Source organism: Panthera tigris, chromosome D2 (assembly GCF_018350195.1).
Source record: "Panthera tigris isolate Pti1 chromosome D2, P.tigris_Pti1_mat1.1, whole genome shotgun sequence".
Taxonomy (NCBI): domain Eukaryota; kingdom Metazoa; phylum Chordata; class Mammalia; order Carnivora; family Felidae; genus Panthera; species Panthera tigris.
This window is the reverse complement of record NC_056670.1, coordinates 46,783,914-47,049,840: the sequence shown is the minus strand read 5'-3', so window position 1 is coordinate 47,049,840 and position 265,927 is coordinate 46,783,914. Positions and strand designations below refer to the sequence as shown.

The window sequence follows — 265,927 nt, the reverse complement described above, 5'->3', positions numbered from 1 at the left end:
ACTCCTCCTTCTCCAAAGCTCCAATACAGGCTCTGACTGCCTTTTAGCTTCTGCATCTGAACCCACATTTCCCATTGCTTTCTGCTTAGATTGCCTTGCCCCTTGTCACTTTTGGGTGGGACCTACTTTGATGGTCCTTCACCTTGCTGGCAAACATGGGGAGCAGAGAGCTAAGTATTGGGGGCCTCTGTCAAAACTGACCACAGAAAGATTCCTGTATTTATATCTGGTCACAAACTAACAAAAAAGCTCTAATGTGGGTAATGCCACACTGGGCAAATTTTGAGAAGCGGTACAGGGTCATGGGGTGTGCAGAGTGGTGTGATGTGGTGCAAAGAAACATACACTTTGGACTCAGATGATACGGTTTGAAATCTGACTCTGACATTTATTTATTTACTAAAATTAAAAAAATGAAGCAAAATATACAGAACATAGAAGTTACCATTTTAACCATTTTTAAGTTTACTGTCGAGTGGAATTACATACACATTGTTGTGCAGCCATCGCTAGCATTCATTCTCCAGAACTTTCCATCACCCCAAACTGAAAGTCTGCATTCATTAAACAATAAGTCCTCTCCCCCAGCCTGTGGCAACCACCATTTCGTTTTCTGTCTCTGTAAGTTGACTGTTCAACGTATCTTATGTTGGGTGGAATCATACAAGATTTGTCCTTTTGTGTTTTGATTTATTTTTGCATCTGTTTATTAAAACTAAAATCTATCTATGAGGACATTTGATACGAGACATTAACTTAGGATCATCCTTGGCACAGAGTTTGCCCTCAACACGTTTGCTTCACTTAACCTGATTTACTCAGGAACGGTGAAAGGACGCGGACCTCCAGCGCCGGGCGCGAGTGTGCGCCTGCGCTCTGTGCTCTCTAGAGGGCGGACAAGGGCTTTGGGCTGACCCGAGGAGAGATCTCGCGAGACTGTCAGACGTGTGGCGTGAGGCGTGGGAGGAAGGTTGTGCTCTCGCGAGAACTCTTCCTTTCGGCCCTTTACTTGTTCGGGCCGGTCTCTCTCCGAGGAAGCTTCCACTCCGGTCGCCGGGCGCTGCGCTTGGAGCTGGTAAGAACCACAGTGGCCCTTCGGGCCGGCGCGACTCCTCCAGCCCTCACACCGCGGGCTGTTCCAGGGCGCCATGACCGCTTGCCCACCGGGCCTGGGCCTGCCTTTCCCGGCCAGCGTTTCCCTCGACCCGTCCTGTCCGGGGGTCACCTTTTCTTGACTGTCGGCCGGCCGGAGGCTGCGCTCTCCCCGGGCCTCAACACTCTGCCCGGGGGCCACCACTTTCTTTATGCCCGCCTTCTCTTGGCCCCGGGAGTGACAGCTGCAAGGTTTTGCTTGCTCTCGCCAGGGTCTCATGGGGGCAGAGAGACTCCCGTTTCTCCAGAATGGGCCCGGAGGCATATCCATTCCTACACTGCTGGGTGGAAACGCGAGGAAGGTCATGTTTTTTTCAGCCCTTTGAGTGCCAGCACATCTCATGTAATACTCACAGCCCGAGAGGCAGCCTGATCCTCTCCTTTTTACAGATGAGAAGAGCAAGTTTTGCTCATTCCTTGATTCATTCCACCAGCAATCATTTATTCATTGCCTAGGTGTTCAGGGGGTTAAGGCTATAGCAATGAAAACAAAGGGGCACAGCGCTTATTTTCGTGAAACTAAATTCCTGTGGCGGGGCAACAATGATATAAAACAGCGTTACGTGCCATGTGATACAACCAGGGATGATGCGATCAAGAATGACAGCAGTCAGAGCGCTAGAGCTGTCAGGTCACAAAAGCAGAGCTTTTTTCACAGTAGCATTTTCCGGTATTTTCTAATCAGGGTAAGGTTCACCGTAGCGTAACTGTCTTTGGACTGATTTAGCTTTCCACCACCTATCTGGTAATTTGGAAATGTGGTTGTAAGGTCTCTTGAATAACTTCCTGGGGTGGGGGTGAGACGGGTGATCATAGTTGGCTCATTTCTGCACTGGGGTCCTAGCATGCCATTTCTGAACTTTAAAGACTGTCAGACTCTTTGAGGAAGACTTACCAGATGGTACAGTGGAAGTGGGAGGTGGTGCGTGTTATCTTGGGGCTTAGGGAAGTTAACTTGGTTTGCTCTTTGGGATGTTTGCTAGCTTGTCCAGTTGTTAAGATAAATAAATGAGATAATATATGTAAGGTCTAGCCCCGTAATATCCCTCACATTTTATTTCTCCTTTCCCCCTTTTTATGAGACTTTTGTCTTTGAGTCCCTAGGGAAAATCATAGGGGTCTAAAGTTTTATGGTATTTTGCGTTTTTAATGTTTGTTTACTTTTGAGAGACAGAGCGTGAGTGGGGGAGGGGCAGAGAGAGAGGGGGACACAGAATGCGAAGCAGGCTCCAGGCTCTGAGCTGTCAGCACAGAACCCCATGTGGGGCACCAACCCACAAACCATGAGATCATGACCTGAGCCCAAGTCGGAGGCTTAACCGCCTGAGCCATCGGAGCAGCCCTATGGTATTTTGTGTTTAAAAGATTTTTAATGTTTATTTTGGAGAGACAGAGACGTGGCACGAGTGGGAGAGGGGCAGAGAGAGAGAGGGAGACACAGAATCTGAAGAAGGTTCCAGACTCTGAGCTGTCAGCACAGAGCCCGTCGCAGGGCCGGAACCCCTGAGCCATGAGATCATGACCTGAGCCTAAGTCCAACGCTCAGCCGACTGAGCCACCCAGGCGCTCCTGGTATCTTGTGTTTAAATAAACCTCTGTTATTACATTATCACGGTTGGTCAAACAGGTATTTCAAAAGTGGAAAAGCATGGTGAGCTATGTAAGGGAAGGAAAATGTGATTCTCCGGGGTTGGGGGTGGGGGTGGGGGGGGGGGCGGAGCGATCTTATTTTAGAATTAGGTAGGACTTCCCACTCCACCCCATTTTATTAAATGGCTTAGTTGTACCAGAATCTCAGGAACTTGTGTAGGGGCTTCAGAAAACCGTGCAGGATATTCTGACACATCCCTACCCCCATTCAAAAGCCTCTTGGCTAATGTTTTATAATAATTCCCCTCCTAGAGTAAGGGAAGCGTTACCATACTGGAGAACATTCAGAGCCAGTCATTGCCGCTGCTGATGGATTTTTAACTCTGTCTCTTATTTCAAATAATTAGTATTTTCTGCTGAGTTTTTGGTGACTCAGTGGCACAATTCTCCTCTAGATAGCAAGTTCACCGTTGTGGCTTCAGGGACTATCATAAGTATAGTCAGCTTAAGCACACAGTAAATATTTGTTGAATGAATACATAAAATCTCAATGCCTAAATGACCCCTTTAACATACATTGTGTGGCTAAGGAGTTATGACTCAGACCTGGGATTAAAGATTAAATCTTGGTTCCTCCACTTGGAAGCTTGTGATTGTAGGTAATGTATTTAACCCCCTCAATCCTTACTTTCTTTTTTTTGTTGTTTTTTAAGCCTTAGGTTCTTTATTTTTAAAATTGCAGTAATATGTACCTTAAATATTTGTGAGGACTAAATGAGATAATGTGTAAAAGAAAGCCTTGGCACAAAGATATATTAAATGTTTACTGAATTTATTCAACGAATATTTATTGAATACCTACTGTATAATGGTGGACAAAAAGACAAAGTTTCTTCCTGTGTGGAACTTACCTTTCAGTGTGTTTTCTGAAGTGGGGTCAGAAAATAAATGGTTTCTTCATGTCAGATTGTGGTAAGTACTATGGAGAAAAAGAAAATATATTAAGTGTGACTGTGGAAGGAAGATTTAGTCTGTATAGGATAGTGAGCAATGGCCTCACTGGGAAGACAGCCTAAGGAAGTGATCAGATCCCCTAAGGAAGTGAAAGAGTGGACATGAGGCTCTCTGGAAGAAAGTGCAAGGGCCCGGAGGTGGAAGCATCCTTGGTATGCTGGGGGAGCAGCAAGGAAGCAATGGTGGCTGGACTGAGCCAGCAAAGAGAAGAGTAGGTGGGGGTGGGGGTGGGGTGGGCAGCAGTCATGAGGTTTCTGCAGGAATACTGGAGAGAGATGATGGTGACTTATTGAATATACGAGCTACATAATAAAATGTCTTCTTTATTATCATACCCCATTCTCTAACCAAGAGTGATAAAAGTAGCTGCAGATATCCCTTGATTTTTTAAAGCATGTGTTCTACCACTTTGCTTTTACAAAAGACCTGCACTCGTTATCTTTTTTTTGCCAACCAAAGAAATCCAAAGAGGAGTTTTGCTTTTACAAAAAACAGTGAAAAGGGAATATAGCGTTCAGCATTTATTTTGCAGTGAGCCGATGTAGAGGCGGCGTGCCTCCCCAGCAGCTAGAGTGGTGCCACCAAGCTCCTTCCCTGGGAACTACACTCAGCATCTCAGCAGCAAGCCACCACAGCTTTGAACTGTGTCTGTGAGCATTAGTGCTTTGTGTCAATTTATTTTGTGCATCCATTAGAAAGATATGTTGTAAGGCATCAGAAAATCCTCAGAGAGGTTATTTTTGGGGCCTGGAAATGCTCAAAAATTTTTCCATATTAATTAATGGTAATTGCTTCTTTATGCCATTTCAACTTACGAAAGGTTGCACAGAATGCCCTGCTTTTGGATAATGGGGGAAACTTTAATGCCTATATAGCTCTTACTATGTGTTAGGCATTATTCTAAGTGCTTTACATATATCAATCTTTGGGGGATTACAAGTACACTTATCTTGATGAGCACTGAGTTAATATATGAAATTGTTAAATCACTTTATTGTACACTGGGAACTAATACAACTATATGTTAACTACACTGGAATTTAAAAAATTAAAATATATTAATCTTTGAGTTATTTGAAAGAAGTATACTGAGCCTCAGAGAATTAAGACTTGTCACTATGCATGATGAGCACAATAGAATGTGTTCCTGGTTCAGACTGTACTTTCTGAGGCATTGCTGAAATTAGTGGAATCATTGTCTCTGTTTATATACCAGTTAGGTTGCAAGTCTAAAGTGACCATAAGGCACAAACCAGTGTGTATGTATTGGCTTAAGCACAGTTTTCAGGAAGGTATTATAGATGTCCATGACATTTTTGTTACTCTTCTTGCTACTTTTTAGTTTTCATAAAGCTTTTGTCCACATTTTCATTTAGGCTTTGTTTCAGTTATGAGTATGTCTGAATACTTTGTTTCAACATAGAGCACAGAAACAATGCCAGTGGCCTAGGCTGATCTGGGGGCCAAGTTGAGCACTTTTACTCTACTGAGTCCCTTTAAATAGTGTTTCTGTGCTTATCAGTTAAAGGCGCTGCCATATAGTCCTTCTCAGCTTGTCTTTGCTTGTTAAATTATAACATTCAGTCATAACATCCCGTCTAGCCTACAGTACCTCGGAGCCTGACATGGTATTTATTCTCTTTGAATTCAGTAGATTCACTGGCAAGTGAATAAAATTGTTATTTTGAGAGTACTCTTTTTTCTTCTGATATGAATGATTCATTCTAATTCTCTTAGCCATTCTTATCCCAAGCCATCATCCCTGATTTTGCCTGACTTGATTATTCAGTGGAATCAAGATATTCTTCTCTGGGGGTAGAAGTATGTTTGGGGGCACTTTTGAGGCTTCCAGTCCTCTTATCCAGCATTACTTAGAGTCCTCTACAAATGTGATAATTTGGTTCATTGAAGGAGTGAATAGCTGACAAAATAGGTTAAAAGGTTTTTGATTGTCAGTAAGGTCATAGAAAAGTTGTCTTTTTTTTAAAAAAAATTTAAATGTTTATTTTTGAGAGAGAGACACACACACACAGAGTGTGAGAGGGAGAGGGTCAGAGAGAGGGGGAGACACAGAATCGGAAGCAGGCTCCAGGCTCTGAGCTGTCAGCACAGAGCCTGATGCGGGGGCTCGAACTCACGAACGGCGAGATCAGATCTGAGCTGAAGTCGGACGCTTAACCAACTGAGCCACCCGGGCACCCCAAGAAGTTAAGTCTTTTAATACTTGGACAATTACTGATTTCATAAGAACATAACCTTAGGTATATTTTGAATTTGACTTTGGCATTATTGCTAGTCCCACAAGCTTTAGGGAAGGGAAAATATTATATCACATGTTCACTTCTGTGGGAAAAACCACAAGATACTTATCATAAAATCGGGGATAAAATGGTATTACTGCGATAGTGGATAAGTAACATGTTTTCCTATCCTTGACTGTATTATGGCCAGAAGGTTCAAGTTGAAAATAGGGCAGGGCCTCAGTTCTGAAAGCCTACCAAACTTCTGTGGTGTCAGCTAGAATTTCTGTGGTACTGCAAAATCTTGAGGGGAAAAAAAATATCCAGAGTTGGCTGTAAATATAGTTAATATTTCCCCTTTAACTTACAGATTTGCTGATGTTTGTGGATCTGTATAGCTGAGCTTTGATAGATCTGGTGTCAGGAAAGATACTTTTTCTCTGTGCATATCCTGGGATCATGGTTTCGGTAGCAATACCCTTGCCGGTTTTGTCTTGTTTGAAAGAAAACTAAAATTAAGCCTTCTGCTAGAAACATTTCCACCTCTGAAAAACCTTTCTGAATTAATGCAGGCCTTAGTGTCACATCAAGGTGATTATCTGTGTTTAAAGAAGAACTGTACTGTACTTATTATATAAGTCTGAACTTGAACATTTGTTTATCACTCATTCATCCATCCACTTATCAAACATATATTAAGCCTCTGTTGAGTTTAGGGTCACAGTACTGTGCAACTCCAGGAACACCATTCTCTTTAAGTCAATTCAGTAGAGCATGTAGAGTGGAAGGGGGTTAATGCCAAGACACCCTTACCAGGCTTATCTGTTAAGCATTAGAGTGAACAAAGCCAAGTAAGATATGATACCTTCTCTTGGGAATCTTCAAGCTAAGGAGGCAGGCATGTAATGTGTAATAATGTGGCATGTTACAGGTGTCATACTGGAAACCTGTTCAGAATGTAGTGAATCCAGAGGAGGCAGCAGCTAACCCTGTTGGCTAAAACTATTGAGGACAGGGGTGCTTGGTCAGGAGAGGCTTCACAGTAGTGGCGACTTGGGCATGGTTAGAAAGTGGACAGGTGGGGAGAAGGGAACTGGTATTGCTGGCAGAGAGAGTTGGGAGAGCCAAGCTGGACAAGGTGAACCAGCCTGGACTTTTCATGGAACAGCTGTGTAGCAGATCACGGTGTGGGGGTTCCTTTGGGGAAACAGCAGGAGAGCCATGTTGGAACAAGAAAATAGAGAACTTTATTGCCTTTATACAAAATTTGGACTGTATCTTGTAGGTAAGTGGGGAGTCATTGGAAAGTTATAGTTTATGTTCTCTTTAGATGAGATGATCTACTGGGAGTGGATGGTTCACTTGTTCTGAGATAGCAAGCATAGAAATCTTGAAGCAGAAGAGAGTAAAATACCCTTTAGAATGTAAACATTGTATAAAGATGCAAGGGCAAATAATGAAGCTTAAGGGAGTAAAGAGGAGCCTGCAAAGTGGTTTGAATGCAGAATTCTTCTAGATTTTTATGATTTTTTTCCTCCCCAGTCTTCTTATGTTTATGTAATACTTAATAAATCACATCATTGTAGTAACAACTAAAGTTGGCATAAGCTGACAAAACACTGACTTTTAGTAACTGTAACTTGGGAATTCAAGTGAGGGAGAGCTGGAGCATTTAGTGTGTAGAGGCGTTGGTCAGGATCTTTTAGAGTGAGTGTAGGGCTTATCAGTTATGTAGGTGATGGTCAACATAGTTTCTATTGTATTTACATTGTGAGTATTTTATAGGGACACCTAAAAGATAAAAAGTTTTGACATCAGTTCTGTTTTGATAGACTGAGAATTCCTCCTTTCTAACCATTTGACTTAAAGTACAAAGGGTCATGGGGTGTCTGGGTAGCTCAGTCTGTTAATCATCTGACTCTTGATTTTGGCTCAGGTCATGGTGTCATGGTTCATGGCATTGAGGCCCCGTGTCAGGCTCTGCACTGACAGCGTGTGGGTCCTGCTTGGGATCCTCTCTTTCCCTCTCTCCCTCCCCACCCCTGCCCAAAATAAATAATAATGAATAAAAAAAACTTTAAGAAATTGTTTTCTCATTATTTTTGGTAATGTCTGAAATTTGATCCCAGAAACTTTGTGCATGATAGATAAAACAGGCGCCTCCACAAACTCTGTTCATCTGAAATCTGAGGGATGCGTAATTGAAGGTGATGACCTTTTGTGTTTGCTTTTTGTCATGTGGTTTTTCTTTACTCTTATTATTTACAAAAATCATTTCATCTACATAGACAAGAGCAAGTATTTTGCATTAATATAATTGATTGGAAGGGAATGACTGTGCTGTCTAGATTTTGTCTTCTGGCCTGATTGGATATGCAGACTGTAAGGATTGTTTTTGGAGAAAAAGGCACCAGACTAGAAGTACCATTAGCATGATAATCATACAGGAATACTGTGTCAGGTAGCGTCCTAAACATTTTCCATGTATCAATTCATGTAATTCTCATTGAGTTGGGTCCATTATTATGTCCCCATTTTACAGACCAGGAAACTGAGGCACAGATTGGTTAAGTGACTTGCCTGTAGTCACACAGCACCTAAGTGGGAAGCAAAGTTTTGTACTCAAATGGTCTACCTCGAGTCCATTCTCTTTTGTATTACTGCCTCACTAGGTAGGGCTCTCATTTTAACTTTCGTATTCTCAGCACCTAGAATAGTGCTTGGCATCTGGTAGGTGCTCTAAGCAAGCTTTTTTTTGAATGAAGAGCATTCATGACTTTTAACAGCGGCACTGGACTGTGTGTGGCTTGTGTGCGAGCATGTGATTGTTGTGAGAGACAGACACTAGGGTACAGGTAGAGGTGTGTCACAGATATGAGGGGATGTCTGAGAGGGCCTGGAACAAAAGACGAGGGCCGAACCCCAGCTGGGCTGACAGGGGTGATCTCTGGAAGCGTAAGCTACTGGGAAGGGACATTCCAAGAATAACTCCGTAAGCCTTCTGACTGACCCACGTTTGTTATTTCTCTGTAACGATTAGCAGCAAAACCCTTAAGTCCTCAAAGTCTCGACGATTTGGGGCACAGAGCGAGGTGGACACAGGCTAAGAGTTGGAGCAGCAGGGCGGAGGGGACGCTGGAGAGGAGCCCCCTGGTGTCTGTGGGCCCCTGGCTTCCGGAAGCGGCGGGGAGGGGGTGGAGCTTTGCGAGAGGCTGCGGGGGGCCTCCGGCTGGAGGGGCAGGATGGGGGCGTCCGAGCGGGCGGTTCCTGCAGGCCCGCCCCTGGCGCCGACGTGCGCGTTCCCGGCCGCCGCCGTGGGCCGCTGCCACTAGCGGGCGGGGCGGGGCGCGGCCCGTGGCCTCTGGGACCTTCGGCCCTTGAGTCCGGGATAAAGGGGCCTCTGGCTCGCCAGGCAGGTGGCGCGGCGGAGACTGGGCCTGCGGGGTACGTCGGGCAGCCCAGGGCCGCAGCGGGAGCGCTCTGAGTCGACTCCGCGCGCCGGGCAGAGGAAGGGGCTCTGTGGCCCTGGCTGCGCGCATGCGTGCTGAGAGGTGACCCTGCGGGCTGCTGCTCATACCGGCTACTGTGCTCTTAGAAAGTGTGGGGGAACCTGGAAAGTTGCATGAGTCATTGTTGCTTTTGAACTAGAAAAGTCTTGGCTTTAGGTGGGGAATTTTGTGGTCAGTTTTCAGTTACTGCTTCGGAAATTTGATGTGCTGGGGTTGACTGCTTGTAATTCCGTGTATGAAGGTAGACAGATCCTAGGGCAGTAAGCTCTGAAGTTGTAATCTTAAAATATGCTATGGAGATTTCATTGTTATCTTATTTTGTGTAAGTCTCTTCAGGCATTAACCTTATTTGCCAGGTATAAAAAAATTACGGAGAATCAGATCCTGAATTTCAAAAATACTTTCTTGATAAAGAATTAAAAGTGGGCTGGGGCTAGGGTAAGATATATAGCCTTTGAGGTAATGAATTGTGAAGTAAAAAACCTTTAAAAATTTTTTTAACAAGAAGAAAGAACATGTGAAGAAATGTCTCAAGGTAAAATGGAATGTGGACTATTACTTCATAATTTTTTTTCCTGAAAATTTGTACCAACGGTCTATTATATATTGTCTCATCAAAGATAACTAAATTGGCAGTATTTCAAATTTAGTAGTCAATAAAACATAGATGTATGCTGTGGATTGGTTTTTAGTGTGTGGGTTTCTAGCAATGATTTGGATGCCAGGAAAATAACTAAAAAGTGGACCTCTTTTCTTGGAGAGGAGGTTAGGTGGGAAGGGTGACAAACACTGAGAACTGGAAGGTGCAGTTAGAGATGACCTGGTTTAAGCCTTTGTTCAGACAGACGGATGGAACTCTGAGTGATTGTGATACAGATGTGGGATCAGATCCAGGGCTGCTGCTCCTGTCCTCCTTGCTTGGGACTGGTACTTGGCAGTGTTTTGATTATTCTGAACCTGTCATGATGTGCACGAGCATTATTTATTTTGTTAGCATTATTTAAGGAAAAAAGTTCTGAAAAACTGTCTTAATTTATTGAGGACTATGAAAATGGACAGAATCTTAATGTAAGTTATTTCAGTAGTACAATAGTATTCTATTGGAATGTTAATTTCTTTTTGTTGTTTTTGGGATGTTAATTTCAGACTCTAGAATTGGCAAATAAAAATAATTTGTAAGTGATAATACACTAAAAGAAGAACAAGTTGGTCACAGAGCATCCCGGACTAGACCTTAGGAACCTCAGTTCTAAACCCAAACCTGTTATGGCTGTGGTCCTTTAGATGGATCATTTAAACTGTCTGGGCTTTTGTGGTTTCATCTGTACAATGAGAATAGTCTACTAAAGAGATGGCAAAGAGTTTTTCAACTTAAAAAAATTTTTTTAATGTTTGTTTATTTTTGAGACAGAGAGACAGAGCATGAATGGGGGAGGGTCAGAGAGAGAGGGAGACAGAATTCGAAGCAGGCTCCGGGCTCTGAGCTGTCAGCACAGAGCCCGACACGGGGCTCGAACCCATGGACCACAAGATCATGACCTGAGCCGAAGTTGGACACCCAACCGACTGAGCCACCCAGGCGCCCCCGGGTTTTTCAACTTTAAATTGTGGTTTGTGTTGGTCACAAGAGGGCTATTGCTTTTTGGAAATTTTATGGTTAAATCATATGATAATGACTTAGTTTCATTTGTGGTTAGTTGCTCAATTCTGGTTTCAAGGTCTTTGGGTTTCATAATTAGATTTGTGCCAACCACTGTGCAAAGATGGCATATATAGTTTGTAGAATTCTTGTTTTGGAGAGTTCTGCGTTCTCCGGGAGCTTTATTTTAGGGGTACGTGTGTCTCTCCCTCCTACTTCCCCCTACCCTCAAACCTAGGACAGGAATCCTAGAGGCGGGGAAGTTTTAGAAGCACTTAAATTTTAGATTTTGTCTCAAAAAATATACATTTAAGGCAGTCTTCTTTTGAAGGTGGTAGGGCAGTATTTTGGATTATAAAGATGAATAAAAAAAGATTTTTTTAAAAAAATACTTATTTATTTTTGAGAGAGAGAGAGAGAGAGACAGCACGAGCAGGGGAGGGGCAGAGGGAGAGGGAGACACAGAATCTGAAGTAGGTTCCAGGCTCTGAGCTGTCAGCACAGAGCCTGATGTGGGGCTTGAACTCACAAACTGTCAGATCATGACCTGAGCCGAAGTCAGACGCCTAACTGACTGAGCCACCCAGGTGCCCCAAAAAAGAACATTTTTAATAGTCTTTAATTGATTGGAATTTTAGATTGAGAGCTGATTTGGTCCAGTCTTTTTACAGGTAAGAAAATAGGCAAAATAGGCTCTCAAACCTGAAACAAATGGTGGATTGTTGAAAATGACCATATGCACTAGTTACTTCATACATGTCTCTTTGGATGTGACATTTCATAAAGCTTTCATTAAGCTAGGTCAGTCTTCCCCTCATTGTGATTTGAGTTCACCTGTGTAGTGGTGTTCTTGATTTCCATTCTGAGGGCTTCCTCCTCACTGCAGTACAAAAAGGGAAGCCTTTGCATAACTACTTTCTTGGGATCTAGGCTATAGAAGCTGACTGTCCCCTCCACTGCTGCACAGGGAGGTGGGGGAGACTGCCAAAGGCAGCAGAGAGACAAGCATCCTGGGACTGATCATAAGGAAATGAAACAGGTTTTCTTAGCGACTGACAAATGGGCTCTAAAGATCCTTATTCTTTTTTTTTTTTAATGTTTATTTATTTTTGAGACAGAGAGAGACAGAGCATGAACGGGGGAGGGTCAGAGAGAGAGGGAGACACAGAATCTGAAACAGGCTCCAGGCTCTGAGCTGTCAGCACAGAGCCCGACGTGGGGCTCGAACTCACAGACCGTGAGATCATGACCTGAGCCGAAGTCGGACGCCCAACCGACCAAGCCACCCAGGCACCCTAAAGATCCTTATTCTTAACAAGATGACGGTTTTGAAGGATAACACTCATTTTAATTTGAAAACATGTGATAAATATGTGGGAAAAATCAGTTTTGTAACTTAAAATCTCATCCTGCCTTCTGTCCATAGCTGATAAGGAGAAAAACCAATTTGCCATGTTTTGTTCTCATTAGACAGTTGTATGGTACTTGTGATTGAATTGAAAACATCTATAGGGATCTAGTAATAACAGTCAGCACTTAAATGCATTTGAATGTGCCACCCATATGATGTAGAGCTCGGGTTTTGACATTGTGAAGTGCATTCTAGTTTAATTTTATTGATTAAATTTTATACTGTGCCAGGCATTGTGGCATTCCACACAAATGGTGAGGACCTAAGAATGGGAAATTTGGCACAGGTGAAATTTGGTTAATAATTGGAAAGACAACTAAACATGCCTTGCATAGAACTCTTAAGTGCAAAGTGTAGCAACTTGTGGTAATGAGGTGACTCCAGCTCTCCAAGTATGAGCCAGCGTTTCACTTGTGTTGCACTTGTGTTCACTTGTATTTTTCAGAGTCCCTCCAGTGTGCACCAAGTGTACACTAATTCCTATGCGTAACACATGGCAGCTTCCAGTGTGAAAAAGAAGTTAGAAAAGTAGTGGGGCGCCTGGGTGGTCCAGTCGGTTAAGTGTCTGACTTTGGCTCAGGTTATGATCTCAGTGGTCTGAGTTCCAGCCCCGCATCAGGCTCTATGCTGAGAGCTTGGAGACTGGAGCCCGCTTTGGATTCTGTGTCTGTCTCTCCCCAGCTCATCTTCTGTGAGAGCTTCTCTCTCTCTCTCTCTCTCTCTCAAAAATAAGTAAACATTAAATTAAAAAAAAAGTTAGCAAAGTATTTACAGCTGGTGTTGGTGTTTTGAGGGTTGGAAAAATTTTCCACAGCGATTCCTCTCAAATTTAGTTAAGGAAGCCCTTGCTTTTTAGAAGTCATTATGGGGAGGGGCGCCTGGGTGGCTCAGTCAGTTGAGCATCTGATTCTTGATTTCTTCAGCTCAGGTCATGATCCCAGGGTCATGGGATTGAGCTCCGTGCTGAGTGTGGAGCCTGCTTAGGTCTCTCTCTCTCTGTCTCTCTGTCTCTCTGTCTCTCTCTCTCTCTTTCTCTCTTTCTGTCTCTCTTTTTCTCTCTCTTTCTCTCTCTCTGTCTCTCTCTCTCTCTCTCTCACAAACCCCGTATTGGGTGAGCCCCACTTCTCTATCTCCCCCTCTCTCTGCCCCTCACTCACTTGCGCCCCCTCTCTCTCAAAATAAAAAAAGATTCTCTTCCTCTGCCCTTCTCTCCCTGCCCCCCACCCCCACGCACTCTCTCTCTCAAAAATTAAAAAAAAAAAAAGTCATTATGGGGAAACAGACTAAGGTAACAAAACAATTGGAAATTTCCTGAATTGCCTTCAGTTTCTTATAGGATCTCTAGTTCCTCACTTGGATCTTTTCCTGAGATGGTAAAAAGAAAGCCTGTTAGGCTTCTTCCTCCCATCATTTTATTTTATTTATTATTATTATTTTTTTTAATGTTTATTTTATTTTTGAGACAGAGCATGAATGGGGGAGGGGCAGAGAGAGAGACACAGAATCTGAAGCAGGCTCCAGGCTGTGAGCTGTCAGCACACAGCCCAACGCAGGGCTCCCAACTTGTCAACCGTGAGATCATGACCTGAGTCAAAGTCAGACGCTCAACTGACTGAGCCATTCAGGTGCCCCCCCCCATCATTTTATTTCTGAGGGTGGGGATCACACTGCTTTTGTCCCTTTGTAGTTTCTAGCTAGCTATCTGGTCCTAAACCTAGGCATGGAGATGCAGTCTAGGCCAAAGTTCGCTTTGTCTCAGATGAGGTGTCAGTCATCTGGAGGACTCTGCGCTGGGTAGACTGCTGTTGAGCCAAGAGCAGCCATCTCTCAGAAGGTCCTTGCCTTCAGAACCGATAGTTCTTTTATATATGGTCTCAGATGTCTCATGTTAATCCTCCTCTACTCCCTGTAGGTGATTCTGAACAAATCTAAGTCTTTTTTGACAGGTCGCCAAGTATTTGAGTGTAGTAATCATGTCCTCCCAGAAACTTATCTAGGGTGAACAGCTTCCCTTCCTAGAGAAATTTTTCATATTTTTAGAGTCCCTTTCCCTTTTTTAAATGCGTTTTCTAAAGTGTGTTATTCAGAAAAAAATTTCAAATTTAATGTAATAAATATGGAACAGATTAGTCCTGTGACAAATGCTATACTGTTGGTAAATGCAAATAGTTCATTATTTTTCTTAGACCCTGCACAGTGCTAACTCATGTAGAGCTGTACTTTCAATTACAAATCTTCATCCTTTTAAAAACATTTTATTCTCTTTTACTTTATCTTCCCCCATTCAAGTTTTAAAAATTTACATTCTGTTTTATAAGATTTAACAGTTATGTCGAGATTGTTTTGGACTCTGTTTTTGTCAAAGTCCTGTGTTAACCCCAACTTTAATGTCTGTCTTCTGTTTTTATCCAGGTACTTAAGGAAAACAGTTGAGTAATAGGGGAAAACATACCTCTAAAAACTTCACACACTGGCTTCAGTCTGTTATCCTTTGAGTTGTTTGTAAAAAATAATCCATTTAGTTGTAGTTCTGTTTAGCTCATATTCACTTTGTCCTCGAAGACCGTATGTAACCTTGTCACAGGCTGCACTGTGGAGCATCCACATAGATTGTGGCTGCAGGATTACGTTGAGTGGCCAGTTTAGTAAAACTATTCAAGAAGGAAGAAACTTTGGTATCACAGGGCTTAGTGACTTAGTGAACACATGCTGGGCTACACCGATTACTGCTTTTTTCTAAGTGTTTACAAATGATCGCTGATTCTAGATCTTTCCAGGATAGACACAAACTTCTTCCAGCGGTTTTTTTAAGCTTTTGCTTCATTGTTTTCCAATGCTTCTGTTTCAGTGTCCTATTATGTCATTGGTTATGTGCTGTTCTTTCCACTTCTGTTTCTTATCTCTTGTAAACCTAGGATTGTAGAAAATTCCTGTAGCAGCCCACACCAATGCCTGTAAGCATTTCCCTTATCAGAATCCTATGAAAGTATTTTGTTAGATTTACATTCTTGAAAACTTCTTAGCTATGAAACCATCCCTAAGTTAGTTCTTCCTAAATTAAAAAAAAAGTCCCATCTAAAAGAGAAAAGAGGAAATACATTAAAATTTCCTCTTTCTCAATAAATATAGGCAAATGCCAGATCTAAACTATGTTCTAAATTCTGTTTACCAATTACTGGTTTGTCGCTACTTTTCAAAATAATTATGGATCTTTCTAGACCTTTTAGTCTTCACCTCTAAATCTGTAAAATAAGAACACATGCCTCCTATGATTTTATATGTGTTATAAATAGAAATTTACATTCCAGTGTTCTTTTAACTTTTTGGAGGCTACATAATTGCCCTATCGGTTCAGGAAAATTGGTGTTTTTTAGGAACAGTTTGTTCACATGTAAAGTGTCACTAACCTAGATGCCTAGAATTATATGTCAGGAATGCAGTAGTGTTGAGCAGGAAGGAAGAAGCAGTATTTTTTGAGTATACTGTGTGCTGGGTCATGTGTTGGAAGTAATCTAATTTTGCTAGTTATTGGGAACTGGTTGGAATGATCAGTTGGGGGATGATTGAAAGGTGGTTTTTGGTTGCAATTACAGTGCAATTTAGATTTTTTCTTTCTTTCTTTCAAAGGAACAGTGAGCAGAATGAGTACCTCACAGGACCAGAGTGGCTGCTCCAGTAATAGAGAACCCCTTTTGAGGTGTTGTGATGCACGGAGGGACTTGGAGCTTGCTATTGGTGGAGTTCTCCGGGCTGAACAGCAAATTAAAGATAACTTGCGAGAGGTGTGATGTGCGCTTTTTTCTTCCCTTGTCTGGGCTCTTAGCACAGGGCTGGTTAGAGCATGGCCAAGGGCTTGACTTCTCAGTGCCATCCAGAAAGTTTCACCCCATGCCTTGCACGGTATGCCTGAAATGTTAATGCTTTTGATCCCCAGGGGAAATTAAACATATGGTAGAAGAGTCTGGAAAACCTTGTACCACTGTAAAGAGTTCCGCATGCATTGTGTGTGGTCCCTGTGCCAAGCACTGCCATCAATAAAACATAACAAAATGAATGAGCACTACTGCTCAGCTGTGTCCTTGTTGCATAAAGGGTGGCACTTCATCATGTCCCCTACCATCCTTTAACTTGGTGGTGGCATGGTTTTGTTGGTGGCATGGTTCTGTAAATAACTTTATCTGTTAGAGCAAGCCAGAATGAAATCTTTTTGTTCCATTGGCCTACTAGTACCGTGTTGGTGAAGACCAATACTTGGAATACTTCCAATACTTGGAAGACCAAGTATTACATGACTTTGAAATAAAACTTTATTATATAGAAAAACTTATTTAAAAATCGTTTCTTATGTGAATTCTCAGATTTTATGGCTGTTTTGGTTTCTTTCCTTAGGATTTTTACATTTGTCCTTTTCTGAATCGCCGTTTATGCTTCCAGAAACATTTAGTTTATAGTTTTACTTAAACTGTCTGCCCTAATGGTCTTGTAGCTATTGACATGTAGTGGCACATCTCTTTACTGAATTGGCTTACTGTAAATGGATTGCTCATTTGTAGAGTGAGAAAACAGATAAGGGCTAGCTATTAAGTTAACACTCCTATCTTACTCCACTGATGAATTTGTCAGACTATAGGTTTTCAAATTATACGGAAAACTGAGGGGGATCAGTGTTACATGGCATATCATTTATTTTCTCTTGATTACTTTAGGCCACCCAAATAAGCCGGTTCCTCTTCAGAGGGAGGGTGTATTGAATGAGGATTTTTGAGCCTGTGAATGTCTTTATGTCTGGAATTCTTAAACTGGGTCCATGGGGCTTTGGTGGTTTCATGGGTGGACTTCGGGACCCTAAACCCTGAAATTAGGGGCAAAATTTTGAGTATATAGTATGTGTTTTTCTGGGGAGATGCTCCATAGATGTCATTGGATAACCAAAAGGATGTGTGACCCCCCCAAAGTTTAAGTACCTCACCATTCTGTGGGTAACACCATTCTTCGGGCTTATAACAGGAGTGAAGCTAACAGGTATGCATTTCCTAGGTCAAAGCCCAGATTCACAGCTGCATAAGCCGTCACCTGGAATGCCTTCGAAGCCGTGAGGTGTGGCTGTATGAACAGGTGGATCTCATCTATCAGCTTAAAGAAGAGACACTTCAGCAGCAGGCCCAACAGCTCTACTGGGTAAGGTGGTTGGTTGCAAGGCTGTAATTGGTTTTGACTGTGGCTTTTGGTTTCCAGAGAATGCCTTTCCTATAATGTAGCATTAATATAGATCAGGTAAAAGTTTAATTTCAAGTGCTGTTTGTTAACTTGGATATACTCAGTGTGGCTAGACGGTTTCAATTTTTCTTACAGTTACTGGGCCAGTTCAATTGTCTTATTCATCAACTGGAGTGCACCCAAAACAAAGATCTAGCCAATCAAGTCTCTGTGTGCCTAGAGAGGTAAAGATGTTTTTTGCTTGTTTTGACTTTTGGCTCTTTGACTTTGATACATTTTTTAAAAAGTCAAAATTGATTGAGAGCAGGGGAGGGGCAGAGAGAGAGGGACACAGAGCATCCTAAAGCAGGCTCTGCGCTGTCAGCGCAAAGCCCAATGTGGGACTAGAACCTGCGGACTGAGATCATGACCTGAGAGATGAAGTTGGACACTCAACTGACAGAGCCACCCAGGCGCCGCTAAAAAAGTCAATTCTGTAACTCATTGTATGTCTTGGATTTAACTTCTTTTTTTCTGTGATAAGGTCATCCTGCTTTATATATTTAATGTTACACTGGGTGGTGCGTAGTTAAGTCATCTACCTGTGATGAGTTTCTTAGAAAAGTAGTCATTTCAGATTACTCACAGTTTGGCTTTGTTTTGGATTAAATAGTTACTCCTTAAAAAAGCCAGGTTTTATTTTTTCTCCAGACTGGGCAATCTGACCCTCAAACCTGAAGATTCGACTGTCCTACTTTTTGAAGCGGACACAACTGCTCTGCGCCAGGCCATCACCACATTTGGATCCCTCAAGACCATTGTGAGTGTTGTTGATCTCAGATAATTCATAGTGCACTTCTCAGATCTGTGGACTCACAGATGGTCTTAAAAACATCACATTTTTCCTATGAATAGTGGCTTTCTTGAGAATTTGATAAAACTTCAGAAGTTTCATGTTCTGAATAAGTTGATGTGAGCATTAGGCTGTGGTAGTTCTTGGAATGTGGTATTGATTCATGGATAATCGCCAGAATTCATCTTGTATTTCTTTATTTTTTTATTAAAATTTTAAAAAATATTTTAATGTTCACTTATTTTTGAGAGAGAGAGAGAGAGACAGTGCGAACAAGGAAGGGGAAGAGAGAGAGGGAGACAGAATCTGAAGCAGGCTCCAGACTCTGGGCTGTCAGCACAGAGCCTGATGCAGGGCTCAAAATCACAAACCATGAGATAATGCCCTGAGCTAAAGTTGGATGCCCAACCGACTGAGCCACCCAGGTGCTGCTTTTTATTTTATTTTTGAGAGATAGAGAGAGAGGGAGCGTGAGCGAGCACAAGCAGGGGAGGGGGAGAGAGAGAGGGAGACACAGAATCCGAAGCAGGCTCCAGGCTCCAGGCTCCGAGCTGTCAGCATAGAGCATGATGCAGGGCTCGAACTCACTGACCGTGAGATCATGACCTGAGCCAAGGTCGGACGCTTAACTAACTGAGCTACCCAGGTGCCCCCCTCTTTATTTATTTTTTAAGTTTATTTATCTTAGAGAGTTGAGTGAGCGGGGAAGGGGCAGAGACAGAGGGAGAGAGAGAATCCCAAGCAGGTTCTGTACTGTCAACGCAGAGCCTGACATGGGGATTGATGTCCTGAACCAAGAGATCATGACCTGAGCCGAAACCAAGAGTTGGATGCTTAACTGACTGAGCCACCCAGGCGCCCCAGTCTTGTATGTCCTTAAGTAACTTGGGGAGATATATATATATTATATATATATATATATATATATATATTATATATATATATATTTTTTTTTTTTTTTTTTTTTTTAAGTAATCTGCACCCAGCGTGGGGCTTGAACTCACAACTCTGAGATCAGGAGTTGCATGCTTTACCAACTGAGCCAGCCAGCCACCCCTTTTTTAAATACTTTGACATATTTCTTACAGAATATTTCTTGGTCTTTTTTAAGTTTAGTTTTTTTTTTTATTTATTTTTTTTTAATGTTTATTCATTTTTGAGAGACAGAGACAGAGTATGAGCGGGAAGGGGCAGAGAGAGAGGGAGAGACAGAATCTGAAGCAGGCTCCAGGCTCTGAGCTGTCAGCACAGTGCCCGATGTGGAGCTCGAACTCACGAACTGTGAGATCATGACCTGAGCTGAAGTCGGACGCTCAACCGACTGAGCCACCCAGGTGCCCCAGTTAAGTTTAGTTTTTTATTTTGAGAGAGCAGGTGAGGGGCAGAGAGAGGGAGAAACAGAATCCCAAGCTGTCTCTGTGCTGTCAGTGAGGAGCCCTATGCTGGACTTGAACTCACAAGTTGGATACTTAACCGACTGAGCCACCCAGGTGTACCTTGAATGGTCTTTAGTCTGAGGAACCAAACATGTTCTCACTTGGGTTTTATTAAAAGCAGTAATACTACCAATTCTGGTGAATTCTCTTGTATGATGATAGTTATGTGATAGAGAATTCTCAGATTTCATAACTATTTGTAGGTCATCGAGTTTAGTATAAAGAATATTTATTTTAGTGAAATGGTAATGCTTGGCTTCCTGTGTTTGACATTTAGGAATTACAGTTTCACTTTTTTGGGATGAAAGCATAATTTGCATTTCAAAGATTAATTTGCTTTTATTTTATAGCAAATTCCTGAGCACCTGATGGCTCATGCTAGTTCATCATCAAATATTGGGTCCTTCCTGGAGAAAAGAGGCTATATCCCATTGCCAGAACAGGTAAAATGTCATTTTTTTTTTCTGGTAACGAAGTTATTACTTGGCTTATATTTCTTTTGGGTTTTGATTAAATCACTTTCTTTTTTTTGCTATCATTTATTTGTAAAAAGGCATAAGTGGTATTGAGTTAGTTTATGCAATTAAATGCTCCTTTTGAGACTGAATGAGAGATAGAAATTTAGAGGTTTTATAGATGTTAAGAGAGAAAGTCATTGTTAGCAACCCATAAGAAATTATCATTAGCTGTCTGGGGTGGTTCTCTCTTGGGGAACCTTCTCTTCATAATTGATAGAGATGATTTACTTCTTAAGGCGGTGTGAATATAGGCTGCTAGATGTTTTGAGTGGAGAAGAACCCTGGAGATGAGATATACTTCTTGTAAGATGGAGGCTTAGGGAAGTTGTGTCACTTGTGCTGTCAGTTGGAAGCCAAAATTAGAAACTTGGGTCTCCTTTCCTGGTGAACTTTTGACGGCATTTGGCATGGCCTTGTTAAGCAGTGAAGTATCATGTGATTAGCAGAAGTCAGCATCCAGCACCATGGCTGTCCCTCTCAGCGAATGGCTCCTTGGAAACAAACCCACCACTGGTCAGCAGGCTCCTTACATACCCAGCACCAACCTCCAGGAGTGGCTTACCCAGAAGCAGACCTTGGAGAATAGTCAGGTGTGTTGCTGCTTTTATTGTTTCTGAGTAGATGCAGTAGTAGATGGGTTTAGTTTTTAACTCTTAGTGTACATCTTTTAGTTTTTAGTCTTGAAATACTTTTATGACTTTATAGTACAACAGTGATACCTCTTCACTATGGATAGAAAGGTTAGGAAACAGAACTGTAAAGAAATACAAACCCATAACCCCAACATGCAGAGATAACTGTTTTAACATTTTTATTTGTATACTTCCATTTTTTTTTTTTTTTTTTTTTTTTTTATGCGTACATATACTTAAATCTGTAAATCCTGTTTTGGCTAGCAGATTTTTTTTTTTCACTAGTAGAGCATGAATATATTTCTCTTTCATTTAATTTCTTCCATAAAATCCTTAATAGTATATCTTATTGATTGGCTGTAACTTAAACTCCCAATTTTTCTGGGTATCAAGTTCCTCTGAACAGCCAGGAGTTAATTTATGCTCATTCTTGATTAATTCCTTAGGAGTAAAATCCTAGAAATTTAGAAATTGCATTTCTAGATTATAATTCTGCATACCCTTCAAGACTTGTGATAAGTATTGCCAGTTTGGCTTTCCAGGAAGTTGATAAGCAATTTATATTCAGAAGAATATTTGGAATATATTGAGGGTGCTCCCTTCCCTAAAACTTCTCTAATAGTGGTAATCATTTATAAGCTTCTTTGTTTTCTTTGAATTTGATACAAAGTAACATTTTACTTTTGTTTTGAAGTTTCTTTGATTATGGAGGTTATTATTCACGTTTCTCGGCCTTTGATGACCTGCCTAATCATCGTTTGTTCATTTTTGTCTTCTTTATTCATAAAAGCATATTATGTAGAACTGCTAGCCTCTCTTCTATCAAATATGCTGTAGATGCTTTCTCATAGTTGGTATTTAGTATTTTTCAGTTTTTTAAAAGCTATAGAAAATAAATTTATATTCTTCAATATTTCAATATCCCAACAGAGAAATCCTTTGTGTCTTCACCTTACATACTTAAATTTGGAAACACTGGGCAGTGCAATAAATTTGCGTATAGAACTCTTATATGCAGTCATAATGTACTGGTGAACTAATACTGTGTACTTTTTATGTAGACTTCTGCCAGAGCCTGCAATTTCTTCAGTAATGTCTGGGGCAACCTGAAGGGCTTAGAAAACTGGCTCCACAAGAGTCAGCAACAAGAGGTCCCTGAAAAACCAACTTACCAAAAGTGTAATAGCCGTTCTACTACCAGTTCTTACTCCACTGAAATTGAAAAGGTTGGAGATCTGGAGCTTGATCAAGATGAGATGGATCTTTCTGACTGGCTGGTGACTCCTCAGGAATCCCAGAAGCTGGAGAAGCCTGGCAAAGGCAGCTGTGAAGCCAGTGAGAAGTTTAAGCTCCTGTTTCAGGTGTTCCAGGAGCCCTATAGTGTGAGTGATTGGCTTCTCAAACCCGATTCCTGCACCAATTGTCGGGGCAACCAGCCCAAAGGTGTGGAGATTGAAAACCTGGGCAATCTGAAGTGCCTGAATGACCACTTAGAGGCTAAGAAACCCTTGTCCACTCCCAGTGTGATTACTGAGGATTGGCTTGTCCAGAACCATCAGGAGCCATATAAAGTAGAGGAGGTGTGCAGAGCCAATGAGCCCTGTACGAGCTTTGCGGAGTGTGTGTGTGATGAAAACTGTGAGAAGGAAGCTCTGTGTAAGTGGCTTCTGAAGAAAGAAGGGAAAGATAAAAATGGTGTGCCTGTGGAACCAAATCCTGAGCCTGACAAGTGTATAGATTCCCTGAGTGTGTGGCTCTGTCCTTCCAGAAAAGAGGCAACAGAACAAGCTAAGACATCAAAGGCAGTGGCTCCTTCTAGTATTGCTAATTCCTTCCAAGTCATAAGGAGCAGTCCCCTGTCAGAGTGGCTCATCACACCCTCCTGCAAAGAAGGATGTCCCAAGGAAGTGCCTATTACTGAGGACAGAGCTGGCAAACAAAAGCTTGTGAACCCCGTGGCCACAGCTGACTGGGTTTTGCCAGGAAACAAGATGGGAAGCCTCAGCCAGTTATCCTCAGGGGAAGACAAGTGGCTACTTCGAAAGAAGGCCAAGGTGAGCACAGGCATCAGAATAACACCATTTTAAATGTATTTAATAGATTTATACTTTCTTAATTAATCCCAAACCTTGCAAACGGGCCAGATCCTTAAATATGGTAGTATTATTTGGCCTCAGTATTAACTTTGATGCCATGTTAGAACAGAATGGAAGATTTGTGATAATTATTCAGACAGATTTTTACATATTTTCCAGGTCCCCAGTCCCCATCCTGCAGGAAAGAAAAAAAAAACAAAAAAAACAACCCACCAGCCTTTTTATTGGCTGTCTATGGAAGAGATTAAACATTTGTACCTTTGCTTTTGCTTATTAGAGAATGGCCAACATTTATGTTATTACAAAATGGCCAACATTATTCCTTATAGATGCTACAGTCTTTGGAAAATGAGTTAAGTTGGTCTCTTGCCTCCCAATTGTCATGTAACAACCTGCCCTTTTTGTCTTCTTGCAGGAAGTATTACTTAATTCACCCCTGCAGGAGGAACATAACTTTCCCCAAGATCGTTATGGCCTCCCAGCAGTTTGTGATCTCTTTGCCTGTATGCAGCTTAAAGTTGACAAAGAAAAGTGGTTGTATCGAACTCCTCTACAGGTGGGTATACATGTCCCTGGTGTAAAAAAAAAAAAAAATTACAGATTTTAGCTGCTTGTAAATGTTTTGTCTTCTGTATGAATTCATACTTTGCCCACGGAACCCCTTTCCTATGAATGGTATGTGTATTAGGCAGATGAGGGTCAGGGGGTGGATCATAGCGGTTTCATGTATTTCACTTGAACTTGCTTTACGAAGTAACTAGGACACACTTCAAAGTGACCTTTCAGGAGGATACAGCTGTCGGGAATTTTCAGAGCCTGTGTGGATTCTAATAGCTTATTGAGAAATTAGCGCTTTAAGGTGGGAAGAGATTTGCTTTTATCCTATAGTTGATTTTTTAATCTGTGGGCCTTCTTTACAGATGTGAAAGGATGGAACACTGGAGTCAAACAACTTTTCTGCAGATTATCACACCTCCATGAGCCGAGTGACTGTGCGGCTTGCCAAATCCTTGTGTTTCTGGGTCTGTCCAGTCAGCTTCATTCCTTTCCTGCCTAACTTTGAACTAGTGAAGAGAAATAAGTCATCAAATTATGAGTTACTGTGTAAAAGAAAAAGGCTGTTTGTCGATGCTGAGGTGATTCAGTTCCTTCTTACAGAAGTATTAACTTAAATTCACCCCTCCACTAGAAACACAGCATCTTGGTGGATAGGTCTTTTTCATAAGCCTCTACAGCTCCTTAGATTGGGTTGTTACTAGAAGTACATTAAAACACTGTAGTTTTAAAAATGAAATAGTTCTATAATCAAGGTGTGTCGATGTATTCAAAAGCTACTAGTAAACTTCCCTAACGTTTTGATTGCCCTCCTTTAGATGCTTCCCTTGCTGTGGGTTTTCTTCCGTTGGTGGTGGAAGTAATGATTTTTCTGTTTAATTAATATAGTATATTTCACACAAATAGTTAACTTTGCCAATATAATGATTGTTTTCTTACCAAAATGTGTATTAACAATCTGGGCGTTTTTTGACATTATAAAACTAGCCTACATGTCAGATTCTACATTATTTTTCTCCTTTTGAGAGACTCAGCTACTGCAAATTTTCTTTTTCCCTTTTCTAAGTTACTGACTTATCTCCCGAGCTTTTAGAAGAGCTCCATGTTGCTTCAAGACTGTATTCAGGGTAGTCCTAGCCACTTTCAAAATACTCTCAACTCCAGGCAAAAGAACCCTAGTGTTGACTAGTCAAAAGAGCAAAAGGCAAGACCTGTTAGAAATGCAGTATTTGAGCTATTTGCTATCCTAAGGGTTATTGGTGCGTCCTGTGTAAATGGAAGCTGAGCTTGACACCTGGTGCTTTTAACGAGGGATAGATTAAGTGTCCTCTCACTGCAAGCATAGCATCTCTATACCTCCAAGAGTAGAATGCAGTGCCCTTTTAGTGAACAGGCTGTTTTGAACACTTGTGCCTTGGGGTGTTTATGAAGCTTTATGAAAACTTAATGTTTTCTCGGTATCCTTAAAAGTCACATATATGCTTTATGAAGTTTCTCTGTAGGAAGTGGGATTTATAATGTTTTAAAATTCTTTAAAGTGAGTTAACTTAGCTGCTTTCCAGGCTTTTAAACTGTTAGGCCACTCAGCTTGCCTGTGTTATCGTTAACTTTTAAAGTTTGTGATGTGGTCATCTAGAAATTCCTTTTAGGGAAACTTCACAGTCCCATAGTCCTTGCCATACAGCTTTGTTAGGCTTGAACCACAGCTGAAAAGAACCTATTTTTTGGTCCCCCCCGCCCCCAATACCACTTAGAACTTTAATAAAAGTGGCAGGTAAAAACTTAAGGAGCCTTTTCCATTATCTTAGGTTGCAGGAAACTTTGTAGTTTTTGAGGTTTAACAATGTATTCCTGATTTTACATTCATCACTATGTTAATGAGTATGTAAAACATTCTTTTGCATTGATGCATTTTGTACCTCCCTCCATTAAAAGCATAACAGCCAGAGGTGTTGTGTGTATTTGTAAAAACTACCGTGTCACAAAATATTCTACCACATTAAGCTTTGGTTAGGAGTATAGCTAAAAAATTTGAACATAAATTGGTTTTTGTATTCACTTAAATATTAGTGTATTTTTATGAAACTTAAAATTAGCAAAAGATAGGTATATTACTAACTTCATTTTTAGGCTTTTCCTGAAGACTTCAGATCTACTCTTTTTAATTTTTAATCTGTTCTGTATGAAATATATTAAACTCACTTTTCTTAAAAACCAGAGGCCTTCAGCCAAGGTTCAGTGCTTTCCTGTCAAATTCCTTACTAGGTGCATGCCAAAGGCCCCACCTTTACTCTTTTCTTTCCCATCATAATAACCACTAGTTGCTCTGTATTTATTGTGTGTATGTGTAACATGCAGTACAGTTTATTTAAGTTCATTTCATAGATGACAAAACTCAGAAAATTAAGTGACTTGCCCTTACCTCCTTTAGCTTTCCCAAGGCTTCCTTAAACCCTTGTAGCTCTTGTCTATTTCCTCTAATTATCTGTTTCTAATTACCTAAGGAGAGGAGTTAATGAGTAAAGAATTAAGCATGAATGTTGGACAGACTATTCTACTCATTAGATCTCAAGTATCTTGAGGTTGAGTGTCAGTTGTATGGCAGAATAATTGTAACCTAGCTGTTAATGGTGCCAAGTAGCCCTTCATTTCAACGCAACCATGAAAATTTGTTGGGCCTAGTGGGGGCAGACAGAAATGCTTTTAAAAGTCACTTTTCGCTTTATGCCCAGAAAAATGTTTTTATTTTTTAAAAATGTTTATTTCCAGAGAGAAAGGGAGAGAATCCCAAGCAGGCTCTGCAGTATCAGCACAGAGCCTGTCATGGGGCTCAATCCCATAAAATTATTACCTGAGCTGGAACCAAGAGTTGGATGCTTAACCGACTGAGCCATCCAGGTCCCCCAGAAAAATGTTTTAAATGGAGACACCCACTGTGTTTACACTGGAGTTATGACTTTAGTTCTGTTTTCACCTTTTATTGGGAATACAAGGGAACATTACAGTTTCAGATCATTAAATAAACAAATGCGGTGATATACTATCGACAACCATCACGACGTGAATTCTGTGAGTAAGTAGTTTTCCAGTTCCAGGGAAAGGGAGAACCACATTACTCAGCCACCAGAGGGTTTTGGCTTCAGCTTGGGCTGGAAAGAGTGCCAGTCCCGGTCAACCAACCATGATCTTCGCCACAGCAAACTGGTGTCTCCAATTTTTCAAACTAATTGTAGGAAGAAAGAGTAACTCCAGACTGACCTATAAATTGATCTGGATTGCTACTAAAGTGTCCTCCATTCACAACTTGGCAAATCTTCAGAGTGACTGTTGGAGCAAGGAGCCTTTCATGTGCTCCCAGTTATTATATAGTGCGTAGAGGCTGGTAAGCGTCAGTCCTGCTAGCCCACCTCGTGCTGCCCCTCGAAAACCACCTGGGAAAGGAAAAGAAAACAAAAACAAAACAGCCTTGTATTACACAGTGTCCTAGCAGCAAAGGATTAAATAATGTTATCATGAAATTGAGGCACACGATTTGTTTATGTGTAAATATTCCATCTCAAACAGAAGTCCTAAAGTTAACACAAGAAACCAAGACAGGTTCAAGAGAAACATCCCTAAATCACCAGTTTAATACATACACTGTATTCTCATTCACAACCATTTTTTCTTTTAATTTTACAATTTGTAGCTAAGATCATGAGCATTAATAATTTGATTTTTCTCAATCTCACTTGTTCCCACACTTCAGACAAGATCTCATGCATATTATTGAAGTCCCAAAGCAATAATTTCCTGTTAGTCATATTGTTTAGAACCCACAAGCCCCACCAATTGATTTACAGCTACAATATAAACAAGGTGACACCCTCTTTGGAAACAGTATTAACATTATCTTTGGACTCTGGACAGGTCCTCTGTTAACTTTGAAGACTCAAGAAGTGGTAAGACGGCTATAATCAAGCTTTGAGTTAGGTACTGACACCCCCACCCCCCTCCTCCATTCCTACATTGACATATCAGACAATCTACAACTAATGAGCAATAAGGCACCGAGCAGCATTATACTTACTGAAAAACCACCCAAGGATTAGACTTTGAACTGTTTTTGCTTAACAAAACAATTTTTTTCATGTGAAAAAAGATTAGCAATATGGATTACGCTTGAAATGCAAAAACAAAAACGTTTTCATCAGTTACCTGAAAACAGTCCCCAAGTCTAGTAAGAGGACTAGGGGCACCGAAATAAGCTTTTAAGAAATAACGTGATGTTCTATGGTTTTACAAACAAGTTGATACCATAAATGTCAGGAAGCCCACATTGTACCGATGGAGTATTCATTTTAAGTCCTGTGTTAGGAAGGCAAAGGTGGAACGGAGCTGTGGTCCTGTGATTACCTTCCTAGAGGCCCTCTGGGTATAAACCAGTAAATTCTGTGAAATTCAGTGATGTTGCTGAGTTAGAACACTTCAGACCAAGCACTCCTGCAATGAATGTCCTGCCAGATGGCTTCAGCCGATAGATTAAAGGGCCACTCCCTTCAGGATCCTCTCTAGTCTGAAGATGTCTGATAGCTGACCTGTGTAGGCTTCCAACATGAAGTGCCCTAATTATCTCTCTTAAACAGACAGAAGCTGCAGGCATCATCTATAAACAGCTGTCAAATACGGCGGTGGGGGGGGGGGTGGGGTTTGGGGAGGGTGGGGAGGAGAGGTCAGAAACAATTAAAAAAAAAATTAAATGGGAGCTCTCTCCTTGAATCCCACATCATCTCTTGCTATGTTTAGACGAAGTATGGCAGTTGATTTTGCACCTGTATTCAATGCAGCTGGAAAATTATAAATGTAATATACACTCAACCTAACTCAAAAACAATCTACCCAGTTTAATAAAAATCTACTTCATGTCTTTGACTAGTAAGTCAACAAAAAGTTCTAGGGGCTGAAAGTAAACTATAATTAGATAAATGACTAAAATGAGGAAAATAAACTATGAAGCACAGGAGAATAAATGATATTTGCAACAGCATCAGTATGGCTCAGTTATTAAATCTAAACTTTGTGTGTAATGAGGATTCTTTAAAGCAGGTTATATAGTACTCCATTCTGAGTCGACACAAAAGAAAGGTGGTCTCACTGCTGTTTATTAGCAGAAAAATGATGCAGGGCAGATAACTGAAAGCACAATGATTTTGCAGATGTTTTCCTAGGACTAAACATTGAAAACTCCCCTAGATCTTTAGTTGATTACAGATCCACCGGGCTCTGAACTCTGCCCACTGGTTTGGAAATAGCTGTAAACTGTTCCTTATGGTTGGTCCTTTGCTTTGAGTGTCCTAATTTCTACTTTTGGAAGGATTTTCACATTAGTTCTTAGCTATCAAATAAAGAGCCTCCCTGGGCAGAGGCACTAGGGGTAACATAATGAAACTGTGAACTACAAGACTAAGACCTTAGGGACATCAGTGGCACATTAAGTGTCTCTTATGATCCCCCGGAAAGCTTTCTACTTTCTGACCAAAATGAAACTTAGTTCAAACAAGTCACTTTAAAAAAATTTTTTTAAATGTTTATTCATTTTTGAGAGCACGAGTTGGGGAGAGGCAGAGGAGACACGGAATCTGAAGCCGGCTCCAGCCTCTGAGCTGTCAGCACAGAGCCTGATGCGGGGCTCAAACTCACGAACTATGAGATCATGACCTGAGCCAAAGTCCAACACTGAATCGACTGAGCCACCCAGGCGCCCCAAAATGTCACTTCTTTGAAGGCTAGAAAAAAGTTATTTCCACCAAGTAGACGCTAAACATAGGCAGTGTTTGACTTACTAAGCACAGCTGATTCTGATTCAAGGCTAGCCTCTTACCACATACCAAGCCATGTTTTAGTTTTAACTTTCTATTAATTCCAGTGTTTTCCAACTGGTTGTGTTAAACATTTGAGGGCCTTGCCTTTAGGCTTTCTGTAACCAACTTTTGCCCAACTAAGCACAGGAAGTTGATTAGCAAATATTCTTGCTTTGAGCAAGAAGGCCAACGGTCAATGTCTATAAAGCAAAACAAATGTGAGCCAGGTGCTTCAGTTTTACCTTCTATCTTTTTGGTCCTTACACAACTCTTCCAGAAAGGACAAATATTATCTCTTTTAAACATAGGAAAATAAGGCCCAGAATACTTAAGTACCTTGTTTGTGGGGTATAGAGCTGGATAGTGTAGAGCTAACATACTGAACTGACAATTACTTTAGAGCAGGGATCAGAATATTTTTTTACAGTGGCCAGAAAGTACATATTTTAGGCTTTCAGGGCCCAAAGGCTATTATGTAGATACTTATATAACCACTTAAAATGTAACTACAGTCAACCCTTAACGATGCGTGGGGTTAAGGATGTGACTCCCCCCACCCCCCCCCCACCCCGCACAGTCAAAAATCCAAGTACAATTTCTGACTCCTCCCGAAACTTAACTACTAATGCCTGCTGTTGACTGGAAGCCTTACTGAGAACGTAAACAGTTGATCAGTAAGTATTTTATATGTTATGTGAATTATGTATTACAATCTTACAATAAAGCAAGCTAGAGAAAAGAATGTTACTAAGAAAATCTCAAGACAAAACACATTTATAGTACTGTGCTGATCAAAGAAAACTTTGTGCAGTTCAACCTCACGGAGTTCAAAGGTCAACCATATTTAAAAACAAAACATATTCTTAGCCTCAAGACAGTGAACAGATAGGGATTTCGCCAGCAGGTGTTCTTGGCCCCTACTTTGGAGGAACTGCCTTACTTACACACTGTCATGGCTATTAAATACTTTCCAAAATTTTATTGAATTTATTTTAAAAATTGAGATAAAGCATATATAAAAGTTACCATTTTAATAGTATAGTTCAGTAGCACTAGGTTTTCTGGGATTGTTGTGCTATCATCACCCCACCCATCTCCAAAGAACTGTTTCCATGTTGCAAAACTGAAACTCTGTACCCATTGAACAGTGTCTCCCCACTCCACCCTTGTAATCTAATGCCTAATTTTTATTTATTATTTAAAAAAATTTTTTAAGTGTTTATTTATTTTTAAGGAGGACAGAGCACGAGTAGGGGAGGGGCAGAGAGAGAGAGGGAGACACAGAATTTGAAGCAGGCTCCAGGCTCTGAGCTGTCAGCACAGAGCTGGACATAGGACTCGCACTCATCAACCATGAGATCATGACCTGAGCCAAAGTCGGATGCTTAACCAACTGAGCGACCCAGGTGCCCCAAATACCTCATTTTTATTATGTTGATAAAGGTCTTTGCTCACTTTCGCTTTTTATTAAAGTAGTCCATATAAACAATTTAAAAAGTGCTAAAAGATTTTAGTGATACACAACAATGTGGCACACTCACCATCCTCACCCTGATTTCTATTTCCAAAGGCAACTACTTTCATTCTCCGCTCTTTATCTTGTTTCTAAAAAACATAACTATCTTGCTAGTTCTTGATTTTTCAATCTTACTTTTTGCCTATTGACTTCCTACCAGGAAAACTGTGTTAAGCCTTCTAAGAATGGTATAAAATGTGCTTATGGTAGGAGGTAAGTCACTTGCTTTCTATAGGTGATTTCATTTACGAGTCTATGAAGGGAATACTGGTTGCTCTCGTATTATAGACAAATTCAGACAGTTACTCTCTTGGTGTAGCTGTTTAGTGACCTACTGCTGGTCAAGTCAAACCCATTTGATGCCAAAGCCCATTGTCTTTTTCACCATACTGAATCGCCTCCAAGATAGATTAAAAAGAAAAAAGAAAAAAAAAAAAAGAAATCCAGACTTCAAGCTGTATTACAAAGCTGTAATCATCAAGACAGTATGGTACTGGCACAAGAACAGATACTCAGATCAATGGAACAGAATACAGAACCCAGAAATGGACCCACAAACGTATGGCCAACTAATCTTTGAAAAAGCAGGAAAGAATATCCACTGGAATAAAGAGTCTCTTCAGCAAGTGGTGCTGGGAAAACTGGACAGCAACATGCAGAAGAATGAACCTGGACCACTGTCTTACACCAGACACAAAAATAAACTCAAAATGGATGAAAGACCTAAATGTAAGACAGGAAGCCATCAAAATCCTCCAGGAGAATGCAGGCAAAAACCTCTTTGACCTCAGCCGCAGCAACTTCTTACTCAACACGTTCTCCGGCGGCAAGGGAAACAAAAGGAAAAATAAACTATTGGGACATCAAAATAAAAATTTTCTGCACAGTGAAGGAAACAATCAGGGAAACTATAAGGCAACCGATGGAATGGGAGAAGATTTTTGCAAAGAAGATAAAGGGTTAGTATCCAAAATCTATAAAGAACTTATCAAACTCAACATCCAAAAAGCAAATAATCCAGTGAAGAGATGGGCAAAAGACATGAATAGACACTTCTCCAATGAAGACATCCAGATGGCCAACCGACACATGAAAAAATGCTCAACGTTATTCATCATCAGGGAAATACAAATCAAAACCACAAAGAGATACCACCTCACACCTGTCAGAATGGCTAACATGAACAACTCAGGCAACAGCAGATGTTGGTGAGGATGTGGAGAAAGAGGATCTCTTTTGCACTGCTGGTGGGAATGCAAGCTGGTGCAGCCGCTCTGGAAAACAGTATGGAGGTTCCTCAAAAAATTAAAAATAGAACTACCCTATGACCCAGCAATTGCACTACTAGGTATTTATCCAAGCGATACAGGGATGCTGTTTCGAAGAGGCACATGCACCCCAATGTTTATAGCAGCACTATCAACAATAGCCAAAGTATGGAGAGAACCCAAATGTTCATCGATGGATGAACAGATAAAGAAAATGTGGTGTGTGTGTGTGTGTGTGTGTGTGTGTGTGTGTGTATATATATAAAATGAAGTATTACTCAGCAATGAAAAAGAATGAAATCGTGCCAACCGCAACTACATGAATGGATCTAGAGGGTATTATGCTAAGTGAAATTAGAGAAAGACAAATATCATATGACTTCACTCATATGAGGACTTTAAGATACAAAACAAGATGAATACAAGGGAAGGGAAGCAAAAATAATAAAAAACAGGGAGGGGGACAAAAACATAAGAGACTCTTAAATATGGAGAAGAAACAGAGGGTTATTGGAGGGGCTGTGGAGGGGAAGATGGCCTAATGGGTAAGGGGCATTAAAAAAATCTACTCCTGAAATCACTGTTGTACTATATGCTAATTAACTTGGATGCAAATTAAAAAAATAAATACAAATTAAAAAAAAAAAACCCAAAACTAAATAAAGTTCAATCACCGCCCCCTCCCCCCCCAAAAAAAAGGAAATCTATTGAAAGAGGTATTAACAATTGAACTGGGCCTTATGGATGGATTGGATTTCAAATTTACGTATTTGGTCATATAACATACACAAGAACAGTGTGGGAGAAAAGTCTGAAAATGGGAGAGGATTAGAGCAAGGAAGGCTAGGACGAGAAATTTAAATTTAGGCTGAAACACAGTGTGTCATCATCAAAGGTTTTTGAAAAGTGATTACTAGAATTAGAACCATACTGGAAGATAAACCAGAAATAGTGAATAGATAAGACAGACTGAAGGTAGAAGCCCAAAGTCAAAATGGCTAATGAAAAATACTGTTACAGAAGTTCAGCCTTGTGAGAAAAGGCAACTCAGGTGCTAGGTAGTGAACTTCACAAATGATGAAGTGAAGGGACACAGAAGGGCAGAAACCAAAGGTGACTCGGAACACTAGAACAGACGTTTCCTGCCTCCCTATTTTTTTTCTTTGCTTCGTTAGAGTGGAAGCAGTACGTGTGACTGTCACAGCACAGCAGCTGACATTCGGGCTTTCCTCAGGACCACCTCCACCCCACTGGTCCCTTCCTAGCAACCCAGGTTCTTCCATGCAAGCATTCAATTATCTCTGCTGTTTTTGCCTCCCCATATTACTGTCCTCTTAGGACGATTTTTCCCACCAGATTCTTCATCTTTTTGGTTGCTTTCCTGTGGTGGTTATGGTGGTCCAGACCCCTTTTTTGTGTGTATGCCTTAGTATGCTGTAGGATAAATTGCTGAGCAAAGATCTACAGATTTAAAATATTAATAACTAATGTCGACTGCTTGCTTACCTCTGTCAGTATTAGGTGTCACTTCCCCTCTGGTAAATATCAGTTACCTATCATCACTTTTTAAAAGATACTTGGTGAAAAATATTATCTTAATGGTTTATTTTGCTTTACCCTGGTTGCCTGTAAGATTTAGTGACTTCTATTGTTTAGTGGTGATGTGTATTTTTCCATGAAGTGTTCTGTCAATCCTTACTCCATTTTTTAATTGGATTGTTGGTTTAAGTGATCTGTCGAAATGTTTTATATATTACAGCCCTATGCCTGTAATATATGTTACATCTGTCTTAATTTACTGGAAGAATACTGCTGCCAGTAACAGAAATAAAGAAATCATCAAAAAAGTATGGTTAGCATATACAGTTTAATTCTGAAGGCCTGGAACCTATTGATAAGTAGTACCTTTTAACAATAAGCCCTACATTTACTTATTATGATGAAATGGATTTGTAGGTGTTTTTAACTTTTATTTAGTTTGCTTTTCTAAGATGACTTTCTTATGGATGGCACAGAATGAAAAGGTCAGGGCCTTTTTGTGAGGGGAAAGGGGGGACCCATATCTTTTGGTTGCTGATGCCTTGTTTCTGAAGATTAGTGACCAGGCCTTTTAAACATTAGTCCTAAGCTTATGAACAAGAGCAAAACTACAGCTGTTCTTGTTCTGATAGAATACTGTTTATTACTAAACAGATTTTCACAGGCCACAGAAACTCTAATGACCCTCTGAATACCCTCTGAAAAATATTTAAACTCATTAAACATTGGATTTAAACTAAAATCATCCCATCAGAAATATTCCTTTAAATTAGCCTCCTTTTGTTCTGACAACTACCCATTTTCTCATGTATTTTTCCCCATGATTTTTCTTTCCACGAAAGTAGCTCCAAATCTAAGTTGAGTTATACTACTTTAATTTCAAACTTCCTCTTTTTTAATTTCCATTGTTGAAGAGTTGGAAATATTTTTGGTCAGCAGGAATTAGCCATTCCCTAAATGTAAACTTGTGTCTTTAACAGTTTGGGCTGGCTCTAGACCAAAAGAGTGTCTCACCCCTTTTCTAAATCCCTGAATCTAGAAGCTGAAGTTGTATTTGTATTCCTACCACACAAAATTCCTAATTCTGTGCTCTGTCTTAGGTTTATTTTAAACCAGAAATCAATGAAAGATACTGCTCTGCTTTTGTATACTGATTCTGATGTGCTGAGCTAAATTTAAATTGTTCGGCCAGGAAACTATGAGCTAACGTTGGAATTCTGGGTCAGATACTTCATCTATGTTTCACAATTGCAATGGAAAATGAAATCTACATGTCACCTGACCTAGAATCAATTTGTTTTTGCTTTTTTTCTTCTGAGCCAAGAACTTTCTCTTTCATAATTTAAGCTGAAGGTGTCCCACCCTGTGGGACAGTCATGCTGTCATGCTATGACTGCAAGGAAGTCCCGGACACAGATAGCTAGGCTCCCATGTCTTTCGATATCAAGAATTCAGCCTTTTCTATCTTTTAAATGTGCATAATATGTCTTAAGATGGTAATTCAGTACATTCTTATATTCAGGGATGCCCTCAGCAGAGGAAATGCCACAGCGCCTTACCCTGAGTAAGAAGTCAGGGACTAGTGGTACTGAGGTAGAACTTCAGTGCCCATCAACTGGTGTAGCAGCAGCTCCCACTCAACCCCAGCCATTTGCCAACACAAATAATGTAAGCTTGGTATCTTCCATTTATTCAAAAGAAGCTGGAATTCCGTATTTTTTTGTGAAATCTGTTTCTCAAATATTAATTTGATCTTTTGTAAGCATAGTTTGGGCCAAGTAAACTCTTGCTGAGTGAACCCTTGTGCTGCAGTTAAAGTTTTAAATTCTTTTGTCTGACCCTAAAGATTTTCAATGTGAAGTATTTTTACATTTTTTAAATTACTCTAATATCTAAATATTTTAAAGTTTATTTATTTTGAGGGAGAGCAAGCAAGCACATGCACATGAGTGGGGGACAGAGAGAGAGGGAGGGAGAATCCCTAGCAAGCTCTGCACTACCAGCACAAAGCCTGACGTGGGTCTTGAATCCATGAACTGTGAGATCATGACCTGAGCCAAAATCGAGAGTCGGACACTCAATTGACTGAGCCACCCAGATGCCCCAGTATTTTTAACACGATTTTTCTATGTCAAGGTAACATCTTCATGGACATAAAAGGTATGTAATGTCTTAATCCACCTGGGAGCTCTGTTTACATGAGTACATATACACAAGTAAGAAGTACTGTGAGCTCTTAGGGATAAAATTCCAAATGTGATCCATTTTCTTTTTTTTTTTTTAATTTTTTTTTTTTTTTTACATTTATTTTTGAGACAGAGAGAGACAGAGCATGAACGGGGGAGGGTCAGAGAGAGAGGGAGACACAGAATCGGAAGCAGGCTCCAGGCTCTGAGTTGTCAGCACAGAGCCCGATGCGGGGCTCGAACTCACGGACTGCGAGATCATGACCTGAGCCGAAGTCGGTCGCCCAACCGACTGAGCCACCCAGACGCCCCAAATGTGATCCATTTTCAATACAGAAAAAACCTCTTACTCTCAGATATATCAGGAAATCTTGGATTTCATAACCCTGTTGAGACTTCTCTTTCTAGCAAAAATGGCTACCTGAAATTTTGATGGAGGAATTTATAAAAAGAATTAGCTCAGTTAATCAAGTGTCTAATGTCTAAAAAATCAAACAAAAGTAATTTTCAGAGGCATGAGTATAAGTAGCTTAATTAAGTCATTTAAAGCAGAAATGTGATAAAAAAAATTTGGGCCCATCACTAATTAGGACCTTTTGAAAGAGGTCCTCTTAATACTGTGCTTATCTATAAAACTGGGGCGTGATGATTATCAGTTCAGTTTTAAATAAAATAAGTCATATATATATATATGTATATATGTATATCTCAACTTTTACTTTTTTGAGAGAGACTGAGACTGAGCATGTGTGAGCAGCGGGGGGGGGGGGGGGGGGGCGGCGGCGGGAGCGTTGGGGGCGGCAGAGGATCTGAAGCAGGCTCTGTGCTGACAGCAGTGAGTCTGATGTGAGGCTCAAACTCACTGACCGTGAGATCATGACCTAAACCAAAGCTGGAGGTTCAACCGAGTCACCGGGGCACTTCTTAATAAGTTATATTAAGTGCTTATAACTGGGGGTATAACGCAGTGAATGCTAATTTCTTTTCTATCTTAGAGAAGGATTTGATATTTGATCTTCACTCAGGTCATTTTGATTCAACTCTTAGGGTTCTATTTTTTCAAAATCGAATGGTTCACCTATGTTCATAGGAGCATTATTCATAGTAGTCAAAGATGGAAGCAATCCAAGTATCCACTGACTGATGAATGGATAAAGAAAATGTGGTATATATGTAAAACAGAGTATTATTCATCTTTGAAAAAGAAGGAAATTCTGAAACATGCTACAACATGGATGAACCTTGATGATATTATGCCAAAAGAAATAAGCCAGTCACAAGAAGACAAATGCAGTATTATTATTCCTTACATGAAATACCTAAAATACTCAGAGTTGAAATTCATAGTTAGAAAGCAGAATGGTAGATGCCAAGGGTTAAAGGATGGGGAAAATGAAGTTGGATACAGAGTTTCAGTTTTGCAAGATGAAGAAAAGTTCTGGAATTAGATGAAGGTAATGCTCCACAACAACGTAAATATACTTAACATTACTAAACTTACACTTAAAGATGGTTCAGATGGCCAATTTTATGTTTCGTGTACTTTATCAAAATAAAAAAACAAAAACAAAACCTCGAACACCCATGAGGTTTTAGAGAACACTCCATTACACTGCAAAAAGTGTGTTAAGTGTACTCTGAAATCTGTGGATACTTCACTTTCAAAGCATACTTCAAAGTGTATTCAGAGATAGCTCTTCATTCAACAGTACCTACCTGTACATTTATACAACATGCCTGTCATGGTTCCAGCTGCTACTGTGTTAAGGTCATCTTCTGCACCTCGTGTTTTCTCAATGATGACACCAAATGCACTATAGAGCAAAGCTACAGGGGAAATGGACTGATTACTAATAAAAAAGTTATTGAAAGTCAGTAAAGCAATTATATTTAGATAAATCTATGTTACAGACATTCTATAAGCATTCAAAGATATAAAAGAATGATCACTAGAACAGTATTTGTAACAGCAAAAGCTTGTAAATAAAATGCCCATCAAAGCAGATAGACCCAGAAAGGGACTTTCCATATGATGGAATAATACATACTCCAAACAAAAAGTAGGAAAAACTATATTCATTAGCCTGTAAAGCGGGCACATGTGTGTACAACTCAGAATATACAAAGAAAATTTTTGAAGAGCTTCAGAAGAAACACCAATAGTAGTTAATTACAAAAAGTTCCATTTTTCTTGGAATCTCAGGAAAAATATTTAAAATTTTCACTTATTTTATTCTTAATAGCTATACTTTGAATTTAGAAACAAAAACACATGCATTTCTATTCTAAGAGAAATGTTAACTTAAAAAAAAAAATTGAGGTTTGGTTCTGGCACAGGCAAAAACTGTAACACTAGTTTTATTTAGTTTTAACAAGATGTTCCCCAAAACTATCTATCTCTTGTACCTGTAAAGATTCCTACTAATCCTTTTCCTTACCTTTCTCGAAACTATGCTTTATTTGACCCTTCAATGTTACACCAAACTCAGCCTTACAACCGTTCTGTTGTGATATTCTTATATTTCTATAAAGGCTCTTCTTACCCTTTCAACTTATTTAATTGAAACTGAACTTCTATTACATCAGAAACATACAAAGCAACTGGCCATCCCAGTTTTCCGAGGACTGAGACTTGCCTGCAATGCTAAAACTAAGAAAGTCCTTGGGCAGAGCAGGATGGCTTTTCACTCTAGAGATATATAAGCAACCAAACAGGAACAAAGGAGGGTGACTGTGTATGGGGTGGGGGCAAAGAGGACATGAGTAGCATACGGAGGCAATAATTTACTAGGATCTCAAATGTCAATCTGACCTTACAGTGTGAAAATGTACTGCTTCCAAATCCCACAACAAAGCTAGGCTATTATTCTTTCACAACAGATGCTTTTTCTATTTTTTCAATGAGATACTTAAAATTTCCCTTACTTAATCTGCCACAATTAGAAGATTTTCAGACTTTCAACCAAGTTACAAAGAAATTCTTGGTTCTTACAGCATAAGTACCACAGGTACATTTATTATATGCTATGAATAATCAAGAGAGTCAAATATTCATAAATAGTATAATATTAAAGCATTTGGTCTTAAATCCTACTAAATTACCCCTTGCTCAGAACTGCAAATGTTTTCATTATCTACAAAGGCCCTATAACACCTCTGAAAATTCAGTCTGGGAAACCTACTTAGGTAAACAGAATGCTGAATAGGCTATTAGGAAAACATAGCAAAAGGGTTGCATTAATCTGTATCTTACTACAGGGCCTTGAACCTTTCTTAACATACAAAGGCATTTGACTTGGACCTGAATTATGTGGACTCCATATCTACCTAAAACATGGGTTGGTATCTTGCTTGGACAGGAGAGTATGTAAAATCTAAAAAGACTTAAAACACTGAAAAATGGTATTAGCATCTGGAATTATTGTTATGTTGTTCATGGTCTTTTCCTAAGTATTACCTACATTACTCATCAGAGTAGATTCAAATACAATTTTTAATATCCTAGGGCCAGAATTTTTGCAGGTCAAATTGTTCATGATACATATATATCCTTTGCATTAATGATTTATTATTAAGTGAGATCTCTACTTACCCAGAGAACCTAGAGTATTAGCCCAAAGTGCCCCTTGCCTAGTCACCATGTTCAAAATCCTACCAGGGCAGAAAGAGAAAGAATCCGTACTTAGAATCATTATTTCTCTAGCACTTTGAAAAACCATAATTGTAGCTATTTACTACGTATAAACCCAACACTCAGGTATTCTTAATTTTATTTTTTTAAAAAACATTTATTTATTTATTTTGAGAGAGGGAGAGAAGTACATCCGTGCGAGTGGAGGAGGGGCAGAGGAGAGAGCGAAGGGCCTCAATCTCATGAACCATGAGATCATGACCTGAAAAGGAAATCAAGAGTTGGATGCTTAATCCAGGTGTCCCCAGGGTTTTCTTAATTTTAAAAGATACCTTAATACTTCCTTAGAATTTAGTAAGGCTGGCTTTTACTTTATACAAATATAAATGAAGGTTAAACTTCCAACATTTTTGGGCAATGAGTAAGGAAAATTATTATTATTAAAAATAAATATAGGGGCGCCTGGGTGGCTCCGTCGGTTAAGCGTCCGACTTCAGCTCAGGTCACGATCTCGCAGTCTGTGAGTTCGAGCCCTGCGTTGGGCTCTGGGCTGATGGCTCAGAGCCTGGAGCCTGCTATCAATTCTGTGTCTCCCTCTCTCTCTGCCCCTCCCCCGTTCATCCTCTGTCTCTCTCTGTCTCAAAAATAAATAAAAAACCTTAAAAAAAAAAAATTAAAAAAAAATATATAAATCGGGGCGCCTGGGTGGCTCAGTCAGTTAAGCGTCCGACTTCAGCTCAGGTCACGATCTCACGGTCCGTGAGTTCGAGCCCCGCATCGAGCTCTGGGCTGATGGGTCAGAGCCTGGAGCCTGCTTCCGGTTCTGTGTCTCCCTCTCTCTCTGCCCCTCCCCTGTTCATGCTCTGTCTCTCTCTGTCTCAAAAATAAATAAACGTTAAAAAAAATTAAAAAAATATATAAATAAATATAAATCAAATATAGAAAGGCTTTGAATGATAGCCTAGAATGTATTTTATAGAGAAGTTTACAGTAATTGATCTACATTAAAAAAAGAAAAAGACCATGCTAATGGATAACCTAGCTTACAATTAAATTTTTTTGGAGGAAGAATATACTCAACATATTAAATAGAATCAAAGCGTGGACTGTTACAGAATACAGCAGAATTACAGGGAAGTATTCAAAGAGAAGGAAAAAACCATCTAATTAGAATATGTGGAGAAAGCACATGCTGTGTCTGCTCCCAGACTAGAACTAAGCGGCCCAAGTGAACGCTTAGCACACTCTCAAGGAAGCACAGTTCTGCCTCACACCAGTGCCAGGCGCCACCAGAACAGTGACAGAGGCAACTGGAGGAAAAAGACAGGACTTTCCTCTCCCAGCAGTGTAACACCATCACCGGAATGGTTCTATCCGGACAGCTGACTACTGCTGGAAATTATGAAATTATAATAACGAAGAATGAAAAAACTCATTTAATGGAGTTAAAGAACTCATTTAAATTAATGCCCAATAACAGAAATTTGTATTATCTCTAAAGGCTGTTTAACACTGCAAATTGGTGAAATTCTTTGGTATGCAATTTGGGTAATATATCTCCACTTACTGGGCCCTTAGCAACTTTAATCACCTCTTAATAACCCTTAAAGGCAGAAGGTAGAAAAAAATTTACCTAAGACCAAAAAATAGTATATAATGGAACTAGACTTTGAAGCTATATAGATCTGTCTGGGCCCAAACCCTGTCCTTTCAATTTTTACAGGCTGTCTCCTATTTTAAATGTTTGTTTATTTTTGAGAGCAAGAGTGCACAAGGGAGGGGCAGAGAACCTGAGGCAGGGCCTGAACTCAGGAACCATGAGATCCTGACCTGAATCAAGGTCGGAGGTTTAACCCTGAGGCTGTCTCCTATTTTAAATGCTTCCTACCCAGGAATATCAGAATGGTTATATAAAAAGTAATACAGAAGATTTAAAAAATCTGATCTAAAAATTGCAAATGCAACTCTCTCCCTGCACCCCCTGCCCAAACAATACTGTCACTGTTTTAAGAGACAAAGGTTATCTTTTCTAGGAGAACTTCACCTTCAAATTGGTATTAAAAAAACTTTCTTTAACATTTATTCATTATTGAGAGACAGAGACAGACCACGAGCATGGGAGGGGCAGAGAGAGGGGGAGACATAGAATCTGAAGCAGGCTCCAGGTTCTGAGCAAGCGGTCAGCACAGAGCCTGATGCAGGGCTCGAACCCACAAACTGTGAGATCATGACCAGAGCCAAAGTCGGACACCTAACCGACTAAGCCACCCAGGTGCCGCATCTTCAAATTGGTATTTAATGGTATGTTAGGGATTTGCTTCAAAGTAATATGGGAGGGGAGAATGAGATGGTGCATAACTGGTCCCAATCCTGGTTGGTTGACTGTTGAGAAGAGGTTATGGTTCATGGGTCTTCACTGTACTACTGTTTATTTCTGTACATTTTCAAAATTCTCCATAACACAAAAAAGTAAAAAAAAAAAATTATTGTAGTAAGGGACAAATATTAATATAAATGTAAAAATATACAAGGATCTGGCCTAGTAAAGCAAGATCCATAGTAACAGGAATATGAAAAACTTGACAAGCCTTCAGGATTCCCAAGGTCTAATTCTAGCACACCTGCTGCCATCTGCTGGCTAAACAACATATAAAGAAGATAAAGCTTAATGTGTCCTGAACCAAGACCATGAGCCATCGAATACATACTGTGTGACTCCACTCATGTATTATTTAGGGAATATCTACATGGACTGGTCACGTTTATTTTTTAGGCAGGGTGAAGATGTACTACTTTCCATTTTCCACAAACTTCAATTTCCTGAGAAGATTCAGAAACTACCACTAAGTTTTAAGAATTTCATGATAACTTTGCGTTAGCCCTCCATTTCAGAAATTGAGAGTAAAATCAATAAAAAGTTCAACTGGAATGAGAGCAGATCCAGCAATCACTTTTACGTGCTAATTTACTATCATGTCCTGTGGTTCTGCAGGCCCTCGAACTATCCAAATAATGTACCAGCAATTCAACAACCTGAAAAGCATGTTATTCAGAACTGCAGAATGAAAAAGGTGTAGAAGTTAGGATAGGGTAGCACCAGCTAATTGAGGGACACTGACTCAAAAATCACTCCTTTAAAAACCTTAGTCTCAGTAACTTGATTCCTTAGTTTCTTTTATTTTCAGTAAGAAAATAAAAAAATTGATCAAAACATATGTCAATACTCTAAACGTGTCATCTCAAGGCTGTGTTCATCAAGCCAACAAAGTAGAGTTTAATATTCAAATATCACTACATTAGATGATTACATAAGACTTACTGTACATTTCTTGGTTTGGACCAGGACATATTCTGGGTTTCCTTCAATCCTAGCCGTAGACCGTTCATTGCTCCAAATGCAGCCCCTAGTAAATCACAGTAACAATTCATCCAAATAATGCAGCTTTGTATTAAAAAACAACTGCACTTCTGATTCTTTTTTACTTTTTAATAGGCAAAGATAAACAAAAATAATGATTATTTACTGTTATTATTTTTAAAGATCTTATTTTTAAGTAATCTCTACACCCAATGTGGGGCTCGAACTTACAATCTCAAGATCAAGAGTCACATGCTCTACTGACTGAGCCAGCCAGGTGCCCCTAAATAATGATTCTTTAAAACCCTGAAACCAATATTTGAACTGCTTTGGATTTTAAGCACTTTTAAAAAGATGAGAGAGACAGCAAGTGTGCGATTAGGGGAGGGGGCAGAGGGAGAGACAGAATCTTAAGCAGATTCCAGGCTCAGCACAGAGTCCAATGCAGGGCTCAATCTCATGATCCTGGGATCATGACCTGAGCCCAAATCAAGAGTCAGATGCTCAACTGACTCAGCCACCCAGTCGCCCCGGATTTTAAGCATTTTTGACTATGTGGATTGAGGACGCTGAAAAAAAAAAAAAATCATCATACCCACCTGTCATGCAACATCCTCCAATGGTAAAGAATGCCAGTTCAAATCTACCCCGGGTTTTATTAGCTCCAGTCGGTAAAATAAACTCATCTGTATCCTAAAAAAGTAATAATGAAAACTGAGTTGAGCTCCCCTCAAGACCCAGTACTTGCAAAATGTTTCCTCATTTGTCTAAGTAGTTTTTCACAAAAAGTAAACCCTTAAATTAACTAAAACCCAACTATACTTAGTCAAACCAAAATAAAACTTTGTGCAATAGCAACCCCTATATCAAAGTGGAATGAAATATACAACATATACAATTATACTCATTAGTTCTTAGGAGGCTTTCTCATTTGGAACTTAGTTTCTTAATGTAAGTCTGACAGATTGTAATCAATTTAATTTACCTTACTTAATGATGAATATGAAGTAACAGTGCTAGAGAGTTTAGGAAGCACAGCTCTAGAGAAAGGGAAACTGAAAGGTATGACAAGTCACAGGTTACTGGATTGAAATAAACCAGCGTGGAAAAAGAGAGCAACTCTCATTCTGTAGCTACTATTTATCAAGCACAATTTACCATGTGTAAAACCAAATGAAATAAGAGAAAGGGCAGAAACTATAAAAGCACAAAAGTTTGGATCAGTTATGCAAGGGCAAAATTACCTTCCTAATAAATAATTCCTTTTTAAAATTTTATTTATATTTATACATTAAATGTTTGTTTATTTTTGAAATAATAAAGCAAGGGAGGGGCAGAGAACCCCATGTGGGGCTCAAACCCACGAACCATGAGATCATGAACTGAGCTGAAGTCATGTTTAACCAACTGAGACACCCAGGCACCCTTAATTCTCCTTTGTTTTTAAGTTTTCCTTTTTACATATTTTGAAAGAGAGATGCACATGTACAAGCGGAGTGGGGGGGGAGACAGAGAATGAGTATGAGTGGGAGAGAGAGAATTCCAAGCGGGCTCTGCACTGTCAGCATAGAGCCCGAAGCAGGGCTCAATCCCACAAAATGTGAGATCATGACCTGAGCTGAAAACAAACAGTGGGACACTTAACTGATGGAGACACCCAGGTGTCCCTTAATAAATAATTTTTAACTCTTTGGGGGAGCATATATTCTTTTGATAATCTTTGAAAGCCATCGTCTCTCTTTCCAGTAAATGCATACACAAACTTGATACGAATGCTGAGTCACCCAAAAATCCTAAGTTGAAAATGCTACTGTAAGAGTATATGATTGATTCTATAATATACTCTTAAAATTTTTTTTTAAGGTTTGAGAAAAGGGGGGAGGGAGGGAGGGAAGGAGGGAGGGAGAGAGAGAGAGAGAGAGAAACGGAATTCAAGTGGGGAAGGGGCAGAGAGAGAGGGAGACACAGAATCTGAAGCAGGCTCCAGGCTTTCAGCTGTCAGCAGAGCCTGATGTGGGGCTTGAACTCCCGAGCTGTGAGAATATGACCTGAAACGAAGTCAGATGCTTAACCAACTGAGCCACCCAGGCGCCCCATGATTCTATAATATACTCTTATAAAGAACACATTCAATACATAATTGCCAAACTTTCTATACAAAAATGGTTAAAACACTGCTGGCGACTTGCTAACAAGGAAACATCCCTTTACCAAATATGGAACTTCAGTGAGCTACAGCTCTGCACTGGCTTTTTATTTCTGGCTTGTGCATACATTCTCAGCAAAAAATGCACAAATAAGCAAGCACATCTACTCTCATCACACAAATGGTCTGGTGGGCAACAACAAACAAACTCTGAAGAGATCCTAGGTCATGATCTATTATACAGTTTTGCGAATTTGGGGTGCTTCTTGACCTTTATATTAATGACTTAGTTTTAAATTGTGTTTCTGGGGGCGCCTGGGTGGCTCAGTCGGTTAAGCCTCCGACTTCAGCTCAGGTCACGATCTCACAGTCCGTGAGTTCCAGCCCCGCATCGGGCTCTGGGCTGATGGCTCACAGCCTGGAGCCTGCTTCCGATTCTGTGTCTCCCTCTCTCTCTGCCCCTCCCCCGTTCATGCTCTGTCTCTCTCTGTCTCAAAAATAAATAAACGTTAAAAAAAAAAAATTAAATTGTGTTTCTGGAGGGGCGCCTGGGTGGCTCTGTCAGTTAAGCGCCTGACTCTTGGTTTTGGCTCAGGTCATGATCTCATGGTTCATTAGTTTGACCCCATGTTGGGCTCTTCGCTGTCAGTGCAGAGCCTACTTGGGATTCTCTCTCTCTCCTTCTCTCTCTGACCCTCCCCGGCTCAGGCTCTCTCTCTCTAAATAAGTAATTAAACTTAAAAAATAAAAATAAAAATAAGTTGTGCTTCTGGCTTGAGGTTTTTAGAAATGCCATGTGATTTAATGAGATACGTTTTTCTTCAATCCAGAAATGGATCATGTATTACAAACAGGAAACTAAGAAAACGGTCAGGATGGACATTAATAAGCACAAGTGCATGTCATCTCCAACTCACTCTTTGCTAGGGTCAACTGGGATAAAAGTACTATGAGGATGAAGGCAAATGTACATCAATTCACACCCAGAGCCACCTGGAAACAATCTGATGCTTAACTGTCACCGGGGCTTATTAATCTCAACTGTGTCATATAACAAAAATTTCCAAAGATATTTTGAGGGAGGGGACACTGGCCAAATTATATTAATCTCCATAAAATTAAGGCTTTTGGTTTCTATCAAAATAGGATTAACAGTTTATGATGTTATAGAAAAAAGACTTCTGCAAGCCAAATTTAAACTGCAAAAAATAACCACTTACCAAGGCTGATCTCAAAGTATCTTTATACAATGTATGTAGGGAAGATACACTGAAAAGTTCAAGTTCAACTTGTGCTGCTGACAGGGTAGGACACTAGCACCACTAAAAGATCACCAATACCACTGTTTACTACCACAGAAAAGAAACAAATCCAAGGATGGGCACCAGTGTACCTGATAAAATAGTCAGGTGGCTGAGATTATGTGAAATATTTATATTTCAACTGCATGTTAGAAATATTCAAATTCTTGTTTTTTAAAAAAATATTATTTATTATTTATTTTTGAGAGAGAGAGCGAGCAAGCACGAACGGGGGAGAGGGAGAGAGAGGGAGACACCGAATCCAAAGCAGGCTCAGGCTCTGAGCTGTTAGCACAGAACCAGACACAGGGCGCGAACCCATGAACTGTGAGATCATGATCTGAGCCAAAGTTGGACGCTTAACTGACTGAGCCACGCAGGCATCCCCAAATTTTCCTTGTTTATACTGGATGTTCCTCTGGCCTAACAAAGAGGAAGACTATTTACTTAATATAATATAATATTTAACCTATTGGCGAGGATGCAAAAGTGGTGACAACACAAATCAATAGTAAGAGAAACCACAAATGTGCCTCAAATAAGAGCTGTTGCCAAAAATCAGTATATGGTGAGTTCACAAGTAGTACTTAACATGTCTGTCTTTCAAAAGTATGGAAAAATGTTCCACAAAATGCAATTTACTTAAGGTACAGTTTTTAAATTTAGGCTTTCCATGGTTTTTATAAAAACAGACAATGAGACGAGAAAACTTTTTCAATTCTGAAGTCCCTCTAACATTTGAATGGGAGATGTCACTACAAATGTGTGTGATTAAGCAAGAATCACAATTTCTTTAAAATACAGAATTTTCTTTGATGTCTAACCTTTTTGGCCCTGCCTAGCAATGCAGGGTCCCAATGTTACTGTATTTTTAAATGGAGCTACAGTATAACCTTTAAGCTTAAATCCAACATTTAAGCAAACTACATTTGATTAGTTTTGAAATTTTGAGTAAAATACTGACAGAGAGGTACTTTTGAAATAAAAGCAATAAACCTACAGTGTAGATAATATTTGACAAACACTTCCAGCAAAAACAAATTTTAAACAAGCCCTAAACAACTTGCTTCTATTCAAAACACACTCAACAAGAGATGCCTGAGTGGCTCAGCTAAGCTTCTGACTTCGGCTCAGGTCATGATCTTGCGGTGAGTTCAAGCCCCATGTTGGGCTCTGTGCTGTCAGCTCAGAGCCTGGAGCCTGCTTCAGATTCTGTGTCTCCCTCTCTCTCTGCCCCTCCCCTGTTCGCATTCTGTCTCTCAAAAATAAACATTAAAAAAAAAACAACATACTCAACAAGAAATGCAAAGGTCAAATATTTAGTGTTTCATCTTGAAACAAAAAGTCTTAACCATTACTCTTAAAACCCACCCAATTTATGGATATATAATTCATATAATTCACCTATTTAAAGTGTATAATTCAGTGGTTTTGAGTTTTTAGTATATTCACAATTGTACAACAAAGACTATAATGTTTCAGAGCATTTTCATTACCCCAAAAAGAACCCCATACCTGTTAGCAGTCATTCTCCATCTATCCCCTACCCTGGGCAGCCACTACTCAATTTGCTTTCTGTCTCTTTATATTTATCAGTAGTGGATGTTTCATATAAATAGAATCATACAATATGTGGTCTTTTATGACTGGCTTCTTTTATTTAGTAAGTTTACAAGGTTCACCCATGTTGTAGCAAGCATCATGACTTCATTCTTTTTTTTATTGCTACAGAGTATCTCTTTGCATGGAGATGCCACATTTTGTTTATCCATTCTTAACTTGGATATTTGGATTGTGTCTACTTCTTGACTATTTAGAATAAAGCTGATATGAGCATTCATGTACAATTTGTTGTGTGGACATATGTTTTCCGTTCTCTTGGGTATATATCTATGAGTGGAATTACTGGGTCATACAGTAACGCTACTTTTAATATTTTGAGAAACTGTGAGACTATTTCCAAAGCAGCTAGTTCAATTTACACATCCACCAGTAGTGCATGAAGGTCCAATTTCTCCACATCCTTACTAACATCAGTTATTGCCTGTGTTTCTAACTATAGCTATAGCAGGTGTGAAGTGGTATCTCACTTTGTTTTTGTGATTTGCATTTCTCTAGTAAGTGATATGGAACATGTTTCATGTGATTATTGAACATTTGTGTATCTTCTTGGAGAAATGTCTGTTCAGATCTTTTACCCACTTTTAAACTTCTTATAAATGAGTTTTAAGAGTTTTCTAAAAAATTACATATTATTGATTTAAGTCCTTATCAAATATTAAATGATTTACAGTTATGTTCTTTCAGTTTGTGAACTGTCTTTTCCTTATTCTTTTTTTTTTTTTTTTAATTTTTAACGTTTATTTTATTTTTGAGACAGAGAGAGACAGAGCATGAATGGGGGAGGGCCAGAGAGAGAGGGAGACACAGAATCTGAAACAGGCTCCAGGCTGACAGCACAGAGCCCGACGCGGGGCTCGAACTCACGGACCGCGAGATCGTGACCTGAGCCGAAGTCGGCCGCCCAACCGACTGAGCCACCCAGGCGCCCTGTCTTTTCCTTATTCTTAAGTGTGCAGTCTGGAGTAGAAAAGTTTTAAATTTTTATTAAAACCAATTTATCAGTTGTTTTTAATAACTTATTCTTTTGGTGTCATGTCTAATAAATCAATGCCTAATTTATTTTTTAAAAGTTTTTATTTATTTATTTTGAGAAAGAGCGTGCATGTGAGGGGCAGAGAGAGAGAGAGAGAGAGAGAGAGAGAGAGAGAGAGTACCAAGCAGGCTCTGCGTTCAGCGAGGAGGCTGACATGGGGCTTGATCCAATTACCCTGAGATCATGACCTGAGCTGATATCAAGAGTTGGATGCTCAACAGACTGAGTCACCCAGGTGGCTCCAGTAATCGCTTTAAATATAAATGGATCAAACTCTGTAAGCAAAGGTCATAAGATCAGCACAATGGATAAAAATACCATGATCCAACTACACTGAGGTTTACTTTAGTTCCAAAAACAAAGAGGTTCAAAGTGAAATGACAGAAAAAGATTATTCCATGCAAATAATAACCAAAAGAGAACAGGGTGAACATATGAGTATCAGAAAATATAGATTTTACATAATAATAAAAGGTCATAAAAATATTAAGAAGTTTCAATTCAGTAAAAAGATTAAATTATAAACATAACTAGTAAGAGACCATTAAAATACATTAAATATAAAATGATGGAATTAAAGGTAGAAATAGAAATTTCTACACTAAGAACTGGAAACTTCAATAATCTATTTTCAATAATGGATAGCAACCATTATAACCAGACAGAAGGTAGTAAGAAAATAAGGACTTAACACAATAAATCAAACAGCAAACAGATCTAACAGACATATACAAAACACTCTGCCGAACAATAATAGCACAGATATATGTCTCAAGTGCATGTGGGACATCTTCCAAGATAGATCATGTAAGGACACAAATTAAGTTTCAAAAGATTTTAAAAGATATCATAGAGAGTATCCTCTCCAGCCACAACAGTAGGAGTTAGAAATCAGTAACAGAAAGAAAACTGAAAAATTCACAAATTCATGGAAATTAAATAACACACCCTTTACTTAAGAGATGAATAAAAAAGAAAACGACATGTCAAAATTTATGAGATCCAGTGAAATGTAAAATGGTATAGCTGCAATTCCTCAGAAAATAATAAAATTTCCCTAAGATCCAGCGATTTTACATCTGGATATGTAACTAAAAGAATTAAAAGGAGAGTTGGGAAAAGACATTTGTACACTAATGCTAACGTTCACATCAACAGTAGCTAAAATACAGGAGCCATCCAAGTGTCCAGGAACAGATGAATGGATAAGCAAAATGGAATATTACTCAATTAAATATTATCCAGCCTAAAAAAGGAGAAATTCTGACATAAGCTATAATATAGATGAAACTTGAGAACATTATGTTAAATGAAATAATCCAATCACAAAAGACAAATACAGTACGATTCCACTTATTTGAGGTACTTAGAGTATCAAAAACAGAAAGCAGAAGGGTAGTTTCCATGGGATGGGTGGGAGGGAGGGTGGAATGAAGTTATTTTTTTAACAGGCATAGTTTGTTTTACATGATGAAACGGGTTATGTATATGGTAGGTGGTAACTGTTGCCTAATCTTATAAATGCATTTGGTAACATTGAACAGTACACTTAAAAATGGGTCAGATGGTAAATTTTATGTTAGTATACTTTACAAATGTTTAAATAGGGAGAAAAAAAACACACCTTGAACCTCAAAAACCCTTTAAAGGGATAGTATCAGGGAGACGCAAGCCAAATCCCCAGAGTTTCAGAACAAAGAAAAAAGGTGGATGGAGACCAGAGTTGGTGCCTCCAGAAGTATGTATCGTAGATCTAGTTAGCGTAAGAAACTTTTTTTTAAACAGTAAGATAACACACCAAACTAGTAAATGCATAAAAGGACTAGTCTTAATCTTACCTGCACTAGATAACGTGGATCCACATTTAAATAAGGAGACAGAGGGTTCATACCAGTCACTAGAGAGAAAACAAAGCATATTGCAATGAAATTCTAAAAAGTTATTTCATTTAGTGTTAATTACACTGTTTCATTTGTTTTCCAATTTTGATTTATAGGCTCACTTGAATATGAAAATTTCTCCTTTTCTATGCTCATCCTGTCTGGCAGTTTTGAGGCTGCCTCCTCCTGAGGTCCTGAATACCAAACCATGCCTTATACTAGGAAAATGGTATGAGTTCAGGCTGTCATACCAAGAAGATATTGGCAATAATGTGGATTAAATAATCAAAGTAGCAGGAAGCATAGCCAAGGTCAATTATAAAGCTAATTTCTCTCAACTTTGCTACAAGGATGCTTGACATCTATACAAATTGCAAAATAAGACTGACAAGAGACCAATCAATTCCATGAGAAAAACAGTGCTTGGTGTTATGTGTTGTATATAAATATTTTAAGGCAGTTCCTTCAGCAGTATTGACAGCTGCTGACAGAGTAGATTTGCTGTGGCAGTGTAGAGGGTTCTCCAGTTATCACCATAGGCATGGGGGTCATAACAAAAGACAATGGAAACTTACAGACAGCCACACTTGAATCCCACTAACTTTGATGACAGAAAAATATGTCAAAGAAAATCAGCTTTCTCATATTTTAAATTTAATCCTTGAATCCTGTGCACCTCAGTTGACTGCTCACAATCTATGAAATACTCAAGTCTTCTCATCAATATGAATTCTATATTCAGTATCTTGAACTTCGTTACTTACCACCATCCTTATTGCTACCATCTCAGTCCAACCATTAAAGCTCACCTAGACTACTGTAACAATCTCCTACTTAAATGGACTCCTCACTTGCTCTAATCCCTTCAATTTACTTCCTATATAGCAACTAACGTGATTTTTTTAAGAAAAGGAAATCAGCCTTAATGGCTTCCATTCACCCTTGTAATCAAATCCAAACTTCCTACCATGGTTTACAAAACACTGCATTAGTGGTCATTCCTTGCCCTCCTCATCTCATTATCTCCTACTACTCCAACTCCCTTGCAACTCTATAGACACAATGGCCCATCATTTGTTCCTTAAACATGTCAACTTTGTTTTTTCTCAGGGCATTTGGACTATCTTCCCTTGTACACCTGCCTCACCTCCGATCTATACTATATTCAGGTCACAGCTCAAATGTCAACACCCTCTAGTTGCATTCTCTGACCCACTCTCAAACGGCATCCTGCTCCCATCACCATCTCATGACCCGGTTTTGATGGCTTTATGTACACTTATACATATAACTGAAATGTGTTTATTTGTGTTACTTGGCTCAGTTCACTGAACGCAGCAGTCATCTAACTGTTGGTAGTCCTCTATCCAGAAAAGTCGTTGGTTGATCCCAGGTGCTCAGTGAATGGTGTTCATCCCTCCATTTCTCAATTTACCTTCAAATCTTAATCAAATTAACGTAACAATGCTTGGTCACATTAAGGTAGTGCCCTCTGTGCTCCAAAACTCAGACCTCCGAAGACGTATGTGTAAAATGCGTTCCAGATTCAGTTTTGGCAGAGGTGACACTGGGCTCTTTTGTTCTTGAGCACAAAGTACCTGGAGAATCAGAACAAGTTCTGTTCATCCATTTGAACACCCACAAAGTCACAGACATCTGGAATACATATTCACAGGATTGAAAGGGCACAGGTAGGACATTCATGCTTCTGCACTTTCGATCTTGCATATTTCCTTTCCTAAAATTCTTAACTTTTTTTCTTCAAGTCCGTAAGTGACTTTTAAAGCGCAGCTCGCTTCTCAGCTCCTCCCGCAGGCTCGACTCCCGTTTCTTTCTTGGCTATTTGCACTATTAAATGTTTTGCCCTGACGGCTACTGTGTGGTTTCGAAACACAGAACTTTGTGTTTGAAAAGTTATTTACAGGCTCGTTGTTTGGAATGCATTTACTTGCAGAGCTGGGCTCTCCTCTTAACCTAGAGCCAAGCACACAGACCAACGCACAAGGAATGTGCGGGAGGAAAAATGAGGCACCGTGCTTGGATATAAAAAGAACATGCAACATCTCCTGAGTCCAGGTCACCCAAACGGATCTTCTCGGGGATCCGTGGCTCCAAAAACTGGTTCAATCTTGAAAGAGGCAGCGCAAACACAGTAACCCCACCACTGGTACTAAGATTGTGAACGTCAGCCCCCAAAAAGGAACAGTACACGCTACACATCTGGCGGAGTCGCAAGAACCGCTGAGAAATGTTCACAACCTAGGCCCGATACTCACGCGGGACGCCGGCCAGATCCGCGTGCGAGTAACCTGCCCCACCGGCTCCGAAAAAGCCGGCCAACCCCCCTGTAGTTTTGTTCCCGCTTCCCCCGCCGCTCTCCATGATGTTGCAGCAAACCGCCCGTCTGCTCTTCCCCGCCACCTGAGGCTGGGTTCTTCTGCTGGGCCGTTGCTCCCCAGTAACAGCGGGGAGACCCGCGTTACTACTGCCTCCTTCACACGGTGACCTTCCGGGAGCCGGTACGCGCTAATCCTTGCATTTCCGCTTTGCGACAACTGTACGTCCCGGAAGTCGGAAGCGCCTGACGGCCGCCTTCCGGTGGTGGGAAAGTGAATCAAGCCAGAATCAAAGCGGCGCGTCCTGTGGCAGGTGGGGGTGCCTGTGGAAAGGGAAGGCAGGCGACTGGCTAGGGCTTGGCTCGGGAGGCCAGCGGAGCAGCAACTGCAGAAGCAGGCAGCGGCAGAGAGGGAATGGTGCCGGGAGGCGCCGAGGAGGAGGCGCAGTCCGTCCCTCTCAGGGTTAGTGAATGAGGCTCTCCGCCCGGGCCGGCCCGGGGACTGTGCGCTGCGGGTCCCAAGCATGAGTGCGGGCCCCGGCTGTGAGCCCTGCACCAAGCGACCCCGTTGGGGCACCGCTGCAACTTCTCCGCCGGCCGCCTCGGACGCCCGGAGTTTCCCCGGCAGGCAGAGGCGCGTTCTCGATCCCAAGGACGCTCCCGTGCAGTTCAGGGTCCCACCGTCCTCGTCAGGCTGCGTCCCGGGGCGGGCGGGACCGCACAGAGGCAGCGCCACCTCGCTTGGTACGTGGGGAAATAAAGATCTTTGTCCTTCCCTTTGGCCCAAACCTTTTCTTGGTCTCTGAGGACCCAGGAACTCCAGTCGTCCCCTTTCTGGTCTTGTGTGCACTACTCTGAGGCCCTCTTGCCGAGTCACTAAGGCCGCTTAGTGGGGGAATGCGGCCACATTTTCCCACTTGCATTGGTGGGGTGAGAAACCCTGATGAGCAGTCACTCAAGGCCGAAAATGGTAGTAGACTCCACCTGTTTGCTTTCCTCGGGTTTGACTGAGAAATTGCCTTGTTAAGGAGGTCTAATTGTGTATGTGAAGCTTCAACCTCTAGATGGAAAGAAAGCTGCAAAGAAGGTCACAATTTCTCTTGATTCACCCCGGGGTGCAGGGCTGTTAGTATTACCTGGCATTGTACTTGTCTCTGGCATACATTGTTGAACTTGGCCTGTCTTCAGATCCTAAAATCCATCAGTAGAGATAGACAATTCTGTGAGAAGTCCACGTAACAAGAGGTAATGGTTGTGCTGATAGGTGAGGGACATATGGTTAGGGTTAGGAATCAAAAGTACTTTTTAAAAAAATGTTTATTTTTGAGAGAGAGACAGAGCTCGAGGGAGGGCCAGAGAGGGAGAGACAGAATCCAAGGCAGGTTCCAGGCTCTGAGCTCTCAGCACAGAGCCGGGTACAGGGCTCAAACCCATGAACCACGAGATCATGACCTGAGCCGAAGTCAGATGCTTAACCAACTGAGCCACCCAGGCACCCCAAGAGTCAGAAGTACTTAATCCAGTCTGTGGGATCAAAGATATTCTCCCAGAAGATGAAATGCTTATTTTGAAGAGTGAAGAATGTTGAAGAGTTAGCTAAAAAAGAGGAAGTAAGGGAGGGTTCCTGAAGTATAGCTGATGCATACTGTCAACAGGGGAGAGTAGTGAGAGATAGGGCTGCAGAGAGGTAGGCAAAGATCAGATCATACTGGGACATACAGGTAATGCTAAGGGTTTTGAATGCTAAGGGTTTTATCTCTGAGGGCAACCCGAAGCTTTTAATGGGTTTTTAGTAGGGGAGTGACTTTACACACATGCGTGTGCATGCATGTTTACACACACACACACACACCTTTTTTCTTTCTTTTTTCAAGGTCTCTGGCTTATGTGTAGAAAATGAAGCATGTATTGAAAGGGAGCAGAAGCGCAGGCCCAAGACTAAAGGAGTTAGTGTAGGTGGGAGATAATGATGGTTTATACTTGGTTGTGGGCGGTAGGAAAGGGGAGAAGTGGATGGATTCGGAGAGAATGGGATATGTATTTTGTATCTCATAAGAAATATATCTTGCTGGAAATACAGATTTGGGGATTCTTGGTATAAACGTGGTGATCGGTGCTATGGAAGTAGATCAGATCATATACAGCATGTAGAGAAAATAAAGGCAACCTAGGACAGAAACTTTAGGAACACCATCATTTAAGAGTAGACTGAAGAGAAGTAGCCAGAAAAGTAGGAGAAAATCTTGGCTTTTGTTGTGTCCTGCAGGGAAGAGAGCATTTCAAAAAGGATGCATTGCTCAACAGTGATGCATTGGTCAACTGGACAGAGATCAGGCAGTCTTCAGGTGAATGATATAAACTTAGTTTTCTCAGGACTTAGAGGCAGTGGGGAGTACACCTGAACTAAATATTGAAGGATAAGCAGGATTTACCGTGTAGATCAAGGAGAGAAAGAATTAAATAGGCATAGGGAATGGCATGTGCAAAAGTGGTAGGACTGGAGCACAGGATGACAGGAGTGACAGGAGGTGAGTCCAAGAAGAGGGGCAGAGCTTGTTACGGACAAACTTTAGTGCGATTTCAAGAAGTTTAGACTTTATTCTGTGGTTAATGGAGGGCCACTAAAAAGCTTTTAAGAAGGGAGATAACATTTGGTGAGTATTTTAGAAAAGATGGCCTTAGTGGCCTTTGGACTTCTCTGACTGCGGTCTGCTGTATAAATTTCACCTGGTACAAACAGTAGGAAATCTATGAACTGAGTAAATATGCCATATTTATTACAAACATGTTTCATGAAATAATACCTATTATATATGATGCATTCTTATGTTGTATGTATTTTGTTAAAAAAAGTCCATTGTAGTTTGTGTAACACTGGGTTAGAGAAAGTCAAGACTAGACCAGGAGACCAGTTACAGGAAATAAATGCGCTTGTCCAAAGTGATGTACCTGTTCTTTTGATATTGGTGCTATTTTGAAGATGGAGAGGAAGGAATGGATTTAAGATTTAGGAAGATTTCAGGGAACTTGGTGATGGAGAGTGGAGGGGAGGGGCACTGAGGGTGACCTCCAAGTACTGTATCTGAACCTATCTGAGAGGCTGATTTCCATATAAAGGTGGAAGAGTTAGTTGCAAGTGGAGGGAGGCAGTCAGTCCTCTTGGTTGAATCTTCTTATTTCCTGCAGATTTCTGCAGAAGAGGAACCAAATTAAAACTTGGGCTGTACTTTATTATGTGTTACTATTTGTGTATACTGGGCACAGGACACCAGTTAACAAATGTTCACAGTCTAAACAAAAACTATTGTTTCAAATTTGGAATTCTTTAGGAATGTGGTATTTAAAATTTTAATATATAGTCATCCTAGGAGAAGTAGATGAGAAAAGGAAATGGATGTTCGTTCAACATCTTTAAATTTTGTGTTATTTACCTTCCTGGGCATATTCTATTGGTCGAAAACCGCAAACCCTGCATAGAACTCAGGGTGCTATTCACATTCTGATGGCAGCTCCCCTTTTCTGCCTTTTATAGCTACCTACAGCTTCTCTCCCTGCTCCAGGCAGTCCAAGTGTAGGTCAGTGATGGGTGGTGGTGGTGGTTGTGGGGGGACTGGAGCTGGTTTGTCTCCCTTCCCTTGAATCATTCCTTCAGCCTCAGTGCTGTCAAAAGCATCATCAGACCTCTTTCCTCATCTCAGAACTCCCCGTCCATCACTTTTTGGTCTCTCCGCACCCTTCCTTCCCATACCTTATCTTGCTGCTGATTGAAGAGACTTTTGAGGTGTTCCTTTGAAATGCAGGTGAATTTCAAAGCATTTTGTGTCTTTTGCCTGTGTCTATAGCACCTATTTGATATGCTAATTGACACTAACACAGTGGTTACTGAGTGATGTTCTGAGATTAAGTGTAAATGGTGTGAAGTCAGAATAAAGTTGGAGGACTGCTGATATCCGTGAAAATGAGATTGGGTGAATTGTTGAGTTTCTACTTTGTGAGACTGGACACTTCATATTTTCTCTCATTGATCTACATAAGCCTTGAAGTACGTATTTATTGTTAATCCTATTTTATAGGTGAGGAAATAGAAGTGAAGCCCAAAGAAGTAAAGTACCAGTTAAGTGACTGAGCAAAGATCTCAGTCCAAGATCTTGACTCCAGATCTTTTATCTTTTTCATCACCTCTTTTACCCTCCTTTTTGCTTGCTGTGATTATTTCTAGTAAAAAGAAAGAAGTTCCCAGGTAATGTGGGAAGCATAATTTTATGCTCATTTTGGTAATAATGGGTAAAACTCTGAAGCAGTCCTGTGAAATTTTGCAAAAGAAACCTTTGGAAGCTAGAGTAGTGGTATTGGAAAGAGAAGTAGGGCTCTCAGAAGGATTAAGGAATGTTTTATTATCAGGAAATACTGGTTCCTCACCTCTTGCTCCTCTTTTATCCTGTTCTCAGGCTTCAGGAATTATACTAGGAAACTATTTTTTTATTTTTTATTTTCTCAATATATGAAATTTATTGTCAAATTGGTTTCCATACAACACCCAGTGCTCATCCCAAAAGGTGCCCTCCTCAATACCCATCACCCACCCTCCCCTCCCTCCCACCCCCCATCAACCCTCAGTTTGTTTATACTAGGAAACTTAAAACTGGAGAGAGAATACATTCTCATGTCAGAGCTGTAGGAGAACACTTCATAGTTTCTTATGAAATGATGTATGTAGTCTTTTGGTTCTCTAGACTTGCCTTTATAGTGCTATGCTTTGTGTTTATGTCTATTATAGGAACCTAGCTATTGCATACCATTTAATCCTTATATTTATGGAGAAAGATGTTTTATTTTTTAAATATTTATTTATTTTGAGAGAGAAAGAGCAAGAGAGAAGGAGAGAACCCCAAGCAAGCTCTGTTCTGTCAGCGCAGAGCCCTACACGGAGCTTGGTCTCACAAACCATGAGATCATGACCTGAGCCCAAATCAAGAGTTAGATGCTTAATTGACTGAGTCACCCAGGTGCCCCAAAAGGTGTTTTAAATTCTACACTGACTCAAAAAGTGAAGTTTTGGCTCCCTGCTGGTTTGTAATTTGAGGATATTCTATACTTGTGTTTGATATAATGAAATTAAATAGAGAAAGATGGAACTACAGAAGAAGTCTCGGAATCAAGTTGTTCATCCTCTTCTGATTGAAACCAATTTTTTGTCTGAAGCCTGATTTTCTGTAGAAGTGCTAACTTAATAAAAGCACTAAAATAGTGGTATTTAATAAGGAATATCAAATATAATACTTTTTGTGATAGAAACTTTTTAAAATGCTAATCGAAGAATTTTAGTTGGAATGTTAGTATTTTATGTAAGGAATGAATTATATGGGACTCAAATATAGTGATAAAGCTGTATATTTTCATATATTTAGGACAACATCTGTTTTGCTCACATTATGGTATTTGAGAAGACCTAAGCAAATAAAAATGAGTCTATGACTTAAGGTGCCTAGATTCTTACATTGCAGTTTGGGGAATAGTTGAGAATGTTTAAGATTTTATATCTTATTATACTAAAATATTACATACATTTAATCCATAGTTTAGTTAATTTTGAAAGCATGCTTATTTCTAATGCTTATGTAAACTGTGGTTTACATTTATTTGTGTTGCATTTCTTCAACTGAGTTATCACTTCTACCTTTGCTATTGTCTGCTGGTCATTTCTATCTAGTCAGCTCTTCAGCATCTCAAATTTAGTATGTTCACATTTGACCAAATCATATTTTCCCCTAAATCCAGTTGTCTTATATTTCCTACATTTTTACTTAATGCTGTGACTATCTTTTAAGTATCTCAAACTTAAAGCTCAGTGTCACCTTTAACTTCTATCATTATGAAGTCTGTAATGACTCTCATTTCTCAACTTTTATTCTCTATTCTCACAAGGACTAGTTTTGGCCTTTGACCATTAGTTCTCCAACCTAGTTGCTGATCATCTGAGTCACCTTTTGAAAAAAATACAGATTCTAGCTTCCTTTGTTGACTCCATCATCACATATATAGATTGATTCAGTAGGCCTGGGGTCTAGCCCTGGGATCCATTAATTATCAGCCCGTTGATGATTCAGATGGTTTGGGAACCTCTGACTTAACACCAATAGCTTCCTTGCTGGTTTCTATCAATAGGGTCTTCCTTCTTGCCCCTTCAGATTTTCGCTCCAGGCTATCTATCATGCATGACTGACAGCCTCTTAGATTTGAATTCTGGAATTACAGCTCTGAGTGTAACTTAACACTTTTTCATACCTCTTTGTGGTAGCTGACTTTTCAATCATATTTTGTGTTGATTTCTTTTTAAGTTCTTTATTTTTCCTTGCCATTGATGCCTTTGCTTATGATTTCCCTTTGTGACTACATTTATTCTTCAAGGCACAATTCAACCCCTATTTATCAGACTGTTCTACCTATTCTAGTTCCCTAAAGTCTTTTCTCAGAAATACTTTAATTCCTTTTAATCTCATTTAATACTAAGGTAGTTAAGAACTAACTTAAGTTAGTTAAGAACTATTTATTGATCGTATACCAGTTTGTGCCTTAAACATCTTGCATGCTATTTCATTTAAACCTCATAATAACCCCAGGAGAGGTACGGTTAATTTGCATGTTTACAAATAAGGAATCTGAGACACAGAAAAATGATTCCTCACAAAGTTGCTTAGGAATCTAATGGGAGCACTAGGATTTGAATCCAAGTCGTTTGATTACAGAGCCTGAATTCTCACCCATTAGTCCATACCAGCTCTTTTAGGGGCATGTTGCTTACTACTCTATGCCAGATGCATTTATATAATATTTTTATCTTATCTCCCATTACTTGAGTGTGGCAGGAATGATTAATCTCTGTTTAACCCACAGAACCTAGCACAATGGCTTATGTGTATAAATGCTGCTATAGGTATTTTCTCTTTGAAGGCATGTATGCATATACATAATTGTTTTGGTGTGTGTGTGTGTGTCTGTGTGTGTGTCTTTTTTTTTTTTTTTTTTTTTTTACAGTTTTCAAACAAAAGACTATTACCAGTTGGATGGACACTAAAGGAATCAAGACAGCTGAAGCAGAAAGGTATAGAAACATACCCATACAGAGAAATGAATAACATGATACATGAATGTTTTATCTTGCTTCATGCTTTTTCTCCTCGCTTGATCCCACTTTTCTTTACATTTATTCATTCTTTCAGATTACAAATAATAGTGTTTTAGAGTCTAATGTATCAGGGACTGTCCTATATACTTGAAATACAAAGATGAAAGAGGAATAGTCTCTGTTTCTAAGATAGAGTATAGTGGTGGTGGCATACTCAAAAATACACAATCATTACATAGTGTGATAAATAAGACTTGACTGTCTTATATAAACAGAACAGTGGTAGTTAGTATATAGGACAATCAGCTTCACCTTTGCAGGAAGGCCTGCCAGGAGGTGAGTCCAGTTTAACATTTAAAGGAAGAGTAGGTGTTTCCCAGGCATGAGTTGGGAAAAGGGCATTACAGGCATATGTACCAAGTGATGGAGTCATGAAAGAGCATGTTCTGTGTTTAGGTAATCACAAGTAGTTTAATTATTACTATGGTAGTGGTAGTGTGGTTGTGTGGTTGGATAAGTGATTTTTTTATAAGTTCTTTCTATTGTATCAAGTTCTATTGCCTCATTAGTTCTTTCTATTCTGTTGTAGTTTGCACAGTAAAGAAAACAATAACACAAGACTGGAATCCATGATGAGTTCTGTACAAAAAGATAACTTTTATCAACATAATGTGGAAAAATTAGAAAATGTTTCTCAACTAAGTCTTGATAAATCACCTGTTGAAAAAAGTACACAATATTTGAACCAGCACCAGACTGCAGCTATGTGTAAGTGGCAAAATGAAGGGAAACATACAGAGCGGCTTTTGGAAAGTGAACCTTCGACAGTAACTCTGATACCAGAGCAGTTCAGTAATGCTAACGATCAGTCACCCCGAAACGATGATCACAGTGACACAGATAGTGAGGAGAGTAGAGATAATCAGCAATTTTTGACACCTGTAAAGTTTGCAAATGCAAAGCAGACCACAGAAGATGAACAGGCCAGAGAAGCCAAAAGCCACCAGAAGTGCAGCAAGTCTTGCCATCCTGTAGAAGACTGTGCAGGTTGTCAGCCGGAAGAGATAGATGTGGTGCCAGAGAGTCCCTTGTCAGACATCGGCTCTGAAGATGCTGGTAGTGGACTGAAAAATGCCAACAAATTGAGTAGACAGGAGAGTAGCTTAGGAAATTCTCCTCCATTTGAGAAAGAAAGTGAACCTGAGTCACCAATGGATGTAGATAATTCCAAAAATAGTTGTCAGGACTCAGAGGCAGATGAAGAGACAAGTCCAGGTTTTGATGAGCAAGAAGATAGCAATTCCTCCCAAACAGCTGGTAGACCTTCAAGGTTCCAAGCAAGAGAAGCCGACACTGAATTGAGGAAACCGTCCTCTTCTAAAGGAGGTGAAATTCAATTACATTTTCAATTTGAAGGAGGAGAGACTCGCAGTGGAATGAATGATTTAAATGCCAAACCATCTGGAAGTATTTCTAGCCTAAATGTAGAATGCAGGAATTCCAAGCAACATGGAAAAAAGGATACTAAAATCACAGATCATTTCATGAGACTGCCTAAAGTAGATGACAAAAGGTAATTTTTTTCCACAAGAGTGTCTCCAATAGTGTAATACATTTTATAATTTTGTAAGGGGGTTTAACAGAGTTATGGTTTAGATTGAAGCAAAGAAATAGTTGGTTTCTTTTTAACTTTACGATAAATATGTAATTTTTAAAAAATGTTTATTTTGGAGAGATAGACAGAGTTGGGAACAGGGGAGAGGCAGAGAGAGAGGGAGACACAGAATCTGAAGCAGGCTCCAGGCTCCGAGCTGTCAGCACAGAGCCTAATGTGGGGCTCAAATTCAAAAACCATGAGATCATGACCTGAGACAAAGTTGGCGCTTAACCATCTGAGCCTCCCAGACACCCCATGTTAATGCTAAATTTAAACCTAGATTCAAAAAGATCAGGGACAGAAAACAAGAAGTAAATAAATATTGTTAATTGGATTTTTTTAGTTTCATGATCTTCCTTCTGAAATTTGTGGGGATAATCAGAATTTAAAAATATGAGGTTGATAGTAGCTTCTGTTTAGCCATTTTTCTAGGCCATTAATACTGCATTTTCTCCTCAAATGCTCTGATGTGCAGGCAGGTGATGTTGTACTTCATAAATGAGAAAACAGATTTGAATTAGAGAATTCACTGAAATTATAACTTGTGGGTAGTAACGCTGAGATTTAAAGCTGAGTCTGTCTGATTACAAAGCTTACATTTTTGCAGTTATTCTATTTGGAATCTTAATCTCCATAATTTGTGATATTTTCTATCACATGTGCCACAATAAGCTCACTTTGCTGAAAATTGTTGTCTAGAGACCTGAGAAGTAGCTGACACTGTGAACCGTGCCTCATTTGGCAGTGCTCATATTCTTACATGGTCAGGTTTTTTTTGGAAGGCGATTTTATGTGTTCAGAAATTCGTGGGGTGCCTGGGTGGCTCAGTCAATTAAGCAGCCGACTTTGACTCAGGGCATGATCTCATGGTTCATGAGTTTCAGCCCCGCGTTGGGCTCTGTGCTGACATCTCAAAGCCTGGAGCCTGCTTCAGATTCTGTGTCTCCCTCTGTCTCTGCCCCTCCCCTGCTTGTGCTCTGTCTCTCTCTCTCTCAAAAAAATAAACATTGAAAAAAAAATTTAAAAATAAATTGCTTCCATAGACTTGAAAATAAGCTCTTCAGTTTTACTATGTTTTATTAGTTTTTCTTTTGATTGTAAATACCAAGGAGAGATAGCAAGTCTGGGACGTTTTTAAACAATAACATTCTGGGTAAGTTTTATACTTGTGTACCTAAGGAAATTTAAATAGGCAGATTTGTGACTGAATACGTTTGTTTTGACCTTAGAAAAGAACAATGTGAAATCAAGCATCAAAGGACAGAAAGGAAGATACCTAAATACATTCCACCTCACCTTTCTCCAGATAAGAAATGGCTTGGAACTCCTATTGAGGATATGAGAAGAATGCCTCGGTGTGGGAACCGGCTGCCTCTCTTGAGACCATCTGCTAATCATACAGTAACTATTCGGGTAGGTATTTCCTCTTACCTATAAGGAGAGAAGACTCTTTAGTCTTCATTTATTGCAGTACTTATTGATGTGAAAAACAGGCCCAAGGCACAGAAACTGTTTCTTTTTTCTTCACAAAGTACCAAGAAGTCTATAGATTGGAGAAATATAACAATAGCTTTCTTAATGCAGTACTTAATACATCCATAAGATGAATTATTGTCAGGTCATAAGGCAATTGACTTTTTCAGTATTTTTTTTTAAAGTCACTGGATTCTTTTCTTTCTTTTTGTTTTAAATTCAATTGACAGTATTTGTTGAGCACCCACTATTTGTTAGGTAGTGGGTTAATCTCTAATGGGTTAGTCCCTAAAGTTCAAAATTGTGTATGGTTCAGTATCCTCAAATCATTTTCTAGTTTTGCCCTCTTTTCTGAGCTCTAGATTATTCTAGGCATCACCATCACTATTCCAGAGGTGTCTCAAACTCAACATGTCTAAAACCAACCTCATTTTTAAGAATTGTCGTTAGGGGCGCCTGGGTGGCTCAGTCGGTTAAGCTCCCGACTTCGGCTCAGGTCGTCATCTCTCGGTTTGTGGGTTTGAACCCCAAGTCTGACTGTGCTGACAGCTCAGAGCCTGGAGCCTGTTTCAGATTGTGTCTCCCTCTTTCTCTGCCCCTCCCCCACTCACATCCTGTCTCACTCTCAAAAGTAAAAAAAAAAAAAATTAAAATTGTGGTTAAATATACATAATATACAGTTTACCCTTTTAGCCATTTTTAGTGTCCATTTCATGGCATTGGGTACATTCACAATGTTGTACAATTATTACCAGTATTCATTTCCAGAAATTTTTTATTATCCCACACAGAAACTGTACCTGCTAAACAATAACTTTCCATTTCTCACTAGTCCCTGGTATCCTCTTTTTACTTTCTGTAGCTTCTTTTTTGAAGAAACAACTTTATTGAGGTAGATACAATTTACCCATTTTAAGTGCTCACTCATTTCAGTGATACTTAGGTAATTTACTGAGTTAGGCAACCATCATTATAATCCAATTTTAGATTTCTGTCACTCATTGGGTCGTTTTAAATAGTCATCTCACTTTTTAGTCTCTATATTAGATTTCACAGGAACTACCTAAAAAATCTCTGCTATTATACAACTTAGTCTAGATGTGATTAGATATTTTGAAGTATAGAATTCTTTTTCATGGTTATAGGTGGAAGTAACATTGAACAGGTTGTGGAGTTTGAACTGAGCTCTAAAAGATGACCAGACAGGGGCGCCTGGGTGGCTGAGTCGGTTAAGCATCCGACTTCGGCTCAGGTCATGATCTTGCGGTCCGTGAGTTCAAGCCCCGCGTCGGGCTCTGTGCTGACAGCTCAGAGCCTGGAGCCTGTTTCAGATTCTGTGTCTCCCTCTCTCTCTGCCCCTCCCCCGGTCATGCTCTGTCTCTCCGTGTCTCAAAAATAAATAAACATTAAAAAAGTTAAAAATAAATAAATAAATAAATAAAAGATGACCAGACATTTCTGAGGGGGAGTTAGTAAGTCAAGAGAATTCCAAGACAGATACATAACCTTTATAAAAAAGGGCTATGTAGTGGGGATCCTGGGTGGCTCAGTTAGTTAAGGACCCAACTTCACTTCAGGTTATGATCTTGCAGTTTGTGAGTTCGAGCCTAGCATCAGGCTCTGTGCTGACAGCTCAGAGCCTGGAGCCTGCTTCATGTTCTATGTCTCCCTCTCTCTCTGCCCCTCCTCTCTTTCTCTCTCTCTCAAAAATAAAAATAAAAAAAAAAAACAAACAGCTCTGTGTGGTTGAAAAACTATTTGTTTTAGACATTGAAAATAATTGGTTTGTTAGAGCTTAGAGTTTGGATGGGGAATGGTGGAAGATAAGACTTGAAAAGTGGATTGGGTCCATATCATAGAGGGGTTCAAGTGCCAGGAATTGGACTTCAGTCTGTAGGTATTGGAAATTGATAAAAGGCCTGTGCACACAATAGTTATTACTGTAGCAGGATTAATCACACAGCTGTGTGTAAGGAAAATGGAAGTGAGGATCCATTGGAAACAGATAAGGGATGTTAAGAGCTCTTAAAATCGGTAAACTTTATCTACCTCAATGAAGTTGTTTCTTCAAAAAAGAAGCTACAGAAAGTAAGCTAGCAGGTAAGAAACGAAAAGGAAGGGGACTATAATTATCAAATTGTGCTGCGTTAAAGTGGCTCAGGGGTTCTTAGGAAATTTGACACAACATGTGTTTTCTAAATTATATTTTTAACTGGAAAACCTGTAATAAAAGAACAAACACACTCAAACCTGAAAATGCTTAATATATTTTAACAAAAAACAACAATATTTTAACAAAAAAAAATTACCATTTGAAACTATTTAGGTTAGTGAATAGAATTTTCTTAATACTGTGAAAGAGATTTTCTTTCTTTCTTTTTAATTTTATTTTTTATTTTTTAAAATTTACATCCAAATTAGCATATAGTGCAACACTGATTTCAGGAGTAGATTCCTTAGTGCCTCTTACCCATTTAGCCCATCCCCCCTCCTACAACCCCTCCAGTAACCCTCAGTATGTTCTCCATATTTATGATTCTCTTATGTTTTGTACCCCTCCCTGTTTATATATTATTTTTGTTTCCCTTCCCTTATGTTCATCTGTTTTGTCTCTTAAAGTCCTCATATGAGTGAAGTCATATGATATGTGTCTTTCTCTGACTAATTTCACTTAGCATAATACCCTCCAGTTCCATCCACGTAGTTGCAAATGGCAAGATTTCATTCTTTTTGATTGCCAAGTAATAACTCCATTGTATATATATACCACATCTTCTTTATCCATTCATCTATCGATGGACATTTGGGTTCTTTCCATACTTTGGCTATTGTTGATAGTGCTGCTATAAACATGGGGGTGCATGTGTCCCTTCGAAACAGCACACCTGTATCCCGTGGATAAATGCCTAGTAGTGCAATTGCTGGGGTGTAGGGTAGTTCTATTTTTAGTTTTTTGAGGAACCTCCATACTGTTTTCCAGAGTGGCTGTACCAGCTTGCATTCCCAATACCGAGAGAGATTTAAGTGTAAATTGAGTAGTAGGTTGATACAAGCTTTAGCTGTGATCCCTAGCTTTCCATTTCGAATTTTGTATTTCTTAGTCTCAATTTCATGTATTGATGCTAGCATAAGTAAAAGTTATTATAAAAATTATAATAGTTTTATTTGATTTAAATATAATGAATGTCAGATTTCTTAGGGGGAAAAAGAGTTCTGCTATTTAAGAAAGTTTGAAAATCATTGAGATAGGGTAATGTGGAAATAAAAAAGAAAATAGTTGGTTGCTTTGTTTTGAGGTAAAATTGATAGGATATGGTGAATTCTTAAATATGGGTGAAGAGGGAAAATGCAGGTAAAATTAAGAAAAGGCCGAGTGACTGACAAGATGTTACTGGTGGAAAATTTGGAGAAGAGATTGGGGAGGTAAGTGATATTTTGACTTTACTGCCTTTCTTTATACCACTGCCCATAAAGAAAACCCAAATTATCCTATACCGTCATTTTTTAATCTCTGTAATTACTGTTTATTTTTAGATATCCAATGACGTTTGAATTTTTAGAATCTTTAAAATCTTTATTTTTATTATAAAAGTAGTACAAGGTCATTGTAAAAAAAGATGCAGGTCTCATGTGATAGTATATAACTCAAAATCCAAGTCTCTCAGTCCTGTTTCAGAATTTTGGTGGATTAACTTCTAGATTCTTTTTTCTGAATATGGTAACATGATATATATGTAATTAATAGTTATTAAATAAACAGCCCAAGTTACATTTCCAAGATGCCAGATATTAACAGTTATGAAATTTAAAGTAGTAAAGTAAAGCTGATATTTACCATTAGAAATGTAAGGCAGTCTGGAAGCGCCTGGTTGGCTCAGGCGGCCAAGCATCCAACTCTTGATTTCGGTTCAGGTTATGATCTTGTGGTTTGTGAAATCGAGCCTCAGCTCTGAGACTGTTTGGGATTCCCTCTCTCCTTCTCTCTATGCCCCTTTCCCGCTCTAGCACATGTTTGAATGTGTGCTCTCTCTCTCAAAATAAATAAACATTAAAAAGTGGGGGGGGGCGCCTGGGTGGCTCAGTCAGTTGGGCACCCGACTTCAGCTCAGGTCATGATCTTGCGATTTGTGAGTTTGAGCCCCACGTCAGGGGCTTTGCTGATAGCTCAAGAGCCTGAAGCCTGCTTCGAATTATGTGTCTCCCTCTCCCTCTACCCCTCCCCTGCTCATGCTCTGGGTCTCTCTGTCTCTCAATAATAAACGTTAAAAAAAATTTAAAAAAAAGGCAGTCTGAAATTGCAGGGGCATGTCGTTTGGTGCTTGATTATCTTTAAAGACATGATAAACACACATGCAGGCACACAAACACATATACACACACATATGGACATACAGATGCCCACACACAAAGCATACTTTCATATATATGATATGTTCCCCTGTCTGTGGAGCTGGACTGGTACCTGTTTTGTCACCTCTGATTACATGGGATATCTTTACAAAGTCACCTTTGGGGACTTCATCTGGAGTTGAAAATACTTTTAGCATAATTATTGACTCTTGACAATTCTTTCCTCTGACTATTCTCGTTCTTTGGCTTCTATGATAACATATAATCCTAGTTTTCTTTCTGTCTCCTTAGCCATTTATTATATTCCTTTAGTTTTTCTGGCATATGTGTTAAAAATTGTTAGAGCTCCTCAAGGCTTTTCCATAGGTCCTGTTTTCTTCTCTCTCTCTGGGTGGTCTTCTCCTACAACTTTATTTCTCTTGAGTGCTTATTGGATAGTCTTCCTTTCTATAAACTGTTCCCTTTTTTTTTTTTTTAATTTTTTTTTTTTTTTAACGTTTATTTATTTTTGAGACAGAGAGAGACAGAGCATGAACGGGGGAGGGTCAGAGAGAGCAGGAGACACAGAATCGGAAGCAGGCTCCAGGCTCCGAGCCATCAGCCCAGAGCCCGACGCGGGGCTCGAACTCACGGACCGCGAGATCGTGATCTGAGCCCAAGTCGGCCGCTTAACCGACTGAGCCACCCAGGCGCCCCAAAACTGTTCCCTTTTTGAGGAACAGTCTTCCTTTCTTCTTTTTCCTCGTTCTTTTTATCCTTTGGAGTTCAGCTCAATTGCCATTTCCTCAAGGAAGTCTTTTTTTTTTTTTTTTGGATGAGTTTATTAGTATTTTTTTTTTCAAGTTTATTTATTTTGAGAGAGACAGATACAGCATGAGTTGAGGGCACAGAAGAGAGGTGGAGAGAGAGAATGCCAAGCTGGCTTCGCACTGTCAGTGCAAAGGGCTTGACATAGGCCTTGAACTCACAAACTGTGAGGTCATGACTTGAGCCAACACCAAGAGTCAGATGCTTAACTGACTGAACCACCTAGGCACCCCAAGGAAACTTTCTCTAAGCTCACCGGTAAGTTGGAATTGTCTGAAATAGATTCTCATACACCATGAACCTTTCACTCATAACATATTACAGTTCAAATTTTATATTACTGTGATGGTTTGATTATTTGCAGTGAAGTACTAATTCATGCTACAACATGGATGAACCTTGAACACATTACGTCAAGCCAAAGAGGCCAGACACAAAAGGCCATATGTTGTATAATTCCATTTATATGAAGTGTCCAGAATAGGTAAAATGTATAATTTTTCATGTTTCAAATATCGCATTTCTCAAACGTTTACTTAATGCTTATTATAAGCAGCATATGTGTATGTGTACACATACGTATATATTTACATATGTATATATTTCTATACGTATACTTATAGAAACACATAAGTCAGGTTTCATCATAAATATTCCGAATCCACAGTTAATATGGTTATTATTCTCAAGAAGTTTATAGTCTAGTGGGAGAAGGAAAAACAGGTGTGATCTGGTATGGTAATGATCTAATAAAACAAGAGGGAGTAAACTGTCCTTAAAAAGTTTTGAGGGGCGCCTAGGTGGCTCAGTCGGTTAAGCATCCGACTTCAGCTCAGGTCACGATCTCGCGGTCCGTGAGTTCGAGCCCCGCGTCGGGCTCTGGGCTGATGGCTCGGAGCCTGGAGCCTGCTTCCGATTCTGTGTCTCCCTCTCTCTCTGCCCCTCCCCCGTTCATGCTCTGTCTCTCTCTGTCTCAAAAATAAATAAACGTTAAAAAAAAAAAGTTAAAAAAAAAAAAGTTTTGAAAAGTTCTTAAAGAAAATGAAAATTGACCTGAGTGTTGAAGGTCATGATAGATGTTTAACCAGATGGTGTATGGGTAAGAGGGGATGTTAAAAACTGGGGACTTCATTTGGAATCATAGAGGGGAGCCATTGTAGGATTAGAAGCCTGGGAATACTTTAGAAAGATAATGTTTCCAAGTGGGGATGAGGGCTTAATCGGGGATGAATGTGTCTGGGAGCAGCTGGAGTTATGGGGGCCTAGAAGGTAAGCAATAATGAGGACCAGGGGCCTAGAAGGGGTAGAGCTAGAATGACCAAACGTGATGATTTGGAAGCTGATCAAATGAAGGTAAGGAGTAGGAACAGCTGAAGAAGGCTTCTGAGATTTCTTGCCTAGGAGCTGGTCTGTATTTCATAGCATTTGCTTTGGCTGCTTTCTTTGGGTTGTTTTGTGCAATATATACCTAGTTTTTATGCACTTAGAGTTTTCTTGTTTCCCTCTCTTTCAGGTAGACCTTTTGCGAGCAGGAGAAGTTCCTAAACCTTTTCCAACACATTTTAAAGATTTGTGGGACAATAAGCATGTTAAGATGCCTTGTTCAGAACAAAACTTGTACCCTGTGGAAGATGAGGTAAGTACAGAACAGATGTTCTTTTAGTCTTTGAAAATCAGTTTAGTGTGTGCTTATTTGAGTGCTGATTCAGTGATCCAACAGATAATTTAATCTGTTTTTCCTTTTCCTTAAAGAATGGTGAGCGAACTGCAGGGAGCCGGTGGGAGCTCATTCAGACTGCACTTCTCAACAAATTCACACGGCCCCAAAACCTGAAGGTAGTTGTTTTTGCTCTTCTTGCTTCATGTTTGTCATTCTTTGAGATGGGCCCTGTATCTCCCTCCAAGACATTTTCTGATCTTTAATAGACTCAGGTAACAGCATTATTGGTATGCAAAATGCTTGTTTCCTGAGGAACTTTCTTAAGAGACATTCTTGGTTTCCATTCCATCACTAGGAAATGAGTAGAAGAATTGAGAGTTGTAAATGACTTGCCTGGAGCCACACAGAATAATTTGGAGAACCAGGAATAAGACCTTTGTTTCTTGATTCCCCATCCAATTTCCTTCCGACCAAGCTTCTCTTTTATTTTTTAGAATTATCATGTTTCTGAAATGTCTTTAAAAGTAAATCAGGGAAGAATTATGACTTCAGCTATATTTGCCCAAAGGGAACTGAGTTTCCTAATGATTAAAGTATACATTAAACATTCTGTTTTGTATTGCTGTTAATATAGCTTCTAGCAGTCTGATTATTTATTAATCTTACATTTTGGCAATCATTCATTTTTTATTTTTTTTTCAATATTTCACTTAAGACTATAAGGGCAACTATTAGATTATTTTTCTAATATCTAAAATATGAGTGAGTATATGTTTTTTGGCACTATAGCCATGTAAACTTTTAAACTTTTTATAACTATAAACCGTAACAGATTTTTCTATACTTGTGTGAAAATGGGTTTCATTTTCTTTGAGAGACTTAGTTTGTTGTGCACAGTTTCTCAGTGTTTTTTTCAAGTTTTTTTTTTTTTTTAATGGGTGTTTATTTTTGAGACAGAGACAGAGTGTAAGCAGGGGAGGGTCAAAGAGAGAGGGAGACACAGAATCTGAAGCAGGCTCCAGGCTCTGAGCTGTCAGCACAGAGTCCGATGCGGGGCTTGAACTCACGAGCTGTGAGAACATGACCTGAGCTGAAGTCGGATGCTTAACTGAGCCACCCAGGCTCCCCAAGTTTCTTCAAGTTTTATACTGTTTTTCCATTTATACTTAACAAATTGTTCTTAAACGTTCCATATGTCTCTATAGCTCCTATTTTTTCTCTATATTGAAAAAAGTTGTACCATAATGTATTTTGAAAATTTCATTCGTTACGGATAGTGTTTCTCAATCTTGTAATGTACTTCTTTTAAATGGAAGAAATTATCAGGGAGTGCCAGGATCTGTTGATTTATTTTTAGAATAATGTTAACTGCATATGTACAAACATGAAACTAAATATAAACTATACTTACAGTTAGAGCTATATTAGTTGATTTTTTTCCATTTTAAGCATCATGAACCATCAGTTGAGTTGTGTTCGTTGTCATAATGAAAACAGTTTGTATTCAGTATTCCCTTTTTGCACAAAAGTTTTTAACCGCTGATGTGAACCTCAAAATAGTATGCTGAGAGACTTTTAAAAATACCATATAAAGAGGGGCGCCTGGGTGGCTCAGTCAGTTAAGTGTCTGACTTTGGCTCAGGTCACGATCTCACAGTTTGTGAATTCAAACCCTGCGTCAGGTTCTGTGCTGACAGCTCGGAGCCTGGAGCCTGCTCTGGATTCTGTGTCTCCTCTCTCTGCCCCTCCCCAACTTGTGCTCTTTGTCTCTCAAAAATAAATAAATGTAAAAAAAAAAATTAAAAATACTGTGAAAGAAAAAATTCTTCATTTTGTTTTTACTACTTACTAATCACAAACAATTGGTGGATGTTGGTAGATACAAAGATGGGTCTGTATGGAGAACATCAGCTTGCAAATAAATATAATAGTGAGCATTGTAGTCCAGGTTCTTTCTAATTTGACAGTCCTGAACTGCAGTTTATCTTAGGATGGCTCAAAATTTTCACCATTTGTATCTGTTTAAAGCACCAGCCATCGTTTCTACCGTGTCTTTTGTCCTTTGTATTCCAAAACCACAATTATAAACTCACAAAAACAGAAGCAGACCACCCCAGAGTACTATCTATACTCCATTTGACAAACACTGTGTTAGGTCCTTACGGCCTTAGAAACAGCATTATTTAAAATTTCATATTTTTTCTTTTAAGCATGAACGCAGAATAATCATAGTGTTCTAAATTACCTTGTCTGCTCACCTCTTTAGCAATTCCTTAGTGTGCCAATGATAACTTTAGGAAGGGGTAACTGCTTTACTCTGAATTTCCTTTTCTTGTTTAGTTTATGGTAGATTCACCAGAACAGAGTAATCCATTGAGATTTTCTTCTATCTGCTTATGGTAATTGTTTTCTTTGCTGAAAGAACACTATGGAGGGAGGAACATTAAGTCTCTCTTACTGAGTATAATAATCTTTTTGCCACTTTTATTTGATATTGAGTTAAGTGAGGTTAGAAATGTTAACAATTTTTAAAAAAATTGTCTCCTTAAAAATCAGTTTACACAGTAATATTTCTATAAATGATGTGTCTGATGATTTACAAAGAATGGACCTGTCCGTGCTTTAATTATGCTTATTATGAATTATAAATTAAAAGAAACCTCAATAGGTGATAGCTGAGAATACAGAATAGCATCCAGTTTTTAATAGGAGACCTTGTGGTAGACTACTTTTGAGACTTGAAGACTAAAGTAAAAGTAAATATTAGTCAAGAGTTATTGCTAATTATAAATCCCATAAAAGAATTACAGTATGAATTTTAGAGTGTAAAATGTTTTTTCTTACTAACTTTGAGGAATCATTTACATAAAAGAAAATGCATGCTTTTAAAGTATGTAATTTGATGACATTTGACATCCGCACATACTCGTCAAGCCTCCACCCTGATCAAGATACAGAACATTTCTGTCACCTCCGAAGATTCCTCTAATCCCTTTACAGTTGATTCCTCTTTCTGAACTGTCCTCAGGCAGTGTTGATCTGCCTTTTTCTTTTTTCTTTTTTTACTGGAGATTAGTTTATATTTTACATAATGGAATCACATAGTACATATGCTAGTATTTCTGGCTTCTTTCTCTCAGAATGAAAACTTTCAAGATTCATCCATGTTGTTGAGTATGTCAACAGTTTGTTGCAGTACATGTGTTGTTTGTCCTTTTAATCTCTATTAATAATAGACTTTGCTATTTAATACCTTGTATGAGGTTCTGAAGTCAGATACCAGTGATGAGAAAAAATCCTTAAAATTTTCTCTTTCTTAATGGAAAATTTTATATCGTGGCTGTGAGAAAAATAAAAGCTTTTTCTTACCATACTATTTTATGATTGATGCTTTTCCTTTTTGAAGGAACTTGGATATCCCCTGAATCCAAGTAATAATATGCATTGTTGACTCACTTTTTAATCTGGATGCTTGGTGATTGTTTTTATGGCATGAAATATTTTTCAGGAAACTCTTTGGCAGAGTATTAATTTTTAAAAACAGTTACTTATGGGGGCGCCTGGGTGGCTCAGCTGGTTGAGCGTCCAACTTTGGCTCAGGTCATGATCTTGCGGTTTGTGAGTTTGAGCCCCGCGTCGGGCTCTGTGCTGACAGCTCAGAGCCTGGAGCCTGGAGAGTCTGTGTCTCCTCCTCTCTCTGCCCTTCCCATGCTCATGCTCTATCTCTCTCTGTCTCTCAATAATAAATAAATGTTAAGAAAAAAAAACTTTAAGAAAAACAGTAACTTCTGAGGAAATTTAGAAGATTTATAATAATGTAACTATTTTTCAAACTTACATACACCTTCAGTAAAACAAAATTGGGGGCATGTACTATAAATACAAATAGTTGTTTATAAATTCTACATGTTTATTATTATGTTAATATAATATATACATTATAAAATATAACCAAAGTAGAAATTTAAAAGGATGAGATAAAATATAATTGTAAATACAGTTGACCCTCAAACAACACAGGTTTGAACTGTACCAGTCTCCCATGTGGATTGTTTTGATAATACAGTACTGTAAATGTATTTTCTTTTCCTTATAATTTTCTTAATAATGTTTTTTTCTCTAGCTTACTTGATTGTCAGAATATAGTATATAATACATACAACATGCAAAACATGTTAACTATGTTATCACTAAGGCTCGGATCAACAACAGGCTATTAGTGTAGGTAAATTTTGGAGGGAGTCAGAAGTTACACGCAGATTTTCAATCCTTGTGCTGTTCCTGCATCCACTATAATAGTTCTTTCTGCATGACTACTGGATTGTCTTATGCATACCCCACTCTGGTGTTAAATAAAATTCATCGGAGTAAATTTTAAAGATCTTACTGGCTTTTATTCAATGATTTATTAATTAAGCAGTATCTTATATAGCAGATGGAAAGACACTCTAAGAAGCTGTAGGAAATGAAAGACTTTTATAGGCAGAAGTGAGTGGGAGCAAGGAAGTTATTTTAGGAAAAAATAGAGTAGTTGTGGTGGTCACCTTCCTGTAGGGGATGGCAGAGTTCTGTCAGGCTGATTAACTAGTTCTGACCATCTGATTCCTCATTGACTGGTTTAAGATTCCATTTGTGGGAGAGGCTGAAACTAATTAAGTTTTGTCTCTGGTTGGTGGCATAAGCGACTCCTTTTGGGACCTGTTTTGTTTTTATTGCTGGTAACAAGAAAAAAGTACTGCCTATTCAGTTAAATGTTACACCAGTAGATGGCGTGCTATTTTGACTTTTCACTACATAAATAAGTAATTTATATGAACTGCTGGGGGAAGATAACCATTTATATGTAGCTTATAAAAAATAGCTGATAATAAAGGCAAAAAACCAATTTTATGCCTTAGGGCAGTGTTTCTCAATCTTTATTTCATTATTGCCACCTCTCCCAGAAAGTACTCTTCCCATGAAATTTTAATACTACAAGTACATTATATATTTACATGTATAGTGTAACCCTATTGATAGCCAACAATCATTATAATATTTAAATTTTTTTATCTCCAAGATCCAATTTTTGTCCACTGAGAGTGTATCACTTCTGTTTATAATGTAAATGTTAAGAGTTTGGATTTTTTTTTTTTCCTATTACTTGACGTTTCTAATCGCATTTTTTTTTTTTAAAGAACCTTTGCTGTCATTTCTTTTAAATTTTTTTTTTTACATTTATTTATTTTTGAGAGACAGAGACAGAGCACAAATTGTGGAGAGGCAAAGAGAATGAGATACAGAATCTGAAGCAGGCTCCAGGCTCTGAGCTGTCAGCACAGAGCCTGATGTGGGGCTCGAACCCACAAACCGTGAGATCATGACCTGAGCCGAAGTCGGACGCCCAACCGACTGAGCCACCCAGGCGCCCCTCTAATCTCATTTTTCTTAAGTGAATAACAAATTAGTGTGTATTCTGTTTGTTCATAGCTACTGATGTGGAATAGCTAATGGTAGGAGGAAGGTTAATGCTGGTTAAGAAATTTACTGGAAGTAGTTCATATAGGAGAAAGGTTATTCATAGATAAATTACTTGACTGTGTCATGAGGTTTTGTTTATGCTTTTTCCATAGGATGCTATTTTGAAATATAATGTGGCATATTCTAAGAAATGGGACTTCACAGCTTTGGTTGATTTCTGGGATAAGGTAAAAGTGTGCTTATTTCTTTCACTATGAAAATGATGTAAGTCTGTAAAAATTTTGAGAAAAATAACCATAAATCTTTTGCACTAACATAATTACTATTCTTTATTTTTGTGAAAAATATTTCCTGTTATATGTATATTTTAGCCGCTAATTTTGAATTTTTCTTTTTTCTCTCATGAAGAGAATACTGTTATATTGTTGTACAATCATCATTATTAATGGCTACATGATATGTCATGATTAGAAACATCAAGGTTGCATTCAGTTTTACTCTGTTCTCAATTACAGTGTAGTAACATCTTTACATGTGTGTGTGTGTGTGTGTGTGTGTGTGTACACACACATATACACAGACACACATACATATATATATATATGTTTTCCCAGATTTGATATTGTTTGTTTAGGTGATTCCCAGTAAGTAGATGGCTAGGTCAAAGGACACAAAACTTTTTATGGCTCTGGGTTTATGTTGTAAAATTATTTTCCACAGGAAATTGTAGTAATTTTGTATACCATCTTCAATGGGTAAGAATACCACTTTCATAGTAGTGTTAAAAGAATAGGTGTCATCCACTGCTATTTGAAAAAATAAGAGTATACCTTTTTTTTTTTTAACATTTTATTTTGAAATAATGATAGGTTCATGTGAAATTGCAAAGAAATGTGCAGGGAGGTCCTGTGCACACTTCATCCCACCTTCCCTGATGTCAATTGCTTAAATAAATACAATACATTACCAAACCCAGGAAGTTGACATAAAGGATTATTTATATTTTGTCAGTTATACCTGTACTCATTTGTGAGTGTAGTTATATAACCGTAGCTTTGTGTAACCACACCACAGTCAAGGTACAGAGCTATTCCGTCACCACAGTGCTCACTGGTGCTGCCTGTTATCGCCACACAAATTCCCACCTAACTTCCAGCAACGACTGTCTGTTCTCCATCTTTATAATTTTGTTATTTCAGAAAGGTTACAGTGTGTAACCTTTCAAATTGCCTTTTCTCACTCAATATAATTCCTTTGAATCCACCAATAGTTTGTTCCTTTTTATTGCTAAATAACATTCCATGATATGGATGTATCACACTTTAACTATAGATGATTTCAGGACATTTGGGTTGTTTCCAGTTTTTTGCTGTTTCAACTAAAACTACTTAGAACTTTCATGTGCAGGTTTTTGTAAGAACATAGTGCATGAACATTTCTTTGGGATAAATGCCGAAGAGTGTGATTTTGAATTGTTTGATAAATGTATTTTTAGTTTTAGAAGAAACTGCTAATTACTTTTGCTAGGTAAGTAAGCCCCCCAAAGAAAGATAACTTGTATATAGAGTCCATTTTCTTATGTTTGTACAATTTGATTCTTTTGCTCACATTATTTTTAGTTATCCATATTACTTATGCTCCATTTACTAATAATTAGTACTGATTTTGGAGCGGGAACATTTTGAATGAAATATTTTCAGTTTTACACAATTCTTTCTTACCTAATAGAGAATAAATATTGAACTTTGAACTTGTCCTATGTATTTTATATTGAGGCCTTTCCCTCTTTGGCCTTTTTTTCAGATAAATGACTCTGAGGCAAATAACATAATTATCGTTATTCCTATCATAAATGAGTGGTTGCGATTTAGAGATGGGCTTTCTTGGCCAAAGTGACATAGTTTGTTCATGACAGGATACTGTAACTAGAGCAGTGTTCTTTCCACTATTGTCTGCAATCAGAATATGATATCCCTCGGCACACATCCTTCCCTCCTACTTGCTGCCTCATTTTCTCTGTAATAAAAGACTGATATGCCACTTATCTCTGTTGAAATTCTGTCTCCCCAGACTCACATTTTCCTTTCTGATCCCTCCAAAATGAGGTGTCACCTTTCTTTGAATTTCCATGTGGATTTTTAAATTTATCTTGTGGCACTCTCTCTTTGCCTTGCTTTATTCTTGATGAGATGTTGACATCCTCTACGACATTAAAAGTTTTGTGGAACAGAGACTGTGTCATTTCTTAGTTTTGTGTTTCCTGTAGCACATACACAATGCCTTACATATAGTGAGTGCTCCTTAAGTATTATAGACTGGATTTCAACAGATCAAGTAGTCATACTGGTTTTCAGGGATACCAAAGTCAGGAGACTATTAAAAAGTAATGGTTCAAATTAATAAAAATTGTTTTTCTGATTCCTGCTCCTATATCCTATAATGCATACAACATACCTAAATATAACAGACTCTTTTCTGAGCATTTTTAGCTAGTGATGTTCCAGTGTTCTTATCAGTTCATTTCTTGTGATGTTATTATATGGAAGATCTGTCTGTCCTTTTGGACTGTTGCTGGTAATTTAAAAGAAAGTGGTTAATTACATTGTCAGTAATTACACATTAAGACTATTGTCAATCCGTGTAGTCACTACTTCCTGTTAATTTGGAAGAGCCTAAAAATATAATGCAATTGACAGTGGTATAAATAATACCACCATCCTTTTTTTTCCAGAAATATTTTTATTATCTCATAAAGAATGAGACAGCATGATATACAGCAGTGGCTCTCAGATTTATTATGTATCTGAATCCTGGAGGGCTTGTTAGAACACAGATTGTAGCCCACCATCCTCTCTGAGAATCTGATTAACTAGGTCTAGGGTAGGACCTGAGACATTTTGCATTTCTAACAGGTTCATAGGTGATATTGTTGCTGCTGGTTTGGGAACCTTACTTTGAGAACCACTGGTGCAGAAAAGATCATAGAATTGGAAATGAGAATCGTAGGGGGGCACCTAGGTGGCTCAGTCAGTTGAGGTTCTGACCTTGGCTTGGCTCGGGTCATGATCTCCCAGTTCCTGAGTTCAAGCCCCACATTGGGCACATCTGCTCGGCCTGCTTCAGATCTCCTGTCCTTCTCTCTCTGTCCCTCCCCCACTTGTGCTTTCTCAAAAATAAATATTTTAAAAAAATGGCTCTTAAAAAAAAAAAAGAGAGAATCATGGGTTCTTAGTCTCAACTCTGTATAAACTTGGGCAGGCCACGTGACTTCAGCCTTAGTCTCCTTATTTGTTAACAAAATAACCACTTACTCTACCTTAATGTCATGTTTTAAGGATCTAGCTGACTAATGTATCTGAAATCACTTAAAATTCTGGAGCAATAATCAAATATGTTATTACTTTCTTACCTGTGAAAAGTTTGTTTTACTGCTTTTAAAAAAGGGTTTTTTTTTTTTTATCATTAACACTATCTGAATTGTAGAAATAAACAATAAAACAATAAAAATTGTCCATGATTTTGCTTCCCAGAAACAATCACTGTTAACATTTAAAAAAAAAATGTAATTTTATCTACCTGTGCATATTAAATGTGGATTTTTTTTAAGTTTGTTTATTTGAATAGAGAAAAAGCATGAGTGGGGAAGGGGTAGAGAGGGAGAGAGAGAGAGAAAAATCTCAAGTAGATGTGGGGCACAGACTCACAAACCAAACCTGTGAGGTCATGACCTGAGCTGAAGTTGGATGCTTAACTGAGCCACCCAGGCGCCCCTAAATATGGATTTTTAAAAATATTATTTTACAGTGTACATCCTGGTGCCTGAATCTTTTGTATCCGTGATTATTTCCTCAGGATATAGAAATATAGTCATTGGATCAAAAGGTATGTTGGTTTTTTAGGCCTTCAATACATACTAACGATTCACCTTTCTAGAAGGTTGTGTCGGTTTTCAGTTCTCCTCTCAATGTGTGAGTCCTGTAGTGCAGCGCCCCCCTCAGTATATTTAGACTTCCAAAGTGTGATTAACACATAAAGCACCCTGTATAGTATCTTCTGCAGAGTCTTACTATGTTTGCTAAATTTGTTGCCTAGGAAAGTGTTCCTATAAGATAATTCAAGCCTCTTAGAAGAGTAACTCTTGGTTAGGATAAAGTAATTTTCTAGCAACTATAGTGGTATTATGGGAATGAGAACTCTGTAGTTGAAATGACATTACTTCTCAGACTCTAAGCAGGTAATTTTACTAATAAAACATGAGGTTTATAATACATATTATAAATTTGAAATTACTTGCTTTTAAAGTTTGAGATCATTTTTTCCTGGGTATATCCTCTAAATATTACATTTTTTCATAGACCGGAAGAAATGTGTTCAGCTACTTTTGAGGAAAGGAGGAAAAAAGGAAACAGTATTTATTGAAGACATATTACCAAAAGGAATATATTATTGAATTTAATCGTCAAACATTTTTGTAAAATATAGATAGTACATTCAATTTAGAGAGGAAAGTAGATTTAGAGAGCTTAAGTAATTTGGTCAACATTATACAAATATTGAATGAATTCACCAATGAAGTATTGAGGAATCTAGATTTAAAAAAAAATTTTTTTTAACGTTTATTCACTTTTTGAGAGACAGAGACAGAGTGTGAGCGGGGCAGGGGTAGAGAGAGAGAGGGAGACACAGAATCCAAAGCAGGCTCCAGGCTCTGAGCTTGTCAGCACAGAGCCTGATGCGGGGCTCAAACTCACGAACTGTGAGATCGTGACCTGAGCTGAAGTCGGACGCTTAACCGAGCCACCCAGGTGCCCCTAGATTTTTTTTTTTTTAATTTTTAAAAACTTATTGAGACAGAGAGACAGTTTGAGTGGGGGAAGGGCAGAGATTGAGGGAGATACTGAATCTGAAGCAGGGTTCTAGGCTCTGAGCTGACAGCACAGAGCTCAACACGGGGCTCGAACTCACAAACCATGAAATCATGACCTGAGCTGAAGTTGATCACTTAACCGACTGAGCCACCCAGGTGCCCCTTGGGGAATCTAGATTTGAGCTCAGTTCAGTTCCAGCCAATATAGCTGACCAGTAACCATTCATTGAATATACGAAGGACTCTTAGACTTTAAGGCCTGTGTTTTTTGTATTGTGATGGTGTTTGTCCCTTAAAGAACGCTGAACACTCTTATATAGAAGGCATTGTATTATTAAAGATGGGGAATTGATTGACAGTCTTAATCATCAGAAAGCATGGCCATAGATGACTATAATAGAGTCTAGTGGGTCATGGAAGGGGAAGAGAGTTTTATTTGGGTCACGGGACAGATATTATAGAGGACATGGTATTTGAGTGGTAGAGTGTAAAATGTATAGAGGAGAGATAGTTAAAGGAAATATATTACACAAATAGTCTGTGAAATCCCTTGACTTCTTTCACTTAGCACGATGTTTGCAAGGTTTACCTATGTTGTAACATGTATCAAATACTTGATACCTTTTTATTGCTGGATAATATTCCATTGTGTGAGTATACCGCATGTTGTTTATCCATTGATAAGTTGATGGATGTTTGGGTTGTTTTGACTTTTTGGCTATTATCATTAGTGTTGCTGTGAACATTTATGTGTAGGTTTTTGTGTGGGCATATTTCTTCACTTCTCTTGAATGTATACCTAGAAATTGTTGGATTGTGTGGTAACTTGTTTCATATTTTAAAGAGCTGTCAGACTGTTGATCAAAGTGGCTACATTGTTACATAATCATGCCAACAATGCACAAGGATTTCTTGCTTGTTAATGTGTGTCCTTTTGATTTTAGCCATTCTGGTTGGTGTGAAGAAGTATCTCAGCATGGTTTGGTTTGCATTTCTCTAATGACTGATGTTAAACATCTTTTCATGTGCTTATTGGCCATTTGTATAGCTTCTTTTGAGAAATATCCATTCACATCTTTTGTGCTTTTGAAAAAATTGGGTTATTTGTTGTTGTTTTTAAGTTTATTTATTTATTTTGAGAGAGAGAGAGCACAAGTGGGGAAGGGCAGAGAGAGAGGGAGACAAAGAATCCCAAGCAGGCTCCACATCACCAATGCAGAGCCCCTTACGGGGCTCGAACTCAAACCCTCACAAACAGTTAGATCATGACTTGAGCCGAAGTGGGATGCTTAACCAACTGAGCCATCCAGGCGCCCTAATTATTTGTTTTTTATTTTTTAATTTATTTTATTTTATTTTTTATTTTATGTTATGTTATTTATGTTTATTCTTGAGAGAGAGAGAGAGAGAGAGAGAGAGAGAGAGACAGTTTGAGCTGGGGAGGGGCAGAGAGGGAGACACAGAATCTGAAGCAGGCTCCTAACCCATAGTTGGATGCCCAACCGACTGAGCCACCCAGGCACCCTGTTTTTTTATTAGTGAGTTATAAGTGTCCTGTAAGTTTTAAGTTCCTTATCAGAATATGATTTGCAGATATTTTCTATTTTGTAGGTTGTCTTTTCATTTTCTTGTATCCTTTGAAGCATAAATTTTTTAAAAATTTGACAAAGTCTGATTTTTTTTTCTGTTTTTGTTGTCATATCTAAAAAGCTAATCCAAAGTCACAAAGATTTACTCCTTTGTTTTCTTCCATGATTTTTTTTTTTAAATGTTTATTCATTTTTGAGAGCGAGACAGAGCGTGAGTGGGAGAAGGGCAGAGAGAGATGGAGACACAGAATCTGAAGCAACCTCCAGGCTCTGAGCAGCACAGAGCCTGACACGGGGCTTGAACCCATGAACTCTGAGATCATAACCTGAGCCAAATTCAGGTGCTTCACCAAGTGAGCCACCCATGTGCCCCTACATCCACAAATGTTATGGTTTTAGCTCTTATGCTTAGGTCCAAGACCCATTTTGAGTTAATATGTATATGGTATGAATTAGGGGCCCACTTTTATTGTTTTGCAGATGGGTACCCATTTTGTGTTATTTTTCATATATTGTAGAGATCTAATTTCGTTATTTTGTATGTGGATATCTGGTTGTCCCAGAACCATTTGTTGAAAAGACTATTCTTATCCCTATTGATTTTTCTTGGCATTCTTTCAAAAACCAATTGACCATAAACATTTATGTGGGCTCTCAGTTCTGTTCCATTGATCTATATGTCTGTCTTTATGCCCCTATCACACAGTTTTGATTACTAAACTTTGAAGTAAGTTTTAAACTGGGAAGTGTGAGTCTTCCAACTTTGTTCCTTTTCTAGTTTGTTTTGGCCATTTTGGATCTTTTGCATTTCCACGTGAATTTTAGGGTCAGCTTGTTAATTTCTGCAAGGAGTTAGCTGTGAAGGCCAATTTTTATCATATTAATAGGATCCAAACCAATTTTGCATTTTGAGGTAGGACCAGTAATACAGGGAGGGTTACCTTATCAAGTTTTTGACCTGTGTGATACTAAATGGCAGGCATATGGGGCACCTGGGTGGCTCAGTCAGTTAAGCGGCAGGCATAAATTAAGTAACAGAAGACTTAATGCTGCTATCAGAATATCCTTGAATCTATGTATCTCTTACTCTTACAGAGATCTCATTTTTGATGCAAAGTTGACCAAACTGATATCATCTTTATCACTTCAATTGTCATATATACATGATTTATTTGTATTTTGTAATTTTCTGGGTTTAAATTGGATACAGTTGTTAATTTTGGTAAGAAGTAATGTTAAATCTGACATTTTATGATGGCAGTAAAACATGCCATTGATTAAAATACCTGTCACCTTGCTATGAGGTAAAGTAGTCATTTTTTTTTTTTATCTCTCTTCTTAATCAAAGTACTCAGACAGGACCTTGTTTCCCCTTTATCAGGTGACCTTGCCCAGAAGCATTCCTGTAAGGGTAATATATAGCAAGTTTTGGTGTGTTTAGTGTAGACCATAAATATGAGGTGATTACCAAGGTGCTGATGATAGTTTTACAGTTCTTTAGAGAGAGGAGGTATTGCATTTTTGACCTTCTGCTTTTTTTTTACTTTGTAAATGTGCAGATGGTTGGAGGAGTCCCTATAACTGCACCAAATATTCATTTATTTTTTTCAAGTCTTTGTATATATATTTAATATTTTGTAGTTATATTTAGATATAAGAATATATTTAAGATATTTTAGGATATATTATAAAATTATGTTACATAGCTTTTTATCATCTTTAGTCTTTAAAAAACTTTTTTTAATTTTTATTTTTGAGAGAGAGGGAGAGGGAGACACAGAGTGTGAACAGGGAAGGGGCAGAGAGAGAGGGAGACACAGAATCCGAACCAGGCTTCAAGTTCTGAGCTGTCAGCACAGAGCCCGACGCGGGGCTCGAACCCACAAACCATGAGATCGTGACCTGAGCGAAAGACACTCAACTGATCTTTAGTCTTTTTTTTTTTTTTAATGTTTATTTATTTACTTTGGGGGGGGGGCAGAAAGAGAGGAGAGAGAGAATCCCAAGCAGGCTCCACACTTTTGGTGCAGAGCCTGATGTGGGGCTCATCCCATGAACCTCAAACTCATGACCTGAGCCAAAACCAAGAATCAGACATTCCATTGATTGAGCCACCCAGGTGCCTGTCATCTTTCGTCTTTTTTTTTTTTAAGTTTATTTTTGAGAAGAGAGGCAGTGTGAGTGGGGGAGGGGTAAAGGGAGAGAAGGAGACACAGAATCCCAAGCAGGTTCTGCACTGTCAGCACAGAGCCCAATGTGGGTCTTGAATTCATGAACCGTGAGATCGTGACCTGAGCTGAAACCAAGAGTCGGATGCTTAACTGACTGAGCCACCCAGGTGCTCCTCCTCATCTTTAGTCTTAATTGTTGTATAATACTCCATTAAATTGATAGATCATTTGCTCAGCCATTCCAGTGTTAGGGATTTAAGGACATCTGTTTGTGTAAAGCTTATCTCAAGATTCAAGGGTGTTCTTCCTTGTTGTGACTATTATTCTCTTGTCATCAGTGTACTTAATGGAAGACCTTGGATGTTTAATACAGTTGTGTGTTTTTCTGTCCATCAAATCTCCAAAGATATTAATAACCTAGATCTTTCCCATGTCACAGCCCACAGAGATAACATTGCCCAGGCCCGCAGTGGTTAGTGAGAAGAAATGTTAGACATATGTGCTAATGGGATTGGAGGAGGAAAATGAGGTCTTCAATGCAAGGGAAACAATTGTTGGCTAGGTTTTAAATTATAAATGAATTATATTTGCTTGGTATTATCTGTGTCCACATTTTAGAGTAGGAGTGCTTCTTAAATGTTGTTTATTAGCAGTTTTTGGGAAATTGTTTACTTAAATGTCACATTGAACTCTGAGTGCCTTGCTTTGTAAGGAAAAAAATAAAGTTGAAATTAACATCATATTAATTTTAATATTTTAACTGCAAAAGTTAAGTTTATTTTGGAGCTGTTAATAAAACCTTGCTTTGGCTAATTCTGTGCATATTTGATTTTGCAACTAAACCTTTATAAAAGGAGGTGTTAATATCCACAGTCATTTAGTGTCATTCCATGGTACAGTTTTACCTAATATTTACACTAGTATTTAGTGCAAGAAGTAAAAGACCTAGAATCCTGCTAATCCTTCTATGTGAGCATCCTTATTTGGGATGAGAGTGAGTTTTTACTTCTGTCAGAATCTAGCAAAGATCACAGAGATCTATGTGTTATTTTGTAATTTACAGTTAGATATTTAGATGCTAGTGAGTTGAAATGGCCATTAGTTAGTGGTTTTTTTTGCATCTTGAGTGCTAATATTGGTCTTCCTCATTGCCAGCTGTTGAAAGTGCCAGGAACAAATAATCTGTTTTATGGTCCTCCTGTGTGGTGTTCCACGAAATTAAATCCGAGCATTTCTATAATTTATATTCTAAATAAATTGTAATTACTAGCATTTTTTTCACAGGAAAATTTAACAAAAAGTCCTATATATTAGAAAAGGTTCTCCATTAATGCATTTTAGAGATGTCTTAAATAGTTCCATATTAGAACATCTGTGACACTATTTCTTTTCATTCTCAGTGAGTTAACTTGTGTAATTTACATGACACATTAAAGCTCCAGTAATTCCAGAGGGTTATGTGTGAGGGGGTATGTTTAAGAGAGACTACTTCTGTTTCTGTGATCCTGGCTTCTGTGTTTGGACTTGGGTGGTAGTTAAAAAATGGATGTTTGCTTTATGAATATTCATTAGACCGTATATATATATATATTTTTTTCTATGTATTTCTTGAAAATACACTTCACAATAAATGTAAATGTTAATTTATTCAATATAAAGAACTTTAAATTCTAAAACTGACTTAAGCAGCAAACTTTTTCAGCAAATGGATTAGTTGTTGAAAGGAAACATAAAGTTTTTAGTGATTATTTTATTTTCATATCCATGTTCCATTTTATGTCTGGATAGAAAATATAGGAATGAATAGGCCTCTTATTTCCTCACTTCTGTTGGTTTATCCATAAAGGCTGCCATAAATAACAAAATGAGGGGATTATGATTATGATTATGATTATTATTATTACATCTGTGACTGCTAAGGTAGAGAGTGAGAGGTAGGAGTACAGGAATGAGTAGACATTTACAAATAAAAGATGGAAAAACTTACACTTTAAAGTAGAAAGGTTTTGTTGCCGTGATTAGGCTAGTAATATATTCCTCTTTGGAAACCAGTTTTGTTTTGTTTTGTTTTAAAGTTTTTTAAAACTTATTTATTTATTTAAAAAAAATTTTTAACGTTTATTTATTTTTGAAAGAGAGAGACAAAGTGCAAGCTGGGGAGGGGCAGAGAGAGAGGGAGACATAGAATCTGAAGCAGGTTCCAGGCTCTGAGCTGTCAGCACAGAGCTCGACGTGGGGCTCAAACTCATGAACTGTGAGATCATGACCTGAGCCAAAGTCAGACACTTAACCAACTGAGCCACCCAGGCGCCCCTTAACTTATTTATTTAGAGAGGGTGTACACACACATGAGGGGTGGGGAGGAGCAGAGAAAGAAGGAGAGAGAGAATCCCAAGCAGTCTCCACACTGACAACATGGAGCCCAGTGTGGGGCTTGAACTCACAAACCATGAGATCATGACCTGAGCCAAAATCAAGAATCAGACACTTAACCAACTGAGCCACCCAGGTGCCCTGTAATTTAAAATTTTAAAGACAAGTACATTAGAATTCATTATTTCCAAGATTGAGGGATATACTGTTATATCTGCGTTTCAAATATTTTGAACGTGTGTGAACAATACGTTAAAAATTATAATTACTGATAGTTTAAAAAATTATAGAAACTCAAAAAACAAAGATGAGCTTGTATTAAACTAGATTATAGGGGCATCTGGGTGGCTCAGTCAGTTGAACATTGACTCTTGATTTCCACTCTGGTCATGATCCCAGGGTGGTGGGATCAAGCCCTATGTCGGGCTCTGTGCTAAGCATGGAGCCTGCATGGGATTCTCTCTCTCTTCTCTCCCTGTCTCTTTCTCTCCCTGTCTCTCTGTCTCTCTCTCTCTCTCTCTCTGCCCCTTTCCCTGGGTTGCACGCATGTACGTGCTCTCTCTCTCTCTCAAATTAAAAAAAAAAAAAAAATATTAGGGGCGCCTGGCTGGCTCGGTTGGTTGAATGTCTGACTCTTGATTTTGACTCAGGTCATGATCTCATGGTTTGTGGGTTCAAGCCTTGCATTGGCATCTGCACTGAGAGTGCAAGCCTGCTTGGGATTCTCTGTCTCCCTCTTTTTCTGCCCCTCCCCTGCTCGTGTTCTCCTTTCTGTCTCAAAAATATAAATAAATAAACATTAAAAAATATAGGATTACAGAAAAAGTTTATCTTACATATATGATGTCATGACTGGAAGAAATTGTTAAGTTTTGATTCATAGATTTTTTATGTGACAGAAAGTTAAGATATGTTGAAGTTATTAGGCAAAAATCATAGCATAAGTCACTTCTCATTGCATAGCATAAAACACAATAGTAGCATGTTTATGTATCACTTGAGCATCAGTACATTTGTATATAAATGATATCTTGTGGGCTTCCTGGCTTTCTGGGGCATGACATACTTACTGTTAAGGACAGCTTATTTAATAATTATGTTGGATATGCTTAGTATTTTTTCTCTGTTAAAAATTTTAGAACAAAAATATTAGAGGATTTTTTTCTTTTTTCTCTCTTGACAGTACTCCCTACCCCCCCCCCCCCCCCGCCCAGCTCTATAAAAATTTCATGGAATGTTAGTGTTTTCTAGAATAGTTTGGGAAATAGTGACGTAAGGCAACAGGTTGTCGTAATCACCATTTCAGATCAGAACAAATTTCTTTTTTTTTTTTTTTTTAATTTTTTTTATTAACGTTTATTTATTTTTGAGACAGAGAGAGACAGAGCATGAATGGGGGAGGGTCAGAGAGAGGGAGACACAGAATCCAAAACAGGCTCCAGGCTCCGAGCTGTCAGCACAGAGCCCGATGCGGGGCTTGAACTCACAGACTGTGAGATCGTGACCTGAGCCGAAGTCGGCCGCTCAACCGACTGAGCCACTCAGGCGCCCCCAGAGCAAATTTCTTTAACCCATAACCAATAAAGATTGTGGCAACGATAGCCTCTTTTTTTTTTTTTTTTTTTTTGGTAATGCAGAAGTAATTCATGAATGTATATAAACACATTACTCATTGGTTTCCAATTAAATGCAGTTCTTCATAGCTAATCTGTTTTCTGGATCTTTCTTCAAAGCTTAAAAGATTTAAAGTGTCCTTGTTATATTTGTCATAAAGAGCCTGTAGCAAATTCCTAATCAAATGAAAGCAGCCTTGAATGTTTCATAAGACTACAGCTAATGTCTTTATCTCTCTAACTTTCAAACCTCTGATTTGGAGTTCAGTGGAAATTTAGCCTTTTTGGGCTTCTTCCCCTGGTGACTCACAGTCTCTAGAATCAATACGGTCTGCATTGCTTTACAGCTTGACTTAATTTAATTCATGAGAACTGGAAGAGCCAAAAGAGAGCTAATCGTAGTCACTGAAATATTAAATTTTAGACTCATGTGAAATATGTGGACTTCCCCCCTGGTGTGGTTAAGGTATGCTTTTGGATTGGAGCATACATTGAGGGTATAAAATTCATGATTTATTTTAAATAGTGCATATTCCATAGGACTAATTGTTCCAGTTGGAATGAGGCAGCTTGCTTTATAAACTTTTTGAGTTATTACGAATAATCAGTCTTAGTTGAACCTTCCATACAATGGGTCATTGATGAAATTAGTGTTGTTATTTTGTGTTTGTGAAACACTGTATTGTATTTGTGTGTGTAGAGGACAAGGAAGATGAAAATTATAGATACCTAAAAGTAAAAATCTATTCAGTAGAATTTCTCCTGTATTCTAATAATGAAATAAAGCTAGTACATTAATGTCCTATAACTCCAGCCTTAATCATTTGGTTCAAATAACTATGGAAACCATTGCTTTCCAGTGTTGCTGTGGCATTGATTTTATTACCTGGTAGAGGGGTGATAATAATTCCGTGTTTTAATCTGTTTCATGATTTATATTTCTCTCAACTAGCTTGAAGTGTGTTTTGTTTTGTTTTGTTTTTATTCAATTGGCCGTAATGCCTTGATTTATAATTCCTACTAAATTAATTTACATTTACTCTTCTTATTCTCCTACTCAATAAAAATAAATTCTTTATTTCTTTTTAAAAAAAATTTTTTTTTTTTTTTTTTTTTTACATTTATTCGTTTTTGAGAGACAGAGAGAGACAGAGCACAAGCAGGGGAGGGGCAGAGAGAGAGGGAGACACAGAATCTGAAGCAGGCTCCAGGCTCTGAGCTGTCGGCACAGAGCCCAACACGGGCTCGACCTCACAAACCGCGAGATCATGACCTGAGCCGAAGTCAGATGCACAACCGACTGAGCCACCCAGGCGCCCCTGTATTTCTTTTAAGTAAGCTGCTAACACTTTTATTTACATGTAAGGTCATATTTAACAACTGGAATGATTTTTGTGGTATGCAATATCTGAAGATAAAAATAAAAGGAAATAAAAACAGAATGTCAACCTGCTTTTCAAATTTATATACTGTTTCAATGTGTAATCTATATACACAGTGTGGTAAACTAGGTAATAAGGGCTAAATAGGTCCATTGTCCTCTTGATTCAGGGAGTACTTCTTTAGTAGCAGCAGAGTATTGTAGCTGCATCTAATGAGGACTGAGCTAATAATCTTCTCCATATTTTACTGTTGGTACTAGTCGTAAAAAGTATGTACCTGTGACTTATTACTATGGTAAATGATAGGTAAAGATTAACGGCACAAGGCAGTTAGGGTCTAAGCTGTCTGAGCAATAATTCTTTATAGTGTTAAAGAAGTTTTTAGTAAGCTTAGTGGCATAGTACCTTGTTGCCTCAGATGCTCTTTGATTACTTGAAAAGCACTATGAAAAGACATTTTCTGCAACAAGAACCATTTCCAGCATAGTGAAATATGGAATATTTTCAAATGAAGGCCCAAGTAATGCTATTGGTCTGATCCACTTCCACCCTGGGAAGCCCAGCTCAGATATGAAAAAGGTGTTTTAGTTCATTCAGGCTGCTAATATCAGAATACAATAAACTGGGTGGTGTATAAGCAACAGAAATTTATTTCTTACAGTTCTGGAGGATGTCAAGGCTAAGACGAAGGTGTTGGCAGATTTGGTGTTTGGTGAGACCATGCTTGCTGTTTCATAGATGGCTGTCTTACAAGGCAGGAGCAAGGGAGCTCTCTAAGGTCTCTTTTTTATTTTATAAAGGCACTAATCCCATTCATGACATCTTCACCTTCATGACTTAATTAACCTCCCTAAGTTCCCACATTCAAATACCATTGCATTGGAGGAATAGGTTTCAACATATGAATTTTGAGAGGACAAAAGCATTCAATCTGTAGCACAAAGGCATCTTCCATTGGGAGTGGAAAGTTAATTACTATCACAGCTCACTGGTTGAGCAGCCAAATACTCAACCTCTCTCCCTATAGTTGACTTCCATCTTCCTTTATAATCCTTTCCTTCTTTGAGCCTGGACATCCTAAATTGGAGACCATTTGAGCTTCAATTCACTTGCAAGCTCCTACTCATTCAGGGTTAGCCCTATTTCCTCCCAAACTTAACCCCTTCTCCTCCGCCCCTCCTCTCCTCCTGTAGATGATCTCCTTGATGTTTGCCACAACATCCTGTTTGATTATGTGGTGGAGACAGTGGAGGTCCTTATAACTGGGAGCTTTACTATGTACTAAGTACAGTGTGAGTGGTATGTTTTATCTCATTTAGTTATCACAACTACCCCATTAGGTAAACACTAACATTTCCATTTTACAAATAACTGAAAATCAAGGCTTAGAGGATTAAGTAACTTGCTCAAGTGATAAAGCTAGGATTTCAACCCAGGTGCTTCTCACTCCAGTTTTAGCTCTTAACTGCTATAGTTGGATGTGGTAGTTCTCATTCAGGAGTGATTCTGCTTCCCAGGGGACATTTGGCAGCACCTGGAGACATTTTCGGTTCTCACAACAGAAAGGAAGGTGCTACAGGCCTCTGATGGATAGAGGCTGTGGATACCACTCAGCATCCTCCAATGAACAGGATATTCCTTATTCATCTCTTTCTTGTTATCTCAAAGGAAACACTAGTTTTATTCCATTCCTTAAATTCAGCAAGTCCAAAATGGAATTATACCTTAGGGTACTTATGTCACTATATCTTTTCTGGCATCACCGTTCTCCCAAAGGCCTGATTAACCTTGCTTATCCTTTAGTGCTAGTGTAGCTGTCACTTCTGTCATGGACTTTGTCCTTGTTCATGTCCCTTTACCTTCCTGTGATTTGATTTGTTCCTTGTTAAGTCCCTATCTCTTAACCTAGTGTCAAGAGCTTTAAATACCACTTAATGCTGGATACACTCAAATCTTTAGCTCTTTTTCTCTGTCATCTTCTTATATTAAGACACCATAATTTTACTTCCTGAACACTTCTTGAGCCTCACCTCTATTTCTACCATACTTGTCTAATCCATGCCATTGTCGTGACTCAGATGGTATATTGCAACAGTCATCCAGCTGAGCCCCATGCTCAGTGTTGCTCCCTTCAAATCCATCCTTCATGCTGCTCACACACAGTGAACTATCTGAGGCATATATCTTCAAACCTTATGTGGCACCTCATCTATTTTCAACTCTTATATTTATGGTATTCCATGGCCTTGCCTCTGCCACTACTCCAGCATTATTTCTTGCCACTTTCCTGCTCCAAACCTGATATTCTAATGACTGTTGTTTGTGATTCCCTGGCATGCCGTTTGCTTGCTCTTAATCCACCTATTCAGACCCAGCAGTCTTTATCTCCTCCAAGAACTCTTTTCCTCTCTTGCTAGTATCTACTAAAAACTTCTCTCTGTGCTTTCAGTAGTCCTGCATGCACCTCCATGCGTTTGCCGCATAACGCATGATCTATTAAATGTCTGCGTCCTTCCTGAGGCTGAACTTCTCCAGGGCATCTTAGTGTTTTCTAGCTTATGGCTGGTGCTTGGTAAATGTTTCTTAAACTAATTTCAAGATAGTCAAGGAGAGTAGATCACACAGAAATGTGGGTCAGAGCATCTGGGTAGTTCAGTCAGTTAAGTATCTGACTCTTGATTTCGGCTTAGGTCATGATCTCACGGTTCGTGGGTTTGAGCCCCAGGATGGGCTCTGCACTGGTAGTATGGAACCTGCCTGGCTTTCTGTCTGTCCTCTCTCTGCCCCTCCTCCACTCGCATGCATACTCGCGTGCTGTCTCTCAAAAATAAATAAATAAACTTTTTAAAAATGTGGGATATGGGTCTTAAGTGACAGCCTGTTAATGGAAGATTTAGGAATTGTTTATATAAAGTGATAGCTGATCACTTGGGATTGGCAGTTGGTATCAAGAAAAGGTAAGGCCAGCACACATAAAACCCTTATGGTTGTTTGTGTGCCATTTTTACCCTAAAAAGTAGTTAATTTCTGGAGGGCAGACACCTTGCGTTGTCTGCCTTTATCCCTCACAGTGCTCAATGTGATGTCCCAGACAAAGTGAATACTCAATAGGTGCTTGAACTAAACAGCAACATACTACTAGAGTACTTAAGTAGATGTGGGGCCACCTGGGCTGTTCTCTTTTTGGATTCCTGAACTCAGCTAATCCACAGTTCAGGGACCCATTTGCCTTTTTATTCTCTACATGTAAGAAAAGAATGGATACTCCAGGTGATAATTGAGCTTAAACTCTTGTAGCTAAATGCTATACAAGTCATCACATATCTTCAGTTTTATATAGGCTGTAAAGCCAGAATTATTTCAAAAGGAATACTGGGCCATTTTTAGACTCCTCTGTATTCTAAGAGGAATTGCAGTTACCAAAAGTAGCTCAGTGCAATTGAGTTAAATTAGTTGTACTTAAAAATGCCCAAACAAGGGTGCCTGGGTGGCTTAGTTGATTAAGCAACCGACTTTGGCTCAGGTCATGATCTTGCGGTTCCTGGGTTTGAGCCCCATGTCAGGCTCTGCGCTGACAGCTCAGAGCCTGGAGCCTGCTTTGGGTTCTGTGTCTCCCTCTCTCTCTCTGCCCCTCCCCTGCTTGTGCTCGCTCTCTCTCTCTCTCTCTCTCAAATAAATAAATAAATATCCCCAAACAAAAGGTAAAGGTTTAGTCATATGTGTTTGTACCATCCTTTTCTACATATGTCTGGAAACTTTGACTCTTCCTTGGATTGCTCTGGTGACTTTCTCTGCAATGGAGTAGCAGTAGCAAGTAGGACTAGATCTGTGTTGTCCAAACAGTAGCCAAAGCCTTAGATGGCTATTTAAAGTGAAATAGGAGTGCCTGGATGGATCAGTTGGTTAAGCATCCAACTCTTGACTTTGGCTCAGGCCATGATCTCATGGTTTGTGAGATTGAGCCCTGCATTGGGCTCTGTGCCCAAGCACAGGTGCAGAGCCTGCTTGGGATGCTCGCTCTCTCTCTCTCTCTCTCTCTCTCTCTCTCTCTCGGCTCCTTCCTCCTCTCTCTCTCTCTCTCAATAAATAAACATTTTTAAAAAATTTAAAGTGAAATAAAATATGAAATTCAGTTGCTCAGTCACACTTGGCCACATTTCAAATGCTAAGTCATTTCACGTGGCTGGTGGCTACCATCCTGGACAGCTTAGAAAGTTTTGTTCTGTGCTGGCTGAAGTCATCTCTCAGATTCCTTCTGTGTTAGATATCTTGTTGGTCTTGCTACTTGGAAATCGCTGCTGGTCAGATCTTTTCACAGTGAACTTCAGAGATTTCTCAACATTCTTTGATCACATTTTGAATTTTTTCTACATTGGGTATTGCCTGAAATAACTGAGTTGTTGAGTAGAACTTGGTCAAATTTTTTAAAGGATATTTTCATTGCAATAGTGTTTATTTTCTGTTAATACATTTCTTTGTTTTCTGCAAGGAATCTGCCACCAGGGGGCACCCTCACACCTTGTGGGAAAGTCATGCGTTTCAGCCTTTTGTTAGTAAGAGTGAAGTTTGTACTATAATATTGATTGTTGACTCATACGGTATAATTTAAGAATTAAATTAAGAATTAAACACTGTAATATTTATGTATGCACATTACTTGGTTTATGTGGCAAATTATTTTTCCAGTCATGTGTGAGAAGCTATCATTGAACTACCTTAAAAGTTACTTAAAAGTAAAAATAAGTAAGGGGCACCTGGGTGGCTCAGTCAGTTAAGTGTGTAACTTCGGCTCAGGTCATGATCTCATGGTTTGTGAATTCGAGCCCTGTGTAGGCCTCTGTGCTGTCAGCGCAGAGCCTGCTTCAGATACTCTGTCCACGTCTCTCTGCCCCTCTCCTACTTGTGCTCACTCACTTGCGCTCTTTCCCTCAAAAATAAATAAAAACATTAAAAAAATTTTTAAATAAAAATAAGTAATTTTAAAGTATTTCTTATAGTTCAAAAATATTCTTGTTAAATTTAAAAATATAAACCATAGTAAAAGATTGAACTTATATTTGTTGAACAAATTAAGTTCATGTTGCTTCCAGGACTGGAAGAAAACTTATATTACCATTAGCTATTTGTCTGAAGTCTTGTCATGTTCAGTTTGATTGCCTGGCTATGAAAGATGGATAATAGTGTGACTATATGGTATTGAAAATATGTGTTAGCTTCTCTGTAATAGCATTGTGGTTTGGTTGTGTTTGCTAACATGATTGATGGATATGGCCATGTAGTCATACGGTAATAGGAGTGAGAGATGAGAAAGACCTATCAGAGTATCTTGTGCTAGTGTGGGATTGTTCCCTAAAGAGTAATCATTTACCATAACAGTACTGAGAAGTAAATTCTTCTTTGGAGACAGAGGATAATGAGGTTGTGTTATTATATTTTGTCCTTTCTAAGGTAAGAATACTCTGTGCATTTTATTATTAGCACGAAAAAAGATTGTCATTGTCAGTAAATACTGTTTAGAGAAGAGCTTCCTTTATGTTTCATAAACCTACACAATCCTATTCATGTATAATCTAATGAGATTTGTGTAGGAAATGATGTGGCTGTTTTTGATTAGAGGCATATTTTGTTTTAAGAATTAGATGAAGATATTCCTCCCAAATTGGTTGTGTTCCCAGACTAGTTGTTAATTATTTCGATTTAGGAGTCTATAATGGTGAAATTTCCACACCCATCTACAAAAATGCATGCATTTTAAGACATTGGTGGCTTGTTTTCTGAATGGTGTAAGAAACCAGTGCAGAGTTCTGTCCTGAGCAATAGAACAGTGATTGGGAGAGACTGGAAATGGAGTTGTGAGGATCCCCAGGAAAGCTCTTTCTCACTTCATTCCTCCTTCCTCTTCCCTGTACTGGCTAATTAGAGCTCCGCTTTGGGCTTGGAGATTCAGAATAAGATGAGATTCCGCTGCTTAGCAATCTTTTTCCTTTTTTTTTTTTTTTTTTTTTTTTTCCCCCTTCTGCTCCCAATAACCAATGATGGGGAAGAATAGGAAGTGTCTATAGCAGCCTGATTTTCCCCATATTAAACAACTATCAAATTAATATAATGACAGGTACAGATTATTTCCAGTGTATGTTGCAAGGTAAATACTCTAAGACATTAAATCATTTCAAATGCTTATGATGAGCTGTGATTTTTTTAAATGTGCTTCCCACATTTAGTCACAACACTTTGAAAATTCACAGGGAAACTCTTAATTGCTGTTTGAAGAGGAAAACCAGCAAAGGTGATACAGAGGCAGGATGGCCTCTCAGCATAGCTCTTTACCCTGTGCCACCAACACTGACCCCTGTTAGCGCTCAGCCTTTCATATCACCGTGTCCTCCTCCACTGCATTCATTTCATACCTCTTTTCATGCTTTAAGATAAAATTTTTAGACAGCCTTAATTAGGTGCACAAATTAGTTCACTAATTTCTGAAATACGCTTTCTTAAATATGAAGAGATTAGGCTAGCTATTTCCTGAAAACCAGTTGGGCTTTATTAAAATTTGGAGAACATTTTTATTGAAGCCATAATTGTCATGGATGATACACATGAGAGATCACCCTGTGGTTGGCCTGTCAGACTTGCATGAGCCTTCAGAAATTAAGGGGAGTGAGTGAGTTTGTTTTCTTGTAAGCTGTCACATTCTTCTCTTCAAAGTGTCAGCCTGAGTCATGCACAAATAAATGTAGGAAACATTCACCTTCTCCAGTTGATTTTTTACTCTTACATAATTTAGTGCTATAATTGTTTTTTTTCTCTCTAACATTTAAATTTATAGTCTAAAAACGTCCCTGAAGAATAGGTGGATCTCAAAGATCTTGATAATTCTGACTTAAGTGATTTCTTTTTAATTTCTGAAATATGAACCTGTCTGTCAGATTTGGGATGCTCTAGAGGTAGCTCTGGTAGGTTTTAAGTGTATTACAGATAAAAAGTTTTAGGTATATTATAGAAAGCTCAATCCATATGCAGTTTAATTTCTTTTTTTGGGAGAGAGAGAGAGGCCACAAGTGAGTGAGGGGCAGAAAGAGAGGAGTGGCAAAGAGAAGAAGAGGGAGAGAGAGGGAGAGAGAGAGAGAGAGAGAGGGAAAGAGAAGCAGGGCTCACCCAAAGTGGAGCTTGTGTTTTTACTGGAAGAGGGGCTGGAGCTCACAAACCGTGAGATCGTGACCTGAGCCGAAGTTGGATGCTTAACGACTGAGCCACCTAGGTGCTCCAATTTATTTTTCTTTGGAAGGGAAGAAGAAAAGAAAAGAGAAGGAAAGAAAGAAAGAAACTCTAGTATTTGCCCTAAGCAGTGGAGATTCTCATAGACAGTAGAGAGGAGGAAGAGGAAAATTTGTAAAATACCTAACTATGATACAAAATGTCAGTTAATTTAACAAATATTTTTATTGAGAATGTTACATAATGTTACATATGAATATCACTGTTCTAGGCATAGTGAATCAACATAAATCGTGTCTTAAAGGAACTTCTAGTAAGCACGAGTAGGCATATCCGTAAATAACTACAATATAAAGCAGAAAGTCTTAAGTGTCTTGTGAAAAAAAAAGTACAGATAAATTGTAAGAGGGAGAGTTACCTTCTACCTGGTGAATAAATTTAGATAGACTTTGAAGCAACATGTTGTTTAAGCAGGACATCAAAAGGTTAGGTAAGTTTTAAAGTTGAGTAGGAAAGGGGCACCTGCGTGGCACAGTCGGTTAAATGCCTGACTTTGGCTCAGGTCATAATCTTGCGGTCTGGGAGTTTGGTCAGGTTCTGTGGTTGACCAATCAGAGCCTGGAGCCTGCTTTGGATTCTGTGTCTCCCTCTCCCTGCCTCTCCCCTGCTCGTACTCTTTCTCTCAAAAATAAACAAACATTTTAAAAAATTTTTGAGTAAGAAAGATACAGGTGTAGCACAAATTGTATCTGTGGCAGCACAGGTAGGTGCTAGTGGTGAGTAAATTGCTGAGTTGCCTGGTATGTAAAATGCCCAGAAGGTGGTGTGTGCATGTGCTAAACGAGACTAGATGAACATTCTAGGGCCAAATAGTTGGTTATTAGTTCAAAGAGTTTGCCCTGTATTGTAAAGGCATTGAAAAGCATTGAAAGCTTTCAAGTGGAGCAGGGACACACCTGGGTGTACTTGGGCAGAAACTGAAGGTGGGCCAGCAGTAGGGCAGCAGTTAGATTGTTATAGCACTCTTGGGGAGATTGAATGAGGGGCTGAGTCAGGATAGCTTAGTAGTAGCGATTAAGAAGAGGTAATGAATATGTAAGTTCCTGCTGGATCAGTCAGTAGGACCTGGCAGTTAATTGATGTGGGGGTGATGAAGAAAGAGGGAGGCTCCAGTAAGGTAGTGATTTACTGGCCCATTAGATTATGATTATTACTGTTACTTTGCATTTGTGTGTGGGGCTTTAGAATTCATAACACACTGTTACATCTGAGCCTTCATAACTCTGTAAGTTAAACAGAGTTAGAATGATCCTTATTATGGATGAGGAAATTGAGAAAGAATTGAGAAATTTTTTGTTAACACAGAGAGTAAGTGCAGATCTGCACCTCTATAGTCTACCAGTTTCTTGGCCAGTGCTCTGTACTCTAAAACCTGGCAGACAAAGCCCTGGCATCTAGTCCTGATTTATGCCACTAAGTGTGAGTGTGGGAAATTGCTTTACCTTCTTTGAGCTATAGTTTCTTTAGAGTTTTTATGCTTTCTATTTTTCAGCGATACTTTCAAGATAAAATGTGATGTTTTTCTTTTCATTAACTCTTTATTCAGCAAATAATGAATACTAAATACTGTGCCTGGTACTGGAATACAAGCTGTATGAAATACATTCCCTGCCTTTGCAGTGTTTCACAGATGAGAGAAGAGGGAAAAACCATGTAAATAATTATAATAAGCTATAATAAGTGCTATAATACAGGTATGTGTGTGTGACTATAGAGTCACAGAAGAAGGAGCAATTAGGAAAACCAGGGAAGGCTTCACAGGGAAACATGAACCAAGTCTTGTTGCATATTTAGTCATTTAAGTGTAGTAGAATGTTAAACAAGTAAGAGGGTAAAATATGTATCATCATAATCGTAGCTACGATTTCTTGAAAGCTTCTAAAAGTCCAGGAACCCCAAGGATTGCTGGTAGCTACCAAAACTAGGAAGAGGCAAGGAAGGATTCTTCCCTAGAGCTTTCAGAGGGCGAACGACCCTGCCAGCACCTTGATTTCAGCCTCCAAAACTGTAAAAGAAGAAATTTTTGTTGTTTTAAGCCACACAGTTTGTGCACTTAGCTTTAGCAGCCTAAGGAAACTAATACAGTGTGACAGTGGCATGAGAATCAAATTGTGATAAGCACTGAATAATATAGGATTGTTGAATCGTTATATTATATACCTGAAACTAATATAACATCGTATGTTAATTAAACTTCAATAAAAACAAAATGTAACAAAGAAGCAAATGGCTCAGTGGACAGCCAAGAAAACCCATGGTCATATAATCATTTGATTTTCAACAAAGGTGCCAAAGCAATCGAATGGGGGAAAAGAAACCTCTTTTTAACAAATGGTGCAGGAAAAACTGGATATATGCATGGGGGATATACATATACTTTCCCCTACACGGCATGTATGGAAAATAATTCTAAATACAAAAGCTAAAACCATAAAGCTTCTAGAAGAAAGCATCTTTATCACTTAGGCAGAGATTTCATAGGACTCAGCATTAGCCATGAAAAAATTAATGAATATTTGTCACCTAAAGGCATTAAGAAAATGAACAGACAAACTAAAAACAGGGCAAAATATCTGCAACAAGTTTACCTAACAAATAAATGAATTGTATTTATGTATCCTAAATACTAATACATAAGCACTAGAAAGGCTGAAACTAAAATGACCCAACTGTAAGTAGAGATGTGAAGCAAGTGGAATTCGCATACTTTGTTGTTGGGAGTGTACAATGATACTACTATGTTATATTGTGGGAAAGGTGTAGCAGTTCTTTAGAAAACTAAACCTTTAGAGGCGCCTGGGTGGCTCATTGGTGGTTCAGTCGGTTATACAAGCAATTCTTGATTTCAGCTGGGGTCATGATCTCACGGTTTGTGGGATTGAGACAAGGCTCGGAGCTTGCTTGGGATTCTCTCTCCTTCCCTCTCTCTGCCCCTCCCCCACTTGCACACGCTCATGTGTGCTTGCACTCTCAAAATAAATAAAAAGCATTTAAAAAATCTTAACAAAGAAAACTAAACATTTACCTACCCTATGACCCATTAATTCTGCTCCTTTCTATACCCAAGAGAAATGAAAGTATGTACACAAAAAGTCTTGTGTTTATACAAGAAAGTTATAGCATCTTTCCCTATTGGCCAAAACCAGGAAACAGCTCAGTTGTCTATCAGCAAGAGAATGAATAAACAAATGGTGGTGTATTCATACAATGGAATAAAATAATAAAAGGGAACAAAATCACTGATAAAATATTGTGTTGAGGGGGAAAAAAGCCTTCCATAAAACAGAACAGGTCCTTTGTTTCCAACATATGAAGTTTTACAAGAGGCAGAACTAATCTATAATAGAACAAATTTAGAACAATGGTAGTCCCTCAGGTGTGGGGATAGGAGTTTCCTGGGAAGGGGCATGAGAGAACTTTTAGGGTTTTGATAATGTCCTATATCTTGGTAGGGGTCTGGGTTATGCAGGTGTATACCCTTGTAAAAATTTGTTGAATGGTAATACGCCACTTAAGTATACTGCTTAAGGTTAGCTTATTTCACTGTATGTAAATTTTACCTCAAAGGAAAGAAAACTGTAAATAAATATTAAACTAAATATTAAATTTTAAACTATACTGCTTACTGACATGCAGGCTGAAGTGATGAAAGTACTGATGTCCCCAGTTACTTCAAAATGCATTTAAAAATGGATTGATGGATGGGTAGATATATGACAAAAGTAAATACAGAAAAATGTAATCATAGAAACTACTGAGTGTATGAGTATTCAGTGTATAGTTATTTTAACTTTGCTGTTTGGTTTTTGTTTTTTAGAGAGAGTAAGTGGGAGCAGGGGGTAGAGGGGAGAGGGGAAGATGGAGAGAGAATACAGATCTTAAGCAGGCTCCATGCTCAGTGCCAAGCTGGACACGGGGCTTGATCTCATGACCCTGGGATCATGACCTAAGCTGAAACCAAGAGTTGGACTCTCAACCAACTGAGCCACCCAGGCGCCCCTTTGCTGTATTTTTAAAATTTTCATTTAATGTTGGGAAAAATAGTTACTATCAATAGAGAATTATACATCTATACTATGGAATACTGTGTAGCATTTATCATTCTATTACATGGAAGGACTTCTATGGCTTTCTCTTATGGCTAAAAAACAAGCCACAGAAAAATATAGTATACCATTTAGTTAAAAACTAACAAAGTTGAGCAGTTATTTTAATTTCAGAGTCATAGGATTATGAGTTTTTTCCTCTTCAGATTTTGGGGTGTGATAATACTTTTTATTTTGAAAAATTATTTAATAACATTTAAAATTTAATTTAATAATTAAATAAAATTATTTATATGTAGTCTAGACCTTACATATAAAATTTTTTTGAACATTTTCATTAAAGTAGATTATTAGTAATTTCAGAATTTTACTGGGATCTAACTAGGTTTAGACCAGTAGATAAAATGGAATGGCTTAAGGTGTTTATTATGTTCACTGATTTGTGACTGGACACTTTTTAAAAGTTGTTTGCTATGAACTGTTTGAAGAAGTATATCTATGGAAACTTCCTCCTTTAGTAAAATGATGGTAGTTTCCTGATTTTATCAGCTACAGATTTCACTTATTCTCTCAAAGTTCAGTAGTCATTATTTATTTAATACTTTCTGTGTGCTAGATACTGTACTTAGGCACATATGAATATGTCTGTAGTGTTAGAGCGCATTTCACAGATTTGGTTTTAGTTGGTCAAGTATTCTGTGAAAGAAGAAATAAGTAAACATCTCTTATTTGCGTTCTTCTAGATATTTAAATCATTCATAATGTTTTGGCATTTGGCAAATCAGTTACTTTATTTTAGTAGTTTGTCCATGTTTCTGTCTGCTAAAGGACTAGCCTTTCCACAGTCACTATGATGACTGCCCTTCAGGGTTAAGGCTGACCTATTGAGGGGGTCACAGAGAGAGCATAGAGCTTTGTCTTCATTCCTGGCACAGTGGCACATAATAAATACTCAAGATTTTTGTTTATTGGCCAGTTGAATTAACAAGCAGGTTTAAAGTTTAAAAAGAAGCAATGAACTAAATAGTATTATAATTTTGGAACTCATTGTGTCAATTTTGAATTGAGACATGCATAATGGATTTGTGGGACTAGAAAAAACACAATACACGCACACACATTCATATGCAGAAACACTTGCTACATATAATTATCTATGCAGACTTTCCAGTAGAGGGCAGGGCTTTACTTTTGGGAAAATTTAATGAAGCTCTCCTTTTTACTATCTTATGTTTATTTTCCTTATAATCATCATCACCATTATTATAAATAAACATAATATATGATGTATTATAACTGTTATTTATTGTTTAAGGTTCTTGTTACTCTGCAAGTGAAGAAGTTATTTGCATTTTAATTTTTTAATTAAAAAATTTTTTTAACGTTCATTTATTTTTGAGAGAGAGAACACAAGGAGGGGAGGACAGAGAGAGAGGAAGACACAGAATCCAAAGCAGGCTCCAGGCTCTGAGCTGTCAGCACAGAGCCTGACACAGGGCTCGAACCCACAAACTGTGAGATCATGACCTGAGCCGAAGTCAGATGCTTAATCGACTGAGCCACCCAGGTGCCCCGAAATTATTTACATTTTAAAAACCTTTCACCACTTGTATCTTGGTTTGCAGTGTACAGATTAATAGTAAATAATAATTTGTAAACGGTAACATTCACATAAAAATAATAATATGTGAGAGGGCTTGAGATCAAGGTAGCTTTTTAAATTATGCATTCTGTCTCAAGCAGTAGTTGGGTTGGTTATGTTCTCAAATGACGTTTCTTATGTTCTTGTTTTTGTTTCCAAAGCGGCTTTAGACATAGCTCTGAAGTGTTGACAGTTGTGAGGAAGTCCAGTACAAAAATGCTTTATCAGATAAATAAGTGATATTTTAAAGCTTGTGACAGTCAGCAAAGCATGGCAGCAACTACTCATATGTCAATTTTAAAAGACAAGGACAGGTGCCCAAAGGAGAAGCAGCTGTCAGCCCATTTAGACACATAAGGTTAAATGTCTTGAGGTTAAAAATGTTTGGGTAGACATTTCTCCCCATCTCTCCTGCTTAATATAGCTAAAAACCCTGGACACTATATAAACATAAGAAGATTCCAGGGTGCCTGGGTGGCTCAGTCAGTTGGGTGTCTGACTTGGGCTCAGGTCATGATCTTGTGGTTCAGGAGTTCGAGCCCCATGTCGGGCTCTGTGCTGACAGCTCAGAGACTGGAACCTGCTTTGGATTCTGTCTCCCTGTCTCTCTGCCCCTCCCTTGCTCGTGCTCTCTCGCTCGCTCTCTCTCTCTCTCTCTCTCTCTCTCTCTCTCTCTCTCCCCCCCCCTCAATCAAAAATAAAAACATTAAAAAATTTTTTTTATAACTATGAGAAGACTCTGAAAGGTGGAGAGAAGACTGACCAACAAGGGTCTGTGGGGCCCTAGAAAAGATACAGTAGAGGCCTGGTGGGGAGGTCTAACTCTTACCCCCAACTGAGTAGTACAGGATGCCTCCCCCACTCTTCACCAAGTAAAAAACCTGACTTTCTACTCTGAACTGGCAGTAATGAGGCAGCTCTTGCCTTCCCCTGTTACAGAAGACCTGCTAAAATAAGATTTAAATAAGATCTAGAATCTCACAACATAATACCCACAGTATCCAGATTTCAACCAAAAATGACTCCTTACCAAGAATGAGGAAAATCTGAGTTGAAATGAGAAAAGACAATCAATAGATACCTACCTTAATATAAAACAGATATTGTAAGTATCTGACGAGATTTTATTTATGTATGTATGTATTTATAAATGATTATTTTTGAGAGAGACAGAAAATGAGTGGGGAAGGGGCAGAGAGAGAGAGAATCGGAAGTTGGCTCAGGCTTAGGGCTGTCAGCACAGAGCTCAATGCAGGGCTCGAACCCATGAACTACAAGATTATGACCTGAGCCTTAATTGGACACTTAACTGACTGGGCTACCCAGGCGCTTCTAGGATTATCTAACAAGATTTTAAAGCAGCCATCACAAAAGGCTTCAATGGGCAATTATAGACCTGCTTGAAACAATGAAAAAATAGTTCTAGCAAAGAAATAGTAGCTATAAAGAAAAACCAAATGGAAATTTTAGAACTGAAAAATAGAATAACGGAAATTTAAAAAATGCAGTGGATGAGCTCAATGGAGAAATGGGATGACAGAAGAAACAAATGGTGAACTTGAAAAGGAACAACAGAATTATTCATTTGGAACAACAGAAAGGGAATAGACTGGATAAAAAACAGTTTTAGGATCTTTGGTGAGCTAGTATCCAAAACCTATAAAGAACTCACCAAACTCCACACCCGAAAAACAAATAATCCAGTGAAGAAATGGGCAGAAGACATGAATAGACACTTCTCTAAAGAAGACATCCGGATGGCCAGCAGGCACAGGAAAAGATGCTTAACGTTGCTCCTCATCAGGGAAATACAAATCAAAACCACACTGAGATACCACCTCACGCCAGTCAGAGTGGCTAAAATGAACAAATCAGGAGACTATAGATGCTAGAGAGGATATGGAGAAACGAGAACCCTCTTGCACTGTTGGTGGGAATGCAAACTGGTGCAGTCTGAAAAACAGTGTGGAGGTTCCTCAAAAAATTAAAAATAGAGCTACCCTATGACCCAGCAATAGCACTGCTGGGAATTTACCCAAGGGATACAGGAGTGCTGATGCATAGGGGCACTTGTACCCCAATGTTTATAGCAGCACGATCAACAATAGCCAAATTATGGAAAGAGCCTAAATGTCCATCAACTGATAAATGTATAAAGAAGTTGTGGTTTATATATACAATGGAATACTACTTGGCAATGAGAAAGAATGAAATATGGCCTTTTGTAGCAATGTGGATGGGACTGGAGAGTGTTACGCTAAGTGAAATAAGCCATACAGAGAAAGACAGATACCGTATGTTTTCACTCTTATGTGGATCCTGAGAAACTTAACAGAAGACCATGGGGGAGGGGAAGGGGAAAAAAAGAAAAAGGTTAGAGAGGGAGAGAGCCAAAGCATAAGAGACTCTTAAAAACTGAGAACAAACTGAGGGTAAATGGGGGGTGGGAGGGAGGGGAGGGTGGGTGATAGGTATTGAGGAGGGCACCTGTTGGGATGAGCACTGGTGTTGTATGGAAACCAATTTGACATTAAATTTCATGTTAAAAAAAAAGCCGGTTTAAGGACCTTTGGGACTATAACAAAAGATCTGATGTTCATGTCGTTTTAGTACCACAAGGAGAGGAGAAAGAGGACAAGGCTGAAAAAATAGAAGAATTAGTAGCTTAAAACTAGAAATAATAGCTGAAAATTTCTCAAATTTTACAAAAGACATAAACCTGCAGTGTGAAGAAGACAAGTGAACCCCAAACAGGGGTTCCATGCCAAGACTTCCTAAAAGTCAGACTTCTGAAAAGGCAAAGAAAACATTTTGAAAGCTTTAGGAGAGAAATGACACATTGCCTATAGGAGAAAAACAATTTGAATGATAGTGGATTTCTCATCAGGAAACATGGAGACTAGAAGGAAGTGATAAAATATTTTCAAAGGACTAAAAGGAAAGAATTGTCAACCCACAATTCTATATCCAATGAAAATATTCTTCAGGAATAAAGGGGGAAACCATGATGTTTAGATGAAGGAAAAGGGAGAGACTTTGTCATTAGTAGACCTATCCTAAAAGAATATCTAAAGGAATTTCTTGAAACAGAAAGGAAATGATACAAGATGGAATTTTGGAACATCAGGACAGAAGAACAACAGAAAGAGTAAACATGTAGTCAATATAATAGACTTTTCTTGAGTATTTTAAATTGTGTTTGACATTTTATCTTTAACTGTTTTTCAAAAATAGTATGGTCTAATGTGGTTCTTTCTATGTAGGGAAATTTGAAAATTATAAATGGGGCAGGATAAAGGGACTTGAACTAAGGTAAAATTTCTGTCCTGGAATTGGTAAGATGTTGACACCAGTAAACTGTCGTAAGTTATATATAATGTAATGCCTAGAACAGCGAATAAAGAAAAAATCTATTCAAACAGATGTACTCAGAAACATTTTAGATAAATAAAAATGGAATTCTAAAACATGTTTAAGTAGCCCATAGGAAGGAAGAAAAAAGAACAGATAAATAGAAAATAAAAAATGAAATGAATATTCCCTAAATTAAATGTAAATTAAGTGATCTAAATCTACCAATTCAAAGAGATTTACAAAGTGGGAGCATTTGGTTAAACATCCAACTCTTGATTTCGGCTTAGGTCATAATCTCGTGGTTCATGGGATTCAGCCCCATGTCAGGCTCTGCTGACAGGGCAGAGCCTGCTTGAGATTCTCTCTGTCCCCCTCTCTCCCCCTCTCTCTGTCACCCTCTCTCTGTCCCTCTCCTGCTTATACTCTCTCTCTCTCAGAATAAATAAACGTTAAACAAAAAAAGAGATTTACCAAGTGAATAAAAAAGATGCACTGTATGTTGTTTATAAGAAATCATTTCAGACATAATGATACAGGCAAGTTGAAAGTAAAAGACAGCTTTACTTGTGACGGCCCAAAAGTGTAAACAAACAAAATGTCCCTCAGTGAGTAATGGTTAAACAAATTGTAGTATATTCATACCATGGAATACTACTTAGCAATAAGGGATTAACCATTGATACTTGTGTCAACTTCAGTTGATTTTAAGGGCATTATGCTGGATGAAAAATTCAGTCTTTTTTTTTTTTAATTTTTTTTTACTGTTTTATTTATTTTTGGGGCAGAGACAGAGCCTGAGCAGGGGAGAGGCAGAGAGAGAGAGTGAGGCACAGAATCCAAAGCAGGCTCCAGGCTCTGAGCTGTCAGCACAGAGCCCCACGTGGGGCTTGAACTCACAAACTTTGAGATCATGACCTGAGCCGAAGTCGGACGCTTAACCAACTGAGCCACCCAGGCACCCCCAAAAATTCAGTCTTAAAACGACATATACTGTTTGATTCCATTTATATAACATGACAAAATTGTAGAGATGGAAAACAGGTTAGTGGTTGGTAGGGCTTAGGAATGGTTGGAGGAAGGAGGGGGGTGACTAAATGGGTAGCAGGAGAGAGAGATTATAGAGAAAAAGGTTTGTATCTTGATTTTGCTGTTGGTTACACAAATGTACATGTGATAAAAAATAGCATAGAATGATACACACTGTACCAGTATTAATTTCTGTTTTTTGATATTATGTAAAATGTAACCATTAAAGAAAGCTGGGTCAAGGGTAAACTGGACGTCTCTATACTATTTTTGCAACTTCCTATGAATCCATAATTATTTCAAAATATGTTTTAAGAAGCAAAAGGATGAATTATAAGTACGAAAAGTGAATTTTTAAACAAATGTGTTAATGTTTTCTGCATTTTCAGGCAAAGGAAAGCAAGTATCTTTAATGTGTACCTCTAGAATAGTAGGATGACTTCTATGACTGTATTTTTTTTCAATTTAGTTTTTATTTTTATCATAAGAAAGAGGCTTATAATGAAGAGGCAACCATTGAACCACTTCAAACTCTTTTTTTTTTTTTTAAATGTGTTAACTTCCCATTATAGAGGATTAGGATTTAGCTATCATTCACTTCCCCCTTCACCGTTAACATAAGCGTTATTTCTGCTTCCCATTTCCCACTATAGTTATCATATTCATTTCAATTAAGATCAATATTCTGGTTTTTAAACCAGGGTGGTAAAAACACTGTTCATATCTAAGATATGATTGCTTTTCTAGCACAACTTTTTGTTTTTCCCAGAATTAATAATTGTCTTGTGTTATTCACTTAGTTTTCTAGGTATCTGTGATTAATTGAATCCCAAATTCCCTGAATTGTAAATATCTTTCTGTTCATTCTGAATATTAGTTTTTCTACTGTCCGAATTTAAAGAGGGAGGTAAGTGTAGTTTGATTTTTAGAGCGCTGGATAAAGAAAATTCTTAGTGTTAGAAATTCCCTCTAAAACCAGAGTAAAATAACTTGTTACTTTTTCTGTTTACACACATACCTTGTACAGCTGCAGATAGGCGAATGAATATTCCTTTATTCTAGTTTACAGCAAAGAAAATCTATAGGTTTGTGAAGAGTCTGTATTCTCAGTAATCCCATGGTCACATAGAGAGGTGGGGAGAGCAGTGGAGTGGAGGTGAGAATACTTGGGTTCTAGTTTTGATTTAATTACTAATTGACAGTCTCAATCTAGGATAGTCAGGTAACCTCCTTGGCCTTAGTTTTCTTTTCTCAGTAATAATGACAGAATCAGACTAGATAATAAGTGAGACTTTCTTTAGTTCAAATGTAATTTTAAGTAGAGAAATGTTTTACTTTAATCTTGACTGTTAACAAATTAATTTCCAAATGGTTAGTTAGTTAATTCCAAATTGGTTAATTTCCAAATTAACAGTATTATCATTTTTAGTACTTTTAAAGAAATGCCCTGACTTTTTAGAGAGAAATTGGATTAAAAGACCTAATTTCTAAAGCCTGTAGAGATGGGAAATTATAAAAGTAAAATGGGCTGTGAATGTTATCTTTGTTGTGCATCACATTATGATATGGGAATTGTGGTTTTAACTTCCCAAGGGTGCCTAGAAAAGGAAAACTCTAAGGTCATCAGAAACTTCATTGTTTACTACCCAGTGTGTTAGATTTGAAAATTATACTGTGCTCTGAAATAATTTTTATAGCTTTTATGGTGATTTCTTTTAAGTTATAGACTATTGAAGCTAGATGGATTCTTGAGGTTTCTGAGAGAATCCTTACTGGTCTAGCAGTTTTTAATTGTAAGCAAGGGCAGGATGTACTGTTTTTTATTTGCAAGTGTTTTATTTAATTATAAATGTTGATGCGAGAGAGATGTGATATTTGGGATACTTAATTAGTTTTCAGAGGTTATTGAGGTAAATTACATATATTTGAAAATGAATTTGTAAGTTTACCTGAGTTCACCTTAGTGCTCATATTGGTGTACTTTTACATGAGTTTGATGATACTGATAATGTACGTTATGGGATCCTGTGAAAAGCAGGTATGTAATTTAATTTCATAATAAACATCTGTTCATTTGTTATTATTCACTAAAATATTTTATTGGTTTTCAGGTACTTGAAGAAGCAGAAGCTCAACATTTATATCAGTCGATTTTGCCTGATATGGTGAAAATTGCACTCTGTTTGCCAAATATTTGCACCCAGGTTAGTAGAAATAACTTTTTCCCCAGTAGCTTTCTTGAGACTCACAACTGAATTTCTTTTAAACTCTAATGGTCAGGGGGCGCCTGGGTGGCGCAGTCGGTTAAGCGTCCGACTTCAGCCAGGTCACGATCTCGCGGTCCGTGAGTTCGAGCCCCGCGTCAGGCTCTGGGCTGATGGCTCAGAGCCTGGAGCCTGTTTCCGATTCTGTGTCTCCCTCTCTCTCTGCCCCTCCCCCGTTCATGCTCTGTCTCTCTCTGTCCCAAAAATAAATAAAAAACGTTGAAAAAAAAAAAAATTAAAAAAAAAAAAACAAAAAAACCCAAAAAACTCTAATGGTCAGGGTCGAAGAGAGAGATAGGAAACAGTTTGTGTCAAAGAGTATGAGGAGTTTGCTATACTGAAGAAAGGGTTAGAGGCTAGAGGGAATGCTGCAAAAGGACATTAAAAATGCAGCATTCAATTTCTGAGCTTCAGTTTACTCTGTTGATATTTGCTTACTTAGACTTCCTATTCTCTTTTTGTTTAAACAGTCTCTAACTTAAAAAGAGGTCATTATCCCAAAACATACTAATGGATTTAGAACAATTCAAGTTTATTTATTTATTTTGAGAGAAAGACAGAGAGCTGGCAAGCAGGGGAGGGGCAGAGAAAGGGGGAGACACAGAATCCCACACAGGTTCTGTGCTGTCAGTGCAGGGTCCAACACAGAGTCCAACACAGGGCTCCAATCACAAACTGTGAGATCATGACTTGAGCCAAAATCAAGAGTCGGACACTTAACTGACTCTTGATTAATACCAGATTCTTTCTTTCATTTTTAAAAGTTGAAAGCACCATGAGCTGGGCACCTGGGTGGCAGAGTTGGTTAAGTGTCTGACTTCGGCTCAGGTTATAACCCTGCAGTTCGTTGGTTCGAGCCCTGCATCAGGCTCTGCTGACAGCTCAGAGCCTGGAGCCTGGTTTGGAGTTCTGTGTCTCCCTCTCTTTCTGCCCCTCCCCACTCATGCTCTGCTTTCTTTCTCTCAAAAATACATGAACATTAAAAAATATCTTAAAAAAAAGAAAAGTAAATCTCTGCTGTGAAAATTAACATTTCAGTTTGATATCAAAGTATATCTTTGGCAAATTGAGCTGCATATGTTGTTATTTAATGACTTATCACATCAACATTCTCTAGACCAAATCTAAAAGGTAAATTTTAGATTTCTAAAAAGGAAATTAAAGGAAACACATTTTGGACATGAACTTTTTGAAAAATCTTGGTTCATATTAAACCACTTTTATTTTTATCTAGCTAAGCATTTGATAATCAGATTTACATCTTCTAGGGTGCCTTGGTGGCTCAGTTGGTTAAGCACCCAACTCTTGATCTCAGCTCAGGCATTAATATCAGGGTGGTGAGTTCAAGCCTGGTTATTGGGCTCCACACTGGGCATGGAGCCTACTTAAAAAAAAAAAAAAAAAAAAGATTTACATCCTTCAGTTTTCCCCAAGTATGACTTTTTAGGATTTCTCCTCTAAGAAAACAGAAATCAGTTATTCTATCTATTTATTTATTTGCAAAGATATTTGCAAATGACACATCGGACAAAGGGCTAGTATCCAAAATCTATAAAGAGCTCATCAAACTCCACACCCGAAAAACAAGTAACCCAGTGAAGAAATGGGCAGAAAACATGAATAGACACTTCTCTAAAGAAGACATCCGGATGGCCAACAGGCACATGAAAAGATGTTCAACGTCGCTCCTTATCAGGGAAATACAAATCAAAACCACACTCAGATACCACCTCACGCCAGTCAGAGTGGCCAAAATGAAGAAATCAGGAGACTATAGATGCTGGAGAGGATGTGGAGAAACAGGAACCCTCTTGCACTGTTGGTGGGAATGCAAATTGGTGCAGCCGCTCTGGAAAGCAGTGTGGAGGTTCCTCAGAAAATTAAAAATAGACCTACCCTATGACCCAGCAATAGCACTGCTAGGAATTTATCCAAGGGATACAGGAGTACTGATGCATAGGGGCACCTGTACCCCAATGTTTATAGCGGCACTCTCAACAATAGCCAAATTATGGAAAGAGCCTAAATGTCCATCAACTGATGAATGGATAAAGAAATTGTGGTTTATATACACAATGGAATACTACGTGGCAATGAGAAAAAATGAAATATGGCCTTTTGTAGCAACATGGATGGAACTGGAGAGTGTGATGCTAAGTGAAATAAGCCATACAGAGAAAGACAGATACCATATGGTTTCACTCTTATGTGGATCCTGAGAAACATAACAGAAACCCATGGGGGAGGGGAAGGAAAAAAAAAAAGAGGTTAGAGTGGGAGAGAGCCAAAGCATAAGAGACTGTTAAAAACTGAGAACAAACTGAGGGTTGATGGGGGGTGGGAGGGAGGGCAGGGTGGGTGATGGGTATTGAGGAGGGCACCTTTTGGGATGAGCACTGGGTGTTGTATGGAAACCAATTTGACAGTAAATTTCATATATTAAAAAATAAAAAAAAAAAATTTTTTTTAATGTTTATTTCTGAGGCAGAGAGAGACAGAGCATGAGTGGGGGAGGGGCAGAGAGAGAGGGAGACAGAATCTGAAGCAGGCTCCAGACTCTGAGCTGTCAGCACAGAGCCCAATGTGGGGCTTGAACTCACAAACCATGAGATCATGACCTGAGCTGAATGAAGTCAGTCACTCAACCGACTGGGCCACCCAGGTGCCCCAGTTATTCTATTTAAAATCATACTGTTGATTATTTGGGGGTGAAGAATGTTTGCATTTATCATTCATTAAGCCTAAAATATCACCATTAATTTTTAAACTCATTTTTATGGATAACTTCATAAATAGTAGTTAAAAGCTCTTTTTTAAAAAAAATTAATGTTTGTTTATTTAGAGAGTGCTCACACATGCACTGGGAGGAACGGCTGAGAGAAAGGGAGACAGAGAATCTTAAGCAGGCTATGTGTTGTCAGCGCAGAGCCAGACATGAGGCTCAGTCCCACAAACTGTGAGATCATGACCTGAGCCAAAATCAAGAGTTGGACTCTTAACCAACTGAGCCACCCTTGCTCCCCTAAAAGCTCATTTTTAGCTAAAACTAACAGTTTGCTTTAAATCATTGATACATTGTCACCTTTTCTAAACGCATTTCTGAGTTGTAAATAAATGCATAGGGTGGGAAATGGAAATCAATATGAGGTCTCTGTTTCTTCTTTCTTAGAAATGGTAATTGCTAAGGCCTAAAAGGAGAGATTTTTGGAAACTATAATGATTCTTTAGGTTTCCCTTGTTTGTTTACCTTTGTATTTTCACAAGGGAAATAGTTGAACTGCAAATTTAACCTTTTTCTAGGAAACTTTTAGTCTAGCATTGACGTACATTTTCTGTTAGAAAAAAGTTGCTACATCATTGTACTTTTGATTTGTCTTGCCTGCCTTTCCTCTGTTTCACTTTGGTGTTGATTGCTGAAGTATGATCAGGACAGTCGTCTATGTATAGTATACCGGTTTGAGATGAATGCACATATCCAGGATTTTTAGTTCTGGATCTTACTGAAAGGTAGAAAGAAAAGCATCCTTAAATATTATGCTGGAGCATTTTAAAACTTAAAAACTGACATGTATACTGGCAGTTGGTCTTTGGCTTTACTATCATATCTTTAAAAACATATATTTTAAACATTTAAAGTAGAATAAAACCCACTGAACACAATACTTAGGTCCTGTGAATTTACTGAAAAGAAAAGATCAGTGAATTTGGGTTTGGGACAACTAGAAGACGTTTCAGTGATAAAAAATTTGAAGGAAAAATGTCCTGTATCTTCCTTGACTTAAAATGATTATAAAGGAAATACCTATCTTCTTACACATTATACATACTTGTGTATACACATGTCCTATTAATTGCTTTAATAAAATTAGATTTAGGTCTCAAAGAAATTGTCAAAGTGAAGTATGATTCAAAATTGGAAAGAAAAGACTTATTTATTGAATTATTTTCCTTAGCATCATTTTATTTAGGACTACAATAGAAAAATTGCTCCGTCCAGCAATATTTAATATGAGTGAGAATAAAATTTAGCATATGCTATAATAGCTCCATTCGGTGTTGCAATTTCCCGTTTCATCTTTTGTTTTAATTTTTCATTACATGGATAATGTGTATTTATTTCTTACTTGCTAAAACAATCTTGTTTTCCACTAATAAGTAATGTTTTGTGTTCTCTTCACTATCATCATTATTGATTAGAAATCTGCAGTTTGTCAAACAAGTACACTTTTCCAATCATCCTTGATGAACTGCCCTTGACTTCAACAGTGTTGCTGATTTAAGAACTCAAGAGTGGCCTGAAATTATTCCTGCCTTAATTTAGCAAATGCAATTTGGTGCCTCTGCTTTTGAAATTGCTAAACTAATTATGGCTCTTCTTGTCTGTATATTTTGTTTCCTCTATCAGCCAATACCGCTCCTGAAACAGAAGATGAATCATTCCATCACAATGTCACAGGAACAGATTGCCAGTCTTTTAGCTAATGCTTTCTTCTGCACATTTCCACGGCGAAATGCTAAGATGAAATCCGAGTATTCTAGCTACCCAGACATTAACTTCAATCGGTATGTTTTCAGAGAACACCTCTTAAACAGTGAAATAGAGAAGGGTAGAAGGAACTAATATTTGTCCAGTGATTTGCCATAGACCAAACATTTTATGTCCAATTATCTAATTTAATCTTTATAATGCAGTGAGTTAAGTGGTATTTTTGCCATTTTGTAGGCAAGATCATTAAAGTTCAATGAAAATCTTTGTTATTATATAGTTACTCTCCATTATCAACACTAGAAAGGAATGGGGAAACAATGAAAAACAATGTCATTTGTATAAGAAAACTTATTTAAAATCCCAATAGGAGATACCCATTTTATACCATATTCTCTTTGTGTAAATGCCAATTGTGAGGGACATGTTGTTAACCTAGTTTTGAGTCAGTACGTTAGCTAAGTTTGTTTTAAGAGAATAGTATTTAGTCATTTAGTTCAAATATACAGTAAGCAATTTCAGTATTCTTCATAGTGTGTTAAGTGCCTTGCAAGAGAAAGGACAAACCAGTTTCTGACTTCTGTGTCTTTCCACAAGGCTTTTATTCCTTCTTCGAGCATCAGTTCAAGTATCACTGTTTCTGATAGCTCTGATCTTGCCAGGATAGGTTTGTTATTCCCCTGGGTTCATATGATGGTCTATAGGTACCTCTATTCTATAAAAAAGAGGTACATAGCATTATGATACTCTATTATAGAAGGATATTGTTTGACAAAGGTTAATATACTTTAATAATAGTTTAATATAGTTTAGTAAAATTTTTTCTTGAGGAAATAACTTTTGAACTAAGTACAAAGGGTGAGTAGGAGTTTTTACCAAGGAGGAAAGGAGAGATGATTACATTCTGGGTGAGGGGTACAGCATGTTCAAAGGGACACTGTGATGAGAAGGACATGACATGCCCAGAGCCTGAGAGAAGACCAGTGCGGCTGCAGCACAGAGAGAGGACAGGCTGCAGGGGATGGGGGCCAGTAGGCCATCCTACTGTGCCTGCAAGGCCCTCCTAAGGTAATAAAAAGTCATTAAAGGATTTGGTATGGGAGGAGGGGGAAGCTGATGCACCTTGATCAGATTTACATTTTCAAAAGTTTGTTCTGATTACATGTGGGTACTGAGTGGAGAGGGGCCGAAGTACAGTGAGTTTACCCAGCTGGAGAGGCTATTGCGATGCACTAGGAAGGAGAGGTTGATAGCTGGGATAGTGTAGCAGTGGGGGTAGAGGTGTGATGATATTTGAAGAACAAGTCAGTGTGATAGTGACAAACTGTATCTGTGAGTGGGTGAAGAGAGGCATCCAGGGTTCTTCTGGGTTTGTACAACTAGGCATGTGCCTTTTGTGTTCTCTACTTTTCCTGCTGTACCACCTACTCTACTTCTTTATAATTGCTTGTTTAATCCTTTCAGTGGGATCTGAATCTTTCATTAAATTTCATGCATTGTAGGCCTTCAATAAATCCACATTGAGTGAATGAAAATAAAATTTATAGATGAAATGTTTGAGAAATTGACTGGTTAGTGGAAGAGTGTTAGGATTAAAACTAGATCCTTCATTTTTAGTCTATTGTCTTTTACTTTTCAAACTTCATCTTTAGCAATTAGGAGATATTTTATTTTTAAGCCATATATAGTTCAAGTTTTTGCCTTTGATTTCTTTAGCATTTGGGATAGAATTGAGAGAAAACACAGCATTGGTATCTGCAATTGCAATTGTGTAAAGAACCTGTTTATTAAATATAATTTTTTTTTGCTTATTTGAGAAATTGTTAAAGAATTTTTTCTACTCACTTGTAGTTAAGGGCTATGCATCTCTTGGCAGATTTTCCTTTTTAATACAGAAAAGGAAATGGACAAATTTGGTATGTAAGTAAACAATGGAAATTTAATTCTGTAGAAATGTAATTATCTGTTTCCATGAAGAGTATTAGTTATATTTATAAATCTCCATACAGTAAGTAGTCTCTCTGTTTATTTGGAATAAATGTTTGATTAGCTCCAGGATCACCAGGGATGCTGTAAATTATTCAAATTTCTATCCAAAATTCTGAAGGCCGATCCAGTGGTTTTGTGTTTTTCTGATTTTTGATTTTGGTAAGAAGTAGGTCTAGTTAATAATGCTTTAGAGTTAGTGTTTCCATAGCCACTTATAGTTTGTTTCCACAGGATGAGTAGTCAGCTAGTACATGTTTCTTGATTGTCCCTCAGATAAACCTTTGATATCTTAGTTATAAGCTTTCTCAGATTGATTCTTTGACTTAATTATATACCTTTTAAATTTCTTTTTTAGATAAGAGCTATGCATTCTCTTCCTAAGTTAAGGTTCTTTCAGAGAGACTCTTCTCCAAAAAAGTTATTTTGAAGATCTGTTATAGATATTTTCAAACATGCTAAAAAATAAAGAGAACAGTATCATGACCCCATGTTTACTTACCCAAGTTTGGTACTAACCAGAATTTTTTATTTTGCTCCATTTTCACCTATCCAACCCCACTTTATATGTGTGTGTGTGTGTGTGTGTGTGTGTGTGTGTGTGTGTATAACCAAATTTCAGATGTTAAGTTTCACCCATAAAGAATTCAGTATTTAGGGGCACCTGGCTGGTTTAATTGGTAGAGCATGCAACTCTTGATCTCGTGGTCATGAGTTTGAGCCCCATGTTGGGCATAGAGTTTACTTAAAAAAAAAAAAAAAAAAAAAAAAAGAGTTAGTATTTAAACTATTCACAGATAATGTTAGTCCTGTATCATGGTTAAATGTTTATAGCCCTTTCCTCTTTAAGAGCTTTAAGCTCTCTGTGGATGACTACAAATACACATTCCTCATCAGGTAAAACAAGAAAAAGCACAGAAAGAGAGCAGAAGATTAAGCATGATTTCAATTAGCAATTGTAGGCTTTCACAAGGAATGAAAAGTTACGTATAGAATATGATCTCAATTATGTTAAAATACCTGTATCTGTTAACATACCTCTATGTTCACATCAGTGCATGTATAAGCATGGAAAGTAGACTGACAAGAAAATGAATTAAAGTATGATTCCTGTTGGGTAGTGAGAGAAACACATTTAATGCTTTTACTTCATCCTTTACTGTATTTTTAAAATTGTTTTTAACAAGAATATATTACTTTTATAATCAGAAGAAAAATAGTTACAAGTCAATTATCAGACAAAGTTAATGAAAAGAATGGGTGATTTTTGTACTTTGATTTTGAGGTTGGAAGCCCACAGATTTTTTGAGCCTTTCCCAAACAGCTAATGTGGGTAGCTTCTTCCTTCCCTTCTATAACCCCATAGATAGGGTATCATAACCCCCCTTCACCCTCAGTGTACAGTCAGCGTGTGAAAGAAGCACAAGTCCACAGGGCCCTCTGAGGGCTGGGCACCTGCTACACTAGCAGCCTTCTTTTCTCAACAGTAATGTGGACCTCAGGTTTGGAACGGCTGACAGGTAGAAGTCAAGAAGTCTTGGGAAGCTTTGGCTTTTGTGACATCCCATTTCCTGCCGCTATTACCAGAAGTTATATCAATTTTAATACATGTTTTGATTTTAAAGCATCATTGCTTTTCAGCTGAACTTCTGACAGGAGAATGCTGGAACGTCTTGGCAAAGGCGTGTTTATCTTTTTCATTGTGCATGGATGGGTGTTTTTCCTGAAGGCTGAGCTGGTTGGCTCTGAGTGTCAACTTGTTAGGCTTGATGGAAAAAGAGGCTGAGGAGTTTTTCTTAATGAAGGGAACATAGATTTGAACAATATAAGCATTTTATGTAAATGAGTGGATTTTTTTTGCTGGGCATTACGTAATGCCCTATTTCATCTCAAGTATCTCTGCTTACTCAGCACTATCTGGATTTTTTTTTTTTTTTTTTGCATGAGTAATTCTTTTTTTTATTGTTCACACACGCAAGCGCGAGTGGGGAGGGGCAGAGAGAGAGGGAGACAGAGAATCTGAAGCAGGCTCCATGCTGTCAGCACAGAGCCCAATCCAGGGCTCGAACCCCTGAACTGTGAGATCAAGACCTGAGCTGAATTGGATGCTTAACTGAGCCACCCAGGTGCCCCATTTCTTAATAACAATACCTGATATTTATTAAGTACTTGCTATGTGTTAATCACCTTGCTGTTATTTTTTACTTGATGCATCAGTTTTATAAATTAGGTATTGTTTTCTCATTTTTGCCATGAGGAGATGGAGGCTTAGAGAGGGTAGGATTACTTCATCAAGTTAACTGGTACAATTGGGATTCAAACTGAAGATAAAGTTGGCTTCGAGAAGCTGTCTCATAACCATTCTGCTATCCAGCCTCCCTTTGAATGAACCAGATTAATACTTCTTAACTCATAGCTAATCAGAAACTAGAACTACCCTTAGAAATAATCCTTGGTCTGTAAAATGAACCAAAACTATTCATCAGTCTGGAGTGAGATCATGAGGGATTTAAACTTATGGTATCCCAATAGTATTTTCAGAAAATGAGAGTTTAATCCATTGGAGATTTGAAACCAGGCATATTCTTGTCTTCTGGCTGATAGATGTTCTTTTGATCACCAGAATGTTGGGCAGGTAAAGCCTGTGGTAGTTTCCACAATTGTTTTATAAGTCTTTATTTTTTTATTATTTATTTATTTATTTATTTATTTAGTTTTTTCAATATATGAAATTTGTCAAATTGGTTTCCATACAACACCCAGTGCTCATCCCAAAAGGTGCCCTCCTCAATACCCATCACCCACCCTCCCCTCCCTCCCACCCCCCATCAACCCTCAGTTTGTTCTCATTTTTTAAGGGTCTCTTATGCTTTGGCTCTCTCCCACTCTAACCTCTTTTTTTTTTTCCTCCTTCCCCTCCCCCATGGGTTCCTGTTAAGTTTCTCAGGATTCACATAAGAGTGAAAACATATGGTATCTGTCTTTCTCTGTATGGCTTAACCACAATTGTTTTAAGGAATCCTGGCAGCACCTGGCTCTCACTGAGATGGTATGTGTTTAATCAAACCTAAACTAGCAAAAAGCAGGAATGATGACTATACATGATCATTGATGCTGTCTGTTGACAGCTTACTTTGATTCTATCTGTGGAAGTTTCTAGGTAGGGAATCTTCTATACTAATAGGTTCAGTGAAAGTAAATGACTTGTCAGTAAAACAAGCAGGACACTGTCTTCCATCAGACTCCATGCTCTTTTTGTTATGTCTCGCTTCTCGAGCAAAATGCTCTGAGTATGCTCCAGAGATGGAAAACAACCAAAAGTTCCCCTTTTTCATGTGACTTATGAAAGATCAAGTACCTAATTTGATGAGCCATTTGGTAAGCTGATTATGGAGCATTTTGTTGTGGTGGTGTTTTCTTTTTGGCCTAGTTGCTATTTATGATTATAGTTTCTGGCAGTTGGGAGTTGTGTGTGTGTGAGTGTATTTAGCCTCAAAAGAGCTATTGCTAGCTAGTTGATTGAATAAGAAAAATGGTTAAGAGTATGTGGTAGGAGGCTGATGTCAATAAATTGAATAAGTCTTCCTGTTTTTATTTATTGTTGTGTTCTTCCAGCCCTGCTTAGTTATGTTAAATACCCCTGACCTTTTCCCCTGCTTGCCTTTCAGGGCCTAAACATTCATATAAAGGCTTCCAATGTGATTAGCATTGATGCTTCTGAGATTGCTTAGAAACTGATGGTCAGAGATTAATTGTGGGTTGCAGCAGTGGTCAGCCCAGGAGGCTTTTACATCTTCCTCTTCCCTGGATTGAAAGTGCTTCTGGGGCCATATGGCAGAGTGCTTCACAGAAAAGCCAAGAATGACTTTGTGGCTGGGTTCCAGGTTATTATTTGCATCCATTTTAAAGTGGAAGTTGTAGTGCTTTGGGTTTGATTTACTGTGTGCTAATGGGATTAATCCTTAACTTGAAATCACATGGGTGTGTGTGTGTGTGTGTCTAGAATCCAATTCCAGTAATGTTATCAATATTCTATTCGGGGAAAGATTTTATTGAACTATGATTTTCCTTATATGTATGGAAAGAAAAACAATAGTTAATAAGCATCTGACCCTCAATTGACTTATTTCCTTGAAAATAAAAAGTTTTGTTTATAACAAAAAGTGAGGTTGCCTGACTGGCTTTTTCTGTATGCTTATTTTATTTTATTTTAACTTTTTTTAAGTAGGCTTCATCCCCAGCATGGAGCCCAACATGGGGCTTGAACTCACAACCCTGAGATCAAGACCTGAGCTGAGATCAAGAGTCAGACACTTAACCACTGAGCCACCCAGGCTCCCCTGCTTGCTTTTTTAAATACTCTCTAATTACGACACAGTTAAATGTCAAAATGTCCTCCTTACATGTAGAGGGGTTATTGTGGTCTAGTTTATGTGCATGTTCATATGCATGCCTCCTGGCTTAAAATAGGCCTTCAAATATACACACCCAGGACTTGGAAACCTAAAAAAAGAAATTGGTGTTGAGAAGTTAAAAAATCTGAAAGTGCTTGGTTATTATAAGAAGGTCTTCATTCTCTCTGAGTCTCTCTCTCTCTGTGGGTGCCTTTTCTCTCTGGTGCATTTCTGTCTCTCATTCTTGTGACTTTCGCTTATGTTGTTTGTCCTTGTTTTTATGTGATTTTCACTTGCTTTCATACCAGGATAATTCATTTTATTTGGGTGTCTATGCATAGTTCTTTCAGACTTCCCTGTTGTGGAATTTTAGACTTCATGCAAGGGTTTTAAACCTATTTCATCTTTCCTGACTTCCTACCTCCTTCTTGTCTCTCATTCCTTCCACGTCACATGGCACTTCATGTTCCATCCAGATATTTGGTTACAGAGTGATTTGAAATTAGGCTTGGAACAACAAATAAACAGAATACATTGAGATTCTCTTTGATTTTGTACCTTTAAGGTTAGGACCTGAAAAATAAACAATAGTGCTTGGGGCGCCTGGGTGACTTAGTTGATTAAGTGTCTGACTTCGGCTCAGGTCATGATCTCACGTTTGTGAGTTCAAGCCCCATGCCAGGCTCTGTGCTGACAGCTTAAAGCCTGGAGCCTTCTTTGGATTCTGTGTCTCTGTCTCTCCCCTGCTTGTGCCCTGTCTCTTTCTCTCTCTTAGCTCAAAGCCTGGAGCCTCCTGCAGATTCTGTGTCTCTGTCTCTCCCCTGCTCGTGCCATGTCTCTCTCTCTCTCTCTCCCTCCCTCCCTCCCTCTCTCTCTCTCAAAATAAATAAACATTAAAAAAATAATAAGCAGGGGCGCCTGGGTGGCTCAGTCGGTTAAGCGTCCGATTTCGGCTCAGGTCATGATCTCGCAGTCCGTGGGTTCGAGCCCCGCGTCGGGCTCTGTGCTGACAGCTCGGAGCCTGGACCCTGCTTCCGATTCTGTGTCTCCCTCCCTCTCTGCTCCTCCCCCGCTCATATTCTGTCTCTCTCTCAAAAATAAATAAACATTAAAAAAAAAAATAAACAGTGGTGCTCATTTGTAGTAGGTGATAATGACTGCCATACAATCTTCCAGGAAAGTCAGTATTGCTAGGGTAGTAAATCTATAGTCCCAAGAGTCTCTTAGAGTTACTAATTTGTCATTGTGGTTATGAAATATGTGAACTTCTATGCAATTTTATAAACAACTGACCACAAATAGAAGCAAGGGACCCTTTTTTATGTTTGGGGGAATTATTTCTTAAGGACAACAGCTATTTTCTCCTTACTACACAATAGTTCTGTGGAATTGAAACTTTTTTACTTTAATTGAATCACATAGTGCATCAGTTCATCTCTAAGAATAGATGGTGGCTGCCTTTGTATTCATACTGTTTCCCTCTACTAAGTAGTAAACCTAGAAAGGGATTTTGCAATGGTTCCCAAGATATTCATTTAGTAAATCACATTTATTTGATACTGGATGTTTAATTAAACTGCCAAGTGGCTTCTTCATTTTGACTATCATTTTGATTTAAATAAACTCTATCCTGGTTGACACATTGCATAAGAAACCAAGCTGAAATCTGCTCTCTCAAAGATCCTTTCTTTCAGCAGGCAACTGGATTTTAAGAGTATTTGTAATAAACATTTTAGAAAAGTAAGTTCTTTCAAATGAGTAAAAATGATCATATAGGCTCTCTTAAACTATTTTTAAAAATCAGCTCAATTTTATTGTACTTTATTTTTTGAATTAGTTCACTTTTAAATTTAGTTAAAATACTTTTCTGATGTTAGTATTCTTTTCAGGAAATAAATATTCACATAAATTGTTTTCTCAGAAATTTGACCCTGAATACAGAATTTCAGGTCATTGAAAACAGGATCATTTGAAATCTACATTTCCTTCTCTTTTCCTAATTTATTTCAGTTGCTCAATAGGATTTTCTCATGGAATTAACTTTTCCCTCTCTGCATAGTTACATAAGCCTGCTTTCCTAATCATGAAAAATTTCACCCATTTCGGCACTTATTAAAGTGAACTTTTACTTGAAGGGTTTCTGGTTGTAAAGCCAGAGTATATGACTGGAGGCAGATAAATAATAACTCATCATTTATAGCTCAGAATTGCTTTATAATTTTTAAATGCCTTTGGAAAGCTTGATCTTATGCCCAAAAGCATGCTTTTGTGTTTGAAATTCTTTAGTGAACTACTTATTCAGGTCATATGCTTCCAAAGCCCTGCTTTTCTTTCCTCAGGATAAATTGCATTATGTGTTACCATTAACAATGCCACATCATTTCAAAGGAAACTAAATTAAGTAGTGCAAGTCCAGGTTACTGGAAACTAGATGAGTAGGCACTGTTTTGGTCACTATGCAAAGGGTATATCTGTTTAATTACCAAAGACTGTCAGGCCCCAAATACTTTGTCATACCTGCTTGTCATTACTGTCACCACCCACTGCCCTCCCTCCCTGAATACAATCCTTTGGATTTTTTTTCAGGTACCATTTTTGTTCAGTCATTTAACTACCTAGCAATATTGTGAATTATTAGTGTTTGCCATTGGGAAAATAAGCATTTACTCACTGGCCTAATTGACTTTGGGGGACCAGATGGTGCCTTCTCCCTGGAGAAGGACAGATTGGAGAAATGTGGTTGTTAGAGAGTGCCATCTGACTTGAACAACTTTTAAGAAGCCTAGTTCTAGTTGATTTTAGTCTTTTCCAGATGCTGTTCTAATCCAGTTTTCCAGTTTTCTGTCATTACAGAATTGCCTTCCTTTACTTAGTAGCAATGTAGATGTAGTTTTGTGGGTCATTAAGGTATTTATTTATTTATTTATATTTATATTTTCATTAAGGCATTTTAAACCACCCTTTTTTATTTTCTTTATTTTTGATCTCTTTCAGGTTGTTTGAAGGACGTTCATCAAGGAAACCAGAGAAACTTAAGACACTCTTCTGCTATTTTAGAAGAGTCACAGAGAAAAGTAAATTTCTTTCATTCTTAATATAATTTTTATCACTGATGGGGACAGTTCAGATTGAGTGACAGGTCAGAAACATTTTGTGTTCAAAGTACACCTTCCTGCCCAGACCAAATAATTCAATATTATAATTCAGATTTTATGCGTATGCTATGTATGTACATTAAATGTGTGCTATGAATATGTGTGACTTTTATATACTCTGAAATTAGAACAGTGGAACATACTTTAATAAATTTTCATGAATTAAAAACAGTAAATTAGTACTTTGAAAAGAAAATATATTGACCAAAAAATACATTTCGAGTGTCCTTCCTTCCTTTCCTTCCTTTCCTTCCTTTCCTTCCTTTCCTTCCTTTCCTTCTTTCCTTCTTTCCTTCCTTCTTTCCTTCCGTCCGTCCGTCCGTCCGTCCTTCCTTCCTTCCTTCCAAGTTTATTTCTTTTGAGAGAGAGAGCGAGTGAGTGTATGCTTGCACGCCCAAGTGGGGAAGGGGCAGAAAGAGGGAGAGAGAGAATCCCAAGCAGACTCTGCTCTGTCATTGCAGAGCCCAATGATGAGGGGCTCAATCCCAGGGCCATGAGATCATGACCTGAGCTGAAATCAAGAGCCAGATGCTCAACCGACTGAGTCACCCAGGCACCCCAGGTGTTCTTTATTTAAAGAAGCATTGACTACTAACAATTAGTTTATTTGCAGAGGACAGCCAATTTGTTGCCTGCTTACTCATCCCTCTCTTTTGTGGCCCCTTTACACACTGTAGAATTCTTATAAAACAGTATTGTACTTAGTGTTTACATGTTTGTCTTTTTCTGTTGGACCCTGACAATCTTGTTTTCCCAGATACTAATTGTGACACCTGAGGCAATAGTGGTAAATGTATAACCAGTGCTGGTAGCGACCAGCTAATAATAGATTGGTATTGGCACTCTTACCCTAGGAGCTGGGTGACCCAGACAAGTTTCTTAACACCTCTAAGCCTTAGTTTCCTGACCTCTAAAATCAAAGAATAATGATAATTACCTCATAAGGTAGTTGTAAATATTAAATGAGAAGTTACATACTTAATAATAAATGTTAGCTATTATCAGTGGGTGGCCTTTTCTAAAAGTTGATTATAAGAGAAACAAGAGCATCCCAAAGTTTGCTTTTGTTACATAGAGAAAGTCAACTCTGGTCAAGTGAAATGAGTTTCAGTTCTGGCCATTCAGTTGTTGGTTTGCCTTAAAGCACATCACTGAATCATTTTAAGGTCAATATTCTCATATTCTTCCTTTAGTATGTAATCTCACATTATAGTGTACTTGGCATTTTTTTCTTTTTGAAGGTATTGCTGTTGAACATTGTTCAGATTTTTGGAAATAAATCAGTTATCAGGATTTTGGTATTTAAGGAAAAAAATCATGCTTCTTTGGAGAGTTATCTATTTCTTATTTATTTTTAGTTTTGTTCATTATACTGAATAAAATAATTAAGGAAATGAAGGCTCATTTGTGTTTGTGAGACATAAAGCCAAATTAGAATTTGTAATAATTTTTTGGAAAGATGAGTATATTTTTGCTATTATAAATTTACTGTGCTAAACAGAATGAATTCCATTATTATACCTAAGTAATTCAGAGTTTACTTTTCTGTCCTTGGAGTCAAATTATGTATGTCTTCTCTAGTCACTAACTTGCCTAAGTTTTAGGATTTTATTTATTTGAGGGAAAAAGCTAAAATTTTGTTTTTTCAACTAGAAATTTATAAACCATCATAAATATTAGGAATTAGGCTGAAAAAATAAATTATAATTAGGCATTTTATTTTCTGGCTTTTTCATTGTACATGGTAATTTAGTCTTTTGTAGAAATGTAATGAAACATCTTACAAGTTTTTAGGATGGAAAGCTACAGGCTTAAGGAGGAAGTAGTGGTATAAAAGAGGTTTACAAGTTAATGATTACCTTACAAAGAAGTTCTGAAGTCTACCGAATAGAAACTATAAAAACCTATTTAAAGTACTGTATTTCATCATATCTAGGATATCGTAGATGGTAAAAAGTGTCATGTTATGTACCACTAAGAAGGAAAAAACACTCAGGATGGGCAGTCATAGGAGACCTCTCTTACAAAGCTGATACACCAAAGGTCTGTACCTTCAGTGTAAGGATAGTTGAGAAATGTACCTGGCTGTGCAAAAAGGAGACAACAAAGGAACTGCAAGTGCCAACCTTGGCACTGGCTAGAGAAAGGACAAAAAAATCTCCCCTGAGAATTTGAACCACAAGTCTCAAGTTTGGGGTCTGAAGTCATATTATCAGTGTGATCCACAAAAGCCTGCAACAGAGGACTTAATTCAGATCTAGATCAGGTTGGTGTTGCTCCCAGATGACTAAGAAGCAGATGCACATTTTCTCTGGAAAAATTCAACTGTAATCTAGACCAGTGGCAAAGGCTAAATACGTTCCATTATGAAAGTTGTATCCCAGTTTCAGAAGTTTAGTACATGAAAAACATGCGCCTTTTAGAATTGATAAAATGTAATTCCGTCAGGACCAACTTTTCAGTGTTGTCAGATGTCTATATTTTATTTATTTATTTATTTATCTATCTATCTACTTATTTATTTATTTAATTTATTTTGAGAGAGAGAGAGAGAGGGTGTGTGTGTGCAGGAGGGGCAGAAGGAGAGAAGACAGAATCCCAAGCAGGTTCCACAGTCAGCACAGAGCCTGATGTGGGCTCGATCTCACCACTGCGAGGTCACAACTTGAGCTGGTCTCAAGAGTCGGATGCTCAACCGACTGAGCCACTCAGGTGCCACTATATTTTATATTTTAATGGAGATCTTGAGGTTTAAAGATTTTCAAGGGCTTTCTGAAATAATTTCAATATAGTTTTGGATAAAGTATCTTATAGATGGAGTATTTAAAAATTGAGGATTCATATGCAGCATATATTGTGATTTTATTAAGGGAAATATTTTATTAATCAAAGTAACCTAGCATAAAAGTTACCTTTTTATGGAAGAAAGGTAAAAAGAATGCTCTCAAGGTATTTCTGATATTAATTATATCTAAGGAACCATGTTCTACCTTTTTTCTGGCTTTCCCAGCAATATTCATTTATGAATTTCTCTTGGGATCTCCTAATATATCTGAAGGACATTTAATATATGAAGGATTTTAATATGTGAAGGACATTTAATATTCTTATTTATCTGCTAATTTGCTGAATGATAATACTGACATTATTTTCTTATAAATAGAATTGCTTCTCTGGTGTTTGAATTGTTTGATCTCATACTTATGAGTTTTAAATATGCTATCCATTTGCCTTAGAGAAATTACTTAAGGAAATCTTAAGAATATTTATAACCCATATTAACAAAATTCTGTTTTCTACAGTAACTACTCCATATGATTTTTGAGTTGTTACTGCTTGTGACTGAGAGCAGAGAAATGTGGAATCATACAGAGGAATGAAATGATCGTCAAGCTTTCATTGGGCCTCTACCACCATTATCACTAATAGTTCCTGACATATCTCTTTGCTTAAGAGCTTTTTTCTCTCTTGCTTTCTTTCTTGCTTTCTTTTTTTTTTTTTTTTTTTTTAACAGAAGAAAACAGAAGTGGCCTGGCCTTTTTAGTTTGTTCTTCGATTTGAATCAAATTACTTTTGGCCTGCTGATTTATTTGTTGTTTTTGCCACTAGTTTAAAAAAAAAAAAAAGTAAACTTAACAGAAAAGGATCATACTCCTTTAACATGTACTGCATCATACTCCTTTAACATGTACTGCATTTTGATCCCCTTCCTATCTATCCCTCCTTGACAACTATGTTGTCTTTCTTTTCTCTAACCTCTTAGAACAAAGCAATCCCTCCTTCTAGTTAAGGTGCCTTGTAAGTAAAGCGATTGCATATCATCTAAACCCTGGATTTAACCATGTCAACTCCAAAGGGCATGCCAACAATTTGTTTTTTAATCGCAGACATTTTATTTTATTATAAAATGCATAAATGTGTATACATTCATCAATCTTCAGGTGTAGGATCAAGACCTTTCTTTGAAAAGGAGTCTATAGATTAAAATTCAGTTTTGTCTTTATTGTATAAGCTACACCCATTAATGCACCTTTTTTTTCCAATGATTTTTCACAAGTATATTCAGTTTAGAAAACTTTACCAGTAAGTATCAACTGTTGTGCTGTTGTTTGTGTAGTTTTGTTTTTCAGTAAGGATTTTATAGCAAGAGTTCCTACTATAAGGATAATATTATTTTAAATCGATCTTCTGTTGTATTCTAACACTAAGCTTGGTATTTTCCCATTCGTTTTACAACCATTGTTAGATCCATTCTTTTACTGAATGTATATAATCTTTTCAAAATCAAAACTTCTTTTGGGTGTGTTTTTCTTTTATTGCTTTTGTAGAACCTACTGGCTTGGTGACATTTACAAGACAGAGTCTTGAAGATTTTCCAGAGTGGGAAAGGTAATAGTAATAAAAATAATCTGGGAATCCTAGAATTAGAAGGACTCTTTCACCATGCAAGGATTCTATTTCACAACCTCAGGAAAAATGGTTTCCCAACCTCTTAGTTGCCCTAATGCTAGGGGAGTTTTGTATCATAAATGATCCATTGATAGCTCTCATTGTTAGAAAGGCCATGCTTTCTGAATCAAGGCCTGCAAGCCTTTGACTTCTACTGTTTGCCTTAGTGGATTTTTTTGTTTTTGTTTTTGATTTTATTTTTGTTTTCTGAAACAAAATCTTATTTAGAATTAAGGAGTTTGTGTGTGAAGACACTAATATTAACTAGAACAACCAATATATAATGTTCAGTCTTACCTCCTCTTTTGGTTAGTATATATGTATTTTATGGCTTTTCATTCTGGAGGACAAGATGTTGGAAAATTTTTTCATTAAACTAAAATGTAAATAGTAATTACTTAGAATTTGTCTCAGTGACAAGAATTTTGAAGTTTGGCTATTCACATGCAGATTTTGTGGAAGTTGCTAATTTACTGGGGCTTTTTTTCTTATTATTTACCTACAAATAACTGAGAAGAATAATAATCAATCTGAGTTCATTCAGATTTGTAAGTTCCTTGGGGCCCTGAACTAGTCAATACTTTCCCTAGTCTAGAGCAGGTCCCCATATCACCTAAAGAGGAATAGATCACCTTTTCCATTGCACATGAGAACATGATCAAACATACTAAATGCATATTTTGCATATGCATTCGTGTTGACCAGTGCCTCTCATTTTCATTTTCCCATAATTTTTATCATAGCTTTTAATTATTTCCTTTGGAATTAGTGACGAAAGGGACTTACTTTTAAGGAAGTTAACTTGATAAAACACATCGGCTTAAGTGGCTTTCCTGTGGTGTTTTTTTTTTTATCCATCAAAGATGTTTATTTGTGAGGTGAAAAAAACCAAAGAAACTTATATTAGGAGCTGACTGCATGGCTGAGATGACTATTAATAGAGGGAAGTGGGTAAAAGTTTAAACAACCTGAAGACAAAAAACAAAAACAAAATTGAGCCAGAAAGGAAGAGAACATGTACAGCATTTTGGAGTCTTGGCATATTAGAGATGAAAGGGACCCCCAAGAAATCATCTGGTCTAGCTGTCTACCAGAAGTATCAGTCAACTCTACCTGTGACAGATGACAGACAGCTTCAGTGTTGGGAAATTCACTCTTTCACCTCAGTGTGTCCCATTGTTGATGTTCAACATCATAATGCTTTCTTGACCCACCCCCATCTCTAACAGTGCACATAGGTAACACACTAAACTTACTCTTTTCTCTGTTTCACATATAATATGGATTCTAAACCCTTTATATTTGTTCTTGATCTACTCCAGGCCATTGGTCTCTCTTAAAATATGGTGTCTACAACTAAAAGTAACAATTTGCTGCTATCTGCCCAGGCCAGGGTACAGATTGCTTTTCTTAGCTTTTGTGTTAGTATCTGACAGGAATACAGACGTTTTGTTCATCTCACTTTGGTGTAGATTTTATAGATCATGCAGAGGGCTTGTTTTTAATTCAGCTGTAGATCTCAGCTCTTCATCTGACATTCATTTGGCACTAAGGGGAAAGGACACCCATTTGTACATTACCATCTGGGAGAGAAGGGATAGGTCAAAATGCCAACCACAATTGGCAAGGCTGCTGTGTCAGTGAGATAAATTTGCCCCTGAGTAAGATCAAGATACTCCCCTTAACTTTGATAGGCACAATTTGACTTGATAACTTTTCTAACGTTTTTGTTTCATTGATCTCTTTTTGTTTTAGCTGCTTCGTAAGTGAGTTGGAGAATGTAACTATCAATCTCCCAGATTCCACAGAACCAGAAACATGCATTCACTTTAAGAGGGAGGATAAAGAAGAGATGAGGATTGTTGGTGTTCCCAACAACAAGGGGCTAAATGAGAGCCAGGAAGTTGGAGGTTTTTCTGATTTCCAAGCTTCTGCCATGTTACAGTTAACCCAGCAGTCACCAGTGACTACCTTAGCTGGGCTTACTTAATCACAGAGAGTTACAGTCCTCTGTCTTTGATTCCTAGTGCGGTGGTATGAAAGATTTGCTTGGGCCAAAAGGGGACACCTGTCAGGAAGTTGGAGGATGCTTTTTTAAAAAGTGGATAGCAATTTCATAATTTTATTGAGAGCTGTACTATATGTTGACAGCTTCCATCATGGAGAATAGTTGATGTCAGATGAGATTTGTTTTGAAGTCCTGGCTGACAAACTAGAGATTTCTGGATCGTGCTTCTTTGTCTTTTCAGTAGTATCCTCATGGATAGTCTCCCTTAGCATAAAATGGCTAGGAAAATAGGATCAAAAAACAAACGAAGGAAGTTAAAAAAAAAAATCAAACTTGTGTCACTACTTTCTACAAGAGATTTGGAAAGTAATTTTTCTAAAGGTGTAGCATACTGGTTAAGAGTTTGGACCACTGTTAGGTTACCTGGGTTCAAATCTTTGTTTTGCTTCATTTATGAGACTTAGGCAGGTTACTTAAATGCTTTCTGTGTCTTGTTTTCCCATCTGTAAAAGGAGATGGTAATGGGGTTGCTATCAGGATTAAATGAGTTAATGCAAATGCAGCTCTTAGAATCTGTAGTGAATTGCCTGCTGAGTTTAAGGCTCTCAGTCTTCTGGACTGGAGCTTCCCCAGAAATGTATTTGGACTCCTTGAAATCAGGAAGAATGTAAATCCCAAAAAGTAAATAGCACTCCCCCAGTTAAATTGTTTTTAAAAATGTGTAATTATTATAAAAAATATGTAATTCCCCCCGCATGAATGCCACCCTTATGTAAGTTAGAGATTTGGATTTCATCTGTTATATTCTTTTATAACTTATATTCTTTATTAAGTAAGTAATGGGGAGAGTCTATTAGCAAAAAATGTCATCAAATACTATTAATAAAATGGAATTGATTGTTTAATATAATGTAAGACAGGTAAACACAGTAAGGGAGGAAAAAGTTTCTTCTTAACCCAGTTAGGATCCCAGACTGGGTCTGAAAATTAAATAGACAAAGACAGATTAACAGGAGAAAAGCACACAAATTTATTTAATATAAATTGTACATGTCGCAGGAGCCTTCTTAAGGAAATGAAAGCCCAAAGAAACAGACCCACATACTTTATACTAGGTTTGATAAAGAGTGAACATCTCTAAGGAATATGACAGATTAAGAAATATGAGGTAATTGTAGTAAACTGGGGGAAACTTAGCAAGGCTTGTTTGCTAGATTCTTGATACCCCTTCTTCTTTGGAGATAAGGATACTGCTTTCCTCCAGATAGAGGGTGGGCACCTTGCACATGAGGGGTTTATTACAGGGAAGAACTATGAGGAGGGGAGGTCAGGGTGACCCTCCTGTTTCTGCCATTTTCTCAAATTTAAAATATTTGTTAGGCCATGGTGTCACGTTTTAGGGTGGCATGACCTCAGTGACCATGGCTTATAAAAGGGAAAGAAAATAATTGTGACTTAGAGGTACTAGGTTCATCCATCAATTTTATTAATATAAAAATACAATAGATCAGAATTTCTGTGGCATGTATTTTCATCAAGATACCCCTGCCACACACACTCATGTTTATCAAACTAGTGAAAATAGACCCTATCTTAGCATCATATATGATTTATTGCTAAATTTTTCTGTATTTTTCTTTGGGTTGCCAACTGTAGCATAATAACATTTCATAGATCTTAAATTTTTTTTTTATATTTTGAGAAGTTTTTCAACTCTTAAAGAAAAGAAACTGATATTTTATAGGAGAAATAATGGGTTTCAGAACAGCATATTATCCCATTTTAATTTAAATATGTGTATTTAATATTTGAATAAGAACACGTTTGGGAGCGTCTATATCAAAAATGTTAACCAGGCATCTGTTTCTGGCTTTTAAGATTCGAAACAGTTTCAATTTGTCTTTTATATTCATCTATATTTCCACATTTTTCTGTAGTGAAGTATTTGTCATTAAAAGTAAAGGATTATCTTTTTAAATTATAGATGTGACAAACCCCTGACTCGATTGCATGTCACTTATGAAGGTACCATAGAAGGAAATGGTCAAGGCATGCTACAGGTAGGTGAATCACAATGTGTGTGTGTTTGGGACTCTCTCTTATCGAGTGACAGCAAAGAAAATTTGAAAACCTATTTGTTCATCTCCTAAACTGATTTAATGCAAAGAAGCATGATAGCAGAATGGAGAAAAACACCAAACAGATCATCTTGACAGCCTTGGTAAAGCTGTTATTTGCCAGTGTACTGTTTCTCACGTGTGCCTCTTTAAAAAGCCTTTGACAGAAAATCTTAAGATCTGGACAACATCAGGCCTCTTAGTTCAGACATTGACTGTAGATTGACAGTGGAGGAAGTTCCCAGGGTATGGTCTTGACAAGCCATCACTAGGCAGTTTTGTTCTTTTTCTTTAAAGGCTGTTGCTCTGCCCCCAAATGATGACCAGCTTGAAATGTTTTTCTGCCACCAACCTTGTTTAGGTCTTAGGACACAGACATCTAAAATTGATTGATAAGAAAGTCGTCTCTCCCATATGTAACAGTTTTAGGTACGTGAGCCAGCTATGCTTGCTGTCTCTTCCCCGTTTCAGAGCAGGTTATTTTGTCCATCTCTCAGTCTTTGTTATTTATCTGTGTCATTGCCTTCACTTTAAAAACATATATTTTTGGAAAAAGGAGTTAACAAAGAAAACACCCTGTGTATCTAGCTTTAAATTGTTGTAACACTTAACACATGTTTTCCTTTTGCTTTGTAGTGATAGTGATCTTTTTTCAAAAATCAGTAATCTGAGGCAAAATGTTGGTGATTTGTGTTCTTATCCCAATGTCAGTATCCCAATGTCAGGCATCACAATGTCAGTTTTCTTTGAAAGATGCTTATACATCATTTCACTTCTACTGGGAATTGCTGATTTTTCTTCTTAGATCCTTATTTGGTGCTTATATTGGGTCAGACTCTAAATCAGGTTCCAGAGAGTGGACTAACTTGTTTGAATAACTTAATGTATACTGTAAAATTACTAGACTAATTTGCATTTGCCTAGTTATTATATATTTATACTCTAAGTGCTTAATGAAACTGAGATTCTTTTTAGAATGGCCTTTTAAAAGATACATTTATAATTAAAATCTTCAAAGGGGCAAACCATGTTTTGTTTTAAATCACCATCTCCCAGTGATTTTTTTGAGATTATAAATAGAAATACTTAGGATAACTGGAGTAATATTTGTCTGGTAGTTAAAAAAATTTTTTTTAATTTGTATTTAATCATTACTTTTTTTGTTAAATAATAATTTTGAAATAGGCTTAAAATTTACTTCAAATGAATGTTACTTTTCCCCCACATTTCCATTTTGATGATGTTCTTTTCTACATTAAAGTAATAGATTGACTGAGAGAATCTTAATACACATGAAATAAACAAAGCTACTGCTAGTTAGCGCTGTGGGAATGCTGACCTTTCATCACAATACAATTCAGCAAGGAATTATTTAACAACATTCAAGGGTGAGATTCTTCCCACTTTTCTAGAATATATTATAGGTGAAATGTGAAACCTCAGTAGATTAAAAGAATACCATAAAGACTTCTATTAATTATTCTCCCTACCCATGCTATGTATCCCCAGGAGATTGGAGAATACTGTATTGCAATTTAAAAAGTTCCTTGTGTAGCATATAAGTTACATTATGCTGAATGGCAACAACAAGACCTCTCTAAGGATTGTTATCATTTCTCTCTTTTCATCAAGTTATAATTCAGAAACTGAATAATCTGAACAAGTAGCTTTAAAGTGAAGTGAGTTGGAAAATGGCTAAAAATAAGCACTCATATGCTTGTGTTCATGTTCTGGAACAGGTTTCTCACCTGTAATAGAAAGCCTTCTATTAAGAACTTTTTTAAGTAGTGGAAAGTTTGATTTTTTTAAAAGACCCCTGCCTTCAGGGGCATATTGAGTTTAGTATAACGTATTTATTTCTATGCATACCTTTCAAGTAATAAATGTTGGCCTTTTATTCAAAGAATGAATAATAGTATGCACATTGAATGTATTTCATTTATCATTACCAAGTTATACATAAATTATATAGAACTTCCTTTTTATTTTAGTTATGTACCTTGTTCCAGTAAAAATTAAGTTTAGCTGATCTCAAACTTTGTTTCTCATTTGTATTCACGATACCATTATACTTACGTAGCTAGTCTCTTGGTTTTCAAGTGCTGTCTGTTTTAATTTTTTGCTGGACCTCTCTTTTCTTCAGTTTCTTTCCCACTGACTTATTTGAGGCCTAAGTAATTCTTGTCAAACCTATTTAGTAGTCACCTAACCAGCTTCTCTGCTTTTAATTTTACACCTTTCCAATTCATTCTTTAAACTCTAGACTGAGTTTAAAGTTACAACTGGACCCTGTGTAAGGCCCAGTTGTAACTTTTCTTTTTATAATCATTCCAAGAATACCTTATCACCAACCATAATCCTTCACATACTCTACATCGCAGATAGGCGTGAGGAACATGCTTATCACTCTTCATAGAGCTGCTTACAGCTCTGTGTTTTTCCTATGTGTTTGTGCAGTTATTCCCTCTGCCTGAATGTCAACAAAATCTAAATTGAATATCATCTCCTCTTGTAAACTCCCCTATTCTCCTCCCCATGCTCCAGTTTTAGTTAATTTTATTATTTGGAAAGGATCAAATATATTCTAGTAGGTTCGTTAATAAACATTTTTTCATTCTGCTTATGTGCTGGGATCTCATCTAGATTACAAATGCTGTGAAGCCAGGGCCCACGTCTTACTTATTTTTGTATCTCATGGTCCCCAGCACAATATTCAGTTAATATTTGTTGAATATTTTAAGTCATAAATCACCCAATGCATAATGACTTTATATGTTGTAAATAATTCTAATCAATGGACTTGTTGAATCAAAATTATTTTTCTATATAAGCTACAGAATTACTCTCTTTTTAGTGTTGATTTAGTATGTCTGAATGTAAACTTATATATGATTCTGTGATAACTCATTTCAAGATCTTGTCCAGTCATATTTTTCAGTATTTTCTAAGTTCTTTTCTAATGAAAGAAGACTGCTTTACCTTCTATTAGTTTCTGTCTTTCCACATATATTTTTATATATAAAAAAATTCATATTCTTGTTTTACTCTTTTGTAGAATAGGCTTCAAAGTATTGTTTAATATTACAATTGCTTTAGAGACATAAGCAACTTAAAAAAATTTTTTTTTAATGTTTATTCATTTTAGAGAGGAGAGGAGGAGGGACAGAGAGAAAGGGAGACACAGAATCCGAAGCAGGCTCCAGGCTGTGAGCTATCAGCACAGAGCCCAGTGCAGGGTCCGAACTCACAAACTGTCAGATCATGACCTGAGCCAAAGTCGGATGCTTAACCGACTGAGCCACCCAGGTGCCCTGAGAATACAAGCAGGTTTTAAGAAATCTTGCATTTGACAGTAGTCTGAAAGTATATGTAAAATCATAGAAAAAAATCTATATTGGTGTCTGCCCCTGATTCTTTGCACAGAGCTCCTAAAACCCTTGTAATTTCCTAGGTGATGGGAGTGTCTTTTGTTCTGATGAGGTGACTTTTGGTGAGCTCCTGGAGAGCTTTAGGGTGGGGGCTGGTTACCAAAAAGACTAAGCCATGATTAGAAGCTTGAAACTTTCTACTCTACTCCCCATATTCTGGGAAAAGGAGAGGGACTGGAGACTGTGCTAATGATTGATGATCCTGCCTAAGTGATGAAGCTTCCACCAAACTACCCAAAAGTATGGCATTCAAAGAGCTTCCAGGTTGGTGAACATGTGGAAGTTGGTGAACATGGGGAGAGGGAGAGGTAGCTCTATGCCTCTTACCATATACCACGCCCTATCACTTCATATGTCTGTTCATCTCTGTCCATTATTATATCCTTTTTAATAAATGAGTAAACATAAGTAAGTGTTACCGTGAGTTCTGTGAGTTTATCAAACCACAAGAGCAGATTATGAGAATCCCATTTATAGCCGATCAACTGTACTTCTAGTTGCAGTTGGTGTCTGCAGTGGGGCAGTTTTGTGGGACTGAATTGTTATTAGCCTGTTGGATCTGATGCTAACTCCTGGTAGATGGTGTCAGAACCGAATTGAATTATAGGACACCCAGCTGGTGTTTCAGAATTGCTCTATGTGTGGAAACCCATACATCTGACATCAGAAGTGTTGTGAGTGTGGTAGTACTGTAGGAGTAGAGGAAAGAGAGTTATTTTCTCTGTACAGTATTCAAGCCTCTCTTGCCTTACTAAAATCTTTGTGGGTGTGGGTGGCTATGTATGTACACAAGGTGTTATGTATGTGTGTAATCTAAATCCTCAAATAGAAAAAATAAATAAATAAATAAATAAATCCTCAAATAGAGTAATCTAAAAGTTGGAAACCATTTCTTACATATTGCCCCATAGAGCTTCACATAATGTTGGACATGCTGGAGTGCTTAGTAAGTTTAAGACAAATAATACTGACAGGTAAAATTTGCTTTGTCTAGAGCATTGTGTAACTCATCTTTATTAATAGGAGCTTGGGGATCCCATTATAGTACTCCACAGAAAGCTTATGAGTAATTTTAAACTAAATTGGAAATATTAATTTAGTTGAATCTTTTTTTTTTTTGTTTTAATGTTTATTTTTGAGAGAGGGGTCAGAGTGTTAGCAGGGGAGGGTCAGAGAGAGAGACAGACAGACAGACAGAATCCGAAGCAGACTTCAGGCTCCAAGCTGTCAGCACAGAGCCTGACACAGGGCTCGAACTCATGAACCATGAGATCATGACCTGAGCTGAAGTCTGATGCTCAACCGGCTAAGCCACCCAGGTGTCCCCTTTGGGTTTTTCTTTTAACTTTTTTTTTTTATTCCAGTTAGTTAGCATACAGTGTGATATTAGTTTCAGCTATACAATTTTTGATTCAACACTTAGATACAACAACCCGTGCTCATCACCACGATGCACTCCTTAATTCCCATCACCTATTTAACCCACCCCCCGCCTATCTACCCTCTGGTAACCCTCTGTTTGCCCTCTATAGTTAAGAGTCTGTTTCTTGGTTTGCCTCTGTTTCTCCCTCCCCTGTGATTGTTTATTTTGTATCTTAAACTCCAAATATGAGTGAAATCATATGGTATGTGTCTTTCTCTGACTTATTTCACTTAGCATAATACTGTCTGACTCCATTCTCATCATTGCAAAAGGCAAGATTTCATACTATTTTTTGGCTGAGTAATATTCTATTGTGTGTGTGTGTGTGTGTGTGTTTGTGTGTATGTGTGTATGTATATATATACATAAAACATCTTCTTTATCCATCAGTCAATGGACATTTGGGCTCTTTCCATAAACGTGCACCCCAATGTTTATAGCAGCATTATCAACAATAGCCAATTTTATGAGTCTTTGTTGTTAAACTAGGTTTCCTGTTTTCTTTTTTTTTTCTCCTTAGGTATAGTAAAAATAAACAGTTTGTAATGTTCATGTAGTTTGCTTTGCATCTGAATTTAGGGTGAAATTTTATCTCTTTATTCTTTCACAGAAGAAAAAGGTTATCCAAAAAAGGGCAATTACTTAAAAAAAAGGGCAATGACTAAATTTTTCAGTTCTTTAAGGACAAATGTTTGATTGCCATATTATATAAGAAAGATATAATTATATTAGAGTCATATGAAATCCATAAATGGAAATTGAGTAGTGAATGGTAGGGAAATGATCTTGAAACCTTTCCAGATAAAGTTTCCTTTGATTTGTGGCCCTTGTAGTACATATAAGGTTTGTAAATAAGAGTCTGTATGATTACACTGAGGCTTTTGCCTAAAAGCTCCATTTTCCAGGTTCCTTCTAAGGTTTTGGAATCTAAAGAGAAGTATGCAAAGATGTTACCTGGAGTGAGATGGAAAGAGTGCAGTCAACCACAGTCTGTTCTCCATTGGAAGATTACTAATTTGGGGATTGATTTATATGGGAAATGAAAGCAAGAGAGAAAGTGCTTCTTTATCATATATGTAGGTATTTTAGATAATCATTTAACATGCCACATTTTTCCAAATAGGTGGATTTTGCAAACCGTTTTGTTGGAGGTGGTGTAACTGGTGCAGGACTTGTGCAAGAAGAAATCCGCTTTTTAATTAACCCCGAGTTAATTGTTTCACGGCTCTTCACTGAGGTGCTGGATCACAATGAATGTCTTATCATTACAGGTTAGTTTTGGGAAGTCTGTACAATAAAGTAGCTTTCCCCACCTATGAGTATCTATCATGAAGACTAGAGGCCACCCAGATACAGCTTTTCTCTATCATTGGCCTTAGTCCCAATGTTTTTATTGATTAATTTATTCTTGGTTTTTGGAAATTGTTACAGTTCTATTTTCCTAGTCGAGTAAGACACTTGATACCCACCTTTTCATTCTTGACATCTTTATCTGAGGAACAAGGGTAAAAGCTACCCTCCAGTTTGAAATTTTATGTTATGCCCTTAAAAAGAGGATAGTGATGTGTCTTTGACCATGTATTCTGTTATTATTCTTCCATTATGTTTCCAAATTGCTTTGTTATACTTCAATATGAAGATGTATATACATTTAAAAAGCATACTTACAGTATTCAAAGAGAGTACAACAGAGAGCTTTCATTGAATAGTAATAAATCAGGAACCTTATGTTTACCCTAATTTCTAATCCTGAGAGAAAAAGTGTGATGATCTAAATGCCTCTTCTTGATTTAAGTTAATATGGAAGGAGGAGAGAGGGAAATATAGTAAAATTTATACTTTTGGTCTATTATTGAGATTAAAATTTTTTTCTTAAGTTTTTTTACCTTGAGATACAACTATATCACTGTATTTTCTTGTGAATCAGCTACCAAAAATTTAGTGATTAACTCCCACCTCTCAAATTCTTAATCAGCCACTATACATAAGTTAAGTCTTTTATTCAGGTACCTAAAAGAACATTCCCACATAAAAGCCATAATCAGTCATCAGCTGCTGATGCCTCTATCTTTCTGCAAAAGAAGATTTCTTATCCTTTTTGAATCTGTTGCCGCTTTGAGATTAGTGTGGGAAACTAAATATTTAACTGGGTTGGAGAATTTGGTTGATTGTTATTCTGAAAAATTACAGTGAGAGAAAAACCATTCCATAGGAGTTACATAAAATTTGTACTCAACTAATTTACCTCCAAAGACGTACGTGTCTGAACTAAGACTCTGAGATCTACTCTTGAAGCCACTCTCTTTGTCTCAGATATATTTGTAGACAACCTTCAAGGGAGTATCAACATTTTGTTCCTTATGTTTTACTTTCATGATTTTCTCTTTGTCTTTGAACAGTTTGATTATGATGTGTTTAGAATCTCTTTGATTTTATCCTATTTGGGGTTCATTGAGCTGCTTGAATGTTTAAATTTGGTAAATTTTTGACCAGTACTTCTTTAAATATTCTTTCTGTCCCTTTTTTTCTTCTCCTTCTGAGAATCCCATTATGCATATGTTGGTATACATGATGATGTCTTATTGGTCTCTGAAGCTCTGTTCGTTTTTCTTCATTCTCTATTCTTTTGTTCCTCAGACAGGATAATCTCATCTGACCTATATTCAAGTTTACAGATTCTTTTATGTGCTTCCTTTCACTGCCTTTGAGTCCCTCCAGTGAAAAATGTTTATAACTTTTTTTTTCTTATGGTTATTTATTTATTTTGAGGTTGGGGGGAAGGGGCAGAGAGAGAGGGAGAGATAGCATCCCAATCTGTGATGACAGCACAGAGCCAGACATGAGGCTTGATCTCACAAACCATAGGATCATAACCTGAGCCGAAATCAAGAGTCAAGGATGCTCAACCAGCTGAGCCACCCAGGTGCCCCTGAAATTTTTATTCTGATTACTGTACTTTTCAACTCCAGAATTTCTATTTGGTTCTTTTTTTTTTTTCTTCTTAATAATTTCTCTCTCTCTCTCTTTGAGATTCTCTATTTGTGAGGCATTATTTGCAAACTTTAATTTAGTTCTTTAGACATAATTTCCCTTAGTTTTTTGAATATATTTAAAATAGCTAATGTCTTTGTTCAGTAAGTCTAACATCTGGGCTCCTTGGGTACAGTTATAGTTTACTCCCTTTTTTTCCCTAAGTATGGGCCTACTTTCTTTTTTCTTTGCATATCTCAATTTTTTGTTGAAAACCACACATTTGAATAATGTAGCAACTCTCAAAATCAGATTTTCCCCTTTGCCTAGAGTTTGTTTTTGTTGCTGTTTGCTCTTGTTGTTTCGTAACCTTTCTAAACTAATTCTGTAAAGTCTGTATTCTTTTTTTATATGTGACCATTAGTCTCTGCTGGGTTAGGTTAGTGGTTAACTAATGATTGGACGAAGATTGCTTAAATGTTTAGAGCCAATAAGTCTTTCAGTCTTTAGTGAAGGGCTCTATGTGGACATTGGGGCTCACCTTCAGCACTCAACCAGGCCAATGACACTTCCTTCCTGCTTGTACTTCACACTTCACTTCCTGCTTGCACAGAGCCTCAAGGTCTGAGGAGTGAGCTTAGGACTTTCTCAGGTCTTTCTTGAGCATGTGCACAGACATGGTCATACATATAGACTTCTAGATTCCTGGGAATACTAAGAACTTTTTAAAGCCCCTTACAGATATCTCATTCCTCAGCTTTTCTTTTGAAACTTTTTGATAAGGCTATTACTTGCCCTAACTGATATCTACTGCCTCAGGCAGCCATACTGCTAAGCAGTTCCATGTAATTGTTTTCAACGAACAACCTTGGGGATTAGGTTTTTTATACTGGGTAAATTCCAAGTCAGGTCAAATAAAGGCAGCTTTGTGAGTGAGGTCTTCCAGGGAACCACCAGATAGGTTAGATGATGACAGTTCTCTGAGAATGGGGCTTTGAAGGAGCTTCAACCTTTTTCTGAACCCTTAGGTGGTTTTCACTGTGATTACAGACTGTTGGTGTTTTGTTTTTTTTTAAATATGAAATTTATTGTCAAATTGGTTTCCATACAACACCCAGTACTCATCCCAAAAGGTGCCCTCCTCAATGCCCATCACCCACTTTCCCCTCCTTCCCACCCCCCGTCAACCCTCAGTTTATTCTCAGTTTTTAAGAGTCTCTTATGGTTTGCCTCCCTCCCTCTCTAACTTTTTTTTTTCCTTCCCATCCCTCATGGTCTTCTGTTAAGTTTCTTAGGATCCACATAAGAGTAAAAACATATGGTATCGGTCTTTTTCTGTATGACTTATTTCACTTAGCATAACACTCTCCAGTTCCATCCACGTTGCTACAAAAGGCCAGATTTCATTCTTTCTCATTGCCAAGTAGTATTCCATTGTGTATATAAACCACAATTTCTTTATCCATTCATCAGTTGATGGACATTTAGGCTCTTTCCATAATTTGGCTATTGTTGAAAGTGCTAGACCCCGAATAGCCGAAGTAATATTGAAGAAGAAGACCAAAGCGGGAGGCATCACAATCCCAGACTTTAGCTTCTACTACAAAGCTGTGATCATCAAGACAGTATGGTATTGGCACAAAAACAGACACATAGACCAATGGAATAGAATAGAGACTGCAGAATTGGACCCACAAAAGTATGGCAAACTAATCTTGACAAAGCAGGAAAGATTATTCAATGGAAAAAAGACAGTCTCTTTAACAAATGGTGCTGGGAGAACTGGACAACAACGTGCAGAAAAATGAAACTAGACCACTTTCTTACACCATTCACAAAAATAAACTCAAAATGGATGAAGGACCTGAATGTGAGAGGAAACCATCAAAACCCTAGAGGAGAAAGCAGGAGAAAACCTCTCTGACCTCAGCCACAGCAGTTTCTTACTTGACACATCTCTAAAGGCAAGGGAATTAAAAGCAAAAATGACTATTGGGACCTCATCAAGATAAAAACCTTCTGCACTGCAAAGGAAACAACAAAACTAAAAGGCAACCGATGGAATGGGAAAAGATATTTGCAAATGACATATCAGACAAAGGGCTAGTATCCAAAATCTATAAAGAACTCACCAAACTCCACACTGAAAAACAAATAACCCAGTGAAGAAATGGGCAGAAAACATGCATAGACACTTCTCTCTCTCTCTCTTTTTTTTTTTGAAATATATGAAATTTATTGTCAAAATGGTTTCCATACCATACCCAGTGCTCATCCCAAAAGATGCCCTCTTCAATACCCATCACTCACCTTCCCCTCCCTCCCACCCCCCCATCAGCCCTCAGTTTGTTCTCAGTTTTTAAGAGTCTCTTATGCTTTGGCTCTCTCCCACTCTAACCTCTCTTTTTGTTTTTTTTTCCTTCCCCTCCCCCATGGGTTCCTGTTAAGTTTCTCAGGATCCTCATAAGAGTGAAGACATATGGTATCTTTCTCTGTATGGCTTATTAGCATCACACTCTCCAGTTCCATCCACATTGCTACAAAGGGCCATATTTCATTCTTTCTCATTGCCACGTAGTACTCCATTGTGTATATAAACCACAATTTCTTTATCCATTCATCAGTTGATGGACATTTAGACTGTTTCCATAATTTGGCTATTGTTGAGAGTGCGACACCAACAGACACATGAAAAGATGCTTAGTGTCACTCCTCATCAGGGAAATACAAATCAAAATCATACTGAGATACCACCTCATGCTGGTCAGAGTGGCTAAAATGAACAAATCAGGAGACTATAGATGCTGGAGAGGATGTGGAGAAACAGGAACCCTCTTGCACTGTTGGTGGGAATGCAAACTGGTGCAGCCGCTCTGGAAAACAGCGTGGACGTTCCTCAAAAAATTAAAAATAGATCTACCCTATGACCCAGCAATAACACTGCTGGGAATTTACCCAAGGGATACAGGAGTGCTGATGCATAGGGGCACTTGTAGCCCAATGTTTATAGCAGACTGTTGGATTTTAAGGCTACTCTAGAGCTTGCAAGAGTTGAATAAGGAAAGTTAAAACATCATAAAACTCATTGTTTTTTTCCAAGATTCAGCCAGTTTTCTTTAATAAACCCTCCTCAGACTGCTACAAGCCTTTGGTTATTCCCACAGTTCATAAAAAGTTGATTCTCACAATTTTTGCCAGTGTTCTCATTGCTTTTATGGAGGAGAAATTTTTCAGAGGTTTTTACTTAATCAGTTTTGCTGATGTGTCCTTATATTTTGTAAGTTTTTGTTGGTTAAAAGAAAAAGGCTTTCACCAAGTTATTGTGCAGTATTTGGATATCTTATTATTTTTATAATACCCCTGTGATTCTGCTTTTTGGTGAGGTAAGGTAAATTGTTAATTTTTTAAGTTTATATGGGAAATTAAGAATGGAGCCTCAGCAAAGAAACTTCCTCTTGGATAAAAACTCAACTATTTGAAGTTAATAACCTGAAGTATTTCATCTGGAATTCTGAGGTTGTGATCCAGATTATACTGAAATGTAAAGATAAAAACCTTTTATTTTCACTGTTGTCTCAACTCACTTATTGGTCCTCTGTCTGCATTTATTGTTTATCATGTGTGCAGATAGGAAGGATGCAGTTGGAATGTATTAGGGGAAAAGAAAGTACAGGAATTGCAGAACAAAAAAATTAAACCGTCTAAATCCATTGTTGGGCCAATAGATATTTTGTTGTTGTTGTTATATTTATTTTGAGAGAGAAGGAGAGCAAGTGGAGGAGAGGCAGAGAGAAAGGGAGAGAGAATCCCAAGCAGACTCCTTATCATCAGCACAGAGGCCGATGGAAAGCTTCATCTCACGAACCATGAGATCATGACCTGAGCCAAAATTAAGAGTCAGACACTTAACCGACTGAGCCAGCCAGGCGCCCCAAAGCCAATAGATACTTTAAATATTAGTCTCATTATGTTTTAGAGAGCTCTTAATGTCTGGAATGTGACTGCCTCCAGCATTTGGGTGTGTCAAATAATACTTTAAAAGATTTTTAATTTTTAGCAGCTAAATGAGATTTGAACCAAAGATTCAGAACAGAATCTCTCCTTAGTTTTAAAGATGAATTTCTATCCTTAAAATAAAAAAGTTGGTAGAATGCTGGGCATTTAAACTCAAAGCTAATTTGTTTCATTTGCTTCATTTCTTTTTTACTTGGGAAGTAGTAAGTCTCTTATCATCTACCATTAATGTTGCTGTAAATAAAAAATGTAATTTTCCTGAGAATAGTAAAAGGAAAATACTAGAATTGTTTTTTGTTTTTTTTTTTAAAGATAGTTTGTCCTCTGTCTAAAAAAGGATCATCACTATGGAGTTATATCTGTTCTCTACCTTACCTACAGCTATTGTAAAATGAATGGAAAATTGCAGATCCATGACTCACCTTCACATCTATAATTACTTCAGGCTAGGGACATCCGGGGTGACTTTTAACTCAGCATTTTCCCTCACATCCACTTAATTCTATTATAGTGCCTTCTAATTAATATCTGTGATGTGATGTTCTCTTAATGGAAATGGCCATTTCATCATCTATTTGATGTTGGATTTCTGCCATCTTCCTTCTTAGGAGACTCTTAACCATGCACTGCAATCTATCTGCCTGATCAATTCCATTGCTTCTATGATTCATCCAGGCTCAATGAGCTAATGGCTGTGACTATGCTGCCTGAATCTGTAGAAGAGTTTGAGAAATTAGAAATAAATTAAATTTATCATCATTGTGGGGTATCTGGTTGGTATCAGACTTTGAAATGAATATGAAACAGGTCATGCAAACAGGCAAATAGTGTTTATCCAGATAGTGTTATCCCTCTATTTGCTCTGATCCTCCCTGGAGGCAGCCATGGGTAAAACTTTTCAGTAAATATAGATAGAAGGAAAGAAACTGCAGTCTCCCCCGCCCCCCCCCCACCCCAACCTTTTCCTTTTTTACCCTTTTTCATGTTCTTCTACCTCATCTAGCAAAATAGCTTTACTACCAAAGGGTGTTATCATGGTTCTGGGAGTTTGTTTTGTTGTTTCTGTATGGTGAGCACTTAAAGCAGGTGCCTAGACATAAAACTTACTGAGCAGAATGTTAGTACCTTTAAAATAAAACCTGCCCTCTAGTGAAGAGAATTGCCCCAGATATCACAGATTCTTAACATCTTTTGTGAACGTCAGCAGATCTGCTAGAAAGTAGAAAAGTGGATACCACTGCTTATGGTATTGATGCTTCTTATAGAACGACAACACTGAAGGCCCATCACTACAAAAACAGCCCATTGCTAACTAAATGATACCAGCTCACTGGGAAGGATCCAAACTCAGTTTGAGTTTAGCTTCTCTTCATTTTTATTGATCATGGGAATGAAAGTCAAGAATGTTCTATCTCCTGCATAATCACCACTGTATGAGTGCTCCTAAGAAAAGCAGGGTAGATGGCTTTGCTTTCATATAAACCTTCTTTCCAAGAGCACAACCCATAGATATAGAATTTTTTCAGTCTCCAAATATTTTTTCCTTAGTTCTTCATAAATTTTTCATTATTTGTAAGAGAAGATAAGAACATGTATTACCAAATCTAAAAACTCATTAGTCTGTCATGAGCTCTTGCACAGATTTTAATGGGTTCCTTCTCGTTTTTCCTTAAGTGAAGATTTGTCTGTGAGCATGAAGTCTTATAGGCTATACCCACAGAGAGCTACCACAAAGGTCATTCAGTTGTCTTCTCTTGTTTGCTATTATCGCTATTTACCTTTGTGTTTCATCATAGTTTATCAATAAATTTGAATTTAAAACAAGGGTATCTGTTTTTCAGAACAGACAGTTGATATAATTTTGAAGGATGTCTACTCAGAAAAACCAGGATTTAATTTTCTTAGAGCAAAAGCATCTGTATATGCATCTTTGATTTCCCATACCTGAAGGAAATAAATCTAATCTTGTTTCTTTTAGGAAGGAAGACTAAAATCATCTTAACCTAAAATAGAAATATAATAATTGGTATTTTATATTTTTCAACCACTTTCTTTTGAAAAGAGAGAACAGGTGTTTGTTTTCGTAGTTAAGAGATCAGAGCAGGCAGTTTTGTTTTGTTTTTTATAAATAAGGAAAATGGAGCTTGTCCACTGCTGGACAAAAATTAGAAAGGAACAGAACTATTCATAGCTGTCTTTATTTCCAGTCAGGTCAGGAGACCAGGTTGCTTTTAAACTTCACATAAATGAAATCACGTGTCTTTGGTTTCTCTACCTCTTTATAAAGTTAAGTTTGATGACACCAATACTAACTGTTTTATGGTTTTGAAGACTTTTAAACTCCTATGGCTTTCCAAGCAATTCTATGAGGTAAACAAAACAAAAATTATTAACCAGCTTGATTTTCATATGCTGAAATGGAAGTCCCCTGAGAAATTTGGTTACTTAAGGATTCACTTTGGGTCCCTCATGTTTCCTAATCTCAGTGTGGTGCTCCTTTTACCATGCCACCCTGTCTTTGTAAATGTGAAATTTTTTATATGTGTCAATTGCATAGTACTTTCTGATTAAGTCTTTCTGGACTTATTATTTTAACCTCAGTTAATATAATGTTCTTCCGGTTTTGTTTGTTAATAATTATGTTTATGCAAGTACTTAATTGCTTCTATATTCTTCTTCTTCTCTCTTTCTTTTTTCTTTTTTCTTTTTTCTTTTTTTTTTTTAAGTAAGCCCCATATCCAATGTGAGGCTTGAACTCACGACCCTGAGATCAAGAGTCACATGTTCCACCAACATGTGGGCCATGTTGGCATGGGCCAACCCCTGCATCTTATATACTTGCGTTACAAAATGCTAATATAGACACAAATGTTAATGATTTATAATCCTGCCCTTGAGAAACTGGTAATCTAGTGAGGGAGTTAGATTACATTTTCAACAGCTTTATTGAGGTATAATTGGCATACAGTAAACTGTATATTTAAAGTTTACAGTTAGGGAAGTTTTGACATATGGCTACATATATGAAACTGTTGCACCATGTTTTAATTGGGTTTGTTTTCTTATAGTGACTTTTTTTTTTTTAATTTTTTTTTTTAACGTTTATTTATTTTTGAGACAGAGAGAGACAGAGCATGAACGGGGGAGGGTCAGAGAGAGAGGGAGACACAGAATCTGAAACAGGCTCCAGGCTCTGAGCAGTCAGCACAGAGCCCGATGCGGGGCTCGAACTCACATACCGCGAGATCGTGACCTGAGCCGAAGTCGGACGCTCAACCGACTGAGCCACCCAGGCGCCCCTCTTATATTGACTTTTGAAAATGCTTTATATGTTTTGGATACAAGTCTTTCTCTTTTTATTTTTTAATTTATTTTTTAATTCTTTTTAATGTTTATTTATTTTTGAGAGACAGAGAGACAGAGTGTGAGTGGGGGAGGGGCAGAGAGAGAGAGGGAGACACAGACTCCAAAGCAGGCTTCAGGCTCTGAGCTGTCAGCACAGAGCCCGACGCGGGGCTGGAACTCACAAATTGTCAGATCATGACCTGAGCCAAAGTCAGACGCTTAACTGACTGAACCATTCAGGTGCCCCAGATACAAGTCTTTCGTTAGATATATGTGGTGTGTCTTTTCATGACCTTAATAGTGATGTTTAAGGAATGGAAGTTTCTAATTTTGAAATTCAGTTTACTGATTTATTCTTTTTGTGTTCATACCGTCTTGATTGCTGTAGCTTTATAATAATTCTTGAAATCAGGTAGTGTGAGCCCTCCAAGTTTGTTCTTCTTCAGAGTTGTTTTGGTGAATTTTAGAATCAGTTTATCAATATCTACAAAAAAGCTTGCTGGACTTTTAGTCAAGACTGCTTTGAATCTGTAGATCAGTTTGGGGAGAATTGACATCTTAACAATATTTTGTCTTTGACACATGAATGAGATATCTCTGTTTATTGGGGTCATCTTTACTTTCTCTCAGTAGTATACTTTTCACTGTATACTTTTACATTTTCTCAGGTTTATTCCTTAGTATTTCATATTTTTTTATTGCTGTGTAAATGTATATTTAAAATTTCAGTTTCTGATTGTTCATTGCTACTGTGTAGAAATATAACTGACTTTCAGATTGCAATTTAATATGTTAAGTTCCTTACTGATGTTCTGTGCAGAGTACTGTGGAGCACAGACAAGGGACCACCAACTCTACTTATGGTGTCCAGGAAGGCTTAACAAAAAACATGAATTCTATAGTTTATTTTCTTAATTTGTAGCTGAGTATCTTATCCAAAATTCTAGATGAATTTATAAGAATTAAGTGTACATTATTTTAAATTTTTGAAAAATTATTTTTAAGAAGCAGTATGCTAAGTAATAGACTAGAAACTCTAGTATTGAGTTTAAATCTTTTAAGTTTTTGTTATGGGAAATTTTAATCATCTGTGAAAACGGAGTATTTTTCATAGCTTTTTAGATATTTATTTATATTGTATAGATATTTTTATATTTATGTGTGTATGAGAAACTTCAGACTCAGGAAAGGTACAAGAATAATATAAGGAACCTCCATATATTGTTCACCCAGATTCACCAGTTTACATCTCTCCCCATCTGCTTTATCATTCTTTCTCTATTTTCTTTTCCTCATCTCTGTCCAAGAGTATGTTGGAGACATTATGACCCCCCCCCCATTTTTTTTAATGTTTATTTTTGAAAGAGAGACAGAGTGTGACCAGGGATGTTGGGGACAGAGAGAGAGGGAGACACAGAATCTGAAGCAGGCTGCAGGCTCTGAGCTATCAGCACAGAGCCCGACGCAGGGCTTGAACTCACGAACCATGAGATCATGACCTGAACCAAAGTCAGACACTTAGCTGACTGAGCCACCCAGGTGCCCCAACTTTGTGCCCTTTTACCCCAAATACTTTGTTGTATATTTCTTAATAACTAGGAAATTCTGTTAAATCAGCACAGCAAAGTTATAAAAATTGGGAAATTTAACATTAATAAAGAACTATGAATTAATTCCTACTCAGTATTTTCATTTTCATTTTGTCAGTTAACCTAATTATATTCTTTGTAGCTTTTTTTCCCCCGAGTCTACTTCGGTAGTGGATCACATCTTGACTCCTTTCAACCAGGATAGTTTCTCAGCCTTTCCTGGTATTTGTTCACCTTGATATTTTTAAAGTATATAAACCAATTACTTGGTAGATTGTCTCTTATTTTGGGTTTGCGCAATGTTTCTTTGTAACTAGATTCAGTTTATTCATTTTAGTTGGAATCCCACTGAAATGATGTGTCCTGCTCTAATGTATCTTTGAGAATAGTAATACCACTTTGTTTCAGTGTCTGTGATATTAAGTATCAGGACTTGGTTGAAGTAGGATGTGCTAGGTTCTCCACTGTCAAGTTAGTATTTTCCCTTTCTAATTAATTTGTAGTTATATATTTTACATACTTTGAAAGTGTAAATATCCTGTCCTCATCAAACATTTGGCCACTAATTTTAGCACCCATTTTCTTAACTCCCATCATTCCTTCTGCATTTAGTTGGCGCTCTACTGTAAGGGAGATTTTCCATTCTCTCTTATTTATGTATATTAATATTTCTATAGATGCATGGATTCTTACTTTATTCAATGTGTTATAATCCATTATTGTCATCTGTTTTGATGCTAAATTATTCCAGATTTGGTCAGTGAGAGCCCCTTCAGTTGGCTATTGTGTTCCTTTGACAATGCGCCGATCATTCTTTAATGCACTTTCTTTTTTTTTGGCATAAAAAGATGTTCTAAACTCAATCTTGTATATTCCCTGCTCCTAGATTCAGCCATTTCTCCAAGGAGTCCTGGATATAGAGTAATTTTTAGAAATCAGGAGTTGAATTCGTTATTCCTTATTGCTACGAAGAGAATCATTGCTTCCATGCCTTCATCATCAGAGCCAGGAGGTATATGGTTTAACCACACACACGCATACACATACCAACAAACAACCATGAATTCCTGTGGGTACCTCTCATTGCCATCCAACATCATGGCATAAATTCTAGCCTTCCTCTTTTCTCATTTGCATAAACCTAGAATACACAGAATGTGATTTCATAACTTCTAAGCCTTGCCACTGCAAAAAGCAAACCTGTTAAGTGGAGTTAAGCTGACATCCTTGTCCACATTTAGTTTTGTCATTCTTTTTGATTTAGCTGTTCTGTCAGGTACATAGTGGTATTTCACTGGGGTTTTGTTTGCATTCCCCTTAGGACTAGTGATGTTCACCAGTATTTCATGTAGTCATTGGCCAATTTTGTATCTTCTTCTGTGATGTTTAAGTCTTTTGCTTATTTTTCTAGATTGGGTTGTTTGTATATTTTTATTATTGACTTCTAGGAGTTCTTCAGTATTCTGAACACAAGTCTTTTGTCAGATAGTTGTTTTCCAAATATTTTTCCTCCAGTCTTGCCTAAGCATTTTCCTAAAAGTGTTTTAATATTGACCTAATCTAGTCTTTTAAAATTTTTATTAAGGTTACTGCTTTCTTTGTCCTATTTAAGAAATTTTTATGTACCTCCAACGTCTTAAAGCCATTCTCCTGTGTTTTCTTCTAGAGGTCTTATAACTTTAGATTTTATGTTGATGCCTGTTATTTTATCTCAAAATGATTTTTGTTCATAGTGTGAGGTAGCAGTTAAAGTTTATGATATTTTTCTGTATGAATATCTAATTATCGCAATAGCATGTCGGAAGGATGGTCCTTTCCCCAATGGATTGTTTTAGCACCTTTGTTGTAAGTCAGTTGACCATACAAGTGTGGATTTATCTATGAATTCTATTTACTTCCATTGATCTATCTATTGGTCTTTCCTTAGGTCACAACTAAGTAAATCTTAAACTCAGGTAGCTGAATCCTCCAATTCTGTTCTTTTTTCACAAGTATTTTCATTACTTTAGGTTCTTTGCATTTCCATTCAAATTTTAGAATCACCATCTCAATTACTATTAAAAAAAAAAAAAAAGCCTGCTAAGGATATTAACAGGATTGAGGAAAATTTGCAATTACAGTATTGAGAAATACAATATTGAGTCTTCAAGCCCCTGAACATGGTCGCCATTTATTTAAATCTTCTCTACTTTTTCTCAGTGGTGTCTTCTACATCTTTTGTTACATTTACTCCTAAGTATTTTATGGTTTTTGATGCTATGATTAATGGATTTTTAAGTTTTATTTCCCCATTGTTTGTTGCTAGTATATAGACTTATCTTTGATCTTACTGCATTTATTTACGAGCTTTTCTTCTTTTTCTGTAACTTTTCTTTCTTTCTTTTCCTAGTAATTCCTTAGGATTTGCTACATGAACAGTCATAACATTTGCAAATAGGGATAGTCTTATTTTTTTTATTCTCTTTGTGATTTTTCTATTTTTATTTTATTTATTTATTTATTTATTTATTTATTTATTTATTTCCCTTATTGCAGCCGCTAGGACTTCACTACAGTGTTGAATTGGGTGGAATGTTTTTATCACTGAGTATGAAGGTAGTTGTAAGCTTTTATGTAATGATCCTTAATCAGATTGAGGGAGTTTTTTTTTTTTTTATTCTTAGTTTTGCTGAAAATGTTAATCATGATGGATGTTGAATTTTATTTTTTCTCCAACTTTTGATATGATTATGTGGGGTTCTTTAATCTGTTAATGTGATGAATTTCATTAATTTTTCAAATGTGAATTCAAAATAAAAGCATAATTGTTATGTCTTTCTGGTGAATTGACCCTTTTATCATTATGAAGTATTCCTCTTTATCTTTCATAATACTCCTTCACATAAAGTCTGATTTATCCAATATTAATATAACTACTCTCACTTTCTTATGGTTACTGTTGTCATATTTGCTTCTTTTAATTCATAGGTTCCTCTCTCTTTTCCTCTCCTTATGAATGTTTTGTAAGCAGCCTAGACTATTAGTCCTATAGAGTTTCCCATGGTCTAAATGTTGCTGATTACATTTTCATGGTGATGTATTTAACATGTTTCTCTGTTCTCTGTAAATTAATAGTTAAATGTAGAGGCCATTTGCAGTGTTAATCACAACATTTACTACTCTTTGTGTATAAAAGCTTCAGGTTGTTTAAGTAACCTGTTAGAAGTTAACCTGACCCTCAAAATGAAATTAATTTTCTTTTGGATGAAGAATTGACAGTTCATAATTAGCATGTCATGACTTGATTTTAAGTTATTTTTATTAAACGTGTTTTCTATTTTTTTAAGTTTGTTTATTTTATTATTGTAAGTTTATTTATTTTGAGAGAGAGAGCAGGGTAGGGGCAGAGAGAGAGGGAGTCACAGACTCGAAAGCAGGCTCTGCACTATCAGTGCAGAGTCTAACACGGGGCTCGATCCCATGAACCATGAGACCGTAACACCAGCTGAAATCAAGAGTCGGACACTTAACTGACTGAGCCACCCTGGCGCCGCTAAGTTTATTTATTTATTTAAGTAATTTCTGCACCCAGCGTCGGGCTTGAACTCACAACCCCAAGATCAATAGTCACGTGCTCTTCCAACTGAGCCAGGCAGGCACCCCATTTCCTTTTTTTTTTTTTTTTTTTTTGTAAATCTTTATTTGAGAGAGAAAGGGAGAGAAACAGAGAGAACGGGGGAGGGGCATAGGAAGAATACTAAACAGGCTCCTTGCTATCAGTACAGAGCTGACACGGAGTTCAGTCTCATGAACAGTGAGATCATGACCTGAGCCAAAATCAAGAATCATATGCTCAACCATCTGAGCCACCCAGATGCCCCCTCCTTCTTTTCTATTTTTATAAAGTATATTTTTTTCTGAAATACTGTATATTCTAATAACATTTTTTTCCTGAATATTAAGTCTGTCACAGATATCTTCAGTATTGGGCCTTTATAGTATGAGTAGTCATTTGTTAACAAATAGTGTTCTAGCTGTCTGTAAAAGTCAGGGGGCACCTGGGTGACTCAGTCAATTGAGCATCTGACTTCAGCTCAGGTCATGATTTCGCTGTTCACGGGTTTGAGCCTCACATCGGGCTCTGTGATGATAGCTTGGAGCCTGGAGCCGGCCTTAGATTCTGTATCCCCTCATTCCCTATGCCTCTCTGGTGATCTCTCTCTCTCTCTCTCTCTCTCTCCCTCCCTCCCTCTCTCTCAAAAATAAATAAAAAGCATTTTAAAAAAATTGAAAAAGTCAGTCTGCTTGCATTTTATTTACTGGCAAAATTAAGGCACTTGGACTAAAATGTCACTAATATTAGTTGTCAGTGTTGTCTTGTTTATTTTTTGTTAATTTCTTTTTTCTTTATGAAAAGTATTGTCTTGCTCAGGGTTTTCAGCTTTTCGTTTTACTGTTTTGTTGATTCTTGAAAATTAAGTGATTACTGAGCTGATCATAGGAATTGGAATGATTTTATTTAGTTAAATAATAGGACACTTTGGCACCATACCTCCTGACATTCAGGTCTGATGAAGTAGAAATCTCTGGGAGTGCCTGGCTGGCTCAGTCAGAGGAGCTTAATGTAACTTGATCTCAGGGTCATGAGTTCGAGTTCCACATTGGATATAGAGATTATGCTTAAATAAATAAAAACTTTTAAAAATAAAAGTAGAAATCTCTGTTAAGTGGCAGCCTTGGTGCACATTCTCATCAAGTGAATTTTAATTATGCTTTTTTCCCCTCCCTTTCTCATATCACAATATACTGGTTTTAAAATGCCCTTTGAAGTCACTTGCATGTTGATAGGCAAGTCCTAGATTTAATTTTAATGACTCTTTTCTTAGCAGGGAATGTCGTTATGTAAAATTGCTTTCTCAATAGTACAAACTAAATATTACCATCAGATTACTAATATTGAAGACATTGGACTTTTATAAAAGTCACTGCACTCCTCACGAAAGAAATTTTTTTATGTAAAATTTTTTTTAAGTTTATTTTGTGAGAGAGAGAAACAGAGCACACAAGTGGGGGAAGAGCAGAGAGAGAGGGAGAGAGAATCCCAAGCAGGCTCTGTGCTGTCAGCACAGAGCACGATGTGGGGCTTGAACTTAAAACTGTGATACCATAACCTGAGCTGACGTCAAGAATCAGATGCTTTACCGAGTGAGCCACCCAGGCATCCCTCATGAAAGAGATTAATATGACAGAGCATATTTTGTTTTCTCTGTTGATCGAGACATTTATCTGTGTACAATAAACATTGCAGTGGCTTTTATAGGTGTCATTTTCTTCCTTACAGAAAATAATAGCAAGTCATTAAGACCAGTGGGGTATTTTGGTTTTTGTTTCAGTTGACATTTGCCAATAAGGTATTTCTAGAAAGGAGAAATAAGTTTATTAACAAGACCCTTTAGAACATGCAGCTTTTAAGAAAAATCTTTCCGAAAAATAATGGCAGATTATTTGTTTCAGGTACCGAACAGTACAGTGAATACACAGGCTATGCTGAAACGTATCGTTGGGCCCGAAGTCACGAAGATGGGAGTGAAAGGTGAGTTCATTTCTGACTTTAGTATCACTTGACCAAAAACTAAGGATTGTGGGCTTGACCTAGTACATTCTGTCTCCCATCTACTCTTCTTTCAGAAATGTAACTGCCTTTTTATGTTCGGTATTACAGGTTCATTAATAGTTAAAATAGTATTACCATTTCCATATACAAAAGGGAAGAACAGAGAAATAAAAGCCAAAAGTCTAAGCCAAGAACAAGAAGGGCAGAACTCTTGTTCTTTTTTTTTTTTTTTTTTTTTTTTAATTTTGATGTTTATTTTATTTTTGAGAGAATGCTCACAAGCAGGGGAGGGACCAGAGAGAGAGGGAGACACAGAATCCAAAGCAAGCTGCAGACTATGAGCTGTCAGTGCAAAGCCTGATGCGGGGCTCGAACCCACAAACCGTGAGATCATGACCTGAGCCGAAGTCCTATGCTTAACAGACTGAGACATCCAGGCACCCCAGGACTCTTGTTCTTTACCTCTCAGCTTCCAGGTTGTAAGGAGTCAGTGGAGGTTCACTTCCAAGGCCAAACTTATTTAGAATAAGTTCTTACTAGAGCTTAAAGCCTTTAACTGGCTTATTTAGTTATCCTGAATTTTTCTGTGAGATTAAGTAGGTGGGGAAACATGGTGAGAAAGCTTGCCTAATGCCACATAACAGTTAACAGCAGTAAACTTTGCTGTTCCTGTCTCCTTATTTCTTACTGAAAAATATTTTTATACTTTGCCATTTTTGCTTCCTCACAAAATTGGTTTAACAGGGGTGAACTTTTATAGAAATGGTGCCTGGATAATATTCCATTGTGTATATATATACCACACCTTCTTTATCCATTCATCAGTTGATGGATATTTGGGCTCTTTCCATAATTTAGCTATTGTTGATAATGCTGCTGTAAACATTGGGGTGCATCTATCCCTTTGAATCAGTATTTTTATATCCTTTGGGTAAATACTCAATAGTGCAATTGCTGGATCATAGGATAAAGAAGATTTGACATATACACACACATTCATACCTACATACATCATTCATACATACATACACATATACACACAATGGAATATTACTCAGCCATCAAAAAGAATGAAATCTTGCCATTTGCAACAACGCGAATGAACTAGAATGTGTAATCCTAAGTGAAATAAGTCAATCAGAGAAAGACAAATACCATATGATTTTATTCATATGTGGAATTTAAGAAACAAAACAAATGAACATGGTGGGAGGGATGGGAGAGGCAAGCCAAGAAACAGACTCTTAACTATAGAGTACAAACTGAGGGTTACTGGAGGGGAAATGTGTGGGGGGATGGGTTAAATATGTGATGGGGATTAAGGAGGGCTGTTGTGATGAGCACTGGGTGATGTTTGTAACTAATGAATCACCTGAAACTAATATTATATTGTATATTAACTAACTGGAATTTAAATAAAAATTTGGAGAAAAGAAGAAAAACGAAATGGTGCCTGAAAGTAAGTGTGTGTGTGTGTGTGTGTGTGTGTGTGTGTGTGTGTGTGTGTGGGAGTGTATGTATGAAAAAGAGCCATTGTTTCAGAATCAGCCGTTGCCCACCTACCCTTGCAAACTTATTCTTCGTGATATCTCAAATCCAACCCCTGGTCTCTCTCTCGTTGTTTTGATTAAAATATTTGGTTGCAACAATTATGTGGATGTTTAATTGCTGATAATTACTTACAGACTAACATGAAGGTTTCTGTTGCCATTCTTCAGCATGAAAAAGTTGCTTGGCATTGTCAATTTATGTAAGCCTGTAAAGAGAATATTGGAATATTTGGAATTTCACGTTTCCAAAATCATCTCACCCAGTCCTTATTTCCACAGGCAATGTGTTACTGTCTGCTTTACTGTGTTTGTCTTTTTAAAAATAGTTTTGCACTGTCTGCAGTTGTGCACAGTACACATTTTTTGTAACACTTGACTTCTTGGGGTTATGTTTTGGATGATAGTGATACATGGCAATGTTATAAACCCAAGCCCCAAAGAGCAGGTCTTTGAAAGCCAAGGAGGAATGAGCTTTTTGACCTTTTTTTTTTTTTTCCCCTTTTTTTGGCGTTAGTCAAGATACAAATGACGTCTCGTTAGTGTTAGAGGAAAACCAAGAGCTAAGTTCCTTTTGTGTGGCCCCTAAATCCTTTAACTTCTGAGACTCACTGTAAATGATGTACCTGTTTACATTAGGTCATGTTTGTCATCTCTTGATAATTTTTCATGTTACCGTTTAATGCCTAACAGTCTATAACGTGAATGTCTTGAAATCTAAGAATAAAATGGTGTTTTCTGCCCTCTTGTTTTGCTGAGACCTACGGCTACTGGTTTGTTGGTTTATTTTTAATATTTTAACCCTGTCAAATTCTCAGAAACCCGGCCTCACAAGGGTTATATTTTGTGAGTGTCTTTCCTTAGTCATCTTGCCCCTTTCATCCTGCCCCAGGGACGCCTGGCAGCGGCGTGGCACCGAAATCGTCGCCATTGATGCCCTTCACTTCAGACGCTACCTCGACCAGTTTGTGCCTGAGAAAATCAGACGCGAGCTTAACAAGGCCAGTAACCTCATTTCTTAGTTCATCTGGCAACTGTCATCTATTTACTGCCATTTTATTAATGCTGAAATTAATGCTTTCTGGTAATTCTTGCAGTGTCAGTATGTCTGCCCACAGCTCTCCTGATTTAATGGGTCTGTCAGCTTGTACAAGATGTACTTTCCATTTCGTAATTGCTTGATTACTGATGCCAGATAGACTGTTGCTTGATATTGAGCCCCACACATGCATTTAGCTCATCAAGTACTTTTACTTGCTTTGGAACATTATTATTTTAAAACCATATAGAAGTGAATGAGTGCTAAAAATTTTTTTCACACCTTTCAATGATGTCTCTGCAAAGGTATGCTGTTAGGATTGATGCAGATAAGCCATAAAAGTTAAGTTTTATTATAGGTAAGATTCACTTGTAAACTGTTTATTGATTAGATAATTTGGCATATTTATGATAGAATCTGTGATTTTCTGTGATGTTCAGTGCTGTCTACTACAATCATTTGTCTAATTGTATTACAGAAATATGAAAATGAGCCATACCTATTATTCAGATTTTCACTTCTGTTAACCATATAAATAAACTCTTATCATTCAGTAGAGTACTGATTCTATTCTCTAGATTTAGGGCTTTACCAAAATAATTGATAATTTTAGATCCTCAAATTAACAGCCAAGGAAACTGACCCAATTCTGAAAACCATTGTTTAACTCACATTGTTATGAGATTGTTTGTTAAGATAATGAGATCTGTGGTTTTGCATGGCTACACATTGCCAGTCCCTACATAGACTTTTGATTATGACAGCAGACTGAGTGTACCATTGCAAGGGGATTGGGAGTGCCCTGGGACTGGCACTTCTGGCATTAAGTATATCCTCGTCACAGTTTCTGCCTGGTCTTACCACAGAAATGGCCTCTCTGTGGTACTCTGCTTATCCTAGCTCAAACACCTTGCCCTTCTTATAGTTAGTAAACAACCAAATAATCCACAGCGGCTTTTACTACTCTTACAAATTGGTATATATTTTGAGTGTAAATACATTTATTATCTCGTATTCTGATCTACTTGAGAATCTAATTGTTGAATGTTTTCTCATACATAATCTATTAGGTTATTTTAATGTTTACAGTTCTCAAAGGGATCTCTTAAAAAAAAAAAAGAGTAGGGGCGACTGGGTGGCCCAGTTCATTAAGTGCCGAATTCTTGGTTTCACTCAGGTCATGATCTCATGGTTTGTGGGACCGAGCCCCCAAGTCTGGCTCTGCACTAGCAGTGCAGGGCCTGCTTGGGATTTTCTCTCTCTCCCTCTCTCTTTGTCCTCCCCTTCTTGCTCCTGTTTGCGCATGTGCTCGCTCTCTCTCTCTCTCTCTCTCTCTCAAATAAATAAACTTAAAAAAATGTTTAAAAAAATTTTTTGAAGAGTAAGTAAATGCACTATCTTCCAAAGTTAAACTTAGGTAACTGATAATCACATGTATATATTTTTTTTTTTTTTTTTTTAAAGTAATTTCTCAGAAAACCTATGGAGAAAGACTGTTGTTTGGTATATCAGCAGGTATAATTTCTCTCCTTTACCTGATTCTGAAAGTCAGAGATTCTAGAACAAAATATCTTTTATTATGTTCGGCACATTTTAAATGTAAGCCTTTCACTATTCCAAATTCCTGTTTCCGAATACATGATATTTTTATTATATAGCATATCAAGTAGAATGAGATTTATCTTTAGATTTTCATCAGATATTCCTTCCTTATTAAACACATATGAATTTGTCAGATGGTCATGGTCACTGATAATAGAAGACATTTATGTAAGCAGTAGGTAGTTTGGAAAAGAAATATGTGTAAAGGGAATGTGTTTAACCATAATCATACATTAACAAAAATTTAAAGGATAAAAATTTATATTCTTATGGATAAAAATTTATATTCTCACAAATACTTTTCTGTTGGAGCTAGATTGTTCACATTTAGAAATTATCTGCAAATATAGTTTTAAAAAATAATCCTGGGCATAAATAAATCTTTTTTAATTACCCATGGCCAATTGGTATTCTCTACATTTACTTATTTATATAGCACTAACCTTTTTGCCTCTCCTCAAAGACAGCAGAAAGTTAAAGATATGAAACCTTGGTGTATGTGAATAGGTTAAGTTAGATATAAGTATTTGTAGAATGTAGAGTCCTTAGGAAACTCACTTCATACAAAAAGAATGAGCCTTTAACCTGGCAACAGAAGACGTTTTATTTGACTCAAATCAGTCAGTCCCAAGCGCACTGCCTTGCTTATGAGAACTTCTCAAAAATATTTGTTAAATGCATTAGTTGGTGATTCATTAAACTTCTTAGAAATTACTAACACAGTTTTTTAAGATAAACTTTTTAGATATAATTACATTATCTTAAATCACTGAAAATGTTACAAATTTATAGATATTTCCTAAATATTCTTCACGTGCCAGATAAAGCCTCTCAGTCTACCTTCCATTCAAGTATGGAATAGATGAAACCATATGAAGCAGATGGATTGATAGTATGTAGTTCTCTGTTTCAACCTGCCATTGTTCATATCAGTATGCAAGTAAGTCTAATTTATAGTTCATAAAAGGTTCTTTGCGGTCAAATAGTGGTGGAAAAAATTTTTAATTATACAAATAGCAATAGTGAAAATAATAGCTAACATTAAATGATTGCATATGACATGCTAGGCACTCTACTTAGCACTTTAAATTTGATGTCTGATTTAATCCTAACCACCCAGGGAAGTGTAGATACTCTTCTTGTCTCCAGTTTAGAGATCATAAACGGAGCCTCAAGAAGTTAAATAACTTGCCTCACGTCACACAGCTGGGCAGTGATGAAGTCAGGGCTTGAATCCAGGTTCCCCTGACTTCAAACCACTTTTTAAAAATGTAACTCCTTTCACATAGATATTACTATAACTAGGTCTCTTTCCAGACTTTTTACCTATTTCCATCTTAAATCACTGAGAATATTCTCTGCATTTCGTTAACAATCTCCTGCAAGCATATATGTCCTTGGTTACCTCTTCTCTTAAAATCACAATCCTAAACAGCGAGCAAGCTTCTAGTTGATTGCTTTTCTCCGTATCCTTTATTGTTTGATATACTTTTTAAAGGAACTTTGAAGGCTTTCCCCCCACCAGCCTATTTATTAAATTCTCTAAGACAAGAAAATAGCACAGGTGTAGAGTAAGCTCATTAGCACATGGGCTAACATTGAGCAAGCACCTAGTTCAGGGCCTGGCACACAGGAAGGCACTTGATAAATATATGTTCTTTCATTCACTGCTATATTCCAAAACATTTTCTCTTTTAGCCAAGATTGAGTTTTCTTTCTTTTTTTTTAAGTTTATTTATTTATTTTGAGAGAAAGAGATCTGTGCGCACACAGTGGGGAAGGGGCAGAGAGAGAGGGAGAATCCCAGGCAGGCTCCACACTGTCAGTGCAGAGCCCAAAGCTGGGCTCGAATTCACAAAACTGTGAGATCATGACCTAAGCCAAAATCGAGAGTCAGACACTTAACTGACTGAGCCACCCAGGTGCCCCTGAGAATTAGTTTTCTAATTCTTTCACTGGAAAAAAAGAAAGCAGTAAATGATTTTGTTAAATGTCGTTGGCAAGTTAACTAGAGAACTAATTCAAATAACTTTGGGTCTTCTAAATAAAAGCATTCCATCATTTATTGGTTACATTTACCTATTAAAATAGAGTTATGAATTTTAGTATGGCGGCAGAGTTTTACATAAACTGACAACACAACTTGGAGAGAATATTAAGTGATTTACACCTTGCTGTGTTTGATAAACTTGGGTTTAAAGCAGAAGAGTCTATTAAATTACTCTAAAGGTGACTTGTACAGTTCAACTTTTTTTCATGCCAGAGAGAAAGTGGGCAGGAACAGAAAACTCATTTTATCTAGGAAGCAACAGAACGTAAGACCAGTTTTCACCATCAGAATTCAATGTGGATCTCTGAATTCTGTGGGCTCTTTTGCTACTTTTAGGCATTAGTCATCAGGTCGAACTGAAAAGGCAATCCCACAAAGTGCTTTATTCCCTTTGGAAACAGTTTGCTCCGTCTAGGCTCCACCTGTCCTATTGGACCTACATCGTGACCTGCAAGCAGAGTTCGTTTTTAAAAGGAAGAGTCTGTTGTCTTTTATTTAACTGATACTGTGAAGCAGTGTTTAATTCTATGAGGGATCAGCTGGGTGACACTGTAGAGGAAAATTATCTTTGTAGTTGGAAGGATTTATGACTCTAGCTTGCAAAAGTGGCATATAGCTCAGCAAGGGAAGAAAGAAATCATCTGTGAAAAGTTGTATTTAGCCATGTTAGACTCATTCAAGTAATATTAAGTAATGAATACATTTCGTAGAGGTTTCTGGATCAGAAATTGAACGAAGCAAACAGACCACCCCAACAGGAAATCACCACCATTTACCCTTTTTAAAATCATTTTGTTTATGGATTTTTTTGTTATTACCCATCAACAAATTTGGAAAGAGGTTGTTATTAAACCAGAGCTTAATTAACAAAACCATTCAATACTGGCTGCTGGTATTTCTTTTTTTTTTTTTAATGTTTATTTATTTTTGAGAGAGAGAGAGAGAAGCAAGTGGGAGAGGGGCAGGGAGAGAGAGGGAAACAGAATCCGTTGAAGGCTTCACGCTGTCAGCGCAAAACCAGACATGAGGCTTGAATCCATGAGCCCTGAGATCATAACCTGAGCTGAAGTTGGTCACAACCCACTGAGCCACCTAGGTGCCCCTAGATGCTGGTATTTCTAAGTTCAACATCTGGGGTAGCCTAGATAGCCCAGTTGAGAGAGTGTTAAACTGGAGGAGGAGTTCAACATCTGATCATTAATAATATTTTCTTAAGTACAGTTGACTCTTGAACAACTCAGAAATTGGGGGTGCCAATCCTCTGTATAGCCGAAAATCTACATACAACTTTCGACCTCCCCCAAAACTTAACTATTAATAGCCTACTATTGACTGGAAGCCTTACTGACAGCATAAGGAGTTAATTAACACGTAGATTGTATGTTTTATGTATTATATACTGTATTCTTAAAATAAAATAAGCTAGAGAAAAGAAAATGTTATTTAGAAAATCATAAGGAAGAGAAAAATACATTTGCAATACTTTAGTGTATTTATCAAAAAAATCTGCATGTAAGTGGACCATGCAATTCAAACCCACCTTGTTCAAGGGTCAGTTGTATGTGTCACTTTACTTTTCAGAAATATTAGCCCCAAATGTGTCATTTTTAGTGAGTTTTTTCTTAAATCTCTTAATATAAAGAATCAGAGTAATCATAGATAATCTAATCCAATCTTTGATTTCACACATAAGGAAACTAAGGTCTGCAGAATTCTTTCATTTTATTTAGTCTATCTAGTAATGTTACAATTAACATTTATTTATTTATTTTGAGAGAGAGAATGCATGCTTGTGCACAAGTCGGGGAGGGACAGAGAGAGAGAGAGAGAGAAAATACCAGGCAGGCTCCGTGCTGTCAGTGCAGAGCCCAACACAGGGGCCTCGATCTGTTGACTGTTGACCTGAGCCAGGATCAAGCTACCCAGGTTCCCCCAATTATTTTGTGGAGAAAAAAGTCATTCGTGATCCTACCTTTCAAATAGTTGTTTTCATTTTTGTACGTCCTTCCACATGAATAGTTTCATAAAAATGTGTTCAAAAGTTGCCTATAACTTTGTATTTTACCTATTCAACTATATATTGTAAATATTTTTCGCATTTTCTAATATCATCATAATAATTTGTTTAATGGCCATAACACTGGTTGGATTGGTGTACTACAATTGAACTACTATTTTTGAATAACTTGGTGGTCCCAAGTTTTTCTCATTACACGTAATGTAGTAATAAACCTCTTTGTTATTTAATCAAATAACAAAAGAAATTTACAAAAGATGAAAATTTTGCAAAATCGTTATTACTTAATCTAAGGATAATTTTTTTTTTAAATAGGCTCCATGCCCAATGTGGGGTTTGAACTCACAACCCTGAGATCAAGAGTCTCATGCTGTACTGACTGAGCCAGCCAGACACCCCTCCAAGGACAATTTTAAGACTCTTGATTAATAATATTTTATTTTCTTCCACAAGATTCTTAAGGATCTTTTTATATTATGTTTGTTTTTAAGAGATCACAATATTATAAGACCTCAGAAAATCAGCAGTGGTACCAACTTTGTATTAATTTAAGTTAGACAAGTGGTAGATTGTCTCCAAATAAGTGACTCTTTGGGAATAATAATTGTAAATTATTACTCTAGCTAACAGTATAATCTATTTCCATTATAATGAAAGACATAGTTTAATTTTATCTACTTGAGCCTGCTAAACTTGATGTTGAAGCCTGAGCTCTTACTTAAGAGTGTGTGTGCTCATGCATGTGTGTGCATGGATTTTTGTGACTATTCCCTTGAGTACCGTCTATTTCCCAGGTCCAGTTCTGGGCCTGTAGGTTTTTACAACTGTTTTCTTGGTTTTATTTTTCACTTTCTTTGCTTCCATCCTGTATCTCTGTATTTATCTCATCACTTTCTGGCTGGGCTCTAGTTTTTACCTCTAGGTACCAGTATTTTCTTCCTGCCTCTTGCTTTTCTCAAAGCTCCCCATTGTATCCTTCAGGATACTAGAATTACCTTTGTCTTCCTTCTCTTCTTCCCTTCCCATCAAAACTCATTCTGAGATGAGTGTTCTTTGGTATTCTCTACTTATTGTCCTAAGGTATGAATGCTTCCTCTTTTTCTCTTTAAAGTTGTTTATTAATAAAAAATAAATAGCTCTGTCATTAGTGATTATGGTCAGGATGTGACTATAGATTATGGTCAGGATGTGACTATAGAGTTTGAGCTGGCTTTCTTTTTATTCTTACTGCTCTGATAAATTGCCTCAAGTTCTCTGGCGGTGAGTGTGGGGGGAGGGATGTATTTGTTGCCAGCATGGAGCTCTTGAGAACTCCTAGTACCTTTCTCTCTGAAGTAAGAACTTGGCAACTTCACTCTTTTGAGGTCTCTATCCTTATCTGATCTTTATTTGTTACTGTAGGGGCTCATTACTGCTGTAAAAGGAAATGATTCTGTGATTAGTGACCCTGCTCTGGTCTCTAGCATTTGAGGGATATTTCTCCTTACTGCAGAAGGGAGAAGTATGGGTTGTTCCTCTAAAGGAGACTTAGAAGAGCTTGCTGCTTCTCTCTTATGTCTGACCTTGGAAATACTTGGTTTAAACAGAATAAAAGAATTTTGCATTTAATCACTATAAATAGTTATTCTTTTTTTTAAAGTTTTTAACGTTTATTTTTAAAAGTTTTTCTTAATGTTTATTTTTGAGAGAGAGAGAGAGAGAGTGTGTGTGTGTGTGTGTGTGTGTGTGTGTGTGTGTGTGTGTGTGTGAGCAGGGGCGGGGCAGAGAGAGAGGGAGATACAGAATCTGAAGCAGGCTCCAGGCTCTGAACTGTCAGTGCAGAGTCTGATGCTGGACTCCAACTCACAAAAGGTGAGATCAGGACCTGAGCTGAAGTCAAACACTTAACCGACTGAGCCACCCAAGCGCCCTAATGTTTATTTTTGAGAGACAGAGACAGACAGAGCGTGAACAGGGGAGATGCAGAGAGAGAAGGAGACACAGAATCCAAAGCAGGCTCCAGACTCTGCGGTGTCAGTGTAGAGCCCTACACAGGGCTTGAACCCATGAACCACAAGATCATGACCTGAGCTAAAGTCGGACGCTCAACCAACTAGTTGAGCCACCCACGCACCTCAAATAGTTACTATTTGTACCTAATTACTCTGAATTGTTTTATATCTTTTAATTTCTGATTAAGTTTTTAAAGTATTATTTGATTTTTTTGCTTAAAACACGAATGCTGGTTAATTTCAGTTTTTATAGTTTGTTTTTGTTATGGCCATTTTTCAAGATAGTTGTGGAGTTTTTGGGTTTTTTTTTTTTAGCACAATTGGTTAGCACTTTACATTAGACTTTTCATCTAATAATATAAATATTTCAAATTCTCTGTTGTTAGGCTCTGGTTTCACCAAGGTATGTTTGCTCATTAAAGAGGAGTCAGCCCAGATATGTAGAGATGGCAATAGGAAGAGACTAAAGCCATTCTGACAGTGTAAAAGAGAGGCGGCACTAACAGGAGGCTAAGAAATCCTCATCTTCATGTAGGCCTGTTGAGGAGAATTTGACAGGGAAGCAAGCGGCAAAGTTATGTGTATTCTGACAGAGTCTTTTCTCCCCCTTTGGCATAAAGGCAGAGACTCTGTGTCTTTTAAGAACCTGCAAAAAAAAAAAAAAAAAAAAAAAAAACAAACCTGAGCTCTTGATATTTTTGATCTGAAAGAGATTTTCAGAAGCTCCATGCATCTGATTATACAGGTAATTTGTGAGTTCTAGTGTAAGCTCTGTACCACAGCATTGAATAATGGTCTGGTACCAACTTATAATTAATATCTGTCAGGATTTACAGCCTAGGAGGGGGTGGAAGGAATAGCCTTGTTAATCTATCCAGACAGTGTGTAAAATAAATTTTTATACCTTTGTGGAAACTTCAGAGAGCAATTTACTATATTTCTATGTGTGGGTTTCATGGAGGCATCTTTCTTTATCCTTGATTTTTCTCTAGCAACATTTGTCACAGATCATTCTTTTTATTTTATTTACTATTACACATAAGCTATATTTTAGGCTTTGTTTGCTACTTGAGAGAACCCAGGGGAGATTTGCTTTGCTATTACATTAAACCTCTTAATATAGTCTGATAGTTTCAGAAAACTGAGAAAGACCAACTAGGCTGGCAGCAAAGAAATGGAAATCTACAACTTTGGGGCTTAAACTGCAGTCTTCTCATGTACAAAATTAAATGTTCCTCTAAGTAAGACTTAGCCAGTGTCCTCAGGATAGATCATACTTTTCTCAAAGTGACTAGCGAATGTTAAAATATTCTAGCTTAAAGCAGAGCTGTGAAACCAGAGAATCTTGGAGCTAGAGGGGACCTTAAAGATTGTTTTATAACCAGGTATAGGAATCCCATACACAGTTACTAGTCTTTAAGTCCCAATAACTGAGAGAGCAAGTGTTAAGGAAGCACAGTGGTGATAACTCTTTACCTTAATGGAAAAAATGGTGTTCAGAAGCCTTCAAATAAAGCTATATGTTAAGTGTCTTTCCTCCCTTCAGTTCCTGGTAGTTTGTAATTGGGATCCCATCAGTTCTTGAAATACCTTTGATATTTTCATTTATATTTGTTTGAATCAGGCAAAGAAACTGAGACTTGTCTGTATTGGTTTAAGGGCTTTGGCCCAGCATCAAAACAAATAAATACTAGAATTGATCATTTCTTACTCTCTTCTATAATCCCAGGGTTTTCTTGTTTTCCCTCTACTTTGGCCCCTAAAAAAAAAAAAAGAAAAGGAAAAGAAAATAGAGCATAAGTTTGGTAATAGCCACTGATCTTAGTACATCAGTCAGAAATACTGTTAGTGTCTAGTCACTCACACACTGTGATGTTTCTTTCATCCTGCAGGCTTACTGTGGATTTCTCCGTCCTGGAGTTTCTTCAGAGAATCTTTCTGCAGTGGCCACAGGAAACTGGGGTTGTGGTGCCTTTGGCGGTGATGCTAGATTAAAAGGTAAGTGAATAAGTTGTTGTAAGAATGATAAGCATTTTGACTACAGAGAAAAAGTCCTTCAAACTTGGATTTCTAATGTTCTGTTTTATATAATAAGAGACCACAAAGATTGAAGAGAAAAACAGTATTTGACACCATCCTCTTTTTCCTTATTGTATTTAAAGGAATACTTATTTTTATTTGTTGTTTCCCTGTAAAGATCTCTTTAGTCTACCAGACCAGTATTTAGTTGAATAGAGGCATGGAAGAGTCCAGAATGACTATGAAGTTTCAAACCAAAGTACCCATTAAGCACTTTCCTTCACAGAAGTGATTTTGATAGAGCAATTTCGTTGACTCACTCATTCACCAAACTTGTGAGGCATCCGCTATGTTGTAGGCACTGTGGTAGACTCTGAGAATGCAAAGGTGAATAAAATGTAGTCCCTGCTTTGGAATTCACAATTTGGCATATGAGAGAGAAGCATAGAAAATGCAATATAGTAGTGAATGCTTTAGTAGAGGTGCACATATGTGGGAGTACAGCTTGGGAGAGTTGCATGAATAACATAGGTAAGGAGCCACTTGGGTACCCAAGAAGATAAACATTTCTTACATTTTATTGTTTATGGTAGAAAAATCCCAAAATCTGATCAAAGCTACTGGCCATTTACCAAATTATGACATTTACTTTACTCTCAAAAGTATCAGTCGTAGAAAATCGTATTGTATCATTACTTAAGAAGGATACTGTTCTGTGTCAACCCAACTGGTCTGTCGTCAACTAGGTGTGCTGCAATACAATCCTGGCATTAACTACCTGGAGTTAGTGCAAATTCCACAGGTTAAGGGCAAAGTCCTCCATAAGACCACCTCTACTTCAGACTCTAGCTGCAAGTCTGGGGGCAGGGTGTCCGCAGGCCACCTACATCTCTGACCAACTGGCTACCAATCTAGGAGGTTCCCACAAGCTCCTTCAGATTTGATAATTCACTAGAATGACTCATAGAGCTCAGGAAGGTGCTACTACATTTTATTATAAAGGATACACATAGGGTGAGATCTGTGAGGGAATACAGAGCTTCCATGCCTTCTCGCTGTGGTGTCAGGGCACATCTCTCTCCTCATACATCAGTGTGTTCGCCAATGAGAAGCTCCACTGACCTTTGATGTCCAAAGTGTTTTTGCTTGTTTGTTTTTTAAGTAGGCTCCACACCTCAGCATGGGGCTTGAACTCATGGCCCTGGCATCCCGATGTCCAAAGTTTTTATTGGGGCCTCATTATATAGGTATTGCTGATTAAATCATTGGCCCCATTATTGAACTCCGTTTCAACTCTCCTTCCATTTGCTGGAAGTCAGTGGCTGAAAATCCCAATCCTGTAGCTATGTGGGGGCTCACCCAGAGTCCTCCTTAGCATAACAAAGACATTCAGGAAATTCCGAGGTTTTTGAAATTCTTTGTTATACTACAGTTAATAAAGTAATAAAACAGAAAACAGCCAACTGGCCTTGATAGCCAAACTAGATATAGATAAAAATCTACCTCGCTGGGAATAAAATAGTTGAGTCTGTCATTATGTATGAGTATGTTATTTTTGTAAAAATGTCACGTTTATTATTTTTTTAATCCAGAAAAATATTATGAAGTGTGTAAAAATCATCAGAGTTCATTGTTAACGTTTTTGGTGATCATCTTTTCAGATATTCCTATTAATCTGTGTAACCATTTGACATTAATAACATAACACCAGTCTATGCTCTGACCTCTTCTTTTTGAAAACCATACAAATGTAAATGTACTGTCAACATTTTTAATAGCTATATAGTATTCTGTTGTATGTATTTCTACTTACCATAATTTATTTCACTGGTTCTCCCTTTATAGACAGTTGGTTTATTTTCTTAATCTTATAAGCAATACTGCAGTATATAATTACATATGTTATATATGATTATTTTCTTAGGATTAATTCCTAGAAGTGAGATTAATAACCCAAAGGCATATATACTTTATATTTTGATACTTGTTGCAAGTTATCCTTCTGAAAGGTTATATCAATTTCTGTTGTCTTACCTGCATAAGAATCCTCACTAACAAGGGATTTTTGTCAATTTTTAAAATTTCTCTGAGGTTCAACAGTTTTTATATGTTTATTGGCCATTTTTATTTGCTTTGTGAATTGTTTTTTTCACTCTTCTGCCCATTTAGCTCTTTGGAAATAGTTTTGACTTTTCAATGGATAGTAATAACTCTTTGTATATTAGGAAGTATTGGGGCATCTGGCTGGTTCGGTCAGAAGAGCATGGGACTCTTGATCCTTGGGGTCATGAGTTCGAGCCCCATGTTGGGTGTAGAGATTACTTAAAAATAAAATTAAAAAAAAAAAGAAATATCATTAATTGTTATATTATGTTGCAGGTATTTTTTCATTTATTTCAGCCTGTTGGGTTGTTGTCACGTGGACTTAATTTTTATGTGTTTACATATTTGTGGCATGCTTAGAGAAATCTTTTCCTTCATTCTAAAGGCTTTCACCCACATTTTTTTCATAATCAAAAACAAAACCTGCATGTTATTATTTTCAGTGTTTTGAAAATCTATAGAAGAAAGAATTTTTAGGTTTTATGAAATTATTTATCATCCTCAATTTGAGGAAACCTGTTTTTCATTCTGGGCTTATTGATCTTATGGCAGACGAGTTTGCTGTTTTTCTGTGAAGTAAAATGAATGAGTAGATTCGTATCATCAATCCAAAAAACCAGGTCTGCCATAAGCTTTGGTCATTTGTGATGGACAATTTGAGAAGCTTTATAAATGTCTTCCTTTCCTTTCTTTTCTTTGTGGCATAAAAATATTTTTCTACGATTACAGTTTTGTTTCCCCTTGGTGAGTACCAAGCATAGTATTCAAAGAGTTTCATTATGTAGTTCATTTTCCCAATTACTGAGATTTAAACTTAACAGTGACCTTTTGACAATTCCTTCTCCTTCATTCACTTGAATAATCATAAAAATTAGAAGTAGTTATTTATCCTTTAGTGGGGAATTGTTTACTGAAACTGATTTTGAAAAGAAAGATACTGTGGTACATCTATGTAACGAAATATTATGTAGACATTAGAACTATTGCAGAAATACAACTGCCGACATGGAAGTATGTTTTTAGAATACTGCCAAATGGGGGAAATACATAGTATATGTATTATAAACAGTTCTGAAAATCAAATGATAAATATAAAATATCACAAATTTGAGATTCTCTGTGTTCATCTGTTTATGTGCAAAGATTAGCTATGGTTGTCTCTAGGTGAGTGATATAGATTTTTTTTTTAATTTGTACTTTTCTGTTTTAAGCTTATATTGTTTCTGTAACAAAAAGTCTTACTAAAAATTTTTCTGACGACGTGGATAGACCTTGAAGGCATTTTTATGTTAAGTGAAATAAGTGAGAGAGAAAAAGGCAAATAGTGTATATCTCACTTTTATGTAGAATATTAAAAACAAAAACAAAAACAAAACACCTAGCTCGTAGATACAGGGAACAGATTGGTGGTTTCCAGAGGTGGGGTATGGGGGTGGGTGAAATGGGTGAAAGGGATTAGAATGTACAAACATCCAGTTATAAAATGAATAAATCATGGGGATATAATGTATAACATTGTGACTATAATTAGTAATAACTGTATTGCATATTGGAAAATTGCTTAAAGAGTAGATGTTGAAAGTTCTCATCACAAGTAAAAATAATCTTGTAACTGTGTGGTGATGGGTGTTAACTATACTTATTGTGATAATCATTTCTTAATATGTACAAATACCAAATCATCATAGTGTATATTTGAAAACTTACATAATTTTATATGACAGTTATATCTCAGTTAAGAAAAACAGCCATCAAGACATTATAAACTCCTCTTTTATAAGCTTACTTTCTCATCAGTCACATAGTAGACATGGGCAAAGCGGGCATTTAAATCCTAGATGAATCTCCAAAAGAAGAGAGTACCAATAAAGAGATGTTTGCTAATGACCTGGTATTAGGGAGGTAGAGCAGGTGCATAGAAAGGAATCAAGAAGCTATGGTCCACTTGAGAGTATTGAGAGATGATACAAGGTTAGAAAAGTTGGAAAGCTAAAACCCTTTGAGAGCAGATAAAGACACAGCCAATATTAACTTTTTCTTGACTGGCCATCTTTATCTGTCCCTAGGTCTTACCAAACCTTTCAGGAGGACTCTTTGAACCATCAGATGCTTATCCCTACCTTAATAGAGAAAGAAGGAAGGAAGGATAGTTTAAAAAAAAAAAAACCATGGAGAGCAAACATGGGCATATGCAGATCCTTAAACTTCTATTTCTTTTATTAGCAATAAGACTAAATATTTGTTAATATGCTTTCTGCCTAACTATACAGGAGGATTGCAATTTACAACAATTTAATTTTGAACTGTTTTCATTATACATTCTGCTGACAACTGTTAAGATAATATTTTTCATATATTCATTCATTCAACAGACATTTACTAACAACTTTCTGCCCCAAAGCAGCCCATGTCCCTAGAACTAGAGGGTAGAAAAGAAGGGACATGGGGAAGAGGGAGGGGTTTGGTGCCCTTCGCCCACCAGCAGCCAGTCATCTCCTGCGTGCCTGTGCTACCATGTGGGCTCTCTCTGTCCTCCTCCTGGCCCTTCATCTTTCTGAGCACCCTGTGGAAGCCTATGAAAAAGAGCTTTTGAGTGAGTGTGAACTCTCTATTTCTTGGGCTCCTGATTATTCCAAAATAACCCCCCAGTCTACACTTGGCTTTTAAATTTTATGTTAAAGTTTTAGCTGTTTTATTCTTACCCATTTGTATGGTGCTTACCTCTGTCTCCTGTGCTCTTTCAAAGATCATAGTTTGTTTTGTATCTTCTTGGAGGGGGTTGTCATACTTTGATTGCCTTGCAACAACACAGCTCTCTAGTAGACTCAGGAAGAGTGTAAGATTCTGTAGGTTACTTGGCGTTTTTTCATTGTTAGAAGTAGCTTCTTTTTGTGACTTTATTCATCCCATCTCAGTTAGAGACTGAAGTGGGCTTCTGCTCTAAGGGTACCACCAGATATCTTTTTTTTTTTTTAATTTATTTTTGAGAGAGAGAGATGGAGCATGAGTTGGGGGAGGGGCAGAGAGAGATGGAGACACAGAATCCAAAGCAGGCTCCCGGCCCCTAGCTGTCAGCACAGAGCCTGATGTGGGGCTCGAACCCACGAACTGTGAGATCATAACCTAAGCTGAAGTTGGATGCTTAACTAACTGAGCCACCCAGGCTCCCCTCTTTTACCTATTATTTTTAAATTTTTTTTTTTGGAGCTACTCTTGGTGGCATAACAGTTGTTGTAGATGCTATATTGGTACATGAAAAGATGTCTCTGAATGATGTAGAACTTATTCTATGTCTATGAGCTTCTATACTTATTAGCTCAGACCCTGTATCCCTCTAATTTTGTCTGCTTGCTTTGTGAAGGTATTGAGTGGTACTCTAAAGTTCTATTATATTTTTGTCAATTCCTCCTTCCATTTCCTTCAATGTTTATTTTTTATATCTCTCCATACTGTGTTACCTGACTTGAGAAAATTATGCCTTTGCTAGTCTACTGTAATTAAAGGTATCTTGATGTTGTACTCTTGTGTATTTTCTTTTCTATATCCATTCCCTACCTTCGCTACCTAAGTGATTTGCAAATAAAATATGCTCAAGGAATTTCTCTTTAACAAATTTATTCAACAACCCTGTATGCCTTTCATTAATCTAGGGTTTTGCACATTCTTCTGAAATTGCCTATTAGCATCTGCCTAATTCCCTATATTCCTTTAAGACTGCACTCTAGGGGTGCTTGAGTGGCTCAGTCGGTTAAGTGTCCAACTTCGGCTCAGGTCATGATCTCGAGGTTCGTGGGTTCAAGCCCTGCATCAGGGTCTGGGCTGACAGCCTGGAGCCTGCTTCAGATTCTGTGTCTCCCTCTCTCTGCCCCTCCCCTGGTAACGCTCTGTCTCTCTCCATCTCACAAAAATGAATAAATATTTAAAAAGAAAAGAAAAAGACTGGGGCACCTGGGTAGCTCAGTTGGGTGAGCGTCTGACTTCGGCTTAGGTCATGATCTCACAGCTTGTGGGTTTGAGCCCCGTGTGCTGACAGCTCAGAGCCTGGAGCCTGCTTCGGATTCTGTGTCTCCCTCTCTCTCTGCCCCTTCCCTACTTGCATTCTGTCTCCGTCTCTCTCAAAAATAAACATTAAAAAAAAAAAAAAAAGACAGTACTCTAGTGTTAACTATTCCACAAAGATCCTCCTTCCTGTCCTACCTATACCCAACTGCCAACACTGCAACCAAGTTCTGTATTAGGATTATTTAGTTTTAAGATACGCTAATCTACCTAATCACTTAAGCCTGAATGGCCACTGTCTACTGATATGGCAGAGAAAGACTGGGTAGATTTGGCCTCAGGGATTACTGGGTCCTAGGATCAGACACTTCCTCTTGTGTGTTGGTTTCTCCAATGCCTGCTTCTCTGAAGATGATAACTTCATTCTCTTCTATTTCCATTGGTTATCTCTCCATGGCAGGAGCTGGAGACCAAACGGTTCCAGGTTTACAGTACTGCAACTGAGCGACCCTAGTGGAAAGGAGAACTCCTCCATTTAAAAATTGGGCCAACTTAGATCACTTTCCTATCTCTTGAACCAAATCATTGTAGTCAGCAAGTCAGTAAACACTGGACACATGCCCAGTGAGATTCAGAAGTTTTTCAGTTGATTTTTTTTTTTTTTAAGTTTATTTATTATTGAGAGAGAGAGAACACAAGCTGGGGAGAGGCAGAGAGAGAGAGGGAGACACAGAATCCGAAGCAGGCTCTAGGCTCCGAGCTATCAGCACAGAGCCTGATGCAGGGCTCAAACCCATAAGCCGTGAGATCATTACCTGAGCCGAAGTCAGATGCCTAATCAACTAAGCCACCCAGGTGCCCCTCAGTTGATTTTTATTGCATATTTATATTAAATGAAAATTTCTCTGAAATTATATAAACTTTTTTGTAAATTTATTTTCCTTCATACCTTATATCCCATTGACACCAAACTTAAATAATGTGTTTACTGGTTGTTTTGCTATTTTGGAATCAAGATAGCTAAACTCCAGAAAAATCATTGATCTAGAAAAGATAGGAAAACCTGGACAGTTCTGAGAAATCATTTTCTACCATGCTATCGTTGGCCCAGCCTATCCCTCTGGCTGGGGTTTGTGGGAGGTCTGTTTGTAGAACTGGGGAAGAGGTGACTGTCAATAAAAAATGGAAGGTTAGAATAGAAATATGGGCCAGTTCAGTTCAGTTTTTCTTACCACAGGCTTCTTATCACCTTGCTTCCTTCTGTCAGAACACACCACACTCCATTTCTTTCTCAGCCTTTTGCTCTTACACACTTGAATAAGAATATTCCTTTCTTAACACTTCTACATTGTCCTCTTCTATGGGCCCAGTGTCTAGAATGGGGTCTTGTACATGATAATGCATTCAAGGTGTCTAGAGTGAGTGGAATGGTTGTCATCAGCACCTCAGAGATGCCACTTAGTTAGTGGATCTGGGAAATGGCTTTGGGAAATTTTAACTGTCTGGGAGATACTGATGATCAGCCATGTTTAAGAAAGACTACATTCTCTCCTTTAGTTTGCATGGTTACCCTTCAATTTGTAGCCACATTTTTAAGATAAGGAAACCAAGGTTTAAAAAGAGGCTAGTAAAAAAGCCCAAAGAGAGACCTAGTAGGAGTCAGAATCAAAATTCACATTTGGCCTTTCGCAAAAACCAGTATGTTGTTGTCGTTGTATCGTCGTTGTTGTTAGTTGAGAATGCCTACAAACATTCTATGTTCCAGAAATTGTTATACTAAGTGCTTTCCTTACATATATTAGCTCATAACAATGTATTAGGTAAGCTTTATTTTTATCTTTATAGGTGAAATAGTCAAGGCAGAGAGAGGTAAGTAGCCCAATGTCACAAGGATAGCATGCAGCAATGTTAGGATACAAACCAGGGTTGATGCCCTAGAGCCCAGTGTCTGCACTCTTGCTGTTTAATCTTCATTGGCCACAAATTCTGAATCTGGATCTGGATTTGGGATTTGCTATTCTAGAGATGGTTGAATTCTTGAAGAGAGAGTGCATTTAAAGCAGGTGGAAGGATCAACGATGGGGCCTTTAGTAATATTCAGGTGGGGGGGGGGGTGGAAGTTGCCGGTGATGTTGATTAAAAACAGTAGCCAGAGAACAAGACCTCAATTACAGAATAAGAGTTGGCTGAAAAGAGTGAGCAAAAAGCCTTGAGCTTTCAGTGTAACTGGGTGTGAGAGCACAAAAAACACCTTGGGTTTCATTAGAAAAACATCAGCAACACTTTCAAATCTATACTATTTGGTTTATTTGCCAGCATGCATTTAAATAATGTAAACAACATGAGGAAATTCTTCGGACTGGCACATGGTATGTTGCTTGGAGTAGAGCAGAATGACTTGGCATGACAGGTTTGCAGAGTAGTGGTTGAGGGAGTGCGTCTGAGTCAAGACTGCCAGGGTTCAACCCTCAGATCCACTGCTTTTTGGTCTGTGACCCTAGACAAACTGCTTAAACCTTTTGATACCTATATTGCCTTATTTTCAAAATGGACATAATACTTACATTTACCTTATTCAGTTTTTGTAAGGATTAACTGAGTTAATTCTTGTAAGTCTTGAGTTTGTGCTTTTTAAAGCCGCTAGAACCATTCAGCATGTTTAAGAACTTGGTGGTAGCAGTTGTTACTAATATTACATGCTGATGGCCTCAAACCACACCTGTGGTATGCATATCCATCATTTTACTCATTTTTGGTTTGGTTCATTTGTTGCAAGAGGACCTTATGAATTGCTTTTTGATGTCATTTATATTTATTTGAATTTTCTTCATAGCTTAACATCGATGCCAAAAAGAAAATTAAAACCCAGCTCCCTGCAGGTTAATTTAAGTGATTATTTTGGCACCTAGTTGTGCTTGAAGTTAGAATTTGATGCTTTTATATCATACTTGGAATCAGTCCACATACCCTATTAGACTTGTGATTTATTCTCATCTAACTTGTGATGCAAGAGAATTCACCTAAATCATGAGACTTAATTATTTAGATTTGCAAAGTTCCTGAGGATTTTGTACATAATAAGGTCTGAAAACAGTTCTGTTTAAAATTATCTTTTGTTAGTGATTACTGATATATAGAGTCAAGATTATATTTCTGAAAATTTCACTTGTATATTTATAGTCTAATATCCAGTGCAAGGAGAAAAATTATAGCAGGGATTATGGAATTCTACGCTCTGAAAGAGTCTTTAGGGATCGTCTGATCTAACTCCTTCATAGCATAGCTGGGAAAAATGCAGGCAAGGGAGTTAAGTGAGTTGACCAAAGTCATAGATACTAGATAGCTAGCAGATGGGTAAGGACTGAACTCAGGTCTCCAGTCTGTAGTCCCAAACTGTCTGGCACATGCTCAGATTGCAGTGTGTACCCAAATAGAAATGGATGTGAAACCAAAAATGTGGTGAGAATGGGTTTCTCTTATTAAGATCTGGCCTTTTTTTTTTTTAATTTTTTTTAATGTTTATTTATTTTTGAGAGAGACAGAGACAGAATGTGAGTGGGTTAGGGGCAGAGAGAGAGGGAGGCACAGAATCTGAAGCAGGCTCCATGCTCTGAGCTGACAGCATAGAGCCCGACACGGGGCTCAAACTCACGAGCTGTGAGATCATGACCTGAGCCGAAGTCGGACGTTCAACCGACTGAGCCACCCAGGCGCCCCATGATCTGGCCTTTTTTTTTTTGGTAGCTCTGTCAAGCTTAGCTCCAGCATTTTTAAAATAAATTCTATAGGGAGATAAATTGTGAAAGTTTTTTTATTCGTATTTCATTTTCTTAAGGGTCAAATGACCAGTGATCTAGTAGTTCTGTATATAAGGAGAAAATAAGACTAAAAGTGTTTCTCTTTGGATCTCTCTCTCTCTTTTTTTAAATAGGAAATACTTAAAGCCAAATTTTCATTCAAACTAGAAGGTAAGACATGGTACTTCATGGTAGAGGAAAATGACAATTCATTTTTCCATTTTTATATGTAGTTTAGGTTAATTAGGAACCTTTTAAAATCGAGTGTACCGAAGCTTTAACACATGCATAAATTGGTTGAGTAGTTTTAATTAAAACTTATCTCTATTTGAGATTAATTACTTTCAGTACTCCAAGATTAATGAGGCCTAGTAATGGCACCTCACGTTGTGGATACTCAATAAATATTAGTTTGGAAATTAGGAAATACTTTGGTGTTTTAGAATCTCACGTGTATTATAAAGTCTTAGATTCTTTCCCAAATTTGGGAATACTCAACTATGTCAAGTTTACTAGTTCAACTTAAATATATTTTTCCTTCTTACATAATTCTTAAAACTTTTTATTTGAACATAGTTTCATATATACAAAGTTACAAAAGGAAAAATAAATACCCGTGTGTGTGTGTGTGTGTGTGTGTGTGTGTGTACACATATATGGACGTTTATATATATGAACACATGCACAATTTTTCTTAACCATTTGCGCTTAAGTTATTTATGCACTTTATGCTCCTTTTCCTAAATTCTTCAGTGTGTGTTTCCTAAGAATAAAATATTTTCTTATAGTAACACATTACAGTTATTAAACTCATAAATGAACATTGATAGAATATTTTTATCTACTCTGTCATCTATGTTCCAATTCTGTCAGGTGCCCTGGTAAAAACCCTTTATATCCTTCTTGCCCTCCAATACAGGGTCCAGGGTCAGGTATTGCCTTCAGTTGTCATGTCTTTTAGCCTCTTTTTGAATTCGGAGTATTTCTATAGCCTTTCTTTGTCTTTTATGACATTGACATATTTAAAGAATAAAAGAATTAAAGAATAAAAAATAAAGAGTTTGCTGTTTCCTCATAATTAGGTTGAAGTTATACATTCTCAGTCAGCACTGCATAGGTGATAGAGGCACCTGATGGCCATCTGACCCCATTGGTGATGCTATTTTTGATTACCCAGTCAAGGTGTTGTCTGATTTCTCCACTGTACAGATACTGAGTTTTTTCCTCTCCCTTGTAGCTAATAAGCAATTTGTGGGAAGACGCTTTAAGACAAAATTTCCATTAGATTTGGTATTTTTACTGATTTTTGCCTGATCCAATCTTTACCATGATGGTTGCAAAGGAGGATTATCCTGTGCTATCACTTCCTCCATGCTTACCATTTAATCTTTGACGTTCTCCAGTGAGCAAGAGCCCCTCATTCTTTTTCTCCATTTATTTATTATATATTATCTATTTATTATATGTGGACTCAATTCATACTTTTTCAGTGGTTTGCAATTTATTTACTATACTTAATATTTTGGTGCCTAGCTTGTCCAGATTTGGCTGGTGGGAACTCCTTCAAACTGACTCCTGTATCCTGATCACTTTCTTTACTTTCTGGTACAACAAAATATCCTGGGCTTATCTTGTACCTATCCTGTCCTAACCATGGAATCAGGCATTTCCCTGAGGAATCCGGCTCCTTTAAAGGGGGAATGGTATTAGAGACAAAGATCTGGGCACTAGATGTGCTCAATGCTGCTGGGCTGTCTTCTTTTAAAGGGGTGCCTGGCTGGCTCAGTCTGTTAAGCATCCAACTTCAGCTCAGGTCATGATCTTGTGGTTCATAATTTCAAGCACCGCATCGGGCTCTGTGCTGACAGCTCAGAATGTGGAGTCTGTGTCAGATTCTGTGTCTTCCTCTCTGTCTCTGATCCACCCCCCCAAGTCATGCGTGCTCGCTCGCTCTCTCTCTCTCTCAAAAATAAAAATAAATATTAAAAAAATTAAAGGGGAATGGTATTAGAGATCAATATCTGGGCACTAGATGTGCTCATTGCTACTGGGGTGTCTTCTTTTAAAGCATTTTAGCAGACAAGGCTAAGAATGCACACGCACACACACACAAATGTATGTATTTTACAAGTCTGTGAGTACACAGTAGTGCCTTCTGTTTCAATCCATCTCCACAGTTACTTTTGTCTTCCCATATTCCATGTCTGTGTGTCCCCTCTGTCATGGTAATGACCCCAGCTCCCAACACTATCAACACATTTACTCTTTTGCTCAATCCTGTAATATATTCAAAACTAGTTTCAAAATTGTTTTGCTTGAACTACTATGGTAAGCAAACCTAGTAAAAAGAATTGGGATTTGTTTGTAATTCTTTTCTCCTTGCCCAAGACTGGCAGTATATTAGTCATATATTATGTTCATAAGTTACTTGGATTAGTTATTTCTTTTTTCCATCCTTTCCTTTTTCTTTTCCCTTCAGTGAAGTTATGTTATTCTTTTGAAATAAAATTAGGCTAATTTGTTTTTGTTTGTTTACAGTTATAGGCTCCTTTCCATTCCCATTCCTATTGTTTTAATTTTTTTTTGAATATAAGAATTTTAACATACTCTCAAAAATCAAAACTACAGAAGTTGTTTTCCAAAATGTTTTAGTTTGATTCCCATCTCCCCTTTTATGAAGGAAAAAATATGTAACTAGTGAAAAGCATTTATTATACCTATATTCAGTTTTACTGTTATCTAAAATACATTTTGTCTATTGACGTTTCTCCAAAGACCTTCAGATGGCCAAAAGACACATAAAAAGATGCTCAACATTACCCATCATCAGGGAAACACAAATAAAAACCACAGTGAGATATCACCTCACATCTGTCTGAACAGCTAAAATAAAAAACAAACAAGTGTTGGTGAAAATGTGGAGAAAAAGGAACCCTCAAGCACTGTTGGTGGGAACGCAAACTAGTATGGGCACTGTGGAAGACAGTATGGAGGTTTCTCAAAAAATTAAAAATAGAACTACCTTACGATCCAGTGATTACAGTACTGGTTATTTACCCAAAAAATACGGAAGCACTAATTCAAAGGTATATATGCATCCCTATGTTTTTTGCAGCATTATTTATAATAGCCAAACTATGGAAACAGCTCAAGTATCCTAGGTAAAGAAGATGTATATGTATATGTATGTATGTATATATTTATAATATTATTCAGCCATTAAAAAAAAAGAATGAAATGTTGCCATTTGCAGCAACATGGTTGGATCTATAGAGTATAATGCTAAGCAAAATAAGCCAGTCAAGAAAGACAGATATCATATAATTTCACTCTTATGTGGAATTTAAGAAATAAAACAAAGAGGAAAAAAGAGACAAACCAAAAAACAGACTCTTCATTATAGAGGATAAACTGATTGTTATCAGAGGGGTAGTGGGAGGAGGTTGGGTGAGATAGGTGAAGGGGATTAAGAGTACAGTTATCTTTCTTTTTTTAAGTTTTTTTATTTTAAGAGAGAGAGAATCCCAAGCAGGCTATGCCGCTGTCAGCACAGAGCCTGTGGGGCTCAGTCTCACAAACCGCGAGATCATGACCTGAGTCGAAATCAAGAGGTGGACACTTAACTGACTGAGCCACCCAGGCTTCCCTCTTTTTTTTCAAAAGTTTATTTATTTTGAGAGAAAGTGCGAGTCAGGGACAGGTAGAGGGAATGGGAGAGAGAGAGTCCCGAGCAGACTCCCAAGTTCAGAGTGGATCCCAATGCGGGGCTTGATTTCATAACCACAAGATTACAACCTGAGTTAATATGAAGAGTTAGATGATTAGGGGTGCCTGGGTGGCTCAGCTGTGTTGACAGCTCAGAGCCTGGAGCCTGTTTCAGATTCTGTGTCTCCCTCTCCTCTCTGCTTGCTCGCTCTCTCTCTCTCTCTCTCTCTCTCTAAAATAAACATTAAAAAAATTTTTTAAAAAGAGAGTTGGACGCTTAACTGAGTCACCCAGGTGCCCCAAGAGTACACTTATCTTGATGAACAGTGAATAATATATGGAACTGATGAATCACTATATTGTATGCTATCTGTTAAATATACTGGAATTAAAATTAGTAAAGTCTTCAAAGTTTTTTAAATGAAAAATAAAATAAGTTTTGTCTATTGAGATTAAGGTAATAAAGGAAATTAATTTTTAGGAATATATTTCAGGCTCAGTGATTTATAACTCTGATTCCTGGGGACAGTGGTTCTCAATGAATGTCCCATTCCAGCAGTAACTAGAGTTACTGTTCAATGTTTTCAGTAACATTCCCTCTCTGCTGTAGTAATTGGGAGTGCAGGAGGGATGAGGGTGTGCTCTCTAACCCATTTTGAGAATGCTTGCTATAGGGTTAATGAGAGCATTAGAACCTCCCAAGTGCATTGGTCAGGAAAATTCACAGAAACTCATCTGATACAAAAGACTGGTGACTATGTAATAAGACAAAATAAATCAAGCAAGCAAACAAAAAGTTTAGTTCCAGATTAACATAAGAAGAAAAAAAAAATACAACCAACTTAGTGCCTTGATTGTGCTGCCTTAGATGCACCTTCCCTTATTTATTTCCCCACAAAGGTGCTTGTGTGGGAATTCTGTGGCTTCATGATATTCTCAGCAGCATATCTGAAAAGTCACATGATAGATGATTTATACCCATCTGTATTTGCCATTTCTAATAATGTGTATATTATATTAGGTTTATAAATCTTTAATTCAGGATAAAGCTATGGGACACTAGCTATAATTTAGCTGGTTGAAAGAACTAAATGTGTCTTGGTGGAAAGTGTCATAACATAGCTGTGTTTTTTTCTCTTTGCTACAGCCTTAATACAGATAATGGCAGCTGCTGTAGCTGAGCGAGATGTGGTTTATTTCACCTTTGGGGACTCAGAATTGATGAGAGACATTTACAACATGCACACTTTCCTTACTGAAAGGAAACTAACCGTTGGTAAGTAGGAGATAGTCTTGACACTTGGTGTCTAGATAGATTGTCCACCATCCAGGATAAGTGGATAAGAAAAAATAAAAGTATGACTTTGAGAAAGGCAGACAAAGTCTTAGATGGGCAACGTCTGCAGAATCCTTTTCTGGCAAAGTTTCATCTGCAATCTTGAATGAGTATGTCAGCTTATTAAAATAAGGCCAAGAAACCGGTGCTTAGTATCCATTTTTACTTTTATGCATATAGAAAACTAAAAGAGGGATACTGTAGGAAGGTAAGTCTAGGTCTAAGAGGTCTCACTCTGAGTCATATTTATCAGACATAACAGCATGCTCATTTCTGTATTTCAGCTGGGCCTGAAAGGCCTTGCTACCCTGGGAACTGAATGTAGAAGTAAAGTTGCCACAAACTCCCAAAATGATAAGTGGCCAATACACCACATATACCTGTACCATGTATAGCCTGTTGTAATCATGAACTAATAAGTAGTCTCTTTAAGGTACTTATGTGTTGTTGTTTTTTTAACTTTATGTCAGGAAAGCCTTCCAGGCATATGAAATTCATACTCTATTTTCAAAAGCCAAAAATGAGCATATGTTTTTTAGATTAAGAGAAAACTAGAGTGCTCTTTAGTAGTTTTATCCACCTTTGTACCTTAATGGGGGTTTTGGTCTGGCCTTTACTTTCCAGGAGAAGTGTATAAGCTCTTGCTACGGTATTACAACGAAGAATGCAGAAACTGTTCAACCCCCGGACCAGACATCAAGCTTTATCCATTCATATACCATGCCGTGGAGTCCTGTACAGAGACCACCAGCCAGCCAGGACAGAGGACTGGGGCCTGAGGAACTGAGTAAATAGAACCTCCTTCCACCTCTCACCAGAAACATCCTGTTTGAATTGTCAGGTGTAATATACGAACTGACTTAATTTAATATAAATGTGTATATAATCCAGTTTGTGGGCAAGGATGCAGTCCCTTCCACACATATGCAGTTGTCAGTTTGTACGTGTAAGCCCCCTCCATCCTAACTTACATATGCTTAGATATATTTTGTTTCCATTTTTTTCTATTTCAGTCTTCATTCTTCAGCTTTTCTTTCTTTTGCCCATCAGATTTCCTGTGAAATCCCATGAAGGGCTGTGCTCAGTCCATCAGGTCTCTTTTGATGCCTATATATTATGCACATTGCCTCTGCAGCTAGCAGATGCCAGGGAAGAAGTTGAAAACCAAGAACTTTTTTAACTGGGTTTGCTAAAGATCTCCCTGTAAGCCTTTCACCCCCAACTCTTGTTAAGATTGTGTTGCCTGAGTTTTTGAATTTTGAAAATTAAGAGTTGAGGATTTTTTTATACATGTTACATAATGTAAATCTCCTAGGTCAAAACGATTTTGTATTTAAGACAGAATAATTTCCAGATATAGTTCTTTTGAGACATCACCTTTATCTAAAATGGTTTGTCTATACTTTTTTCCCTGTTCAATTTTTATTAATACTGTTTTTTGGAAACTGACCAAGATGGAAGGAAATGTAGAATAAAAGAGTTTCCCCAAATGGCGTTTTAAAAAGAAAAGAACAAAGGGAGTTGAAGGCTTTTTTTGCTTCTTGGGATTTTTTTTCTTTTCAAATTAGAATTATTGTTTGTTCTCTGGTGCTTGAGGCATATTCATATAACCAAAGTTTAGGAACTGAGAACTCACACGATTTGTATATATTAAAGTTTCTCTGGTATTCAATGATTACATAGTTAATAAATTTTCATTAACAAATCATTTGTCAGAAACTCCCATATCATCTATATTTTATATGTATATAAATATATGTTCTTTAAGTGTGTCTGTTTGCAAGCACATAACACCCTAATAAAACTGGAATTATAGGAAATGATTAGGTTTAGGCTTTATCAGGGGCTCTGTTTAAAATCATTTATTTACAGTTGTATCCATTTAAAGCTGGTGGCAAACAAATAATAATGTCTTTCAGAGGTTTCAATAAAAGTCGATTCTGTTTTGAGAGTAGAGTTTAATCACAAAGCACTTATTCATATTTCTAAAATAGTTCTAACCTATTACTGTTGAAGTTCTAGTTTATAGTCAACTGTCAGAAAACGCTATTGGAGGTCCAATCCTAGTAGTAAGGAATTTTGGTAGATGGTCCAAACTCCTGGTGTCAGTATTGGCAGGAAAATATGGGGCTGTGGCCAATGTCTGCAACTCTTTTTATTCAGAATTTGGCACCTGACAGCAGCCACTTGTCATTAATGAAGTTCTTTACCATAGTACTAAGATTTTTAAACATCTCCCTAAATCCAAGGTGTCTGGCTTTATTTCTACTGATGCTAAAGTCTTCTCTTTCCTTCCCAACCCATTCTGAGCTTTGTTTAAGCATTCATAGTTATATTTCATTTCTTTTTTCTGTCTCCATATCATTTTCCTCTTACCCAGCTCCAAGACTAAGTGAACAGTTCTTTAAAACAATACAGGAGCAGTATAGGATGGTTCATGTGGTAGAGAAATCATTAAATCCAGGTAAGACCACCCAGCCTAATATTCCAGAACATAGACTCTAAGACTCAACTCTTATTGATGAACGGGCTTAGTGACTTGGCCATCTACCTGAGTGCCTCACTCTTTTGAGGGCCTTCAAAGAAGAAGACCTGCCCACTCTGTCCCAGTACATTCGGGGATTGGGACAGTTTAATCAAAGGGAACGTAAAGAGAACTAATGTCCATTTTTTGAGGCAGGAGGAATGCCCTCTATAAAAAGAGGGAAAAAATCAGACTTCTAATTAATGTGTGTCTGTTCTAAGACATTTAACTGCACCTTTTTATTCTCTTTTATTGGGGGCTTATTGTTTCCTTCATGTTGTTTACCTTCCCTTTCATCTATTGAGGCATGAAATGGTATTTTTAGTTCAGAATTCTTATGTTGTTAATATAGCTCACTTGCTTTACACTTTCTGTCTAGCTCACTGAAATGAAGTAACGGTTTAAGGAAGCAATGTGGAGTCATGGAAAAAATTTGAGATTTTAAATCAGACAAATTAGGTTCCAGTGTTAGCCATGTATCTTGCTAATTCTCTAAATAAATTTAATATTTGAGCCTTATTTAACTCATCTAGAAAATGGGCTATTAGCACTTATTAGGGAATAGGGTATATAAAGAAGTGTTCGTGGGGTCTGGCACATAGTTGGTACTCAATAAATTTCAGTCTTTATAGTTGACCAGGAAACATTTATGGAGCACCTCCTGTATGTATTGCTGTATGTAATAACATACTGTGCTAGTTGCTTTGCATATTTTAGCCCATTTTTCCAATGGACTAACAGATGCCCAGAGGTTAGGGAATACCATCATCTCAACCTCCAGAAGTTCTTTGTGAAAGGAAACTTACTCTATCATCTCTGGCAGAGACCTGACTGAGCAAAGGCTCTGACACTGTTGTTCTCTACCAAGTTCCTACTATAAGTTATTCTTCATAATGAATGACGTTATCAGTGGGGTGCATTAAAATATCTCTGAGAGAATTATTTCTTTTCTTGCTGGTTGAAGTGACATTAAGGGCAGGCAGACCCAAATTGGTACTCAAAGGGGAGATTGAAAGGAGATCTAACCAGGCTTCATGATTGCCTTGCCAGGTGTTTAACCAATATTTATTGCTTTGGAAACCAAATACTGATTAAGCTTTCCCACTGCAAGAATATGATGGAGCAAAAATTAGCTGGGTTGCGTTCTTAAAAACTTCAACAGGAAGAGAAGCAGTTGTATAGATTCTCGCCTGTTTTTTTTTTTTTTTTTTGGGGGGTTGTTTTTTATTTTGTTTTGTTTTTTTGTTTTGTTTTGTTTGTTTGTTTGTTTTTGGTCTTTTCCAATCTGTGTGGCTGCATGTTTATGGCTTTTTTCTGATGTAAGGAAAACCTGAATCCTAGTATGTCTGCTTTAATGATAAGTAAAGTTTAGAAGTCCTGTACTTTCTTCTTTTAGGCTTGTGGATCTGCTCCAATCCGTTGTTTTTGGAGGTAAGGGAAAGACCAGCCATTGCTGGCACTTGAGTTCAAATATATAATCCTGTTCTTGTTTGGGGGCTGGAAGGGGGTCCGAATGAATACTTATTGGAACAAACTACTAAAATCCACTGAGCCACCGCTGTTCTCTGCGCCTATGACAGAGTGTCCTTTGTCCCCCATCATCAGATTCCCACACAGATCTACTGAACCTCCAAAGGAGAAAGTTTCCCATACAAGACATCCAAAACTGCTGTGTTTGCCTGATAACTGGTTTTATTTTCCCTGTTTATTTTAAATATAGGGTTACCATGTAATGATGATTTTGAACTTGGGAATAAGGAGAGCTCTGTGCTATTGTTTACATGATTTTTGTAGGATGAGAATAAAGAAATTCTGACCCCCTTGTTACTACCTCTTTTTTCTCAAATAATTATGCTACATTTAAGATGTTCATGTGCATGCTCTTATTTTATTTTTTTATTTAAATTTTAGTTCGCATACCGTGCAATATTGGTTTTAGGAGTAGAATTCAGTGATTCATCACTTATATACAACACCCAGTGCTCATCACAAATACCCTCTTTAATACCTATCTAGCCCATCCCCTCCCACCTCCCTCCATCAACCCTCAGTTTGTTCTCTATTATTAAGAGTCTCTTAAAATTGGGGGCACCTGGGTGGCTCAGTCAGTTGAGTATATGACCTTGGCTCAGGTCATGATCTCACAGTTTGTGAGTTCGAGTCCCACATTGGTCTCTCTACTGTCAGCGTGGAGCCTGCTTTAGATCCTCTGTTCCCCTCTCTTTCTGCCCCTCCCCCGCTTGCACTCACTCTCTCTGTGGCTCTCTTCCCAAAAATAAATAAACACTAAAAAAAAGAAGAGTCTCTTAAAATTGTAGAGTGTGTCTTAAGCATTTGGTGAAAATTTTTACATATAGATTTGTTATTCCACATTAGGTGTTAAGAATGTAGAGTTAGTCACTGGCATGAGGAACTTTCCAAAGGTAAAGAGAATTCTGGCTGCATTAGTTTTTCATCCCTTCCAGGTTTCTAAGGTAATGTTTCCTGGTGTACATTCCCTTTTCCTAATTCCCATCTTCTAAGAGAGCTCAAATCAGGGTCTGGGAAGATGTCTTGAAGGTTCTGAGGACCACTGTCCTTCCATCCATTCACATATTCATAGACACAGGTGTCTTCTGTGAGTATCCACTGAAGTTTCTGCTCAGGGTGCAAAGATGAATGACTTGCCCTCTGCACTCAGATCTAAGTTGACACACGAAGGGGAAGTGATCTAAAACTCCACAGATTGTATTTTCGTCTCACTACTCTGTTCTAGTTCATCCTAGAAAAAACAATTGAATTTTTGTGCTGTCAGTTTAGAAACTTGAATAGACCCTGCACCATGTCAGTTCACTGTAGCGTTGAACTCCTTTACACAGTTTCCTGTGTCAGAGAAATGTGTAAACAAATGGGCTAACTTACAGTGTAACATTAAGATGGGCTGGCTACCTTAGTATCCTCTCTTGACTTAATACAGGAGCTGCCATCCAGCACCTGCCATCTCAGTTCTTGGATTCTGAGAAAGTAGCACTGGAAACTAAAAGGTAGATTTCCTAATGAAAATGTACTTTTCCCTGTAGTGAGTCCATGTAGGGTAGGTAAAAGGTCAAGTTTCTTTTATTTTAGCTGAGATTATATCACCTCTGTTTGAATACTACACATTTAATCTATGAAAAATGAAGAAAATTAGCTTAGCGAATGAGTTTTACTTGATATCAAAGTATTTCAAAATATGGTGACCTTGGGGATAAAATAATAAAAGGGATCCGTGGTGGTGCAAGGGTGGAGACCATCATGTCAGAATGTTGGATTTTCTGTTAAAGTTTGTAACCATAGCCTATAAACTAGGACATAAATTTTCAATATTTGGGAAGAAATACATTCACTGCAAAATTGATTAAACCTTCAGAAATATACCCTCATCTTGAATACTTGTGAAGCATTTTCATCATTATCTTGACCTCGCTGAGTCTTTATTCTACAAATGCCATACTTCGTTAATTAGAAAATGAGCATTTTTCCCCCACACTGTAGCATCTGAAATTCAAATACTTTTAAAAATTGATGCTATGTCATAATTTAACTTGTGGGTTTTTTTAATACATAAAATAGAGGTATTTTATCATCTGTGGCATCTTATATTTGAGGAAGCATGGTAATTTGAATGCCAACTCTATGCCAGTCACTTTTAAGCTTTGGAGCTGTAATTATGACCAAGATAGACTGGTCCTTCTTATCACATTTATACTGTATTGGAGAGCATAGATAAGAGCCTATAATATGACTTAGACTGGGTGGTCAGGAAATGGTTTTCTTTTTAAGGAGAATTTCGACATATACAAATATAAAATAGAGTAATGAATCTCCATACATACATCATCCATCTTCAACAATTACCAATTCATAGCTAATCTCATTTGCTTTGTCTCTCTACCCATTACCCACCCCCAAATTATTTTTAAGTTAATCCCAGACATTGTTTCATCTGTAAATCAATGTTTCTAAAAAACATTAATTACCACAGTATCCTGACACTAATAATAGAGAAAGACCTTCTTATTCCAAAATATGGAGTAGACAGACTTTTCCCTTTTCTTTCTGCTAAGTACTGCTGTAAACCCTGAATGTGATACATAAAACAAACATAAGAGGACACTGAAAGGTGGAAGAGAAGACAAGACTGGCTAAGGGAGTCCTTGGAACCAAGGAACGATACAGTAGTGAGTTCCCTGGAAATTCTTAGTGCAAGTAAAGAAAGGCCCAAGAAAAGCCTGCTCTCTGTAGCCAAAGGACCAGGAAAGGGGCAGCCTAACAAGACAAAAAACTTTTATGTCATAACTGCTCTACTCTAGCCAAACACCACAGAAAAAACTGAGCCAGTACCAGCAATGATAATGTGTAGAGCCTAGACTTCCACCCTTTCCAGATTCTAACAATGTGCCTCAATCATGTGGGTTGTAAGAGATTCTTTCCCCAGTGCATTGTGAGTGGAGAACACATGAGGATACTGGACTTTTGCCTCCACCTAGAAATAATGAGGCTCCACTCCCCTTTGCTGTTAGGTGCCCTCCCCCTTCACATTAAGTGATCAAATAAGCCTAACAGAGTCAGGACTTTTCTTCACTTCTCAGAACTGTGAGGCCACTCACACACTTCCACCCACCATCCTGCATTCAGTGGAGGATACATGGGGAAGTGAGGATACAAGGTGCTCCCCTTCCAAGCCAGAATTATGTCACCATAGCCTATGGTGGAGCCTGAACTCCAACTTCTTCCCAGGAGTGCCAAGGAGCCTCCCTTCTCTCTGTATGTCACTCAAAATAGAGAGGAAAACCCAAACTTCCATCTTCACTTGGCTCTATTGAGGCAGTGCCTTGCTTCCCAACTGGAGTGGTATCGGGGGGAAGGGCTAAAACACAAGATTTAATGAGATCCAGAATCTCATAACATAATATCCAAAGTGCTCAACTTTCAATGAAATATCACTTATTATTCCAAGGTCCAGAAAGATCTCAGCTTGTCATAAAAATGCTCTAACAAACAATTACAAACACTCTTGATATAAATGAAAAAGTCACAACAAAGAGAAGATACAAGAAAAATCAAGTGGAGATTTTATTTTTTTATTTATTCAGTTTTGAGAGAGCACGAGCAGGGGAGGGGCAGAGAGAGAGGGAGACAGAATCTGAAGCAGGCTCCAGGCTCTGAGCTGTCAGCACAGATCCCAATGCAGGGCTCGAACTCACAAACAGTGAGCTCATGATCTGAGCTTTAGTCAGCCGCTTAAGTGACTGAGACACCCAGGCACCCCCCAAGTGGAAATTTTAGAACCAAAAGATAAAATAACTGAAATTAAAATAATAATAATTTAAAAAACACTCCATGGATGAGTTCAACAGCGGAATAGAGAAAATAGAGGAAAGAGAGAATTTGATGATATAGCAATAGAAATTAGCCAGTCTGAACAAGAGAGAGAAAATAGGCTGAAAAAATAAATAGAGCCCAAGGGACATGTATAGCATATAACCAAATCAGGAGAAGAGGAAGAGGGTGGGGGTGATAAAATATTTGAAGAAATAATTTCTAAAAATATCCCAGATTTTGCAAGATAGCCAAGAAGCTCAGTGAACTCCAAACAGGATAAAACCCCAAATCCCCACCAAAACACATCATAATGAAACGTCTGAAAATCAAAGAAAAAGAAAATTTCTCAAAAGCAGCAAAAAATGACATAGACTGTAAGACATACACAAACCAAATGACAAATTTCTCATTAGGCACAACAAAGGCCAGAAGGAAGTAGCACAATACTTACCAAGTGCTGAAAGAAAACTGTCAATGCAGAATTGTATATCCAGGGAAAATATCTTTTAGGAATGAAGAAGAAACCAAGATGTTCTCAGATGAAAGTAAACTAAGAGAATTTGTTTCCAGCAGATCTGCCTTCAAAGAATGACTAAAGGAAATTTTAAAACAAAAAGGGAATAATAAAAGAAGGAATTTTGGAACATCAGGGAGAACATAGAGAATAAAACTATGGGTAAATACAACACACTTCAGTTTTCTAAGTTAAATTTGTTAAAGTAAAACATAAAACCTACCTATTGTGGTTTTTTATGTAGGTACAGGGAATAATTAAGACAATTACAAATGGGAACGTAAAGGAGTATAGAGACAAGGTTTTTATAGTTCACTCAATCTGGTAAAATGTTGACATCAATAGACTTGGATAAGATATATATTTATAATGTAATACCACAGCAACTATTCAAAAGACTATAGAAAGAAGTACACTCAAAAACACTATAGATATATCAAAATGGAATCTTCTAAAAAATGCTCAATTAACCTACAAATAAGCAGGAAAAGAAAACAAAAATGTTAAACAGAGAACTGCCAGAAAATAAAAAATAATGGCACACTCAAACACTAACACATCATAGTTACATTAACTATAAAGATATTAAATGTAAATGAGATTGGCAGGGTGGATAAAAAGCCATATGACCCAAAAAATGAACAATGTTTCTATAAGAAATTCACTTCACATATAATAAGTAGGTTGAAAGTTGAAGGATGGCATACAAGACACACCTTGCAAACGAAAGCAGACATAGCTATATTAATATCAAAGTTGACTTTAGAGGAAAGAGTATTAGAGACAGAGGGATATTACATAATGATAAAAGTGTCAATCCACCCATAAGACAGCAATGCTAAATATTTATGCACAAAATATGTGAAAAAAAGTGACAGAAACGAAGGGAAATAGACAAAACTACAATTACAGTTAATGACTTCAAAACTCCTCTCTCAACAATTATAGAACAATTTGGTAGAAAATCAGCGAAGATATAGAACTCAACTACATTATCCCATCAGTCAACAAAATCTAAATGACACTTATAGATACACAATCTTTTCAAGTACCTATAGAATATATACTAAGAACATTCCTAGACCAAAATCAAACCTCAAGGGATTTAAAAGAATTGAAATCATATAAAATGTGTCCCCTGATGCAATGGAATCAACTAGAAATCAATAACGTAAAGAAAAAATTCCAAACACTTAGGAAGTAACACACTTCTAAATAGCCCATGGATTTAGTTCTCAAGGGAAATTAAAAAAGAAAAATATGTTGAACTGAATGAAAAAAAAATGTATAGAAATTTGTGGGACACAACTAAAGCAGTACTGAAAGGAAAATTCAAGTCACTGAATGTATACATTAGAAAAAGGGAAAGATCTCAAATCAATCTAAGTTCCAAGAAATTAAGGGAAGACAATATAAACTCAAGCGGAATGCAAAAATTAATGAAGAGTAGAATTGAATGAAGTATGAGATCAAAAATCAATAGAGAAACTCAAATGAAACAGAAAGCTGGTTCTTTGAAATGATCCAAAAGATTGACAAACCTCTCACAAAACTGAAAGAAAAAATAGGGGAATACTCAAACTATTAATATGAAGAATGAAATAAGGGATATCACTGCAGACCCAGCAGACATTAAAAGGATAATAGAATACTGCAAATAATCGACACGTATATTGGGCAACTTAGCTTAAATGAAGCAGTTCCTCAAAAAATAGAAACTACTAGAACTCATCCAATATAAAATATATTATTTAACCATATAACTATTAAGAGAATTGAATTTATAATTTTATAAATCTAACAAAGTAATCTTAAGATCCAAATGGTTTCATTGGAGAATTCTATCAACTGTTTAAGAAAGAATTAACACCATGCCTATACGATATCTTCCTGAAAATAGAAGAGGAGGGAAACCCCCCAATTTATTACCGTGATACCAAAACCAACAAAGAGAGTAAAAACACAAACAATTACAGACCAATATTCTTCATGAATATAGAGGCAAAAATCCTCAAAGTTTTAGCAAATACAATTCAGCAATAAAGACCATATACAAGTAGACTATGGCCAGGTGGGATTTATCCCAAGTTTGCAAGGCTGGTTGAGTTAATGAAATCTATCACATCAACAGGCTAAAGAAGAAAAGTCATATGCTCATAGCAATAGATGCAGAAAAAGCATTTGACAAAATCCAAGACAATTCCAGATGAACATTCGCAGCAAACCAAGAATACAGGGAAATTTACTCAAATACAACAACAAAAATCTACAGTTAATATCATACTTAATAATGAGGAACTTTCTTGCTAAGATCAGGAACATGGCAAGGATCTCTCCTGTCACCACTTGTATTCCACATCTGACTGGAAGTTTTAGCTAATGCAATGTGACAGTGAAAGGTATATGTGTGTATATCTATATATCTAGATGTATAAATATATAGATATATTATTTTTCCCTGACATAGGAAGAAATAAAACATTCTCCCCCAATGACATGACTATGTAGAAAATTCCAAAGAAATGACAAAACAAATGACCCCACAAAAAGAAACAGAAAAACTTCTGGAACTAATAAACTGTTATAAGGTTGCAGGATAGAAAGTTAATATACAAACATCAATTGCTTTGCTGTATACCATGAATAAACAATTGGAATGTGAAATTAAAACAATACAATTTACATTGGCACCCCCAAAATAAAATACTTAGGTATAAGTCTCACAAAATATATACACAGTCTATCTGAGGAAAACTATAAAACTGTTAAACAAGTCAAAGACAATCTAAATGAATGGTGGGATATTCCATGTTCATGGAAAGGAAGGCTCTATATTTAAGAAGGCACAACTTGATCTATAGAGTAAACACAATCCCAATCAAAATCCAAGCCAAGTTATTTTTGGATACAGACAAACTGATACTAAAGTTTATATGGAAAGGCAAAAGACCAAGAATAACTAACACAATATTGAACAAGAAGAGCAATATCAGCAGACTGACATTACCTGATTTCAAGTCTTTCTATGAAATACTGTAATCAAAACAGTGTGGTACTGGCAAAAGAATTGGCTAACATCACTGATAACACTGTATTTTGTGGTTAGTGCCTATATCCAAAAAAGGCACCAGATACTTCAGAATTATTGAAATGAGGTCAGGACCACTATCCACTACCTGGCTGACTTGCATTTGCAAACCTCTAACACCTAACTCTCTCTGGGCTATTATTTTAATCAAAACAGTGTGACTTTAAACAATGTGTGTCATCTGTGAGTTGGGAAGGTGTAAACACAAAAGCACCAAATGCCTCCTTGCAAAACCAGTGTGGTGACATGCCTTCTTTGAGAATAGCAGGAGTCATCTCAATATGAGTCCAGATACACGTTGTATGCCTTGGAGGCCTGCATGGTTCTAGAGAAGAAACTAAAGCTGGACTGGTAGATCTGCATCTTCTGTGCTCTGCCAGTACAGTCCCTCTTACCTGTTACTTCCTGAAGAACCACTTTCTAAAGCAGGACATGAAACTCGTCAAGAAGATGGGCTTCCGCCTGAACAATCTCCATAGAACAGGCTTAGGTAGTACCTCTTTGAAAGACTCACTCTCAGGCATAATTAGAGACCTCCTGAATTCAGTGGCCTTCGCGGGGCACTGCTCAGTCCCTGGCCTTGGGGATTCCACCTGTCACCAGAACAGTTGCTTATATACTTCCCAGACATTGTTCTAAACTGTGGACCAGGTGGAAACAATGAAGATTTTTTTATGTGGAAAAACATTTTAAATTTAAAACAATTAGAAGTAGAGGACAGAATGAGATCTCAAATAAGTGTAATTAGAGTCCCAGAAAAGATTGGGGAAAATGGAACAAAGGTACTATTTGACAAGAATTTTCTAGGACTGATGAAATACCTAAACACATCAGAGTGCAATTGTATAATAAAAGAGACTAAAAGCAGATCTTAAAAGCGGGAAGACAGAAAGAAGTGATACTCTGCAAAGAAATAAAATTAATGAAATAAGAATATTATTACAATATAACATTATATAATAATTACAAAAATTTTTGGTATATTGATTTTTATTCATTGCATGTTGTAATTATATAATAATGAGTAAAATATATTAAGTGAATAAAAATTCATGAAATAATATCTACAAATTCTAGAAGAGTAACTGTTAACCCAGCTGACCATCTTTCAAGAATGAAAATAAAGACATTTAGAGATAAAACAAAAATTAAGAGTTTACCTTTATCATTCTCTTACTAAACCAAATTCTAAAATGATATACTTTAGGAAGAGTAATGAACAAACTAGTAATGTATATGTAAATATAGTTTAAAAAATGGTTGGTATAACAAGAACAACATTAATGCCTAATTTGTGATGTTAAAAACAAGGACTAAAGTGGGGCCCTGGTGGCTCAGTTGGTTAAGCGCCCAACTCTTGATTCTGGCTCGGGTCATGGTCTCACAGCTAATGAGATCAAGCCCCAAGTTGGGCTCTGTACTGACAGTGTGGAGCCTGCTTGGGATTCTCTCTCTCTTTCTCTCAATATGTAAGTAAGTAAGTAAATAAATAAATACACATTTTAAAAAAGGACTAAAGTAAGATATTGGATAGCAATAGCATAGAGTTTTGGAGGAAAATGATCAGGAATAATGTTCTGACATTTTTATATTTTTGAAGTGATGGTATGAGACATTGTTACACATGAATGTTTAATATGCATGTTAAAAATTTCATAAGTAATCATCCAAAGAATGGAAATAGCAATGGAAACATAAAAATATATATATTCTAAATGATTTAGTGGTCCTAAATACCCAATAGGTCAAAGAAGAAATCAAATGGAAAATCAGAATATACTTAGCAATGAGTAAAAATCAAGGCACAATATACCAAAATTTATGAGATACAGCTAAAACTGTGCTTAGAGACAAATTTGTATTTATAAGTGCCTACATTACCGGGAGAGGAGGGGGGAATATCTGAAATCAATAATCTAAACTTCAACCTTAAAACACTGGAAAACGCAGAACAAACGAAATCTGTTAAGTAGAAGGGAGGAAATAATAAAGATCAGAGCAGAAAAAAAATAAAATAGAGAATAGAAAATAAAGATCTGAAACAAAAATCTGGCCCTTTGTAAAGATCAATATAACTGGTGAACTTTTAACTAGTGTCACAAAGGAAAAAAAGAAGACTCAAATTATTAGAATCAGAAATGAAAGTGGGACATTACTACCAATCTTACAGATATAAAAAGGACTTTAAAGGAATGCTATGTGCAACTGTTTGCCAACAAATAATGGAAAGGGGAATGTATTTTGGAGTGTGCTGGCACACAAACTACTGAAACTGACTCAAGCTAAAAATAGACCATCTTAATAGATCTATAACAAATAAAAAGATTAAATAATTTTATAAAAGTAACCACAGAGATAAGCCAAGGCTTAGATTGCTTCATTGTTGAGTTCTACCAAACATTCAAAGAATCAATACCAGTTCTTCACAAACTCTTCCAAAACTAGAAGAGGCACTGGCGCTTCCCAAATCCTTCTGAGGCAAGTATTACTCCAATGCTAAAATCAGACAAAGACAGGACAAGAATCCTTCAGCCCATTATCTCTTATAAATATGGAGTCAAAAATCCTCAAGAACATACCAGCAAACCAAATCCAACAAACATGTAAAATGAAGTATACACTCTGGCCAATGGCTTTTATCCCAGTAATGCAGGGTTGGCTTAAAATTGAAAATCAACTAATGTAATACATCATTCAATAGAATAAAAACAAAAATCACATGATAATCTTAATAGATGCAGAAAAAGGCATTTGACAAAATCCAAACACCTTGATGATTAAAAATACTCAACTAGAAATAGAAGGGAATTTCTTCAACTTAATAAAGAACATCTACAAAAACCCCCACAAGTAGCAGCATACTTAATGGTGAAACACTGGGTAGTTTCCCCTAAGATCAGGAATGAGACAAGGATGTATGCTCTCACCACTTCTATTCAATATTGTACAGGAAGTTCTGTCCAAGGCAATTAAACAACTGAAATAAGAAATAATAGGCATTCAGATTGGAAAGGAAGAAGTAAAACTATTTCTATTCATAGATAACTTGATGTAGTATTTTGAAAATCCTAAAGAAGCCACTGAAGGCCTTTGAGAACTAATAAATTAGGAGAAAGCAGGAAAAAACCTCTCTGACCTCAGCCGTAGCAATTTCTTACTTGACACATCTCCAAAGGCAAGAGAATTAAAAGCAAAAATGAACTATTGGGACCTCATCAAGATAAAAAGCTTCTGCACTGCAAAGGAAACAATCAACAAAACTAAAAGGCAACTGATGGAATGGGAAAAGATATTTACAAATGACATATCGGATATAGGGCTAGTATCCAAAATCTATAAATTACTCACCAAACTCCACACCCAAAAAACAAATAATCCAGTGAAGAAATGGGCAGAAGACATGAATAGACACTTTTCTAAAGAAGACATCCAGATGGCCAACAGGCACATGAGAAGATGCTCAACGTCACTGCTCATCAGGGAAATACAAATCAAAACCACACTGAGATTCCACCTCACGCCGGTCAGGGTGGCTAAAATGAACAAATCAGGAGACTATAGATGCTGGAGAGGATGTGGAGAAACAGGAACCCTCTTGCACTGCTGGTGGGAATGCAAACTGGTGCAGCCGCTCTGGAAAACAGTGTGGAGATTCCTCAAAAAATTAAAAATAGATCTACCCTATGACCCAGCAATAGCACTGCTGGGAATTTACCCAAGGGATATAGGAGTGCTGATGCATAGGGGCACTTGTACCCCAATGTTTATAGCAGCACTTTCAACAATGGCCAATTTATGGAAAGAGCCTAAATGTACATCAACTGATAAATGTATAAAGAAGGTGTGGTTTATATATACAATGGAATACTACTTGGCAATGAGAAAGAATGAAATCTGGCCATTTGTAGCAACGTGGATGGAACTGGAGAGTGTTATGCTAAGTAAAATAAGTCAGGCAGAGAAACACGGATACCATATGTTTTCACTCATATGTGGGTTCTGAGAAACTCAGCAGAAGAGCAGGGGGGAGGGGATGGGGGGAAAAGTTACAGAGAGGGAAGGAGGCAAACCATAAGAGACTCTTAAATACTGAGAACAAACTGAGGGTTGATGGGGGGTTGGGGGGAGGGGAAAGTGGGTGATGGGCATTGAGGAGGGTACCTATTGGGATGAGCACTGGGTGTTGTATGGAAACCAATTTGACGATAAATTTCATTTAAAAAAAAGAATAAATTAGTTCAGCAAGGTTGCAAGATAAAGATCAATATACAAGAATGGATTATATTTTTATATACTTGCAAGGATCAATTGAAAGTGAAATTAAGAAATCACTTTCTTTTACAATAGTATCAAAAAGAATAAAGTATTAGGAATAAATTTAATAAAAGAAGTGCAAAGCTTATACTTAAAAAATACAATGCATTGTTGAAAGAAAGGTCTAAATAAATGGATCAAAAGACTTAATATTGTTAAGATAGCAGTACTCCCCAAACTGATCTACAGATTCAGTATAATCACTAACAGAATCCCTCCCAGCTGACTTCTTTATAGAAATTGATGAGCTGATTCTAATTCACATGGAATTTTGAAGGAATCATAATAGCCAAAACAATCCTGAAAAATCCTGAATAAAGTAGGAGGACTGACACTGCCCAATTTTAAAACTTATTAGCACCAGGACAGATATATACATCAGTGTAATGGATTGGGAATCCAGACATAATCTCACACATCTATGGTCAACTGATTCTTTGCCAGGGTGCCAACACCATTCCGGGGTTGGGGGGGGGGTGGGATAGCCTTTTAAACAATGGGGATGGGACAACTGCATAGTCACATACAAAAGAATAAAGTTGGAACCTTACCTCACACCATGAATATAAATTCACTCAACGTGGATCAAAGACAAACATAGAAGTAAAAACTATAAAACTCAGAAGAAAATATAGGAGTAAATCCTAATGATCGTTCAGTTCCTCAAAAAAGTAAGCATTGATTTGCCATTTGATCCAGCAATTCTCCTTCTGTGTTTAGACACAAAAGAGTTGAAAGCAGGTGCTTGACAGATATTCGTACAAGAGTGTTCATTGTAGCATTATTCAAAATAGCCAAAAGATGGAAATAAACCAAATGTCCAATAGATGAGTTTATCAACAAAATGTGTATGCATACAATGGAGTATTATCTAGCTTTAATAAATAAGGAAATTGTGATGTATGCTACAGCATGAATAGTCCTTGAAGATGTTATGCTAAGTTAAATAAACCAGATAAAAAAAAGACAAAGATTTATGATTCTACTTACATGAGGTACCTAGAGTAGTCAAATGCATAGAGACAGAAGGCAGTGTTTACCAGGGACTTAGGAGCAGACTGAGTTTCAGTTTGGGATGATGATAAAGTTTTATGGATGGATAGTGGTGATGGTTGCACAACAGTGTGAATGTACTTAATGCCACTGAAATGTACACTTTAAAAAAGGTTGAAATGCTAAATTTATGTATATTTTACCACAATAAAAAAGTAAAAAAGTTCTTCATGACCTCAGATTTGATAAGGCATTCTTAACTATGACACCAAAAGTACAAACAGTAAAAGAAAAAAATAGGTAGGTTGGACTTCATCAAAACTTAAAACTTTTGAGTTCCAAAAGACACTATCAAGAAAGTGAAAAGACAACTTAGAGAATGCAAGAAAATGTTTGCAAATCACATCTGATATGGGAATTTTATCTAGACTATACAAATAACACTTATGACACAATAATAACAAGAAAAATGACCCAGTTAAAAAATGGGCAAAGGATCTGAGTAGACAGTTCTCCAAAGAAGGTACAAAAATGTCAAACAAGCACATGAGACAATGCTCAACATCATTAGTCATCAAGAAAATGCAAATCAAAACCACAATGAGATACCACTTCGCACCCAGTGGGATGGCTAGAATTGAAAAGTCAGATAACAATGTTTGGTGAGGTTGTGGAGAAATTGGAACCCTGAAACTCTGTTGCTGGGAACGTAAAAATAGTCCCGCCTCAAACAATTAAACAGAAGGGAATAGATTAAGAGAAGTAAAAACACATGTTCACACAAACTTGTATGTGAATGTTTATAGAAGCATTATTCACTATAGTCAAAAGGTGCAAACAACCTATCATCCATCAGTGAATGAACGGATTAACACAATGTAGTATATTCCATACAATTAAATATTGGCCATAAAAAAGAAATGAAGTAATGGTATATGCTACATACTGATATATGGAAGCATTATGCCAAATTAAAGAAGTCACAAAAGACCACATTCTATTCCATTCATGAGAAAATACAGAATAGGAATATGTATAGAGACAGAAAGTCAATTAGTTGTTGCTTAGGACTGAGGACAGGGAATGGAAGAAAAACAGAATGATAGGTAAAGAATACTGGGTTTCTTCTTAAGGTGATGAAAATGTTCTAAAATTATGGTGACCATTTATCTGTGAATACACTAACAACCACTGAATTGTACAGTTTAAATGGGTGAATTGTATAGTATGTGAATTACATGTCATTGAGGCCATTTAAAAATGTTAAATGCTGAAGAACTGTCCTAGCAGATCAGAGCACTGTAAAAGGAAAGGACATTATAGTTTATGGGACTCTAGGTGGCAGCTTTGAAAAGCGTTGCTTCTAGGAGAGGAGGGTTATGTTTTAGAAAGGAAATGCAATACTCTGCCCTGACAAAAACTCTCAGCAAATTAGAAATAGAGGAAATAAGAGTGATCAAGGGCATCTCTGAATAATTGACAACTAATATTAATGATGAAATATTTAATATTTCCCCCTAAGATCAGGAACAAGGCAAAGATGCTCACTTCTACTACTTCTATTTGGCATTGTATTGGAAGTCCTAGCCATTCTAATAAGGCAAAACAATGAAATGAAAGATATAAAGATCAGAAAGGAGAAAGTAAAACTCAGTTTTCAAATGGCATGATCATTTACAGAGAAAATCTTTTTTTTTTTTTAATGTTTATTTTTGAGAAAGAGCATGAGCAGGGAGGGGCAGAGAGAGAGGGAGACACAGAATCTGAAGCAGGCTCCAGGCTCTGAGCTATAAGCACAGAGCCCGATGCAGGGCTCTAACACTCGAACCTAGAGATCATGACCTGAGCTGTAGTCGATGTTTAACTGACTGAGCCACCCAGGCGTCCCTACGGAGAAAATCTTAAGGAATCTACAGAAAAACTAACAAAACAAATAAATGAATTTTACAGTCATAGTATATAAGGTTAATATTTTTAAAAATCAATTGTGTTTTTATATACCAACAGCTAATAATTGGCAATGAAAATTTTAAAATTACATTACAACAACAGCAACAAAAACACAAGCTACTTGGAAATAAATTAACTAAAGATGTGCAAGACCTATACACTAAAAACCACAAATCTTTACTGAGAGAAATTAAAGGAGATCTAAATAAGCAGAGAGATACACAATACTCCTGGGTTGGAAGGTTCAATATTGTTGATGTTGATATCTAGTCTCCTCAAATTGATTTACAGATATTCTCTCTCTCTCTCTCTGTCTCTCTCTCCTTCTCATATAATCCTAATGAAAATCCCCCAGACTCCCCCAATGAAAGAAAAAAAGAAAATCCCCCACACATATTATAGAAATTAACAAACAAACTGATTCTAAAATGTATATGGAAATGAAAAAAAACATAGAATATACAAAGCAAAATTGAAGAAAAATAAAGTTGGAGGAATTAACTACTCAATCTCAAAAGTTATTATAACATTACAGGGATCAAGAGAGTTTGACACTATAATAAAGATAATGAAATAGATGATTGGAACAGAATAGAGAGCCAGAAATATACACTTAATTTATATTATAATTTGGGATTCAACAAAGTTGCCAGAAAATTCCAATGGGAAAAGGAAAATTTTCAACAAACATTACTGGAATAACTGGATACTCACATGGAAAAAAAAAATAAACATTAACCCCTATCTCACAGCATATATAGTATTTAATTTGAGATGGATCATAGACCTAAACATAAAAGTTAAAACTATGAAGCTTTTATTTTTATTTATTTATATATAGATTTTAAAGATTTTATTTTTAAGTAATCTCTACACAAAACATGGGGCTTGAACTCACAACCCAGAGATCAAGAATCACATGCTTTACTGACTGAGCCAGTCAGGGGTCCCCAAACCATGAAGCTTTTTTAAAGGGAAACTTACAGGGTGCTTGGGTGGTTCAGTTAGTTGAATGTCTGACTTAGCTCAAATCATGATCTCACGGTTCATGAGCCTTAGCCCCACATGGGGCTCCGTGCTGACAGCTCAGAGCCTGGAGCCTGCTTTGGATTCTGTGTCTCCCTCTCTGCCCTTCTCCTACTCTCATTCTGCCTCTCTCTCTCTCTCAAAAATAATTAAACATTTTTTTTAAAAGGGGGAAACTTAGAATATCCTCATGATAGGCAAAATTTTCCTAGGTCAGTCAAGGAAATATTAAACATAAGAGATAAAGTTGATTAATTAGACTACCAAAATTGAAAGTTTATGCTCTTCAAAAGACACATAAAAATGAATAGGTAAGCCACAGACTAGGAATCAATATTTTCAGACTTATATCTGACAAAGGAATGGTATCAAAATATGTGAATTCTGACAACTCAACAGAAAGGAATAACAATAAAATTGGGCAAAGTTTTGAATTTCACCAAAGAAGGTGTGCAAATGGTTAAAATTTAAAAGACTGACAACATTAAATATTGGCAAGCCTTCAGATCAGTAGAATCCTTCACCATTGGTGGGAGTGTAAAATTATACAACTACTTTGGATAAAGATGTTCCAGTTTCTTATAAAACTCAAGAGACCTCACCCTATGATTCATCAATTCCACTCCTCACATTTACCCAATAGAAATAAGCACATGTATGTAAAAATACCTGCACAAGAGTATTCATGGCAGCTTTTACCTAATAGCCTCAAATTGGAAACAATCCAAAAACTCATGAGCAGAAGAATACACAATCTCTGCCATATTCATACAATAGAACACTACCCAGAAATAAAAAGGAATGAATTACTGATAAAAAGAACATGGATGAATCTCAAAAGCATTATGCTGAGTAAAACAAACCTACACAAAAGAGGATATACCATATAGTTTCATTATAGGAAATTCTAAAACAGGCAAAACTAGTCCATGGTGGAAAAATCAGAATAATGTTGAGTAAGGGGTAGAGGATTTACTGCGAAGGGGCATAAGAAAGCTGTCTAGGGTGATGGCGATGTTCTATATCTCAATAGCAGTTTAGGTTACACAGATGTATGCAATTATTAAAATTTAGCAAATATATAGTAAATACTTGTGCTTTTCATTTAATGTGTATTTTACATTAAAAATTGTAAAGAGGGGTGCCTGGGTGGCTCTACTAGTAGCTTAAGCTCCTGACTCTTGATTTCTGTTCAGGTCATGATCTCACGGTCATGGGCTTGAGCCCTAGGTTGGGTTCCATGCTGGTCATGGAGCCTGCTTGGGATTCTCTCTCTCCTTCTTCTTCTGCCCCTCCCCTGCTTGTGCTCTCTTTCTGTAAAAAAAAAAAAAAAAAAAAAAAAAAAAAGTTTAAAAATTGTAAGGAAATATTGACCTCTATTTAATGATACTCAAGGTAAAGTACTCAAGGGGAAATGTAGTCATGTGGGCAATTTGCTTTGAAATTCATCAAAAATAAAATGGATTAATGGATGGATAGGTAATTTCACCAATATGTAATAAGCAAAAATTATAATATGTTAATTGTAGAATCTAAGTGATAAATATATGAGTATTATCTGGAAAATTATTTAAACTTTTCTGTATGTCCTAACATCCTTACAAAAATGCCAGAAAAAGGGGAAGAATGACTTTTGAAGCCTGGGTGGTGAAAAGAAAAAATAAACAAGAGATGGAAATGTAGGATCTTAGAAGACAAAAGAGCCAAAAAGTCAAAGTTTGTATGAAATTCCCCCTCACACATATATCTTTCCCCAAGCCATCTGTTAAGAAAAATGCAGGGGCACCTGGGTGGCTCAGTTGGTTAAGTGCTCGACTTGGGCTCAGGTCATGATCTCACGATTCATGAGTTCGAGCCCTGCGACGGGCTCTGCGCTGACAGCTTAGAGCCTGGAGCCTGCTTCAGATTTTGTGCTCCCTGTGTCTGCCCCTCTGCCGCTTCACTCTGTCTCTTGCATCGTCTCAAAAATAAATAAACATTAAAAAAAAGAAAAAGAAAAAGAAAAATGCACTGGGGGCCCTGGGTGGCTCAGTCTGTTGAGCGTCCAACTTCAGCTCAGGTCATGATCTTGTGGTTCATGAGTTTGAGACCCACATCAGGCTCACTGCTGTCAGCACAGAGCCCATTTTGGATCCTCTGTCTCCCTCTCTGTCTTTCCCCCTCTTGTGTTCTCTCAAAACAAAATAAAACATTTTTTAAAAAATAAAAAAAAAGAAAGAAAAATGCACTTAACTACATTGACAGAAGAGGAAGGGAATTCTTTTTTCAATGTTTATTTATTTATTTATTTATTCATTCATTCATTCATTCATTTTTTCATTTATTTTAGAGAGAGAGAAAGAGCATGTGTCAAGTAGGGGAGAGAGAGAGAGAGAGACAGAATCCCAAGCAGGCTCCACAGTCAGTGGCAGAGCCTTACAGGGCTCGATCCCACAACCCTGGGATCATGACTTGAGCTTAAATCAAGAGTCAGATGCTTAACTGACTAAGCCACTCAGGCACCCCCACATTTCCTTTCTGATTTTCTGTTTGGATGATCTATTCATTCGTGTAAGTGGAGTGTTAAAGTCCCTCACTATTTTTGTATTACTACTGATTACTTCCTTCATGTTTATTATTAGCTGCTTTATGTATTTGGGTGCTTCTATGTTGGATGCACAAATATTTACAATTGTTATATATTTTTGTTGGATTGTTCCCTTTATGATTATGGATTGCCCTTCTTTGTCTCTTGTTACAGGCTTTGTTTTAAAGTCTGTTTTGTCTAATATAAGTATTGCTATCCTGGCTTTCTTTTCATTGCCATTTACATGATAAATGCCTTTCCATTCCTTCACTTTTAATTTCCATGTGTCTTTAGATCTGAAATGAGTCTCTTGTAGGCAGCATTTGGGTGAGTCTTGCTTTTTTATCCATTCCATCACCCTATGTCTTTTGACTGGAGCATTTAGTCTATTTATATTCAAAGTAATTATTATAGGTATGTACTTATAGCCATTTTATTACTTGTTTTATGGTTGTTTTTACAGTTCTTCTCTGTTCCTTTCTACTCTTGCTCTTTTCTCATGGTTTGCTGGCTTTCTTTTTTTTTTTTTTTTAGCTTTTTATTTTTTTAAAATTTACATCCAAGTTAGTTAGCATATAGTACAATAATGATTTCAGGAGTAGAATCAGTGATTCATCCCCTGCATATAATGCCCTGTACTCATCCCAACAATGTCCTCTTCAATGCCCCTTGCCCATTTAGCCCTTCACCCTACCCACAACCCCTCCAGCAACCCTCAGTTTGTTCTCTATATTTAAGAGTCTCTTATCTCTTATCTCCCTTCTAAACCCAGGGACAAGAATTGGCTCTGCACAGTTTCCCTAAGCCTCCAGAACCTGATCCCAATACTCATTTCTGAGTCTCTCTAATGAGTATCACATGAATACTTTTCAGTCTGGTGAAACCTTTCGCTCTTTCATTTTCCCCCCTATTGTCACTAACACAAAACAAACAAACAAACAAACACCTCCTAGACTTAATTCTGCATTTGTTTGATTCATCTCCCCTGCTGGACAGAGACCTCTTTAGTGCAGGATTGGGTGCCTGATTATTTCTCTTCCAGCATTTAGCACAGCATCTTTGGCTGAATAAGTGATAGATAAATGCTTATTGATTTACTATTACTAGTATCTCAAGGAGCCAAGTGGATCAGTAAATTTGCATTTATGTGAAATATTCATTTGTCTGTAAAATAGAGACATGACAACTGTGTCCTGAAAAGACTACAAATTCAGTATCTATAAACAGATCATCCTAAGTGCATTTAGAAGCTGGATATGTAAAATCTATGCTGAAGCCTTTTGTAAAGTGAAGCTTTTAAAGTAAAATAATCATTGTTATACTTTATAAATTTTATATAATTTAACAATCACTGTTCAATAATCTCTTTTACCCATGCGGTTCTTGTCTATTGTTCTGCTGTTCTGGTGAATTTTCTGAAGGCGAGACAAACTTGCAGCAAACATGCAGGCTCTTAGAGACTTGTGAGTGACAGAGCAGTGTTCGCAGAGTGGTAGTGAGCTATGGTCAACAATAAGTCTGACCTAGATATGAATCCCAGCTCTGCACATCCTGGCTATGGGGCCCTAATAACCATCTCCACTGAGCTGCAGCTTCCTCATTTGAAATGGGGGCTAATGACAGCTCTCTTGCAGGGCTATGGAATGAATTAGAGGTGAGCACTGTAAAGCACGCCTCTACTGCCAGCATTTAGTAGATGATAATACTAGAAGCCTCCCGCCCACCCATGGTTTGTTTTTTGTTTTTGTTTTTGTTTTTGTTTTTTTTTTTTGCCAGATGTACACATTGCAGCGTGATCTAATGCTACCTGCTAATGCTCTGCTTTTTACTTCTCATACACTTTAGCCTCCAATTAACATTCCCAATGACCCAAGGACTTTTGCTACAATAAGTCACTTTCAAATGCCAGGACAAGTTTACCTCTAAAAGTGCGAACTGTCTGGGACACCTGGGTGGCTCAGTCAGAGCATCCAACTGTTGGTTTTAGCTCAGGTCATGATCTCACAGTTCATGGGTTCGTGCCCCACATCTGGCTCTGTGCTGCTTGGGATTCTCTCTCTCTCTCTCTCTCTCTCTCTCTCTCTCTGTCTGGCTTCTCTGCCCCTCCTCTACTTGTGCTGTCTCTCTCTCTCTCTCTCTCTCTCTCTCTCTCTCTAAATATATATATAAAATAAAAGTGGGAGCTGTCTGAATTATCCATGCTAGATTTGATATACTATCTCATTCCACACACGTAGGACAGTTAAGAAGTCAATAATCATTATAATGGTAGGACAAATGTCTTCTGCCACTTTTAAAAGCCCCATGGCTTTCTCTGGCTCATCACTGAAAGGATCTAGGCAGTTGGAAGATGAAGAGAGCCTGGGCCTGCGTAGGGATGGTAATCACATCTAGAGCCAGTATCCTGGGCAACAATTCAACATCCAATTGATCTGGCCATTGATTGACCATCCTTATCAGAACACTGGAGTTTGAGTCCTGAGCTAGCATGAAGTTTCAGCTAAAGTGAGGCAAGTATTCTCTATCTGCTTTGGGTTTTCATGAGATTGTTTAAAAGATTAAACAGCTGCTACTTTGCCTCTAAGAATAATTAATTTCCAGTCCCTTGGCGCTGTGTTTCAGTTTAATACCATTTAGGGGAATTGATAGTTTCCTTGCCTTTTTTATTGCCTTCAGAAAGAAAAGCCCTTAGGTGGAAATTTTCTTTTCTGTTTCTCTTCAAATTCATGGACACCCATTCTCTCTCAGCAAACCTGGAGGGCACTAGTCTGTCCTGATTTTTCTCCCTGAAAATATATTTCCACTGTGAACAAGGCCATCAGTACCTCTAATGTGCATCGAACACCCTGCCACTGATTAAACATCAGTACGGTGCCCAGAGAATGTTCTCCCTCTGTACGTGACTTCCATCCTTAGGAAACAAAAAGAACCCAGAAGTTCCTTTAAATGGTGGATAAATATCTTCAAAATCAGATTCCAGCCTATGTTTCCAATTCAGCTTCATCTCTCTTAGTAAGCTACCTTTTCATCGTACCCCCTTTTTTCAATGGAATTTCCTTCCTCTCTTTTCAAACCAGTAAGTTCCTATTCATCTTTGCAGATCCAGCGCCAAACTGACTTTCTTGGGGAAGCCTTCTCTAGACTCTCTCAGGCAGAGTCAGCCCTTCTCCTCCTGACTGCATGTTACCCACAGCCCCTCACGATATAGAGCACTGCTTCTAAAACACTGGTGTTCCTATTAAAATGCAGATTCTGATTCTGGAGCCAGAGACTATGCATTTCTTTTCTTTTTTTTTTTTTTGATTAAAAAAATTGTTTTTTAATATTTATTTATTTTTGAGAGAGAGACAGAGTGAGAGCGGGGAGGGGCAGAGAGAGAGGGAGACACAGAACCCAAAGCAGGCTCCAGGCTCTGAGCTGTCAGCACAGAGCCCGATGTGGAGCTCGAACCCACAAACTGTGAGATCATGACCTGAGCCCAAGTTGGACGCCTAACCAATTGAGCCACCCAGGCACCCTGTTTGTTTGTTTGTTTGTTTTGATGTTTATTTATCTTTGAGAGACAGAGAGAAACAGAGCATGAGCAGGGGAGGAGCAGAGAGAGAGGGATACACAGAATCCTAAGCAGGCTGCAGGCTCTGAACTGTCAGCACAGAGCCCGACTTGGGGCTGGAGCCCACAAACTGTGAGATCATGACCTGAGCCAAAGTCAGTGCTTAACCAACCAAGTCACCCAGGTGCCCCAAGACTGTGCATTTATTTTTTTTAATATGAAATTTATTATCAAATTGGTTTCCATACAACACCCAGTGTTCCTCCCAGTAGGTGCCCTCCTCAATGCCCATCATCCACCCTCCTCTCCCTCCCACTCCCCAGCAACCCTCAGTTTATTCTCAGTTTTTAAGAGTCTCTTATGCTTTGGCTCTCTCCCTCTCGAACCTCTTTTTTTTTCCCCTCCCCCATGGACTTCTGTTAAGTTTCTCAAGATCCACATAAGAGTGAAAACATATGGTATCTGTGTTTCTCTGTATGACTTATTTCACTTAGCATAACACTCTCCAGTTCCACCCACATTGCTACAAAAGGCCATATTTCATTCTTTCGAGCTTTTCCCCTGAGATGAGGAACATGACAAGGATGTCCACTCTCACCGCTGTTGTTTAATACAGTGTTGGAAGTCCTAGCATCAGCAACCAGACAACAAAAGGAAATCAAAGGCATCAAAATTGGCAAAGATGAAGTCAAGTACATGGAAAACCCAACAGACTCCACCAAAAGTCTGCTAGAACTGATACATGAATTCAGCAAAGTTGCAGGATACAAAATTAATGTACAGAAATCGGTTGCATTCTTATACACTAATAATGAAGCACCAGAAAGACAAAGAAACTAATCCCATTCACAACTGCACCAAGAGTCATAAAACACCTAGGAATAGACTTAACCAAAGATGTAAAACATCTGTATGCTTAAAACTATAGAAAGCTTATGAAAGAAATTGAAGAAGATACAAAGAAATGGAAAAACATTCCGTGCTCATGGATTGGAAGAATAAATATTGTTAAAATGTCAATACTTCCCAAAGCAATCTACCCATTCAATGCAATCCCAATCAAAATTGCACCAGCATTCTTCTCGAAGCTAGGACTGTGCGTTTCTAACACTGTCCCAGGTGACGCTGATGCTGCTGATCCATGGAAACACTTTGAGTGGTAAGCATGTACAAGTCTCAGCACTGGGTTTTGTTCTGCCTCCTCTTTCTGCTTTAGCAGAACAGTGACTGACTGTTTCATTTCTGAGTGCCCAGCACTGACTGATCACAGAGCCAACAGCAAAACCCCAAGTATTTGTTGAGTGATGATGACTCCTCCTCTGTCATACTTGCTCACATCAACTTCCCCTTCTCCATCTTTATAACCATTTCATAGACTTTAATGCTACTGTCTTTTTTTCTTCTTTATTTCAGGTGTTTTATTTTTGGCGTTTTTATTTTTAAGGCAGACATAGGCTATTGATTGCTTTTTAACTTAGGAAACAGATAATTAAAGAAAAGATACAAACCACCTGGTCCTGCAGGTTTTATTAAGATAAAGGGCCTGGAAGCTTCTCTTGCTGAGTGTTTTCAGGATTCCAGCGCTAAGTCTCACTCTGTATGCTTCATGTCTTTTGTGAGGGTGGCTCAGATTCAATGAAGGTGGGCTTGGATTTCATCCTCATTAGATTCCAGTTAACTAATGAGTATCCTCGTTTTACATGTACTCTGAGGATGGTGGAAGAAGGATAAAGTTTGTGATGGATGAGTGGCCCTCATCCATCCCATCCCAAGACAGTCTGGGGTTCCCTTTGTAAGCTAAGCACTCAGGAATGAAAAGGGTCTCATTTTTCCACCCAGTTCACATCCCTAAGCCATTCTCTTTTCCCTTTTGTCTCTGGCTTGCCCCCCCTTTTTTTTTTTTAACATGTACACTTTGTAGTCTGACAGGTACAATGAGTTGTAACAAGCAAAACTAAATTATATCATAAAGCAATACAATATATACATTGAGATGACTCTCAGTGAGCATTTGAGATGATGTAGTTCTGTATAACTTTAAAATAGTAGCAGCTATAGGATGTCCCACCTGAAAGAAACTTGCAGAGATCATCTGGTCTAACCCCATCTTCAGATAGACCAGAAAAATCAGGCCCAGAAAAACCAGGCAGAAAGAGCATGCAAGCCAGGACCAGAAATGAGGACCCCCGATAAGTCCTCTCTTGCGTGTGGAAGCCCTTGCTCCTGAACCTGACAGGAAAGGCCAGCTCCCTGCAATACACTTCCTGTGTCTGGGGGACTCTGGGGCCCCTTTTGGCCTCTACAAGCTCTTTTTTTTTTCTTTTCCAGGTTCCACATGCATCACTATTTACTCAAGATTTCTGCTGTTTTTTCTCTTGACTGATATTATGCCAGCTTTAACTCCAGTGTTAACTTTTCTCATCTCTGGCTCCGGGCCCTGCACTTGCCATCAGACATGACTTATGCCGGGTCATAATTTCCTGTTCATTTATCGGCTTCTACTGCACTGACTGTAAGCCTCTTGAGCATATTATGTTCACTGTCCCCAGCACAGGATCTGGCACACAGTACAGTCTCAGGAAAGTGACAACTTACTTGTCAGGAAAAGGAGAGCCTTCCTGCATTCAGTTGGCATTCACATTTTGCACGCAGACCTCTTTGATAGTCACTGACTAATTAATGCCTGGCTGCAGGCTTAGCTCAGCTCTTTGAAGAAGGATGTTATTATGCTCTGACCCAGAGACTAGTTTATTAAACCCTGTTTTCCCTTTTCAGGTCTCTTTCATCATGACTTATGTTATCTTGTAAATTGGTGTTAGTGTTCAGAAGCAACTAAGCTACAATATTCTTAGGAACAGCAAAAAAAAAAAAAAACTGTAATTCATCGAAGCAAAAGCCATTGTACATCTGCTGCCCATTTGCAACATGAGTGTTCAGATCTTAATGACTAAAAGTAGTATCTTAACAGACTGTTGCACACCTTTATCCTACTCCTAGGCCCACCCAATACGTCACACTGGGTTATTTCATCACACAATGTACACGCTAGACATTGTGACTTGACCAGATGATTTGGTGCCAAAAGTCCTCAGTTATCCCTTGTATCAGGGTTTTTCTCCTATGATAAAGCAATTAATTGTAGTGAAGGAGTGGGCTTCTAACAGTTTGGAGGTGATGAGTTCAGCATCTCCTTAACCACCAAGGAATTAAGAGTACAGTTCATCAGCCTCCCAGAGATTTGTTTCTTCAACCATGCCCTCAGCAAGGGGATTGTGCACCTCTAGCCACAACCTGGCCCCTTTCTCTGAGTTGGAGCCTGGTTCATGATACGACCATGGAAAAATGGTAAAGAGAAGAAATAGAGCTGGTTATAATTACTTAACAATAGCAAAAACTTTAAACATGTATATACTAAAAATACAATGCAATGTCTTCCTGAGAAGACATAGTCTATCTGTGAGTCACACACAGGCAAGGCCCTTATATTTCATATTCCTGCGGGATCTTCCATAAAAGTCATAGTGGAAAACGCTCCCCAGTGACGCTTGGGAGAAAAATAATTGCCTCCTGGAAAGAGGAAAAAGAAAAGATATTCCCAAAGATTGGAATTCCTAAACATATAGTCATACCTTTTCTGAAGGAAAAAGACTGAAGGATTCTTGATGTTACAGAGAGTAGTGCTTCCCAAATTTAAAGGGCATATCCCTTGGGGATGCCGTTTAAATACAGATCCTGATTCAGTAGGTTTGGGGCAGGGCCTGCTAACAAGCTCCCATTGCTGCCCATGCCTCTGACTTGTAGACCCTCACCTGAAGAGCAAGGGCATGACCACGATGGAGCCCAATTCCTGGAAGATGTTGAGCACTCATGTTCCTTGGTCTCTGAGCTCGGAACATAAAGCCTACGGTTTCCTTCAAGGTCAGCAGAGACCCTCTTTCTAGCTGTAATTCACAGTGTGAATAATGACAAATATCTCCTTCCCTCTCCTGGGTCAACCACTGAGAATATGTTGCAAACTCTTTTTTGGGTGGTGGAGTTTAAATAATGAGGCAAGGTCTCTATGTTTCAATAGCCCAGTTCTTCCTCAATCTGAACCCAACCTAAAATGGCATTGATTATTTCCTAAGGCTGTCACTGTAGCTCACATGCTTCATACAATATAGGAGACTATCCCAATCTGATTAACTAACCTCGGCCTACACTTCCTCCTAGCTTCCACAGGAAGTTAATTATACTGCGATAAGTCACTGTCACTGTGCTTAGAGTTACCTAAATATTTTTCAGTGGGGGAAAGGGGGTTAATAAGACTGAGGAAGCCAGGGGCCCCTGGCTGGCTCAGCAGGTGGAGCATTCGATTGTTGATCACTGGGTTGTGGCTTAAGCCCCACGTTAAGTGTAGATATTACTTTAAAAAAAAAAAAATCTTATGGGGAGCATGGGTGGCCCAGTTGGTTAAGTGTCCGACTTTGGCTCGGGTCATGATCTCATGGTCCAGTCCATGAGTTCAAGACCTGTGCCAGGCCCTGTGCTGACAGCTCAGAGCCTGGAGCCTGCAGCCTGCTTCAGATTCTGTGTGTCCCTCTCTCTGCCCTTCCCACGCTCACACTCGGTCTCTCTGTCTTTCGAAAATGTAAAAGGCAAGTAAAGCAAAATGGCATTTGCATTCATAATTTGTGGATTCGTTGGAGTTTGGGGGTCAGGGATTAGGCTGAACCTGGCAGGCCAGGATTAGGGTGATTTGTTCAATGTGGCAATGTTTAAGATGACCCAGGAAAGTTTGTTACATAATGAGAAATGCTTTTGAGATATTCTTAAGTGAAAAGGGACTCTGTGAGTTGAGAAGACAATGTAACAACAGCTGTGTTAAAAGTTTGAAAACTGGGGCACCTGGGTGGCTCAGTTGGTTGAGGGTCTGACTTCGGCTCAGGTCACGATCTCGCGGTCCATGAGTTCGAGCCCCGCGTCGGGCTCTGTGCAGACAGCTCAGAGCCTGGAGCCTATTTCAGATTCTGTGTCTCCCTCTCTCTCTGCCCCTCCCCTGCTCATGCTCTGTATCTCTCTCTGTCTCAGAAGTAAATAAACGTTAAAAAAAAATTTAAAAAAAAAGTTTGAAAACTAAGTAAGAAAGGAAGGAAAACACTAAGTGAGAAACTCAACTAAGTGCTTGAGTTTGAGTGAGAGGATATGAATATTTTTTCTCATAATTTTTTTGTGCTTTTAAACATTTCTATAATGAGCATCGCAATTTTTAAAACATCTTGACTCTAAAAAGCAACTCGGTTAAGAGTGTCTGCCTTCTGTCTGCTTTGTTAATCACCTTGATGTTTTTTCTTTTGTTTTCTTCTTTACATCTGTGTCCTGCTTCTTTGAATATCCAGAGCTGAGGGCTCTTACTGAACCTGCTGAGAATGACCTATATCCTGAAACCACCCCAGAACCACCATGAATGCAGGGACTTCTCTCCTCTTGAGCTCCTATTCGCTCTCCAAGGTAGTGAGGAAACACAATTCTGTTGGTGTCAAATAATAATAGTAAGGCCCAGCCCTGCAAGAACCGTGGCTTCCTAAACCATGGTGATCCTCTCCCTGAGAGGCATACAGGGCCTTGGGCACACCCCCAGGGGCCTGGACTGCACCTGTGGCTCTTTCTCCGTCAGAACCACTACCAGGCTGTCCTACCTCCGTGTTACTGTGTTAGGGGCCCTCCCCTCAGGCCCTGATGGTACACAGGCAGTTCACACAGGCCTCCATTGGGGGCGTCCCTCTTTGCCTCTGCCTGGTCTCCTACCAGTCCTCCACCACCCCGCAGAATGATATTTCTAAGATAAAATCTGACCATGTCCCTTACCTAAACTCCGAAGTGGTTCCACAGAGTTTGGTGTTTTGTTTTCTTTTTACTGAAGTATGGTTAACATACAATGTTATATTAGTTGCAGGACTACAACACAGTGAATGGACAATTCTATACATGACTCCATGCTCACCATGGTAAGTGTAGCTACCATCTGTCACTACACGTTGTTACAATATTATTGACGATATCCCCTATGCTATGCTTTTGACTCAGATGTCAGGTAGAACATCTGAGGCCCCTTGTTGGGCCTGGGTGATGCCTCCGATCCAAACTGCAAGCCCTGCCTGGGGGCACTGGGTGCTCTGCCACAGAGAGCCCCCGCTGCTCCTGCTCTCACCCCTCCCCAGACTTTCCCGACCCTTGCTGGCCCTCCACGCCTTTGCCTACAACACTCCTCCTCCCTTTCACTCCAACATTCTTTCCTTCGAGTCCCGGAAGCCTTCTTCCATACATCTGTCCTCTTCCTCAGTCCCCAAGAGGGCAAGCGTAGGGGTCCGGCTGTCTGACCCTGCCTGGGAGGGACCTCATACCCAAGGGCTCATATGGTGTGTGGGATTTCAAGCTGTCTGTCTCCATTTTGCAGTAAAGTCGGGCCCCTCTTAAGAGAGTTGTGGCTTTCTTTTTTTTTTTTTTTTTTTTTGAGAGTTGTGGCTTTCTTATAGCACAGGCCGCGTCTTCCCGGGGCCTGGACTGTGTCTTCCGGGAGACTCCCTGAGGAGGTCCACGACAGGTGGGCCGGGCTGCCTTCCAGGAGCCCATTTCAGCAAATGGTCGGCGCCTTCCTGCCCCCCACCTCTACACAGGGCTGCCTGTTCCAGCTCAGGGCGAGTGCGGGGCGGGCAGCCCGGCTCAGGCAGGCGCGACCACAGGCTGATGAGCGGAGCGCTCGCAGTAACTGCGTTTCGCAGGCTCGGAGACTCACTGGGGCGGCGTTCTCGGCCTGGCGCGCTTGGCTGCGGTGGAGCGACGCGCGTCTGCGGGGAAAGGTGCTTTCAGTCTAGAAGTTGGGTCACCGCGGGGGTGCAAGGCCCGAGCGCACTGCCGGGCGTCATCGCCCGGGGCGTCCCGAGACCCGCCCCAGAGAGGGCCCTGGCGGCCGCGCGGGGTTCCCACCCAGGTTCCCGCGGCTCAGCTCGCGTGCGGCTGTGTCCATGGATCGCGTCCCTAAACTCACAAGTGGGGAAGGATGTCTGGCCCCAACCCGCCTTTGCAGCCTCTCTTCCTTTCTCTACCTCCTCCAAAACCTGCGCTCTAGGAAATGGCCCCTCATCCCTTAAACAGCCAGACAAGGTAGCCTCCCTGGGGCTTTCCTCCCTTATGCTTCTGCCCGCGTTCGCCCAGTACACAGCCTTACTCCCGGTTCAGGGCTCCAGCCCAAAGGCCCTCTTACTACCCCTGCTGACCCTACCTATGAGAGCTTGCCTGAGCTCCCGGTTCCGGAGACTGATATCGCCTAGCCCACCGGAGGCCTGCACGCAGGCGGCGTCCATGAGCTTGTCCAGGACAACAGTGGTTCACCAGCGGGATGCCTGCCATTCGGAGTCGACACCCGGAGTGGCAAGAAAGGAAGACACCGGTGGTGGTGGTGGTGGTGGTGAGCTATTTGGCTGGGAGCCCAGCTGCCGGCCCCCTGCCTCTGGACTCCCAAGGAAGGCACTGCAACAGGCCTCCTCAGAGGGACACCTTGCTCGCTGAAGACTGACTACACGGAGGAGCAGAAGCCCACCGGACCCCGAGGGCTGGGGCAGAAGGGCCTGAGGTGCAGCCGCCTGTGAGGGCACTGTGGTAGGTGCAAGAGCCTGGAGCCAGGGCAATGCCTGGATTGTTGTTTCCTTCATTCCAGTGCCTGGATGTGACCTCTCCTGGGGTCTTGCTCTGGAAGGTGGGAGGCCTCAGTTGCTGTGGAGGCTGAAGTTGCCTCAGTACCCTGCTGCTCCAAACAGAGAGCCCAGAGTCATCGCAGTTCCATGCCTGCCCCCTCCCCCACCCCGGTCGTGGGGCAGAGTATAAAGCACCAGCTGGAGACAGAGACTTGATTCGGAGGCTTGGCAGCAGGGGTTCCATTTTCCGGAATGGAGACTCTGGTCTGTCCTCTGGAGGTTAGAGTCCAAGGCTCCATGCTGAGGGCACTTGAAACCTGTGGGAGGCAGCTATGACTGTGGGGAACTAGCCAAAATGCTTCTGGGGTCTTTCTGTGGAGCTGACCACTCCAGGCTTGTGCCCAGACTAATGTTACATCACAGCTTTATCAGAGAAGGTCTGCTCTCCACTTTGGAGCACACACAGATAATTTTTAATATGCTTTATGTTTTGGAACAACTTGTTTTTCTTAAGGTGGTTAAAAGTTTCTTTTTGGAGTGGAGAAACAACTCTGGGAATATACTAAACACCATTTTAAATTGGTGAGTTGTGTGGTATATGGATTATATCTCAGTCAAACTTGACCCAGAGATAAAGCCACACAAATATGGCCAGTTGAGTTTTGAGAAAGGTCTAGAAGTAATTCAACAGAGGAAGTGAGACAGGGAAACTGAAGGGAGCTTGTGAAGGAATGCTCTTTTTCCTGCCTCTCTTTTTGCTAGGCCCTGAACCCTTGCCTTACACCTGCCGTATAGTACACATAATGTATGTCCTCCTTGTAAACGTCAAGGACTTAATGATTTCTTCACCATTCCTTTAGCACGGTAGATAACATCAAAGGAGTGGCCAGGCAAAGTTGTTATGTCTGAAACACTGACTCTAGACATCATGATGCCAAGACCCCATAAATGACTTGTGGAGGACACCTGAGCACTTGTCCTTGTCCATGTTTTGGCAGTTCCTGGATGCCTGAGAGGTCACGTATAGCAAAACACCATCCTCAATAAAACCCCCAGACCCCAGGCAAAGATGGGACTCTCTCTCCTTTCCTTTCTGAGTCTCCCAGACACTTGGTCTGCTATACTCTTTCACTTATGCTATTCAGTAAATTCTGCTCTCACTTTCTCTTGGCTTGTGCTTGATTTTACCTTGTGCAAAGCCAAGGATCCTCTTGGTTGGTCCTGTGGGCACTTCTCTGGGTTCTCAGACCTGACCAGCCTATATCAGAAGGATAGCCTTTTCAACAAATTGTGCTGGAGCAATCGCCCATCCATAAGCAAACAAACAAACAAAAAAGAGTCTCAGCCTAAGTCTCACACCTTATACAAAAATTAAGTCAAAATACATAATGAGCTTAAATATAAATGTAAAAATAGAAAAATTTTGGAAAAAAAAAAGGAGAGAATCTTCAGGATCTAGGGCTAGGCAAAAAAAAAAAAATTAGACTGGAAAGCAAAAACATGAACCATAAAATTAAAAATTAAAAAATTGGATTCCACCGAATTGAAAAACTTTTGTTCAGGGTAAGACCCTGGTAAGAGGACAGAAAGACGAGCAGTAGACTGGGGGGAAATATTTGCAAATCACAGAGCTGACCAATGACTAGTATCTAGACCATATAAAGAGCTCAAAACTCAACAGTAAAGGATCAAATTAGAAAAAAAAGCATCCAGTTAGAAAAAGGGATAGAAAGACACCAGGAGACGTTTCACTGAAGAAGATGTACAGATGGTAAACAAAGCACTGAAGAGATGTTCATTAGCCATCGAGGAAATGCAGAATAAAACCATAATCTCATTATATACCCATTGGAAAGGCTAAAATTAAAAAAAAAAAAAATAGTGACCTCATCAGACGTAGTTAAGGGCAATAGGAAGGATTCTCCTGTTATGGAAATGTATTGTATCTGGACTGTATCAACGTCGGTATCCTGGTTGTGATATCGTATTATAAGTTTTCAAGATGTTACCACTGGGGGAAACTGGGTAAAGAGTACACAGAATCTCTGTATTATTATTCCTTACAACTAAAAGTATCTCAAAAAAAGAAGTTTAAGTTTTAAAATGTCCCCTACCCATATCTCTGATTTTAATAAATTTGCTTTAAGACAACCATATGCATAATTAAGCTTAATTTGAACATATCTTGAAATTGAAGGCTGATCGACTGTTTCTGAGCTATTGGGACCTGAGTTATTGAAGCTTTCTTTCATGCATAGGTCACCACCCCCAAGCACTAAAAGGAGAGAGTTTGTTGAAGGGGGAGGTTGGACTCCTTTGGGGCCGAGGCTTGTCCAGGGAAGTCCTTGATAGCCTGGTGCCTCCTGGGTTGTGCCCTCTTTAGGGGAGAGTGTGGAGCTTGTGAAAAGGCAGACTGGCTCGTGAAAAGAGCCAGGGTGAAGAAGCAGGAGGCCAGGTTATGGCCAGGCACCTGGCTATGTTCTGTGATCCTGTGCAAATATCAGAACCTCAGTGGGTTCTCAGCTGCCAGGTCCGTTAAATGGGTGTTGGGGCTAGAAGTGGAAGTCTCAGAGTTCTACTCTGATATGTCTTCATCGATACACAGAGCATCACTCTGCCTCCATCTATGGGGTTGTTTACAAGTGACCTCTGTATATGGCAGTTTCCTCATCTCTTCAATGTAAAGATTAATTGAGATGACATCTAATCCAACTCTGGTGGGAGCAGTAATCACAGTGGTAACAAAGCAAACAGTGTGAGGTCTGGCCAGAGGCCACAGAGAATGGTTAATGTTGAAATTAAAAGAAAATTGTACTGTATTTTATTAAAATAAAATATTAAAAGTATATTATTATATACTTAAAGCCATTAAGATCGCGTTTATAAGTAATTAATAACATGGGAAATGCTAAAGTTATCCTAAGTAAGTGAAGTATTATGTCAATTGTTTTGTATAAAAGATACATTTTTAAAAGTGAGGATAAAATCTGCCCAGGAACACTGGCCTCTTGCTGATGACCTGTCCTTTTGATATGTCTCTTCAAAATAATAATATAGAGAGATGGGAGAGGAAAAGAACAAACTAAATGTACACATAAACTGTAGGCAGACTTTAGTAGGGAGCTGACAGAGAGGGTAAAATGAGCCATCCCTATCCTGCCTGAGGATATAGGAGGAGCCCTGCCCCAGGAGAAGCTGGAATTGAGGGAAAACCCTGGAGTTCTGAGTGGTTCTTAAATCAAGGAGTGAGGGCCTCCAACAACAGCACTGTATTTATTTTTCTCAGGCATCAAAACAAAGTACCACAGACTGAGGGTTTAAACGATTTATTTAAAATACATTTATTTAGGGGCACCTGGGTGGCTCAGTCTGTTAAGCGTCTGACTTTGGCTCAGGTCATGATCTCATGGTTTGTGAGTTTGAACCCTGCTTTGGGCTCTGTGCTAACAGCTCAGAGCCTGGAGCCTGCTTCACATTCTGTCTCTGTCTCTCTCTCTGCCCCTCCCCTGCTTGCGCCCTGTGTCTCTTTCTCTCCTTCAAATATAAATAAACATTAAAATAAAGAAAATAAATTTATTTATTTTCTAACAGTTCTGGAAGCCAGAAATTCAAGATCAAGTTGTCACCAGGGTTGGTTTCTTCTGAGGCCTCTCTCCTTGTCTTGCTGTCTTGGCTGGCTGCCTTATCCTCTGTTTCACATGATGTTAACTGTGTGTGAAGATGTCTGTGTCCAAATGCTCTCTTCTTATATGGACACCAGTCGTATTGGATTAGAGCCCACCCTAAAGACCTCAATTTAACTTGATTACCTCTTTAATGACCTTATCTCCAAATAAGATTATATCCTGAGGTACTGGGGGTTAGGAGATCAGAGTATGAATGAATTTTGGGGGGACAAAATTCACCCCATGACAAGCATAAATTACCATATGGCTAAAGCATCTGTAAACAAAGTTAAAAGAGGACACAGTGACAGAGGAAGAGAAAGAAATATTTGTAACATTTACAACACAAAAAAAATTCTTATTCAGAATATACATACAGAGTTTATGTGAATCAATTAAAAAGTGTAAGCACTCCAATGGAAAAATGGACAAAGAACACGAATAGGAAATTCACAGGAAAGGAATACAAAATCATCAACATACAGGAAGATTTTCAACTTCACTTATCAGTTTTATGCAAACTAAAACAAAGTGAAGTTTTTTTCAACTATCAGATTGGCACAAATTAAATTAAAAACACTGATAATAAGAAGTCTTGGCAACATGTAAGGAAGTAGGAACTCTCAAATGCTAATGGAAAACATAAATAGGCATGGTGTTACAGAAGGCAGTACCTATTAAAATGTAGAACATGCATATCTTTTAGCCCAGTGTTAAACTTCTAGGAATCAATGTTACCAAAAAAGATGCACACACGCTAAGGGATTTATGTAAGAGGGCTTTTATTTCTGTGAGTGAAAAACAATGTAAATGTCCATTCAATGGGAGAGAAGTTAAATACAATCATTATACATCCCCTTCAATGAACACAATATACCCATTAAAGTGAATGAGATGGTCTTCACATCCTGAGATTAAAACAAAGATCATCAAGACAAGGGAAAAAAAAAGGAGTAAATTGCAGAACTATATTCTCATGTATCCATTTAATGTTTTTGTAAGTGTGTATTTTTAAAGTAAAAGTAGTACACAGGCAATTTTGTAAAAATGTTTACCGAAATGTGGCCATGCATCAAAGCTTCTCAGTCTTCTGAGACTGGCAGCTATCCTCACGGGAGCCTTGATTGCCCCCAAATGTTTGCTTTAATCAGTGTAATTAGCAGAACATTAATTAGGCTGGAAGACCTAGCAGCCCTGACTTCTTCCACAGCAGTGCCTTCTGTTCTGGCTGCCCTGCTCAGCCCCTTTGGTGACTTAGCTTCCCTCCATAGTGCGGTTCTCTCTCCCTCCATTGCTGTCTGTTTTCCTCATGAACTCTCAAGATCACTATGGACAAATGGGAGGCTCTGGAGCCCTTTGATTTGCTAGGGCTTTGCTCCTGACTGTTGTTCCAAGTCACATTCTTCTTTTTTAAATGGCTCATTGGTGGCTCCAGCTTGTAAACTTTTCTGTTATGCTCCCCAAACTGTATCTCTTCCTGTTTCTCAGTTTACTGAGAATTTCCATTCCCCCCACCAACTCATTAAAGCCAGAAACCTGTGAGTTATCATTGTCCCCATCACTCATGCTTCGTTAACCCTTAGATCCTACAGAGCTGATTCCTAAATGTCTCTCAAATCTGTATCCCTTTCTCTATTTCTACTGCCAGTGCTTCTCACCTGGATATATTTTCACTCCGACCTTTTACCACTCTATCCTCCCTCCATTTGGTAGAGAAAGCTCTGTAAAAATCAAATCTGACCATGTCCTTCACAGCTTAAAATGTTGCTGGTGTCCCATGGCCTACTGGATAGAATCCAAACCCCTTGAAATGGTGTTGAAGGTCCAGTCCTATTCGCCTAGGCCACCAGTTCCAGCATACATGTAGGCACTTCCCATTCCCCTAGCCCTTCATACAACTCTGCCTTTTAATAGGTACTTTTCTGTTAAAGGTCATCAGTACACATGTGTTGATTTTTCCTCCACAGCACCCACTCCTACTTCTTGTTGTACCAGCATCCCAAGAACAATCTGCTTTGCTTCTCAACCCACGTGTGTTTCAGATGAGTGAGTCCAGGCCTCCATCCCCCACTTCAGGACAAGCCAGATCTTTTAGCTTCCCTGTTCCTGGAATTTGAGTTTTGAACATCATAACAGGCTTGATGAGATAGTCCATTTCTGGCTCAGCCCTACTTCCTGAGACTAATTCCTCAGTTTCCCTTTGAATCTATGAGTTGACAATCTTCCTATCAACTCCTTTTTGACATAAGCCCCCCAAGTAATTTTCTAATGCTTTTAATCAAATAAATTTTAGTGAACCCTGCCTTTCTGCAGCAAACTTACTTATCCTTCAGGATCCAAATTAAGTGTCCATTTACTCATTCATTTATTCACCCAACAAATATTTACTCAAAACATACTATAAGTTGGGCATTATGCTAAATGCTGGGGATATAATCGTAAATTGAACATGTATGGTCTTTGACCATACGGACCTTAAAATATCTCCAAATAAGGGTGCTTGGGTAGCTCAGTCAGTTAAACATCTGACTCTTGGTTTCAGCTCAGGTCATGATCTCATGGATTGTGAGTTCGAGCCGCACATTGGGCTCTGTGCTGACAGCAGGGAGCCTGCTTGGGATTTCTCTCTGTCCCTCCCCAGCTCTCTCTCTCTCTTTCTCAAAAATGAAATAAATAAAAATAATAAAAATATCTCCAAATAAACAACTTTTGGGGGATTTCAGGTATAGACTGTAGAGTTAATCATATTCCTCCATTTATGGCATCTTATCAGGGTTGTCATGGGCAATCAGTTAATTACCTCAGATCTACATCCCACAACAGGAAATTATATTCATTTATTAATAAGTATTTGTGTTCTTGTGAAAAGTATAGCATAGTTTTGTGAGTGTGTGCTTTTAATTAACACAGAGTATTACATCACATATTTTTGTAATTTTCCAATTTTCTTCATTAAGCATGATGGCATGCCTATATGATTGAGGTGACAAAATGGGCCTTAGAAGCAAATGTAAGAATTTTTACTTTTCCTTCTAGTAAAATGGGAGGTCATTTGAAGGTTTTGAGCAGAGAGCAACATGATTTTAACTGATGTTTTACAAGAAAATCCTGCTGTGTTGAGACTGAAATTCAGGGATGCAAGTGTGGAAGCAAGGAGGCCAGTTCAGGGGCTTTGGCAATAATCTATGGGAGATTTGATGGTGGTGTGAACCACCTACATGACAAACTCCTGTGTATAAACAAGAACAAAACCCAAGAGAAATACAACAGGAAACCCTCAAAACTAACAGACAATGTGAAATGCAAATCAATGATAATCAGAGAAATGCAGATGAAAACAACTATATGACATTGAATCTGTTATTCCAGAAAAAATTGTAAAGCTGCGTATTGCCAAGTGTTGGCTGGGACAGAAGGACTTAAAAGTCCTCTTGCACTGTTAATGAGAATATAGAATTGAACACCAATGTGACACTGCTGAGTTGTTAAGTATACACATACCCATGACCAAGCAATTCAACTTCTGAGAGAAACTTTCATACAGGTTCAAAAGAGAATATGTAGGAAGATGTTCATTGCAGCATTGTTTGTGGCAACAGGGAGTTGAAGGCCATCTAGGTCTCTATCACTGGGTCAATGAAAGGGTAAAATGTGTATCAGGTTTTGTGATAAGCACTTTATATGCATTATCTCATCTTTTCTTCAAAACAACCCTAAGACAGTGGTACTTTTTATTTTTAAGTTTTATTTATTTATTTTGAGAGAGAGAGAGAGAGAGAAAGAGAGAGAGCGCTTGTGAGCACAAGCACGAGTGGGGAGGGGCAGAGAGAGAGGGAGAGAGAATCCCAAGCAGACTTCTCGCTGTCAGCACAGAGCTCTACTGGGGGCTCCATCTCACAAACCGTGAGGTCATGACCTGAGTGGAAACCAAGAGGTGGAGGCTCAACTGACTGAGCTCCCCAAGCTCCCCAAGACAATGTTATATATTTTTTAATTTTTTAAATGTTTATTTATTTTTGGGAGAGAGAGAGAGAGTGAGCGAGCTGGGAAGGGGCAGAGAGGGAGACATAGAATCCGAAGTAGGCTCCAGGCTCGGAGCTGCCAGTACAGAGCCGGACATGGAGCTCGAACTCAGAAACTGCGAGATCATGACCTGAGCCAAAGTCGGACACTTAACCGAGAGCATGCAGCTTTACAGGAGATAAAAGGGAAACTATCCTCCCATGCACACAAACGGCTGCCTATTTTTTGGTACATTTTCCTTAGTGTTCGTTCAAGGTCACTAGGATTCAGGGACTCAACAGCGTACCAGGTACCCCAGCCATCCGGAGTCGTCTGACCCCCCGTGGTCTTCCGGATCTTCGCTTTTCCGGGCCCCGGAGGCTTTGGGTTGGCCTGGGCCGTCAGCACCGCGGACAGCGCCACGGGTGCAGGGGCGGGGCGTACACAGTGACGCCACGACGCGCGGAGTCTCGGGGCGCGCGCTCCCGAGCGGCAGGCGCCACAGCGTCACGTGACCCAGGTAATTGGCTGGGCTAGCAGCGCACCCGCTGCGCGCAGCCCCTGACTTGCAGCTTCCAGGACTGCGCTGCCGCGCGGACCCGACGGCCCGGTGAGCGCGGCTGCCTCGCCACTCCGGGTCCCTGCGCCTCCTCTTCTCCTGCCGTCTTGGGGGGCGGCCCCTCTGCTCCCCTGTCCCGGGGCGCCGCTGCACTGGGTCCTGAGCCAGGCCCCGTCGGGGGTGGTGGGAGAGGGAGTGAGCGTGACCTTGGCTCCACCCTTATCTGGCCAAGGCCTCTCCAAGGACCCCCAGCCCTTCGCGCACGTTCGACCCTGTGAATGCAGTGTTTTGCGTGAAGGAGCGACTTGCTAACGGTGGGGTTTCAGGCATCAGCGTGGGTTCTTCAGCTCAAAGACTGCATACTGTCCATGCTGCCTTTCGTGGCCTTGTGGGGGGAGGGAGGCGGTGTGAGCTGCTGATCGTCACCCTCAACAGGCCAGGCTTTGGAGGGCTGCCGAGCTGGGGATGGGGAGGGTCCAGCGTTAGGTGCCTGGCGGGACACACCAGGCAGTTTCCAAGTCTGAGGACCTCGTGGGGGCAGGGCCCTTACAGAAAGCTTTAACCAGGGTCTCTGCTTACAGATGAGGAAAATGAGACCGTGAGAGAGGCCGGGAGGGGAGTGAGGTCGCAGTTAGCCTGGGAAGTGCTTCTCCCGTACCCCGAGAGATGTTGGGGGAGACGGGAAGGTTCAGCGGGGTACAATGGGCATAAACCGGACCTTAAGGGCCCCATTCTGACCCCCCTCCACCATGGGCCCAAGCCCGCCCTTGCGTCCCCTTCCCTGCGACTCCTCCCCACACATACCACAGCCTCTTGGAACAGGTCCTGACTACCTTTGTACTTTTATAACCTCTGGGCTTTAGCTCAGGCCCTTTGTCTCTGCCAGTGAAATAAGCACACCCCTCCCTGCCCTGTTTCCTACCTTGGAGTCTGCCTTCTCTTGGGTTCAGCAAACTAGGGAAAAGCCCACCCAGTTCTTAGAATGTGGGGCCAGAGTAGGCCTGCAGCATTGCCAGTCCAGCCTCCATTGAGGCCTGGCTTCAAGGTCTTGGGGAGGGCCCTTCCCCTCTTTGGATCTCTGTTAACTCATCTTAACAATGGACATACTGCAGGAGGAGTCCTCACCAGCACAGCCCAGACAGGGCCTTGCATGTGGGAGGCTTCCTGGACAGCATGTGTGCAGTTGTTATGGTTGTGGGGTTGGGGGTGGGGATGGTACTGACCTTGTCCCTAGAGAAGAGACCCCCAAGAGTTGCCCCGAGCAACCTACCTGTTATTAGTCCACTGGGGACTGGGCTGGGCAGAGGGTCCACAGCATGCCTGACTGACTCTTTGCTGTCGCCTTCGCCTGTGTGGACAGGACCTGGTAGGGTTGGCTGGGGCTCTGGCTCCAGATACTGAGGTTGGTTCTGTCTCTAGCCCTCCAGGGTTCCTGGGTCCTCAAGCCCTGCTGGGATGGGGGCAGGGGTAGCCAGCTGGCTGCCTTCCTACCAGGCCAGGTGAAGGTCATAGCAGTGTCCAGCAGCCACTCCAGACCATTCAGTGTTTGTGAAACACGGTATTCCTGTACTAGGCCACGCTGGACACAGCCAGTCTTTGTCACTGCCACCCTGAGCCATCCCATTCCCCTGTGAGGGTGGGGGTGGGTGCTGGCAGAGAGAGCACTTCTGGCTGTTGCTATTGGAAAGGGCATGTCATTCTGAGAAATCTGGGTTTACATCCTGACTCTCTAGTGAGGAGGGTACAAGTTCTGGAACCATACTGAGCCCCATCACTCACCAGTTTCTCTTTTATAATGTGGGGCTAATCTAAGTGCCCACCACATGAGATTGCTGAGAGGGTTAAATAAGCACAGTGCCTACCCCAGAGTCAGTGCTCACAGTCTGTGTGCTTTTATTTTTATTCCCACAATGGATGGTCTTGGTGTTTGGTTTCCTTTGCCTTAGAATGGGGATGATAGAGCTTCTTGGCTTGTTTAGATTCTTCTGATGTTCTAGGCCAGTATGTCCTATGTCTCTCCATCATTGCCCAGAGCCGTATGGGCAGGGTCAGCCCTGTATTTGCCTAGGGACAGTCAGTAGTAGAGCAGGGGTTGGGACCCTGGCGCTCTGATCCCAGAGCCCATGCCTTGAACCCCAACCCAGCACCTGGAGAGGTGCTGTTCTAGGGAGATCTAGCCCCTAATGGCCCTTGCTCTGGAACCTGGACTCATCAGCTGGTGGGGGTGGGCATGTGGGAAGCTTGGGGCACTTGGAGCTCAGGTTCCAGCTGAACCCACCCCCTTCCTCCCTTCACTGGACTATATTTTTGCTTTTTAATTTTCCTCTGTTTAGAGTTCCTGCTGGTTGCCCTGAGGAGCCTACTTTCCCTCGCTTGAGAAGACCACCCTCTTCTCTTTACCGCAAGTGAGTTTGGAGGGAGAGAGGGAGGAAGCAGGATGGAAGGGCTTATAGAAGGGCCAGGCAGATAGTTCTGGAGGCTTGGTTGAGCTGATGGGTGGGGGTAGGGTGGGGGAATCCTGTCTAGGGGCATTGGCTCAGGACCAGATAGGACCTGGGAGTCAGTTTTGCCCCAGAAGGCATGTTTTCTGGGACTGAGCTGTGCAAGGGGAAGCAGGCTCCTGCTTGTGTGGCCTCTGGTGGGGTGACTCTGGTGTTGTACCCCACTTACAGGCTGGGATTCTCTGGGCAGAAGTGTGTTGATGAGGATTCAGGGGAAGCTGTTCTGTGTCCAGGCAGTACCAGGCTGGAGCAGAGGAGGGGCCTCTGCTCACACTGGTGGAGATGGGGGTAGGGGAACGGAGGTCCTACTTTACAAATCCTGTGTATGGGGAGGTGGCTTTAGTGGACCCTGCCAAGCTCCCATATTGCCTGGAGAGGGAGCCCCAGGGCTTGCCACTGTGACCGCTTCTGGTCACAGGGACCAGAGACCCAGCAGTGCCATGGGCCCCCTGAGATGGTGTAGCTCAGTCAGCCCCCCTTTCTTCAGGCTTTTTCCCGAGCAGCCATGGTACACCCAGCCCATAGAGGACTCCCCTGCTCGAGTTCCAGGGTGGCCAACTGCGTGGCTCGCTCCTTCTTGGGTGTACTGCCTGCACATGCCCTGTGACCCACACAGTGGGCGCTAGGACCTTGGCTGAGTGCTCCCTTTGGTAGGACCCTGGTGATAGTTGCTACATCAGGCTTAGGGGGATAGCAGAGAGGGAATGTGGGCTGGGTGGGTGGGCTCAGCAAGACTGGGGCTCAGAATGCTGAATAGCTGGTGAAGTTAATTGAGCTGTGACCTACCACTAGGCAGTGAATCCGGGACTCCTGGCAGACTGTTCCATTTTCTCCTCTGTCTCATCAATGCCTAGCTCAGGGCCCCCTGCCCAGTAGAACCAAAAATACCAGATGAGTGAATGGTGGCTGCCAGAGCTTTTGTTCTGGTCCTGTGGTTTTTACCTCTCCCTCATTGCCTGTGTCCAGAATGAGTCAGCTGAGGCTGCTGCCGTCCCGGCTTGGGGCACAGGCCTCGAGGCTCCTGGCCCCACATGATATCCAGATGTTCAGCCGACGCAGCAGGTCGTCTGGGCCACCGGCCCCCTTCCCAAGCAGCAAACGTGGAGGCAGCTCCAGTTACATGGAGGAGATGTACTTCGCCTGGTTGGAAAACCCCCAGAGCGTCCACAAGGTCAGCACCCCCTCTCCGCCCGCTGTGGAGGGGGGAAGCTCCTGGAGCTGGGCTGTGGAGGGCGGTGACGAGAAGCAGCTTGCCTGCTGTCTGATCTTGGACAGGTTTCTTTGCCTCCATCGTCCCGGTTTATAAAAGCCTTGCCCTTGGTGTTGGGTGAGGAGGGTCTGTTGATTTCCTGTTTCAGAACCAGCCAGTAGGTGGTAGTCTGGCCTGAGAAGCCCTGAGCCTGTCCTGCTCAGCTGCACCTGGTCTGAGATATGCCCCTGCCCCCTGGTCATGCTGTGCTGTTTCCAAGTGGCTCTTTGTTATGTAGTTAGGGGCCTAAGTGTTTATATATGCACTGAGCTGACAAAATAAATACCTGCTGATGGTAAGAAAAAAATAAATAAATAAAAAATCAGATGACAGGGCAAAAAGGGAGAAGTGAAGCTGCTCTTCTCTTGACTCATTTTCTTCAGAGGAAAGTGATCACATGATTCAAAAACCAAAAGTGTGAAGTTACGCAGTTAAAAGGCTCCCTCCCCACCCATCCTATGTCTGCTCAGCTCCCATCTGTCTGTCCCCCAGTTTATTCTTAGTTTCTTCTGTATCCTTTCAGAGAGTTTCTTTAGGTAATTTTTTTGCGAGTATAACTCAATTTCCCTCCCTTCACACAAAAGCAACACGTAACATCTGCGGCTTTTCTCCAGCCTTCTTCTCTTAGCACACAACTCCAACATTTTCCATGTCACTGCATCAAGAGCCTCATTGTTCTTTTTCCCAGCTGTGTAGTATTCCATTGTATGGATGTGCCACGCCTGTCCCCACTGACAGATATCTGGCTCATTTCCAGTCCCTGGCTGTCACGACCAGTGCTCCCGCACATCATTTCATACATTTGTCATCTTGTACATTGTAGCTCTCTGTAGGATAAATTCCCCCAAGTGGAATCATTGGGTCACAGAGGATCTGTGTATATAATTCTGATGGGCCTTGCCAAATTGCTTTCCAGAGGGCTTGTGCCACTTGTTCTTTTGAAGAAGGGTGCGAATAAAACACTTGTGTTCTAGAACATGGAGGTGCTTAGGCATATGCATATCTGCTTTTGGCTTCTACATGAATAGTACACTTTTTTTTTAATATATACATTATTTAGGTTTATTTATTTAGAGAGAGTACAAGTGCTAGCAAGAGGGGCAGAGAGAGAGAGAGAGAGAGAGAGAGAGAGAATCCCAATAGGCTCTGCTCTGTCAACGCAGAGCCCAATATGGGGCTCAAACTCATGAGCCACCATGAGATCATGACCTGAGCCAAAATCAAGAGCCGGATGCTTAACTGACTGAGCCATCCAGGTGGCCTCTGCTTGGTTCACTTTATAGTTACATATCTTGGTGATATTCTACCTGTTCCACAATAATAAATGCACCTTATTTTTTTTAAGACTGCATTATCTTCCAGAATCTAAATGTACCATCATCTATCTAACCTGTGTCCTATTGGTCACCACTTAGATTTTTTTAAGGTCTTATTTTTATTTATTTTCATTTTTAAGTAATCTCTGTACCGAATGTGGGGCTCACACTTACAACCCCAAGATCAAGAGTCACATGCTTCACCGACTGAGGCAGCCAGGCGCCCCTAGATTTTTTTTTACATTGTCATTTTTTAAAAAAATGTTTATTTATTTTTGAGACAATGCAAGAGACAGCGTGCAAGCAGCAGAGGGGCAGACAGAGGGAGACACAGAATCTGAAGCAGGCTCCAGGCTCTGAGCTGTCAGCACAGAGCCCGATGCAGGGCTTGAACCCACAGACTGTGAGATCATGACCTGAGCTGAAGTCAGACGCTTAGCCAACTGAACCACCCAGGCGCCCCTACATTGTCATTTTTATGAACAATCCTGTAGGGAACATCCTTGTATGTATATCTAGGCACTCCTGTATAAATACATTTCTAGCAGTGGAAATGCTGGTTCAAAAGATACATTCATTGAAAATATTGAGAGGGCCTGCCTGCCTAATTGCCCTCCTGCCAACCCACAATGTGTGAAGGCATGTTTCCCCCAGGGCTAGAAGCCCCTTTCACACCTGAAGCCCCTGAGTCACAAGTTAGAGCCTTCCCCCAACAGCCTTCCAAGCTGGGGACTGAAGAGATCCAGGCTTTAGGTTGGAGGGTCCTGGGCTGGTTGCAAGGGGTTTACTCGGCAGGGTTCTGGGAAGGCCCAAAGAGCTATGGTGGTGAAAGAACACCCAGCACCCGCTGGGGACCCCAACCAGGACCACCCCCACTCCTCCTGGACCCTGACCTGGCTGTTTTCTTGCCTCTTCCCAGTCCTGGGACAGCTTCTTCCGGAAAGCTAGTGAGGAAGCCGCCTGTGACCCAGCTCAGTCACGGTTCCCTGAGAGCAGGCCATCAGTCTCGAGCCGGACCAAGACCAGCAAGCTGGTGGAGGACCACCTAGCTGTGCAGTCCCTGATCCGGGCCTACCAGGTAAGTGACTGGGAGGGCCCAGGTTTCGAGGCTGGATTGGCTTCTGGGATATGGCCAGGTGCTGACGGAAAGGGGACTGGCTCAGCTCCAGAGTCATCTTCCCCAGGGATTCCTTCTCTGAGTCCTCTGTTGGGTGGCTCTCACTCCTCTGGTTACTCGCTGTCCGTTACTGTTTATGTCATTAACCACCCCTTGGTATTTTTTGTGCATACTGGTATTTTGTTTGTTGGTGGTCTTTCTTAATGGAGTGCGGTCTCAGAAACCACTATGCCCCAAGCTTCCAGAGGAGTACTTAGTAAGTAATCAGTTTCAGTAAATGTTGAATGAAAGTTGAGTAGATTGACCCTTGTTAATAATGTCTGTTTTCTCTTCTTTAAAAAAATTTTTTAAATGTTTACTTACATAAATAAACATTATGTATGAGAGAGAGCAAGAGTGCATAAGCAGGGGAGGGACAGAGAGAGAGAGGGAGACACAGAATCTGAAGCAGGCTCTGAGCTGTCAGTGCAAAGCCCGACGTGGGACTCAAACTCAAGAACTGTGAGATCATGACCTGAGCCAAAGTTGGATGCTTAACCGACTGAGCCACCCAGGTGCCCCTTCTGTTTTCTCTTCTTGACTGAGCATTCCAACAGGACTGAGACTGATATACAGCAGGTACCTAATTAGGGTTTACGGAATGAATGGATGGATAGTTCAGTAAGCAGCACTTCCTCTATCAGCTGCTCTGTTCTGGAGACTTAGGCTCTTCCCTGCTGGGTCCCCAGTGCCCCTGCTCTGACAAAGCATCTTGATGACGTTCCATATTCTTGGTCTTGACTGAACAGGACTAATTGGAGGGCTGCTCTGGGTGTTCCTTCCATAACAAGTGTAATCATTTGGGATCTCTCTGGGAATCTGGCAGAAAGTGTTTCATGAGAGAAACATGTCAGGCAGACATGCTGAAGGAAGGGCAAGGGCGTCCCGGGGCCCTTGGCAGAGACTCCGTGGGAAGGAGCAGCAAGCCACCACAGGAGCCGGGGGAGGAGGAGGCCTTAGCAAATGGAAAAGGTGCCTTGCCTCTGAATGAGGCTCTCTGTGGGGTGGCAGCTGCACTTCTTGTGCACCAGTTATGCTGGGAGGGAAGCGGGAGGTGAGCAGGCCTGAGGACCCATGGATTGTGGGCCACCTGCAAGCAAACAGTAATAATTGTTCTTCTTGACTGGCCAAAAGAGCCAGAAAATGATCTAGCCGTTGACTTTGAAAACCAAGAGGAAAGAATGTAAAACTCCACATAACATACAAGATAGCATTGGTGCTGCTCAAGGGCCTTATTCTCCAACCACCGTTCCCAGCTCTTCAGCTGCTCTGTGTTCTTCAGCCGAGACTAAGCACTGGAGTCCTTCCAGCGGAGTAGTGTCTGGATCCAGGCATGTTACTGTGTATTTGTAGGGTAAAAATCTGCCAAAGGTTATGCCTGATGTGAGCAAGTTCCCACTGGGTGGGCTGCAGCTCCTCACAGCCCTGGAGGAGGCAGAGTTCTTGTTTGGCTCATCTACACACAGTACTGAAAAATCCTCAGACTTACTATTAAGGACATTTTCGAACATAAAAGAGGTAGAAGAATTATGTCGCAAACCCCACACCCATAAATACAGGGCCAGTCTTGATTCCTCTGTTAACCACCTCTGGCCCTCACCTGTTGGCCCTTGATGATTTTGAAGCAAATCCTGGACATACCATTTCATTCACCAGACATTTTAGGATGGATTTCTGTAGGTAAGGCTCTTGAAAAATGTACCATGATAGCACCGTCACACCTAAAAATGTTAACAATCACCCTTGATGTCATCAGATATGCAGTTGGTATTCATGTTTGCCTGTTTGTCTACAGATTCCTCTCTGTTTTTGTGTTTGCCATTTTATTTATTTATTTATTTATTTATTTATTTATTTATTTATTATGTGGAACAAACCAGGTTGTTTGTGCTGTAGAGTTTTCCTGAGTCTGGATTGTGCTGATTGCATCCCCATGGTGTCACTTCATCTGTCCCTTTGTCCCATGTAATTTCTATAAATTGGTAATTAGATCTAGAAGCTTTATCCAATATAGATTTAATTTTTTTGTTTCAAAATCAGCTTCCTGGTGGTGATGGGTACTTCATCAGTCAGCAGCTTTGGGTGATTATTTCCTGGACACATTAATTCATTAGGAGTGGTAAAAATGGTGATGATATTCTAATTCTGCTTTTGTTTCTTTGTTTATTACCTGAAGTACTTCTATCAGGAGAAACTTACCTTTGTCAGCTCCACTTCTCCTGAGGTGCAAATTGTATGGGAAAGGCAAGATCAATGCTTGATTTTCAAAAGTATGACATGGTTCCTTAGTGTACTCCAAAGGTGGCCAATGAAGGTTTTTCTTATTATTTAGTATGATATGAATGCGTGAATTTAAACCTATTTGATGAATTATTTATTTATTTAATTTTAATGTTCATTTATTTCTGAGAGAGAGACAGCATGAGTGAGGGAAGGGCAGAGAGAGAGGGAGACACAGCATCTGAAGTAGGCTCCAGCCTCTGAGCTGTCAGCACAGAGCCCAATGCAGGGCTTGAACCCATGAACCGTGAGATCATGACCTGAGCTAAGGTTGGATGCTTAACTGACTGAGCCACCCAGGTGCCCCTATTTGATGAGTTTTAATCTGTTATAGATACCATCCTTCTCATTGTCAAAATATGTCCTTATTCCCTGCCCCAGCAGTGTTTGAGGACCCTTTCTTATCTGATATGACAAGACGCTCTGAGCTTATCTTGTACATTTCTGTCTAGCCCTGGACCAGCCAGTTCTTCACGGGGTGCTGGGAGGGTCACTGCTATGGTCTGGTCATGACTTCTGGGCCTTTTCAGCGGTTAGAGCCAGGAAATATGTGTTGTTTTTTTTAAGATTTTTTTTAAAGTTTATTTATTTATTTTGAGAGAGAAAGAGAGGAGAGAGAGAATCCCAAACAGGTTTTGCACTGTCAGCATGGTGCCCAACAAGGCTCGAACCCACAAACTGTGAGATCATGACCTGAGCTGAAGTCAAGAGTCGGATGCTTAACAGATTGAATCACCCAGGTGCCCCTAACAGACAACACATTTATGGGTTTATACTGATGTTTTCAGATTCTCCAAATGCAGGACTTAAGGTTTGTTCTTGACCTCATCAATCTTACATCAGTGTCTTCTTTTAAACATGCCAGAAATAGAGGCGCCTGGGTGGCTCAGTCGGTTAAGCGGCCAACTTCAGCTCAGGTCATGATCTCATGGTCCATGAGTTCGAGCCCCGCGTCGGGCTCTGTGCTGACAGCTCAGAGCCTGGAGCCTGTTTCGGATTCTGTGTCTCCCTCTCTCTGACCCTCCCCCATTCATGCTCTGTCTCTCTCTGTCTCAAAAATAAATAAACGTGGGGAGCCTGGGTGGCTCAGTCGGTTAAGCGTCTGACTTCGGCTCAGGTCATGATCTCACGGTTCATGAGTTCAGGCCCCGTGTCGGGCTCTGTGCTGATGGCTGGGAGCCTGGAGCCTGTTTCGGATTCTGTGTCTTCCTCTCTCTCTGACCCTCCCCGTTTATGCTCTGTCTCTCTTTGTCTCAAAAATAAACATTAAAAAAATAAAAATAAATAAACGTTAAAAAAATTTAAAAAAAAAAAATAAAGATGCCAGAAATAGAGGTCTGAAAGACATCAGTACAACGACTATTTGATTTTCCCATAGCCTGCACACTGTGGTTTTAAAATGTAATTCTACTGCTGCCACTATTGATTGGTACTAGAAATGAATTTATAATATTTTTTTCCTGGAGTTCTGTTTGTCTGTTGGGGACATTCTGTTAGTCAGTTGTGTAGTTACGCCACCAATGGATGCATGAATCCATTGGTTTTGTTTTACTTTAATTTTTGAAACTTCATTTTGGGGGCGCCTGGGTGGCTCAGTCGGTTAAGCGTCCGACTTTGGCTCAGGTCATGATCTCGCGGTTCGTGAGTTCAAGCCCCGCGTCGGGCTCTGTGCTGACAGCTCAGAGCCTGGAGCCTGTTTCAGATTCTGTGTCTCCCTCTCTCTCTCTGACCCTCCCCCATTCATGCTCTGTCTCTGTCTGTCTCAAAAATAAATAAACGTTAAAAAAAAAATTAAAAAAAATAAATAAAACTTCATTTTGTTTTATAGCGATATAAACTATTTACAAGATTCCAAAATCAAATTTTCAAAGCCAAATGTATCCTTAAAAGTCTAGTTTCCAGCCCTGGCATTCTACTCTATTCCTTTTACCAGAGATCATGGTTTTTCTTACTTTATGGTTTTCTTGTTTTATGATGCATTTTTCTAATGCCTATGTTCATTTGTATATATACAAATACATGCAAATGCATATATTTACTTGAATCTTCTCTTTCTTAGATAACGGGTAGTTTGCCACACATACTTTTCTATAATTTTTTTTTTTTGCTTAACAGTATTTTGGGGAGGCTACTTCCTAGTAGCAGATAGGGATTTTTTTTTTATTACTCTTAACAGCTCTGTAGTACTCCCCGTGGGGATTTCCCATATCCACACGCCAGTCTTCTATTGATGGACATTTGGAAGCTTCTAGAATTTTGCGATTACTAATAGTAGTACTGTAGTGAACACTTTTGTGTATGCATGCTTTCTTATTTTTGAAAGTGGCATGATGTACTTTTAAGCCGAGTGGAGCTCCTGCCCACCTTAGTGGTCATGGCGAAGGCAGCGTGCAGTGGCTGGGTGCTGGAGACATGTGGAAAGTTGAAATTCTGAAGTGGGAAATGAGGGGCCAGGGCCCAGAACTTTGCTTTTGGTGAGGGTGTGTCCATCTGGGTCCCAGCCTGGCCCTGACCTTTTTCCCCTTCTCCCAGATTCGAGGCCACCATGTGGCCCAGCTGGACCCCCTGGGCATTCTGGATGCAGACCTGGACTCCTTTGTGCCCTCGGACTTAATCACAACCACCGATAAACTGGGTGAGAGTTCGTATTGCTCTGGCGGTGCCGGGGCCGGCTGGTGGTGCCTGTGGCCCTGTGAGGGGCTCTGAGATAGCTTGCCTCCAGGGCCTGGGGTCCAGCAATCAGCCCCAGAAGCTTTCTTCTGACCTTTGCCCGGCTGCCTCATATGATCTTCCCTCATCCCTAGCCCGTGCACTATGTGCAGCAAGCTTGTGTCCCAGCCTACCTTTGTGGTACAGGCTGGGTTCTTTTACCCCTGTGCACCCTGCAGACAGAGTCCTTGAGCTTTAGGCTGGAACTGGTGGGAGAGTGCCGGGGGCACTGTTGGAAGGTCTGGGGATATGGCTGGGCCCCACCTGGCCTGATCCCTCTCTCCTCCCCTCTGCTGCCTGGGCTGTGTGTATCTCCTCAGCGTTCTATGACCTGCGGGAGGCTGACCTAGATAAGGAGTTCCAGCTGCCCACGACCACCTTCATCGGGGGATCTGAGCATACCCTCTCTCTGCGGGAGATCATTCGGCGCCTGGAGGTGAGCACATACAAGTGTGTCAGGCACACCTGCCGGCTGTCTCTGGAGTGTGCTAGAGGGAGGGAGGATGCTGCCTTTTGTATTGCAGGTGCGGGACCGTTGCCCCTCTTCCTGGCTCCTTGTGGAGTCCCCACCTATTCCCCCAGAGCACCTACTGCCAGCACATTGGCCTGGAATTCATGTTCATCAATGACGTGGAGCAGTGCCAGTGGATCCGGCAGAAGTTTGAGACCCCTGGTGTGATGCAGTTTTCCAGTGAGGAGAAGCGGACCCTGCTGGCCCGGCTGGTGCGCTCCATGAGGTCAGGCCCCCGGCACCACGCAGGGTGGCTGCAGTGGTTGGAGGGTCTGCTGCAGGGCCATATGAGATGTCCTGGCCCCTGGCTGAGAAACTAGGATAACTGGTAGGGGAAGTCAGGACTGGATGGGCCTCACCCCTGGCCCAGGGGAGGTCCACAGAAGCATCAGGGGCCAGGTGGCAGGGATGGGCTCCAGGAGAACATGACAGCAGGGGCAGAAGTGGCAGAAAGTGGCTGCGGGAGTTTGGGCAGAAAGGTGTCCCTACATGGAGTGAGTGTAGCAGTGCTTCCTTGCAGGTGGGGCACCACCTGGCTGTGCCCACTGGCTGTCCGAAGCTGGGTCCAGGGCTGGCAGGGGCCTAGAAGAGAGTGGGGCTCAGCTGCTGGGTGCAGAGTGGATCTGTGGTGGTGAGGTACAGGATGGAATTTGAGCTGAGTGCTGAGGAGGTCTTTGTGTCATGGAAAGGGTGGAGTGTGTGTGTGTGCGTGTGTGTGTGTGTGTGTGTGCGCGTGTGCATGTGTGCATGCATAGGACTATGGGCTGGGAGCAGGGGGAGATGGGTTATTGGAACAGTCTGACTGGAAGGGGGAGGGGGGTGACAGCTGGGGATGCGTGCAAGCAGAGGTCTTTATTTAGGTTGGGGGGATTCCCAGTCTCCTTCTGGCCTATGCTCCTGGTTGGTGGATTTTGATGGCAGGTCCTGACTGCAGAGGAAGGTGATGTTGCTGCTCCCTCTGCCCCGGGCATCCAGCTGTGGCCCTCATCAACAGCCTCTGTGACCCCCAGCCTCTCCATCCTTTCCCTTCTCTCCCCAAGCAGGTTTGAAGACTTCCTGGCCCGGAAATGGTCCTCGGAGAAGCGATTTGGCCTGGAGGGCTGTGAGGTCATGATTCCTGCCCTCAAGACCATCATAGACAAATCCAGTGAGATGGGGATCGAGAATGTCATCCTGGGGATGCCACACAGGTGGGCCCCCTTCCTGCTCCTCCATAGCCCATCTCTTCTCCAGGCCCAGCAGAATGAGATGGAAGGGAGGGGATGAAAATCAGAGCAGGGGTTTTGGGGGAACCTGAGGCAGGATGGCCTAGAAAGTTCTCAGAGTCGCTGGGCCCCAGGGCCTGCTCAGCACAGAGTCAGGCACTTGGCCAAAGCCACATGGAGGCAGGGACTAACCAGGTTTGCTCAGACTCAGTTTTTCTCTCCCCACGTTGCTGCTGTCCCCCAGAGGGTCAGGATTTCAGAAAAGGGGTGTCATACCTCTGGAGGTTCCTGTGGACAAGGAGATGTGGAGGGTTATGTCCCAGGGAAGTGAGGGCAGGGCCTGGGCAGATGGCCTTGGATTGGCACCCTCTGGAGGGGGATCTCTGGAGGTGAGCTGAGGGCTTTTTCTCCTGGCTGCAAGCTGACTGCATGTTTCCTTGAGACCTTGATAGACTTGGAAGGCTGGCCTGGCAGCTGGGAGGTTACCTCTGAGCCGGAGCCTGTGGACTAGTGAGGAATACAGCCTGGGGACAGAGACCACGGTGACCAGGGGTTCTGTGGAATGTAGCATGAGAGGACATGCAGAACCGTCTCAGGGGCAAAGCCCCAGCATTTCCTACGACCGTCTCCACCTGCTTGTGGGTGGGCCAGTCCTGGGCCGTACTAGCACGGGGGGTGGCTAGGTGTCCAGATGCAGTGTGAGAGAGTCTCCCTCCTGTGGGCTGGCTGCCAGGAGCCTGGGGTTTGTCTGTGATGGCTCCTTGCTCTGAGGGGCCCAGAAATGCCCAGTGTCTCATCAGAGGGTCAGGAAGAGCTGGCTCAGTGGTCTGAGGTCTCCCACACATGGCTTTAGTGGAACTCTTGGGGAGGATGGCACTGAGCAGCCAAGGGCAGATGTGGGACTGTAGGGTGGTGCTGGGGGAGGCTCCTGGCCTGAGGAGCGCCCTGGGAGCCAAAGGACTGTTCTATGCCAAGCTTCCATAGTGGGAGTTAAGCGGACTCTGAGGCTACAGGGCTTGTCCAAGAGGGGCTGAGGGTTGTTCATTCAGCTCCTGTGGCCTCATAGCCCTGACCCACAGAACAGGAGAGAGGCCCACCTGGAAGATGGCCCTTCTGTGAGGCCAGAGGTCTGGCCAGGGTGTGTGCAGGCCTGGGGCTGATGTCTGCTGGTGGGCTATGGGGGGTGAGTTCTGAGGCCTCCCCAATGTCCCGATCAACCTGGTGCCCACCCCTGAATTAAACCACTGCCTGATGGGAAGTCCAGGCTGCACTAAAGAGTCCCTGGTCTCTGGTTGCTTTCCTGTCCCCACCACCCTTAGACCTCAGCTTTCCTGAACAGGTCCTCTGATAACTCCTGCCCTTAGGATCAGTCCAGTCCCCTCATCCCCGTCCTGCATCAAGACACTGCTGGCTGGGCTGGGAGTCATGTACGAGCAGCTGTGGGTAGCAGATTGGGGCTGAGGTGCTGGGTTAGGCTCAGCTTTTGGCTGGAGGACAGTGGGGTGGAGGTGCCAGGGGATGGTGCATGTGCATCCTGCCATGAGGCTGAGTGGCTCCTGCTTGAGGACCTCCAGAGTCTTGAGTTGTACAGGGGTGTCTAGGGGAGCTGGCCCAGCAGAGCCACTCATGTGCCCTTGTAGATTGAGACAGGATGAGAGGGCCGGGCCTCCCTTGGGCTGTACTGGGAGGGCTCCCCTGACCACCATGCTGGGCTCTGGTAGGCCCAGGTGGGCAGGAGTGGGGGGATGCTGGGGCCTGTCCCAGAAGGTGGCCTCTGCAAGATGAAAGTCCTACCACTTCTGGCTGCAGGGGCAGGCTGAATGTGCTGGCCAATGTGATCCGCAAGGACCTGGAGCAGATTTTCTGCCAGTTTGACCCCAAGCTGGAGGCAGCAGATGAGGTAGGTGTCAAGCCCTGGTCCCAGATATCTGGGAGGTAGATTCGGGAGGGGCTGGGCCAGAAGCATCCAGGCTCAAACAGATCTGTAGATGGATGGATATGCGGAAGAATGGGGAGAGAATGGGTATGTTGTTGTGAGGCCACCAAGGTGAGTGCTATGATCTCTGAAACTTGGGAGAGTCCTCAGGTAATCTGGACCAACCTCCTTGTTTTTCAGCCAGGGAAACTGAGGCCCAGACACAGAGAGTACACATGGGGGAAAGGCATAGGGAGGGAGAGAGATAGGATCCTAAGCAGGCCCCACGTCATCAGTGCAGAGCCTGGACTCGGGGATCAAAGTCATGAACCGTGAGATCATGACCTGAGTCGAAACCAAGAGTTGGATGCTTAACCGACTAAGCCAACCAGGCGCCCCTGCTCATTTTTCTGTGGGATTTTGGGCTTTGTCTTACTGGTTTGTAAAAGTGCTTTATATATTGAGGGTGTTAGCCTTTGCCTGCATTTGTCTTATAGTTACTTTTCTCAGCTTGATTTTTTTCCCCCTAATACTGCATGGATTTGCTTCCTTCATGGCAGATTTATTAAATTTTAGCTGCCCTATTTTTTATGGCTTCTGAGGTTTGTATGTTGTTTTTGAAGGGTCTTGAAATATACAGGTTTTTCTCTGCTGTACTGTAGGCTCATCTGTCGTGTGTACGTTGTTGGTTGCTTTGGTGCAAGGAGTTAGGTAGGGGTCCAGCTCCAGTATTTGCCACCGGTCTCAACACCCCCTTCATTTCTCTGCTTGCACTGTCATTAATGCTGAGGACAGTAGTTGATCATGTGAAGGGCTTCTGATGAGGGGCCTTGGCTGGCCTCTGAGGCCTGGGGGAACCTGCCTGCCTTTCACAAAGAGGGGCAGTATGTGGGGTGGGAGGGCAGGACGAGGGTGTAGGTCGGGAATAGCAGTCTTCCCAGGGAGCAGAATCCAGGGAGCGTCCCAGCCCCGCTGTGGGCTTGCATGTCCACGTGTCTGCCTGTGCGGCTGAGAGGGGTGGGTTCATCACGGCCCACCTCAACTTTCAGGGCTCCGGAGACGTCAAGTATCACCTCGGCATGTACCATGAGAGAATCAACCGGGTCACCAACAGAAATATCACTTTGTCCCTTGTGGCCAACCCCTCCCACCTGGAAGCTGTGGACCCTGTGGTGCAGGGAAAAACGAAGGCAGAACAGTTCTACCGAGGGGATGCCCAGGGCAAGAAGGTGAACTCGCCTGGGTCCTAAGGAGTAGGCTCTGAGGGGCTGGGCTCTGAGGAATGGGCTCTGAGGGCTGGGCTCAGGAATGGGCTCCGGGGGGCCAGGCTCTGAGGAATGGCCTTTGAGGGCTGGGCTCTGAGTGAGTAATGGTCCCTGAGGAACAGGCCCTGGATCTTTGCAGTATGGTGCACAGAGATGGGCTGCACAGGCTTGGGCTCCTCTTGGCTCACATCCTGCCCTGCAGGTCATGTCCATCCTGGTTCACGGGGACGCTGCCTTCGCCGGCCAAGGCGTGGTGTATGAGACCTTCCACCTGAGTGACCTGCCCTCTTACACCACCAATGGTACTGTGCACGTCGTCGTCAACAACCAGGTGAGTGCCTGGGCTGCCTGCCAGACCTCGTCAGTGTCCCCCCCATTCCTGAAATTCAGGTAGCACTTTGGGGGAAGTGTGCGGTGATCCTGGTATTAATCCCACTGCTCTGCCACTCCCCAGTGTATGACTTCAGGCAGACCAGCCTGGTCTGGGAAATTGGTGTGTGTCTGTATATATACATATACATATACATATACATATACATATACATATACATATACATATACACATACACATATACATACACATATACACATATACATGTATGTGCACATATACGTATGCACATGTATACACATACACATATAGACACACATTTACACACATATATACATATATGTACACATATACATATATACACACATACACATATACATATGCATATGTATACGATACACATATACATATATACATACACATATACACATATACATGTACATGCACATATACATATGCACATGTATACACATACACATATACATACACATATACACATATACGTACACATATACATATATACATAAATACACACATACACATATACATACACATATACATACACATATACACATATACACATATACATACACATATACATACACATATACATATACATATGCACATGTATACGATACACATATACATATATACACACATATACATACACATACACATACACATACACATACACATACACATACACATATACATATACATAAATACACACGCACCATGGAGAACGTTGTAAGGACAGGTGTACAGGTGTAACTGGCACAGAGGCTGGACATGAAACTAGATGCTGCTTTTAGCTCTATAGGAACCAGTCTTAGAACACAGCTGTCACAGGCCTTTGCTCTTCAGGGAGCTGTGCTTACTAATAGCTCTTCTGAGCCTATAAAGCCCTGAGTTAATGCCTTATTTGCATTAAGTCATTTAATCTTCACAGAATAACTCTGTGAGGTGGTAGTTAATGAGCCCTTTTCGTAGATGAGGAGACTGAGGCTTTGGGAATTTAAGTACCTTGCTCAGAATTGCACACATAGCAACTGATAGGACTGGCAGTTACCCACGCCTGCATTCTTACTACCTCTGTGTAAAATGCAGGAAAAAAAAAAAGGCATGATTTCCCTGGTGTTGCTGCCATCCCTGTTGGGCCTGCTGCTACACCTGATTTAGGAGCCATTTACTCTTAAAAAAAAATTTTTTTTTAATGTTTATTTATTTTTGAGAGAGAGAGAGAGAAAGAAAGAGAGAGACAGCATGAGCGGGGAAGGGGCAGAGAGAGAGGGCGACACAGAATCCGAAGCAGGCTCCAGGCTCTGAACTGTCAGCACAGAGCCCGATGCAGGGCCTGAACCCACCAACCATGATATCATGACCTGAGCTGAAGTCAGACGCTTAACTGATTGAACCACCCAGGTGCCCCAGGGCCATTGACTCTCAGCCCTTCATGTGCCATGTATCTCCTGGTCACACCTAATGGACCTCAAGGCAAAGACAACTCCTGTTTCCTTGACCCACCGGTCTCCCAGGCAGTTTCCTTGACCCACTGCCTGTCTAGCTCTAAGAATACAGAGGTGCTGTCATTTCCTCCTGCTTCTGCAGATCGGCTTCACCACAGACCCCCGCATGGCCCGCTCATCACCATACCCCACTGATGTGGCTCGTGTGGTTAACGCGCCTATCTTCCACGTGAACGCAGATGACCCAGAGGCCGTGATATATGTGTGCAGTGTGGCAGCTGAGTGGAGGAACACCTTCAATAAAGATGTTGTGGTGGACTTGGTGGGTTTGGGGCTGTGAGCATGGTGGGGAGTATATAACCTGTCCCTGCTGTGCCACGTGGGCCACGTCTGCCATATCTTTGGCAGTGAGGGCTGGGAGTGCTTCTCGGGTGGAAGGCTTAGTGCCCCCAAGACCAGTCTGTACAAAGGCCAGGAGGTGGGGCATTCAGTGATAGGTGGTAGTGGGGGGCTTTCAGGGGCCTCGAAGGGTGTACCCTGCCAGCTGTGCCCCAGTTGTGCAGTGACTAGTCCTGCACTGCCTGGGGACACGGACTGAGCCCCTCCCCATGCTGTCCTTGCAGGTCTGTTACCGCCGACGTGGCCACAATGAGATGGATGAGCCCATGTTCACGCAGCCGCTCATGTACAAGCAGATCCACAGACAGGTGCCTGTGCTGAAGAAGTATGCGGACAAGCTCATTGCTGAGGGCACCGTCACCCTGCAAGAGTTCGAGGTGGGCAGGCCAGCATCATGGACACCTGGGATAAGCCTCCAGTAGAGCCGGGACCCTGGGGTAGTTGGTGATGTTGGCAATGATTTAAAGAAGTAGCCAATATGGCCTTTGTCCCTAACATCCCCTAGCTGTCAAGGACAGAGAACCAAAGACATTTACAGCCTGGTGGGGCATAGGGAATGCTGCCATGTGGGGGAAGCTCAGCCTCAGGCAGGAGTCCAGAAGACTTCCTACAGGAGGCAGGCCTGAACTGTTTGTCCTCACAGTTATCTGTGGATGCATTGGTCCTCGCGCCTTGAGGGAGCTCTGAGAGGAAGCACTGTGACTCTTTTCTGAGCCGCCTCCAAGTCCCTTGCTAAGCAGGAGGGATCCCCCTTAATTCTGAGACTTTGGCCTCTGGCCACAGGGTCCCTGCAGGCCAGCAGACAGACAGTTCTAGAATGTAGTGAGGAGGATCAGGGTTTACGAGTCTGGGTTGATCCAGCCTCTGGCTGTCTGGGCCATCAATATCTCAATCCCCACATTCCCCCTGATTTCAGGAAGAAATTGCCAAATATGACCGGATCTGTGAGGAGGCGTATGGCAGGTCCAAGGATAAAAAGATTCTGCATATAAAGCACTGGCTGGACTCCCCCTGGCCCGGTGAGCGAGTGGTGTGTGGCTGAGAGTGATTCGCCAGGGCCTGGGACCAAGGTTGCAGTGGGCCCTGGTAAGGGCAGTCACTGCCCAGCCCAGAGGCTGCGGGCTCCATCCGTGAGACTTCTGAGGCTGTGGGGGGCTGATTCCTGCAGGTGGGGATGGGCCTGGTTACAGGAGAGATGGCATGTGTAACCAGCTCTTCTCTGGAAAGGGAGGGCTGAACCAAAGCTGGTGAACGCCAGAGTGGAGAGAGCCTGGGGGAGGGGTGCTCAGAGGGCCTCCGTGGGATAGAGCTGGATGGCTGTGACCCTGGACCCAGGGAGTGGTCCCCACAGGGGCCCAGGGGAAGATAGGAACTGAGCTGCGGCTGTGAGCTGTTGCAGGTCCCGAGGGTGGGTCAGGGTTTGAGTGCAGGTGGGGTTAAGGAAGATATGGGCCCCTGCGTCCTGGGGAGGCACGCTGACCAGGGGATCTGAGGCCCGATCACCACCCAGAAGCACTCAGACTCCACTCTCTCAGGCTTCTTCAATGTGGACGGGGAGCCCAAGAGCATGACGTGCCCGGCCACAGGCATTCCCGAGGACGTGCTGACCCACATTGGTGAAGTGGCCAGCTCCGTGCCCCTGAAGGACTTTAAGATCCACACAGGTGAGGTTGCTGTGCAGGATGGTGCTCAGGGGTCGGGGAGGGGTGGCCGTGTCCCCACTTGGTTGTTGGCACGTCGGCTGAGCTCTTGGAACCTCTTCTGCACTCTTGTGAGGTGTCCATGATAATAGTTGCTCTTAGGGTGGGCAGATGTAGAAGCCACGCTCCCTGCTGGATGCCAGTGACCAAGGCTTACATTGGGCACCTTGGATTTTCCCAGTACCTTTTCTGGGGGTGTCTGCGGTCAAACAGAAGGAGAGCAGGGAAGCAGGGGCTTCCGTGGAGTGGGTAGTTGGACCTGGAATGTCAGGGGTGGGCAGGGGGGTTGGCAGGAGTGCTGGGCCTGCTGCTGACCTGGATGGATGAGACAGGGCGACCCTGCCACTCCTGGGTGAACCTAGCTGTACCTCCTGGCTGTGGCCATCCTGGTTGGGCAGCCTGGAAGGCCCCTAAGATGGTGTGGGGTGCCTGTACACCCTCGGACCAGCCTGTGGGAGTTCCAAGGAGATTCCTCCACAGTGTGCGTGGCAGCCCAGGCGTCTTGGGGTGCCCACTCTGTGCGTGTGTCACATGGGTCCCGTGTAGGTATAGGACCAACAGGAGCCCCGCTTGGGCTGGGTGCCTGGGCTCAGATCCAGTCATCTCTATAGTGCTGTGGTCATGCATAAGATAATTCCCTCTTCTGAGCCTCAGTCTCCTCATCTGGAGAGCGGCAGGTGACCTGTGGTGAATGTTCCTCAGTGCACGCGGCATCTACATGTGGCAGGTGCTCTCCTAGTGATGCCTGCTCCTTCCCGAAGGGAGGGAAGCTGGGGATGGCACGCTCAGTCCTGCTCATGGAGTGGGTTTCCTGCGGCCTGCCAAGGCCCTGCTCTGTGGGAGGGATGTCCGTGGAGTACATACACACCTGGGCTGTCCCAGGTGGGGTCGCCAAGTCCCTGAATCCCTCAGGCCGGCTGCTTGTTCCCGCAGGCCTCTCTCGAATCCTGCGGGGCCGTGCAGATATGATCAAGAACCGGACGGTGGACTGGGCACTGGCAGAGTACATGGCCTTTGGCTCCCTGCTCAAGGAGGGTATCCACGTGCGGCTGAGTGGGCAGGATGTGGAGAGGGGCACGTTCAGGTGAGGGTGGGGAACATTCTCTGGGTCCTGGGCCCCATGGGCATTAGCCTTGTCCACATTGACCCCACGGGCTTTCTGGGAGCTCGTCTGTGCTGCTCGGAGTCTCCCAGAGTCAGCCCAGGAGCTCCGGAGTGGAGTTGGCTCTTCCTTCTCTTCCTGGACCAGGTCTGGAAGGCCTTATCTGGCTGAGGTAGTCACAGGTAACCCCATCAGCATCCCCAGCCCCTGCTCTTGGGTCAAGCCATCAGAAGGTTGCTGGGCCACCTCTCTGACCCCGTGGGATTACCACTGGGAAGGAAGGCCACCTGGAGGAGAGACCAGATTGCTCTGGCTTCCCAGGATCTTCTTGGTGTGGCCATCCTATGGAATTCTGTCTGATTTCCTGGCACAGCGACAGAGGCTTGCCTGCCTCCTGTTACCTGGTCCACCTGCTGTGGGTGAACAGGTGGTAATCCACCTGCCCTCCATCCCTTCCCCATCTGTCTCTCTCTAGTCACCGGCACCACGTTCTCCATGACCAGGAAGTTGACCGGAGGACGTGTGTCCCCATGAACCACCTTTGGCCTGACCAGGCCCCCTACACTGTGTGCAACAGCTCCCTCTCAGAGTATGGAGTCCTGGGTGGGTCAGAACTCTGCCTGCAGGTCAGACGGGCCCTGAGATCCCTGGGGACCGGACAGGGTCTTGCACCCCAAGCTATCCTAGCTTTATTGTTTTGACCATGACCACCCCTGCACTGCACCCAACAGTTCTATCTCCAGAGCCCCTCTCCAGGCTCTGGGCTCCTGGGACTATGTCCCCTGTACTCTCTCTCCCTTGGCTTGACCTTTAGCTGGCCTGCTTCCTCCCTCACTATCTCCTTCCAGAGGCAGAAACCCTGAAGAGACCAGCCCCCCACTCCCTCCCTTCCCCTCAACATCACTGCAAATATTTTGGGGGGTTCCTCTTGGCAGATGGCTCCTGCTGTCTCCCCAAGCTATCTTTGGACTCGGCTCCTTGTCTAGATAATGCTAAAGCTGGCCATAGGTGAGGTCGGAGCTGAGGGTGGGCATCTCTGGGCGTATTGTCATCTCCCAGGAAGGAAGATTCTGGCCTTTGGGCCCAAGGAGTCCCCTGGCTCTTGCTGGCCTGCTGGGAAGGATGGGTGGGGGCAGGGAGAGTGTATGAAGAAGAGCTGGGTTTGAATGGAGCCACTGCCACTTGATGGCAATGTGTGGCAGGCTCTGTGTCTGTGCCTTCTGTTTAGGCTTTGAGCTGGGCTATGCCATGGCAAGCCCCAATGCCCTGGTCCTCTGGGAGGCTCAGTTTGGTGACTTTCACAACACGGCCCAGTGCATCATCGACCAGTTCATCAGCACCGGCCAGGCCAAGTGGGTGCGGCACAACGGCATCGTACTGCTGCTGCCCCATGGCATGGAGGGCATGGTGAGGGCCATCGTGGTGGCTGGGGGCCGGGTGGGCTGTGGCACTCCTGGGAGAAGGTGGGTGGACCCTTGGCCTCCAGCCAGGTTGGGGGGTGTTTTTCTTCCGGGCCCCTGGAACACACGGGTCTGCTCAGGTTGGGGCCTGCGTAGGTCTGCGTTGCTGCTGTGCTGACATTGCTGTCACTAGCAGTAAAGTCGCTGATATGTCTGAGGGTTTGCTCTGGACTGGGTGCTGTTTAAAACCCTCTCTGTGAGCTCTTCCAGTGCTTACAACAAATTAACGAACTAGGTACTGCTCCCGGTTTCCAGATGAGGGAAACTGAGGCACAGAGAAGTCGAGTGGCTTGCCCAAGGTCACACAGCTAGAAGCTGAGGTCTGAATGTCACGCTGTGCCCTCCTGCCAGTCCTGTGGTCTTCTCCTGAGTGACCAGTGTGTGTGCCGCCCACAGGGAAGAGGGAGGATGTGCAGGCCCGTGAGGGAGGGAAGGGGAGGAGCAGAGCCCTCAGCCTGACCAGCTGGGGGGATGGGAGGGCTGCACCGGCTCCAGGGAAGCCTCTGTGACCTCTGCCTGGCTCTGTGACCTGGGGCAGGTGACCTGCCTTCCCCACCCTGGATGATTGGGCTACAGTGGATGTCCCTTGAGGGCCTGTTCAGCTTGGACTGGTCATCTAGTCAGGGACTGATCACTATTATCATCACTGAATGGCTGTTCAGAGCCAGGACTCCCTGTGCTGAGCATCTTTTTTTTTTTTTTTTTTTTTTTTTTTTGAGAGAGAGAGCACCCACACACTGCATGAGTAGGGGAGGGGCAGAGAGAGAGCCTGCTGTAGGGCTGGAACTCACGTACTGTGAGATCATGACCTGAGCCTAAGTCAGCAGTTGGCTGCTTAACCAACCGAGCCATCCAGGTGCCCCTGTGCTGAGCGTCTTGTGTACCGTGTGTAGTCCTGTGGGATTCTCACTACTGGACTGGGTGGTCAGTCCTGTGGCCCGTTTCACACTTGAAAGAAGTGGACTGGCCCTGCCCAAGGACATTTAGCTGGAGAGGCACAGGGTGGAGCTTGAGCCAGGCTGGGTGGGGAGGGTTGGGTGGCCTGCCTGTTGCCGTGGCGCCGGGTCCTTGGGGCTGTGGGGCAGGTCGCCCTCATCTCATGGGGAGCCACCTCCTGGAGGTCAGTGTGGTGTTGTCTTGTTGCTGCCATGGAGCGGAGCAGCCCATGTGGGTGAGAGCAGGAGCAGGAGTCAGGGTTCGAATGTGCCTCCTGTGGCTGAGTGACTGTGGGGTTGTTCCTTCATCTCTCTGCCACTCACCTTCATCTGCAAAGCGAGGAAACAAATGTCTACACCATGGGGCTGCTTTCAAGATTAGTGAGTGATGTGTATTTGGTCCATAGAGCTGTGCCTAGCACCCAGCAGGTACTCAGTAAATGGTAACTGCTGTAGGTCAGAACATTCAGGAAAAAGCATCTCACCTTGGCCTTTTTGCCTGTCCTTCCTGCCCTAAACATTCACGTGTGCTGGCTCTAGCCAGACCCTCCTCTGACAATGCCCTCTCTACTCTTCTTCCACATTCCTGGTCCTTTACTGTGGTTTGGGCTCCAGAGAGAGAGGGCATCTCCTCCAAGAAGCCACCCAGACTTTCCCCTGAGCCCTGGGCCTTTGCAGGGCCAGGGGTCTGTCCTGTGTGACACTTAGGCCAGCCTGTGCCATGTAGCACTTGTTTTCAGGGCCCGGAACACTCCTCAGCAAGGCCTGAGAGGTTCCTGCAGATGAGCAACGATGACTCCGATGCCTACCCCGTGAGTAGTGCCCTCCCTCCTCCGGGGCAAGGCCAGGGCGCGGGGGCCACGGGCCGGCCACCTCCCAGCCATACCCCGGCTCCCCAGGTGTTCACCGAGGACTTCGAGGTGAGCCAGCTCTACGATTGCAACTGGATTGTTGTCAATTGCTCCACACCGGCCAACTACTTTCACGTGCTGCGCCGCCAGGTCCTGCTGCCCTTCCGCAAGCCGGTGAGCTGCCTGCCCTACTCACCGCCATAGCAGTGCCGGGCCCAGCTGTGGGAGCCCTGTCCAGGCAGGGCAGCTGGCAGCTGGGCACATGTTTCCCTCTTAGCTGATCATCTTCACACCCAAGTCTCTGCTGAGGCACCCGGAGGCCAAGTCCAGCTTTGACCAAATGGTATCCGGTAAGTGCCCAAGTGTGTTGGGGAGGTGGCTGATGGGGGGCCTGGTGGCCCATGGCCCTCTGCTCCCGGGACTCTTCCGTCCTCGCCTCCGTCCGTGCCTCTGCAGCAGCTCCTGGCTCATTCCTCACCGGTGGCCGGGTTGGGAGTTTAGCGTGGTGGCCGCCTGACATGGTCTGGCTTGGGTCACTTGGGCTGAGAAGCAGGGCCAGAGCAGGGCGCTGGGTGCTCCCCCAGCTACAAAGCAGGGCCCACCTGGCTGTGCTGGGGGAGCTGAGATGTGGGAGGCCTGGTGGAGGTCTGACCAGTACAGCAGGGCACGGAGTATCATTCAGTTATTCATTCAGTGTTCTTTCACTCATGAACCAAATAGATACTACTGGCCCTGGGGACCCAGTGCTCCTTCCAGGAGCTTTCAGGCTCCTTTACCCAGGAGTTGAGGGCCAGATAAAGCATCTGAAGGACCAGGTGTTGGAATTGAGATGTGACCCAGGGGAGGACCAGGGAGGGGCAGATGTGGGGCCCTGACGCTTCGGAGAGCAGAGCCATCTCGGAACACAGTCCTGGGTAGTAGGGAGAATGGCAGGTGCTGGCCAGGAAGGGACTCGGCGGTGTGGACAGGTGTTTGTTTGTCACCTGTGTGTGTTGGGGCATCCCCTCTGGTGTGGGCAGGTGACTGAACCGGCGGTTCAGAGCTCTGGCCTTGGCACTGCGGACCTCCCAGGCTGAACACCCGGTGCTGGCTTTTCTCTGCTGAGGCCTGGCAGCCAGGTACCCTCTGGGCTTCAGTGTCCTCACTTGAGATTTGGGGACACTATAGTGTCTTCCTCAGAGGTTTTTGTAGCATTCTTGGCTTGGTGCCTGGCACGTGGTGTGAGCCCAGGGAGGAAAAATGTACAGAACTTGGGAGATGGTGGCCTGGCTGCAGGCCTGAGGGAGGAAGGGAGAAATGTGCGCAGCCTCCCAGACAGCTCACCTTCTAGCTTGGTGAGCAGGTGGCTGGAGTGCATGCAGAAGGTAAGCGTGACTGGATGGGGAGCAGGTTGGGGGCAGATGTTGATGCTATCAGATGAGGACTTGATGTCACCTTCTCTATCCTCTCCAAGGGCTCTCCCTGTCATACCTGCCCCTCCGTCTTGGCTCCAGCCCATTTCTGTCCCTTTCCTGTGACATCTCAGGGTGTCATCTGTCCCCTGCTCTGTGGTTTGGCTCAAGAGGCCACAGATCCAAACCTGGGGGGTTAGTCTCAGTGGCCAGGGAGAGCATGGGGGTGGCTAGGGATGCGGGTCCTATTCTCTAGCTGTTCTGGCCAAGCTGATGCACCTGTGGGAAGTGATGTCCCTGCCATGCCTTGTTGGACCTCCAGGGGCCAGCTTCCAGCGGGTGATTCCTGAGGATGGGGCTGCGGCGCAGGCTCCTGAGCAGGTGCGGCGGCTCATCTTCTGCACTGGAAAGGTGTACTACGACCTGGTGAAGGAGCGGAGCAGCCAGGGCCTGGAGGAACAAGTGGCCATCACCCGCCTGGAGCAGGTGCACCCCATGCCCTCACCCAGTCGGAGTGGTAGACAAGGTCAAAGCACTGGCCCCCGGGCTTTGGGCAGCATGCCAGGCAGGGCCGGGACTAGGCCCCACGAGGGGAGCTGGGGCTGTGGGCACACCCCCCTTCTCCCGGCTGTACTCCGCTTTCTCCCTGCCTGCCCCAGATCTCTCCATTCCCCTTCGACCTGATCAAGCAAGAGGCAGAGAAGTACCCGGGCGCAGAGCTGGTGTGGTGCCAGGAGGAGCACAAGAACATGGGCTACTATGACTACATCAGCCCGCGCTTCATGACCATCCTGAGTCGGGCACGGCCCATATGGTAATGAGGCTGGGGGTACGGGTGCCTGCCACCTACCCCTTGCCTCTGCTGAGCCCAAGGGACTCTGAGGGCCTGAGGCTTCGTCCTGGCTCTGCCCAGCCCATTTGCTGTGTGAGCCAGAACTGGCCACTACGCTTCTCTGGACCACATTGGAAATCAAGGGGATAGTTTCATAGTCCCTGCTGGCTTTATGGCTGTTGGGGACAGACCAGGGACTCCATCAGTTCCACCTTACGGAGACTAAGCCTTTGTCTTCATTCTGCAGCCGGAACTGAACTAGAAGACTTGCTGCATATCTCAGAGCTCCTTTGATAATAGGCCAGTCACTTAGCCTCTTGGGACCTCAGGCTCTTCACCTCTATGGCAGGATGATGATCAGGATTAGACCCGATGCAGTCCTGGGGTAGTGGCCAGGCCAGGCCCAGACCTCCTTTTAACGTGTCTCTTCTCCCCCAGGTACGTTGGCCGTGACCCAGCGGCTGCACCAGCCACAGGAAACAGGAACACTCACCTGGTTTCTCTGAAGAAGTTTCTGGATACTGCCTTTAATCTCCAGGCCTTTGAGGGCAAGACATTTTAGAGCTGGCAAGGCCTGGCTGGGTATTGCTGTGGGACTGGCTAGTGAGGGGAGGGACGGGTGTGCTCCTGCCCAGGAGAGGGGCCGCCCAGAGCCCCAGGATAAAACAATACTCACATAAGTGATTAAGGCCAAAGGTAGGTGCTGCTGGCTTCAGTATTATGCTACCTTGGACCTTGGTGTTTGTTTATGTCAGAATCTGTTAGGACTGAGCTAGCCAGAGGGCTCTGATAGATGGGCTGTAGTTCGGGAGTGTTTCCCCACTTGCCCTGGTCTTCCTGAAATTTTTGTGTGACTTCTCCATCTGTGCTGTTCGTGTCTCTGCAGACAGCCACCCAGGAGCCCATGTCTTTGGCCCCTATCTCCCATCCTGGTAGATCTGGTTGCTGTTTACCCTGTCCTTGTTCATTTGTAGATTCAAGGAATGTTCTGTTTCGTGCTCTTAGAAATAAAGATTTCAGCAATAACAACCAGGTGAAGCAAAACCATGCCAGGTGATTTAAATGTGCTCTGTTTTATGGAGCGTGTCATAATGAGGTATGTCAGCTTCTGTGTGAAATACAGCCGCAGCTCAAGTGTACCAAAGCAGAAAACCAAATAACAGAGAAATAAAAAAGTGCTTAAGAGAGTTTTTCTGTTTTCATTTCATGTAAAACTGGGGAAGAGGCATATGGTTTAGAGAAGGTAGGGAATGGGGAGGGAGAACAAACTAAACATGTAGAAGATGAAATATCTGCCTCCATTGGACAGATTTTCTTTGGAGCACTAGGCGATGTTTGCAAATCTGTTGGCATGTCCACTCTAGCTTTTGTTGGTTTTGCTTCCCCGCAGAGATGCTGGGAAAGGTGCAGGACGGGAGGGATGTTTTGCTTTCTGCAAAGCATTTATTCATTTATCCCTTCTTAGAGTACTTTCTCTGTGCTACACTCTGGGGCCTGGGTGAAAGTTATGTTGGAGGTAACTGTGGGGGGTTGTGGGAGTCAAGGAGGCCTCCCTGGAGGAGGTGGTATTTGAAGGAAGAAGAGTCCTAAAGGAGAACCAGGAGAGATGAACCTCTCATGGAGCAGACCTAGAAATACCACAGGGTTGGGGTGGGTAGCCTAAAGGAACAATCAGCCTGAAGTTGGAGAACAGTCTGTTGAGTTCCATCAGCCTCAAACAGAGCTTATTGGGATATGCTTTGAACCACACCGCAGGAGCAGGAGCATTCTTTTCTTAAATGTTTATTTTTGAGAAAGAGAGACAGAGCATGAGCAGGGGACAGGCAGAGAGAGAGGGAAACACAGAATCCGAAGCAGGCTCCAGGCTCTGAGCTGTCAGCACAGAGCCCGACACGGGGCTTGAACTCACAAACTGTGAGATCATGACCTGAGTCGAAGTCGGACGCTTAACCAACTGAGCCATCCAGGCATTCCCATACCACAGGAGCATTCTAAGTGACATAAAGTAAAAATAATTACAGCTGCCTGTATCATGTGTCTGTTGTGTCCTGGACCCGCTGCCGGGGTTTTGCATATGTTACTAAATACTGTTTAATCTTCATCTTGGCTTTGCATGCTGGGAATATGCCCATTTTATAGACAAAGAAATTGAGGTTCGCATGAAATTATTTGCCCAGGGTCACTTGCCAAGTGGACTTGGCCTCTGCCCATAAGACCGCATTGCTGCCCTTGGGAAATCAGCTCTTCCCATATCATGTGTTCCTGGCTCCGTGGAGACCCAGTGGTCTGGGCTCTCCCTGCAGTCGGGCTGTGGCCAGCAGGGATGCACCTGGGCTAGGCATAGTGCCTTCATACTCAGGAGGCGGATGGTTGGGCTGTCCTGCCTAAAGCACACATTGCCCCTTCTTCACTCTCAAGTGTAGAAAGGCTACACACAGGCTGGTGAAGACCAGCTGGTGAGATCACTGACCTGAGGAAAACCAACCTCATGAAACGAGGGGTCTAAACTCCACAAACAAGAACTAATGCTGGGAAGTGAAATTGAGCTTACAAAACAAAGGCTTCAAATGAACTGAAATAACTTCCGGGGGGCAAGGAGGATATTGCTACTATGAAACAATAACAGACAATGACTATATAGACATTTAGAAAACACCAAATATTGCCCAAATAACCTCAATGGATGGCCTGAATAGCAGAACGGACACAGCTGCAATGCGAAATAATACATTTGGAGATGAGGCCAAGGAACGCTCCAAAAAATGCAGAACAGTGAACAAAGATGTATTTAAAAGAATGCTTTAAAGAGTAAGTATAGATCCTGCAGTTCTGACATACATGTAACAGGAGTCCCAGGAGGAGAAAGCATGAGGGTGTCAGAGTTGCGGTTGTGACATTTTACTGTAGTTTTTCAAGATGTTATCATTGTAGAAATTTGATCAAGGCTACACGGGATATATTTCTTACAACTGCATGCAGCTGGAGAATTAAAGGGGTTTCGTTTAAAAATGAATTATTTGCTTCCAGTTATCAAGTTGGGAAAACTTGTATAATTTGGATACAGATCCTTTATCAGATATATGTTTTACGGATATCATCAGTCTATGGCTGGTAGTTTAATATTTTCTAATAGTTAAAGATTTTTATTTTCATGGAGTCCGATTTATCATTTTTAATGGTTTATAATATTTTTGTATTCTAAGTAAAAAATTGTTCCTTAACCTGATGTCACAAAGATTTTCTCCTAGACAGTTCATGGTTTTATGTATGTATGTACGTATGTATGTTTATTTGTTTTTGAGAGAGACAGAGAGTGTGAGGGGCTGAAAGAGAGGGAGACACAGAATCCAAAGCTGTCAGCACAGAGCCTGACACAGGGCTTGAACTCACAAACTGCAAGATCATGGCGTGCGCCAAAGTCAGACACACTTAACCAACTAAGCCACTGAGGCGCCGCCCCAAGTTCATAGTTTTAAATTTAAGTCTATAAACATACATTCTGAGTTGCTTTGCAGGTGGTATGAGGTAAGGGTCAAACTTTAGTATTTTCTATATAATACCCAACCGATCCTCAAACACCTTTAAAAAGACTATCCTTTACTCATTGAATTAACTTCACACCTTTGTGAAAGTATAGTTAATTATATAGCATCAAGAATATGAAAACATAAAAAGACACACTATCAATGTATAAAAAATTACTGAGATAATTAAAAAAGATCTAACAAATGGAGAGTTATGCCATGTTCAGAGATGAAAAAAATTTAATATTGTTAAACACCAGTTCTCCCCAAATTGATCTATATTCATACAATCCCCATCTAAATTACATTAAGCTGTTTTGTAGAAATTGACAAGTTGATTCTAAAATTTATATGTAAATATTTAAGAACATAGAAGAACACTATATAGTTTCAAGATTTGTTATAAACTATAACAGAAGTCTGCTGGGATATTGAATGGAATTGTGTTGAATGTATATCTCAACTTTAGGAAAAAACCTTCCAATCAATGAATATGTTCTATATTTATGAATATATTCTATATCTATGTTCCATTTATTTATATCTTTAAATTTTACTCAGCAGTGTTTTGTAGTTTTTCAGTGTACAGGTATATCACATATGTAATTAAGTTTATCTGTGAAATATTTTTAGCCATCATAAATGGTAGTAAAATTTTAAATTTGTACTCTTTCATTGTTTATATTGGAATGAAATTTATTTTTATATGATGTGATCATGCTTATTAGTTCTAATGGCTTAAAAAAAATTTTTTTAAACATTTATTTATTATTGAAAGACAGAGAGAGTCAGAGCGTGAGCAGGGGAGGGGTAGAGGGAGAGGGAGACACAGAATATGAAGCAGACTCCAGGCTCCGAGCTGTCAGTACAGAGCCTGACATGGGGCTTGCACTCACAAACTGCAAGATCATGACCTGAGCCGAAGTCGGACGCTTAATCGACTGAGCCACCCAGGCGCCCCTTTTAAAAAATTTTTTTTAACGTCTAATGGCTTTTTAAAAATAGATCGTGGATTTTCTACAAAAACAATCATATTATCTGCAAAGAAAGTCTTATGTCTTCCTTTGCAATCTTTATATATTTTATTTTTCTAGCCTTCCTGCACTATCTAGGGCTTCCTGTAATATGTTGAATACAAGTTGTAAGAAGTTACCTTATTCCTGTTCTTAGAAGGAAAGCATTTAGTCTTTCATCATACAGCATGATGTTAACCAAAGTATTTTCTTGGGTCCCTTTAACAGGTTAGTAAAATTTCTTCTATTCTGGTTTGCTGAGAGTTTTTCTAAGGGATGGATGTAGGATTTTAGCAATTCTTCCCTCCATTTATTGACATATTTTTCTTTCTTAGTCTGTTAATATGGTAGATTGGCTTAAAAAATTTTTTTAATGTTTATTTCTTTTTGAGAGAGACACACACAGTGAAACTGGGGGAGGCACAGAGAGAGGGAGACACAGAATCTGAAGCAGGCTCCAGGCTCCAAGCTGTCAGCACAGAGCCTGACGCGGGGCTCAAACCCACGAGATGTGAGATTGTGACCTGAGCCGAAGTTGGCCCCTTAACCAACTGAGCCACCCAGGCACCCCAGATTGGCTTTTGAATATTAAGTCAGCTTTGTATTCCTGGAATAAACTCATTGGTTTATGATGTGTTATCAATTTGCTTATTGATAGGCTTGATTTATTAAATTTTGGTTTAAGATTTTTGTTTCTGTGTTTTTGAGGGATATTGTTCTATAGTTTTCTTTCTTGTAGTGTCTTTGTCAGATTTTTATATCAGTGTTCCATCATCTATTTTCTGGAAGAGATTGTGTAGATATGGCATTTAATTCTTCTTTAAATGTTTTAGAATTAACCAGTGAAGCCACTTGGGCTTGAACTTTCTTTTTGTGGAAAGGTTTTAAACTAGGAATTCAATTTCTTTAATAAATTTGGGGCTATTCACATTATCTGTTTTCTCTTGAGTGACTTTTGATAGTTTGTTATGGGCCGAATTGTGTTGCTCCAAAATTAAAATGTTTAAGTCCTAACCCTCGGTACTCTAGAATGTGACTGTATTTAGAGATCTGGCCCTTGATGTGGCAATTAAGTTAAAATGAGACATTAGGGTGGGCCCTACTCAAATATATGACAGGTGTCCTTATAAGAAGAGATTGTGACACATACAGAAGAAGAACATGTGAAGATACAGGTGGAAGATGGCCATCTACAGACCAAGGAGAGAGGCTTCAGAAGATACCAACCCTGTTGATGCTTTGAATTGGACTTCTAGCTTCCAGAATTTTAAGAAAATAAATTTATATTGTTTAAGGCATCCAGTCTTGGTACTTTGTTATGGCAATCCTAGCAAGTAATACAAGATCTTTCAAGGAATTTTGTCCACTTCACCAAGTTGTTGAATTTATTAGCATAGAATTGTTTATCAAAATGCAAAGAGATACCACCTCACATTCATTATAATGGGTACTATTTTTTTTAATTTTATTTTTTATTTTTAAAAATTTATATCCAAATTAGTTAGCATATAGTGAAACAATGATTTCAGGAGTAGATTCCTTAATGCCCCTTACCCATTTAGCCCATCCCCCCTCCCACAACCCCTCCAGTAACCCTCAGTTTGTTCTCCATATTTATGAATCTCTTCTGTTTTGTCCCCCTCCCTGTTTTTATATTATTTTTGTTTCCCTTCCTTTATGTTCATCTATTTTGTCTCTTAAAGTCCTCATATGAGTGAAGTCATATGATTTTTGTCATTCTCTGACTGACTAATTTCACTTAACATAATACCCTCCAGTACTATCCACGTAGTGGGAAATGGCAAGATTTCATTCTTTTTGATTGCTGAGTAATACTCCATTGTATAGATACACCACATCCTCTTCATCCATTCATCCATGATGGACATTTGGGCTCTTTCCATACTTTGGCTATTGTGCATAGTGCTGCTATAAACATGGGGGTGCACGTGTCCCTTCAAAACAGCACACCTGTATCCTGTGGATAAATACCTAGTAGTGCAATTGCTGGGTCACAGGGTAGTTCTATTTTTAGTTTTATGAGGAACCTCCATACTGTTTTCCAGAGTGGCTGCACCAGCTTGCATTCCCACCAACAGTGCAAAAGAGATCCTCTTTCTCCTCATCCTCGCCAACATCTGTTGTTGCCTGAGTTGTTAATATTAGCCATTCTGACAGGTGTGAGGTGGTATCTCTTTGTGGTTTTGATCTGTATTTCCCTGATGATGAGTGATGTTGAGCATTCTTTCATGTGTCGGTTGGCCATCTGGATGTCTTCCTTGGAGAAGTGTCTATTCATGTCTTTTGCCCATTTCTTCACTGGATTATTTGTTTTTTGGGTGTTGAGTTTGATAAGTTCTTTATAGATTTTGGATACTAACCCTTTATCTGGTATGTCATTTGCAAATATCTTCTCCCATTCCGTCGGTTGCCTTTTAGTTTTACTGATTGTTTCCTTCGCTGTTCAGAAGGTTTTTATTTTGATGAGTTCCCAGTAGTTCATTTTTGCTTTTGTTTCCCTTGCCTCCAGAGACATGTTGAGTAAGAAGTTGCTGCGGCCATGATCAAAGAGGTTTTTCCCTGCTTTCTCCTCGAGGATTTTGATGGCTTCCTGTCTTACATTGAAGTCTTTCATCCATTTTGAGTTTATTTTTGTGTATGGTGTAAGAGAGTGGTCCAGGTTCATTCTTCTGCATGTTGCTGTCCAGATTTTCAAGCACCACTTGCTGAAGAGACTGTCTTTATTCCATTGGATATTCTTTCCTGCTTTGTCAAAGATTAGTTGGCCATATGTTTGTGGATCCATTGCTGGGTTCTCTATTCTGTTCCATTGATCTGAGTGTCTGTTGTTGTGCCAGTATCATACTATCTTGATGATTACAGCTTTGTAGTATAGCTTGAAGTCTGGGATTGTGATGTTTCCTGCTTTGGTTTTCTTTTTCAAGATTTCTTTGGCTATTTGGGGTATCTTCTGGTTCCATACAAATTTTAGGATTATTTGTTGTAGCTCTGTGAAGAATGCTGGTGTTACTTTGATAGGGATTGCATTGAATATGTAGATTGCTTTGGGTAATATTGACATTTTAACAATATTTGTTCTTTCTATCCAGGAGCATGGAATCTTTTTCCATTTTTTTGTGTCTTCTTCAATTTTCTTTCATAAGCTTTCTATAGTTTTCAGTGTATAGCTTTTTCACCTCTTTGGTTAGATTTATTCCTAGGTATTTTATGTTTTTTTGTGCCACTGTAAATGGGATCGATTCCTTGATTTCTCTTTCTGTCACTTCATTGTTGGGTGTATAGGAATGCAACCAATTACTGTGCATTGATTTTATATCCTGCAACTTTCCTGATTCATAAATCAGTTCTAGCAGTTTTTTGGTGGAATCTTTTGGGTTTTCCATATAGAGTATCATGTCATTTGCGAAGAGTGAAAATTTGACCTCCTCCTGGCCGATTTGGATGCCTTTTATTTCTTTGTATTGTCTGATTGCAGAGGCTAAGACTTTCAATACTATGTTGAATAACAGTGGTGAGAGTGGACATCTCTGTCTTGTTCCTGAGCTTAGGGGGAGAGCTCTCAGTTTTTCCCCATTGAGGATGATTAGCGTTGGATCATTCATATATGGCTTTTATGATCTTGAGGTATGCTCCTTGCATCCCTACTTTGAGGGTTTTCATCAAGAAAGGATGCTGTATTTTGTCAAATGCTTTCTCTGCATCTGTTGAGAGGACCCTATGGTTCTTGTCCTTTCTTTTATTGATATGATGAATCACGTTAATTGTTTTGCGGATATTGAACCAGCCCTGCATCCCAGGCATAAATCTCGCTTGGTCGTGGTGAATAATTTTTTAAATGTATTGTTGGATCTGGTTGGCTAATATCTTGTTAAGGATTTTTGCATCCATGTTTATCAGGGAACTTGGCCTATAGTTTTCCTTTTTAGTGTGGTCTCTGTCTGGTTTTGGAATCAAGGTAATGCTGGCTTCATAGAAAGAATTTGGAAGTTTTCCTTCCATTTCTATTTTTTGGAACAGTGTCAAGAGAACAGGTGTTAACTCTTCCTTAAATGTTTGGTAGAATTCCCCTGGAAAGCCGTCTGGCCCTGGACTCTTGTGTTTTGGCAGATTTTTGATTACTAATTCGATTTCCTTACTGGTGATGGGTCTGTTCAAATTTTCTATTTCTTCCTGTTTCAGTTTTGGTAGTGTAGTGTTTCTAGGAATTTGTCCATTTCTTCCAGATTACCCATTTTATTGGCATATAATTGTTCATAATATTCTCTTATTATTGTTTTTGTTTCTGTTGCGTTGTGTTGGTGATCTCTCCTCTTTCATTCTTGATTTTATTTATTTGGGTCCTTTCCTTTTTCTTTTTGATCAAACTGGCTACTGGTTTATCAATTTTGTTAATTCTTTCAAAGAACCAGCTTCTGGTTTCACTGATCTGTTCTACTGTTTTTTTGGTTTCGATAGCATTAATTTCTGCTCTAATCTTTATTATTTCTTGTCTTCTGCTGTTTTTGGGTTTTATTTGCTGTTCTTTTTCCAGCTCCTTAAGGCATAAGGTTAGGTTGTGTATCTGAGATCTTTCTTCCTTCTTTAGGAAGGCCTGGGTTGCTGTGTACTTTCCTCTTATGACTGTCTTTGCTGTGTCCCAGAGGTTTTGGGCTGTGGTGTTATCGTTCTCATTGACTTCCATATACTTTTTAATTTCCTCTTTAACTATTTGGTTAGCCCATTCATTCTTTAGTAAGATGTTCTTCAGTCTCCAAGTATTTGTTACCTTTCCAAAATTTTTCTTCTGGTTGATTTTGAGTTTTATAGCGTTGTGGTCTGAAAATATGCACAGTATGATCTCGATTTTTTTGTACTTACTTAGGGCTGATTTGTGTCCCAGTATATGGTCTATTCTGGAGAATGTTCCATGTGCACTGGAGAAGAATGTATATTCTTCTGCTGTAGGATGAAATGTTCTGAATATATCTGTTAAGTCCATCTGGTTCAGTGTGTCATTCAAAGCCAATGTTTCCTTGTTGATTTTTTGATCAGATGATCTGTCCATTGCTGTGAGTGGGGTGTTGAAGTCTCCTACTATTATGGTATTATTATCGATGAGTTTCTTTATGTTTGTGATTAGTTGATTTATATATTTGGGTGCTCTCACATTTGGAGCATAAATGTTTACAATTGTTAGGTCTTCTTGGTGGATAGACCCCTTAATCATGATATAATGCCCTTCTTCATCTCTTGTTACGGTCTTTATTTTAAAGTCTAGATTGTCTGATATAAGTATGGCTACTCAGGCTTTCTTTTGTCAACAATTAGCATGTAGATGGTTCTTCATCCCCTTACTTACCATCTGAAGGTGTCTGTAGGTCTAAAGTGGGTCGCTTGTAAACAGCAAATAGATGGATCTTATTTTCTTATCCATTCTGTTACCCTATGTCCTTTTATTGGAGCATTGAGTCCATTGACGTTTAGAGTGGGTACTGAAAGATATGAATTTATTGCCATTATGTTGCTTGTAGAGTTGGAGTTTCTGGTGGAGTTTTCTGGTCCTTTCTAATTCTTTGTTGCTTCATATATATATATATATATATTTTTTTTTTTCATCTTTTCTCCCCTCAGAAAGTCCCCCTTAAAATTTCTTGCAGGGCTGGTTTAGTGGTCACAAACTCCTTTAATTTTTGTTTGTCTGGGAAACTTTTTATCCATCCTTGTATTTTGAATAAATACAGCCTTGCTTGATAAAGAATTCTTGGCTGCATATTTTTCTGATTCAGCACACTGAATATATCCTGCCACTCCTTTCTGGCCTGCCAAGTTTCTGTGGATAGGTCTGCTGCAAACCTGATCTATCTTCCCTTGTATGTTAGGGACTTTTTCCCCTTGCTGCTTTCATGATTCTCTCCTTGCCTGAGTATTTTGTGAATTTGACTATGATATGCCTTGTTGATGGTCGGTTTTTGTTGAATCTAATAGGGGTCCACTATGCTTCCTGGATTTTGATGTCTGTGTCTTTCCCCAGGTTAGGAAAGTTTTCCTCTATGATTTGCTCACATAACCCTTCTACCCCTATTTCTCTTTCTTCCTCTTCTGGGACCCCTATGATTCTGATGTTGTTCCTTTTTAATGAGTCACTGATTTCTCTAATTCTTAAATTGTGCTCTTTTGCCTTAATCTCCCTCTTTTTTTTTTTTTTTTTGCTTCATTATTCTCCATAAGTTTATCCTCTATATTGCTGATTCTCTGTTCTGCCTCATCCATCCTTGCTGCTGCTGCATCCATCTGTGATTGCAGCTCAGTTATAGCATTTTTAATTTCATTCTGGCTATTTTTGACTTCTTTTATCTCTGCAGAAAGGGATTCTAATCTATTTTCGACTCCAGCTAGTGTTCTTATTATCGTGATTCTAAATTCTGGTTCAGACCATTGCTTGTATCTATGTTGGTTAAATCCCTGGCTATCATTTCTTCCTGCTCTTTCTTTTGGGGTGAATTCTTTCATTTTGTCATTTTGAAGGGAAAAAAGGAATTAATGAGGTAGAAAAGTTAAAATTAAATAAATTAAAATTAAAAAAAATTAAAACTAAAAAATGTTAAAATTAAAAAATTAAAAACACAAACACACACAAAAATCGAATAAATGATGCTAGATTCTAGGTGTGTTTTGTCTGGGTGTTGAAAGTGGTTTGACAGATTAGAGAAAAAAGTGGGGGGGAGAAAAAAAATAAAATCGTTTGAGAATTTGAAAAAATGAATACACTGAAGTAGACTAAAATGAGATGATGGGGGTAAGATAGAATTTGATAAAATATACACAAAAGTAAAGAATAGAGTAGAAAAAAATTAAAAATATTTTTAATAAAACTTAAAAATAAAGATGAATTTTTCTTTTTCTGTATTTAAGAAAAAGAAAAGAAATGAAAAAGAAAAAAGATGAAAAAAGAAAAAAGAAATCATTTGAAAATTTGAAAAAGTGAACACACTGTAGTAGACTAAAATAAAATGATGGAGGTAAAATAGAACTTGAAAAAATTTACATAAAAGCAAAAAACATAGTAATAAAAATTAAATAAAAATATTTTTAATAGAAATTGAAAGTAAAAATGAAGTTTTTCCCTTCCTGCATCCAAGAAAAAGGAAAGAAAAAGAGAAAAAAAGAAAAAGAAGGAAAAAAAAGAAATTGTTTGAAAATTTGAAAAGGTGAATACCTTGAAGTAGACTAAAATAAAATGATGGAAGTAAAGTAGAACTTGAAAAAATTTACACAAAAGTAAGAAATATAGTAATAAAAATTAAAGAAAAATAATTCTAATAAAAATTGAAAATAAAAATTAATTTTTTCTCTTTATGTATTCAAGAAAAGAATTATAAAAGAGAAAAAGAAAAAAGAAAAAAAAGAAAGAAAATTGAATAGATGAACCTGCTAACAGATTGAAGTAGGACTGAAATTGCTTCGTTTTCCCCTAGAAGTCAGTCTACGTAGCTCGTTAGAGTCCATACATTAAGCTGGCGGTGAGACATGTGTTCTTCAAGAGTGAAGTTGGCCCAGTTGGGCGGGGCTCAGTGTAACAGCTCCACTCCCCAGTAGGTGGCGCTGCCAGCCTACTGGGGTGGATTGTTGCGGTGCTCGTAGGTGTGTATGCACATGCGCGGGAGTGGCAAAAATGGCACCACCCAGCACTCAGTCCATTCTCCCAATCAGCAATTGCGCACCCGTCCTCTGTCTTCAGCTCTCATCCACTCCCCGCTTTTTTACTCTTCATGACCAAGCCCCAGGCAGTACCTCTCTCCCGAGTTTTGTCTCAGATGCAGCTGTTTTCCCCGGCCCCTTATTTCCGAAAGACTGCGGCTTTGACCAGTTCTGCCCCTCTGTGGGAGGGTCTCACCGTGCAATGGCCGAATGAGCAATGGCCGAATATCGGCTGCACCGAGGAACGCCTGTGGGACCCTGCTGCTGCCGGTGCCCGGAGACTGCGGCCAGGTGCCAGCCCGGCCCAGAAAAAGTTCATGAGACAATGTAGCAGCAGCGTTTCAGGGATTATGGAAGATCACAACACACATCTGGCACCAGGCTTCACCCTTAATGACCTTGCCCTAGCACCAGCGAATGTGGCTGCCTTCGGGGTCTGCTGGGACCAGGTGGCTTCAACAGTCTCTACCACATGTCCTTCCAGCAGTGAAACCGCTTCTCCCTGTGTGGCCCGAGAAGCTCCCGGACCCCACCCTGTTCCTGGGGATTCGCTCTTCCCACCAGAGCACCGCCAGGTAGTGAGCCACGGGGTTGCAGCCTTTGCTCTCCCCTTGTTTACAGTCTTAATGGAATTTAAACAAACCCTCTCCTTTCTCCTTTCTCCTTTTTCCCTTTTTAGTTTAGTCCCTGCGGCTGTTTGCAGTTTTCCACTTTCTCTCCAGCTGCTTTTGGGGAGGGGTGCTTTTCCCGTATTCTCCTAGTCTCTGTCCTCTCCTCCCTAGTCTCTGTCCTCTCTCTGCCCACTTTCCCTACCTTTTGCGGCTTCTTGCTCCCCAAATTCACCTTTCTGCGCTGCGTACCTGCTGAATTCTGTGGTTCAGGTTGTGCAGATTGTTGTGTTAATCCTCCAATCAGTTTTCTAGGTGCGTAGAATGGTTTAGTGTTGGTCTGGCTGTATTTCATGGACACGAGACATAAAAAACTTCCATGCTGTTCCGCCATCTTGGCTCCTTCCTCATTATAATGGGTACTACTAAGAAAAGAAACAGGGTGCCTGGGTGACTCAGTGGGTGAAGCGCCTGACTTCGGCCCATGTCATGATCCTGCACTTTGTGGGTTCAAGCCCTGTGTTGGGCTGACAGCTCAGAGCGTGGAGCCTACTTTAGATTCTGTGTCTTCCTCTCTCTCTGCCCCTCCCCTGCTCACAGTCTGTCTCTCTGTCTGTCTCTCTCTTTCTCTCAGAAATAAACATAAAAAAAAGAAAGTAGCAAGTGTTGGCAGGGATGTGGGGAAATTAGAACATTGTGCACTTTGGTAGGAATGTGACAGGACCCCGAGTGTTCATTGGTGGATGGATGAATAAGAAAAATGTGGTATGTTGGAAGGATGGATTAAATAGGTGATGGGGATGAAGGAATGCACTTATGATGAGCACTGGGTGATGTGTAGAATTGTTGAATCACTATATTGTACACCTGAAACTAATATAGCACTATATGTTAACTAATTGGAATTAAAAAAGAAACTTGGAGCTCCTGAGTGGCTCAGTTGGGTAAGTGTCCAACCCGTGCTGTCAGAGTGGAGCCTGCTCTCTCCCTGTCTCTGCCCCTCCCCCCCAAAATAAATAAACTTTAATTTTTTTTTAACGTTTATTTATTTTTGAGACAGAGAGAGACAGAGCATGAACAGGGGAGGGGCAGAGAGAGAGGGAGACACAGAATCTGAAACAGGCTCTGGGCTCTGAGCCATCAGCCCAGAGCGTGACATGGGGCTCGAACTCACAGACCGCGAGATCGTGACCTGAGCCGAAGTCGGCCACTTAACCGACTGAGCCACCCAGGTGCCCCCAAATAAATAAACTTTAAAAAGAGTCGAATTATTTTTAAAAATGTATATATATGTAATGGCATATTCAGCGTTAAAAAGGAAGGAAACTCTAACATACACAACAACATGGATGAACCTGGAGGACATTATGCTAAATGAAATAAGCAAGTCACCAAAAGGCAAGTACTGTATAATTTCACTTATATGAGATACTTAGAGTAGCCCAAATCATAGAGACAGAGGTAAAATGGTGTTTACTAGGAGCTAGAGGGATGGGAAGTGGGAAGTTATTGTTTAATACATATAGAGGTTTTTCAAAAATATTTGTTCTTAAAAAATGTCTATTTTGAGAGACAGCATGAGCAGGGGAGGGACAGAGAGAGGAGAGAATTTTTTTTTAATGTTTATGTATTTGAGAGAGAGAGAGAGAGAGAGAGAGAGAGAGACAGAGCACAAATGGGGGAGGGGCAGAGAAGAAGACACAGAATCCGAAGCAGGCTCCAGCCTCTGAGCTGTCAGCATAGAGCCTGATGGGGGCCTCGAACCCACAAACCATGAGATCATGACCCAAGCTGAAGTCAGACGCCCAGCCAACTGAGCCACTCAGGTGCTCTGAGGAGAGAGAGAACCTTAAGCAGGCTCCCCGCTCAGTGTAGAGATGGACACAGGGCTCTATCCCATGACCATGAGATCATGGCCTGAGCTGAAATCAAGAGTCAGATGCTTAACCAACTGACCCACACAGGCACCCCCAGTTTCAGTTTTATAAGATGAAAAGAGGGGCACCTGGCTGGCTTAGTTGGAGAATGTAACTCTTGTTCTTGGGATTGTGAGTTTCAGCCCATGTTGAGTATAGAAATTACTTTTTAGAGAATCGTTAAATTTTGTTTAATGTTTATTTATTTTTGAGACACAGAGAGACAGAACATGAATGGGGGAGGGGCAGAGAGAGAAGGAGACACAGAACCTGAAGCAGGGTCCAGGCTCTGAGCTGTCACCACAGAGCCCGATGAGGGGCTCAAACTCATGGACTGTGAGATCATGACCTGAGCCGAAGTCGGATGCTCAACTGACTGAGCCACCCAGGCGCCCCTTTAAATAATCTTTTAAAAAGTAAGATGAAAAGAATTCTGATGATAGTGATGATAGGATGATAACGATTGTACAATATTATAAATGTATTCAAGTATGACTTAACTGTAGACTTACAAATGATTAAGATATATAGCTTTTATGTATTTTACCACAATTTAAAAAGTTGGAAGAAATGTTCACAGTATTCTTTTAATATTCTTTCTAGGTCTATAGACTCTGTTGTGTTTCTTCTTTCATTCCTGATTTTGGGAATATGTGTCTTTTTTCTTTTTTTCTGGAAAGTCTGACTAGAATTGTCCAATTGAAAAAGTACTTTTCAAAAAACCTACTTAGAGTTTTATTGATTTTATTTTTTTTCATTTTCTGTCATTGATTTCTGCTCTTATTTTTTTTTAATTTTCTTTTTTTAAATTTTATTTATTTTTGAGAGAGAGAGAGAGACAGAGCACAAGTGGAGGAGAGACAGAAAGAGGGAGACACAGAATCCGAAGCAGGCTCCAGGCTCTGAGCTGTCAGCACAGAGCCCAATGCAGGGCTTGAACTCATGAACCGTGAGATCATGACCTGAGCCGAAGTCAGTTGCTTAACCGACGGAGCCACCCAGGCGCCCCTCTGCTCTCATTTTTTATTTT

At 39.7% G+C, this 265,927-nt stretch overlaps 4 protein-coding genes and 1 non-coding gene across 18 annotated transcripts; 3 read left to right on the top strand and 2 right to left on the bottom strand.

Moving 5' to 3' along the window:
• The first annotated feature begins 9,384 nt into the window (after positions 1–9,384).
• NCOA4 (nuclear receptor coactivator 4) lies at positions 9,385–25,787 on the top strand. Of its 4 annotated transcripts, none has more exons than XM_042960552.1 (10): positions 9,385–9,440; positions 16,183–16,337; positions 17,593–17,733; positions 17,908–17,996; positions 18,463–18,571; positions 20,391–20,483; positions 21,002–21,148; positions 22,252–23,244; positions 23,702–23,842; positions 24,207–25,787. In XM_042960552.1, the coding sequence occupies exons 2-10, from the start codon at positions 16,197–16,199 to the stop codon at positions 24,210–24,212; spliced, it is 1,860 nt and encodes a 619-aa protein (XP_042816486.1). In that variant the 5' UTR covers positions 9,385–9,440; positions 16,183–16,196; the 3' UTR covers positions 24,213–25,787. The 4 variants fall into 4 exon arrangements, with proteins under 4 accessions (XP_042816486.1, XP_042816488.1, XP_042816485.1 ...); XM_042960554.1 differs by lacking the exon at positions 9,385–9,440 and adding an exon at positions 9,447–9,547 and having other exon boundaries at positions 21,005–21,148; XM_042960551.1 differs by lacking the exon at positions 9,385–9,440 and adding an exon at positions 9,447–9,547.
• Positions 25,788–26,794: 1,007 nt separating this feature from the next.
• On the bottom strand, positions 26,795–53,692 carry LOC102956753 (mitochondrial import inner membrane translocase subunit Tim23). The gene is made up of 7 exons (XM_007080034.3): positions 53,439–53,692; positions 51,121–51,179; positions 43,779–43,872; positions 43,141–43,225; positions 39,783–39,841; positions 37,907–38,017; positions 26,795–27,272 (listed from the first exon to the last, which is right to left on the bottom strand). The coding sequence occupies exons 1-7, from the start codon at positions 53,542–53,544 to the stop codon at positions 27,157–27,159; spliced, it is 630 nt and encodes a 209-aa protein (XP_007080096.1). The 5' UTR covers positions 53,545–53,692; the 3' UTR covers positions 26,795–27,156.
• Positions 41,015–41,218, bottom strand: LOC122232237. Its single transcript, XR_006209579.1, has one exon. It is a non-coding gene; the product is annotated as a small nucleolar RNA SNORA74 (small nucleolar RNA).
• Positions 53,693–53,771: 79 nt separating the features above from the next.
• PARG (poly(ADP-ribose) glycohydrolase) lies at positions 53,772–186,133 on the top strand. 10 transcript variants are annotated; one of them, XR_006209030.1, is made up of 20 exons: positions 53,772–54,241; positions 60,533–60,599; positions 61,213–62,196; positions 63,510–63,693; positions 70,424–70,546; positions 70,663–70,746; positions 76,183–76,257; positions 109,480–109,572; positions 114,038–114,195; positions 123,493–123,572; positions 127,982–128,042; positions 132,095–132,170; positions 138,202–138,349; positions 154,490–154,568; positions 157,029–157,137; positions 166,728–166,833; positions 181,606–181,734; positions 182,419–182,635; positions 185,715–185,749; positions 185,924–186,133. XR_006209030.1 is itself a non-coding variant. In XM_042960253.1 (20 exons), the coding sequence occupies exons 1-18, from the start codon at positions 54,022–54,024 to the stop codon at positions 182,571–182,573; spliced, it is 2,931 nt and encodes a 976-aa protein (XP_042816187.1). In that variant the 5' UTR covers positions 53,772–54,021; the 3' UTR covers positions 182,574–182,581; positions 185,715–185,749; positions 185,924–186,133. The 10 variants fall into 10 exon arrangements, 8 of the variants coding, with proteins under 8 accessions (XP_042816187.1, XP_007080095.2, XP_042816188.1 ...); XM_042960253.1 differs by having other exon boundaries at positions 182,419–182,581; XR_001510073.2 differs by having other exon boundaries at positions 185,715–186,133.
• A 37,404-nt stretch (positions 186,134–223,537) lies between these two features.
• On the top strand, positions 223,538–251,324 carry OGDHL (oxoglutarate dehydrogenase L). 2 transcript variants are annotated; one of them, XM_042960992.1, is made up of 24 exons: positions 223,538–223,615; positions 225,898–225,969; positions 227,032–227,236; positions 229,550–229,708; positions 234,599–234,701; positions 235,096–235,211; positions 235,358–235,512; positions 236,330–236,476; positions 238,301–238,391; positions 239,456–239,635; positions 239,874–240,002; positions 241,611–241,790; positions 242,092–242,244; positions 242,784–242,886; positions 243,403–243,531; positions 244,501–244,651; positions 245,145–245,272; positions 245,898–246,076; positions 247,805–247,876; positions 247,964–248,089; positions 248,193–248,265; positions 249,629–249,792; positions 249,966–250,120; positions 250,577–251,324. In XM_042960992.1, exons 3-24 carry the CDS (start codon positions 227,033–227,035, stop codon positions 250,698–250,700), a joined length of 3,021 nt encoding a protein of 1,006 aa, XP_042816926.1. In that variant the 5' UTR covers positions 223,538–223,615; positions 225,898–225,969; position 227,032; the 3' UTR covers positions 250,701–251,324. The 2 variants fall into 2 exon arrangements, with proteins under 2 accessions (XP_042816926.1, XP_042816925.1); XM_042960991.1 differs by having other exon boundaries at positions 247,805–248,089.
• Positions 251,325–265,927: the final 14,603 nt, after the last annotated feature.

What these genes read in the sequence shown, in the direction of transcription:
- PARG (XM_042960253.1), top strand. Translation starts at nt 54,022, where the DNA reads ATGAGTGCGGGCCCCGGCTGTGAGCCCTGCACCAAGCGACCCCGTTGG. An exon ending in TAGAAGAGTCACAGAGAAAA is followed by an intron (nt 123,573 to 127,981) that starts GTAAATTTCTTT and finishes TTGCTTTTGTAG; the next exon opens with AACCTACTGGCTTGGTGACA. An exon ending in TCAGACGCGAGCTTAACAAG is followed by an intron (nt 157,138 to 166,727) that starts GCCAGTAACCTC and finishes TTCATCCTGCAG; the next exon opens with GCTTACTGTGGATTTCTCCG.
- OGDHL (XM_042960991.1), top strand. Translation starts at nt 227,033, where the DNA reads ATGAGTCAGCTGAGGCTGCTGCCGTCCCGGCTTGGGGCACAGGCCTCG. An exon ending in AAGATGTTGTGGTGGACTTG is followed by an intron (nt 241,791 to 242,091) that starts GTGGGTTTGGGG and finishes CTGTCCTTGCAG; the next exon opens with GTCTGTTACCGCCGACGTGG. An exon ending in CTTTGACCAAATGGTATCCG is followed by an intron (nt 248,266 to 249,628) that starts GTAAGTGCCCAA and finishes TTGGACCTCCAG; the next exon opens with GGGCCAGCTTCCAGCGGGTG.
- NCOA4 (XM_042960552.1), top strand. Translation starts at nt 16,197, where the DNA reads ATGAGTACCTCACAGGACCAGAGTGGCTGCTCCAGTAATAGAGAACCC. An exon ending in AGACCTTGGAGAATAGTCAG is followed by an intron (nt 21,149 to 22,251) that starts GTGTGTTGCTGC and finishes CTTTTTATGTAG; the next exon opens with ACTTCTGCCAGAGCCTGCAA. An exon ending in TACTTCGAAAGAAGGCCAAG is followed by an intron (nt 23,245 to 23,701) that starts GTGAGCACAGGC and finishes GTCTTCTTGCAG; the next exon opens with GAAGTATTACTTAATTCACC.
- LOC102956753 (XM_007080034.3), bottom strand. Translation starts at nt 53,544, where the DNA reads ATGGAGAGCGGCGGGGGAAGCGGGAACAAAACTACAGGGGGGTTGGCC. An exon ending in TGGAGGATGTTGCATGACAG is followed by an intron (nt 43,226 to 43,778) that starts GTGGGTATGATG and finishes GTGATTTACTAG; the next exon opens with GGGCTGCATTTGGAGCAATG. An exon ending in CATGTTGTATAAATGTACAG is followed by an intron (nt 27,273 to 37,906) that starts GTAGGTACTGTT and finishes TTCCTTTCCCAG; the next exon opens with GTGGTTTTCGAGGGGCAGCA.